The sequence below is a fragment of the Acanthopagrus latus genome, chromosome 18, assembly GCF_904848185.1.
Source record: "Acanthopagrus latus isolate v.2019 chromosome 18, fAcaLat1.1, whole genome shotgun sequence".
NCBI lineage: Eukaryota > Metazoa > Chordata > Actinopteri > Spariformes > Sparidae > Acanthopagrus > Acanthopagrus latus.
In genome coordinates this window covers 12,941,007-13,226,279 of record NC_051056.1, presented here as the reverse complement: position 1 = coordinate 13,226,279, position 285,273 = coordinate 12,941,007, and the positions used below count along the sequence as shown (strand labels likewise).

The window sequence follows — 285,273 nt, the reverse complement described above, 5'->3', positions numbered from 1 at the left end:
ACACCTCCACATGCGGTGTCCCCTGCAACAGCACAATGAATCCTACCACACTACAAAAAATGCTTAGGAATGACCTGGGAAACATCAATGCAGTTATGCAATAAATAAATAAAAGACAGCAAAACATTCAGCAGTTTGTCGACGTTGCGGTCAGAAACAAGCTCTGTGTGTATCCACTGAATCCATTAATTACATTCAAACAATATGTTGATGTTTCCTCTTGTACGAATAATGTGACACAAAGAATATAATCCAATGTTGTTCTAATCTGTCTGTCTGATCTTTAACGTTAGCCAGATGTGTGGAAATCTAGTAGAAATTCAGACACTGGACTTTGGTTCCTGGTTTACTTCCTTAGTTTAGTTCTGGTGCCTTTAAAGTTCCTGGAACCATTTGGTCAAAAGCGGGTGTAACATCAGAAGGGCTGAGATTACTTTCACAAATCAATCTACTGATTATTTCCAGGATTAACTGTTTGATCTCTCACACTCACGAAACCCATGGTGACATCAAACTCACACAAAACACTGAACTTAGGCTGATGACAGATGGAAAAGGAGTAATCCTCACATAGAAGACGGTGTCAAAAAATGTGTGTTAATTAATTTATTGTCAATGGATGAGCTGATTAATTGCAAGTCTTAGTATTGTGGTACAAAGCTGAGTAGTAGGAGTACACTCACTCTTGGGTTCATTCAAAGTGATGGACTCGATGAAGTTGAGTGGCGTCATGTAGAGCTGGCCATCGCACTCCACTGTACTGAACAGGCGAAATCTGTTTTCATAGGATGACATGTACACATCTCCATCGTCCAGACCATAGCTCCTGGCCTGTAAACACACACACACACACACACACACACACCATCATGAAATACTGCAACTCATCTAAATAGTGATAATACTGTCTGAAAGATGCTTTTTATGAAATCCACTGAAGCTTTTCTTGTCACGAAAAGCCTCGCTCACAGGGAACAACAAAGAGGCCCGAGCTTTAATTCAGTAATGGGGCGCATGTTATGTCAGCCCTACTTTTCATCCCCGAGCACCAGATAATGTCCCTACAACTGTTCAAACCCAGCCAGATCAGAAGGCTGGACTGGTGAAGACAGAGTGGATCTCTCTCTCAGGTGGCACAGTGCCAGGTCCACTGGGCACAGAGCAAACACCCAGGGAATGTGTTCCCCCCTCTGCTTAACCATTAAACCCCCTCCAACCACCCCCACCTCTCATCAAATGTCAGCCCCTCCGCCAAGTCCCAGTGTCCAGTTTCCTGTGTCCCTGGATTCCTGCTGCTTGTGGACACCAGTCAAGGTTCCTTTAGATTAGAGACAAGAAATCCTCTGTAGCTGCAAGTGCAAACCAGACCTGGTTCACATGGTTTACATGTTTGTTTACATCCCCTGTGATCTGTGAGAATGGTGTCAACATTGTCAGCACGTCTGAGCTGAAGCGACTCACTGTAGAAGTGTTGACGTGTCGGCTAAAAGGGCCAGACACACAATGTACAGTGGTTGGACAAAATAACATGAACATCCCACACAATGCAAAATAATAATAATGCTGCAAAAACATGTTCAAAGCCAATAATTAGTGCTGGAATGACTAAACAATCATTTTTTCAGTCCTACTGTTTGTCCATTACTTATTGTCTTAAATGTACTGTGTGCATGTTTCTCTTTTTATCATGTCTGCCTTTGGAAATTGCCTCTGTGAATAAATATATTCTTATTTGAATTTCAATAGGAACAACACTTTAAATAATGGGGAATGTATTTTTCAAGAAAATAGATTTATACGAACTATTAGCACTTGGCTTGGACTTGAATGGATCAAATATCGAAATAGTAGCCAACTGCTTTTTTTACAGCTTTAAAATAGATCTGATACACTGTCAACTGGTTTAAGTTACATGAGGATTTGCTGCTTTTCTGTTACATTTCTCCATACGTTTGAATATCTCTGGTGTTATCTGAACAAAACAAGCAAATGAGGAAGTCACTGAGCTCTGAGAAGTTGTGATGTTACTAGTTGTGGGTGTTCTCTGACTGAACGATTAATCAGTTATTCAACTAAATAATCAATATATTGTTCACTATCAAAAAGTCATTAGTTGGGGTTATATTTAATATTATAATGTCAATCCTGGATGTTTCGTAGCCATACTTCATCCACCCCTGTAGCTGCCAAGGGGGGGTTTAAATAATAGGATCATCTTAAATCTGGCCTCAACAACATCACCAAGTTTTGATTTAGAAAGATTATGATGTGGTTTGAAGAAAAGACAAAAACATACTCCAAGCCTCCCAAAGCTACGAATTGTTGCTAATCTATTGCATTACACAGCCACGTGTTCTTTTGTTGAACACCTGAAATATGTAAATACAGTAAAACGATTGAATAAATAGATCTATTTTCTCCCCGTTTTCTCGAGGTGAACATCACTAATGCCTCGCATGTGCGGACACATCAGCAGAACCTTCAGCTAAGCTAGCCGGCAGGTTGGGTCACGTGCTCTGTGAACTTCCTCTGACCGCTTGGCTCTTCAGCACCAAAGGTCGAGGACAGCTCCTCGTGGTGACGACACATTTACCTTATTGTACTTTCACGTGCACTATATGACGTCAGCTCATTGTGTTGGAAAGTGCGGCTTCGGGTCAGTGTTCACTTAAACGGGAGCTTGTCGAGCGGCTGCTGGTGGGGGTTTTTTTTGTGTGTGTGTGTGTGTGTGACCGAGTGTGAGCTGAGTGTTGTCAGCCTCACAGATGTCCACTTTACCTTATCGCTGGCGGAGACTGACGGCAGCGCCAGATGACGGAGCCGAGCCTCGACACGGCTCTTCAGCCCGGAGCTCGAGCCGTAATAAGCAGCTCCGGCCGCGGCGGTGACGCAGACTCCGGCTGCGACCACCTTCAGCACCTTTGTCGCCGTCGAGCTGCCTCGTTGTCCCTGCGGCGTAAACGTCGCTGTTTTGGAGCACAGTGAATGTGTAAGCCTGCGCAGGGCAGCCATGGCTGTTTACACTGAGGTGTCGTAACCACTAGCACACACACACACACCGGGCAGAGCAGCTCGAGCCCTGCAGCTCCGAGCTCGCGAGAAATGCCGTGGGTATATCAGGTCGCTCGGGGATTTTAAGGCGTGATTTTGTGAGAGTGAAGGAAAATGTTGCACAAAACACTTTAAATACGTCTGGTCTGTTTTTATAGAGTTCAGATGTTTTGGGTTTACATATTTAATTTTAATTAAGTGTGTAAGTGCTCAGTTTTAAGCGCACCATCAACTCTCTCTCTCTCTCTCTCTCTCTCTCTCTCTCTCTCTCTCTCTCTCTCTCCGTGTGTGTGTGTGTGTGTGTGTGTGTGTGTGTGTGTGTCTTATTTTATGCCTTGGGAGAAGGAAAAACCTTTCTGCCAGGGCACGTCTCAACTGTGACAGCCCCGCCCATTACTAGTCCTGTGGTTTTGCACCTGCCTCACCACCCCTGCCACTTTGAGCGGAAAACCTTCCAGGAGCTCCTCTACCTGCACTGCAGCGTTCATCCAGCAAACACTCCCTCAATCCTGCCCGGCTCCACTGAGGCATCACCATCCGCTGTGGACAGGTATGCACCATGAGGGCTGTCTGAGCAGCGACAGAAGGAGAAATCGGTGCGGGCAGCTGCGGAGGTTTTACTGAGTGTTTCATGTGAGGAGGAGGAGGAGGGTGGGGGGGAGGAATTAGTGCATGTGCTAAGTAACGGAGGAGGTGGACGTAAACATGCAGTAAGTGACGGTGGCAACCAGGTAGGCTTACTACGCAAGAGCGCTCCCTCCGGACCTCCTCACTGAACTTTACCCGCTGAGCTTTGACGCGATGGCTGCTGCTGCTGCCGCCGCTGCTGCTGCCACTCTGGGGGAAGTTGGAGGCGTCTTGCACGGCATCGATGGTGTCGCACAGGTCGGGTCCCATTTCCTGCTGACCCCTCTTGGGGACAGTCCGACGCTGCTGGGCGAGCACCTCATACCCGGAGACAGGCTCTCCCGCAGCACCACGGCGGATCTAACGCACCTCAAAGGGATCCTCAGGAGGAGACAGCTGTACTGCAGAACTGGATTTCACCTGGAAATACTTCCGGATGGCACTGTGCAAGGCACAAGGAAGGACCACAGTCGATTTGGTAAATAAAATTCGATTTGTTTTGGCTGCAAAAGATTTAAGAAAGTGGCCAGATTATCGGAGAGATGAGCAACAAGGAAACAATGATTAATAAAAACATCTTATTTTATAATTATGTGATTAAAATGTATTGTTGAGTTGAATTTGGACTTTTAAGCTTATATAATATTATTCTGTCATCTCTGTCAAAGTCTGTACTGAACAACTGTGTTATTCTTCTCCAGGTATTTTGGAATTCATAAGCCTTGCTGTTGGGTTGATAAGCATTCGAGGGGTGGACAGCGGACTCTACCTGGGGATGAACGACAAAGGAGAGCTGTATGGCTCCGTAAGTACATCTCCGCTTATTCATGCTGCCTAAATCCCTGTGGTGACGCACATTCAGCTTTTTTCATTTGGAGAATTTGATTCACATGTAGATACATTTGGAGAAGTAGTGAAATGTGTCATCAGCCAGGATTTGTCTTACATTGTGCTCTGTTGTTTTCAGGAAAAGCTCACAGCTGAATGTGTGTTCAGGGAGCAGTTTGAGGAGAACTGGTACAACACATACTCATCCAACCTCTACAAACACGGAGACAAAGGGACGCGTTACTTTGTGGCATTAAATAAAGACGGGACACCAAGGGATGGGACTAAATCCAGGCGGCACCAGAAATTTACACACTTCTTGCCCAGGCCTGTGGACCCTGACCGTGTGCCAGAGCTCTACAGGGATATCCTGGGACACAGCTGAGACCCGGAACCCTGGTCCAGTTCAGGAATAGCTGCTAAAGCCCTGAAAAGCAGGGAGCAGAGAAGAGAAGAGACGCGAAGAGGGATGCAGGCATGGGGATGATGTGGCCGGTGCAGGCTGGTGGACATCAGCCCGAGCAGCAGGGATAAAGGTACAGTCCGGGGGCCTCTTGTAGGAATGCACGGGCCATCTCTCAGCAGCCAGGAAGACAGGCGAGAATGTCTGCACGCTCGGCATGAGGGGGTCGTTTGTTTTAGAGGATAGACGACCCTAAAAAGTACCTGCGTGGAATAGGAGACGGATGGGAAGCGGAGCTGGATGGTTGGGGAGCATCTCCTCTGGTCAGCTGACGTGGAGTCCGAGGGAATCATGAATGGTACTTTTAATTTGGTGTCAGAGAGCTATAGTTTGTTCAGAAGGACTTTGAAGGAATTCTGTTTTTATTTCTTACCTGTGTGTAGACCTGTTCGAAAAGAGAAAAATGTAACAATTTATTTATTCATTTTAGATACATATATTTATGTTATATATTTATTTATTTGAGAATATATTTTTACAGTTATATACATGCAATATAGAGAAACCACTAGAAACTGTATCAATTATATAAAGACTGACACACTGTACCATTATGTCTTGTATTCTGAAAAACAAGCTCCGCTAGCAATAATAACTGTAATATGACAACAAATATTGGCAAAATTTGGGAATCCCCACATCTGAAATGCATTTAATCACAATATGACAACTGTGAATCAACTTTTCTTAAATCCTTGTAATGTTGACGCATTAATTCCAACCAAACTACTGTTACATGTGTTTCAGGAGGAATCTGAAGTCAACAAACTGATGATACAAACAATAAATTGCTCAAAATGTGATCAAAATGCTTTTTTTTGTCAGAGATGAAAAATGTAACCAGTTATTACCAAAGTTACTTCAAAAAAGCCACATTTTTACTTTGAAGAGAGCAATGTGGACACTTCAGTGGTTGCTTTTGTCTGTCAGAGTTTAAACATATAAACCTGCTTACGAGACCAATGTTGTCTTTTTTTATGGACGCACTTATGCAGAGGGACGAGTCGTAGACCTGATGCAGACATAAAAAACTTCAAAGCCTCCCTCCTGAATCGTTTGAATGTCGAGGCTGCGCAACGACGTGATCAGGACCAAATAAAATGTGACCTTTAGCTCGGGCCCAGCAACATTAGCAGATGTATAAAAGTGGAGGTCAGAGCGATAAGGATGAAGTAACCTCTGACAGTCTTAGGTCAGTAGACCTGTTGAAACGTCTTCTGATGGAAGTCAAGGTGACCAAGACGTTTTTAAGTTTCATCTTATTTTTCAGGCAATTTCTGTTTCTTTGTGTTATAATGTTTAAAAGAAGGGCTGTTTTGCTGTCTCATCATTTAAGAACAAACCAAAAGTATGTTACAGCTGCTGAATTCTTGATTTATTTTCAAGAGGTCTTATCTCATGTATCTGTGCACAGTTTCCTCCACGGTTGGAGGAAGATCTGTGTTGAAGCATGAAAAGCTCAGCCTGTGATCTCAGCCTGTGTGTGTGTGTGTGTGTGTGTGTGTGTGTGCGCGCGTGTGTGTGTGTGATGGCGAGCCAGTGGGGGTGTCTCGATACGGGGAGTCGAGCCTGCTGCCAACTCTCTCCTGTCTGCGCTGTGATACTGTGGGACTTTCCCACCTGCACACCTTGAACATCAACGCACTTCTGTCATCAATTAATGACAGCATCCCAGAGTGTATTATAACCTGCGTGCGCATGGACATCCCCTGTCCACCAGGTGAACACACGCAAGCCTATCGCAACATGAAAAAAGGATTCTGGTGCTTGTTTCTGGGAAGATGCTGCCGGTGCTCGTCTTTCTGTAGATTAACATGCGTGAAAATGATAGACAGTTTGCTTCCCACCTTTCCCAGCTGAAGAGTGTGTCACAACAATAGTGTGTCTTGTTGTTGCACTACCTTCAAAGAGTCTCAGTTGTGGTCATGAAAAGCTGACTTTGTGTAAATCTAAGAGCCCCCGTCACCACCCCCCTTCTGACATTTTGAAGGTCATCCTTCTAAACACGCTGGAAATCCTGACTTGTGATACCTGATGCCCAGAAGTGCTCTTTGGCACTTGTTTAACCGATGTTTTCGGAGTCTACCTGGCCCTGAAACAGATGCTTTTGTTCCTCCTACTCCACCTCCTCCAGGTGGTCTGCGGCTCCTCGCTGAAAACACTTAAACCCCTCATCCGCACCCACTCTGGAGGGCCGTCTCACACGCTTAATGGACGCTCCCTGACTTTCATCACCTCCTCAGCAGCGGCCTTAAAGGGCTCTCGAGGAAACCCAATCAAGTGTGTGTGTGTGTGTGTGTGTGTGTGTGTGTGTGTGTGTGTGTGTGTGTGTGTGTGTGTGTGTGTGTGTGTGTGAGAGAGAGAGAGAGAGAGAGAGAGAGAGAGAGAGAGAATATGGCATGGGTCCACGGGCAGGTGTGGAAGTCAGTGATCTTCTGTGTCTATCTTCACAGTCCAGTCAGACAGCGCAGGTGTTCCCTGAGCACTCAACCTCTCACACTCTGATCTCAGGCCTGCTGTTTGTCAGCTGGGGATAGCAGCAGCAACAGGAGGAGGAGGAGGAGGAGAAGGAGGAGGAGGAGGAGGGTGGAAATACAGCCGGCTTTGTTGTCTGCCCCCAATTATCAGAGAGCATAATTTCTATATTTAGTAGGCTGCGTTGGGGAAGACAGGGGAGGTGCCGAGGAGCTCACCTGTTGCTCCAAAGCCGTGGCCACTTCTAAGAGTGTGTTTGCGCAGGGACGCTGTCTGCAGCTTTGTGTCATTTGAATCCTGCAACTATTGATTTCAGGCTCTTTGTTGTTTGTTTTTTCCTTAGTAAATTGCTGTGCGCACAAATTATGAGCTGCATGTGTGTTTATAGGGATTACAGCAGAAGTGTAAGTATAGCGTTATCCACTTGATACTTTTGGGCTTTCATCTGAATCCAGAGAGAGAGAGAGAGAGAGAGAGAGAGAGAGAGAGAGAGAGGCATCCATCCTGGAGAAATCTGCAGCCAGTGGTCCCAAATATCATCCATCCATCCGTCATTCATGTTAAAAAAAAAAATCTTGCTGCACTGTGTTTTGAGTTCAATCATTTTTAGTGTCATAGCTGAAAGGATTTTGTGGTCTGCCTTCCGCAAGCGGCAATTAGACCGGCATACCTGATTTACTGACACTCCACATCCTAAGCTGTCAGCTCCAGTGGAAAATATGCTCCTGTGTTTGCATCTCCATGGAGATTTTAGTCGAAAACAACAGTGTTTAGGTGTTATGGGGAGCAAGAAGAAGAAGAAGCCTGGGCATTTCTGCGCAGTTTCTGTGGTTCGTTTGCAGGTGACTGACAGTGTTTTTGTTTAACTAAAGGGATGTGAACACACAGTACCTGGGGGAGGCTGAAGGCTGGTGCAACAGCACACAGCTGCCATCTGTAGCATCTAATACAGCACACAGATACGGAGACAGGTCGACAAGAGGTAAATAGGATATGTAGTTGTAGTTACATAAGACAGATGACATACACTTATCTAGATGACAGGGTTCTGGCTGTGTTTTGCTTCAAATTGAACATAGTTGAACATAGTTTTCATCCTCTTGCAGAGACATTCTTGGTTGATTAAACGACAATGGTTTTACTTTCTATATGCTTTGTGATATTAAATATATTGAAATATTCACCACAGGAAGTTATGGGTATATTTACTCAAGTACAAATTTGAGGTCAGCCATCCGAAAAGCATGTGCACTTTTTTTTTCGGGGGGGCTGTATCAAGGAAATCAATTCAGTAGTTTTTGGGTAATCCCTCTGACAAACCAACCAACAAACTGACACAGAATAAAGAGTAGCTTGAATTGTCACTTTCATATTGAACCAGAGTTTACAGATTTATTATTCTGGAGATAGACATGGTGTAAATACATCACGGATGTTTTATATTATAAAGTTGTTGTGACAAATGTTTTAGCGTAAGGCTGCGTGTCACACATCCAGCAGATACGGAGCAACATCAGCTTTTATTTGGAGTTAAGTGAAACCAAAACAATCAGCTGAGAGATGCTAAACATTCCCTAGAGCTGAGGGGAACTGCAGAGTTGGGCTCATCACAGTGAGCGTCCCTTTTCACATTACGCGGAGCCACTTGACCTATTGTGTAAATACAACCTTATGAGTGCAGTTTGAATTTATCTGTAAGAACATTCCAGTTTGTAATAATACAATCTGACCAGAGACGTTCTGCAAATGAGTACTTTTACTTTTATTGTCTAGAAATCCTCTGACAATACATATTTCCAAATTTTAAAACACTCACACACAATTTTATCTTTAGTCTTTTTACATTGTCGTGTTGCTACTTTAACTCAAGTGAACCCCTGCTGCTGTAACCCCTTCAGCCTTTCACATCTGCTGACCAAACCTGTGTGTGAGTCCCTCCGGAGCAGCCGTGTCACCCCTTCCTCTGGCCCATGGGTCCACATTACAGAGTCACAAATTAGGTCTTGACATTTGGGCGCTATAATTGCCCCCTGAAAAGCATGAGGCATCAATTAGTCTCTCAGCACCATGACAGGTTATCCCTACAGGACATAATCGTCCTGCTGGACGGCTCGGCTGGACTGCCCTGCCAGGGCGCACACAGACAACACACACAGACATCACACACACATACACACACACACACACACACACACACACAGAAAGAATTCTGCAAAGTATAGTTCACTGGTTCATTTTTGGTAGCACACAAGCTGAGAGAGGCCATAAAATGTGCCAACACGCTCTATGAATACTCTGACATTCTCATTATAAAATTAAGTCACCATTTAAAATGATAGCTGGGCGACATTAATGTGTGTGTGTGTGGAGGCCATGATGGAGGTGTGGCACTAGGTCTCAGGGTGCCGCTGCACTAATAACAGCATAGATCCCTTTGATTTCCAGACTCTGGTGCCGCCTGACAGTTTGTGCTCCCACAGGGCGTGGAGATCTTTAGGGTCAGAAAAAAGGTCAATTGGTTCATTTCCATAGCGTCTACTTTAAACATTCTTGCAGGCTTTGGAAGCAATTCAATCAGCAGTGAAAACACTGATTAGCTAACCGTCGTAAACGATGCAGCGTATTCATAAACAAGATGGATGTATCCCACAGAGGAATACAACACTAAGTGTGTGCAGCTCTGCAAGATGTAGAGACATGAGCTGGATGTTTCTTTTAGTGCTGAAACATATCACAAGCACTGGAGGTGATTGTGATATGTTTCAGCATTACTTGGATTGTGCATTACTGGAAAAAAGCTTTGAACATTATTAACATGTGAGTGATGCAGACTTGCAGTTATCTTATTGTTTGGCGAGATGATATGAAATATTACCATTTCATATACGTCATAAAAGACAAATAAACACTTTTATCTTTGTGCATAACAAAAGCAAAATGGTCATTAGGAACAAAAGGAATCTGGAATATGAATGATAAAAACCCGTGAACCCTTTAGCTTGATCTTACATTTTAACCCAGTCACCAGGAAAAATGTAAGCGCTTCATTTCTACAAAAGGTGGTGGGGAAGTTACACATGACAAGTCTTGCAAGTAGTCTGTGTTTCACCATTTGTAAGTGTGAAACCACTGCATATTTCTAAGGAGACCTTGGTACAATTTCCTTCCTATTTGTGGTGAAAAAAACAGATTTCACAGGAAGCTGGACCATCTCCGACCATGTTATTGATGACAAAACCAGGGAGTCTACCGAGACCTTGGGAAATCTCCATGTTCGTTGCGACCTAAACTCTTGACAGTTAAAAAGCCCATAATCTGCGCCAACAGGAGCTCCTGTGTCCCACAGAAAACACTGCTCCTGAAGTGCCCGAATCACCTCGTTAGTAGGCATCTGAGAAAACTGATGTGTTTTTTGAGCATTTGAAACCCTAGAATAAAATGATGAACTTGAAAATGAGCATTAAATGTCTCCATTAACTTTGGTTCTGCAGGAATATAATTCACCAGCAATTATTCAGGTGACCGGGTTGCACATTTTAGGATCTGCTGCAGAGGATATTCTCCAATAAGATGCCTTAAATGCTCACAGGTTATAACAAATTCTGAACAAAATCTGAATGACAGAGATTCATGACGATCAGTGATTTCACTTTAAAAAGAGAGTCTCTAAATTTAGGAGTCGTTGTAAAATGTGATGCAAGAAAAACAAGCCTTCCTCTGTACATCAACAGATTACCTCACTGTGTGAAGTCAGGCTTTCACTTAGGTATGTTTGTCTTGATAGATCATGTCGAGTGTAATTGTCTATTTTGACCATGAGGGCTGCAAACGCCAAAGCAAAGCTATGCGTGGAGCTCACTGCCTGGTTAGAGAGCACGACAGGGGAAGACTGTACTCTCACTGCCTACCAGTGAAAGTGGAAATGTGCTTTGTTGCCCCTCAGTCAGGTGGAAAATTGCAAACCCATTTGTCATTGTGTGCCAAGATGCAGAGGTCAGTCACTGGATTCCTCCATGACAAGCTTACGGAATCAAATGTTTTTCCAAGGCCTCACCCTTTCACACCTGCACCTCCAGGTAAAATAACAAAACAAGGGGAGAAAGAGAGAAAAGAGGGCTTAGAGCGGGCGACTTAAAGACAGGGGAGAGAAAAACGATACGCGAGAAGAATTTACCGTGAAACCTTGCGCGGCAATTGCCCATTTCAGCTTATTTGAACCCAGTATACATTTAGCTCACTGTGGCAGATGAAATGCCAGCTCCTGGCCACCGTCCAAACCAGGAGAATACCACTAATTATTCCTGCCTGTGACCACAGAACATTCTTACAGGCTCAAAAGGATGTTGTTTGTTATCCTCTCGGTCAAAGCAGCGACTGCTTGATTTCAGGGAATAACAGGAACACGTAACGAAACTCTTCCACAGTTTGACTGTTTAATCCTGCAGAGAGGCTCCGCGTGTTGTGCTGCAGTGTTTCTTACACATCTGATGCATGTAGAACGTCACAGATACGGAAACTGATTTAACTTTTAAATCAGTCAGTTTAATAGATTGAGTTTATTTCCCTGTGCGCACCAAACAAATGAAGCGGTGTCTGCTGAAAATCAATAGAGATCAATGTTAAAGATGTTGTCTTAATCGTTTTTCTGCTTCATACATACTTGTGTCAAATGCAGTTTGGTTGTCATGTTTACAACAGTCGAGATTTTAAGAAGGTTAGTGCAGCAATTACAGGAAATTACGGGAAATTAATTTAAGTAGGGCTGAATTGAAATCAAGTGAGACTATGAATATTGTTTGTCTGGAATCTTTGCAGATCACCTCCACTTGTCTTCTCAAATTCAGTCAACTTAAAATTTTGAAGCACCATGGACACTAACATTTTCAAGTCGAGTTTTTGTTGAGGATTGTGGCACTCTGAACTTCCTTTTAATTCAGTTTGTTTTATCTACACTATCTTTCAGCATGTTGACAGAGTAATACTCTGGATAATCTTCAAGTAAGGTGCAGCGAGTCAGTTTTGCTGGCAATGTTCCCAGTGGCTGACCACGAAACTTCCACAACATCCACAATCAAGAAAACTTGATTTAAAATCTCAGTGATGTTTCTTTCTCCACGTGTCTGGATGAGGACTGTCATTTTTTAAATCTAATACTACTGATCATTCCATTTCAATATATTTCCCATTTCCCAGACCTCTACAGCGACATCACAGCTTAACAAAAGACGCCATGAGCGTGTCGGGGGCTTATGGTTGATTCAGACAGAAGACTGAACACTGTAGATGTTGTTAGACAACAGCGATTGCAGCTTGGGAAAAGAACAAGAAGTGTCTCAATGAATTTCATGGATATACATAAGACATAAAACCATGGTGAAGTGCTATAAGGGTGTCACCCAAAGATATGATTTTTTTGAGAGCATTTAGATAAATTCTTGTGAAGTAATGCTGAAGTTGAACAGACTCAATCATATTCCTTTACTTTCCAGAGGAGTGTGTGTAGTCATTGTGGGTATGATATATCCTTTGACAAGATTGCTGCATATAGAAGACTATAGAAGGCTTTGCCATGCAGTACATTAGTCTAAAGCTCTTTCATAGATACATCTTATAAATGACAGGGCTACACATGAGCAAGCCCCGGCGAGTCACGAAGCACAAGTGATCCAAGTGTGCTGCTTGAGTCCCAGTTGTTGTCGAGAACAGAAAAGAGTCTGAGCCAAGACAGACGAGCACTTCAGAGGAATCAGTGAGAATCAATAGACCTGTAATCTGTTACACTCCAAACTCTACTGATAACTCAATCCACAATCGCATCACTTATACATAAAAGGTGGATGAAAACAGATCCAGTGTGTTCACACAAGTTTTCCAAGATAAACAAGAGAAGATGTGATTGACTTTTCTTGCTGTGATCTCTCTGAGATGTTAGTGCAAAATGCTGTGGGGAACTTCAAACGGGCGTAGCAGCAGAGCTCAGACCCTCCTCCACAGTAATAACCTTGAGTGCTTCTGGAAGAAGGAAATCCCCTGGCCAGCAGAGACACAGGAATCACTCCACTACAGAGGCAACCAGGCGGGCACACACTGCATCTTGAAATGATAGTTCATGTTCACTCAGGCACAAAAATACGCTCATTTAAACACTTCTGATTGTATCAAACTACAAGGAACAAATCCAGAGGCTTAATTAATTCAAGTCATTTATTAGGCAAATGAAATGAGGAAGACCAGAAATCAGATGTTATATCAAGGTCAGTGAAGTGTGTTTTCTTTTTTTTCTTTTTTTTTTAATCTCAGAGAGTTTTACAACCTGGAATGAGGAGAAACACCAGGAGTATCATCAGAACAGGGATCCTCCTCCAGCACTGACACATACTGTATGACAGATATTTTGGACACACTATCACGCCAATTCATATGAATGAGGTGAACTTGTGAAAATAATCTTTAAAGCTCAAGAGCCAAATTCTGACATGACTGTGTCCTGGGCCCAGGTAAAAACTCAGCAACAGAACAGACTCAGTAGAGGACTTCACATCAATCAGAACCCATCGCAGAGTGCTGCTTACGGTGCTGATTTCTCCCGGCTTATCACAGATTCAGAGGTTAACCAGTCTAAAAGGCCTTTATTTTGCCAAAGCCTGCATTTCTCCGGGTATCAAAGGCAACATGAAACACCAGAGCAAAAAGCTGCAGCAGGTGATAAGCTGCAAGAGTTAAAGTGAAACCCCAACCTTAACCCTCTAGCCAAAATTCAACCTAGGCTTTGTTTTAATATGCTGTGTGCCAGGACAGGCAAAGAATGACATGAAACGGGGTGAAAGAGGGCTGTCAACATGCAGTGAAGGGCCACATGTTGAAATCAAACCCAGGCCACTGTGGCATGGACATGGCCTTTGTATTTGGAGCACACGCTTAGCCCACTGAGCTACCAGGGGCCCCAGTGATACATGTTTATATGTTGATATTTCTTCTTTCCATTGGAGGACTCAAGCATTAACTAGCATTAGGGATGATAATAATGATATATTGTAGTGTGGTCTATATAGTGGCTAAGTAGAAAGCTTCACAGTCCAGCACCTGGAATGACAAGAATACATATATTAGGAGTCGCTGGACAGGGAGGGGTCAGATGGCCTTCTCCTCCTCTTCCTCCTGCTCATAAGGCATGCATACCTCTCCACGTCCCAGTAACTAATCATCATACAGATCTGGCCAAGAACTGAGTAGCTGAACACGGGAAATATCATATTCAAGCTTTCTAGAGTTTCACCTGTGCTTCCTATATTCATTTCCCATGCCTCAAACAGGGAGATGTCAGCATTGTCTGCTTCAGTGGGCAGAAATGAGACTTCAAAGCCTAGAGAGCCAGCAGAATAGTTTGGGGAGTTGCTCAAACGTTCCAGCATTTGAGTGGGGGAGCATTTACATTCCCACAATGATGTTTACTGTGCCTGATCTAAAAGGCTGGTGGAGCTCACATTATTCTGTCTGGTTGGCTCCGGTCCCTCACTAAACCAGGTGTGTTTTTATTGGATTCGAGCTTATCAGTGAGGCGATCAGGAACCTGTTGCCAACTAGGCAGGTCAACTTCGGTATGTTATGAAACCAGAAACATTTGTTGGGAAAAAGAAATACTTTGCATGGTTTCGTCCTGAAAAGAAGGGAAGATTTATGTGTAAAAACTGCGTCAAGTATCACCCGTTTAGTTTCAGTCTTGGACGTGAAAAGAAAATAAGTTACCTATAAGAGAAATGAGCCAGGTCCAGATGAAGCCCAGATAGTTGACACCCTCCTGCTCCAGAGGATTGCTCACTCATTTCAAAGTGTCACACAGATGCTTAGCCACACATTCCCCCTGTCAGAGGCAAACAAAGACAGTTTTCTGGGAGGAGAATGGCATGCCGTTTCCTCAACATGCCTCACCTGCGGTGACCAATCACGGCAGCAGTTACAATCCCGAGCCCTGAAGGAAGATAGGTGAGGGTTTATGTTGTCATTGGTGGATGTTTTACAATCGGGTGTCATGCATTTCTCAGTTAATGTTTATTTTCAGAGGGACCACCTCATTCCTTTGGTCTGACCCGGAGGGATGCAGTGTGTAATCATAACAGCATTGATAGGAGCGTGTTCAAATGTCTGCAGAGCGGCAGACATTACACATTCATCCAGCGTCTGCTGTGTCAACAAGCAAGCTGTTGTCCCGTCAACCAGCAATCTTAATTTTGAGCAACACATGCACATATTCAAATAAAACATAAGCAGCACACGATACAAGAGGTTTACCGAGAAGAGAGAACAGTGTGAAACAGAAGTTGTTTTTGGTGACACTGAAGGTGCAGCCAAAGGAGAACATTTGTGCCAGGCTGTTACAGAGCAGCGAGTGGTGGCTGCACTGAGAGGGCCATATTGTGTTCCCTTAGTCGTCACGGTTGGCACACCTGAACAGAACAGTGTTGGAGGGTCAGTACACCCAGATTACAGTACAGAAAAAATGTCTCAAAACCTCTAGCATTATTTAGCTATGCAGGTGTTTTTGTTTTATTTGTAAAGATCAGTGAGAGGTGGAGGATGTGTTCAGATGCTTCATTTAACTGGCACTGCCACAATGTAAAAATGGTTCATTACTTTTTTTTATTTTTTTTTTTTTACTTTTTTAAGTCATGGAAATATTAATAAATAATAAATTATTGATTGTGAAGAATGGCATAATACTTATCACTAGATTATTATGTACATGTAAGCAGTAATTTAATGATCTGGTCTCTATTCTTCTGTCTTCAGGTCATCTTAACTAATATAACACACTATTACATATTGCTGGGTAGATTAATCTATCAAGACGTCTCATGTTTGTGATCATATTTACTGGATGTAAATCTTGATACATCAGTAACATAACATGTATGTAGTGGAGTAACACGTGCAGCATTTCTCTATGAAATATAACAGAGTGGATGTATAAAGTATCGAAATGTAAAACAGAAACACCTAAGTGATAAATCAGTACTTCAAAATCACATAAAAAAGACATAATGTGCTCATCAGGTTCATCATTTATTTATTTTTGGTTACTACCAGAGTAAGTTTCGAGGTTTTAATGCTCAAAAACACATTGTTTTTTTCATTCGGTTTTCACGCTCTCTTTTAGCTCCTGTCTCTTTAAGGCCCACCCTCATGGTGATGTAGCGTGATGTCACAAAGTCACAGAATAACAGGTGAGACTTCCCGCTGAGGGGCGGAAGTCTGACCTTTTTAAGTTTCAAGATCTTCTACACGCACAAAAAGAATATATCAACACAGAGGGAAAGGAAAAATAAAAGCATAGTAGATCTCCTTAAATCTGTAGTTATTTTTATTATTTTTGGGCAACAGACTGTGAACATTTACAAATTATGACCATATGTTGCTGTTATGGCCAACACATCAGCATACAGTTGCTATTCACTCTCCTTTTATCTTCAGTTTGCTCCCCACTAACCTTATTTTCAACTAGATAACAGTTATCTGCTGCATCTAGAAAGGAGATTGATGAGAGTGGTCGGACTGAACCAAAACAGTTACGGACTGTAAAACCAAACGGTGAACTGATAGATGCTAAATCAGCCTGTACCACTGAGAAGTTCAGACTCCAGTCATCACTGTCTGTGGGTTCATCACTTTCATTGGTCACATAGTCACAGGATCCATCATTAATATAAGATGATGATTGTGGCAGATTTAAAGGGATAGCCTTGTTTTAGGTGGTTTATTTTACTTTTTCTCTGGACCCCGTTCACTGCAGTACAGAGCTGAGCGTCTGGGCTGGAGCGGCTCTCTGCTTCTCTAAACTGAGGCTGTGCTGATTGGTGATCACGGTAGGGAACAGATCGACTATAGATATGTACTTTATATGACCCCACTTCAAAAAACACGAACTGTCCCTTTAACTAAAGTACTTGAGTACATTTTTAATCACTTGCTGCCATTGGCCAAGGTTGTGAGATATTCATCTTTACCACATAACATTTCCATTATCAGAAAGGTAGACAGCCTCTTCTCTAGAAATGTGGAGGTAACTGAGGAAATTGATCTATGTAGTTAAAAGACTTATTAGTCCAACACAAAAGACTGATCTATTGAAATGTATGGCTGAGGGAAAGGACGGCTGCAACAGCTGCACTCATGACAGAAAAACATGACACGACAGCGAGGCCTCATTGTTTTAAACAGATAACGTTAAGATTAGCCAACTTTGAAGATTTGTTGCTCTTTAAGTGAAGATGAAGGGTTTATATCTGCTCGCCGATCACCTGGCACTGCAGCTCGGCACCTCCCTGCCACCCCTGTGAGGCCCTAACCTCCAGCCTGGCACTGGAACTCAAGTCCGCCAAGGCTCCTGGAATCAGCTGCTATCTGACAGATCATCAGATCAATAATAAAACATTACTGATAGCCTAAAGCTTTGAGCTGTCCAGAGACCATGTAATGTCAGATATGCACATGCACGTACATGGTTATGATGGATGCGACAACAGAAGAGCCAATGAGGCAGATAATTAAGGGAGCAGACGTCGGCACAGCCTTTCTCAGATCACTTGCTTGCTTGTTTGAAGCCACCATCTTTCCTTTTAGCCTCTGAAAGGCAGTAACATGCAAAGGTATTGTCTGTTCTCTGCATCATGGAGGCTTCTCCCTGCTGGGATGTTCTAGGGCAGAAAGGCAGAGAAGAAAAAAGCTGATGACAGGGTACTTTCATGTTTCTTATCGTGACACCATATCAGAGCGATCTAGATGGGCCAGACAAAGTACCACCAGGTCCCATAGCTTTGAGCAAAATTTCATCTTTTTCATCATATCTCCCTGCCTTTAGTCCTCAAGGGAGATGGGAGGTTGGTGGTCCGTGCATTTAGACCACAGTGAAAACAGAGGGGGGAGTCTGAATTACAGATAAGTCTGGTCTTATTCAACGGGATATATCTGTGTTTTGTGAAGAACTTACAAATATGGAGCTGGATGAAAAGAGAGAGACAAAAGGTCTGATAAACTACGCACACATCGTCTCACGCAACACTTCTCAGGAGGAGATAGCATGCTCATCTCTTAAACGCCTAAAGCTAAAAGTGGCCTCATGTGGGGATGGATGGAACAGGATTTCCAGAGGAAACATCTTTAGACTGATGCTTAAATGTCTGCTCCCAGACGTGCATTTCCGCATTTAAAAAAATGAAAAGAAAAGAACACAAAGCCACGACTGAAAAACGTATCATGTGAGAGACACACTTGACTTCTCAGTGTGTGACTGTGACGTGGAACAACTGAGATCAAACTGACAATGACTCTACCAGCCAGCCTGCCAGCAGGATCCTATCTGCGTTCCCAGGGTCCCATTTTCCAACAGTCTTGTGTTCCTGGGGTACTACGTTCAGGTGGTCTTAAGTCCCCAAGGCTCTATGTTCACAGGGTCTTCACAGGGTCAGGTTCCAAGCAGCCCATGTGCCCCAGGTAAATGTTCTGTTAACACACATCAACTTTCACACTAATGAACTGATGGGACATCCTGACAGCCTTGTTGCTGGCGAGGCTAACAAGCATCACTACAACTTGGTCAGTCAATAGTGAGTGCGACACCACCAAAATTTTCTAAGCAGCGCTAATAATTACTACCAGCACAGAGGAGTGCAGGTATTTGGCAGTGAAGGTATGTAATTTCCTCTTTTATCGTAGCTCTTGTTCAGTGCTTGTTCCTGCATGGAGCTGCTGTGGGAAACTCCAGCTCCCCGACACAGAGCACACTCTGCTCATCTGCAGCCCTGCTGCCAGGTGTCAACTTGTGACACCGTAATAAAAAAGCATTTTTTTCCATACTTGTAATGTACGAGCATGAAGTCTATAAATAACTTGAATGCTTGATTTGTTTGTTCATTTTTAGTACGAACATCGGTTTCTGATAATAGATTCGTCCCGGGATGGTAAATTTGGAACAGCTGTGAACATGTGCCCCCGAGGTAGCTGTCATCTTTTATCACTTAATCTCCACTTCAATGGTAAATATAATACAGCTACCTAAATGAAGCCAAGATAAAAATAAAAAATGCGAATGGGACTAATTTTAGCTCTTTTTAAAGTATGCTCTGCATTGTTCAAAATCTTGGCTTCAGACCCTGCAGTCCCCAGCAGCAGAGGTGGAATTCTTACATGGGAGAGATAAGGACAGACTGCTCTATTTGTCAGTGCAAGGGGCCCCTTAAGGGCCCGGAGAATCTGATGTCCACACACTCTCTCCCCTGCACTCTGACATTTTCTCAGCAGTATGAGGTTACATACGAGGAAAAAGACATCTACATCATCAAGGCTCCTTCTCTGCGAACAAAACGGCCTCTCACTCATATGTCTCGTGACATCAGGACAAAATGTCAAAAGTTCCCAAAAGATTGCCAGCAAAACAAACTATTCTCTAAATGAGAGTGGACAGGAGCTAGTATTTTTAGATGACCTATGTATCAGTTGCTATTTTTGTCGGCAGCTTCTGTTTTGCGCGATGACTTCTGACCTGTGAGGTTCTGTCTGAATTTTAGAAAGGGCCAAAGAGCATAAAGTGTACTGAGGTACATCCCCTGGATTACAAGCGCTCCAGGGTGAGGGTTTGTAACCCGCGGTAGCTGCAGGCTAGCAGGGTCACAGCCCACCCAAGGGGGAGGGAAGACAGGGTCACAAAGGCTGAGGAGGATGCATGTTCCCAGACACAAAGTAGACAGCTCCAGAGCCCAAACACAAAACACAGGAAAGCACTGGCAGACAGGCGGGAAAGGCTTGATTCTTGATACTTTCCTGTAAAACCCCGAGTTAAAAGAGTTGGCATCATCAGGTCAAAGAATTAAACGATAATGGTGATAATTGTGGCAATAACATGAAGCCAATAAGATACCCAATTTCAGGTCAGATCACACTGACAATTATTTGCACTTTGAAATCTTAAGATATCCCTTCGCAGTGCAGGAAAGATTACAATTTGGACCGCGCGAGCAAAGCAAATGACAATAGACTCTTGCATTGCAGCAGGGTCCCTCAGGAAGAAAATGTTATAGGATCTCTGAAAAGGTGGCCATTGTTCATCATCTCCAGTGAAATGACTTTGTAAAATTGAGAGGAAGAAAGGCAAACCAATGGACCAATGTGATAGCAGCCCGTGAAAGTGGAGAGCACTGATGCATGAGTGAAAAGCGCCTTATGTCAAATATAATTGTCCTGCCCTGAAAAACAAGCTAGCGATGTCTGAGTTGATTCCCTCCTGTTTGGCTCGAGTTACTTCCTGTCTGCTTTAAGCATGTTTGCCGAGACAATCAAGCTCCTGGAGAGATTTTGGGATGTTCCGACGTCTTTGTCCACCACAGACCTGAATTTAATAACCTCTCATTTCCTGTTTCTTTTCTTTTCTTTTTTTGTTTGTTTGTTTGAGGTCAAATGTCTTTTTTAAAAGTCCAGAAAACTTGGTTTCAGCAACACTTCCACATTTACACTTTCACTTTCTTGCTGGGAGTTTGATGAGATGATCTATGCTACGCTTGTATCCATACGATAAATGTGGAGCTTTTTTCAGCTTGGTTCAAAGATGTGGGCCTTAAAGCCTGATCTCTATAAACACATATCTATATATGAATATAGAATCTGTTGGCATGGGACAAAAGCATTCTGGGTTTTGTTTTTTGTTTTTTTTCAGAAGGCTTTGGTTGGATGCAGGTAACAGCCCATCCTCATCAGGTAAACAATCATATATACTGACTGTTAAAGCAGCTTATTATGACCCCTATTGATTTTTGCTGTTATGTGGCGACCTCTTCTGGCCTTAGTAATTATCATGGCAGCAAAGAAGAAAGTCAGGCGAAGCAGTATGAGCAAAAAGAGCAAAAATAAGGAGGTGGTTTGGGTGGACAAACACTGGTCTTTCATCCTGGAGACCATTGTTGGTGTCTAGTGTGAAATGCAGAAGTCAACTGTAAGTTAGTTAATTAACACACATTACATTCTAATTTTTGAAACCTAACAAAGTAGTTTTAGCACCGATCATTTGTCATTTGTCACATTTGTCTGGCTTAACTCAACCAACTGCACCCTATGATGAGGATCCAGTCCATTTTGTTTTGGTAATGGTAAAATATGCTGGTGGCAGTCAACCTATTCACTAGTCAAGGTATGAGGATGTAATGAGGTAAACATTCTGCTTAGAGAGCAAACGAGGAACAAAACACATTGACCAGAATTTTTCTTTTTAATCACCTGTATTCATATGCAGATATCTATTTGAAGAGACACAGTTGTTCAGACACTTCACCTAAAACCACATCGGTCACCCTCATGGCGGAGGAAAAGTCAGGAGGAGTCATGAGAACCACAAACGTTTGTGTAAAAATGTGATGGAAATGTATCCAGTAGTCTGCGACGTATGGAGCTGTGGTTAGTAGCATGGACAAAAAATGAATTAACTAGCACAACATTCATTCTTTTAACCTGCAATAATCATCATACAGTTGCGAGGCCCTGGCCCCCAAAGTGAGACTAAACTATTTAATTTATCATAGTTACCCTCCATGCTTGGAGATGCCAGCTGTTAGGCCAACATGCAGAAGGTGGATGTCTTCCTCAGACACCTGTCATCCTCCATCCTGCTTTGGCCCTTGGAGGTTGGCTCCGTGGTGAGATGTCTGCAGTGGCCCTTCTCCTGGCTTTTCTTTTGCCCATTGCTGCTGGCCTGGAAGCATGTCCAGCTGTCCCATCATTCTGTCAGCACCACTGTCTCCCTCAGCCCCAGATTAAAAACGCCAAAGGGGCCGCCAGGAAAAGTGGCTCGCCCCGTCTCTCAGGACTTATGTCAAAAATGTTTCAGTCCTCAGGTAATTTGCTACAGTCTGGGATCCTTTCACTATTACTTCAAAGAGCCTCGCAAAGAGAGGCAAAGAGAGAGAAATGAAAGGGAGGAAAAAAGATATTTAGTTGTGGGTAGTGACAGATCTACATTCTTGAGTATTGACATGTGATCTGAGTGAGGAGTCCTCCTCCTCTGCAGCAGCCATTAAATCATCTGACTGATAAAAACCGTGTCCATGGACTGTCTTCCAAAATAGAGTTTAGTCAAACAAATTGAGTCATTTCCAAAAGAATTCAGTCGCTCCTACTCAAAAAGACAGCATAGTAGAGAGAAAAAATGTCTTGTTATTGATTCAAGGGTCAGAAAAATCATCCTGGATATTCACATTTGGCATATTTGAGGTTTTTAAGGATAATATTTATAATGTCATTCAGGATTTTAACTTTTACTTCTTGTGCGTATTTAGATGTGTTGCCCAAATACAAGGCTGAATGTGCACAACTTGCTTTAGCCCGAGGCAGATATTCTGAATCTGGAAGGGAGGTTAAAGTGTCTGAATCAATCTTAAATGCTCTTGGGTTGTTGCACTCCTGCGAATGTTGGCACGAGCAGTTAGTTCTTCCCTCTGTGTAAGAAAATCCTCTGCTACTTGGGCTTAAACACAAACTGGGCGAGACCTGTGGAATGAGGAACAGAAACAGGAAATTTCAACTTGGTTCACCTCACGAGAAATTTAGACTTACTTAGGTTACAACCGCCAAAAACTACTGAGTCAGGGTGAATCAGAAGTGTTTGGTTTAAAGGTGCACTATGGACATTTTGATCAGATGAGATAGATTGTCACTGGCTGATTTTTATGCCCAAACTGAATAAACAGACTGACATTAAAGGACAACACAGTTTCATACTGTTTTACTGTTTATGTGTGGCGGACCCTGCCACCTTTCTAGCTTCAAACAGTGTTCTGGGGACCTTATATTCCTCTGAGATCAGCTCGTTTATTCAGTTATGGACAAAAGGTTGTATTGTTACCTCATTAACGTTGTAAATATTACAAATCTGAGTTTAAATTTCTGAACCTAAAACGAAACATGACAAATGCAGCTCAGCAGTAGATTGTCACAGTCTGGGTGTCGTGATGAGCACCTGTCCTGTGGAGCTGCTGCAGCACATTACAGTGTGCGCTCTTGCTGTTCGTGTGCACACGTGTGATGAAAGTTTGAAAGTATTCGGAGCCTCTCAGCAGGCCGGGACAAACCCTTGACATCTCCACAGTGCAGCGTCTCGAGTTTTCTCCAGATCAGGAATGCATGGGCGCATTCGTGGCAAACAAAAACAGTGATTAAAGAGGGTAACTGGATCAGCTCTAATCAGCACGTCCTGAGAAAATGCCAGGGAGTTCTCAACCATTGTCAGGTCACTCTGAGAGGTGATCTCTTTCCCCATTAATTATGTGCGCCGTGCCGCAGCAGTAGTCCTCTCCGCCGTGTGAGCGACCTTCTCTGCTCTCGTGTGTCTGTGCAGAATGATCAAAACGTTTCAGGGAGACAGTGTGCAGGATCCAGCTCCCAGTGATGTGCCTGCCCTCTCATTTCTCTGACAAAGAACAATGGCCACCTCAGAAGTAATGGCACTCACACTGAGAGAGGAGAAGAGGAGCAAAGAGGGAGAAAAATAACCATTACCCACCCCCCAGACATGTTCTATCATGTGATAAATTCTGTTTTCTCAAGCCAAATCCTCCCTGTTGAAAATATTCAGAGCTTGTGAAAAAAAAAACAAAAAAAAAACGATTTGATCATCAGATAAAGAGCGGGTTGAGCTTTGAGAGAAAGAAAACGAGGGCAGGGAGGAAGGATGATCATGCATCTTGGGCTTACCGGTGATGGAATGGCTCAATGACATCTTCTATTTATCCCCAAACGACAGCTCCTTTTTATTATCCTCACTCTGAGAGGTCAGGGAGGGATGGAGATCATCCACCTCTGCTGTGCCAATGCTGCCCTCTGCTGAACAGAAGGTGAACGACCACTTTCACACTCTGCAGCTGCCACCGTGGGTGCTTCTCACTTCATTTTTACATTCTGCAAACTAAATGTGTCCAATTAACGTCTGTCATTGACTTTGCCAATGACTTCCATGATGAACGAGTTGGTAGTCACAGCGGACATTTAACTGCAGCTTGCGCACATGGTATGGCTGTCAGAGGTGGAGAGAGGACGCAGGTCTTGGGAGCAACACCACAGTGTGGAAGTGATTGATTCAAAATCAATATATGCAATATAAGTACGAAAGCAGCAGCATCAAAATATACCAACAGTACACATAATGCAGAATAATGTATACAATATAAGTGGATTATATTTAATGATGAGAGTGTTGTACCCAAAGGTCATACTTGAGTAAAAGTAACAATGTCTGTTTATGTGTGTCATGAAGTTTTGATATTAATTTTGTGACAGTGAAAGTCTTCTCGCACAGACACACTTGAGTATAAGTCTTAAAGTGTCTGATAATAAATGTCCCAAAAGTATCAAAAGTACAAGTAAAAACTTACCAAGTTTGGGTCAGCCAATTATTGTACTGGTCAACAATTGGATCCAACATTCAATGATTGTCTGAAGGTTTTTATCTCATTGCTCTCTTATTGGCTGTGATGCAGCTTGTAAACTGCAAAGTGACCGCTAACTAAAGTTATCAAACAAATGTGTTGGAGTAAAAGTTCAGTATTTACCTCTGAAATGTTGTGGAGTTGAAGTGCAAGATAATGCTTATGACATTATGTTTTATGTTGATCTATAATATGATATCATTGCTGATTCTATTTGTATTATTAATCTGAATCTGAAGACATTTACAATGGGAAAAAAAAAAAAAAACTTAGGGGACAGAAGAGCCACAAAATTGTACCATACAGTCCTTCAGTAGAAGTGTGTTGAAAAGCTGAAAAATAAGGGGGAAATAACTCATTAAACTCATTTGTGGTTGTATTATAAATCATGGGCAGAGTCTGTGAACATGCCAAAGATGCCAAGGAGTCCTGCACAGAACATACTAGAGGTCAAAATACTGTAGAGGTGATTCTCCACAGGCTGGATAATACTGGCTTCAGCAGCTCTATTAAAACCAGAGCATGGCTGTTGTTTTGGCTTATAAAGCTGCTCAGAGGGAGAACAAAAAAAGTTTGACATATTGTTTGTGACGATCGCTGTTGTTGACTTGACACTGTGGGAATGAGTCCGGCCTAATGAGGAGAACGATCAGCAGGGACTGATGTGGCTGTGAGAGTTAACTGTATTTGCCAAATCAAGAAGTTCTATCACAAAATCCAAGGTTTAGTTGGTAAGTTGCTAAGTTGACTTTATTGCTTGCATTCAAGACGGATGGCGATTTTGAGTAACTTTGACCTTATACAGACGTGATGTTCACAATAATATTTTACACATATCAAGCACATTGTATAATAAATTCCAAAATAACCTGAAGCAGTAGTGGTGCTCAACATATGAATCATTCCATACAGGGCCATAAAGACTAATTAAAATCTTATACAGGACATGGAGTCTGCAGCAGCAGCGCAGCACTGCTGGAGATCATACAGCACATCAGAAGGACATGAAGAACAGGCTGCCTCATGATCCCTTTGCTGGCTGAGGGAAAGATATTCAAGGTTCTGCTGCGCTTTTTTTTTGTGTGTGGTGCAGAAATGATCTGACCTGCACATCGAATTAACAATGTTCCCATGAAGTCTGACCACTGATCCCTGGTCAGTAAGACGCTCACATTTTACTCATTAGTCTATAATATTGCGCAACATGTGGTGAGAGCAGATTTTGTCATCAGCATCTTGTTGCCTTAATCTCAGTTTTAACATTTTCACACATTATGCCAGGAGAGCATGTAACCTCGGGGGCAGGTACAGTAGGCTGAAGTGCAGTCCAAACACTGTGTTGATGTGTTAAAAGAGCACTCCAGCAATTTAGCAGTGAACTCCTGTGACACTGTCAGACTCAGTGTGGACAGTTTTGAAAGAAGAATAACATTTCTGCAGCAGAAACAGAGATATTGTTCGTCCTTTTTTCATCCTTTTTCAAATCTGGCGACCAGGTGGGGGAGGGTTACATTAAAGATGCGTTCCAATACAGTTTATAATTACCTGTTAAACATTTAGTCAGTAACATCATCTGAGTAATGGAAGAGAGGAATCTGTAATGGAAGCAATGGAACCTGATTACAACCCACTGATTTTACCAAACCTCAACAATAGAGATTAGAGAAATAAATATCAATCAGATGTCTTTTATTTAATCTTATTATTGATGTTCTGTTAGAATACACAGAGTGATGTTGTGTGAGATTTGTGTGTGTGCAAATGTGCGTGTTTACAGACTGATATATCACCTTTTAGTTTAAAATTGTGATCATGTTAGTATTCCCCTTTTTTACTGAATGTATCTGTAATTTGATTAGAGTTTTTTTTGTTTTTGTTTTTGTTTTTGTAACTTTACGGGAATACAGCTACCTTTTTTCTAATCTTGATTACGTTCCATTTCTCCCCAAGCCTAAAATACAAGAAAGAACAAAGAGTTACAAATGGAAAACATCTCATCTCATCTCAAAAAGTAGAAAAGGGGTTTTTCTAACTTACTGACTTTTGAGTGGAGTCATTAAGTTAAGTGTTTTAAGGTTTAATGTTTTTAAGGTTTAAACCTAGACATCCCCTCATCCACTTTATATGATATAACTCATATAGGTAAAAAATGAAATGTTTTTTTTTATTCAAATGTATGTCCTGGCAGGAAAACTACTGGTGTATTTGCTAACATTAGTGAATGCCGACTGTATTGCAATTGGCTGTGCCTGCACATGTGATACACTGACTGAAACACTTCATTAGAACAGAGCCGTCGTTAAGGTTATCAGTCCCACCAGTGCTTTATGTACAATGGCAAGTTGAAATGTCTGCTGAGTGAATGCCTGAATAGACATACTTGTGTTTTATTTCTGATTTTAATGACATGATTATCTTTTATCTATCTTAAATCAGAAAACATTAAACCTGCAATGTATTCATGGTGGGTATATAATCACATACATACAGTAGATAAATGCACAAACTGAGACTATTATGTTCAAGTAGAAGTTTTATTTCTAAGAGGAAAATACAAAATATAGGCAATTTAATCATATGTACACTTTACATTCCCAGCTGGGGGAGTTTTTCCATCCTCTCCACAGCTGGTTGCAGCTAGTTGACACTAGGTGGCTCTGCTGTTCACTGTCTGTCAGTCCTGCATCAAAACCATGGCCTCCACATGGGTGAGGAGGCGTTTGGTGCTGACCCCTCTCTGGGTGAGGCGTGTGGAGGGGAGGTGAGAGGGGGGCAGTGAAGGGCAGGAGGGCTGGAGTGAGGAATGGTGGATGGGAAGCTGAAGAAGGAGGTGTTGGAGGACAGAGGTGACAGGCTGGGGGGGAAGGAGAAGTGAGAGGCGAATGACGGGAAAGGGGGAGAGGTGGCATATGTGGAGAAGGAGGGAGAGAGCCAGGGGGAGGGAGGGGGGGACAGATAGTCGTGGCACGGTGTGGAGCAGGAGTGTGGCTGGAACGGGGAGAGAGATGGGAACCTCTCCTTTGTCCTCTCAGATGTGCAAATGGTGTCCACGGATGTTGCATGTGGTGGTTTCGCCGCCTCCATCTCAGTCGTTCTCGGGTTGAAGTCTGGTTTCGGATGCTGGCTCTCAGTGTGACGTTTCAGGCCCTCAATCAGGCTCATTCTCTGCGTTGGGGTTATCTTGTGCATGTAGCTGGTCAGCTGGGTGACACACTGCTGAAACCCTGCACCCTGCATGGTGAGGAGAGCAGGAGCACTGGACTGATGAAGGTTGACCATAGGAGCAGTGTCTGCAGGGAGTGAAAACACACCGGGGTGAGGGATTTTTTGCGGCAGAAAGGGACTTTTATGAAGGATTTCATACATTTTATCCAGTGATAAACTGTTTTATCTGACTAACCTTTTCTCTTGTTCTTCTCCTCTGTCCACTTCTGAAGATACTCCACAGCCAAGTCAAGAATCTCTGCTTTCTCTATTTTAGGATTCTGCAGACGCTGAGTGTGAGAACAGTGAAACGAGGGAGGAAACAAACATTTCATCATTGTAAGGTTATGAATCCCTTAAACACGTGCAGAGGCTGGATGTGATTTTCTCTGATATGACTCACTGGATCAGACGTGTTATTCAACAGCAGACTCCTCAGCTCAGCCAGACTTTGGTTTATTCGATCTCTCCGCTTCTTCTCCACAACTGGTTTCAGCACCTGGATGGAGTTAAAGTTACTGTCACTTACAAATTTGTCCCAGCTGTTTGACCAGTATTTTTATACTGTTAAGACCATCGGTTACGTCTTTCTATCCATATGTGTTTATAAGATTTTGTATGTTCTAAGCAGTTCTATAAAAAATACATGTAAGTCATAATGGAGTAAAAGTAAAGATATTGTCTTAAAATATTACTCAGGTAAAAGTGGAAGTCACCAATATGAATAATTAAGTAGGCAAAAGTCTTAAAGTAAGTAAAATGTACTTAATTCTACAAGTAAGTGGAGTAAAAGTGATTAACTTGTAACTAAAGTTACCAGATAACTGCAATGACTAAAAACTATAACATTTGCCTAAATAATGTAGTGAAATGAAAGCACAAAATAGCAAAGCAGAAAATGGAAAGTAAAGTACAAGTAACTCAAAATTGTACTTTGTTACAGTACTTGAGTGGAAGTACTTAGTGACATCACTGGCTATAAGTGATTACTTAATGGTTGATAATAATTCAGTATAAGTGAATTATAAGTTGCTGACAAATTACAACAAATAAAAATTGGGGGGGGGGTTGCCAGGTTGTAATATTTGTTTGTCATCATGGCTGCAGTAAATGGCAACCACGAGACTGTTTTTTTGTAAATGGTTTTGATAATGAATAAATTAAGATCTCTTACTCTTTTTCGACTCTTGCCCTCCTCCACTGTGGTATCGTGCAGTTTCCTGGTCATGTTGCAGTGTCTGGTCCGACTGTCCTGAGTGGTGAAGCTGCAGCAGTTTAAACAGCCTCCTGTCCTCTGCGGGGGGATATAAGTAGACCTCGTGCTGCCTCTGATTGGCTGACAGGTGTGAGTGACGACACTTGACCGAAAACGGCCTCGGTTAACTTCTTTATGGGATAGAGATTAACCCGAAAACTAAATGTTTTAACAGTGAGTAGGCGGGGGAAATTGACAACACTTGATATTAAAAGCAAAAACGTCATGACATATAAGTTATCTTTGCAACTGATGACATCACCAAACAGAGGCAGCCAGCTGAGTTTATCTTATGAAATGTTAAGGTTTAAATGTATGCCTTTATTTTGCTTTCACAACATTTATGTTGTGCAACATGCTAAGAAAACATTACATATTATTAATATAATATTTACAATATTTTTTATGGAATGAGTCTCGATGTCCATCTTCTCACACATTAATGATTAATTTGATTAATTAGGCTTAACGTGGAGCATGTTCGTGACTTCTAACGCCCCCCCAGACAAACGCACCCATGAAGTGAGACTATGGGAAACTTCTCCTTTCTCGTGGGAACAGAAATTGAAGTGAGAAAGCTTTTTACGATGTGTGAGACGTCGGCACTCTGCCTGAAGTGATGAAAAAGACCAAATGAGAGCAGCGCTGGTCCAAAAGATGAAGCTCAACTTCAGATACAAGAATGTATTTATTATTTATAATTGACTGTAAAGTTGCCTACACACTATGACTGTGCATCAAATAAACATAAACTCAACCGATGCTCGTCCTGAAGTTAACAAAAAGGGTGTGTGTGTGTGTGTGTGTGTGTGTGTGCGTGTGTGTGTGTGTGTGTGTGATGAAGAAGTGTGAGGATGATTATTACAGCCGAGTGTGAAGTGTGCTGCCTCAGCTCGGCCCGGTGCCTCGTGTTTGGACTTCACACAGAATCGAACCAGTTGTTGACTTCACTACAGCCCGGCTCCGTTTGATTTCAGCTCTTTTGTCAGTGCGGCCGACACACCCGAGGAGCCACGATATTACACGTCCACGGTCCGTTTGTCCGACACCAAAGGGTGCATACTCCCTCATTAGTTTCCCATCACAGGCTCAGGCGGGCTCATTGCTGCACTTATTTATGGGGCGGGTCCACGTGGCTTAAAGCCTGCGCGCGCGCACGCACTCATACACACACACACACACACACACACACAGAGAGAGAGAGAGAGAGAGAGAGAGAGAGAGAGAGAGAGTCGTTATCTAATGCTGCATGTTTCATATTCATGTATGTATTAAACGCACTTTTTTTCTGTAGGTTAAAAGGTTGACTATTAAAATGGTAATTGTAGGTCATGTGAAAATGTACTTTCTGAGGTGAGTTTCCTTGGTAACCAAAGTTTCCTTAGTAACCAAAGTTTCCTTGGTGACCAATCTCTGATCCTCCACTAATCGGCCTCTCTTTGATTCGAAACGGAAGTATCATTGTCTGTGAAAAGCCATTTAATCTACGGGATCCCCGTGATCCGATCATCGCGGTGTTATCTCCACTCTTGAGCCTATTATGGGGATCAGGGGGGCCATAAATGCAGTGCGGAGAAAGCTACCCCCAAAACTCCGAAAAGCCCATGAAGTCAGCCTTTAAAATGAAACATCTTCGACATAGATACTGGACATTTAACACACAGCCGTACCTGCGACAGCTTACACAAACTGTAAGATAAACACAACTCCTTCACACACAGCACAGGCGTTTAGGTGTGAAATGGGCAATTTGGCTCCATACAGCACAAGGTGAGGGGCTGTTAGGAGATATGAGGGTGTGGTGTGGGGGGCTGGGGGGAGGAGATGGTCTTAAATCAAGCAACAAAAAAAGGGTCGTGGGGGGGCATCACCAGATAGCTACATCTATCTACCTATAATGATTGGGTTGGATCAAGCAGACTGGTTAAATCTGATGTTTACGTTCAAATAGATAGCAGTGATAAAAGTCGATCAAATAAACCAAAGTCAATAAAATCAACAGATGTCGAGCTGGATTCAGTATAAAGTGGGTGAATTTCTATAAACTGTAAATATACATATACTCAAGCACTGTGTTCAGGTTTAAATTCGTGGAACTTTACCTGAATATTTTCTACTACTTTATAACCCAGAGGTCAATATTCTGCATTCTATTTCACTAAGCTACATTTGTCTGGCAGCTTTGGTCATTTTTCTATTTTCTATATACTTTTCCTGTCCAGTGAAAAACATGAAGCCAATCTCCAGATGAGAACTCACTTACTTACTTTAAGTTATAGCTTATTTTTGTTTTCTCTGCACCTACGTTTTTAACAGCAACAGTTATGCACAATCAATTTACAGTCTTCTTTTTGTTGTTTTATCTTATCTGTTTCCCGTGCCAATGAATTGTAAATCAATGCATACAAATACTGATAAGATGAGTGATGGGTGGGGAAAATTCAAATTTAAAAAAAACTATTCAGTCCCCCTTGGAGTAGCTATAAAATGCCAACAACAGTGTTGTGAAAAGCATGAGCTCATGAAAAGCTCATGAAAAGATGGACTTTTTAGAGATATGTTGTTCTCACAAAAAAAAGCCGCTGGTACAAAGGAGGATCTTACTGAAAAAGATGTGTTGCTGTAGGTTAAACTGGTCAACAGGAAATTAAGTAGTTTCAAAAATTAACTCAACCTTAAACTGCAGTAAGATAAACATACACATTCATTCAGTTGTAATATTAGAGTGGAATATATCACTACATAATGAGTGGAATACTTTTACTTTTCAGGGTTTTTTTTTTTTATCTAATGTTTTGGACTTGTACTCGTAGTGGAGTGTCACACTGTGTGGTATTAGGGCTTGAAATGGACATTACCTAGTTTTGGCATGAAATTCGAACTTTAATTTCAATTAAATAGTTCCAACATTCATGAGGTGTTAAACAAACTCCATAACTGAATAAACAAGCAACAAGAAACGAGAAAATAAGGTCCCAGAACACAGTCTGAAGCTAGAAAGCTGGCAGGGTCACAGTATGAAGTTGTGTTGTCTTTTTAGGTCCATTTGTTTATTCGTGTTTTTGTTTTTGTTTTTGTTTTTGTTTTTGTTTTTGTTTTTGTTTTTGTTGGTGTTGGTGTTGGTGTTGTTGTTGTTTTGTTTTGTTTTGTTTTGTTTCTCTTCTGATTAAAATGTATTCTGTCAGTAGTGCACCTTTAAATGAAAAAGAAGATCTGAGCAGTTATCCCAAATATAATCCAACACAACATTGTTTTTCATGATTTGGCTACATTTATCCATAACACTTGATAACCAGTTGTAATCCCTGCATCTCAATTTTGCCTACTACTCAATTTTACCTGGTGAAAGTCGTGTTATTTGGGCGTTTCTTTCAGAAATGATGTAACCTGAACACACTGTGCACATCATATTAAACGCGCCTGGATGTGTCTACTGAACGCTCCCCGGGGTCAAGGCCGCGTGCTGCTTGAATGAACGAGGGGCGTGTCCCGAGGGGGCGGGGCTACACGCCGGGATATCAACAAGTTGCAACGAGAACGCACACGTGCCATTTTGATTTTGGTCTCACAGCAGCGACGAACAGACACGAGTCAACCTTCCAGACATGAAAGCTTTATCTCCAGAGTCTCCCCGACCGCGCTCCATGAGAAGGGTAAGCTGCTGCCGCCCTGATGCATATCGGGCTAAATAATAAACTGAGAGGTGAATGAAAATGTTGTTCAGGGTTATAATCGTGATCCTTTTTGACTCTTCGACCCACAGTTCTCCAAACCTGTGATGGAGAAACGCAGAAGGGAGAGGATCAACCAGAGTCTGGAGACTTTACGACTCCTGATGCTGGAGAACACCGACAGTGAGGTAAAGACCTGCGTCATGCTCCTGTTTTAGTCTGAATCCTGGACACATTTCTAACTCCAGGCTGCTGACTAGGTGAATGATCTGTACACTGTTTTTCCCTCTTGTCTAGAATCTGAAGAATCCAAAGGTGGAGAAGGCAGAGATCCTGGACAGTGTGGTCCACTTCCTGAGGACAAAGAACGAGGTGGAGAGGGCTCACCGGGCCCGGAACGGAGTCCCGAGCAGGGAGCTGGGACATGCGTGTACCCGCCAGCACAACTACCATGAAGGCATGAGGGCCTGTCTGATGAGGGTCAGCCACTTCATAGCCAGCAAGAGCCAGGAGTTAGGGGAGGGCTGCGGGGAGGCATTGCGGGCTTCCCTCGCGTATCCCGAACCCCAGACCCACCCTTCATCCCCAGGGGACATGTACAGGGAGCTGACCCCCTCCCCTGCAGCTCTGTCTCCTCAACATCTGCAACATCAGCACGCCATGTCCCACCCATACCTCACCCAGGTGCCTGGCCTCCACTGTGACACCAGGGAGCCCTTCTCCTCCACCGTTGGCCCCACGCACGTCACCGATCCTGTGTGGAGGCCCTGGCCTCAGTGACAGACACTTTGACACAGATGTTATTTTCTATATATGGCTGCTATAGATGCCGACAGACTGTAAATATGTATGTTGTTGTACAGCCTGGATTCTATTGTACAGTGAAGATATTTTCCATGAAAACTCCCACGTAAGATTAAATTCTCCACTTTCATGTGGAGCTGTTGCCTTTCGGTTCTTATGATTCGCAGCGCACCATGTTTTTTCTTTCTTTCTTTTTTTTTGAGTTTAACTGTAAATATGTGATGTTTTGAGGTGGCAGTGTCTGTGCACTGTTATTTTTTTATATACGAATACCCAAGTGTATTCGTTGCTGCAGAAACGCGAGCGTCAAAATGCCTTTTTTCCTCTTTTTTTTTTACAGCTTGATCAGAATTGTTGTTCTTGTTTTGCTGCCTTTGTTTGATGTTGTAAATATTTCACACGTGAAAAGTGGAAGACCGTGAATTTATTTTATGACTGTGTTTTTTGCTGAATTCTCTGTCCCCACAATAAAAGTACAATTTCCTGATCATTCCTGATCCAGAGTGGCCTATCTGCTTTGTCAATAGCTTGTACTTGAGCTGAAAGGGTGGGCGTCCGCGGGACAGTTAACACGTACTTTATCCGGGCTGGACAGCAGTTATGAAATGGTTTTTCTATTGAAATGTTGATGGTAGGGAGTCGGTTGGTTCTATGATCTCGAGTGCGGTTTTTCAGATGTAAACAAAGCAAACAGGAGTGGTCGTTCACACACTGTCCAGCATCCAGACTGTTTCAGGTGTGGCAGCAATCTATAAAATCCACATCGAAATGTGCCCGACCAGCTGATCGTACAAAGTGTATATATATATATATATATATATATATATATATATATATATATATAATCGATTTCAACCACGGCATTTGGCATGCGTTTGCGCAATGGTTTTCACTGTGCGCCTTGCATTTTAGAACAAACAGTTGTACCGTGAAAAGGTTCAGAGCCTTTTGGTTGACCATCAACAAGTGTTGAGCTCTTTTTACCACCTACTCACATTCTCCAGGTGCAGAGTTGCACTGTGCGTGTCAGAAGAGACACTTAACGCACAGAGGCAGCTGGCTCTGAAGATGGCGGAGGCCAGCTTTCTGCGTAAAAGTTACAATTATACTTATTAAGTCGTGGAATTATGCGATGTAAACATGGTCAATTTGCAATTCCACGCACAGAACACTCCACAATATCGTAGGACACATTTCATCTAATGTATCAGTGCGATGTTTTTAGTTATTAAGCACCTCAGCCTGAGTTGGTTTGTGGAAACTAAAGGTTTCAGATCTGGTCTGCAGATTGTAGGACACAGCCTGTGTACTGCAGAGTGCGGACAGTGTGTTAATGTGTCGTGTTCTTTTCTGAAAACTGCACTTAAACCAACAGGCCGCACATCAACATATCAATGCACACCTGTTTTGCCACCATGTTTAAGTACCCTGCTGAGCTTATTCATAAAGGGCGATCAATGGATAGGCCAATTTAACCCATAGCCTAAATGTATACGGTGGTCTGGTGGTTCCTATAGTTGAAATGTATGGTGGATAATGCTTGTGATTTGGGATTCCACTTTGTTGATGTGCAGTGAGCAGAGACTGTGCCCCTACATGACCTTCTTGGCTGTTAACCCGACTTAAAACGAACATATATTTGAACATTTGTCTGATATGAAGGGGTAAATGAGAGGAAATGTATTTATCGTGTGAGGATTCGGCTGGTACATTTCCTCAAAGCCTGTTTGAAAACATCCTTTATGAAAGCAGGTGTTAGTCCCGCTGGGCTGATCTCTCGACAGGATGCTCTTTTGTGCGCTTTAAAGCTTAAACCGCCTGGAGAAAAGCCCACGGGACTAAGTAAATCAATTAAAGGTGTAATCAGATTAGGGTTTCATCCGAAGGGGGTGGGGGGGTTCTCTCAATGAAGACTGAACTGGTCCAGTGGCGGAATCACTGTTTATTAGTCCAGGATCAGTCCAGTCACGATGCATCTAGCCAACTTAAAGGTCTGTTTACTTCAGACAAAGAAAAAAACGAGACAAGGCAGGAATGAATCTCGACCTGTTTACAAAATGACCCCAAACTCAAACTGTGAGAAATCTGCCAGTTTCAGCTGACCTGAGAAACCCAGCACATCACTGCACGCGCTCATCGGCAGTTGTGTCTGTGTTGGTTTTATCACGTCGGCGCGAGCACAGGTGAGAGGTGATGGCTCACCTTTTGGCCTCGTCAGCACATCTGATGAGCGCAGGTCACAGAAGGAGCATCATCTGCCGAGATGTTTGGATTGTGGGAAACTTTATGGAGTTATGGAGAATTTAAATTCATGTTTTTGTGAGTCTGTACAATTTTCCTGGCTCTCAAAGCTGCAGTGCGGTTGTTTCAAACTTAATGAAATCACCTGTAATAAATAAAATACATCGGCCATAGTTATAGACTATTGAAAGTAACTTCAGAGGTTATTTAACTTTATGTTTTAGAAAATGTGTATATTATATAGCCTCCCTGCCAGTGGCCACGTGTCGGCCATCTTTCCAGCTGAGGTGATAATAATAATAAGAGCAGCACACCTCAGTGTTAATGGGTCTGCCGCTTCCCACGCGCCACAGGTGACAGGCTCGTGCACGGCAAACGCCGTCTTGCCCTGCAGTGTTATTACAGTGCACCCGTATGTGTGGCCGGGTATTTACAGCCTAAATTCAGCACAAGCTGTAGTATAAACATTTGTTTGTGAGCTTATTATTATTCCTCGAGCTAAAGGCTGGAGGTCCGTGAATTAAATAACAAAGAACTCAGGAGAGCTATATTTGGTTAAATTGTGTACATTTATCCTGGTCATTTTTATATTATATTTCCGTGTGTAAGTACTGCTGATGCATCCTTACAACTGCGTGTTAGCTCGACAGGCTAACACAGATGTTGTTCAGCTATAGATGTTATTAGCCGGTCTGATAGCCTGCTGTTAGCTACTAATGTGGCTCAAACGTCTCAGGAACACTTCGTCTAATGTTCTCAGGATGATGCTGACAGAGAGCGTCGCTGGTCATCTCATCTTCCAGCCTGTTGGTGTGAGAAACAACTGACTACAGCAACATCACCACACATCTTCAGCTCTGGGGGCAGAGATTTCTCGATCCCACGCAAGCGAGCTGCAACAGTAAAAGTACAGTCGTGCTAAAACTTTAAGTTGTTTGCCCGCAGTTTTTGTTATTTAAGTTTTTTTTTTGTTGTTGTTTAAGAACTTTGAAGACTTTGTTTTTGATTATTCATGTCTCCTAAAGCCTCCGCTGGTGGTAAACTGCGGGGTAAAGCACATTCATTAATGTGAACAAAGCTGCACCGCTGAGCCTTTTTCAGGCTGCGAGGTGTGGGGCGGGTCGGAGACTGGACAACATCTGCCACCAGCCTGCCCCGGCAATTAAAGAGGGCCTGCTTCAACCCGTCTCCTGTACTCGATCAGTTATAAAGACTCACACAATTAAAGACCCCCACAAAGGAAAATCAAGTTTTTCTAACCTTGTTAACCTGTCCATATGGTGTCTTTCTCTACCATACCAGACATGTAACAAGCAAACTTAGCAGTCAACTCCATATTATAGGTCAGAAACCTGAGGAACATAGCGAAGGAAAAGGTATGAGCTTTCATGAAAAACACGTTTATTAGTAACAAGAGAGAAGTCACAGTAACAATGCTGCAAATCACTGACAAGATACAAGCAGAATTTTATCAGCCTTATGTTAAAGGCTTACATCATATTATGACTAACCCCTTCTACTTTTATCTGTGTGTGTGTGTGTGTGTGTGTGTGTGTGTGTGTATGCAGCCAGATGACTTGGTCAGACTTTGCCGACAGCCATGCCCTGAGCTTTCTGAAACTCCTGCTGCAAACTGGACAGGACTTCTCGATGCTGGTCGGATTTCTTTTCCATCTCTTTCAGGAGCGTCTCGTACCTTTGACTGGGACAAACCAAAGAAACAGAAATGGCAGCTTCAAAAACACGTTCACGTACACTGAATGATTTCACAAAAGAGATGTTGGAAAGAGAGTGTGTCATGGTGCTGATAATTACATTTTGGGTCATGATGTTTTCACTGCATTTATCTCTTACAAACATGGAGGACCAGGTAAGAATATAAAACACAATTTAATAACAAAATTATTGATTTTATTGATTGTAGTGAACGATGATTACTACAGAGTGATCATAAAGTTGATTTAGCAGCAGTCTGAGGTTAATCTCGAATTTTCTGATAACTTCTGTTGGAATACACAAAAAAGTGTGATGCGCCTGCAATCACAGAGACAGAGTGAAAACTGACAAGGATGTTGTAAAATACATGATTCTCTCCTTACTGCCCTCTACTTGTGAGCTTGATAACACAGCTAAGTTTGCACCAATATCCACACTGAACCATTTATAAAGGTTCAGGAGCAGAAATAGTCCTGCTGTCTTTTAAGACTGCAAGTATGTGGAGAAAATAAGGTCCCAGAACACCGGTAGAAGCTAGAAAGGTGGCAGGGTCCGCCACGTATAAACAAAGTGAAACAGTTTGAAATCACATTGTCTTGTAAGGATAGTTTGTTTATTCAGTTTATTCAGAAATGACAATGAAGAGGGTTTGTTTATTTAGTTTGTTTAGGCAAAAAGAAAAGAAGAATTCAGTGAATGAAGATCTTTCACTTCAGACCAAAATTTCTATTCGCCTTTTGTCTGTATTCAGTGTTTGTTTGTTGTCTCTCAGTGCATTTAACCTGTCATGATTCCTGGTGTTCTTAGTTGTGTCTTGTCTTGTATTGCTTGCCATGTCTTGCTGCACCAACTAAAGTTAAAAAAATCTCTGAATGCCACAGAATATACCATGCTAGTTGAGTTTAGCTGTGAGTTTTACTTACACGCATGAAGGACAACAGACTGAAAACATGTCCATGCAAAGCTGGTAAGACCTTCATTTGGAGGAATCTACAAAAAAGGATGGGCTTTGCAGGCCTGTAATGATATATTAAATCCCCAAATGTGAATTTGAGAGGACATACATTTGAATTGGGTCACAAATCTGAAGCGGTTTATTGCAAGTATGCATTGAGCACTGGTGCTACTGAGTGCATACTACATGTTGGCTTTTTTCAGAACTGGGACATACTATCCTACTTACCCAATGGGATTGGAAGAACCTAATAATTACTCTATTTGCAGAATATGCACCTACCTGAGTATATAAGCATTGTTGAGAAAAAAACCCATTGACCGTTTCTGTTATGGTGCAATTACGATCACAGCTATGGGGCCTTAAACCAGATATCCCAGATATTTAACTACTGAGATGTTGTTGCTCAATACAACTTCTAATTCAGTTAATGACTACAACAGGCTGTGTGGGCATTGGTTATAATGTCTATAAGGTAAAACTCTATTCCTCTAACACTGCCATGGCAACACATTGACTAATTGTAATTATTATGTATTATTATGACCTCAAAAAACTGGGACCACACTGGGCTCCCACATATATGGAACACAGACTTATCTATAGCCTACTCTTCTCTCAGCATGGCACCTGTGTAGGATGTAAGAACTCAGACTGGGCGACAGTTTTTTTCCAGAGTTACTCACATCTCTCCGTTGATGTACTCCAGCCTCTTTGTGACGGTGGCTTTCGCTTCATCCAGGTCCTGCTTCACTAATACTGGGCCAATAAGCTTATAAACTATGTTTGCGTTTTCCAGCAGATCCAGCTCCTGGAAAGACAGAAAGATCATATTTTAATATTGAACACACCATTCGAGGAAATAATCTGTGTAGAAGGAAAATAATCTGTGAGTCACCTCTTTGACAATGTTGTTCTCTGTCAGCTGCGTCTCAAGCTTCTGCCTGGCTGACATGCTCTTGCTAACATCTAAACAACAAACGGATATTAATGAATAGAGACAGTGGTCGATTTTTACATAGTGTCACATAAGTAGTGTTGCAATCATTTATTATATGATAAAAGCACATGAAATAGCGTTTAAGTTAATTTCCCATATGACTAGCTGTACTGCTATGGTCAGTTAGCTCGTCTCAACATGGCCCGGTGTGACAAAACATGCGATGCTAGCTGCCACCTACCTTTTTGTATCTGTGTATATTTTTCTAATTCCGCTTTCAACTTCTTTTGAATGGCCTCTGCCATCTTTGCGTTTGATCCAAGAAGTAGTATAGACTTATTAAATGTGTAAAAGAGGAGTGAGGCTAAATGTGGTGTGACATGAAAGCTGAACGTTAGCTAACAGGAAAGGGTCGTGGCTACAGCGGATATTAGCCGATCCCTTCAAAGTAAGAGCATTCGCTGTTAAAAGGCATGACAAGGTAATTAGCACAAGTGAACAAAAAAAAAAACATAAATAAACTGTCATTAAAAATCAATTGAGCGTGTGCACATGTATTTGTTATTCATTTTAATTGGGTTATCTTCTATTCAATCTATTTACTGATTATTATTTTTTATTTTTTTACCCTGTCATGGTTGCGGCTGTTGACGACACTGTTTGACGACACTGTTTTACGACACCTCACCCAGTCGCTCATCTCCGTGGTTCAAGATGGCCTCGTCGTTTTGGAAAGGTGTTGTCGGTGTCGGACTTTTTGCCTTAGCTCATGCAGCGTTCTCAGCAGCACAGCGTAAGTTACAGTAAAGGGAGTGAATACACAAGTCTCCTTGTCTGTGTTTGTATCAAGACGGCTCCGTTGGGTGATAAGGGTGATAAAACAGCCGCTTGGGCCTTCCAGTTCAGCGGCTAGCTAACTAGATGCTAGCGGAGCTTAGCCCCGTTCATAGTTTCTCACAATGGTAAAAGACTGAATCACCATATGCCGTCGATATTCAAATATAACCACCAAGGCTATACGACATTTAGTGTGACTACCATCGGTTTAAAAATTTTAACACGGCTTTTTGTAGATGCAACTGTCTTGGCTGTTCAGTTACATCTGTCACGGTGTAACGGGCTCGTTTGAATTGTTGGCTAAACTGCGTTTCTCCCATCAGATCGGTCATACATGCGACTCACAGAGAAGGAAAACGAGACACTACCAATTGATGTGAGTACTTGTCACCCTAATGCATTCGGTGTTATTATCCCCACTTCCTTTCACAACAGTTTGTGTTATTTTCATCGTCAACTGGTTCTGTCCTGTTGCAGATTGTATTACAGACCCTATTATCTTTTGTGATGACCTGTTATGGGATCGTCCACATTGCTGGAGAGTTCAAAGACATGGACGCCTCCTCAGAGCTGAAAAACAAGTGAGTTGAGTAATCCTGTGGCGCCTTCCTCCCTTGATAATGTGGTTGTTAGCGTCCTCTGCCACTGGGGAAGCATGCTCACTGCTTTTACTGCATTTAAAGTAACGCTGTTGTGAATTCAATCCCACAGACACACTGAACTCCCTTAAGTTGATGTTATGTATCAAGCGGTCGTTATGTCATGGAGGCCGATGCAGTATTTTGTTCGTCTTAAGTCTAATGTAAATGTCAAACACTTTATAATAAAAGGAGATGCATTGAAGAAAAGATATGACAAATGAGAGGAAACCACGAAGTCATCTATAACGTTAGCTCATACATACATGCATACATACCAGGTAGTTTAATGCTAGGTATTAGATGGAATTCTTTGGCCAGACCACATACATTGAGTTGTCTTCAATGAGTCACATGTCAAATCATTACAATCTTAGCAAGCAGAATGTTGAGCAAGTCACCTAAAACTGTTCTACAGTCTTTGCTGTATCAGATTAATAAGTGTGTCATTATATAGCATGACTGTAGTTTTCTTCCAGCCACACGTGTCTGCCCTCCGAGACTCAGTCTTGTCTAATTGTAGACATTTGACTGAAAAATCGGAGAAGAGTTCTTTTTTTTTTTTCTATGAACCACTATCATGTAAGGAAAATAAGAAATGGAAAAACATCACAATTTCTAAAATCTAATGTAATCCTGTCGGATGATGATTAAATCCAGTTTGCAATGATACAAAAAAGATTGATCTTTCCTTATCAGAAAAATCATACTCTTTTCTCTGACTTTAACTCATCCCTGAGGAGCAGTGGGTAGCTAACTTATGGTGTCGAAGGACCTACTCCAGATCTAAGTTGTTGGTTAAGCACTGACCAGACACCTGGTCTAATTACACATTTTAAAGGTGGAGCAAACTGGAGAATCTGTTATCAAAGACCTTACTTGCTGCAAGTCAATAGTGCTAGCCACCATACAATAAAGGAAAGCCGTAAATTCTCACACATAAAGAGGCTGCATTCTCTTAACTATCAAAGTTAATTTATCAACAAAGCATTTAGGATCATCTGGAAGACTAACCAGTGCTTCATTTATGTTCATGTTAGTGTCTGAACTACGTAATATCGCAGTCTCTTGTTTTTTTCGTATCATAATTTTCGACAAAGTGGACGTGTGGTAAGAGGTTCCTCAAGCGCAAATATTGTGGTTGTGAAGGCCTCCTTCACATCATACACCATGTGAGTGTTATTTGTTGATATAGAACCAGTGTACTCAGTGTTATGTAAAGAATGAGCCCATGCAGTAGCAGTGTGCACATTTCCACTGGTATCAACAAGATATCTATGGCAGTAGGTTTTCAAATTGTTGTATGTATGGTATTTATTTCTTCACAGTGTCGTTTCTTTGCTTCCTGCTCAGATTAAATCTGTCAGTTAATGTCTCAAGACGTTGGTTGGTTGGTTGGTCATTCAGTGTTTCCCAAAGATGGGTTCTGAAATGTATTTTTGTCCACAACCAAAGTACTGTCATTAAAAGCTTGAACTAATCAATAATCATGACATCACTACATTACAGTGCACCTGCTGCCTTCTTAAGTGTCAAGTATGTGAATGTCCGTCTGTCTGTTTGAAAGCAGGACAATATTGCTTTGCTAATATTTAAAGAATGACTTGATGTAATATTGGTCTATTTCTATATCTTTTCATAACTTTGTCCTTTTTCTTTTTTTTTTTTTAGAACATTCGATACACTGAGGAACCACCCATCTTTTTACCTTTTCAATCACCGGGGTCGGGTGCTATTCCGCTCACCGGAGGAAGAGCCCACCTCTGTACGCAACCAGCAAGCTCTTCCCAATCCCATACGGCTACGCAAGCTGGAGCATTTGCACTGAGACTGGCCTTTTCCTGCCTGTGACATCATCCACTTCAGATAAAATGTGTTTTTGTTAGACAGAGGGAGCAAGAGAGCATTAATCTCCCTCTACTTTAATTTGTATTTGTACATAAACTAATATGCTGTCCAAACATGCATCTCTGTCCATACAAGTGGTCACCACCATATTTGACACTGACTGTGCCAACCCTTCAGTTTTTCAAGCCGATTTGTTTGTATATACAGTATGTAATTGCTTTGGAGTCTTAAGATACAGAGACATTTACCCTTTTTGTCCCCTATGAACTGAACTGGGATCTTGCTGTCCTTTGTATATTCTTTGTACGAGGGGCATAAAAACATGTTTTGTTACTGTTTCATTTCATCCACACATCAGTCCTCTGCAGCTGTCCGGGAAACATTTTGTCAACCGAAACGAGTTTTGTTGTATAAACGTAGGACCCATTTATTTCCTTGATGATTTCCTGGTAGCATAAAGGCTCATTTGAACATCCTGTATTCATTAAAGACGTTTGAGTTATGACACAGGAAATCGACTCAAGGTGAGATGTGATAACAGGAAACATTAGGGCAGACGCTCTAATGATACTGTGAACACTATGGAGAACTAGAAAGTAATGGTACATTAATTTGGGTGAAGTTTGTTTTTCTTTAATTTTACATTTTGTTAAGATTCAACAGATGTTTTTAATTTAATAAAATGCATACTGATTTTACAAGTTGTCTGAATCTAATTTTTGCTTTGTATCACTGAGAGGTTGCTTCTGCCAAAAAGGGATCAAATGTCTACCGATGGTATCACTAGTTGGTCCACAGTTTATGGCTTTAAAAAAAGCTCTGTGACCTTGTTGCTGGACTGCTGCACCACAACAAAATTCCACCTGACCAGTTGCTCACGGTGGCCTGTAGGTGGCAGCAGAAGCTGAGCCTCTAGACTGAGTTGTAAAGAAAGCTGCACCAAATCTGTTACTCTTGAGCTGCAAAAAATGAAAATGTTCATGTCCCCCACTTGATTTGCATTGAAACACATTCGAAGAGAGGTTATTTCCAAATAATAACTACAAATGCTGCTTTAGTCAGATGGATTGATCCACCTGTTAAAAATACATCCAAGATGACTACTGAAGAACAACTGCAGTGAATGTTCTTCATTCAAGGAAGAATTCTGGTTCATTTTTGTAAAAGAGGGTTTAGTTTTTGTCTTAAACAGCAAGCCTTGTTCTTCAGCACAAATATCAGGCAGTCTCACATCTGTAGATAAAACAATACTTTACCAAATATTTATCTCAGTTTCTTTTTTAAAGGTCTATGTTCAGATACATGTCCAAATGTGATGGCACTGTAGGCTTTTAGTCTTTAACGTGTCAAGTACACACACACACACACACTCACACACAAAAACAGGAGATACCATTCTACCACTGGTTTATTTTTTGTTTTGTTAAAAAAAGGTTCATAAAACTTTCCATTTTATAGACGTATTTAACAGTTTACAAAATTGGTTTTAAACATTTAATTCAAAATATTTCTTATACTCTGAAATAAACAAATTCACAAAAATAATCTCTATTCCTTATGAACAATAAAAAGTAGTGTACATCTGTCATAAAAAACGAGGGAAATAGAGGATGAGCACTAACGTGGGTTCATGTGAAAAGCAGCAGAGGGCAGATTATTGGCTGTTAAATAGCAGGTGACTGCCGACTGAGCCTGACAGATGCTGAAATTCCTCATAAGGAAGTTGTGATTCTGGGAATCAATGGAGTGATTGTGGTGCTGTGGAGTAAGATTTACAGGACGCTGAGTGAGTGTATGTGTGTGCATGTGTGTTGGAGTAGAAATCTCTAAATGGATTCCAACAGCTGCATTCACTGAACTTCTATTGCTGTAATGGCAGGAAACCGGATAATGATCCTCAATCAATAAACCAGTAAACAATCATCTTGTGGAGGGAATTTCATGAACAGTCCAACTTAGTAGTACATCTTTATACTACTGCTGTCCAGCTCCAGCATTAGAAAGCACTGCTGTATGAAGGTTGTCAACACAAATGTCATATTGTAGGAAAATGGACCCAATTTGAACATTTTAAAGCCAATTAATTAGGATACAGGCTAAACTTTGTTGGACTTGATGCCTGAAAAAAAAAAGTGAATTGGGTTGTACCAGACAAGATATACCATGAGGTGAGAGAAATGTGAGAAATATGCCATATCAGTTAAACTGGGGTACCTATCACTTTAATATGGCAATACTGGATATGCAGATATTTTTGTATCAACAGATGTTGTACCGAGGTTTTTCTGTTATTCTATCAACTGGATTAGCCAAAAATAGACTGACTAATTGATCTTTCAATTGTTTCTTAATTGAATATCAAGAAAACTGGCAATATATCACAATACATATTGCTACTGTAACATGAAATTACATAGATACTCATAGATTCTATGCATATCGCCTACCCTTAAAGGGTAACTCCCTTGATTTTGACACATTAAAGTATGTTATAGGTTGTGGGGAGTACTACGGAATACTAATTGTGAAAAAAGTAGCATTAAGTCTTTCGTGGCTCCAGAAGAAGCTGCATGTAATCTGATGAATTGCTTCCAGTGATGAATTGTACTCCTATTACACTGTTAGACTCATAATAGACAGTTTAAAAATGATCAAAAACACTGTCACCTTCACATGATCTTCTTCCTTTGCACAACCTGGTGCCTACATTACCCATAATGCAATTTAATCACTGAATGACATCACTGGCAGTAATGTATCAGATTACATGCAGCTTCCTCTGGAGCCACAAAAGTCTCTATACAACTTTTTTCACATATTCAGTATTACTCCTCAAGACCTGTAAACACACTTTAATGTGTAAAGCTGGTTACCTTTTAATGCAAATGCATATCAGTATGAGGTGATATGGCTAGGAAAATATCAGATAACAGGATCAGTCTGGTACAGAAAAACACAGTTATTGTCTGTACCTCATCCTTTATGCAGATCGAACACTCACAATCCAAGGTATACCTAGGTGGACCAAACACTTTTCAGACCAACTGAAGAATGATCTGTTTCTGCAGAATAACAGGAATGACTCTGTCCACCCCCAACTAATGAGGTTATATGAGGATCTGACGGCTTATTCTGTATCTGTCTAACGGAGTGTGTGTATGTGTGTCTACTAAACAATGTGCCGATACAGACAAAAGCCATATGCATGTTTAAGGCATCTGTCAATATAAAGAGGATTATATTTAAAGTCTCATTACTAATCTGGAGTGGATCTGTACCGAAGGCTGCTCCTTCAGTTAAAACCCTCACCCTCCACCTCTAACAGAATGTGATGTAACAGAACAGGGACAGTGAGAGCATCTACTATCAGTGCATTTGTCCTTTTTCTCTCCTACAGGTCCCCAAATTATCTTTTAGAGGCCTCTCAACTCCCTTTTGTGGTGGTGAATCTGATGGTCAATACTTAGACGAAAGGAGCCTCATTCCTGTTTTTAGTCCCAAGGTGGCTTCTTCACTAACTGCCATGATCATTTGGAAGCTGTGAAGATGCCGTGTGCTTCTCATCCACCTTAGCAAGGGCTATCTCTAGTTGCTGGATCAGCACCCGCTTCTTGAACCTGTGAGAGAGGACATTAGACAGAAGGCTAGGAGTGACGTGTCCATGGACAGGATTTACAAGGATATGAAAATAATTAGTCATTGCTAATAACAGCTGTGCTTCAAGAAAACACCTCCACTCAGCCCAGTTCTTAAAAAAAGTCTAAAATGAGTCATTGTTTCTTACCTAATGGCCTCTCTGATAGCATGCTGGATGAAGTACTTTTGAACATTTGCTGGTCCTTTCACCTGCTGCAGTAGTCTGAGTATTGCCTCATAGTCTGAGAAAAAACACACCGAATTGAAAGACATATGTTCCCAATATGACATTGACTACAACAGGTTACAATAAAAATAAATGTAATGGCTTATACACACTTCTTCCAGGTTTGCGGACCTCCTTGATGACCCGACTCCTCAGCTCAGCTTGGCTGCCATCTAGTGGGGCTATGTATATGGTCTCTAGCACTGTGGGGTCAGCTTCAGGGTCCTCTAGGTGGCTCTGTGGACTCAGTCCCTCACAGTTGTGGTTCTCCTCGAGCGGCTGCTCATCTAGATCATCTTCCACAAGTTTCTCCTCTATCATGTTGACGTCATCTCCGAGCCCGGCCTTCTCCTCCAGGCTCAATGATGATGGGTTCTCTGCAACAGTGTCCAGCTCTGCTGGCCAGATTTCCCCCGATTCAGGCCCAAGAATCCCATCTCCGTTACTCTCAGTGACCGCCATGTTGTTGCCATCCACTCCTGTCAAGGTAACAAATACAAATTACAAATTCAGTGCACATTTTCAATCACATCCTCATTTCTGATGCATCTAATGCTCTAGGTTCTTACCTTTATGCTGTGGGATGGGTTTGAGGAGGTTCTGCTGCCCTTGAACCCCTGCTGGATTCTTTCCCACCACCACGTGGTTGGGGGTGCCTGGTGGTGTCTGTGGCCGCCGCAGTAACGGGGACATACTCCGCCTTCTCTTCATAGTGACGCCTGAGTTTGGATCACCAGAATTGACCCTTTTCTTATTTTGAGGACCTGCTACAAACTCATCAGCCTCATCGATCATCATCCCCTTTACGAGAAAACAAACATTAAAGAGAGGTCAAATATTGAACAGAGAAACCTCATTGTCCATAGATAAAACGATTTATGTTGATGTTTTTTTACCTTCTTATCCTGCTTGAAAGGATTCCCAAATGTGTGCAAGCGTTTGGGTTGGTCAGGGTCGATCTCTCTCAGGGGAGAAGGCATCATTTTTAGGTACTCCTGATAGTTTCCCATTTGTGCCACCGGGATACTGTGAAGATAGTCTGACAACCACAGAATATCTTATAAATACTTAAGTAACAATACAGGATTTCTTACAGTATTTTTGTTGCTATTTCGGCACAATTTACTGCCCTTAAATGACTATCCCCAACCATGCAGGATTTGGACAAATTGTTAGAAATATATCTCAACTGGATCTGCTTGATATTTTTTAGATTAATATTTTTTGCATATTTGCATAAAATTTTCTTAAAATTGCAAAGTCAGCTCTGATTATTTTAAGACCGTAAACAATTGTATTTCCTCCTTTGGAACTGACGTTTGAGAGTTGCTTTCATCAGGATTAGGGGAGGACAAAAGCACTCAAAATAACTTTAAATGTAGGATTTTATACCTTCGTCTTGCCCTCGTATTAGTTTTTGTGACGTCCGCAGCAAATTGGAGCGCATTCGGGTGAGCTGATCCAGAAGGTTACGCCTTGGGATGTCATAGGCATTTCGATAAGCTTGAGGTTTTACGTCCTGTGAACACATCAGCATGTCCGGTCTGAGAAAAAGCACCAAACACTTGCCCCATATATCCTCCAACTTTCCCACCCACCATAAGTATGACATGCTTTTCAGAAATGTCCTTTCTGTCCTAAATATACCTTGTTGAGCAGGGCGATCTGGAAGCCAGCAAACTCTTTGAAGTTCATGTCCACCAGACGAAGGGGCCCCTCTCCGGTGATTCCCTGCAGCAACTGCTTGAAGTCCCGACGGTGGGCCAGAGAGAGGGAGTTGGAGTGGTTCTTCACCTTGATGCCAGTTTCTTGGGGAGCCTTCTTCCCCACAGACACGATCAGGCGATCTGACTCCATCTTTGCCTTTATACCAACAAAACAGGGAGAGAAATGATTCACTTAACAAGTCTTGTCAGGTGCTTGAGTTCAGACTGAAATGAGACTTTGGTAAGGAATACTGTTGACAGCACAGACACATCAAAGCAGTTTGTTGTGCATTTTGCTGTGTTAGATCTTAAAAAAAAATAATTTCACACTTCATGCTTGCTTTCTTATACGAACAGTGTTTACAAGCCGTCTGCTGAACTCAAACACTGCAGCAGTATGTTTACATCAATAATAATGGTCTAAACACACTGCAGCTCCTCTCCCACATAATAGAACAAAGAGGAAGAGCTTGTTTGCCTCGTGTTTGGATGACAAAGTAAGATCAATTGCATTGTACACTTTTATGAAGATTCACCACAGTGTCAGTGTTGACTATCTTTAAGGCCAAGAAAGCAGGCATGATTCATGACAATCTGTGATATTTTGGACGACAGACATATTCATATACATACTAGAAGCCTCATTCTGGGAAGTCGGAACAGTGTGTTCTGAGCTTTATACAATCGTGTTTCACAAATAGGTGAAACTCGCCCCATCCTTGCTTGTGAACTACTGAGCCTTTCAGATGCCCCTTTAATACCGATACATGATACTATCACCTTATATAACTTAAGTTGTTGCCATGTGTGTGAGTTTTCATCACATTTTGATTTTGACTCATGCTCACTGTACCTGCTGGCTGAGCTTCTTCAGGTAGGAGATAACACTGTAACTGAGGCCACAGTCCAAAGTTTCGGCAATAAGGTTAGGCGCCCCCATCATCCTCAATGCCTTTTTCAAGGGCTGTCAGAAGATAGCAAGAGGAAACTGTGGATGTTAGTTAAATGCAGAAACATTATAAATTCACGCACTAAACGTTTACTAAAAGTAGTGTAGTGTCACAGGATCAGTTTACCAAGAGGTAGTACGGAGGCATCGTCTTCAGGTACATCTCAAAAGCTTGCCGCCACTTGAGGTTTGGTTTTAGTTTGTGCACTTTAAACAAATCATCTGAAAGGAGACAAAAAAAGGAGTCAGACATCCACCCACACCTCCTGCTGCAGCAAACATACACTACCATTTATCCTTTTAAATGTCCCAAAATACCCCAACATATCTATTTGTTGCACAGAATTATTAAGATGAACTGCTGATTAAGCTGTTGTTGTTATGTGTGACAATGTTTACAGGTAGACAACCAGGGGAGAAAAAGAAAAGATTGAGGATGATGAGGTGACCCAGAAAAGGAAGGCTCAGATCTACTGACCCAGAAGTTTTGAGGCCACTTTAAAGAAACAATTTACCTAGGAGCGGAAGAAGGACTGGGTAATTGTAAGGCATGACAAACAGGTTGACACAGGTGAGAGTGGTGCTGGCTTTAAGGTAGCCAAATGGTTGCCCCAGGTCATTCTGCTTCGCACTGCTGCTAACAAACACCTGAGGACAACAAGGAAAATTATAAAGTCAAATATAATTTGGGTTATTGAGCTGCAAAAAATTTTACTTCAGAAAACTGTGCTCAGAGACTCATAAAAGGTTCATTACTAATTCATAACAAACAAACGAAAAAGATGTTTTGAATTAAGCTGGCAGCCTGATTACTATTTCTCATTTCTGGAAAAATCCCAGGGGCAACACCAGTGACAGTAAAAACAAGCCAACAGAAGCGGATGGGTGTTTGAATATCTACTATACCTGCCAGCACATGTGTGGAGACTTCCTTTCCAAAACGAACTGGGTGAGTGGAGATGGCTCCAGTTCATACTTGTCAAAGGGAAGCTTGTCAATCACCATGGGCTCACAGTCCACACAAGAGAAACGCACCACAGGATGTGCAGTGCGAGGTGGCTGGGAAGAAGAGATGGAGATCAGTGAGGAAACTGTAAGACATGTTTATCTGTGGCATGGACGAGTTTGATGTCTTTGCTAAATGCAACAGACAGTAGTAATAAGAGCTGTTATATATCAACTGTAGGTCAAAATTACTGGCTCAGAAAAGGAGAACTGCCAATAAAAAAATAGAAGGGCAGTAAAACAAGAGAGACAGGGTGAAGTTAAAGAGAAAGTGTGTAAATGTGTCTCTGCTGGGAAAATCTACACACAATCTGCAAATGTGGGGTGAATGGAATAATGTCTAAAACAGCCTGCAGTGTTAATTTATTCTGTACATATTCAGATTTACATGCACATATGGTCATAAACCCAGTTCACTAAAAGATAACCTGAAAACTGATCAACTTAAGGTGCTCCTGACACATTTTAACCCCTGTCTGCTCACCAGGGTGGGAGAATTCTGGTCGGGCCAGAAGGACTCTGGTATGGGCCAGTGCCCAACTGGAACCCCCGTCTTTGGGTTTGGTCGCACATAGATGAGTTTGTGACAACTGTGCCACGGCTGTGAGCCAAAGGACGACATAGGACGACTCAACTCCACTGAGTTGTCTGTAAAAATAACAAAACACAAACAATCAACAACAACTGAAAACCTGAGTCACTAGTAGGAATAAGCTTTTCTACCAGCTTCTAGTTGTCCCTAAAAATGTCTGTTTATAAGATACAATACCAACTGGAATCCCCCCTTTTACCAGTATAATTATTATGAGTCAAAATTCTCAGCATTTATGCTCTTTCATATTTGGCTGATCGAGAGAATGCACTCAGTTCTCCTTTCACGAAAAACTGCACTGTGGTGATCCAGGGTGAGAAGAGTCTCTTCTGCTTTCAGCTGGTTTACTGCCCACAGTATGTTTGCTCTAACTCCCTGCATGAAATGTGATGAGATAATGTGCTCAGAGACTCAATAAAACACACTTCTCACAGAGTGCATGAGCAGTTTGATTCATGCTCTAAGCACTTGACTGGGTTCTTTGGTAGTGAAACATTTTGTGGATAACAACATTTATTGACTTATAGACTTAAATGTTTTTAAACTGCTCTTAATGGTTGTAAATGTGTCCATAACTATTCAGAGGACAAGACTACATTTTTGTGTCCTTTCAGTTTGTGTAATCCAATAACTCACCTTCCCCAACGAGTGGCGGATCTGGCCCTGTCTTCTCAAAATTAATAACAACACCACTTTGAACCTTTTGGACCAGAGACTCCAGACACTGGTTCAGCATCCTCTGTGTCCGCACGCAGTATGATCGCCCTGAGAGAGAGATGGGAGTTTAGTGTCGATAATAATATGCATTATGATTGCTTCAAAAAAAGTACAGACACATAATAATTATGAAAATAAATGGTAAGAAAATGATGAACCTCCAGTGACTTCACACATTTGAGTGATGGCAGACTCATCTGTGGGGACGCTGCCAAGCTGCTCGTTGTCTGGTGTGGCTGCTCCTGGCAGCCTCAGCACCAATGCAAACAGACGCTGGTCCCAGCGAAATGGTTCCTTGGTCAGCTCACTGCCTGCCAACGGAGAGTTCAGAGGCAGGTGCAGCTAGACAACAGGGTAAAAATAGACAAGGATAAGAAGTTTTATAGGAGAAATCTGCCATAGGTCACCATTTGTTTTAACCGTCCGTCAAGTCTTAACACATTACAGCAAACATCACATGGTGGCACTACTGCATTTGTTTGTGTTCTCACCTCATCTGGCACCCCAGAGCTGTGTGTGAGCTTGTTCCCATCAGTGATAGTGATGATCACAGATGGCTCAAGGAAGAAGGGGTTGCGACCCTGAGAGAGAAACAGTAACAGCCAGCAATTAAATTATAGTTCAGCCAAACAGTGACCCTAATTTTTCTTATCAAACTGCTTACTTTTCTTTAAGTTCTAAACCAACCATGGCATCACATCACTGATAACCTTCTGGATACTAATATGAACTGTGTGTCGCAGCTTGTAATCTTGTAGCTGTAAGCTGCAGATTGTCCTTGTGTTACTTGTTAAGGACAGAGGCCTCTAGCACTCTGCTGCAGGGGTCAGCCTTGTCTAATTCAAACATACAGAGAATGCATCAGTGGATTCACACACACACACACACACACACACACACACACACACACACACACACACACACACACACACACACACACAATGCATAGTACTTGAATCACTACTTGAGCGTAGTAGTCTATCTTTGGCTCCAGGCAGGGGTTTAGAGGAGAGATGTGTGCGAGGAGCTGATGACAGTGCTCACTGAGGCAGGATGGAGTGGATTAAGCTGCAATCAAGAGTCAATATTCTTCTCTTTGTCTCCAGGTAAGGGAATAAAGCCCACTGACTGAGAGCTTTGTCACAATTGTTATCAAAACCTGAATTTGTCCTGTGTGTGGTAGCTGTATCAGGAAGGCCTTGTTTCACACTCACTTTCTTGCTGCTCTGTCAGACCTAATTTTGTCTTGTGGAATTAGCTTTAAAATTCTTTGCTCACAGGCACTTAACTTCCTCCACTTGTGTTATTATCAGCTTTTCTTGGACTAAAATCAGCATCTCTATTTTTCTAGGCCATCTTATTGGTTTGCTTGGTCTGCCTATTACACAACCAATCCACCACTAAATGATAACAGATACATGACATACTAGAGAGAAGCCATGTTGTTCTGTTCCACTCAATCTGGGTGCTTAGAGTATTCATGTGTACCTGATGCCATGTGTCCAACCACAATCAAAACTAAAAAAGCCAGATTCATGTGTGTTTTATACAGTCATTGTATCTAAAGAAATCCTGTGAGTAATCATTAAAGGGAAGGAATTTTAATCAGAAGAGAACAATCTTTATTGACTGATTTTTTTTATGCCTAAACAAACTCTCTTTGTTTTCAACAAACAAACAGACCTTAAAAGAACAACACAATTTCATACTGTTTTACATTTGGATCCTGTCATTCAAACAGTGTTTTGGACTGTATTTTCCTTTGAGGAAAGCTTGTTTATTCATCTATGGAAAGCATAAATATTTATGAGTTTGTATTATTACGTCCCTAAAATTGTAATATTGTATTATCTTAATCTACATAATGCCACATGCAGATGCAGCTAAGATTTTTTGATCATTAGTAATAAATCTGCTGAATATGTTCTTAATCAGTCAAATGCCTTACAGAATGAAATATAATCTACGTAATTATGAAATATGTATTAAAGTATAAAGAAATGACATCCCATTGCTCTTTTTGTCTGACCAACAGTCTTTCTGATAATGGACTAATACATTAGATGACTAATAATTGCAGCTTTAATTAAAATGACTGTTTAACCTTTAAAAAAAACTACAAAACCCTATCTAAACAATTTCTATTTTCTCTCATGACAGCAGATGAGACTGCTGCCAAAGAAATGCATACCAGGATGTTGTCATCAAATACCTGTCCATAATTGTCTATGCCTGAGACGAGACGATTGAGGTTCAGCAGGTCAAAGGCTGTGCGAAGGGCGTGACCTAATGTGGTAAGCCCAGATGCCTGCAGGTTCTTCAGTTCGCACATGAAGGTGGCGTGGTTCTCCTTCCAGCCGGCCTGAAAAACATACACAGTGAGTTGAATGTACTGCATGGAAAACACACAACACAGTAGCTGCAGAAGAAGCCTGAAGCCTCAGTGCATGGTGAACAACCGCTAACCGAAATAGATCCACACCCCCAGATATCCATACTGTGTAATTACAAAGGAAAACAGAAGGAGTTTTGTTCATCGACGACCACAAACTGATTGAAGTCAAGCATATGACTGCTACCTTGGGTAAGACTGGTTTGTCTTAGCAGCCCATTGATTCTCTGTGCAGGATAACAACCAGAGAGTAACAATGCAATGATATCAGGTTATGTCAAGCTCTGGAAATAGATGACAATATTGCTGAAATGTAGGCCCACATTTGAGCTGAATGGTGCTGTTGGAAAAATGAACCTAATTTCATACATGACAAGCACCCAAAAATACTCTTCTTCCCCCTGCAGCCTGTCCTCCGTACTGACGGAAATATACTCCCATAGGAGAGCTTGTGGGTGTATTACTGCTTTGGACTTTTCTCCAGCAGGGTCAAGTACCTTACTGCAGCTTCATGCTTAATCTAAGGATGCCCTGCAAGCTTACCACTTTCTTTATCGAGAGAGAAGGAGGGGGAGACAGAGAGAGAGAGAGAGAGAGACAAAGAGAAAGGGAGAAATATCTTGAAGTTCAAGTATCAACACGTATGCTCTGAAATAGGCCAGTGTCTAGATTTTTAGATTGTCATGGGATATCATTCCAAAGCCATGATTTGGGTGGAATTTCTTGTGTCACATGAAAGACGTTAGATGAATATTACACAGACATACAAGCAACATCACTGAGGCAAAACTGTATGTGGAAGACAATCCCAGTGATAGTAGACAAGTTATAACCCAGACATAGACCCTTGTGTAGGCCAGTGGAAGTGTAAGGCTTAGCTTGCACTCAATAATTCAAACTACAGAATATTTCTATTTTCTCCTCGACCAACCTCCTCTCTCTCCCTGTACATCAACAATTTATTGCCTCTCTGTAACTGTGCAATCAGAGCAGCACCATTCAGCATAACCTTGTCCTCTCGCCATAATCCTCATAGCAAACAGCCGGCAGAAACAACAAAGGACGCAAAAGAGAGAGGAAGACTAAGAGGAAGAGGAGTTGAGGACTGACTTTGAAACAAGGGAATAGCACTTCAGACAGCTGCACCTGGGTAATTTTAGGTGAGGGACGAGAATCAGATGTCAGATTATATTGCTCTGATGTCAAACACATGATTATTTGGATGGGAAACATCAGCCAGTGATCTGGTTTCAAATACTGCAAGGTCAATGACTGAATGAAGTATGAAGAAACTCATGAATGACAACATCTACCTGTAACATTTAGTCATGACCCCAGTCCTACATATACACCTGCAGAAACAATATAAAGATCACACCATTATGCTTAAGGGGCAGAGGCAGTGAGCTCAGACTGGTCCATTTGGTGGTCACTAAAGAGCCAGATAAAGCATGATAGTTACTTGTCCCAAACAAAACTTTGAAAATAAAAGCTAAGCAAAAATGCACATCAGCTGAAAAGACTCACTACTAAAGTAAGTCTGTGTTGTAGGTCAAAACAAAATATTAAGGTATAAAACAAAATATATCGTGCTAAAAGCTGTCTTTTACACGTTTGATTCAAATCATATCTGAAGAGAGGGAAGTGGTAAAAAAAAGCTTGGCCAATCCACCAAAAAATAAACAATATAATAATACAACTGTCCTATAAAAAACATGTAATTTTATGTTACTTTACCTAATGTGTGTTAGGCAAAATATAATCAAAGTAAAAATGTAGGAAGCTGTACAGTTAATAATGGACTAGTCAAAAGTATAATTGAATACATAAATCATAGCTAGTTCAATGTTTTGATTTATTGTATAAGAGAAAACCTGGAATCAGATCATAAAATAAGAATAATTTATTTTACAAGCTAAATTTTTCATCCACTTCTCCTACATTCCCACTCCTCCCACATAATTAATTATTTATACATTTCCATTTTCTTTGTTGCTTGTATGATCATGAGAAGTGCACGCATCCCCAATGCTTGGACAAAAGTGTGAAATATTACACTACATTATTATGTGTTCTGTACCTAATAAGCATGATATGTGCTGTAATATTATTGCTTCTGCGCTAGCGCACTTTAAAGGGCTGCAGCTGTTGGAATGGTGCAGCATTGTACACAAAAATTGATCTTTAAAAAAAATCAAAAAAAGTTTGTGAGAAAAAGAATCAATACAGATTTAAGTTGTCAAAACAAGTACATTTTGACTTGCACTTGCAACATATGCTCCTCTGCACACCAGAAACTACTATTAAGATGAAATACAAGATGAAAAAGAAGATTATATGACAAAAACAAACTATTTTGAAGCCCTTCAGCCATAAATGGAATAAAAGTACTCAGTATGTTTTGTTGAGTAGTAGTAATGTTGTTTGTAGAGTTAGGCAGGCCAAGAGATTTATATTAAAGACCAGTAACTGGTGCAGACCAGGGACTTTGGGGGTTCATGCGGGTACTTAAGATTGCACTTTATTGGGCATAAAAAGCTTAGTGGTGAGGATAGCTTTGTTGATATGGACCCCTGATATTGTTGCAGTGATTCACAGGTTGTTTGTTTTGATTGGGTGCATGCATGTGTGTATGTGTAAAAACTAGAGTGTTTGTATGCTGAGCATAGTGTTCGTAATGTCGGTATGACAAATAATTATCAACTGTATAATGACAACGTTCCTCAAGCGAACGCACATGAAAATAAAAAAAAAAATTCTCATGATGAAGAGGGTTTATCAACTTTCAGCCCAGACTGACCAATAGTAATGCACGGATGATGCGAGGGGCGGGGTAGAGGATGATTGGCGGGCTTCTTGACCAATCTAGCCACTGTACTTTCAAAAAAAGAGCGACGTCATAGGCGATAATAAATCTCTCCGCCTCCATCTCAACGCCCGAGACTTTTCTCAACACAAAAGCAAAATGTCCGCTGGATGGTCGGAGGCAGTGCAGCTCCAGGTCTGCGGGCATTTGGAGCAAAAATAATGCCGTTTTTCGCCACCGGAGAGGCGCCCAACACTGACTACAAACCAGAAGGACAATAAAGTCTCACTGACAGAAAAATACGTTCGACTTGTCAAATGTAAAAATTGTATCAGTTGCTAATTACCTTCACTCCGTATGGTGGATCATCGAATGTAACTAGCATGTACCTGTCGCCTCTACTAGCCGGGTCTCGGGCACGCAGCTGTCAAAAAAAGAAAACCAAAACATATATATTAATTTCGACCAGTCTTGTCCATGGAACCCTAAGCTCTCCAAAGGTGCACACTTGCTGAAAAAAGTCGGGGTAAAATCGTTCTTTACCTTCATAAAGACCTCAACCGCGCCTTTAGCAACGTCCAGATACGTCGTACCCAAATAAGTGCGCTGATTCATAGAGGCGGACGTGTCTAAGAGGAAAAGTAAAATAGGCATTTTAAATGTAAAGCCGCGGCTGTATGCTTTTCTAAAATAACTGTTGTCCACATATGACCTATCGTGCGGCCAAACAGTTCACACATGTGTGTATATATTTGTTATAATAAGCCCCCCCTCCAGAAGAGGGCCGTTGCCTCTGCTCTCTCTCTGGCTGCCTTTCTAGCGCTCTGTCTCAGCTCGCGCTGTTCAACTTCTGCTCCTAACCGAATGGAACGCCCCGCTCCCTCCACTACGACGCCATTGGCTGAGCCCAAATCCAGTGACCACGCCCTCTCTAATATATAAATATATAACGAGGTCGACATAGCTCGTGTATACAGTACATCCGCTTACCCTTTCGCTCGTGTGTGTGTGCATGTGTTTGTGTGCGCTAAACGGCCGGATATTCAAAAGTATGGTCTGCCAGTTTTAAAACCAGTAAAGTGATAGTAATGGTTGTATAGATCATATTCAGAGACCTGAGTATCTTGATATTAGTTGCTAGTTCCCTCGCACCCCTCCTCCACACACACACACACACACACACACACACACACACACACACACACACACACACACACACACACACACACAACCCCTCTCTTTCTCTGCTCCCTCTCATGTCACTCGTTTGAGGCGTTCAAAGCCCTGCAAAAAAGATCCGTCCTTCAGATTAACTACACTACAAAAACATATGCACTTACATCACCTAATCAAACAATCAACGGTATTTTAGTTGGAGACTGCTTGGGTCTAGGTATCAAGATTCATATTCACGGCATGCGCATTTTATGCTGCATATGGCATAATCAAGATAAAATGCACATTTAAGTTAGAAACAGATAAACTGAGTAGGTAGAACATAGGCAACGTAAATTCACTCAAACAGCTCACCAAATAAAATATAGTATTGGCAATATATGGAGTCACTTTCCCTGTCAAACGTCCAGAACCACATGAAGACCTCCTGTTCAGCGTGTGCTTTAAAGATTGAAATACATCCGACAGCACTTGAAGGCAGCATCGCTGTTACATTAAAAAGTATTTTTGATATGTTTTTGTAACACTTTATCAAACACCTTACGAGTAAATCACCCTAAACCGCAGAAAAATGTTTATCATAAACTTAGACTATAACAAACTAGAGAAAAAGACTGCAATGATTAAAGGTCAGTAGAAAGTCATAGTGGCAAAACCCTGACACACTATTTACTGTAACAAAATAAAGGCCTCATCTTTTTTGACAGGTCTTTCTGCTCAAACTATTATGCATATGCTTTACAACAATATCCTGTGCAGTTGCACGTGTTGTTTGTCATTTGCTCACAGTGAAAATAGGGTAAAAAGGCTAAACACATGACTTTTTTTTTTTTAATTGATAAATCAAGTCTTATATCTGAACATCAACATGACTACACTGAAGGGCTTTACGTTTGTCTGTGCAAGGTGAAACAGGCTGGTAAACATGATATCCTATTGTAATCGACGTGGTGCAACACTTCAAAAATCGATGCTCTTCAATCTATTGTTATTCATGAACAAGTAGCTATATGTGAGCGCAGTTATCAGCTACTTTGGATGATTACCATCATCATTAATATCTCAAAGTATTCCACAAATATAGCTAACTGTATTTTTACGCTACTAATTCCGCAAGTGACGGATAATGGAGTTATTCTACACATACTCCTCGCTTGGAACATCTTTACGTCCGCTTTGTTGACGTCTTGCACGTACTCTTTCGCCCTCCGCCATCCCAGCATGCACTGCGAGGTCTGCAGTATATTATTGACAAAGAAAAAAGCCTGGAGAGAAACAACAACAGGGTGGGATCAGAAGCTCCAACACTGGTGATAGCACTAATGTTGGTCGACCCCGAGTGCTGACAACAAGGTAGTGTCTCCCTCTCAGCTTTTCCTTGAAATAAGACAACTCTGTGTTGTATTTGCTGCGATGACACTGCGTGTAGACAACGTTAAGTGGCTATCAGCTAACATCTGGGGTGTTCGTTGTCGGCTAATGCTAACCTACCTTAAAACTCTGTAACAGCGGCAGCAACGCATTAAAACGTTGTGTTATTACAGTGTCAGGGCAAGTACATGTCGGTAAATTATATGGTTCAGATTAAGTTTAAGCATAGACATGGTAACATGAGTGGAAATCACCTTGTTGCTACATTTAAAACCAACACATTCGCATAAGCACCTGGTTTGTTGTGTCTGTTTACGTTGTCACCTGCGATTGCGCTGCAGTTTAAAGGCAGTTTATATTTCAAGCCAACATATCATACACTTACAAACATAAACGTGGTAAGATAGCTTTATCGTGAAACAGCCAGCCCCAGATAGTTGAAACATGTTAATACAGCGTCGCAGCTAGTCATATGAAGAATGCATCTTGTTCTTTTAAGGATACGTGGGGAACAAACGTGTTGCAACACCACGAGTCTGGGTCCTCGAGCTCTACAGCAACTATGTAAACACACGGAAGCACGTGACCAGCCGCGTGGAGCTCGCTTCATGCTGTCTGTCCTGTTGAACTGCACTTCTTTAAACTTCTATATGTCCATGAATTCAACTGCCTTCTCTAGTTGCCCTGTTTGGCCTTTAACACTTACTGAATGTATCTCTTCTGGCTCAACAAAGCATTATTTTAACCTAAAAGCTATTAAATCTTAAATTAAAGGTTGATATAAAGATGCATGGTAGCAGTTGAGGAGGAATGCTCCCTGTCATGTTGGATTTTTTTACGCAGTGATTGCGTAAACAGTAATTGGATGTGCAAGGTGTAACCGCTTTGTGCACATCTTGAGTTTAAACCATACATAGACATTACAGACTTATTACAGATGCAAGATATTGTAGTGCCGAAATTAATATGGTTTGAGATCCTAAACATCTGCATTGGTAATGGCCTCTAAAAAATATTATCAGTTGGGCTGTAGTTGAATGTTCACATACTGTGAGCTTCATTGTGTTTGTCACATGCAGATTAAAGGTCCTATTTTATCATTCCCAACTCGTCAAATATGCTTTAGGATGTTGACCATCCCGACCTACCATACAAATGTGTCAGTATTTGAAAAGCTGGGAATCAAAGTCAAAAATCTTTTCTTACAAGTAGGACCTTTTAATACGTATAGTAAATACACACAACAGTTGTTGGATCGATAAATAGAATAATAAACACAATATTTCCCCACCAAATGCAGTGGAATATACTATGAAAGTGTCAGTTAATGTTAATAAGTGGCTCATCGGTGCCTCTTGAGTAAATACACTTTAATATTCATCACTGGTGTCTCTTCACAGTACCACATCATGGCCCTGAGGCAATGAGAGCGGAGAGTGCCATTTTCACCTAAAGGGAGTTGCACAGCTTGATAGTTTGTGGAGAGAGGGGTGGGGGGGCCCAGGAGGCAGACCGCGGACGGGGAAGGGGAAGAGCTCAGCTGGAGCCAATGCAGCAGCAGCATCGACAGCCTGAGCTGGTGGAAGGAAGCCTTCCCGTGTTCGTGTTCCCCACTGAGCTCGTGTTCTACGCAGATGATCAGACGTCTCACAAGCAGGTGCTCACCCTCTACAACCCTTATGAGTTCGCCCTCAAGTTCAAAGGTCAGTCGACATAGTAAAGCACTGTCTGTTTTGTTATTCCATATATGCTGTGTTATGTTTGCTGAATACTCCAGATTATTGAGAGAACATATGGGATTTTTTTCTTCTCAATAGTGCTGTGCACAGCGCCAAACAAGTACACAGTGGTGGATGCCACCGGAGCAGTCAAGCCACAGTGTTGTGTTGACATGTGAGTTGGTTTTTGTGACTCATTATTTTATCATGCAGTGGTAAAGCACAAGGGACGATTTTTATACCACAGACTTTCACTCGGGTCAAGTGACGACTCAATAAAACTTTGTGTCCAAACAGAGTAATCAGACACAGAGATGTGCGGGCATGCCATTATGGGGTGTACGACAAGTTCCGACTGCAGGTGTCGGAGCAGAGTCAGCGGAAAGCGCTGGGTCGTAAAGAGGTGACAGCCACGCTTCGTGCCTCGGCCTCGCTGGAGCCGCCCAGCCCCCGGGCCCAAGATGAGGAACGCAGAATCAAAGAGCAGTTTGCAGACAGCGAGTTCTTTGAACAGACTGCATTTCAAACAGGTAGGATGGAGAGCAGTGGTGAGCTGCGACCACTAGATGGGGCCAAATACTCACAAACTCCAATATGGGATTTTTTTTCTTTTACATTTCACAGGACAGGTTAGATTACATTAATGTCTGTGGCCTAGGAAAATGCCTGCATATCCACTTATTTTATCTAGAATACAAAAAAATAGCAATTTGACCCTTGAACATGATATGATAGTAATAACAGGTTTTAATTATGTCCTGATATATAAAGTCAACATACTTTTATGCACTTCAAGCAGGAGAAAACAATTGTGTAGGTATTCGCTCTCAGGCTATCATTTAAAGTTGAAGTGCATACAAGTTGTTCTCCTGTATCAACATGTGCAGAAGTGTGTTGCTGTTCTGAGCACAGACTTATCATTTCATCAGCTCCAGTGTCATAAATCCTGTCTGATCGCAACATTCTTTGAGCTCAAGCTTCTTCCCTTCTTGCGAGCTAAATAAGTCAGACTTTTCTTTATCATAACATTTGTTTGTTTTAGGATGTAAATTATAAATTTAGAGTTATTTTGTATTGTCAACATATCCTTTTGAAAAGAACCAATTAAGAGTGAATTGATCCTATCGTGAAACGTGTGTGTCTGATAGAGAGCCGCCCTGTTGCTGGAGGTCCCAGTCTGCTGACGGTGCTGCTTGGCCTGGTGTGTATGGCCGCCCTGATGCTCCCGACACTGGGGGAGCAAGAATCTACTGTGCCTGTCTACCTCCACTTAAGTGTTAACAAGAAACTTGTAGCTGCTTATGTTCTTGGTGAGTAGAAAAAGGATCGGACACACTTCAGACCATATTTTAAGACAGAATATGGTTTGCATTGTCAGACAGCATAGACTGAAACTCATTTTTGTTATGATCAACTCACATGTAGAGTAGAATGTGGTACAACTTTTGTATAATTATTACAGAAGTTGCACATCACTTTTGACCATATTTGTAAGGATTAACGTAAGACAACGAAATAAACTGGAATTGTTTTTATTGTTCTTGTGTTTTTAAAAAAAGTCCTTGTTAGTATGTAATTGCAAACATATTATGAAATTATTGAGAGAATTTAGCAGCATTTAAGTGTAAATATAGTACATGTGACAGATGTTGTGCTCTTCATGCATTGTTGTTATTGTAGAGGGACAAAGATAAAGATTTGTTACTATTTTCCCAACAATGACTCTGGACAGTTAAACCCGACCTGCTTCTACAGTATATAGGATGTCGCGATAATGCGATATCTACGACGAAAGTGAAAATAAAAACTGAAATATTGACATTGTGCTAATGGTACGCTTAACATCATATGAATAATCCAGCAAAGAAGATCATAATTGTTCTTTATGTACACTTACACAGTTATGGTTACAGTTATCTGTTAAATCATGATGACTATGACACATGAAACAATAAACACAACCTGTCATTTAAAAACAAAATTACTGCTTGAGTGGATTTACTAACCGTGATCCAAGATTTTCAGGGGAACCTCTGCTAAAGTTTGACTAATCAACAGGATGTTTCACAGTTCTAGTAACTGTTTGCAGTGTTATATTCGTACCAGCTCTACTACATGTTAAATATTGTTGAATATCCTGCAAATGGGAATTATGCTATTATTGTTCCTGGAAATGATGATGTTGAAAGAGTCTGTGTTCAAGTTTGAAATATCCTGTTTCTCTGTTGTGTTCCGTGTTAATTTTAGGTCTTCTTACAATGGTCATCCTACGCACATGAACTGCTGTGAGCTGAGAGGAGACAGGGAAATGATCTCAAGATGAGGATTATGTCCTCCCACCGGAGGAACTACTGCGCTCCAACAAGTACAGCTGACAGCATTTGGATGGGGCACTTTATTCAAACCACCTCGCCCCCTCAAAGATTCATTTTGTATTCTTGTTTTCCAATAAACATATTTGTGTCAATTGATAAATTGACACAATTACAGAACTGATGCAAACGGTGGAGCGCTCCAGTGCATAGGTCAAAGGTAGTAGGAGCTGTCCCCATGCAGGGCCTGTGAAGAAACATGAAGCCACTCAAAGTGTTGTCTGGCCTCAGATTCTCTATGTCTGTATTTTTATTGCCATTATGTGACAGAATACGGTGAACCTGAGTGTTAAGGACTTGCAAACGTGTATATAAAGCCATTAAAATTTTGTTATGGTATTCACCTGTAACCATCGTTATATTGATGTTTTAAAGCATTTTTAGTGTGGACTCGGAGGACTAAATGCAGTTACTTGCATGCGTGGAAACCTTTTCTGAATGAGTTTTTAATTTTTTCCAGTTTGAGATACTTTTACTTGTCACCGAAGGAAAGATCTTTTCTTTGAGACGGTGGTTTGTTAGCTGTGCTATATCAATGCTTCGTCAAACATTTAATAAAGTCTCAATACAGCTGTCTGCTATAATGTTCACACATCATTAAGGTTATTTTCTACACTTTACAAGTTGGGTCAGGAGGCGGTAGAGCACATGGTCCCTTGATGTTAGATTTGTGATGATGGTTACTGGGAATGGTACTGTAGTCTCCTGCAGGGCTACATGTTGTCGGCCTCGACAGAAACCATGATGTACAGCTGCTCAGTAAACCAGGCACTGAATGGTAAAGGTCCAATGTGTCATGGTTGCATGTAGCTGTGAGTTTGCGAATTACACCAAACATAATAGCCCTCGTCTCATCATCTCCTGCAATGGCTCAAAAGGCCCTCACTAGAACTGGTGTTTTGCTGATCCATTCTAGGGTACTGTATAAACATGGTGGACTCCATGTAAGGTTAATGAAATACAACAAATGTTAGTTTCAAATGATTGCACACTAATGAAAGTAAATAATACAAATAATAAGTGAATAATAAATATTAACAATAAATTCAATTATTGCAAGTAGATCTGCTAAAATACTACAAACGGCACCACTGACATTTTAAATTGGGGTGCATTTTAGTGCTCTGGATAAAATTAGAACAAAAGTGTGCACTACCCACTTCACTTGCAGCCAGGAAAAACTAATAACATTTCTGCACAAAGACCTTAGAGTTATTATAAAAAATGTTTCAATACAAAGACCTTCATCAAGTTATCCTATATAAATAAATAAATAAATATTTACACCAGTGTTTTTTTCTTTTTTTAATAACCTGGTGGTCTTTTTACTGAAATATTGTTTGAAAATATTTTAAAACGCACCTGTTGATCTACAGGTGTGCAAAGGTTTTGCTTAGTGAGGGTTCTGGATCTTAAAAACACCTCTCAAAATCTAAAAGAAAGCTGTGCACACATTATAAAGAAATAATTTATTTAGTCCTGATGTCCACGATTGCAATCACAAAAGACAAGCATAGGCATGGTGTTAGCTATGCTTGGCAGATTACAGCCATCACAGACATACAGTATAGTTTACAATTATTTGCTTAACTTGTGCCCCGAATACTTCATCAGATTACTTTAGCAAAAGAAGAAAATAACATCTTGGAAAAAAATATCTTGATGCCAGCAGGGCGAACTGACAGATGTTCTTTTCTTGCGTACAGGACAAGACATTCAGTAAATTAACTGCAACCACACTCGTCTTTAAATTAAAGAGCACGCTTCCATAAAATGATTTTCAATCACTTTCTCTTGTACATACAAATTAAAGGCTACACAGCCATAAAGGGTGCAGACATTACACAGGTGTTATGGACCCCTGGGGCCATGACGGTGCAAAAATCACAGTACAGGCTCGACCTTCACATACTGTATTTTTAAGATCTTGTTTTACGAGAATGTTTTACTTCTCCCCAGCTAACACATAGGCTGAATTATTCCAGAATAGTGTCCTGTGCAAAAAGCTCTTTAATAAATGTAACCACAGCAAAAACAGCAGTCTCTTTACTCACAATGTGACGGTGCCATTTTGTCTTTGCTGCACGTTCCAGCGGTCAGTTGATTAGGTGTAAATGACAACACAAATGGATTTCTTTTACTGGGGATAGAAACCTATCACCATTCAGTTTTTATAATAAACTTTTTTTTTTCCATAAATACGAAAATTTTGCCAGAGGAAACTGAATCAATTCTATTCTCTGCCTTTCTACAAAAACATCCTGACAATAACACAGGATACAGAGGAACTTTTAGTGTTGACTCCCGACAGTACGACCATCGTTTTTCATCCACAAATTACTGCTAGGTTTATTAACTGCTCATACGAGGCAATTAAAGTTGCAGCATGTCACGGGGAAGGGGGCTTAAAAGCCGAACTGAAACAAAGTCACCACAGTTCACAGCCTCCATCATAAAATATCAACAATATCTGCTGTAAACATAATTTCAGTAGAGCAGGAAGGAAATGTCCACGGTTGTACCCCAGAAGTAGTTTGTTTCTTTACAAAGAAAATGCTTGCTGTTGAAGACTTGTGCCCACATTCACCTCACAGCTGATCACAAACTGAGAATTTTGTACAACATTAGACATGGTTAATATGTACATAATTACAAACAAAGCAGGGAAACAATAAGTTAAATCTTTTCTTACAAAATGTTCACACTGCGTACATACAAAAGCCTGTGGACAGAAGTTTTCCAGCACAAAAACATCCAATAGTCTTTCTTTGTCCAGTGCTCAACGTCTCTCTTCAGTGAGGGGGACTGGTAGGACAGATTTGAAGCATAGCCACTTATGAACGCAATATTACTATGAAAGCCAAGCACCATCAAAGATCCTCTACTAGCAGCTGGTGCTCACAGTGTCTTCAGACAGTCCCAGTGTCACAGGGTTTACCTCTAACACACGGAAACTCATCCATGGCAGCCATTAATTCATAACACATCTCAAATCCAACATGTAGCCATGAAAGCAGCTGCTCAGAATCAAACGTTCCACTTAAACCAAATCTAGGCGATGGTGCGGTGGAGGGTCTGAGAAGGAAACTTGTTGTTCCTTGGAGAGAGGCTTTTTGACTCCAGTCCTTTTGAGTTTCTTTTGCTCTCCCATGCTCACTTTGGGGACAAATCCTGAAGGGAAGCGAAGGGGGAGTTGCTGGACGAGGAGGGCGAGACCCCCTCCATTTTGCCCGGCGAGTCTGTAGAGGAGCCGACGCTGCTGAGGCTGCCGTCCAGCAAATCTGGAGAATGACTGAGAGAAAATGTCAAGTTCAGTCACAACTGTGACTGTGGAAAACATCTGCTAGATCACAGTCTACTGAGAGCTTATGAGAAGCTGACATTTCGTTTAATTTACCGTCACATTTTCTCCATTTTGCATTAAAATACTGCTTTAAAGTTGATTAAAATACTTGAAGATTCTAGTTTAAATGTTACATTTACATGTACATTTTTTCCCCCAAAGTTCTACCTTACAACTTGTGTGTGTGAGAGACGCATCACACACAGGAAACCAATTTCTAGCCATCCTGTCTTTGTAAGGGTAGCAGTTGGGCGTTGAAAATACACTGTCAATTACATTCGAGGCATTTGTGTCATTCATCTAATCCTGATGAAGTTTAGAGAATTTTTGAACAAGTACATCATTATCAAGATGGTGCCATTTCCGACATCTGAGTTGATCCAGAAAGTCTCACCAGGAACTGCGATCCGACAGGTTGGAGACGTCAGAGGACAGCATGGTGGTGGTACCCTGGAAAAGCCTTTTAGGTTGACTCTCTGTCTCCATCTCACCTGCGGAAGAGAGGCACCCTGACATTTAGAAATCTCTCAATAAACACTGTGGCTTATACTAGTATGACGAAAGAGAAAAGAGAATTAAGTGAACAATTAGCAGAGTCCAGGAATGTACCAGGAATTATAATCTAGTCCAGATGCAACAACAGGTTTGAAGGAGGTCACTAAAAAACTTAAATCAAGCTAACTGAAGTTCATAGGCTACTTGAAGATCACCAACAGAGATTTTGAATGTCGAGTTTCAATACTGTAGTTAGCATAGCGAGAACCCTGTTCATATTATACAGCCAATATTTCTCCAATTGCCTTTAATAACAAAGACAACAGACTTGAGAATAACTATCTCAAAGCAGCACGCATTAGGTACCTCACCTTTGCGTTTTATCGGTCCAAGTATGCTGGCTCTGATGCAGTTGATGGGGCTTTGACTCCGTCGGCTAAAGAGCACAGAAAACGTCAGGTACAGACACAATATGTCATCTTAAGATTTGTCATTCGATAATTGTATGATAGTTTACTCAGACATTTGTACATACTCAACAAAATAAATTGCTGTAAAGTGCATTAGAAGTCAAACAGGCAGAAATTAGGCCAATTGGAGCCAGCTGGTACTCCTGTAGTCTCACAGTAAACTGAGATATTGCTCATCTAGAACAGGACTAAAGATACACTGGTAGATTATGTTATTAACTGCAGTTATTAGTCAAAGACTTGGTGCTCACCTGAAGCGTCGCGTTGGGCTGGGTATTGGGCTTGGTGTCAGGCCGTTGCTGCTCACAAGGATTTGTAGTGAAGGAGAGAAACACTGCTGCTTGCAAAAAAGACAGAAGACAGACAAGATGGGAATGATTTTAAACATAAACCATCAGCATCAAGGAATCAAAACGTCACAAGTTGACTAGGACCAGACTGAGGCAATACTCTTACTGTTCATGTTAGTGTGTTTGAAGCTTTCTTAAATTAAGATCAAAATGGAGAAGGCAAAATCAAATTAAAAACTTATCTTTTAGATGAATTATTCATGTATAAACATTTTATTCCTTAAATATGTAGCAGAGAGGCCAGATGCAGATGTATTTCTAGACACAAACACTAATTTGGCCTGCAATGAAAAAGTTTTTTTTTTTTTTTAAGCTGCAATAAATTGAAAGAAACATATTTGGCCAAAAGTTTCAACAGGAACCATTTGTGATTTTCTGTTGCTAATTAACTGCTTCCTGCAGGCTGCCACACAGTCTGCCATTCATTGACCTTATTTCAAGTAGTTAAGAAAATCAAGTTACAGCAACCATGAAAATGCTTTAACTACGACCGTCATCTGGTTACTCACAGTAGAAATCAGGTTAGGTGGGTGTAAACAAACTGAGAGCAGACGTACCTTCTTTCCTATCCCTCTGGTTGGGGATGGGGCAGGAGACACAGGCACAAAGTCGATGCGCTTTGGAGACGACGATGCCGACTTCTCCAAATCATTGTCACTCTAAGAACACAGTTACCACATTAGCAGCCATGTACTTGCATGTATAAAAGAAAATGTGGTGAGGCAGTTAAAAAACAAAGTATGTTGGAGTATTATACTACCAACTCAGTCTGGCCTTGATAGACTGGTGGCCCTGTTAACTCCACAAGTGTTAATGTAGCATGTTTGTACTCGTCCTCTCTACAGAAATGGAGAGGCAAACCATGGCCCAGGGCCAAAACATGCAGTGGGAAGGTAAAACACACAGCTGACTTTCAAGGATTCAGAGAAACAGGACATAGCAACAGCACTGGTGGGGGTTGGACAAACTGTAACGAAGAGTCACTCTTTACCAGACTGAGGCTTTCCTCCCAGGACTGGCTCATCTGCATGGCGGCTTGAACTTCCCTGCATTGACAAAAATAGATAAACAGGGAATAAGTTGATGCCTATAAGCTTTTCACCTGCAGAAAAGTAATAAGTCAAGCAAATCTCCTCATTCACCTAATTAATTCATGAACACATCTTACCGTTCATGAGCAGTCTCCCTGTTCATCACGTCTACTCCCTCCTCCTGCAAGAGCACACAAGAGTGTTAATGGTAATCAGGTCACAGTTACCCAGCTCCTCTTTGCTTCTCTGATTCACATACATTCAGCAAACAGGATTTCAAAAAAGTAGTATCTAGTTGTATGTTACTACGCAAAAAAGGTACAACCTCAATCTAACCACAAAAGCAAAGTGATGGTCTTTTCATGTTACATTAGGTGATTAAATTCCACCACTAACTGACATCAGAGTCACAGTTTCCTCTGTTGGAGTCTGATACTACCAATTGATCAACTCTAAAAGATCGACGGCCCTGTAAACTCCAAGAAGTGTTTGTTATTGCATGTTTTTAAGACACCGTCACTCCCTATGGCTTGAGAGGGAGACAGTGGTCTGACATGCTCGGAAACATTTCTCAACAGGTCATTTCTGCACATGGATTCTTACTTGTTTTATTTGATGAAGTCTGGTGCTGGGGACACGAATAGGTGATGAAGGGACCTGTAGAGGAATGTGTGTAGACAGGAGAACAGTCAACACTAAATAATTCAGACACAAATTACTTCAGTAAATATGTGTGTGATGAGGTATCGTACCATGTTGGGCCTGTTGACTACTGTAGTGCTATTCCTCCGGCTTCGCAGGACCTCTCTCTGGAACACTTGAGAGTTATCACTGGAATGACAAATTCACAAATCAACAATAAGTCATGTGTTTCATATTACTGAAGTTATTTCAACATCTAAGACAAATGACATCACAGTTAATACAAGATTATGCAGTAAATCAGTGTAACTGTCATATTGTAGGACCTTAAGCCATTTATCATGGGTGCACTGTTGGATCTCCTCAAGTGTCCATCGCTCTGAACTAATGAAGATGGGATTTCCAGATCCAGCTCCATCTTTTCTTGTGGCAACACTCCCGAGTTGTTCATTGTGCTAGCTAACGCAGCTTGTGGCCAATTCATAAACATAAAATGTCTGACCAGCTCAGTGTGAGGTTACATTGTTGCACCCCGAACTTCGCTAACTTTACATGTTATGAACAAACATCACCAGCATTCAGGCGACTGAGCTGACGATAGTTAAACGTGCTAACGCAGTGCACTAAACCTGCAAGGCCCTGTCGTCTGTAACTCCGATGTTGAAGCAAGTTAAGGATGACAACTGAACATAGCAACGTTATCTCTATAACTCTTCACATTACAACTACATGTTCAGCCAGAGCTGGCCTGTGCTAACGTTGGCTGTAACGTTACGACCAGCCACCAACTTTCCTGATGGATGGTTAGCATGCCATGGCTAACGTTACATACCGCACAATGCCCGGCAGCTTTTAGCTACCGGCCCGTTAGTCTGCTGGTGCGAGGCAGCTGTGGGTGACGACTGACGCGCTCCCCAACTACCACTGCATGTTAGCGCGGCAATCTAGCTAATGTTAGCCAAACTGAACAGCTGCTCACTTAAAACGAAAGCCTGCCTCAAGTTTAACGTAGGCGAACACTGCTGTTAAGTGATTATCATAACGCGAGGGTATCTTCTTGCTAACACTGAGTAGCTAGCTGATGTTAGCCAGTGTTGTTACTTGCTAGATAAACGATTCACTCCAGCTACCTAGCTCAGTGGGCTAACTAGCTAGCTAAGTTAGCATTAACGCCACTGGCCACAAAGCCATATCCAGAGAGAGGCCGGGTCTCCATTTCACTAAATTATCCAGTCCACCAGCTTGATGGCTACTACGGCTCACACAAGCAATCTAAACGTTGTCTATTTTAAATCTTCTACGCTGTACAATTTGGTTTTTCGTTTCTGCAGGTCGCCGCCAAGAATGAACCAGGTCCCAGATGATACCACAGCAGCTAGCAGCAGCTAGCAGCAAACTTCACGCCCCTTTTCACGTTAGCTAACCTGTCCAATGAAATCGCTCCCTTTGCCGGCATGCTGAGGCGGAATGTGGCGAGCTGCATCCTCTGGTTCCTTGAGAAACTCTCAAACCACCTGCAATGTCCGAATTAACACGTGACACTTACAAAACGACATATTCCGCTTTATCACAAATGTTAGTTTTGGTTATGACCTGGTCCCTCGACATCTTCGCCCGCAGGAGGCCCAGTACAGCTGCCTCCAGCAGCACGGAGGTGCGATTCTTCTGGAACACTTTCTGTTTTCAGGACTCAGTCACAGCAGCCACACACGTCAGTGTGCACACTGACCGGCTGCATTTCAAATAACTCAGTGTTTCTTTTTTATTATTATCTTCAACGTGTATTTTCATATATATTTACACGGTGCTTTGTGTAAATCTCATTTATACAAGCAAATGTTGGTCTTTTTCAAGGAAACACTTGGTTTCCATAAACAATACAACTCAATTAAATGACAATGAAAATATTGAAGTGTCCTTGACTTGCAAATGTTGAGGTTTTATCAGTCAGCTAAGTACAGAGAACAATAATAGTTGAACCCATGAAAAGCCCAGTGGGAAAAGTTTTTCAGCATCAATACAAGGAGAATTCTCTTCTCTCAGTTAATGGTCATCCAGCTGTAATCACTGACCTACTGGGAACATGAAGCAGCTTGAAGTTCAAAGTCTGGTGACAACAACAGGTTCAGCAATTCATGTTCTGTTTTCTCCTTGACATGACACACACTCAATCAGTATATACTTATTTGGGGAAGTTATTTATCTTATCTGCATCTCCCAATAATTTCTCTATTGACTGGCCAGAAGTCTGCTTTGTATTTCTTTCAAGTATTAGCGTATTGTTTTTAAGACTTTGTAGTACAATTCACCAGTCACAGAACAGTGAGAACATTTAATGGTGGGCACTGGCGTTGGTTACAGTGATGGCACCATTGAATGAGAACATTTTATAAAGTAGAAATAATTGTGGGTTTCATTGATAGGCAGATACAGATGGAGGAGTTCAAACCTGGTTGATTAAGTTCAGTAAAACTATAACTGAACATTAACATGTGTAAATGACACATCTTTCCAGCATGTTTAAAGAATAAGTCCTGTTACACAAAGTAAATTGTCTGTGTGGGTGCTCTTTAAGACAGAGTTCACTACAACTCAACAATAAGAGGGTATTTCATCTTCAGCATACTTGTGTTTAATTTGGGACACCTTTTTTCTACAGAATGTATCTTAAGAAAGTGTTATCACACAGCACAGCAACCCAGGAAGTGTGTTGTCCAAAAATATACAAGCAGATGTCAAGAAAATGTAACATCCTCTTTTAGGGTTCCCCCTAAATCAGCTAATGATAGTTTGAGGTAAAAGTAAAATTACAAAAAAAAACTCAATTTCTTTTAAATATGAGGTTGTACAATCTGGAAACATAGCACGGTTGTGATCAAGTCTTTTAAATTAGCAGCATTGCTCTTTCTAAATTACTCCATTGCTTAAAAAAAAAAAAAAAAAAAAAAAGTGTGGGGGCACAGAAGCATTATACTAAATTCAGGTGAGGCAGGGCTCCATGCTGACTAACCAAGACGTGGTTCTATGGCAATCAATTTCCTCAAAGTGTAATCTATGTGTGTGTGTGCCGCTAAAGCAGGCACTGCAACTGTCAGGAGTATCACTCCATCAGTGTTCCCTCAGAGACCCTGAGCAGGCAGAGTATTTTTTATGACACAAATATGAAGTAATAAAATATAAAATGAACCGCTGAAGGACATGATGGAACCACTCATTAAAAACTGTCCGGAGGTGCTCCTCACGCCTTGTACTTCTCCTTCCCTGTTTCACTAATGACGCAGATATGCTGAAACAGAAAAAGCATTGGTGAGTACTGCATCATATTATTGATTTGATTTACTTATCACGTTTCTTTATCCATCTGAAATACTTACATTTAGATCTCTAAAGTACTCATTGTAGTCTAGTGCGTACCCAACCACAAATTTGTCAGGGACCTCGAATCCTACAACTGAAACAAATGGATGAATAAATCAGTTACTTGTCTTTGTACAGATATACTAAGAGCACTGAAATTAAGTATACAAAGCCTCATTGTAAAGCACACTTTCAGGCATCTATACTGTGTAACATCCAGTACATAACACCAACGTCTGTTAGTCGTCATTTATTGGCTTGAACTTACAGTCCGGCCGGTAGCCAACACTTCTTGGTGTTCTCTTCACCAACAAACTGAAGACAGAAAACATTTACCATCAATAATAATACTGAAAAGTTGCATGAAAAACTGATTAAGGGACACAGTCTGAGAGAGTTGCAGTGAAAACCACTGAAATCAGTTGTTTATAAAACATTCAGAGAAACATGATCACATGGCTCCACAAGATTGTACTCAGAAGGGAGTTTCAAAGGGATCACATTACCTTGCTACTTTAACCATTTGGGGATTGTACTGTTTGAGGAGTTGCAATAGTGTCTTCATCGTCTTCCCTGTGTCGATGATGTCCTTGAAATGAAGCACGAGAGAAGCTCATATCAGCAATGTTGGATTAGAAAGCGGTCGAAGATACTAAAGAAGAAAACATCTGTACTTACCTCCACAATCAAGACGTTCTGTGTAAAAAGAAAAAAAATGATCATTATTTTAGTGAGAAAAGGTGAACTGGGTACTCTTTGATATGAAATTGAACTCAAGAGAATCGTTTGTGCATCTCCATCACTGTGGCCTTTTTTACAACTGGTATTTAAATGTGATCTGTATCTGGACACATTATCCAGGTAAGACAAAAAGACATGTTCATACAAGGAGCACATACGTCTTAATCAGAATGTAGTCTGCAGTGTATTGACTTTGGTGGGAGTAAACCTGACCTGTACAATGTGCTGGTATCCACACACACCATAAAACTGATACAAAGGGCGAGCAAGTGAGCAATGCTAATCAGCCTATTCAAATTGTCTGCTCATGTAAACATTTATAATTTCAAGTAATGTTACTAAGTTTAAGTTCATCTTATCGTTATTACCATTGATCACAGTGTCAACACATATTGACACAACATTATCATCCAACGTCTTACCTTGCCAGTCAAAGTAGAAAGGTCATCTCCACCAATGACTTTGATTTCACCTGTCGACTGGTCATTCTGTGAGGACAAGGGAGGCATACTTCACATTATATGGTGTACAGTGGTAGTAAGTGTATTCAAAACATCTACATATGTTGATGTTAGAAAGTATGTTTGTTGCATATCACATCAAAATGCACAAATCACATTAATAACAAAATCATGTGCGCTCTGTTGCAACAAAACACATTTTGTGTATCATTAAGTGTGTTTCCATCCATCAGTTTTTTTTCAGCACATTCTCATTTTGTGAATAAAAAACTGGCAGGAGATACAAGAAATTTTAAAATAAAAATGAAATATTGCAAAAAAGTTGACTGTGGTGGAAAAGTTGGCGTATCATTAAGAACAAAATTCAACAATCGAAACAGTGAATCATGACTGTCATGGTGACTGTGACTCATTGGTCTCCAAGTGGTCAGTGTGCTTGTCAACAAGAGGCAAATTGCAAAGTTCTTTGCATAAAACCACCATTTAAAATTCAGCCATGTGTTTCATTCAATAAAATCCTAATATTCATATTCCGGTATGAGATGGAAACAGGAACTGATTTGCATTTTATGAAAAAAAAAAAAATTCTTCCCTGTAAAACATTTACAAATCTTATACATCCACTGTTGCTAGCTTGAAGTCTTCATCTTTCCTCTTTTTGCTGACGAACTATGCTTCTCAGCACCAGCAACTTATGATTAGTGGAAAAATGTCAATTTGTCGACCAGAATGGATACGACATTCTCCGCATTCTCAAGCATGTGCATGTGCACCCTTAGCTGTGTTTTCACAACACATGGAATTGTTAGTCACAGCAACAATTTTACAAAGAACAGTTGGTTCCTTCAACCATTTACTGCCAGTGTTTGCTATGTAGTCCAAAGACCTGTGAGGATTTGACAAACTAGTTCACTGTCACATGAAAAACCAGATGGCTGTTTTCACACCTCATTTATGTGTGCAGCTATACAAAGTTGATGTCCATTGGTAATATGCTTTGACCCATAATGAAAAAATAGTGTCCCTGAAACTTAATATGGACCCCTGTCCCTGCGATGGGAGCAAACTGAGCTCCTCTATAGGTTCCTAGTTCCTGGGAAAAAGTACTGTGGTGGAAACCTGGCTTTTGTACATAAACACAGAATACAAACAAAATGGTGAAAAACTGATAGATTACACAGTAGCTCTTGAGGCGAATGAAGTCCACTGTCATTGGGATGGAGCGATCACTGTTCCGGTTCAGGGCCTTGATGTAGTCCAACAGGTCTGCAAAGAACTTGTAGCCCCCCTTGAGCACACACAGGGCCACGATGTGGTGCCCCCCCATTTCCTTCATGATTTCTCTGGCTAGTCGCTCTGTCCTGGGGTCACGTGAGAGGGTGGGAAACAGAGGTGAGTCAGAGACAGAGAGACAGAGACGGGATAGTCAGCTAAGCTTGTGCTACAGTCAGCAGTAGCTCCTATTTTCTTTGTTTGAGTCAGCGGGCATAGCTGTCATTTCTAAAGCACTCCAAAGTATAACACCAGAGATCCGGTTATCACAAAACACCCAATCATTTATTTTCTATGATTTATTAAATCCCAAATCTGCAAATGGAAAAATATGATCCCGTACTTCTTATCATCATATCAAATTTGAGTGAGCGCGTCCAGCTTTAAAGTTACAACTAGTGAACATCTTCCAAACATGGCTTTTGTCAAAACAGACTAGTCGTAAAACTCCCCTGAACCTGACAAACCCACCTGTCCAGGATGAGTCCATGTGGGATGTAGACCCTCTCCAGGTCAGAGGCATAGTGCTTTGGTATGCAGAAAAGGTCCAGGTCATAGCCCTGCTCATCATCACTGATCTGAAATGAAACCCGACAGAAGGGGTTAAAAAAATCTCAAGGGTGTTACCTAACATGGGGCATGAGGCATTCATCCGATACAGGGCAGTGCATGGTAAATGTTGAGGTCAACACAGGTCTACTTTCCCACCAGCTCCCTCATTACTGCCTCTACAAAACCGATCATCAGAGCACAATGCTTGATTCTGCAGAGTTTAGCAATAACAGACAGATGTCATCTTAGATTCTAAGAGGAATCTGTCCATCTATTAAGCATCACAATGTCAGTAAACTGTTCCCGTTGTCGCAACTGAAGGTCTCTCCTAATTAAAAATGTTGACAAAATAGTCTTTCCAGAAATTCAATATTATGCAAAGTCTTTCACTGGAAGTTATTTCTTATATTTCTTTAAATCAAATTTCCTGCTCGAGCTCAGGCTGCATCCCACATGAACCCAGACAACATAACTGTTATCATGTGACAGCTGAGAAACTGGTGCCGAGCTCGAGGTGCCGTGGGAATGATGTGAGGGACCACTGCTGCACTCAAAGTATTTATAATGGTGCAAATTTTGGTTCCTCCCAAGTCACAAAATGTTATTGCTTTACTACCCACTGGATTGCATAGTGTCAGTCTTTCCGTCATGTGGTTAAACCTCGAACAAAGCATTCTTCCTTGTGACCGCCAAAATGAAAAAAAACATGCCCATATGTTTGGGCTACACCCTTTCAAATCCAAATAACAATGACTGATACTGACCAGATGTCATCATGGTGTCATGATCCAAAGGAGTATTTTCTACCGTTACACACGTGCTTGTTTTATCGACTGTATAAGAAACAGGGCTGGACAGTAAAACGCAACTCAGAAAACAACTGGATGAGCTAGTCTGAGGTCAATGTAGGGGCAAACAAAGTCCAAGTTTGGCAATGCTGCACTGTGCAGATAATTTGATTTGAAATGAGGCACACAGGGATCTTCCACTGTAATGCCTTATTAGCAAAAAGTGGATTTAGCTTCAATACACTGTCAGCAAGCGTGTCTGTCTGCCAGACTGACGGTCAGACTTCAACACAACCAAACACTGGCTTCCAAATGCTGGCAATGTCCTGGAAAGTAGGCCACACTGGTTTACGGCTGATGTTTTATTTAATCATTCAACTATAGACGACATCACAGGCTAGTCTACTCATTTATAATATGTATGACACACAGGCAGCATCTAATGTTGAGACGCAAACAGACTTTTCTTATTGCATGTCTGTCCCTGAAATGCTGCTCCAGATCAGGTTGGAACGCCTTTCACTGGTAAGGTTCACTGGAGAAAAAAAAAACCCAAGAAGCCTTTTAGCTATCTATATGTGGAACCAGCTGTTGATGCCATTTCCTCAGATTATTAATCTTATTGATTTGCCAAAGAGTGCAATTTCTTTCATTTTTTCTCCAGAAACAAAGCAACCAACCAAACAAACAGCTCGTGTCCATATAAGCACCACTTACCCGCTGTTCTTGCTTGAACTGTTCCTCTTTTAGAGAAAATTTGGCCCTGATTCGCCTCAAACACGAGCTTGCAGATATAAAATAATATCTGGACGAGCTATATCTTACACACAGAGGATGCTGCAACACGCCCCCTTGTTTGCAGCTCGTCTGTTTGCGGGTAGTCTGACTGTAACTGCGTACACGCGTGTAATTGCACTAATCAAACTCTCGACCTGCTCTCAGAACACGTGATCACACATTATGTTTTAGTCCATCCACATCTGTGTCCATCCAGAAACGTCTCTTGCGTCACCCGCGCAGAGCGTGGAGAGCGCGTGTCTGTGACCGTCTCCATAGCCGCAGGCCACGCTACATTGGAAATACAATGAGTTAAGTGTTACCCTCACCGAAACGTGTTACCGAGGTCAACACACAGGTAATTGTCTACTCATATCACACGGGGGGGGGGGGGTGTAAGGTGAGGTCTATTGTGCTGTGTAAGGTCTTCAACAAACGCAGTCTCGGCTGGGTACAGCGTGTCTCCAACGAGAATGTAAAGGGAACCGCGACCACCTCCATTCTCTACATTCACTCCGGTTGCTGAGGGGGACTTACCACAACACAGGGGCTGGATGTCGCCATGTCCGTGTTGGTCCCTGCCGGTCAGTTGTACGCAGACTACCGTGGTTTTCAGAGTAGAGGGAACAAAACGAGCTCTCGGTTTGATTTCGCGGACTCGTCACCCTTGTGACAGCACACACATGGAGGCAGCTAGCTCGGTTGCTACAAGGGGCTGCTGTCTTTTTCCGGGCTGCGGCTCTACTGTAGCTCCGCCGTTGTGTATATGATGACGCAAGAGCGCGGCGGGCAAATCAAATGAGCAGGAACGGATAAGCCCCGCCCCTGGTGTATGGCTTGTGTGTGGGTGTGTGCGTGTGTGTGCGCGTGTGTGTTCGTGCGTGTAACCCCTGCATGAAGCTCGTGACTAAAGCAGTACAACTCAACAATATTGCATTTATGAAAATGTACTCATTGTGTTTTTAATCTGACTGTCTTGGTACAGGTGTGGGTATAAATACACAGTTGAGCGGCAGCTTCAGGTCTGACTCATAACGTGAGGTCTGCAGTTAACGGCCGTGACCTTGGACCTTGAACAAAACCACTTTTTACCTTTTTAGGGCAAGTTAGGTGGCACGTGGTAGAGCATGCCGATGATATCTAAAGCTATAGGTTTCACCACCTAGGGGCAGCTAATGTTGTGAACACTCAGTATGCCACCAAGTTGTTTTTCTGTTTTTCTTGATTAGTTTGATCACCTCAGGAGACTTCACATCCTACAGTTACTTAGAGCAGACACATTGCGCATATTTAAAAGGTGTACAGTGTAAATTCAATATATTTGTATATGACAACTTTTAAGCCAAACACATAAATGCATCATAACACCATTGAGCCCGATCGCTAATTTGAAAATTAAAGAGATCATTTCACGGAAATCACATTTTCTTATAGTTAAAGTCAAATACCATCTAGTTTTGAGTGAAACCGCTCAGTGAACTACATAGTCTTTCTCAACAAAAACATGGCCACCAATTTGGCACAACAAAAGTTATTGTAAAAAGATGAAAATCACAAAAAATCTGGCCATACAGCCATCTGCAGTTATCTGAAAGGGTAGTTTGTCAGTTTTTTGAGCTGCTGTTACACAAGAGCAGCTCTACAATGTTCAAGTTACAGATTTTTGTGAGCATACAAGAGGACGATGTCACCAGGGCGATTTTTGGGTGTGTAGTCTTTATAATTATGTATTTTCACTGTCTTATATTTCATTAGTGTTATGACAAACCAACTCTTTTTAAAGGTGAAGTTCATGGCGCAATTCAAATGAGATCAAAAAAGTATAAGTCAGACGATACTGGCCTATTACAAATATTGTAGCATTGGCTACAATAGATGGCTCTTAGATGACAAAGTGCAGAAAAAGATGCTTCAGGTAAATGTTGAGTTTACTCAGTTATTAGAACCTGACTGACACGCAGTTAAACTTTTATGTCTAAAGTGACATCAGTGGACTGAAAAGTTTTGTCATATGTGTGTCTTTATCGGGATTGTTTGAAATCACAGTTGAGGGATCATTGCAAAAAATATGTGTACAAGTACATTGTGAGTGTATAAAGAAAACATTTGCAATATATAAACATTGTAATTTGTTTAGCCCTGAAAAAGGTAGTATTGGCCAGCCTCCATCATCATCTAGATTGTAGCGTTGAGACATATTTACAGAATCTAAAGTCAAGCAATCATTGCCGTGACAACCGTGGCAAGCACACCCATAAAGAATACTGTGTGCATCATCAGTAATTACTTTATGGACACTTTGTGGACTTTGTCCAGTGACAACAAGAATTTGTGAGAACTTGTACAGGTTCACAGTAGAAACAAACTGTCCAGTGTTTCCATGGAACAAATCACTGTGTCTGTGATCGTTGACATCCACGGATGTGTTTTAAAGTGGTGCATAATACAACACTGAGGGAATACATGACACACTACGTTACAATCCACTGTGGTTGTAGTCATGCATGCTGTGAGTCTGATCACCAGCTTATGTTAATGGAAACCCCAGTGTGACATGGCTGCATTTCTCCAAACATTTAGTTGGTTTCAACCCAACTGCAGCCGATAATGCCACAGCCGAAACGGACTACCCTATTTAAAATGAACGGGAAGATCTGTGTTTTCACCGCACTACCTGAGTTGGTTTGAATCCACCCTTACCTGGTAGAGCAACAGAGTGTCAGCTAGCAGAGTTACAGCTCTACTTTTGGTGTCCCCATCAGGAATCGCTTTTGGCAGTGGCACTCTTGAAAGTTGCAGTTTGACTGATGTCCCTCTGCACACATATTTGATCATTTCCCTTTGGTGAAGTAGTGGTCAGTGCGTAGTATGGAACTGTGACAACACACAACTTAAATTGACTGATACTGTGAAATAGCATGTGGATTCTGAAATGTATTCTTCCTTTTATGTATCAGGCCATGTTATTATTGACTAGGTATGAAGAGAGTTTTTAAGGAAAAATAATATAACAATGGTCAGTCTGCTAATTTACCAAAGCAATGCATTCATGTTGGTAATGTCTTCACTAATATCAACATCCTCCTCTTTCTAACATGTACTGGAGGGTTCTTCATTCAGGGTTGCTGCCTGTAGCCTCATAATGTTAGTTTTAATGTTTTTTAACACTTTTTAAAAGGCTGCATTTTACTAAAGCAGCAATAAATACAATGTTTATTTTTGTTGTTTTAAAAGATAAAATTTATAAACAATTTTGCATTGTGTAAAAAAAAGACTGGACATTTGTTACATATTTTGTTGAGTTGTGTACTAATATTATCACAGAGACAGAGAAATCTACAAGTTCATTAAGGGTAACGGTGTGTTTCATTTGGTTGCCTGTCGCTACTTTTGAATAGTGAAGTTAGCCAAGGAGACTCTAAACTTATTGTGAATGAAACATAAAAAGCATGATCCTCATCAGTGAACATTTGCTCCTGAGACCTGTCTTAGATTTTATCTGCAGTGGTGGTTGTTTAGTGGTGAATTCACCACCCGCAAAGCAAATTTGAACGCAGGATCATTTGTGTTTATTTTCCTTACTCAGCAGTGTTTGTCAAACTAGCCAGACAGTACACAAGCCATAGGACAGAGTTAGCAACCAACAGCAAACACCAAGGGTTTGTCTTCCTATGTGTGTTTATAATCAAGTCAACGCTGACTGAAAACAGCACTCACCAGAGACCCCGGTTCTCTCTCTACTTTTCACCCTCTCCTCATGAATTAAAATACATTTCCTCTCCAGCTCCAGTCTGCAGTCAGCATTACAGTACATTAACACCTGACAGTGGAAGTCAGTTCCACAGATCGCTGCTGCAGTCAGGTTGATAAGGGCTGAGGACAAATCCACTTTTTAATCCAAAACAATCAGGTTATTAGGATGAACAAATGATTATTGCTTGCCTCCATGTGCCCCTTTAGTGGCTAGGCCACAGTAATAAGCCGTGTAATACTGTTAAAATCTTACCTGTTTAGTTATGGTTTTACCATTAATATGTATATCTTACATAGTTGTTTGTGACTTCTGAGATTAGCTGCATCAACATGAAAGATGCTGTAAGTGATACTTTGATTAAATTAAGTCTTAACAGCTCTGTATTCCAACGGTTATCCATTGTCTTTTGTCAGTAACCCATGTCTCTCCTCCTCCTGTTCATGCAGTAAAAGAGAAAACACATTTTAGGTATACCCACTTCATCCAATCAGGACAGATAACTAAAAAGTAAAAGGAAGTCCTGTCTACTAATGAGAGCAGGATCCTCTCGTTTGCTGTCGTGTCTGGTTATTACCACTCCACCTTCACACAGTGACAAACAGGTGAGGGAGAGCATTAATAACTGCGAAACAGACAGGAAGTTAGCTAAAACGACGACAATGCTTACAGCGGCTTTGAGACTTTACTCTAAGCACTATCAACATCTTTATTATCAACATATACCATATAAAGGCTTTCACATGCATATGATTTGTACACTGAGTGTGAGCATGTTGAGCCTCTCTGTTGACGGAGCATGTACAGCTACCGGTCTGACCTCCTGACACTGCAGCCACAGCTGCGCGACATTCCTCACTCTTCTGACCTCACCAGAAATCTACACCCTGTAACCCACCATGAATACTGCTTTGTGTTTTGAGGACCATATGGACACATGAAAGACTCAATTCACCCATTAAAATGTGTAAAATAAAATCTTCTATTTCCAATCATTAATGGATACATTTTTGGAGATACAAGTAACAGTACATCAAACAAAGTCAAGCCAACTCTTCTAAAGAGCTCTACTTTTGCCCTTTAGCCACTAAATAAAAAAACACCACCTTCAACAGTGGAAAAATCCAAGTGCATGCTGGCAAAACTTGTAATCGTGACTGTTTGAAATCCAGATATTCAAAATTACTCATGATGATAATACAGTAGCAAAATATTACATATCAAGAAAGAAAGGCTAACATCAAAAGAGTATTAAGACATGATTACAGAAACAAAGTAATCAAACTGCACAACTTGATAGAGAGACGAGTAACAAACAGACCCCTCTTAAAAGTGAGTCCTTTAGAAGCTAAGGAAGAGCAAGAATGTGTCGATTTCAGCAAGTGTGGGTTATGTAACCTGTGGGGGACATGGGCAGTGAGCAACAAAACATCTGTCCATCAGCTCTTAACAACAGCAACAATACACTTATTTGAAACTGAACCCATAGCTGACTCTTGGGAAAGACTGGACATGACTGTTCAGGATCCTGCAGCAATCCAGTGCTCTGCAGAGTACCATCAGCCTGTGAAAAGCTCATCCAGCCAACTCACACAGGGTCTCATGAAGATGTCGTCTGCAGCGCATCAGGACATCATGTCCATTTACTGGAAGAAGCCATGTGAAGGGCTTGTGGGAGCTTGTAGACCACGGCATTGTGAGTAGGCTAAGATTTAGTATAAAAAAATATCGCTCCCTCGTCTTTGAGTTCTTCCATTTTCACCCCACGTCACATCCAGCAGGCCAAACTGAAATAACAGGACATTAGTTAAACTCTTCTTTTTGGAATAGCTCTGGTGATGCAACCTCATGTCTGACATTCAAATGTAGACATTTTGAGGTTTAGCAATACCACAACCTCAAATAAACGTACCTAGTTGCCATTCACTTGCATTGACGGTGTTCCACCATGATCAATTGCTGCCCTCTCCCTACTGCGATTCTCTCGTTCTTCATCTTCCTCGTCCCGCTCCTCGTTACCACTGTGGTTCTTACAGTATAGTCTAAAAAAGAAAAAAACAAAGACACACATACAGGAGAGTTTGTAAATAAAAAAATACTGTGAGTGAGGTTTAAAGTGTAAGGTCAGCCGACTGTTGATCAGTAGAGTAGTGAAAAAAGGGGGGACTGACTCAACAACAATGCAAAACCACTCCATACAGTCTTTAAACCTCACTTACTGTATTTATTATTTTCATGCTTAATTGTAATGTGGTGGGATGTGGCTTGGGTTTGTCCGTTTGTCCTCACCTCTATGAGCCATACATACAGCATGTGAGATAACAAAAACATAACTACAAATCATTCCGACAAAAGCAGTCTTTGAAAGGGGACCATATAAGAGCTGTGATCCTGCCTGAGATGAACATGTCTACAATTTTCTCTGAATCAGGTAATGTTTTACAAATAATGGTGTTCACATGTTTATATGTCAAACACTATAGAGCAAGGGCCTTTATTGTTAAAGGAAAAGTGTTGCGCTCACTTGTAGATGCCACGCGCCATGTTTTCAATGTACTTGGCTTTGTCCTGAAGGCCGCAGTGGTAGTGGTAGGTCTTCACACATGCCTTGATTTCACACCCAATGGTGGCACCCAGCTGAGTGCAGAGCGTGCATTTCTGGAAAACAACAAAGCCGAAATTATTTAGGCAAAAAAATGACGCGTTGTATTTCAACTCCTACAAGGTTTTGACAACTCCTGTTTGACAAATCTTCCTACCATTCTTTTCCCCCTTTTAATTTCCTGGATAACTGTTTTCACATCAAAGTTCCCAAATTCAGCCCGTGATGTAGTGGTCAGCTGCACCGTCCCCGATGAAAAAAGCTGGAAGGGATCACAAATTATAGACAGATGCAAGTGGTAGTACTTTAAATGCACAATTACAACAAAGTGTTCATCAATAGAATTTCACACACACACACCCCAATCTTACCATGCACTTGTAGTGCGCGGCCACTTTTTTGGAGTTGTCGGTGTGAAGCATGCCTCTCGTTTGATTCTCTTCATCGCCAGCATGACAAAAGCCACAACGCTGGCCGCCGTCTCCTGGGCTGGCCCGCAGAGGTGACCTGTCCCGCTAGATCACACATAAAACAAGAGGTCATGTCAAAAAGTCAAAAACAATAGGCCACGCAGAGCCAACAGACCACTCAAGTAAATTTCAGCAATTTCATTTGTGGACAGATGGTGCTGCCTTACATGGGAGGAGCTCTCCTCGTCTGCAGCCTGTGAGGTGGAGGAGCGGGAGTCTTCCGACTGGCCACGAGAGCCGGCCTTAGCTCTACCCTTCTCAAATCTCCCTCTGCCTCTACTTTGTGGAGGCGAAGAGTCTGAATCCTCCACACCTCCTTCTTCATCTGTGGTATAAGAATTTACATTACACCAGATTCTAACTGATAGAGACAATCGTCATCTTGAGTATGACAGCATGTAGCCTCGTGGTACAACAGATATTAAAGCTCACTTTACCTTGAATGCCATCCTGAGAAGCATCACGGTGTTTGCGACAGTAAACGCTGTGTTCAGGACCAAAACAAATGCATTTCAATGTACTTAGACATTAATGACAAATGTCTTTATTTATAGCAGAGGATTCCAGATGTAAAGGGCCTTACAGGTAAATCCCTTGTGAGGGATTCTCTTTGATCTGGGCTTTATCCTTCACAGCACAGTAATAGTGATACGTCCTCCGGCACGTCTTCACATCACAGCCGATAGTAGCGCCCGGTCGGTGACATGAAGAACACATCTACGAGAAGAAAGAAACACATCTACATATTTATTAAATTCCTTTATTTCTTTCTTTCTTTTTTAAAGACAAGCACATGCAACTCCACCTCATTCAAAATAGCTTGCAATTTGTATTGTGATTTGTCTATTACTAATGTCAAATGTGATCACAATGTGGCTCTGCATAATTATTTCTCTCATGAGGCGCTGACAGGCACAACTGTCTGAATGGCCATATGCAAATAGATATAATATGATCATCCCTGTGGGGAAATGTGATTGTTGCAGGAGGAAAAGAAATTAAATTCAGCAGGAAAGATGTTACAGACAAAAGCCTGATAATAATAGACTTCAACAATTTATGCAAAAAAGCATTACCGATACGAATGAATTGTTAGCATCTAGCCAATGAGATTAAACTGCATTTCAGTGCAACATTCCTCTGAATTTCACAGGAAAAAAAACACATAGAAGAGCATCTCAGTCTTACAGTGAGCACCACTGCTTACACACATACCGTGTACAGTGCATTCAGAAAGCATTCCGACTCCTTCCCGTTTCACATTTTATTGTGTTGCAGCATTATGCTGAAATTGTTTAAAGTATTTTTTTCCCTCATCAAACAAAACTCAGTACATCACATGGACAAAGCAGAAACAGAATTTTAGAACATTTTTCAAATTCATTTAAAAAGGAAAAACTGACATTCAACTCACATTTACATAAGTATTCAGACCCTTTACTCAGTACTTAGTTGAAAAGCGATTACAGCATCGAGTCTCCTTGGGTATGATGCGACAAGCTTTGCACACCTGGATTTGGGGATTTTCTGCCATTCTTCTCTGCAGATCCTCTCAAGCTCCATCAGGTTGGATGGGGACAGTCTGTGGACAGCAATTATCAGGTCTCTCCAGAGATGTCTGATTGGGTTCAAGTCAGGGCTCTGGCTGGGAAACTCAAGGACATTCACAAAGTTGTCCCGAAGCCAATCCTGTGTTGTCTTGGCTGTGTGCTTCGGCTCATTGTCCTGTTGGAAGGTGAACCTTTGGCCCAGTCTGAGCTCCTGGGTGCTCTTGACCAGTTTTTCATTAAGGGTATCTCCAAACTTTGCTCCAATCAGCCTTCCCTCAACCCTTACCAGTCGCCTAGTTCCTGCTGCTGAAAAACACCCCCAAGGCATGATGCTGCCACGACAATGCTTCATCGTGGGATGGTCTTGGGCAGGTGACGAGCAGGGCCTGGTTTCAGCCAGCCATGACGCTTAGAATTGAGGCCACTATACATACACATTGCCAAAGTGAGAACCTCACCTTATTCAATAGTTTTCAGATTAAGGAAATGAGCCACAACCTGTTCAGTCTACATGTAAAAAACAAAATCTCATGGGCCGGACGAGCTGAAACGCTTCTGTTAAGATTTGGTTATTAATATCTCAATGCCAGTCTGCCGGCCATGTAACACTCCCTCTTTGCTGAGAATAAAAAGTGGGTACCTACCAATTTATTTCCCCTCTTGATTTCTTTTTTCACATCCTCAATGGAAAATCCTCCGATGTTTTCACTGTCTGAGTGAGATGTGACCAGGGCGGAGGAGAAGAGCTGCAGAGGACATTTAGAAAAAATATAAATTTGTTTGTGCAGTCTAATGATGACGATGGTATGTACAATGTCTTCATTTTAATTTCCCTTGATTACTGCTGATACACCATCTTCCACAGTAACATCAGGATCTCCAGTGTTTTCCAGGCTTCAAAGCTGATTTCATAGTGATATATTTACAATTCGTGGATAAATCAATTGCTTCTGCTAAACACATTTACCTTGTCTAGTTTAATATTTTTCCCCCCCTTTTTGCCTTATAAAATGCAATATTTTGTACGCTTCCCCCTCTGGCGTTCACAAATTTCACAATCCCTGGCTTTACTGTATTCTACACATTTTCCTAAGGGCTGCAAGTATGCATGACTCTGTCTTGAGTCTGTCTTGGGTTGAGAACAATGTGCTCCCCTCACCATGCACTTGTGGTGGGCTGCCACCTTCTGGCTGTCCGACATTAGCAGCTGCCCACACTCCTTGTCACGGTTGGTTCTGCAGAAGGCACATTTAGGCAGCCGCGCTGCTGCCGTTCCTTTCCTCTGTCCTGACATGACCGTAGGCTTTTCTGTTTGCCTCGACTGAAAGAGCAAAACGAAAACACCAAAAACATTTTCAGTTCAGACTAACAAGATAATCTTGTGTTGCATAGGCTGATTCATCCTTTAAAATAGATGTAAATTAAGCACCGATAAAAAAAAATATATATATTGTTCACTCAATCATCAAGTAACAATACATTACCATGTCATCAACAATATCCTTAAAACAGTTTTCATACACATCAATACATTCATCATATAGCCATCCTATAATCACATCTCCTATCTGATTCAATCTAGATGCCATAAGACTTCTAATGCAAGCAACATATATGGTGACACCCAGAATCCTTGGCAATATAGATGACATGAATAATGAAAATGACGGCCCAACATCTTAGCAGTAATGTATTGTGAATATTGTGTTTTGTTGTTAATGTGTTCATAACTTGGGATAAACATTTAAATGAGGTTAGCCGGTGTAATCAAACATCCCTTACAGATTTAATTATTTAAGAGTAAAACTGTGTTCTGTAAAAAAAAAAAAAAAAAAGTTATTTCACTGACTAAATGTGAGCATTGTGAAATAATGAATAAAACCTTTTGGACAGGAGCCATTAGAAACTCTTTCCCAGAAACAGCTGGAAACAAAACTTTGACTCAACTACTGCTGCAAGTAACTCCAGAACAGAGCAGCAAAAGTAACAAGAGTGTCCTTAAACACTCCTGGCTCTGATGAATCACACATGGGGCCTACACCGTTTGTTGCAAGATCGCAGCTCAACACTTAACAATAAGTTTACTATGGCCAGAATACAAAAAAAAAAAAAAAAAAGTGTGTGCTAAAATTGCTCACCAATGGCAGTATTTTGTGAGGGGGGGTGATCAATAACATTGTTTTTGTTTCATCATGGAACAATTGCAGGCAACATCGGCACAAAGCGGGCTGGCAATTAACAACATTCACCAGTCATTCCAGATCTAAATCAGATTTATCAGGAACAGGGAGGTGAATCAGCAGCAGGACTGTGGATCAGATGTGATTCAGCCCATTTAACCTGCACGTAGGGGCTACTTTTAATCACACACAACCCCCTCATGACTAGTTTCTGTGAAAATGATGCAACATGTTTCCTATTTAGCATACACGGCCTGCTCCTGAATTCTGCCACATGTCGTCTGTCACATCTTGAAAACATCCTGATCTGTAAAAAAAACAACATTATTCAGTAGAAATCTGCTATTTTAGACTGCCTGTTGTGATGAGCAGTGAAGACATACCCATGACCAGGAGCCAGCTGTGATGATTTAAATGTGAATATTGTCACTGTATCTTTTTCAGCTGCATCTTCATTAAGTTTAAATGTAAATTATTAAAAAAGAAATATTTATATTTATATATATATATATATCATGCAACACTGTATTGTTGAGAGGAGAAGATCATACCTCCAAATGTATGTTGTCATTTGCTGAGATTTGATGCTGTCCATATTGCACTGGAGGCGCCACACATGCATAAAATACGAGGATTAAAAAGATCTATTCCATCCTAAACAGTCCAAAAACGAAAGTGGGTGTTTTAAAAAGCCAACAAAAAAAATCACAATAGCAGTATGCTGCGACGCCTTGATAGAGCCATTACAGCCATGATAGCAGGGCCAGGATTTCACTGCGGCGGCAACAGCAGCGGAGCCAGCGTGAAAACACACAATACTGCCCGGGTAAATAACACCAAATATCCTTTATTTCACCCTCTGCTCCTCACTCACAGTCTCCCATAACACAATCCCTCACTACATGGCGAGGTTGTGGTTCATTTGTGCCGAGAACAAGGGGGACACAAAAAGTGCTTCAAATTTCTCTTCCAAAGTTTTGAATTAAAGGGGGTGTGTGTCTCTTTCTCCACTAAACTAGCTATAACTGAAAACAATTTCCACTATGAACATCTCAACGCCCCGAAACCTCTCACAAGGCCTTTTCATGAGGGAAAATAAAGGTCGATGGCAGGAAAATGTGACTCTTCGACATTGTGTTTCTACTGAAACCCGAAAAACAAGCGAATATTTCCCTTTAAATGTGGGAAATTATCATGACAGGCGCGGGTCTTCGCAAACCGTTTCGAAGTAAAGAGCGCCATACGTGATGTATCCCTGTGAAAAGAGAGCAGCTCAGCTTGTACGCCAGCAATACGGCCCCAAACGACAATAGGCCATAAAACAGCGCGGCTAACATCCAGCCGCGGGTACACAGCTCACATCTTACCTGCTGATATTATCTCTCGGCACCGAGACGGTCGAAGAGATGGAAAAGTGTTCCGAGCAGTGGCTGTGTTTCTTTCCGTCCTTCAGAACTGATCGTGAGGTTTTCACACACACACACTAGCATCAAGCTAGCTGCCGTGTGCTAGAGAGCGGGACTTCCTGGTGAGGCTTTCAGAATAAGAGTCCGGTTGAGCCACCGTTTCTGCGATGATTCAAACGTGAAAAGATGCAGGAGGTCAGAAAATGTAGGAAACGAAAGTGCTTTACGAAAATAGATCATGACAATTACTTCAGTTCTGAAGTATCGAGATCCCCCAAAGCAGGTATTACGAAAGGGCGGGCAGGGTTGATCTAACACTGTGTTGTTATGTCAGACCAGTGAAAATATGAGTAGTTGGGGATTTTAAGACATATTTGATACAAAAAACACAACAACAACAAAAACATGAAACAAGTGTCCCCAAGAGACCCTGTCAACGGTCAGTGTGAGGAAAGTTTTGGGTATTTGTTTAAAGGTGCACTATGTAGTTTTGGGGTGGACATTTTAATGTGAATAGAGTGATCTGCTTTGACTAATTTACTAAATAAACAAACTCTCTTTGTTGACTGAATAACAGAACTGAATGCACAAACTCATTTTAAAGGACAACACATACAGTTTGACTTTGTTTATATGTGGCAGGCCCTGCCACCTTTCTAGCTTCCAACCAGGGACCTTATTTTCCTCTGAGAACAGCCTATCATTGAAAAGATAAATATGGCTGAGTTTCATTACACATTTGTGCATTTATATGCCAGTCCAGATTAGGTACGTAACTTAAAGCAAAATTGTTTATTTTAAAGTTCCTATGAAGCAGTAACAAGATTCTAATTCTCTCACATCACAGACATATGTTTTATTAAGCACCAGACCATTGGTCATTTGAATGACCAAAAAAATAATAACAATTAATAAAATGTACAGTATTCTCTGAATTGAAACACTGGGGGTGTGTCCGCTTTACGTCTGACAAATCCTCCAGACCTTCTTATTCATGACACTGGTGTTGCACTCAATTGTGGGGGTGCCAAATCACATAAAATGCCAATTTCTACATGATGTTGCTTTAAAATAGAAGCCTTCTCTTTGAGGGGCCCTTATAATTTTACAGGGACGTATCAGCCCATTAGCAAAGCTTTGATCTTCAACAGGTAAGATAAAGCCATTGACAGCATAAAACAGGGCATTATAGTACTAAGTTGTAAAATCAACATAATTTGATGTATATAGATTAATTACCAAGGGGCATTACATTGATCCTTGTGGAGCACTTGATCAACAATTTTGGACTTGAGTTGAAGCCACTGGCAACAATGGTTATGATGTAAAAATATTCATCATAACCAATGAAAAACACCTTATTTAACAGTGTTATGATCAATGATATCAGAAGTTGTGGACAGAAAGATTGCAGCACTGTGTTGCTTTTTATCAAGTGAGTCGACAATAACATCCATATGTCACTGACAGCAGTTATTACATTGTGGCCAATTTCAATGCTTCCTGCGTTCTGTGAAGAACATTATTATCCTCCAGAAAGGCTTAAGGTTGTGAGAGGCAGGACAGTCAGAGCAAGGCAGTCACCCCCTCTGTGTGTGGCACTACCTGAACAGTAGTGGCTCATCACAAAGCACCACATGTAACTCAGTTTAAGTCACACTTGTAAAATGAGATCCAAGGAAATGGATAGCATTTATTAGCTTGTTTGCAATTCAGAATTTTAAAGCTTTTTGCATTACAACACAGGGATGCATAATATGACATAATGAGCACAAGCCCTCTGCTGCTTCTCATATATTTTTCAACATCTGGCTTGGATTTCTGTTTGGAGGATGCTGAAGGCTGGTTTCAGCCCACAATGTCTGCCATCAACTGTGTAGGAAGCATAATAGTGGATGTTTAATGATATGGGCATCATATGAGAAATATAAGGCCTGAAAGTGTTCAACATGGTTAAACTATTTAGCGTATTATAAGAATAGGCTCTATCTATCTATCTATCTATCTATCTATCTATCTATCTATCTATCTATCTATCTATCTATCTATCTATCTATCTATCTATCTATCACAAAGTAAAACAAAGATGACATGACAGAATCTATATCATGTATTTATATTTAATCCTGATGATTGTTTGAATCAGATTACATTATTTAGATGAATTAAGATGATATCTTTTATCAACTCCAAGTAAGAGAATAAGAAATATTGAATAACAGATTATTAATAAACCTAATAAGTCTAATTATAAGTAATAAGTAAAAATACTAATAAGTCTATATAATGACCTGTGCTTTTCAAATGATTAGTTTCATTTGACGACGTTTACAGATGTAAAATTCCATTCAGATGAGATTAAAAAGGCTGTCTGAAATCATTAATATTATTGAACACAACTTACTCTCCGTGTCTTTTCGCGAGAATTTAGATGCACTTGATTACAGTTACGGGGTAGTCCGGCAGAGGGGGCTTCCCGCGAGGCCTCTGATCTGTCCACCCACAAGAGTCACGCGAGCCTTGAAACATGCGCACCTTACAGCGGAGAGGGCGTTTCCACAGCTTCACTTCGGTCAAAACGATTGGCTCAAGTTGGTGTCAGTCATCGTGTAAAGCAAAACATACCCGCCCAGTGTCCCCGGGATGAGGAGAGGACGGGAGTTTCAACAGAAGAGAACAGGGAAATGAAGTTGTCAGACAGGCCAGCCCAGCAACTCGCTCTCTACAACTAGGCAGCTAGCAAGTTAGGTGACAGACGGTCACGAGTAGAGAGATTTACATGAAATATCACAGATATGAAGGTCGACCGTTTGAGCAACTTGTAGCTACATTTAATACACGCTAGGCAGCTACAGCCACCGATCTGAGATAACACTACAGACAGTTCAGAGCAGCGCTACAGTGGAAAAGAAAGTGGAGACAACTTGCTAGCCTGGTAGCTAACCTTTAGCCACCGAGCCTCCTTCAGCTTCAGAACTACAGTTCACTCGGTGAGTCTTGACAGGACGAGCTGAATATTTCAACAGTGTTTGTTATGTGTGTGTTTCCACGGCACTTGCTGTCCACGTTACTGACCCTTGTTGGCTAATTTCTCGCTAATTTTCTGCTAACTAGTTCACAAGCTAGCTCAACTTTGCTGTACGTTAACATTTTTTAAAAAAAACTTTAAGTGTGTTACAACGTCGTTCCGATTAGAAAGGTCGCTTTTACTAGCCTTTTTATTCGGTCTGGACTTAACTCTGAGAAATGATATAACAAAGGGCAAACCCAACGTGTCACTGCAGCGGTACTGTACCCGCATATCTTTGAAAACTTTCTAATGTGACGTTAGCACTGTTAGCTAGCTATTCGTGCTGTTCTGGCCTTTAAAGCTGGAGCTCAGTAGTGTGTTTTTACGTGTCGACAGTGTAACTAACTTTGTTCTATCCTTGATCCCTTCAGGTGAGAGCTTTACTGTCATTTCCTGATGCAAAGCGCTACAGGAAGTCGAATTGCTTTATAGTAGTAGTATAGTTGTTTGAAACTCTGTTTTATCTCTTCAGAGACTTGGGCTTGGATTACCAGTCTTCAGCTATGCCTTTTTTTGGGAAGTCACAGAAGAGTCCGGCTGAAATAGTAAGGAGCCTGAAGGAGAATGTGGCATATATGGAAAAGCTGGATGCCGCAGACAGCAAAAAGTGTGAGAAGGTCAGCACGGTTTCCTCTTTTTACTGTCTTATGATTTCAATGTGGCTCTTATTTATTAATTTTTATTACAATAAATCATGGTCTGAGTCGTTAACTGTCCTTTCACAATTCAGGTTGCAGAGGAGGCATCCAAAAATCTGGCTTCACTGAAGGAAATACTCAGTGGAACAGGTGACAAAGAGCCTCAGACTGAAGCAGTGGCTCAGCTTGCACAGGAGCTGTACAACTCCAACCTCCTCATTGCTCTCATTGCAAACCTGCAACGGATTGATTTTGAGGTGGGGTGATTTTTTTATTTTATTTCACTTTACGCATGCAAAAAGTATTGATCACTTTGTGTAGCAAATTGTCAGTGTGAGTGTGTGTGCATCTGTGCCGAAAGCAAAAATGTCTCTGCATATCATCAGCACCCAGTCAGTCATTCAGCTGTCTGACTGCTTTTTTTTTTAAGGGGAAGAAGGATGTGGTTCATTTGTTCAGCAACATTGTGAGACGGCAGATTGGCACTCGTACACCAACCGTAGAATATATCTCTACACACCCACAGATCCTCTTCATGCTTTTGAAAGGGTAGGTTCAGGCTACCTGAATTCAGTATTTTATAACATGTTTGATGTGTACACTTTACAGCTGCAGTCATATTAAAGTTAAGTCTGTCCTCGGATACTCTTTTGGGTGAAATTTCTTTTTGGGTGAAAACACCTTCCTTCAACATGCCTCGTGATTTTCTACATTACACGGTATGTGTTTCAACAACTCCCCTACGAACGAGCGTGAACATGTCGCACTCACCTTTGGGTTATACATGTAGATGAAGAGTGCTAGTACAGCTGATTAGCTCTTAAAAACTGAGTCATCCTGCCTACTCGGAGAGCAGTGAGTCTCACGGCTGCACGGCATTATGGTCGGCTGAGGCAGCTGTCAGGGGATCACCAGTTGCCCTTTTTGGAATGAATTTGTCCTGCTATGTTATTGAACTTTGTTCCAAAATGTCAAGTCTAAAAAGAGTCAATTTGATTTTCAGAGAGGAACATCTGAACCTGACATTTAATGTCGATGTGAGAGATTATTTTTCAGCTGCATAGATACCTTCCTGCTTTGCAAAAATACTTCAACATGGAAAATAAGACCTAGAGATCTAGCGTCATCGGTGCAAATACACATTTATTAGTAGATTCATTTGAAGTGTTTTGATTATTTGCTATTTTTGATTGTGTTACATCTGCAGTGTTTGTTATATAACTGGCAATAAATGACTTGACCCGACATGTATTAACCTGTGCAGATATGAGAGTGCAGAAGTAGCTCTGAACTGTGGAATGATGCTGAGAGAGTGCCTGCGTCACGAGCCTTTGGCCCGGACGGTGCTCTTCTCTGAGGAGTTCTACTACTTCTTCCGCTACGTGGAGCTCTCAACCTTTGACATTGCCTCAGATGCATTTGCTTCTTTCAAGGTACACTGCCACATTTTCTTCTTGTTTCCAGTATCTTCAAAATAACAGTTTGTATCTAATTTCTTGGTGTCTTCTGTTCCTTCTCAGGATCTCCTCACAAGACACAAGATTATGTGTGCAGATTTCCTGGAGAACAATTATGACAGGGTGAGTTTTCTCACACAGAGTTTGATCTTGAATTCAAAGAATGCTCATACTGCACCTAACATACTTTTAAAATGTCTGTCAGGTCTTTACAGAATACGAGAAGCTTCTGCATTCCGACAACTACGTCACCAAACGACAGTCTTTGAAGGTAAAAGCTCCAGTGCCCTGTCAAATAAAGATCAGTGTGCTCACTTTGCTGGATTGTGTGTTGAATTTAACAAGGTTTTTATTTAAGTCTGTATAATTTTTCAGCTCCTTGGGGAACTACTCTTGGATAGACACAACTTCACTGTCATGACAAAATACATCAGTCGGGCAGAGAACTTGAAGCTGATGATGAACATGCTGAGAGACAACAGCCGTAACATCCAGTTTGAAGCGTTCCATGTCTTCAAGGTGTGCTAAAAAAAAAACTTGTTTATTACTTGCTGAGCTTGAAGTGTGACATATCTTTTTGGAAGAAATTTGCTTGATGATTATTTTGAAATATCGAAAGAGGTTTTGTAAATGGAAGTTCTGTCTTAAGTCGTGATCTGATTTTAGGATAAAACTCTTTAATTTGTCAGTTCGGATAATGTCTCTATCCTATTTTTAAAAGGTATTCGTTGCAAACCCCAACAAGACTCAGCCAGTGCTGGACATACTGCTGAAGAACCAGACCAAACTCGTGGAGTTCCTGAGCCACTTCCAGACGGACAGAGCAGAGGATGAGCAGTTCTGTGATGAGAAGAACTATCTGATAAAGCAGATCCGGGACCTGAAAAGGCCCACAGCAGCGGAGGATGCTTAGGTTCGGCGGGGACGACTGCTCTATCAGGTGGTAGACAGTGTAGGTGGTGGCTGGAGCTGCAGAGGGCTAGGAGAGAGTCTCAAAGACGTGCTTCGTTAAGATTTAATATTAACTACAAAATATAGGAAAAAAAGATTTCTTCCGTCACTTACTGTTTTTTTTTTTTTTTTAGTGCGGATGCGGAGGTGATTTCCATCCAGCAACTTGAGTGGGCCAAGAACTGTTATTTAAACCATAGTGCTTCTTCTTTAGTGATAATGAAATGCATTTAGTCTGTTTGTGTAATGTTGGACCTTTAAACTGTTACCCTTCCACATACTTTGTTGCTGGCAGAGACCGTAGAATAACAGAAAAGTCGACCCAACATAGCCAACGTTAGCTCTGAGATGTTGTTAACAGTCTGTCAGAAACTTGTCTATATTTTAGAGATTAAAAAGCTGAGGAATATATTATTTTTCTAATGTACCTTCATGGTAAACAGTTTAAAACATACAGTAACTCTCCTCTCTGAACATTGTTTAGCCTCACTAATTGCATAGCGTTGGTTTTTTGCCTTATTGTGAACTGTTGTGTTATACGGGGACTTCAAATGATCTTTAGAAATCCGGCTTTGGCAGAGTGACATCCGATTGTATTGGCTCGGTCAGCACATAACGTTTTGGTGATTAATGTGTAGTTATTAGGCCTTTGGCTGCGTGTGGGGTTACAGAGGTCATGAATGATCCTGCAGTGCTGTACTCGCCCAATGCATTAGCTGGCACAGGAAGAGAAAATCAAAACCATAGAGGAATCAATTAATTGTGCTGTGATTTTGAGGCTGCGCTCAGTGAGGCTTCCATGACTGAAATAGAAACAAGGCATCAGATAATGCTGCAGGGTACCAGCCTTCCATTCACCGCTAGAACGGACAGCCAGGATGTACAGATTGATCTCACTAGGAGCAGTCCATTTCATCCTCAAATACTGAGCACAGACTGCAAGGATTCATTTTAAACAGTGATTTAACCAACACTTAATTCATGAGGATTTAAACTACTTGACGTATGCCATCTTGGGCATTTCTCCTTACAATGTTGCAGTTTACTCAGAGGTGTTGCCCATAAGATGCATCAGAAGTATGTGACACAGTGTATCTGTTATATCCATATTGGCTTGATTTAGAGAATTCGGCTGTTTTATTTGTCTGGAAAATTTTAAAACTAAACTGAATCATCTTGAAGGATAAGCTCACCCAAAAAATTCACTTCAGTCTTTAACTACTGGTGGAAAGTCAGGTGACGTCTTGTAGTCCACAAAACATTTCTAGAGCTTCACAACAAATCTGCATTGCAGCAGTCTCCTACACTACTGAAGTAGATGTGAAGGAGAACATTTCCACAATCCAAGACTTCAGAAGCTCTGAGTTCCCAGACTGATTCTAAAAGATATTATTCACACCTTCAGTGCACGGTCAAGCTTGTCTACCCACTTCAGAAAGGATGCGCACCATCGCTTATAGCATAGCAGCAATTGTGAAGATTTGAGCTAAAAAAGGCTGTAAATGATGTATTTTCAAATTTAATTTGGGAACTCTGAGCTTCAAGAGACTTGGAGTAAGCTGGATGCTAAAACAAACACAGGATTGTAAGTAATATGTTCTTGTCTTTGGTTCTGATGCAATTTTAAAAGAGCACACTGCAACATGCCTGTGATGCATCATAAAGCACACTCTATCAGATAATACCCACATGCACTGTGTAAACAAGAATGAGTTTGTTTCGGATGACTAGCACTGAATTTATTGAGTTCCTAACATGCATCACTGATTAGTTGTACTTCTTTAAAAGACTTCGGTTGAAATAATTGCCTTACTTTTGCCATTGTCACTGAAATGGCTTTTTAGGGATTTCAAGAAGTATGTTGTCTGTCCACACAGTCTTCTAGTTATATACCTCATGGGATTTGAGTTTGCAAATGCTGTGTTCTCTTTCCTTTCCTCTCTCTAAAATATTTTGTTTGACAGTTTAAAATACACAACAGTGGTTTGTTTGAATGCATGCCGAAACTGGGTGTATATGTTCAAACTTGAACAGGGACTGCGACCTGGTTTTCACGATGGAAAACTAGATTTTTAAACTGAAATATTTCATTGTGTGGTGCCACACAAATGTTAATTCATAATGAATTGCAGTGTGGTACCTTGTAATGAACGTTGCCTTATTTAAAGACATTTAATGGATCATAATGATTATTATGTAAAAAATTCCAGACCTCTTAATTTGTTTTTAAACCAAAGTCAATATGAATGAAAAGAGTGAAAATGTACATGTCAAGTCCCAAATGCATTACTAGATAACTTCTCACACCTCCATCTAGTGTAGTGTAGCTTTATCACAGACTGCATTGTGATTCCATCTCAAAGTTTCAGTGTCGATCTAGATTTTAACACAGATCAACAAAAAATGGTCAGTAGTTATTCAGTTGTTGTTAATTGGCATTTTAAAAAAAAGCTGTTTGGTTCTCTGCACCAAGTAGTCACAAGACCAACATCAGGCCTTTATGTAACCATTGAGTAATTTGGTAAATGTGCTGTGGTACACTAAAATAACTGAAGTCCTGCGCACAGTGCACTGTCATGTGCTCAGTTAATGAAAGAAAGTTTGTCTCAACTCCTTTGTGGTTATTTATTGTGAAAACTATACGAACACATTGGACTGAGCCCACATTGACGGTCGTCACTATTCCTTCCTTCCTCCATGAGCACCAACAAACGTGCAGCCGGCTGACAAACTGAGGTTACATAACAGTCTCTCTTCTGTATTAATACCCAAGATTACTAGACTGTTTTGTAACAAAATGACATCCATTTTTAAAAGAAATAATCCAAATGTGATTTGGTTTCTAAATGTGGATACGAACTTTGTGGAAATTTGAGTCCAGTCATGACGTGCACTTTGAGAAGGACTTGCTGTACACAGTCATTCCAGTGGAGGGCGCTGTTGGCAACCATTGACACTTTAAATTGGTTGCACAAGAAGCATTTAATGTCTCTATGACCCTACCTCTAATTATGATTATATAAATAAATCACTGGCAATACTATGTAGACATTTACACAAATTCCTTAAGATCAGTAGTATATATTTCATGATTTAGAGTTTTGTGTTTAAATATTTGTTGTGCTTTACTTTTTTACTCTGTTGCCTTTCTTTTTTTTTCCCCCTTCTCTTTCCACACTCTGGATATTTTCTTCATTTACCATGGGAGCGAATAATGTGTACATAACTTTATAAAGGATAAAAGTGTGAAAGCATACATGAAAATAAAAATTTATGGCAATTTATTTTTTTGTGTTCCTCTTAGTTTTGTTGCATCTGTTGACAAAACACCACCTTAATAATGCTAATTGGTACATATAGTTTGATGACTTCAACTTATTACCAGTGTACTAGGGTTACACAATATGGCAAAAAGATAAGGAAACATATTGTGATTATTTTGACAAATACTGTGATATTATTTGCGAATGAGAATGATCATTTTTCGATTACAGTTTTCATTTTCCCTGACAAAACTATGAAATGATGATTTAACATTTTGTTTGGAGCTGATCCAAACTCTGCGGCACTACAGTCGGGATTCAGCCAGTCAACCGTGTTGTGATTTAGATAATATTTTGATGAATTGTGCAGCAGGAACGGCAATTCTTTTACATTTGAGAACAGTATATGGAACAGAATAGTCCTAGCTTAAAGGATGAGTTCAACTAAAATGAAAATCCAGTCTACTGCTCACCCTCATGCTGATTGCGATGTCAGTTTGAGATCCTTGGTTCACAAAACATCTCTGGAGCTTCACAGCAGAACAGCATTGCAGCGTTCTCTCTAACAGCTGAAGTAGTTGGGGACTTGTTTTAAAACTTAAAAACACATTAAATGGCTCCATAAAGCTAATCTTTGTAAGCCTAGAGATCAGAAATTGATTTGAAAAAGATGTAACTTACACGCCTAAGCTTAAATCTTTAGTGGAGCTGCTAAACTACAGCACAGTGCCTCCAGGGTGTAAATAGCGTCAATTTGGGGTTCTGGGGTTTCCGGAGGCTCGATTTATGCCCCGACGATCTGTAAGGAACCATTTTAATAAGTCCCCAGTTCCTTCAGTCGTGCAGAAGATTGCTGCAATGCTCTTTTGCTGTGAAGCTCCAGAAATGTTTTGTGGACTAAGAAACAATCAGCATGACTGAAGCTTACATTTTTTTATACTTTCAAATAATATTTGTGATGTTGGGAATATCCCAGTATATATGTGGTTGTTTCTCTGTACCCTTTGAACCTATAAGACAACAAAACAATATGTTTTTCTTAATGGATGAATTGTCAGTTTTAGGTGAACTCATCCTTTAAGGGTCAACTTGATGATTACATTCCTTTGTCCCTGGGAAAGCTCTACCTTACATGCCGCATCAGTGCAGCGTGGTCTTTATAGTCTGCCTAGTCCGCCTGTTTCTGATCATAAACAAACTCACAACCAGGACTAAAATGTTGTGTGATCTAAGTGTGGAGGCACATTTTTGCTCGACTCAACGTAGCTTTGTCTTTAGAATGTGGTTCGGTCACAGCTTACATGTTGTCAAATTCATTTATCCAGTGGTGCGAATGACTACAGCTAAAAATAACCCCTCCTCCCAGTAGCAACTGAGTGTGGAACGGCAGTCATCCCAGTTCAAAACACTGGGACGCATTCCATCCTCCCAGGAGGTGTCCACCATGTGGCCCGCTCAATAGGCTGCCACTCCATTGTCTGCGTGGAGATCAATTAGAAGCCCTGCAAACTTAATGTCGAGCTGAAATGGAAAAAAAAGAAAAAAGCTTCTTTTTCTTTTAGCCATTTTTAGGTTTAACAGAACCCACAAGCGTCGTAATGACTGCACCGGACCAAGCCTTTCAATTCACAATACAGAAATGATCCCCCATCAGTGAACTAACCCAGGCTTTCTGCAAATTTCCTCCCAAATGTTACGACCACAATTAACCCTCCTGCTCGCTCGCTGGCAGGCTTCACCAGATCAAACATAGGGGCTGGAAGAATTAAGTCAGAATGGGCAGCTGCAATTTTCTCTCCTTTAAACTACCAGTGGCCTATAGAAAGGGGGTAGGGGGTGTGGTGGGAGGTGGGGGTGGGGGGGGGGAGTATGGGAAAGTGGGTTAAAGTTCAGTCGGGGAAGGAGGCGAAGCTGCAGCCTGTTCCCACAGTGGAGGAAGTGGCACCAGGGCCCGTGAGGGCTCGGAGCCTCTCAGCCAGGGTTGTTGGTTTGAATCCCAGTAGCAAACATTGATACCGAGTGATTATTAATGTGGCCTTATGAGGCCGGGTGGTGGAGGGATGTGCTCCTGCAGGCAGAGCAGAAGACTATGTGGGGGCAGGGTTTACGGGGGTTAAAGGTCACAAGCCTCCTGGGTTTTCTTTGACCAGCAAGTGCAGGGCGGAGTGGACGAGAGAGACGTGGGCTCATGAAACCATCTGCAGCGGACCAGTCAGCAAAAATGTGTAGAGTTTGCAGGGAAAAGTTTTCACGGGACGGAAAAGAAAAAGAAAGAAAGAAAGAAATGTCAGCGTTTGAGACGTAACGGCCACGTGGGATCTCGTGTTTGTGAGCGGATTTTGAGGACATCCGCAGAGATTGCGTCGCTCCGGCGCTCCTCTCCTCCCTCCTCCTCCCCCCTCCTCGCCTCTCCCCACCCCCACAAAGAGAAAAACAAAAAAAACAAAAAAAGATGCTCCCACAATTTCATGCACGACGGAACTTTTTGTTTGCGCAACAGAGGGCTGCAGAGGGGACAACATCTGCGGGCGAAGGTACGGAGCGACGTCGGGAGTTTTCTGCACGGTTCCCCTCAAATGAATGAAAACACAAAGCGAAAGGTAGGCTGAGGGCAGCTCCTGCTCCTTTCCTCCGTTTCAGACTCACATGTGTGCTCTCTATGGTGCATGTGTTAAACTTTTTTTTTTTAAAGTTCTCATTTAGTTTTGAGTGCTCCGCTGCGTCTTTAAAGTAAAACCAGGGCGCGTGGTCTTAATCTCGACGTGTACGATGACTTTTTTTTTTGTTTAGATCATTAAAAACAGTCGCGTGTTGGCCGGACTGCGCGTGTTTGGTTGTGCGGGAGTCGCGTTTGGGTTTTGTCTCCTTTTTTAAAGTTGGGGTGTTCGTGTCTTTTGTTGGGTGCAGGAGCGCGCGCGGCTCATCCAGGATCTATTTTATTAATCCGCACGGTGACACATTCGGCCTCCCCCCGCTGACCGGCTGCTGCTGTTTGTCTCTGCGGATCAGCGGCGTGTGATCCACATCATTATTTAATTGACGGCGGTTGACACGCGCGGCGTCACATCACGAGACTGTTGGCGCCACTTTGTTAAAACCGACGCGACGCCTCCGCAAACTCGCTCTACCTCGGTTATGTGGTCTCGAGTTAAAGATCTTGGACAAATCAGCACGATGTTTAATGTCATGACTTTGCGTGCCGATGGTCTTTTAAACATGCGGCCGCTGAGATTAAATCCAACTCATGTGTGGTTTGAATAGAGAGTCAGTGAGACCTGAAACTCAGTGTTTACTCTGCTCTCACTTTATACTTCTTCTTTACTAGGATTTCAGACTGAATTTGGTACTTTTAACTCCACTGCATTGAAACACAATAATCAAATGATATAATACGATAGTGACACTTTTTTATGCATTTTAGCTCCTTTAAAAAAAAAAAAAATTGTAAGTATATTTATGTGAAATAATATGCTGAATAACTGAATGTCAGAACAGCTTTGGACCCGCACTTGTTGTGTCAGCCTTATAAATGTTTAGAAGGTTTTTTGTTTTGTTTTTTTTAATTTAGAAAAAATTTGCATAAAGATTGTTGAAGTCTTCATCAGCAATAATATGATACATCCTGAGAAACACCACCTCAGGTCTCCGATCAGTGCAAGGCAACTTCTGCAAAAAGGATTCCAATTCTTTCTTTCTTTCTTTCTTTCTTTCTTTCTTTCTTTCTTTCTTTCTTTCAAGCAACATTAGAAATGCAATGAGCATCTAATTAATTTAGGAAAATAGAATGATGCATGTCCAATGAAGAGTAAGAACAAATAAATATTTCTCTTTATGATGAATGTTGCTCTGTTTCAGATGGTCCAGACTGGAGGTGACTCTCCAGGGGAAAACACTGGAAGTAGTTCCAGGAAGTGAATCCTCTCCCTGCCCCGTCGTGTGGTCCTCCAGCTAAGGTGCATCTAGTGTAGTTAGTGGTGTAGTTCAGTATCTACTGCCCTAGTTGCTCCTTCTGGCTGGAGGGCTTGTTATTCTGTAAGAGTCAAAAGTATTCTTCACTTTCGCTCCGAAAACCACTTTATCCCTGTGATGAAATGTATCACGTCCAACGCCAATGTGAGCGACTTATACTTGTGTATGTATTATCTGAATATCTTGTGTTACATAAGGTGAAGAAACTGTCTCGCATTTGTAAGCGTGTGCTCAGACGTCCCGGGTGACTCATGGCTTCCAGTCCCAGGAGCTTAACGTGCTGTCGGCCTCGCAGTTCCAAAGTGCTCACAGTGCAGGTAGTGCGCACGGATCTACTGCAGTTTGTGCACTTCAGGTACTGCTGGTCACCTCCCCTCGTTCATCAGCCCGCTCCCAAGCTCAGACGGTGGAAAACTCTGGTGGCTCTACGGCGAGTTTTGTTGGTTTGCTCTCAGCTTCTGCCAGTCCTTGCTGTGCAAATCCATGCAAAGCTCTCTGTTCCTCAGACACGCGGCCAAAAGAGGAGATATGGGGTGTTTTGTTTTCTGTTGTTCCAGAAGCTTTGATGAACACACGGAGCACTAAAGGAAAAAACAAAATCACAGCGAGCACAAGAGAGCAGATGTTGTTTGCAGTCATGTTAGGGCGTCTCAACACGAAGTTTCCTGGCATTGCTTTTTGGTCTCGCTGTTTTCAGGTGGATGACTTCACAATTTCAATACTCGAGAAAATAAAAAGAAATTGCACAGTATCCATCTGCAATCCGCCAGATGTTGTGAGCAGCTACACATTAATCACTGATTTCTGTGGAAACATAGTAGAGAAATTGTCATGATGGTGCTTTGGTTCGACAGACATCTTAATCAGAAAAGAAAGATTTTAACTGACTTAAACTGGTAAACTAAATAAACAAGCTCACCTTAAAGGACAACACAATGTCATACTGCTCCACTCTTTGTATGTGGCGGACCCTGCCACCTTTCTAGCTTCAGAGTTCTGGGGCCTTATTTTCCTCTATGAACAGCTTTTTTTGATGCAGTTTTGCAAAAGATTAAAAAAGGGTTTGTTTTATTACCTCATTAAAGTTTTAAATGTTTAAAGGTGCTTTTTGTAAGAGAATTGGATGTTTTTGAAGCTTTGAGATGGCATCTGACACGTCCTTCAAGCCCAAAGCGTTGTTGTTTGACAGGCTGGGGTTGAGACTCAGAAATCAACTTTTCATACAAATGGCATCTTTTTGACTAGTTTGGATTTTTTTCTCCAAAACTACAAAGTGCCTTAAAAACAAACAAACAAAAGAATGTTGAACGGTGTTAAGTCTGCAGAGAGATCGAGTTCCACGTTGGCCTGTCTGGTGTCTGACGCACGCTGACCACTAGATGGCGCCATTTCAACTTCATTGGCTCTATTGGAGCTTAGAGGAAGTAAAATATCTGTCCACTGTCGAGGAGAAGAAATAGTCAGTGTGAAATAAATAGTCTTTTGTTGTTGTTGAATTAGATTAATGTGAAAGTGAAAGCTACGAGGAGGCTGTTTCTGTCCACTTTAGTTTTGTGCAGATTTAGTGAGTGTTGTGTTTGCTTTCTGTGCTCACTTTCCAACCTTTTTGAATAATAAACGCAAATTTTCACATCATGTCAACGCCTGCATGTCATTTACTGTGAAACATACCTGTGTGCGTGTCGTGTCTCACGCAGGTACTGTGCCCTCCTCCTCCTCTCTATCAGCTCACATCACTGCTGTTACACGAGACACAGGAGATCTGTACACGCGCAGGCTCACGCTGTGCCGCGCGCACCCTCCCTCCCCTCCCCCCACCCCCCATCTACCCGGGGCTCGTGCGTCTGTGCGCAGAGAGCCGAGAGAGTCAGAGCCGCGAGTGAAGAGCGACTCAGAAGTTCTCAGCAGCGGAGAAGCTTCACCGGGAGAGGCTGAGCCGAGCGGAGCAGCTCTCCAGACTCCAGGCGGGCGGAGTGTTGGGGACGAGGCGGGGGGGGGGAAGGATGCTTATCCGAGCCGAGCCGGCAGCTGCTGCCTCTTCACCTCGTCGCCGCAGACGCGGATTCCTCCTGTAACTTTGAAGGTGTTCAAGTTTACCTCGGCTCGTCTTTAAGCGTCCGGTTTCGGCTGTAGGTGAGCCGCTCGCACCGCCATGCCCGCTCCATCGGTCCACGGAGCGCTCTTCCTGTGCGCCTTCCTCCAGATGTTCCCGCTGCCCGGCGGACAGACGGTGCCAAACTGCCAGGAGGTCCGCACGGTGTTCCACTCTCTGCACCCGGGCTCCAAATGGGTCCCCGAGAACCCGGTGTCAGGTAACTGTCATCAGCTTACAGTCGTGTTGTGTGTGTGTGTGTGTGCGTGTGTGTTTTTAATTTTTAATTTTAAATTTTTTTACGCACGTGGTTTCTGGTTAACTTAAACTGTCTATTAGATTTCTACCTCCATCACCATCACAGCAGTTCTTTAACGCCACCCAGCCTTCTTCACTCAAGTCAAGGCTGCTGACTTCTCCAGTGTGCGCAGTGAGAGTCATCCCACACACACTCTCCATCCCTTCTGGCTGAACGTGTTCTGACCTCCTTGTTAAAAAAAAAAAAAAGAGAGTGCAGGTTGAATCACATAAACCAGCAGTTAAGTGTTAAATAACGAGCGTGCAAGAGATCGATCCAGTATCGATCGGAACACGGAGCCAAGTAACATTTCCTGAATAACTTTGGTTCGGCCAGCGCTTCTGGAGACTGGAGGCAGATGTGAGCATCATCTCTCTGTCATGTGGGCTTAAATCTCCTGCGGAGTTTTTAGAGGTTTCTTCCTTTGTGCCACAGATGATGATGATGATGATGATGATGGACTGCACACAACGATCAGCATTCACACTGCTCTCTTGGCAGCATCTCCTCAGCCACATTGTGTCACAGAATATAGATTAGTGGTGTGATGTGAATTGTGACCACACCGAGAGCGTGTTTTGATCATTAGTGTTCCCTGGAGCTCAGATGTCACCAGCTGGGAGGGAAGAGTCTCGAGGAAAGGGACCTGAATTCTGAGACGCCGAGGAAAAACACACCGAGATCATTCCCTTCTCCTGTGGGACGAGAGGAGCAGAGGCGCTCCTCTCGTCCTATTTTGCAGAACACAGCGTGTCGGTGTGCCGCTGGAGCCTGTTGCACACCCTTCTGAATCAATATGTAAATGGAAATCCCTCTCATGTGGCTGAATCACTGCCAGCTGCAAATGTTAATTGGGTGTTTTAGTGTCATGTCAGCACAGGCAAGTGCTCCAGGTTAACTGTTTTCTCTCCCCGCGCTCCCAGCATGCACTTCGCACACTCCTCACTCCCACCTGATTCAAAGAGGTTCACCAGATAATACTAAACGTTCTGTGAAGGCATCACAAAGTGCTTCGAATCAAACAGCAGGAAACATCGGCGATGCACTTTGAAGCATGTTTTGTCACGCTCCCTCGACCCCCTTTTTTACTCTCCCGTCCAACCACCGAGCCCCACATCCGCCCCCCACGCGCATCCATCTTTAATCACATGCCCTCCACCTCCTGGGCCATCAAACATTTTATCATCCAGCCGAAGGGGGAATCATCGTAGCAGGCCAAGAGAAATATTTAGCCGGATGCAGAGCTTCTCCGAGGGATCAGTCCGATTCCACACCATCTCTTACACTGGGAATCAATTCACCAGTCAGCCAAAGGACAATCCATCCCGGCCTGTTGAGAGGTAGCTTGGTTTACACGTTCCCTCGATGCCCGTGGCTACTCTGCTCTAGATTCTTTTGCTGGCTTTATTAAGTGATGGTTGCACAACAAGTCTGTCAAGACTGAAAACCTTTCAGCTCTTAATCTTCTGTTTCTGCTGATGTTCCCTATCTTTATTAACAGATTACAAACAGCATTTTGAAATGATGCATCAGCTAAGGTGTAAAACCTGCAATGATGTGTCATATTCCCTGTATGTGTGATTGGTGACTGTCGACAGTACTTTCTACACAACACTACCTCCCTGAATCCTGAATAAGCCCGCTTGGATTTCTGTTTATCGACTTGTAGACATCGTCTCCGGCCTGTTTCCTCTCTGGGCTCTTATCGACTTTAAACCCTAGAAACGACTTTTTTGGCACAGAAAATAGATGTTTATCATATTTGTACATTCTTTGTCCAAAAAACAGAAAAAAAAACATGAAATATATTTCCTGTTACATGTTCATTTCCTTATTTTCTTTATCAAATAAAGAAAAAAAGGCATAATGCACCACTTCCAAACATGTACATACATACAGGATTTTGGTCAGAGGAGAAAATGTTCTAAAGGAAAAGTTGATGTTTGCAGCCGTGTGCATGCACAGTGAAAGTGTAACCCATGGGGGGGGGCTTTTAAACCTTTTGTTTTATTATTATGTATTCTGTAAAAGCAGGATTCATGTCCTGGTGACAGCTGAAAGTCTTCCCATTTATTTTGAATGGAGCCTGATCCTGTAAGCCTATTGAAATGCTTTCATTGTCACGGCACGGTCATGTGAGATTCTAAAACAAACCTGCATGTGTCGGCTTTGTTTTTAGGGTCTGACATGACCATGTTGTGACATGTTTAACAGAGAGAGAATTGGAGTTTTCATATGGTTTATTTTTCTTCATGTCAACATGTGCAGTACCTTGATCAGGTGTAGAAGGTGTCCTCGAGACATCGATCCAAGGAGCATATCTAACAAGCCTCAATCTGAGTCCAGGAGGTCCTCCTACCTCTATATAAAAAAGACAACACACACACGGGTCAGTATAGGATGCCCAGTTAGGTCTTATCATTTATTAGGTTTTAACATTTGTCCCATGGAGCCACATCTGAAAAAGAGTTCTGTGGTTAGATATGATTGATACAGACTGACACAACTGTACCAGAATAATAACAGCGAGACTTGAACCTCAGTAAAATGAATCCAAACATGTGTAGAACACAGAATAATAAAGCAGATATTAAACTGCTGATAATGTCTAAAGACTCTCTAAACCCTCCCCGAGGGATCTCTCAGGTCCGCACTTTGGGAGCCAGTGCACTAAAATATAATGGGATGTGCTATCAGGACTCACAGCTGAAACAAAAATGAGTGGGGAAATGGATTACAACAGATTGAATGTAATTTTGTTCTAATAGATTTTAGAGAAGAGTAGAGGAGGAAGACTTTAGCTAATTCAGCAGGGCCCGCAGTGAGGACGTCACGCGGCCTTGGCTCCAGTCTTTCATACAGTAAATTAGTGAAGTCTCTTCACGCTGGCACCAACAGTTTTTTGAAGGATGAGGCGTGAACCCAGAGAGGAGCGATGGTAACCTTGTAGAAACGTGTGATTCATTCGATGGAGTAATGCAGCCGTTTACAACCTTTTTGGCTCGTAGCCCCTCGAAACAAAGAGCTGCACTTGCAGCCGATGATTTATGTTTTATTACATGTATAACTTTCGTGAGTAAAATGCACAAGCAAAGATTAAAGTCTGCCAGATTAAACAGGATTTGCTCTGAGACAAGCAGTTTTTCCCCCTCTGCTTTCTCCTGCATCTTGCTGTCTCTTTATTTATTGTTTATCAGTGTGTGTGCGTAAAGAGTTGCCTTGCCAAACATTACATCATCAACAATCATCACTTTCACTCGTTCTCGCTCACAGTAATGTATTCTGTTTTTCTCTGTGTTGGAGATCCACATACGGGGAACCTCCAGAAAATGTTGTATTATTCTCAAAGAGTCACATTCTCTTCCTAAATGAATTATAAATGTGCTTTCTATTAAGAAGACGTGACACATATTGAATTTCCAGGCATGTTTCCACAATCCACACTGTCCGTTCCGTCCAGGCTTGACGTCGGCATGTCTATCATCATTCCAGACAATATTTAAGCAGTTCATGAAACTTTTAAAAGTAATTCCCAGAATGAGCCAGAGTTATGGCCCAAGGCTTGTACTTTAGGTAGGATATCCATAAATCCCAGCTCTTCTACTTCTGTCTTAATGAGCTCACTTTTTTTCTTCTTCTTTTTTTAAAAAACTTTTTCCCAAAAGCATGAAATATGCAGTCACTTCTCATGTATTCAGTCCATTTTTGTTGGCCATGCCTCATACATAATATATCCTTGTCATTAATTTTATGGAGAACAAGTTGAAGGTTTTTCGGTGACGGTCACATTCGCTGTAATTGTTCTGAACTTTGTACCTGCTGGAAAAAAAAAATTGGCGAGTAAATGCGCAACAGGGCCTGACGTGACGCGAGTTCTTCATCGAGGCGTGCGGGGGAACGAAAGATTGATGAAATTAGATGTTGGGGATGGCTCGCTGTGATGTGACTGGGGATGGGGAGTGTAACTATGTACCCCAACCCTAACCCTAACCTTAACCCTTATCCCCCTAACCCATTCCCCGGTTTGTTCATCAACCGGCAACAGTGGGGAACATAGGACCTTTTTTCCTATGTTCTCCCATTCCATACAAAGCGGGGAACATAGAACCCTGGGAACATAGGGATGATTCACTGGGGGGATGTATCACTTTCTGTGTGTGATGGCGGAGTAGCCAGCACTGATACGGCGTACACAGTGTGGGGGAGATGGCTGATTCAGAGAGACGTCCGCAGGAATAGCAGAGCAGAATTCTAATAATGCTGCGTGAGGCGCCAGGGGGTGAAAAACAATAAAATGAAAAAAAAAAAAAGGCACAGAAAACAAAAGTTTGTCTTCCCACAGATGTGAATCAAAAGCGGTCGAGTGTGTAGAGGAGCGGAGTTATGGCAGAACTGCTGTAGGAGTATCACTCGCTGCTTTGTTGTGGCTGATGCTGTGGGTGGTTGTAGTGTCTGAAGGTGAAATGGAGGCTGGGTGTCAGTTCGCTCCATCGTGCCGTCGGTGAGTGTGGATGAGTTGCGCTGGCTGCTTGGTCGAGCGCTCACCCCAGGACACGAGAGTGAGAGCTGCTCCATCAGTGTCAGCGGCGGTTTGGAGCAGAGGATGCGGTGGATCTCTGACAGCGGCGGCCGGCCTGATTCATGAGAGGAGCATCAGATTCTCACTTAATGGAAGAGTCGTACTAGTTGGCTGGAGGCTGCGCTGACAGCTGCCACTTATTTTTAACAGAAAAATCCTGCACAGTGGTCCTGCAGAGGAGTTGTTTTCTCTCTCTCTCTCTCTCTCTCTCTCTCTCTCTCTCTCTCTCTCTCTGAGCTGAAACAATCATAGTTTGGTGTTTTTGTTGATGCTGCTGAGCAGGATGTTTTTAAAAAAACAAACAAACAAACAAAAAAAACAGGGGTCCAGGAGACGTGTCTCTCTCAGTAATTAGCTGCGGGGTCGGGTCATCTGGGCTTGTTGTTGATGGTGAAAAACAGAAGAACAAAAGCTCCGGCTGTTTAAGTGACACACTGGACGTGACTAATCGTTGGATCGACTTGACCTGAAGCGAGAGGTCCTTGTTCCTTATTAAGCGCTGTTTTGTGTTTTGTTTACTCGGTCTCTTCTTTTTTGAGAACCCCCTCTTTAATAAAGGGCACTTGTGTTGTTTTGTGTACACTTTAAAAAAAAAAAAGGAGCTGAAATGAAAAGGCTCTTTCACATTCACGCTTCCAGCTTTCAAATTATTGCTTCATCAAACGACTTAAAAAAGTGGAGCAGTGAGCAAAGCACTAAAAATACTTAAAACAATTGTAATCCCCAGTAGCTAATGATATTATTATTCCCTGGCTTGCTTGTGAATTGTGCTATCTTTATTTCATTTTATTGTCTCTGCAAAGTGACACTGGCTTATTTTGCCCTGGAGAGGAAGCCAAGGAGTCCCCACATGCTTCGCCTCAACACTGGAAGCTGATGTTTAATTTATGCCCATAATGAACCGCTTTTAACATATTCTATATCTTAATACAACTTGTTTTTCCCCCATGGTCTCCATCATTAAACTTGCATAGTGATGGCTTTCTAATTGGCGCTGGGAAACCGGGAGACACATATTCTGTATTTGTGGCTGTCCCCTTTCCCTTGCTTGTTAAAGAAGCGTGGGGAGGGACTCCTCTTGTCTGTGTGCACACAGGACGCTCTGAGCCCCTGCTGGAGTTTTCACCCGTGGCATTTCAGCAGAAACTCTCCTTCTTGAGAGGAGCGGCGGAGGACTGTCACAAACTGAAGGGCGATCAGTGTGTTTCTGAAAAGGCTTTCAAAGACCTTGACTGTCTTGAAAACGCCAGCTGTCCTGCATGTCAAATCGTCTGGGCCCACCACTTCAGCGTATTGATTCAACGTGCGTAATAATTTAAAGGCGTCACCTTGGACTGAGCTCGTATGTTGGGGGAAATTTACATCTAAATTGCTCCCGGGCCCTGCACCTTGTCTCTCTTCATTTTCTTTGAGAGAATTGGCCATCAGGACACAAAAATCGACTAATTAACCAATAACGCACTGATGGAGAGGTGCTCTCTGTGCCCGATAGCTATTAAGCGTGAGGTAGGTGAAGTGAAACAAGCTCGGAACAAAACTGCGGCGATGACAAGGACTAGAAAAAAAATGTTTTAAAAAAAGGAAGAAAGAAGAAAGGGGGAGGGGGGAGAAAACGAGCTGAGCCTAAAGCATAGTGCAGAAGCAGGAGGCTTATTCCCAAGTGACCTGTCAGTCACAGAGAAGGCTTTATTTAGATGGTGTGATTTTATTATTTGTGAAACTCTACGGGGAATCATTTTCCCGCCGAACCCCTCACTTATTCCTCACCACTGTGGAACCTCTGTAATGAAACGCATTTATCATCCGCAAAACGACAAATGTGCAGATGAAACTGTCTGTTTTGCCGGAGATAATTGCTAAATCCCCGTCTCTGTGCTCTGCACCGGCCTCACTCCCCTCACCTGTGGTGCTATTGACAGCTTAATAATTTTGCCCCTGCAGTCTGAAATTAACTTGATCTTATCTGTCAGGAGTCCTTTGTCGGTATTGATTTAAGATATTAAGCCTGTCAGTATGCATACAAAAGGCGCCGTGTGACAGATTTATTGCCTGTTTTCACTCATTAGACTCCACACCTTAAAGCTCGTCCGGGAGTCGGGAGAGAGTTAGCCAGCGCTGCTCTCTGTTTGACTCTTCGGCGCTTATTAATTATCAGCGCCTTCACTCTCTTGCATCTCTTGCTTTAGTTTAACTTCCTGCCATGCCTGCTGTTCTCATTGTTGCGGTCTGAGATCTGCCTCTGAAGATCTATTGTTTGCAGATGTCGCAGAGACAAAGCCTCAGTGGAGAGATTCACTTTTTATATGAAGATAAAGCCTCCATCTCAACAAAAGCCTTCTGACACGCTTGTTATCAAGACTTCTCTGGTATAAATATATATTCACGTTCCGAGCCCTCCCTCCAAATTAATCTCTCCGCTTCCGTCTCTTTATCCGCCGCAACCCCGAGCAGCTGAAGCTGGCAGACTCCCCTGACATTTGTTTACCACACCATCAATCAGGCCCTTGTCACTGACGCCTCTCAGGCAGCAGATCCTGCAGACAAGTCCTCGACGCAGCTTGGCACGTTACGACTGCAGCCGCCGCCGAAGCTTTCAACAGCCACATGGGACAGAGCGAGAGGGAGGGAAGCACTAAGGAGAGGGAACTCCTCTTTGTGTTTAAAACATCAGATGGTTGTGCCCTATTTATGTCGGTGTGATGTCTTGAGCGCGCATCGCCTCGGAGCAGCGATTTGGGAATACGCTGGGAAATTTAAAGCTCGCATAGAAGGTGCAGTGGACCTTTCTTCTTCAACGGAGGTGCTTCGACACAGATTTGTGAGATCTGCAGTTTGCAGTACATTTGCGTCGTTCTGTCATTAGTGAACTTTGAACTAAACACACCTGTTCATATTTCATACTTCTGAAGAGACATTGTGATCGCAGAGGCATGTTCAGAGAGAACAAGCGTCTCTTTGTCAGAGGTGTCCTTCTGTGCATCGTCACATAAAGCTCCAGTTCATTCACCGCACCTCTCGCAGCAGCTGAGGCACTTTGCCTATCCTTGGTCAGACTGAATTCCAACCTCGTCGTCTTTATCTCCCCACTCGCTTGGGTTTTTTTTTTTTTTTTTTTTTTTTGCGGTTCCAAATGGAATTAATTTGTTTGGGCCGTTCGTTCTTTGATCTGGTTGTGTGCGTCGACGTCGCACCCTCAGTGACACATCCTTGTCACCTTAGTTTTGCTTTTCGTGAGGCTTACATCCGCACCTTTCAGAAGTGCTCTGGGAATCCAATTATTTCTCATCTGTGTAAACAACTTGTAGTGTCAGTGGCCTGGTGCAGAAATGTTGTTTCATCACCTTCAATCTCTGTTTTTTTTTTGTTTTTTTTTTTCAGAATATCATACATAGTGAAAGCACGCTGAATCCTGGGTTTGTTTGTCTGCCTCTGAATGGCTGCTGGCTCTCATCTGTGCACCTAGAAAGTATGTTTTCGTTTGATCCTCTGTGTGAAAAGTGTGGCCTGGAGTGGTGGGGAAACTTCTGTTGACCAAACGGATCAACCCAGCCTTGATATATTTCTTGAATGTATTTATTTTTGACTTGGGTGCTGTTAATAATGCAGCCTCTACATAATGATCCTCCGCTCATTAAGGCTGCAGAATCTGCTGTAGTGTTTTCTATGTTTAGCATGCAGATGATGCAGCCGAATCTTTTTTTCTGCGCTTGAAGGAAGAGGCTTCTGTTCCGTGAGAGTTAAACAGAAGTGGCTTTTGCGGCTCCTTCCCTTTGCTCATCTCGACTTCTGTCCCGTCTCTGTTGGTCTCCCGCCAGGTGCGGATCTGCAGGTCTGCCAAACCAAAGGCCCGACCTGCTGTTCCAAGAAGATGGAGGAGCGGTATCAGGTAGCCGCACGCAGCAACATGGAGTCGGGCCTGCAGGTTGTCAGCGCTCAACTCAAGCGTCTCATCATCGGGAATGCTGCCATATTCCAAGGTAAGCACTAGAGCACCTACGATGTTTTTCGAACGAGCCCAGAGAGAAAACAGCATCATAAACCCATAATTGACACCCTCAAAACAAGACAGTCTGTATCCACTTTCTCGACTACACATCCCTGGTCGCATCAGCAGCTCACTCCTCCAGACAGTGAGTCACATATAAATAAAGCAGCAACATAAAGCACGCAGACGGGGATGAGATGCTCAGCTGCTGCTCAACTAAATGTTAGAATGGCAGAGACGCGCGGTTAAAGTGACTTTAGATGTAGTGTGCGCTTGTCGGTGCCAGACATGTTGTTCTAGAAAGTGACAGCCTCCTGAGATTTTGGCGCAGTGCAGTCAGAGATGGCTGTTATACACTGAGCGAAAATCTCCAGTCAGCAGTGGTCCTGGAAAGCGCTCGCTGATGGGAGAGGTCAGCGGAGGCTGGCTGGTGTGGCTGGTTCGAAAACCAACAGATGCAATGACGGCTCAGTGCAACGGTGATGTGAAAAATACGCGCAATTCCAATCCTGGAGACGCCGAGGATCAACTGCGCTCGGCCGGGGAAGAAGAGGATGAAGGTGCGGGAGGCAGGTGATGGCTGAGAGTGACCGGCTGCAAGATGAAATGATACCTGGTCTGATGGTGAAAGCAGATATGTTCTAAAAGTCAGCAGGAACTAAGTGACAGTGTCCAATCAGCATTTCCTCGCCGGGTTGCTGCTTTAAATAAGTGAAGCTGCTCTGGAGGCAAAATGTAATCCCAGCTGATACCATGTGTACATAACAGAGCTCATGCTTTAACTTACTCATCAGTGATGATTTGATGTCTTGGGAAGTGTGCGTTTTAACTGTCCTGTACATTTCCTAAATCATTCTGATGGTACATTGACCACTCATAGGGAGAACAGTGTCTCTGTCAGGCTCACACTCTACACCCCAGACTCCTGGATTTGCACTTGTAATTGAGTGTGATGGTAGGATCTCCCAGTAGAAATTACAGAATGCTTTATGGCACCATGTCACACACCATCAATGTGAAACTGGATCATATTTCATGCCCTCCAGCTACAGTCTCTTGATTGACATCTAGCTTTACATTACGTTTACATTTTAGGGCATTTAGCAGACGCTTTTGTTCAAAGCGATTTACAGTAATTCGTACATACATTCACACACTGGTGGCGGTGGCTGCCATGCAAGGTGCCGACCAGCACATCAGGAGCAGTTTGGGGATCAGGATCTTGCCCAAGGACACTTCGACATGCAGAATCAAACCAGCCACCTTCCCGTAACAAGACGCTGGCTCTGACCCTGAGCCACAGGCGCCTATAATACATTTTTAAAGCCTACACGTTGGTGCATCCGTATTTTTCTTTTATTGTTGAGATGCCTATTAAGTCATTTTTGAGTACTTTAATTTCAGGTCTGTAAAGTAAGAATTAGCTTAGCAAACCACACCTCTGAAGAAATTCAAACACTCATCGCACACTGCCTCGTTAACGGAGCCTACGGAAATCCAAAAGCCTTTTGTTAGTGTGGCTGCATGATTAAAAGCCAACAGCCATGATGAGAAAGACGCTTTTCAAACACTTTCTTGTGGACTGTTGCAACTACAAGACTCACTTTTGACGGAAGATGGAATTAAGGTTTAATTCATAAAAAGAGAATAAAACACACGTTTGTTCAACTCATGTGTTTTGCCACAACGGCCTCATTTGGTCTGTACGACCGGCAGCCTAGCTTGTCTGGGGCTAATGTCCGCAAACTTTTGGGAGAACGCACCACTGTGTTCACTTTTTCTCCCCTACTTCAGGCATTCAGGTGCAACTGTTGCTTGTGATTGTAGAATTCACCAAGAATTGTGTTGTGTTTTTTTACTGTACCGTGCATTTTTTAAACTAGACACAAAAAACTTCAACAGAAGTGACGGCTGTAAACTTTAAGAACAGGCTCCAAGTAATCTCCCGGAGAGCAAAGAGGTACACAACTCTTCCCTCGCAGTGCAGCCGTATTAGTAACTGTTGTTTTGAAATATCCTTTTTTAACGTTTAATGTTGAGCTCTTTCTTTTTTTTTTTATCACTCTACACAGGCCTTTTCAATCCAGCGCAGCAGCTCTGTTTACTGTCTCGGGGTTTCTTTAAGTGGGATGTGCAGACTCGCCGGGCCAACTTTTTTTGAGCGCACTCTCACTGGTTGTGAAACGCAGCACCATCCTGACATGCCAATTAAAACTTGGGGTTTAATGGGGACCGAGGGGTTTGCTTGACTTGGTTGTTCCACACTAACTATGTTAGAGACTGCCGCTGTGGTTTGGCTGCACTTTCCTAGAAGGGGTTCAATACTAATTGCTTTAGCATAGGGCTTGAGAAAACTCCCCAAACAGCCCCGGACTGAAATCCTTTTAACATCCTGGTCTTATCTGTTTCCCTCCACTTCATTTTCATCCTCTCTCTCTCTCTTCTCCTCCTTTCTTCTCTCTCCCTCTCTGACTCTGCCAATATCTCTCTCCATCTCGGTCTCGCTCAATCCACTTGACTTTTCTTTCTCCTTCTGTCTTTCTCACCCCGTCTGTCTCTTTCTCTCTCGCGCTCTTGTGCTACTATTGGGAATTGAGCGCACGCCTTGTTTGCAGTCTTCTTTGCTGCTCTCTGTCTCTCTTCTTCAGCGCTCACTTCTGCCAGAGATCAAAGGGCTTCCCCTCTCCACTCCTCTATCTCCCATCTCTTAGCGCTCTGTCTATCCCTGCATCCCCCCCCTGTTCCAGCTCCACCTGCCCGGCTGCTCCGCTTTCCCAAGCCTCAGACTACACCAGAGGTTTTCACCCTTTTGAAGTCAACTTCTCCAAACAATAGAGAAAGTAATGGCTCTGTCTGTCTTTGTCTTTTAAGCGGTAAGATGACAGGCTGCTTTAACATTAGGCTTCTTCAGGATCAATACCAGGAAATAGGTAAGGCATTAGGAATTTCTAATGATGCGTGCCTCTAGCGCAGAATGACTCATATGCCATCTGACAGTCTAATGAGCCCTAGCTGATCTCTTTATAGTGTACCAGGGAAACACTATGTAATGGATAAACTGCAGCATCCACTCCGATGTGTGACAGACTCTTGGATTCCATTTTGATGCACATTAGCAGGATCATAACACCATCTTCCCCCACAAGCTCTGATTGCCTCGCGCTCAATGGCCTGATGTTGTCAATTTAGCTCAAAACGAGAATCTGTAAACCTGTGCAGGATGCTGCTCTTTGAATCTAATCTTTAAAAATGAGAAGCTGATCGTGCGCATGCTGAGAATTTAATTTGGAAAATAAATTATGGGGTCCAATATTTCTGATGAGTGTATTAGTATGTGATGCTGCACGTCATTGAGCAGCCTGCTGATGATTTGATGCACGAAATGTATTGCAGAGTTTTGAGGCAGCGCTGAGGAGGACAGTGGTGGTGGAGGCGTAAGAGTCCTTTAAGGGCCACTACACTCTTTTACACATCAAGTTGTCACTAGTACCACCAGTGTAATTAAGTCCTCATAACATTACATATTAAAAAAAGTTTACTTTAATATGATTGGGAATTGATCATTTAAAGAAGTTTTGTCGGGTCCAAAATGATTAATTTGTTCATCTCGTAGTAAGAATTCTGACAAGGTTTGTGGGTATAATATTAAACGCCTCAGCAGGTTGAGGGGGGAGTCCTATAATATACGCCCAGCATACTGTGCTACAATGTTAACATTATCTAGCATCGTCAACCTTAATGCCACATTTAGATGCTTAATTCTCAATCAGTGTCCAATGTTAAATCATGATGTGAGTTTACCATCTTTCCATGACCTTAATTATGTGATGTGCATGCCTCAACATAACCCTCAGAAGGTTTAATAGAGATAAATATGTCAGGGGATACTACAGTATACTGCAAGACTGGCAATGGCAGGAAAACAAACTGAATACGGTGCACAACTTAGCAGAAACTTTCAGTAAAACATTTCCTCATTATGTTGATAAAAATGTTTTCCCTTTATCTTATCTTTCAAAATGTGTTTGCTGTTGCAAATTATAAGTGAAGTGAAAGCTTTAGACTTACCAGTCAATCAGCTACGGTCATGAGCAGCTGAAATGAGTTTCCTCCGTAGGGTGGCGGGGCTCAGCGTGAGATAAAGGGTGAGGAGCTCAGACATCCGGAGGGAGCTCGGAACAGAGCCGCTGCTCCTTTGTGTTGAAAGGAGCCAGTTAAGGTGGTTAGGGGATTTGATAAGGATGCCTCCTGGGTGCCTCCCTTTGGAGGTTTTCGGGGCACGTCCAACCCGGAGGAGACCCTGGGATAGACCCAGAATTTGCTGGAGGGATTACATATCTCATTGTGGCCTGGGAACGCCTCTGGATCCCCCAGCAGGACCTACAAAACTTTTCCTGGGAGAAGGACATGTGGAAAACCCTGCCGGTACCGCGACCTGACCACAGATAAGCCAAATAAATTGGATGAAAGGAATAGAAATCAGGGTAATTTCCAGGACAGGGATGGAAATTGACAGTTTTGTCCAATTAGCAGTTTAAAATCTGAATAATGAAACATGGGTGTACACAGGAAACAGGGGGGAAAAAGACAAAGACAGGAAGTGGAAAGTAAAACATGACACATGAGAATAAAACAATGAAGTGAAACAGGAACTGACTTTAACAGAAGCCCAAACCATGTCTTTATTGTGAAACAACAGCTAATACAAAAGAAATTCTACATTTTCATGGATGAGGTAACGTACTGAAGAGAGGGTCCTGTATGTAGTTCTGGAGAAGAAATTCAAACTGAGAATTTTAATATTTAAGATATTAATGAAGTAATAATACAAACTCTGAAGTATTTGTTTTTTTCATTACTGAATAAACAAGCTGCTCTCAGGGGAAAATAAGGTCAGAACACTGTTTGACACTAGAAAGGTGGCAGGGTCCGCCACATATAAACAAAGTCAAGCAGTCAGCAATCAGCTCAGTTAACTTTTGTTTCAGTATTAACGTGCTTAATCAGTTTCCAGTGAGTTTCCACCCTCTGATCACCCACCCAGGTCTTCTTTGAGGCTGCAACTCTTAAACAGTGTCTTCGTGCGGTGGCTCAGCTGACTTTAGCACAGAATTATGTTTGTGTTGTGATTACTGCACATCTCATGATCTACTCTCCCCCCTCACCCATCCTCTCTGTCTGTATCCCCTTTATAACTGCTCGACCGAGCAGAAACTCATCCAAAACCATCTTCTGGCATTTTGGGTGATTGGCAGCTCTAATTGTTGTTATTTCCCCAGTGATGTGTCCTTCAGCGAGGCGCTGCTGCTGATGTTGTGGTGCTCAGCCCGAGCCTGAGCCGGCAGATTAGAAATTAGATTATCCTCCTTTGTTAATGAGACAAGCTTTTATTTAAGTTTCTAACAATGATTTGTCGGGGTTATTACTATGTAAGTGGCTGAGTGTCAGTGCGGGCAGACTCGGGATGCTTCTTCTTGTGCAGTGCTCGTGTTAAATCACACATCCAGATATGGAGCCTCTCCTGCCTGCAGTGCTGTGGAGAGAACAAGACCACACTGCTGTCTGCTCAGCTTCATCACAGCCCCTCTGCAGCCTGAGGAGCAGTCGTCACCCAGAGGGGAGTCACTCTCAAGTCCAAAGAGCAAACCCAATTAATAAACATGAGAGCACAGGATTGGCCCGATTGCTTATGAAGTCAAATATGCGGGGAGGAAAGTTGAGCAGCGCGCGTGTGTGTGTGCAGAAATCAGAGAGTCTGTGTGATACTCACTCAAAAAAAGTGGGACAGCCAGCCTGGTGCTCCTGAAATGACTCAATGAGTCCATAGAAGGCTGGCTCAGTGGGGTGTTCGAAAACAGGTCTGACTTGGACTACTTTCAGGCAGCATGAGGGCGATCTGTATGTGGCTTCACTCGTTGCTGCGAGGCAGGGGAGCTCTCTCCACTTTACTCTGAACACACAGGGGTGACGCTCTGTAAATGAACAGGGGTTTGGCAGGGGCTTGAAAGGATGCTCGTGTCTTTTTATCAAATATAAAGACAACCTGCGGTGTGCTTTGCTGAACAAACTCACTCACACACACACACGCACACACCATAACTGAAAAAGTTCCCTCAACAGAAGTGTGAATAAATCTTCTTTTGTGTCCTTGAGTTCCTTGCACCTCGTTCCTAGCGGGCCAACAAATTAGCATCTCATTAGCAGTCTCAAAAAATTCTATCGACTTCCCCCGCTTCTTCTGGATGGGTTTTAATTACTCTAAGTGTATAAGGAATTAGAATGGCAGACCCCCTGTGGCCCTGGTGGAGGTGGTTGTTGACCTTGAGATGAGTTTGCCCTCATTTGTCTCCAATAGTGCTGAATGGACATTTGCCATGGCAGTAACCCAAACGAGTTGTGGCAGGAGGGGGATGATGCAGAACCTGGCAGGCCCGAGCTGCCTCCCCATCCAGCAGCCAATAATCAAAATCAGATCTCGCTGCCCTCTGCATCCATTCCCTGTCTCCCGCTCGTTAGCCATCCGCTCGATCCCGAGTGCTCCAGGAGTCTGGCCCGGGCAGACCCCTCCTTTGTTCTTCCCATCATCTGCTTTCCAATAATCATCCCCTGCCTCGTGCTCTCCATGGAGTCATTTTGTCTTCTGGAGAAGTTTTCCCGGAGTAATCCAATAACAGCGAGGACTGGTGGGATATATGCCTGCTGCGAGATGTCTGAAGTTGTTTACTTGCTGCCCCGGGCTAATCTAATAACTTAATGATGGGGAGAGGCAGTTTTGCTATGTCCAATGGGCTCCTTCGAGCATCGTTTACTGGACACGCTGGGGCATACCAGCCATTACCACGTCTTCTTCTATCAACTCGTAATTTGATTTTAACTTAATTGCCATGTTTTATCATTATGCGTCAATCCTTGGTTTGCTTGTAATGAGATTTTCAGGACTTTTTGAGCACACTGCTGGGCTGACAAACTGCGGCACAGATTGATATTTAATAAATACAGTGCAATACTGAAAATGCTGTCTGTTTGAGTTCTGAGGCTTTCTCTCTGTGTTCAGGAGCCACAAAGGAAAAGAGCGGAAAGGAGTGTCGCTTTGCAGCGAACAGCCCGAGAGAACATTTTAGTGTTTGTGAGGCTGAGAAGGAAAATGTAGACACATAAGCACCAAAACATCCAGATGCAGCAGGTGGAGTGATGCAGCCCTTCTTAATGTTTCCTCTCATTATTCAGGCTGCTCTTTGTTGAGATCAAGTCTAATATCACACACTGAGTCACCACAGGCAAGTACACAAAACAGATATGTGGGTGCTGTTTTCCACTGAATTAGACTATTGGGGTGGACTGTTTCTCTTTGACATTTCATTATGAAGTCAATGTTGATTGCACAGTGTAATAGCCATAGAGTAATGACACCGTTGGCGTCTACCATAGATCAGTTCCCTATAACCCTCGCTTTCACTCTGCAATTCTGGGCGCCGCCGGGTAAGAAATCTCCTGAGAAAAACGCTGTAGGCTGATTCACAGTACAACCAAATCTGCTTTCATGTCTCCATTATAGAGTAAATGAATGAAAAAACCCGCACTTTTTCTCCTAATGTTTTCTTCTCCTTCAACCCCGCTGTAGTTACCTGCCTGCACAAATCAATACTCTGTCAATAAAGCAGTAGCGATTATCTTTTACTTTTACCTCCTCGGTGAACATGCTTTTTTCTTTTGTCTCATTTCTAAAGTGGTGTTGATCATTTCTTCAGGGAAATCTGGAAACCGCTGCAGTGTGTCCTGTGTTTTAGTTGTTACTGCGGGGGAAAAAAAGCGATCCGGTTGTCTGTGCATGAGCGGCGCCAGCAATGACACCACTTGGAAACACAAGAAGGGGGAAATGTAAAGTTGTCTGTTTCCACTTGAAGTTAACATGGTCTGCATGCATATTAGTGTGAGTTTCTGTGTCACATTTACCCCGTTTGTGTCAGACTGGAGCCTCTGTGTAGTTCCAGACAACGTATCCATCCTGCTGCTTCACATACACATATTTCTTACCTTGAAATCGAAGAGGAAGAAGAAACAGAAACAGAAATTCTTGTCTGGATTGGTTGATTGATCTCTTGTCAAGAAGGATGGTTTGTTTCAGTTTTTTTTAAATTTTTTTTTTTTTACCCATTACTTGCCTGTTTTACCAGGAACATCTTCTTGTACCAAAAAAGGAAAAACTTGCAATAATTCAGATTACTTAAGAAAGCAGTGGGGTTGTGACTGCTTGGCCCAGTGATCATCTTTTTCTTGGCTGCTCTGCCCTCTTTCCCTTCATCTGCCACATCCTGCTCTTCATCGAGCCATACCATGTGGTATGATGTCAATATGACTGTCAGATCATTTTCAGATCTATTTTGGCTGAGAGCCGTGCACTTGACATGGAAAAAATAGCGAGACTCCATGTCACTGCCGCCTCATGTTAGATACACATGAGCCATGTGATAATGTGGGCTGCTTGGCAACTAAACATGGCTACATGAACAGCAACATGAAAAGAAATATGTTCCACCAAGCTGTCAGGCTAAAGTGTCAAATACCTTTGCCACAGATAATCAGTGAGTCTGATACTCTGAATCTGAATAGACTCTTTTCATCATTTTCACCTGACCTAGGCACCTTTCTACAGTTCTCACTGAAGGACTCACTTTGAAAAAAAACCACACAGCTTCTCCTAACATAAACAGAGACATGATCCTACCATTTCTGGTACCTTCTCTAGCTCACATAAGTCATTAGCAAATACTAACATAAGTGACAAGCTAACATTAACACAAGTGACAAGCTAATGCTAACGTAAGTGACAAACTAACATTAACATAAGTGACAAGCTAATGCTAACATAAGTGACAAACTAATATTAACATAAGTGACAAGCTAATGCTAACATAAGAGCTAACATTAACATAAGTGACAAGCTAATGCTAACATAAGTGACAAGCTAATGCTAACATAAGTGACAAGCTTACATTAGGGCTGTAGTCTGTAACTACTTTTTGGTTATATTGGCTAAAATTGCCATTATGATTGTACAGTAGAATAAGATACAGGTCAGCTGTGTAAAAATCCATGCTGCCGGTAGAATACAACCAATCAGAGCCAAGGGGAGTGTCTGAGAAGTGTCAATCATTCTCGTGCATACACTGCCCAAACTACCCAAACTGTAAACAATGGCGGAGAACAGACAACCACAGCGCCGAAAAATGCCCCACCATTGCCCACGTCAAAGAGGAGAAATAAGGAGACTGACCAAGAAAAGGAGTGTAAAGACAAAGAATTGGACCGAGCCAGAAAGAAAACTAGAATAAATATCAGACCGTCATTTCAGAGGTGGAGGGAGCTGCGGGATTTGTGAGGACTCAAGAGCGACGCAGAGTTAGCGGCTTTTCTGCTGGACAGGTAAGTAACACTGCTTGATATTTGTTTCACTATGTGATTCAACCACAATGCTATGGTGGTGGTATGTGGTAGTTACAGTATTACTCACAATAGCGCATATTGCCGTATGATGTTGCAGTCGAGCTACATAGCTTGTTGCTAAATCTAGCTTGCTAGCTTGTATGCTCCGGTGTTTATCTTTGTGTTCAGGACGCTCTGAAGTCATTGAATTGGTTTAGAGAAATAATGTTACTCATGCTTCAGAGAAATAATGTTGTGCCAGGTGATGATTAGGTGGTAACTTTGTCTACAGCGATGTGAGGAATAGTGTTTGTTACACTATATATACAGTGGTGAGGCACTTGTCATTGTAGTTTAGTTCTATTGGTCAGAAATAGAACAATCAGGGCTTATGTTGTTGTTATTTTGAATGCACCGTCTTGGTTATCTGGTGTCCTCTGTTAGCGTGGTTACAAGTCTGCTCATGCACAGCAGGCTTCTCTGTGGGGAGGAGCTTTGAAGACAGAGAGGAAGAAGGAGGGACCTGGGAGCTGTATCATACTGATATTCCATTTTTTCTCAGAACTCCAGACTGCAGCTTTAACATAAGTCATAAGCTAACATTAACTTAAGTGACAAACTTATGTTAACATAAATGACAAGCTAACGTTAACATGATTAACAAGTTAGTCCTATATTTGAGCCTCAGAGTGATTTCATAAAAGTGACTGTTTTTCAGACACTTTTTCAGAGATGCTTGTGGCCTTTGGAACATTGTATTGAACAACTGGCTTCTCTTAATCAGGTCCAAATAACATGAAAAAAATCTAATCTTAAGCCTATTTTTATCATAGCTAAGGAGGTTACATTTTCACCCATTACTGACATTAAATACCTTATTAACTAATTAACATTAATTAATTTTGATGTGGATCCAGACAAAGGACAGAGACTAATTCATGGATGTTGATGAACAAAACAGGCATATTTAGGTGACTTGTATATAAGAATGAGGGACTGTTGTTCCTTGGCAGAGGTATGCGCTCTACTGAGTGCAATCCAAGGAATGCATCAAGCATTTATTACAGTTTTTCTCGATTGTCTACACACATTTTCTGAAAGCATGCCCCATACTCTCAGAACTCTACACACAAATCAAAAATCAAACACACAATGGGCAAAACCCCTCAATTCTCCTGCAAAATGAAACTTTACGTTCAAAACAATGTTATTTCTTCTCAAAATGGTATTTTGTTTTCAAATGGCACACACAAACCATCAAATGAATAGACATTTAGAAGAACCAGTTGAACACTGATGTGCTCAATGTAAAACACTATAATGAATGGACAGCACTTCTTCTTTGATCATAGTGACTTAGGCCTTTTGTTTGTTCAGTGTTACACTTACTACAGACAGCTCATACATGACTGTGTTGTGAAATATTCGAGAATATTGTTTTTATACTCAGGACACACAAATACGCGGTAACAAATATATTTTATCCACTTTGTGTTGGTAATCTTTCAGTTCTGCAATACAAATAGTAAAATACTGTAAATACTGTGTAGGAATACAAAGGAGGATTTCCCAAATACTTGAAACATACTGTATTTTTTACAGTCAACAGAACAGTCCACAGGCAATACTGTACTACTGTACTCATTGAGTACTGTATTGATATGCAGTACTGCAATTTTCTAGTGAGAGTAGATTTCTTACCTATTCTCATTACTCTCACTTCTCTGGCTCTGCCTCTGTTTCCAATGTTGGCATCCATTGCTCCAAAGCAGAAGAGCCTTTTATGTTGGCCTTTTATGCTAAAGCTCTCTCCATGAAAGTTGTGCCAAATGCAGAGAATTGTGTGTAGTGTTTCGAAAAAAGTGTGTTTTAGAGCTGCAATTTGAGTGTAAAGCAGGAATTGTGCTTGTAGTTTAGCAGAATTGGTTCAGGGGGTCGTGAGTTACATGTTGTGGTCAATGTGTCTCAAGTACCAGATTTTGTGTGTAAACAATCCAGAAAAACTGTAATGTCAGTCTTCTTCCCAACCCTAATGTTTAGCCTAAAACACTACAGCAGCTTCTGTGCAGAGCTTGCTCACCTGAGGAACCCAAAGTTAACCAGCTGAGTAATACTTGCTGGGGTTGTCTCTCTTTAGCACGCAGGCCACTTTGAGAAGCTGTTGAACAAAGCAAACATGAAATCACTTCCTCCTGGTAATCATTTCACTTCTTCTTCGCCAAGATAAACCTTTGTTTTCGTTTTTGCATGCTTTCATTTTTCATTGTTTGGCTTTCCAAACTGTCTGTCTTATCTCTGTGGGCTTTATGTAGGTTGCCAGGCGCTCCTGTCTCCACAGGAGGCCTCGACGTCCTATCCCCAGCAGGGCTGGCATCCTGCCTAAAGTGCTCCTGTTGTCTCGCACGCTTCACAGTACACCTTTTTAATCGTGCCTCCGTCTTTTGATTTGACCGCACTCAAACCCAAAAATGCGACGGCTGTCTCTCTGCTGATAATATGTCAGCCAGTCTGCGCCCCATGGGGTGGATATTTGCATATTATTTCAGCTGTGACTGTCGAAATCTTCAATAGCAGAATTATCACCCCAGAAAGAAAAGAGCCAACTCTTTCAGTCTTACACTTTGGGCTGTTCATCTTACGCATTTCCACCATTATTCTTAAACAAAGGCTGATTTCTCCACTGAGATTAGGAGTTGGTGAATTATGTTCATATTCATTTTGGAAAGACCTGTGGAGAGGAGGATTAGTTAGCTTTGCTTTTAAGCATGTTTTAGATATGAAGTGAAAAATGATAGAATAGAAAATAACCTTAACATTTTGTGAATGCACTCTTTTCTTTCTTCTGTCTTGTGTCCTTGAATTTTTTTATTTTTTATTTTTGAATAAAAAAGGTTTTCTTGAATAAAGAAAACCTTTCATGGGTTTGAATTGAAGTTTTGCTAGTAGTCCCATATCCAAATATACTAACCCCCAAATGTTATTTAGCTTGAAGGCAGGACTTTATACTCTTGTCTTCCCAGACCACAGACACTCTCTCAAGTGTGACAGAGCTGCGTCATTAAATTCATTTATTCTCGTTCATTTTTTACAGAAAGTCCCGAGGTTCGATTCAGCTTTGGTGTCACCTCAGCAAAGCGTTATCTGTGGGGAGAACACACGATTCCTGTTCGTTCCTACATTTCCTTCTTCACCTACCCTGTCGTGTGCTTTACACTGATGTGTCAAAAAATTGTCATGAGTGGTTTCTAGGGACGAGCGTGGCTCTTGGTGTTTGAGCCACATTTTAATGATGTGCCCTGTTGCACGCCTCTCGAGCCTTATTTCATCATAGAGGAAAAACAAACAGTGTGGAGAGAGGATCAAAGTGTCATTTGAAATGCTATCATCAAACAGAGCTGAAGGGACTGACAGCTCCTCCCAGCTCCAGCTGAGAGAAGGAGGCTTTGTTTCTCTCTATGTCTGAGGAGGGGTGTATCAGCTGGAGAGGAGGAGAGGAGAGGAGAGGAGAGGAGAGAGGAGGAAAGGAAAAGAGTGGAGAGGAGAGAGGGGGAGAGGGGGGAGGAGAGGAGAGGAGAGAGGAGGAGAGGGGAGGGGAGGGCTGGAGAGGGGAGGATAGAAAAAGAAAGGAAAGGAAAGGAAGGGAAGGGAAAAGGGTTGTAGAGGAAGGGAAATTACATGAAAGGGAGATGAAAGGAAAGGTAAGGAGAGGAGGGGAAATTAAACGAAAAGGAAGGAGGAGAACAAATAGGAGGAAAGGAAAGGAAATGAGTCGGAAAAGGAAAGGTAAGGAGAGCAAAGAGAGAGTGAAAGCAGCATATTGACGTGAACACATCTCATACTGAGCTAATGAGCTCCTTTAGATGGATCGTCCAGCATCTCTATACATCATGTGAGACTTTTTTCCACTTAATGGATGATACAAATCTGCTTTTTCAGAAGTGCCCACAGTTCTATTTAATCAAAGCCATTTCTGTGAGCTGAATCAATTCAAACGCAGGAACAAATCTGAACAGCCACATCTATTAACAAGACGTGTTTGAGAAAGTACACATTTGTCTTCATATTAACCCAAATGGAGGCTATTCTTAGATGTCGCTTTGTTTATATTTATCCTCACCCCGGAGCATGCACGCTCCGTATAAATCTAAAGCCTTTACAGCTGACGTGTCATGGCTGCAAAAGTTCTCTCTCCCTTTTTACTCAAAGCTATCATTCCTTCAATCTGAAGTTATTTGAGTTCAGCTCTATGGGGGCAACCCCAGCAAGACCTGAAGGTGTTTGCTTGTCAGTCTTTCTCTTTGTGCACAACGTTTGGCAGCTTGTGGCTTGGGACACCTGCTCCAGAATTAATCTTCAAGGTCTCCCTGTTTATGAAAAGCATCCTCTGCTTTGGCTTTGTGCACTCTGCAGTCAGTTCACTCACAGGTCTGAGTCGTTTGAACCTAATTCAGGTTGCGGTCTCATGATATCAGCACAGAGATTCTCAGAGTAGGAAGATTACATGACCGTCAGACAACTGAAAGGCGACCCATTTATTTCTGCTCATCCTCCATCTCTTCACAGCTCTTCCTTCACCTCACGACCCCACCAGTTTGCCCTCTTCCTCCTACTCAGACCATGCACTTATAGTTCAAAGAGATGCATTTTTCATTTTGGACCATGAAATATTGAAGCACTTACGCAACATATGCTCAGCCATGCAGACATAACAACCTGTCAGGGCAGGGTGGAGAAGGGCAGAGGGGCAGATCTTACATCTTTGTGATCTCATGGCTTATTTATAACAATATAAATATGTAACAACAATTGACCAGATTTAACTTCTGAAAAGGGGTCACTGTCATCACCTGAAAACCATGTGTCATATATTTGCTCTAACACCTTCAAATGTAAAATGTTCTAACCCACCAAAATGAAAGTGCGCATATGACATTACATGTCTTCAGTCCTCATGCCAACAGTTAACGCAGGTTTGTTTTTTAATACAGTTTCCTAGCTTATAGCAAGCAGCATGTGCAATGAATCTACAGTCTCCCTGTCTAAATTACTTTAAGAGTGTATAGAGTGTATCTAGGCAGCAGTGCTTTTAACACGGGGTGCACATTACTGTTTAACGTTAACTCTGAAAGACTGTGATTTCAAAGTTTGAGTCAAGCAAGCAAAGTGACAGTTTTCTTTGGTTGTAAAAGAAACAACCAGCATCGGTACTGATAGGGTGGATTTTTAACTGTAGTTTCCCGGGGAAACAAACCACCCTCTTCAGTTGTTGCAGCTGTGTCTTAATGGCTAGGGAGCCTGGACCGTTTGCATGTTCTTGCCAGCCCAGAGACACTCAAGAATAATCCACAGAGATGCTGAGAGGAGCAGCAGCTGGCCTGCAGGAGAACTGTGACAGCTGAAGGGTTGTGTTGTGTATTTACTGCTGAAAACTACAGTTTACAATCCACCGTAACAGCATGGCTGCTGGCTGTTTGTTGTACAAGCCAACCTCTAGAACACAGACACAGCCAGAGCTGCACATAATACCCTCTGTATGTCAACAGTCATCCTATAGTGATGCCCAACCAAGGCAACCCACAACAACCAATCAGAGGCAGAGTAGGGTTTTGCAAGTACAGCAGTGGGATACATAGTAACGCATATTTATCTCCAACATTGGACATGGCACAGCATGGAGAGATTTCACTGGTTTCTAAAATAGTCCCAGCTCTGAAAAAGAAAAGATGGCAGTGGTGTTAAAGTCTAATTCAAGGGTTTAAAATGTTCCACAACTAATGAGTCACAAAAATGCATTTTGGGGGTCACCAAAACCTATTGCAGTTCTTTCTGAGGGTGTTTTGAATGTGTGTGCAAGATTTAATTAATAATCCAGTAGTTACTGAAAAAATTCAGTTGGAACCATAGTGGTAGACCACCTGACTTATACTGCTGTTAATAGTTCATAGAGCTTTGCTGACAATAATTACTGAAGTTTAAGTTCATGAAACAATTTTCAAAGACAGGATGAATATTGGACATGGGAAATCTTCTCAGAAGCTGCAGCATGTTTTTCATGTCAACAAATTCATCTTACATATTGTTTTACAATAGTCACAAAGGTTTCAACTTAACTTAAGTCCTTTCACAGGTGCTAATTAATTTAAAAATCAAAATTAAAATGGTTACTAAAGCTTAATTGTTATTCAGAGGACTGCTGAGAGGTCGTATTGGCCTGCAGAAATGGCAGCTGTCCCAGACTCTAATGATCACTTATTTTTTATGACAAATTACCTATTTTCAAAATTCAATAAAAGGGGTCTTGTTGGACTCTTCTGGAGGGTAAAGTTTAACTTTAACGCTTTGCGTCAGGTTACATTTCACGTCACAGTAATTCTGAATGATCAGATGAGAGCTATGTGTTTTGGAAATACTAAGAAAGTTTTGAAACAAACGCTAAGATCCAAAACTCTGAACCGTGCCATTGTTGTGCTGGCTACTTCGACCCGTAAACGGTCAGGTGCAGTTTTATGATTGGGAGACTGAGCTATCTACCCCGAGTTGATTGGATACCTTTACACATACTCCCCTTTTGTTCAAGATGAGTCACCAAAACATTTTTACATTATACAGAAAGAAAAAATCAGAGAAACTCTTATCTGTGAGAATTGACATATACCAAGACTGTTTTGAGCTAATGTCATCCTACTTCACATCCATTATCACATGCTTTGATCTCACATTGTTCCTCCAGATTTAAATGCCTCAACATTTGCTGGATTTTCACTCCCTCCTCTTAGAACGAACCGCTGCCACAGCTCAGGCTGCAGACAAAGGAGTAGTCTTTATTAAAGCGATTGACTTTAGGAATTATTGATGAGGCAGGACACCATGTTCGCCCAGCAGGAGTGTGTGAAGAGGGCACAGCAGGCCAAGGGCGAGCCAGCACTGAACAGCTTAACGGAAGAAAGAAAGAGACGCAGTGGAGGGAGCCGCTGCTGCCGCCGCCGCCGCCACTGCTGCTGCTGCACGCCTCTCTGCCTGCGTGGCGTGACTGATGTGAGGAGAAATGTTTGGGTGGTGAGGAGTCTGCTCTGGGTCCCGGTGGAGCCTCATCAGTAGTGCACCTCTCCATCCACCCCCTCCCCACCTTCCCATACATGCCTACGTCTCCAACCACCCTGGCTGGACGAGAGGCTAAGTGGTGTGAAGCAGGGAGCTCTCCGACAAGCTCCATTACTCCTCCTCAGAAAATTCCCCCAGCCCGCCTGTCAGTGGAGAGGTGATGGGGTGGGTGTGGGGAGTGGTGGGTCGATCAAATGAGGTAGAAGAGTCTCATTCATTTACCAGCTCCCTCAACAGCTATATTTTTTAGTGACTTCATAACGACGGCTCTAAAAGTAGTTAATCTGCCTTGTTAGCCTGACTTTTTAGCATTCAGCTAAAGGTCGGTTTGTGGTTTTTTTTTTCTTCTCCAAGCGGCGGAAAAGATGGGAGGTATGAACAGGGAGAGAGAACTGTCAGGGCTAACTCGGACCTTGTTAGTATCGATCATCTCGGATTGAGCACCTTTCATTTATAATTCATCTCCGTCTGATGGGCACAGATGGAGGTAGGAGAGGTCGGGGATGAACTGTGTTTTAGTATGTTTTCCTTAACAGTCTGAAATGTTTTACAGCGATGGCACAGATAATAAGCCACAGGGGGCTTAGGTGTCACCTGATGGGGAGGGCCCCTTCCCTCCTCTCTACGGGTTCATCCCTGCTCTGTTGGGTCTGATGGGTGCTGCAGGCGGCCCTGGTGGCCTCCACTGCGTTACAGGAAGCCGCCGTGTCTGCTCCCTTCTGCAGCGCTGCGGTCCACTTCAGGGAATGTCAGGTTGAACGACGCGAGTGGAGGGGATCGCTGCCTATTAATATTTGAGGAGCTCTCGTCGCTGCAGCTGTTTACTTAACAGAACACGCTCCGGGGCTCCCCTGAAGAGCGCGCCACAGAGGAGCTGACAGCACCACCCTGTCACTCACTCCTCCTGCCCTCCACCCGCCTTCCCCCCATCCCCCCCCTCTCATGGGTGCTATGCTGCTACCTGTGTCTTTTCCCCAAGCTCCGTCTCCCCCCTCATCCATCACAATCCCGTCGTGCTGCTTCCTAACTGTCAACCTCTGTAGGGACTGTCATTATTTTTCATTTGTGCAGCCGTGTTATACGAGCTAAGTGCACACGCTCGCTCGGTGAATGATTCCGTTGTTCTGCCATCTGCGTCTCCCTTTCAATTTGTAAACATATCTGTATCTGTGATCTGCTCTGTCAAGATCTCACCGATGTGTCACAGCACTGGTTGTTTGTCACCTCACTGAAGTGCAAGTGGATTAATGGCTGTTATGACCAAACTCTGTCCTCCTCCAACGCTTGAAAGATGGTGACAAGCCCTCACCCATGCAGGCCGTGCCACTCGCGGCCTCATTTGTGGGATGTGTATTTCACTGTTCTGATGTCAGACAGAGTTCAAGAGTTCATGCAGCTTTAATAACTAGCTTTTCCGCCATGCTTTCTCATTGTCTTGTCTATGCAGATATGACAGTTCATGCTTTCAAAGGGATACTTACAAATTTGTCAAATATGCGAATTCACTTTGGTACAGAGAAGATTTATATATATATATATATATATAAAATGGTAATTTTAGTTGGGAAGTGGCTGAAGACTGACTTTAGTCAATGTGTTGTTTAATATGTAGTTCAACCCCAATAAGAAATTCCCTCCAGATTTTCATCGTGCAATAACTCTTCAGTTCCTTCTCAACCATGACGTAGTGATAGAGAGTGAGATTCCTTACGTCCTAACATTATCCCAGCATTCAATCTTCCCACTGTGAGCACGTCGTCAGAGGAAAGTGGCCACCATGTGAATATGGTCAGCAATGAACTAATTGGATAAAATCACTAACCTAGATCTGCATGAATGAATTATACACTATACCAATTGCTCTATTAACCAAAATAGGCATCCTGTTACCATGTCCTGGTTAAGTGATTTGACGTGCCATAAGTCGAGTATATAATTCACGCATTCATGGGGGATGGGAACAAGGTGAATAGACCCCGCAATGCAGAAGCTGTGCAGAAGGTCAAGGTTATGTACGCTTTTTCACCTTAGAACAACATTTCATAGGATTGAATGAGGCCCTCCCACCAACGCTGTATCTTGTTCTTGTTATACATCAGTGGCTTTGTGCAAGGTTAAGGTAACCAGTCGATATGTTGCTTCATTCAGTAGTGTCAGTCCTCTCATCTAACTCAAGTAAGCGAATAAACACGTTTAACTATTCTTTCAAGCTGAGATTTGAGTAGGTCTCAGCACTGATACACAGACATGAAAAAGACTTTCAGGTCAGGAGTTCTGTCTCTCTTTTCCTTGTTCTCCTGCTTTACTTCCCTACTCACCGGAGGCTTTCTCTTCCCCTCGGCTGAGCAGGATTTGTCACAGGTGTTAGCAGGAAACTCTCGTTGCCATTATACCGCAGAGTCTCCTCCTGTCCTGCTTTGAAGACTGCTTCGAACACTGCTTCATTTTGGCTTCCTCGGTATCGGAAGCAGGCTTTGTATGTGCAAGTAGATAATATTAATGGTCGAGACCAGATCAGGTTGAGCGTCTGTTTGTGTGTGCTTGTGTGTGTGCGTTCCTGTGTGTGAAACGCCCCATTAATTGAAAGAACAAGAGCTACAATCTCCCTGAGCCGCTGCAGATTTCCTCTCATGTTGAGCTTTGTCTTATGCAGCTTAATTTGCACACCTTACACCGCGCTCGTGGCTCTCGTGTTGTGTTTTTGTTTGATGCCGGGCTGTGGTTTCTCTAAGTGGGTTTATTTGTTGAGCAAAACTGCACAGTCAAATGCACCAGGGAAAGTTTAGAGGCTGGTCACGTGTCTGTCTGTGTGCAGATACTGTAGGTTGTGTACAGGTTTTGTTTGGTTTTCAGATGATTCTCTGCCCGTTCTCTTCTTCACATTCAACTATAGCCACATGCCTATACAGTATGTATACCCTGTTTTGTCATATAAAGTGCTTGTTTACTGTTGCGTCTGTGAAGGTTTGAAATCGGCAAATAAAAGAGAAATGTGCAAAATGGAAGCTAAAAGGGAACTAGGTTTGTAAGGCTGAGAAACATGGGCTTTTAAAATGTTACACATTTTAAAAATTCTTCTTAGAGTGCATTGAATTACAGTATTCAAGAAAAATGAAGGACATCGTAAATTCTCGAAATACTTGTCTTTGTAAAAGGTGGAAGGAGGACATTCATCTCTCTGATGAATGAGGTCTGGTTTTCTTCTCTCTATTGACTTGTGAAAGGTTTTGATCACACTGACCGCTTGGAAAATGACAAACTGTCATCTTCATAGTTTGAGTCAGTCTTTACTGTTATATCACGGATGTTTGAAGTTAGACGCAGTGTTCCCGCTGGTTATAAGGTGGTACACTCAGCCTTGCTCCAACAAAATGGCAGCACCTCTATTCATGCATTTTTTAGGAGCGCATGGAGTTTTTTGTGTGCAGTCGCTACAGATGAAAGACACGCTAGGAATGGTCCGAATCCTGCCAAAATCCCGGGAGGGGTGTTGGGTTTAACCACGACACTTCAGAGCAAACTGTAGACAAGACCCAAGGGTGTGCTGGTGACTGGATCCCCTTACATCTCTCAAATACGAGTACAGATGCCCTCATGAGGTTAAGAGGCTAAAAGTTAGAGGAGTGTCTGTGTGGGATAATGACTGACTCATGGGAAAACCTGCCCGGTGGCAGCTGCAGAGACGAAAGAGAAGAAGGCTGGTGCTGAGAAAGCTGCAAGAAACTGTAGGAGATAATGACCATATGTTTTCTGCTTTACAGACAAACTTTAAGGCTGCACCAGTAAATAATACTGAGTCAATCAAATGACTGGACGCAATATAAAAGGTGGTACTTGAATTACCCCCCATCTCTGCACTTTCGTATTCAGAAATGAGATAAGTTAGCAGAATGTGAGTCAGAATGTGTATCACGGACTCTGCATATCCCAAGATAAACAGTGTAAACACAGTCACTGTGGGGAGCACAAGTTAGAGAGTGATACAACCTTCATCATGTGTAATTTTGTGGCAGTGCTGTCAGCGGGTGAAATCTACCATCAGACTATAAATCCTGGCATCAGACAAAAACTCAAACCCTTTAAACTTTAATCAAAGACGTTAAACTTTCAAACATATCTTAGGGGATCGTGCTTCTGTTCTGCTCTCTTCTGTTCTCTGATGAACAGAAGCCGGAGTTAGTTTAATTCACAGTATGTAAATTCTGCCACTAGTGGTCTCTTAATCAGAACAAAACAAAAGAAAACATAACACGTAAGTAGTGGGATCGTGGGAGGTGTTGTCCTCCTTGCTCAACAACCAACATCTTGTGTATTTCTGGCTATAGAGGATAAGCAAACAAAATCATCAGTAAACTCTGTCTGACTCAGGCACAAAAGTTCACAGACAAGTTAGGATTTGAAAGTTTTACTCTCGCTCTGTTTAGTCTCATCCACACACTCCTGAGAGTTTTAGTGACAGGCAACCAAATAAAACACGCTCTTTCCTCAAATAACATTACAGATTTATTTGAAATTTGGTGCAATATAAAAACGCAACTTGACAAAATACAAAGATCCAGTCATTGGTTTACAAATTGAGTTGAGTTTAGGAATTTTAACATGACAGTAATGTGGGTGTTTACTTTGGCCTGTATAGCACCAATGAGTTTCAGTTTTGGTGTCCAAAGGGACAAATTTGGGCACCGCTGATCAGAGCCGCTGTGCAGAAATGGCAGTTCACAGACTTAATTAATGGGGACAATCAAATTTAGACCTCTCCAAAAAATGTTCAGACCTCCTTTATAATGGCACAAATAGAACAAAAGAAGGGTCTGTCATTGGTTATCAAGAATCGCTCTACTTTATCAAGATAAATAACAGACTAACATGGGCAGTCTAAAGCCAGTTTATCATTAATGAGTCTAAAAATTTTTTTTCTGATAAAAAACATATTGCCATCATAAAGCATGGTCTAATTCAGCCTTTTGGATTCTTTGTCTATGTCATTTATGTATGTTTATATCACATTTTATATATTTATAAGTCACAAAGAAACAGAACAGCCTAATTGAGGTAAAGGCTGAAAGATGCGTTTGAGAAGAGTCTTGAAGTAACAGAGAGACATTTATTCTTCTTTATTCAGATTAAATGTATCCCTCAACGATAAGATGAATTTCAACGCACAAGACTGTTCATTTGGCCGAAGAACTTCGTGTTCTTGGCTGCTGGAAACAAGGGTTTTTGTGTGACTGATTGAAGATATCGGCCGTGGCCAGCTATTCTTTATATTTCTTTGGTTCATCCTGGCGGAAGGCTCCACTGTTCTTTGAAAAAATAATAGGCAGCCTTGGGAATGTACTGAAATGAAAGGACAAGACAAGGCATGTCAGGAAATTACTTTCCCTCTAAATTATTTTTTTTAAGAATTCACCTCTCTGAAGCGATGTCAGCTATTGACCGCTTCCCGTTAGCCTCTTTGTGTTCGACATGAATTAAAAAAAAAAGAAGAAAGAAAAAACATGAATTGAATGAAATGTGAATGAATTGAGTTTCCTTGTAAAGAAAGCACAATCAATAGCTGTTGCTGTCATTTGCGCGGCAGGAGAGGCTTTGACTGTCAATGTCATTTGAAAGTCTGCACAGTCTGAGCGACGGCGGAGACGCAGCTACTTTGAGGCTCTCAGTGAGACACTGAAGGGAAGAACACAGAAATTAAACCTACGGCAGCGAGCTGCAGTCTTACTGACGATGGCTGTCACTTCGCCAGCGTGACACTGAACTTGCAATGCTGAGCCACCCACAGACAGTCAAACTGGATTACTTATGAATGTGGAGAAAAAATAAGTCCTTTTAAACTTTCATTGAGGGTTTTATTGTAGGAAATTAATGCTTGTTAACATGCATGCGTGTGTGTGAGGTGTACCGCCGAGTGCGTCTCCTGCTCTTGTGGTTCTGGGTCTAATTATCGGGCCTCAGACAGAGCCAGGGGCCAACAGGTGTCTAGAAGAGGCTGCTCTGGATCAAAGCCAGTGAAAATAATTACACAACCCAACTCTCCCCTCTCTTAGATAAGACTAACTGCCTGCCGCCTCGCACTCGGACATGCTCTAACCGCAGACCACATATCCGCGGCCCTTCTACTTGAAGGCAAAAATAACAATCAGTTTTATGTTCTGTGGTGCGAGGCCGGCGTGCAGACAGACGGACGGACACCCGTGTGCTTTGTGTTGGTGTGTGTGCACATATGTAAGTCTGGGCGCTCACAGAGCGCTGAGGGCTGAGCTGGCGCAGGCAGACAGATGCAGAGTAATGCCAGTCAGTTGAATATTTTATCTGTTCATCATTAACACGCAGCCAGGAAGCCAAGAGCAAACTTTAAAGGACAGAGACGCGCGCTGCACCAGCTTGTTGGCATTTTCATGGCCTCATTTCAAAGAGCCTCTTTGAAGTCTCTTAACGAACTACAGCCGAGCCGCATTTATCTAAAATGACTGAACGACGATAAAGCCGATCAGTCCATCAAAAAAGGAGCCTGATTTGATTCGACTCGACTCCACTGGACTCGCCCCGCCATGACGTGACTAACCTTGACTCAGTCTGATTAGAGTTTTTCCTCAAAAAACAGATATGCATGTTGAAAGATCTCCAACTGTGAACAGAAAATAGCTTGTAAAAGTTCTGGAAAACACTATTAGTTAACCAAGGAAAATAATGGGAAAGGATTTTAAGCTGGAGCTTTTATACTGAGGTCATCAGGAGGACATGTAACATTCCTGCACTCAAATGTCTAAAAACAATAAAACCTTTGTAATTTATGTTAGGGTGCTGTTTACTGACATTATCCTAGATGTTCCATTAATGATCAAACCTAGAGAAATTAGCAATTTTATTCAAAGGAACAGTCGGCTTCATTTGGGCGCCTGTCACCATAACTCATTTCTGCACATCAGATTTTCATCACTAATGGGTGTTGTTTGACCTCGTGCTACTTTCATCTTTGGTTCTGTTTTGATTCAGACACAAGTAATGGTAGATGTAACATATTTTGCTTTCAAACTCAGAATACAAATGTTCTCACATCAAACATTGTGTACGTTGACAGGAGAGAAAGACAGTAGAAAGCTTAGCAAAACCATCTGTTTATTTTAGATAAAACCATCTTTTCTGCAGCCAGTTTTTCTGTACCACAGCACACAGCACTAGATGGGGAAGCTGGGGGTGCTGAAGGGGCTGCAGCAGTGCTTAGCTAGAGGCTGTGGCATATGCCACATTTACAAGAAAGGCCCAAATATTTAAGAATTTGTTAGAAACAGTGCTTCACAAAGATTATAAAGTTTCTCTTAACGCAACAACTCACAAAATGTAATCGAGGGGTTTTCTCTCCCTCTTTATCTCCTTGCTGTTGTTGACTGTAACTGATGTGGCTGTTTTGACCTTTAACATGTTGATGTTCAACTTTGCAGTCCTCCGTAATGCAAAACGTTCTCAAAATGTTAGAAATTATTGCCAATAATGATTAGATACATGTTATCCTCGCGACAAAAAACATGTCATTATATAGACTGACCCCTCAGCACCCCAAACAGTGACTGACACACCGTGTCCATGCACATCACTGTTGTGTAAAAGACTTACCAGACGCTGACACGAACAGGAAATGCCCCCCCACCCCCCCCCCCCAAAAAAAGAAAAAACAAAAAAACAAAAGCCAAATTTATTCACATGAAAATGTGACAGGTTATCACTTCAGCTCAATGCGATGGTGCGTGAGTGATATTTCATATGCGTGCCCCACAGCTCAGCTGCACACAGGGAAACAGGGCCTCTGGCAAGATGCACAGTGATGTGATGAATATGTAAACAAGGACATCCCTGTCTTTACATTATGATACTAGGACTGTGACTTTGTCTGCTGTCCTTGCTAAAGTGAAATCCCCAAACTATGCATGACTCCTCCTCTCCTCTATATTTACTCCTGGTTCACCAAATCTGAGCATGAAAAAACGTATTTGATGCCATTAACCTAGAAAAGGACAATGTTACCAGTATAAGGGTTATCTCTGGCTTGCACTCCTCATGTTTCTCCTCAAGGTTTTTACCTGTCCAGCCACAGGTGCTCCATCAGTCAGAGGATAAAACCACAAAATTCCTGACGTAGTTGCCGACAAAAGAATTGATTTCCCAGACACCCTTACATGCTTGTTATTGTTGTTATTCCTCTGGACATGGATTGATGTGACGAAGGTCAGATTATTCCATGTTGTGAGTTTTCCCAATATGAGATGGGTGTCATACTTTGAGTTTGTGGTTCAGTTATTTCCTTTTCTGTCCTCAAGTTTCATATTTTGATGTTTATTTCCTCTCTTTGTCTGTTTCCCACCATTTTCACTCCTTACCAGTGTTCTATTAGTAAAACACCCCTTGTGTATTTAAGTCCTTGTCTTTCCCTCGCTCTTCGCCAGTTCATCTACATCATGCGTCTCCTGTTCTTGTTTAGTTCTTGTGTTCCTGTGTCTCCCTGTCTCATCTTCCTGATCTTTGTTTCCAGCTTTTGGTTCCTAATTCACTCAAGTTGTTTCAGGTTTGTACTACTTTTCAGTTGAAACTGTTTTTGGTTTGTACTTTGTTTGCTTTTGGTTCTTGGTTTTTCCCTGATATGTTTTCTGTCTTTTGTTGCCACAATATTGGATTTTGGATTTATTGCTCTTGGACTTTGTCTTTATGTAAGTGAAGCTCACCTTTTGTTAAGTTACTTGCCTGCCTGTGTGTCTGCATGTGGGTCCCCTATATTTAACTGTGACAAAGGCACATTATATGTGAAGGAGTATTTACAGTACGCAAGGCTCTGCTCATGTCATGAGGGCCCTCTTGATGCCTTCATCTTAAGGACCCAAATGGATCCTAAAGCCTTGTGGTAGTCCCTTCTCCTATTTTTCTTTATGTGGAGGCTGTTTGATATTGAGGTGTGTTGTTGGCCTGCTTGTGCATCACATAACCCTTATCAAAACTTGGTTGGCATGGCAAATCTGGAGTGCTGAGGGGTCCTCGAGTGCTTTCTGTGTTTTTACTATGTCTCATAGTTAATGACATGTATGTTGTGTTGGTGTCTAGGTAGCCACCTTAATCCTGTAAAGCACCTCAGAAAGCAGAGCTTGTGAAAAATTGGACAAAAGTTATGTAACCCTAGTTCTGTGTGTACAGGTCAACTTTGAAGCTGTGGACTTGGTGAATGTGTGGTTTGGTTATGATGTTGATGTGTCTCTTCTGTTTGGTTGAGCAGCAATCTTAATGTAGTTTTAATTCTTTTGGATTAAAAACTAGACTGAGGTTGTTTCAGAGGAGATAAACATTTGTTTGTGTTCATTAATGAAACACGTCTCTGCACGTTGTAAGTGGCTTATTGACTGCTCTGCTGGGTGTTGTTGTTTCAGCTTCCCTGAGTTAGCACTGACCTGAGAAAGACAGATTTTACATTTTGTGCTCCACATACCTGGAACAAATTGGAGCATACGCTGAGGCCTGATGTTGTGGGTGCAGTGGAACAATTCACAGATCTGATGAGAACCTGATTAACTCTGAACGTGACAGTTTTAATTCATTTGAATCAACACAAGAAAATGTTGTTTTTTCCTTTTCCTCTTGAGGATTCCAACTTGTAAATGATAAATCTGTGTGTGTTTCTCAATATTTAGTGAAATGAATAGCAGCACAAATATGAAAGCCTTTAGATGCGCGCGCGCGCGTGTGTGTGTGTGTGTGTGTGTGTGTGTGTGTGTGTGCGTGCCTCGCTTCAGTCAGTCCTGGCTTAAACTGGAACAGTGCAGCTCTCACCTCACAGCTCTGATTTCACAGAGTGGCAGGGCCGTGTCATGGCAAGATCAGGCATCACTGGAGGCTCCCTGATCCGCCCGCGAGCCAGAATTCCTCCCTGGGGCCTGACTGCCAGGCTCAGCGCAGACTGTGTGACAGACAAACTGCCGTCTGTGGCAGCCCACAGTGGACCAGAGCAATAGGAAGAACAAGACCCTGTAGGAGTGTGTGTGTGTGTGTGTGTGTGTGTGTGTGTGTGTGTGTGTGTGTGTGTGTGTGTGTGTGTGTGTGTCTATGCATATAGTCCAGGCTCTGCCTGAGCTACTTAATACAGGCAGAAATGTGACGGGACCCCCCAGTGAGACGTGAACTTTAAGCCCTCATGGCTCAGGCCCAGAGGCTGTCAGGGGCTACTCTTAAGTCTCTCTGCTGTGTGATCATACGATCACAGCTGGAAGGACTTTTATCAAGTCCTTCTCAGGTAGAAATATGCTGCTACATTAGTAAAAATGTTCTCAAGTGGATGTATAAATACCGATTCAAACTACATACATTTGAAATGTTTCACTCTCTCAGATTAAGGCTCTATTTTTTATACTTGAAGTCTTGAAGTTGTGCAGTGACAAGATCAGTAACAGGATAAGTCAAACCATGTCATCTCCCACATGCCAAGTTATGACTCTTGTGGAAAGCCAGTGACATGAGAAATGCATTGGAATGTCAACCAGAACAGAACCAATAGAACAGCCCAGTTGAGAGGCAGTTTCTGCTAACCACAGCTATGTTCAAATTTGTACCAGTCATTGAACGAGGTGCCATTAACATGTCTAAAAATATAAAATATGCATGGTATTACATTCAGAATACATCTTTATGAGGTGCACAGCAGAGTGGTGGAGTTAGAAGTGACAAGACTGTCAAGCCAGTGACCAGTGTTCGAGTCTGCGTTTCAGCATTGTAAGTTAGAAACCACTGGGGCTTTTGGACTAGACCTTGGGACAGTTTTGTTTGTGGTTATTTGTGGTGACTTAAGCAGGTGCTTTGAGCCATAACATGATGTTTCCCTATCCCAAGTGGTTCTCTTACCTAAACCTAACCAGAGCATGAGCACAACGCTCATTGTGAGAAGAGAAAAATGTTGAACTTAAGGAAATATAAAGCTGCAAATAAAGAAATATGAAGTTTTAGATTATCTTTTGCTTTAAGGAAACTGGTTAGGGTGCTTTGCCCACACACATTCTGGCGATTGGGCTGATAGAATAGAATAAAATGACAGTGGTGGAATAATTACAGAGACACTTCACTGAGGTAAAAATACCAATACATTAAGGCAAAAATATACTATTCACCGCTCTTTTTATTATACTGTGTTTCATTATTAAATCCATTCTGCTTGTAATAAAAAAAACATTGGATTGAAATTCCACACCCGTTATTTCACTGCCTCCTTGCACCCAGGCAGAATCTCACATAGCATGTGTACATAAGCACATGAACGCACCACTAACGTTAGCTCACTGCAAAACAAGAAATGTAAATATTCAGGCAAAAGTACTTCTACCTGAAAAGTACGACACCAGAATCGTTACTGAACACGGTGCAGGTCTGTCGGGCAGCTTCAGGGAGAGAAAGAAACAGTTGTTGCTGCCGATGGGAGGTGAGCGCAGGTTCAAAAAGAGCCTGATAGGAAAAAATAGTACAGCACCTGTAGTCATCAGTCTAGACGCTTGTTGAACTCAAAGAGTCTGGCCTGCAGGTTTCCCACTGTGACTCGGCTCATAGGGGATTAAACAGTCTGTGATCTAATACAGCCACTGGCCAAACCAGCTTTATCTTAAAGTATGCCTGTAGAGTACAACCACATCTTAAATTAGAATATTTAAACTTTTTAAACTTTTAAACTTTAGTTTAAATTTAGCAGTGTGATAACATGTTTTGACAGAGGTGTTCAGTCATGCTCTCTGATTCTGTTTAATAAGACAAAAAAAACAAAATTAATTCTTTTCAGGGATGTTCAGATTTTCTCGTTTCCTAAAAATTTCCACAGCTGTCGGCAGCAACCAGGAAAGCACAAAAGACTTTGTGATGGCTGTGTTTCTTTGCATGTCCATGCCCAGCTGGTGTGTTTACTGCATGCACTCTTTGGTGTGTCTGCTCTGAAGGTGAGGATGACAACACAGAGTTGATGAGAGCTGCTGCTCAACTTCCAACAGCATCAAATCCTGTCTGTCAAAACACAAGAGAGGGCCACTGTCACACACAAGATTGTCATCTCAAAAAGAAAAAAACATTGTGGACAGTAGTAAGAAATATGCCAAGCAACACTCCAGATTTTCTATTGTTTGAGTTTCTGTACCTAATACTTTTATATAATCTGACAAAGGCAGAACAAAATAATGAGACATGAGAAGCTTCAAGATGGATGATCATAAATAACAGGATCTTCCATTGTTAACGCAACAAGCTATCACATAACATCAGAAAAGTGACAGATGTTAACTTTCTCATTTGTCTCATCGTTAAGTCGGTGTGAGCAAGCGATCGAGCTCGAGCAGCCTGCCCATGTGTAAATGATGGATGTAGGGAGTGTGTGTTAAGCTCAGCACATTTCTTGGCTCTCGCCGTGCGCCCTTGTGGTGCCGTTTCCTTTGATGATTCCTCACAAAATCAATCGACTGATGTGTGAGATGAAGCTGTGTATCAGAGTGAGGAGTGTTAGAAGTGCACACGACACTCGCCACTGTACGTTTATTGGACAAAGTCCGCCACCACTGTTTCTTTAATGCATAGTTCTTGTCAGTGATTATCACCTGCTTGTGCTTCAGCTCGGTCACACCCCGATAGTGGGTGCAGAACTTTGATCGGTGGTGTAAAGTCATCAAATTGCAAATTGAACATTTCCTTTGACTGTGGTTATAATGATTTAAAACCACTGTGATGCAGCTGAAGATTATTAGTGACCAGATTTCTTGTTCAACATCAAGGAACAGATGGGAGCGCTCGTAATGACCAGGTGGACAAATATTAATTTACATATTCACCACCTGAAATATGTCTCCCTCAGTCTGTGTTACTGGGAGGAAAGTTTTCATCTTTATTATGTTGTGTTTATTGACAGAGGTAGACCCCTCAGTAAAGAATAATATCCTTTTTCTTGCCCAGTCAAACCAGACTCCATTGACAAAAACAGTAATTTAATCATTGTAAAACATACTTGGCTTTTTAGAAGCAGGTCAGTTTTGCTCCTCTGCTCTTTTCTAATTACAAATACAGCAGAGCTTAATTTTAACCACATGTCTTTATTGCATATAGCATTTTTTGTGTTCCTTGATGAGCAGGACATTGCCTCTACTGCAACAACGAGGTTTGAAGGGCCCTAGACGTGTGTGATGATCCTCGGGGGAGGGCTTCTCTGCTGTCTGCAGCCCGTGTGTGTGTGTGTGTGTGTGTGTGTGTGTCTGCTCATCTCTGAGGTATAATTAAGTAAAAACACAATTACAAACAGCAGTGGCAATTTCTAATAGCTCATGAGTGTCTCTTCTTGCCAGATTCGCTCGCGGCGGGCAGAGAAAATATAACCGATGCAGAAGCGAATGCTGCAGATCATGAATCACCCACGGAGCTCTGTACTGGACTGTCACTGAAAAGCCTAAACAAGTTAACATGAGTACCGAAAGGAAAGGGCCAATGTTTAGGTACACCTGTAGTTTTTTGGCCTCCTTGGCATGAAAAGATGGAAAAGAGTGCCGGGAGGTTGTGAGAACTTTGAGTACACAAGAAAAATTCACATTATGCCAAAGGGTAAAATTTAAAAGTCTGTAAGTGTCGAAATTCATACAAAAATAATCCACATCAAAGATCAAGCCAACCCAGCGTGTTGGTATATGTTGACCTAACAATCACTAACCTCTATACAGAATCATTTTCTGCACCTTTAAATGGTGTGTTCACAAATAGCTGCTGGCAGATTCTTTGTAGTATTCCTTTAATAACATGACTACTGAAAAATGGGGAAACAACATGTCTGTCCTGACAAAGGTCACCTACATACACCTTGTAAGCTCATTAATATGTTATATCTCATTTGTTTAACCTGAACTTAAACTACAAAATGTAAAATAATAATCTGTGGTTATCTCCAGCCTCTATCCTGAGCAAAGGGGCTGCTTCGCTCCAGCTTTATTTTTAGTGTACTGCAATGAAACCTGACATAGATGAGTCACAAAAATGGTTTGCGTTTTCTGTCTGATGTTTTATTTTTTGACCCATTTTAAACGCGCACACTCACAGTCTTAAAACATACAAACGTCTTCATCACTCCGCTGCCGTCAGCCCGCCTGTCACCACCGCTGACACAAACTACAATACCTGTCAGAAGTGACACGGCGATCGTTTTTCAGCATGTACCTGTACACTTATCTCCTCACAGTGAAGCAAAGTACGCATGTACTATAGAAGTGATGTTTACAGTTTGTATGTTCTCCATTCAGAGCCTGCAGAGGTAGAATAAACCGACATTAACCATCCACAGTGACAATTGATTATGATGGGATTAAAAGAGAAATTTATTTTCCATCTTATGTAAGCGACACAGTTTGCACCCACAGTAAACACAGCATCTATCCCACTTCATCATGTGTTCTCTCTTCCTCAGTGCTGTGGCGGGATTTGTTTATGTGGGACACCTTAATGATCAGTGTCACAGCTGTAAATGTACAATATGTCGTTCAATCACGAAGCCTATATAAGACAGATCTCATCTGACTAATTCCTGCTAGGCTGTTCGTGTTCATCTATTTGTTTGGGTGATTGAATCCAGGCATGATGTTTCTTTTGCGGCGTCACATTTCGTTTTCATTAATTCCTCCGTCTGTGCTCCGCTTTGTCTTCCTCACTTTCATTTTTCCAATTCATTTTGCTTCTGTCTCGGTCTGTCACTCGCTATCTGCTCCCCTCACATCACTTCAGACACATTTCGGAGAGTGCACTAAAACAGAATGCACAAATATTCCTCTCATAATCTCAGTGAGAGACTTATGATCTCTCTTTGTGAACCAGAACGCCTCATTTTCAGAACTATAAAGTGGAGAAGCAGAGATCAGATGTGGCTGATTTTGTAGATACAAAAACAAAAAAACCCTCTCTTTCTAATCAGAGTTTCACTAACTGAAGGCAGAATATTAGATTATGGACTTTCATTTCACTCACTTTTGAAGAGAATCCTTTCTCGTGTGTTTTGAGGGAGGGAAATAGACATAAGAGCACTTATGTTACTGCACTGACTATAATGTGTTCATTCTTGAGCTTCATTTCCATCAAGCAAATCAGCAGCTGATGCATCTTCACTTGGATCTGCATTCCTCATCTGACCTTTTCGTAGCATTTAATACATCACATGACATCAAATGTGACATGGAGGAGACTAAAAAGACACATGGTCTGCCTTCAGAAAAGACCTTATGTATGAAAGGTTGTTAGAAGTTTGAGCTTTCTTTAGAGTCAGTGTCCCGGCCTGAAGACGTCTGATTTAGGTTTTGGGTTTGGGTGTGGCAAAAAGACCTGATAGCGTGCCCTAGATTTGTTCCAGGTGTCCCCGGCTTGTCTTAACTTAATTATATCTGGTCTAGTCTGCCCCAGACTTCAAATAGTTGATGAGAGGCTTGTCCTAAAGAGATTTACATCCCAATATTCAGTCAAAGTCATGCTCAGCGAGACAAAGTAAGCCTCGTGTAAATACGGTTCACATGGAATTTTTTTACAGTGTGGTCTATACTTGATATGTGGGAAGGTAGGGTATAAAAATGAGCGGGTGTTCTCTTGCCTTATATAGTGGACACAGGAAGTGACATTTAGCTCTTTCTTGTATCCATAACACATTCAGAGCGGTGACGGCAGGTTGATGTGTAGCACTGAGGCTGCAGCTGCTGCACACCCCACCATGCGTGACAGAACGAGGACCCTCTCTTTGCTGCTTACAGCTTTATTTGACCGTTGAGTCCAATTCCCAGAATATCAAGAGCGTTAAGATAATAATACTAATCCGTGGACATCAGCCACATTTGTTGTGTCAGTGTGTAAAATACCAGGTGTCTTATCAAAACTATCAATAAGACAACGAACACCACAGTTATTAAACTGTACATGTCTGCCCCATATTGCAGCAGATTTGCTGTTTTGTTCGTTCTCACAAGTTAAGCCTGTTCCATCGAAAGATCCTACAAACTGAGAGACATTTTGCTCATGTTTCAGCCGGATTCAACTGTCTTTATTTTTTCCACCAATCAATTCTTTTTGTCAGAGCTTCTCCTCATTTTCACTTTCTGTGTGATTTACCTCTTTAACTCCTGCTCTCACCCCTCACTTACTTCTTTTCACACCTTCGCCCCTGCCTCCTCGAGCCCCGCCATTCCTCCACCTTTCACCTCCATCCATGCTAAGACATACATCCCTTTCCCTCTCTCCCTCCCTCTCTCTCTTTCCCCCTCACTCTTTTCATTTCTCTCTCCCTCCGTTCAGCCTTTTAATGTCAAAGACATTAAAGAGCTTTCCTGGAATGATAAATGTTTTATTAGGCCTCACTCTCTCTTTTTTTGAAGGGTAAATACAAAGAGGAAGTGGAGGAGAAGTTCGTATCACTGTCTCACTCTTGACTTCATTTCCATATCTATCAGTCTGCTCTCCACCTCCTCTGTGACCTCTCATCTCCACTCATCCCTCCTCGCCTCTCTTCTTTCATCCAGTCTCTCCATTTCACTCCCTCATCCCGTCGTACTGGAAACCAGCAGCTTCACGCTCGCCTCATAAATGTCTGGTAATATCCAGCTATAAAAGGAGTCCCATGATGGAAAAACCTGTGGAGAAAACCTCTCTGTCTTTTCACAGTTATCGTTCAGCGCGTCAGACAATTGTCCATCAGATCTTCAAGCATCTCAAACACATTTACGAGCCAGTGGGGGGTTGCTGGTTGGACTTAAAAAGGACCCAGCCCCTCTGCTGCACTGTTGCAGAATCTTACATTTAGCCTCCAGGTTCGTAGATGATTGTATTTCCTGTACTGTAATAGCTGTGTGTCCTCTGGGACTGCGTGTGTGCTCCCTGTCTCTGGCACCCCTCGGCTGTGCCGCTGATTGCTCCTCCTTTCTCTAGAAATGGGTCACGTTATGTGGGCTGCAGCATGACACCTACCTCTACCTGCATTCAGGACAGTCGGCTCGTAGAGTTTGATGAAACCTGCCCAGGGTGGAATTACACGTAAATGGGATTACATGTAAAATATAAAATGAGTAACTATTATTATATACTCTGTAAACAAAGTGACCTCATAAAAAAAAAAAAAAAAAAAAAAATCCAGGGAACCGATTACCTCAGAATTACCAAGTGAAGTGGAACTTTTAGCTCCTGCAAGCTAAATGTAACAGTTCACTTTCCTTGGTTATTCTGAGGCGATTGCTTTCCCGACTTTTTTCGTTGTCTTTTAAAATTTAATGTGAGTGTTAAAGACATTTAATGTAGACATAAAATATAATAATAATATTTGTATTTGTGGAAGTCAATTTTTATTCATTTAGTATTTTAATGTTGAAGTCTGTTTCCTGAGATAACAAGTTATAGATTAGTTTTCTTGAAATCATAAGATATTTATGTCATGTTCATGGGATAACAAATTGTTTTGTTTTTTTGTTGTTGTTTTCCCAAGTTAATGAGATAATTCATCATGAGAAAATGACTTCTTAAAATTCACAAGATTGGAGCATTACACACAAATTCTCTTTGGCCCATGGAAAAGAAACTGACATAGGTGGGTGTTTGAATGGTATAGGCAAAAAAGATATTAATATGAAGTAATAACATCAATTTGATCAATAATAGGGATCCTTGAATGGTCATTTACACTTTAAATGAGTCGCTACATCTTTGCATTACAGCACAGCACCGCTGATCCAACAAACATTAAGCGATAAGTTATAAGGAACAACTGTTTGTTTTCTTGTGACGACGGGTTAATTTATCTCGGGATAACAAAGCAAGTGTTCTCAAGGTAATGAGATGATACAATCTGTTATCACGAGAAAATGATCTCTGTTATCGCAAGATAACATGATGATCAAGGCTATTATGGGCCTTCTGAACAAAAGTAATCCAAAATTTGTATTATTTATTATATATTTATATTCATTGAAATTCATTGGATAACATTATATACAATAATTGCCATTTAATTTGTATGCAGCAACTAGCTACATGTCCAAGTGATATGATCCAACCCTGAACCCGGCGCTGACTAAATGGAGGATGGTCCATGAAAACTCAGAGGATGTTTTCACGCTAGCTTAGCATGCTAGCTGCCTTACTCTAGTGATGGAACCGTCTGTTAAGAGCTCCACCACTTTGGTGCAGAATGAAACAACTGTTGGATGGATTGCTCTGTAATTTGCTGCAGATGTTCATGTTTCCCTCTGGACGAACAGTAATAACTGGACAATGATCCCTGAACTCATCTGGCATCCATCATCAGTGAGAATTCTAATTAACCAAAACATTGTTACCTCTGCCAAGGAGGTTATGTTTTCACCGGCGTCTGTTTGTTTGTTGGTTGGTTGACACAGAAACATCTGATGGAGGATGTGTCTCAGCCCAGAATAGACCCCATTTATTACTGGTGTAGATCTGGATGAAGGGATGGGCCCAGGATTTCTTTCTCACAGTCTATATCATTGCGAGTTTCTGGCTTTTCTTTTTGGTATCTATTTGACAGTAAACCGGGGGGGCTGTTTGGCGGAGGTATGTGCTCTACTGAGTGCCATAAGTTTTATCATTAAACAGCTAAAACAGTAGTACTTGTGTCTAGAGCTAATTAGCTGATGTTATCAGATGATGAACATGGTAAACATTTTGCTTGACAAACATAGCATTGTCACTGTGTTAGCTTTTAGCTGAAGGCACCACTCTGCCTAAGAGCAGGCTCACACAGGCTCTGTTGACTGTTCGTCTTTCAGTTTCTCAGCTTTAAATCAAAGTGTTGCACCTCTCCAGCGCTGATCTGATGTGTTGGCTGCTGTGCACCAGAAACAGATGAAAGCTCGACACAAAGCATCCAAGCAAAATTTGTTCTCACCACAAGGCCTTCATCATCAGCACCCTTCCCTCTCCATGTGCACTTATACATCCTTCACGTGTTCCTGATGTTTGCTGCGAAATCCAATATTTCTCAGCTAAGTTCCATTCAATCCCGGAAAGGTTGACACATTTCCGTTCTAGCTTCATTTGTGCTGTAATTGCTCCAGCCTCTTCCATTAATACACACACACAAAAACCCGGGAGACCGCACACTCAGAGCAGCTCTACAGCATCGGAGCCATTTCCTCCATTTCCCCTAAGTTATCCTATTAGGCTATAGGGACATGTGATTGGTATGCTGGCTAGGCCAGGACTAATGATGCATGGAGCTGTAGCCCCTGGTTAGACGTCATGGACCAGCGGAAACCAGCCGGGTGCTTGTGTACGGCGCGCCACGCTGCACTAATCGGTCATCCCCTGAAACATTAAGCTTGTCAAAGTGGGTAATGGATTGGCCCAATTAACATAAGTCTTTGATGGAGAACACACCTGTTTATACACCCAAGTCCGACACATCTTTCACTTACCTTGTAGTTGTCTGGGAGACTCTCTTATCAAGGTGAATGCAATTTAATTTGGAAGCCGACTCCGCAGACAATTAGAGCTAACTGATTGTTCTAGTAATGACAGCAACAATAGATTTACTCAAACAAAGGGGGTGAAGTAATGTCTCACTCCCCCTTCACAATTTTAAAAAGACTTATTCTCTGCTTGCTGATATTAGAATTCATTGTGGATGTGCTGTGTGTGTGTGTGTGTGTGTGTGTGTGTGTGTGTTTTAGCGTGTTTGACCCTGGAGTTCAAGGACGGTCTTCTATGTGCTGCCTCTGGCTGCTGCTGTCTGTACCCAAGTGGTGTTTATTTAAGGAGCCCATCTACCCACTCACTCACACACACACAGACACACACACATACACACACACACACACACGCTCAGGTACGCACACACTAGCCTAACCTTGTGCTCTAAAACACCGCACCCGCAGTTCTACGATAACAAAAAAACAACACTTTGTCTGGTGTTTCCAATAGTGTGCTCCAACACACACAAACATGCACACACACACAAGCGCACACACACACAGTGTCCTGAAGCTCGCAGTATGTCCAATGCAACCCTGCTTCCCATCCTACTGGATTAATTACTCTCCTCCCTGCCTGTGATCCCCGAGAGCGTCTGAGCCGCGTTAGCCGGCCTCTGCCTCTCGCTGGTGGGCACGGAGATGGTAGCGCTCGCCCATTCATCACCGTGACTTTGGGAAGGGAGACACGAGGGATGGGGGTGCGTGGGCGAGCTAGAGTGAGAGAGAGAGCGAGAGGGGGAGAGGGCTGGAAAGTGAAGGTGAGAGTAAGGTGGCGGGAGAAGGGGAGCGGAAAAAGCCAGGTCCCCTCAGACCGAGGCCCTGATTAAAAATTAAAAGTGTTGCCGTTTCGCTGGTCCAGATCGTAATGTATGGATTTCTCAGGTGATCCTCCAGGGAGGAGGAGGAGGAGGAGGGTGTGAGCTGGCTGGAGAGGAGCACCGGGGCTGTGGGAGCGTAGGATTAGTAGGGGATGAGACACGTCTTTACCTGGAGATGAATAGCCCAGCATAGCTCAGCGCCACGACTCTCCCTATTGTTTCCCCCTCAAAAAAAAACATTGTCACATTCATTTTTTATGCTGCTGGAGACGTCTTTTTCACAGGAGATAGATGAAGGCCAGGTTGGGAGGGACGAGGTGGGGGGAGAGGGGAGGACAGCACCGAAGGTTAGAGCAGCTCTAATTAATGGAGACAAAAAGGGAAAACATAAAGATAGATAGAGGAGAACAGCGTGGATGTGTGCGCGTGTCGGCCTTCGCACTGGGAACTTTTTTGAGTTTTTCGTGCATCTCATTTATGTTCTGGTGACTGAGGCATCAACCTTAACTAGTGTGTGTGTGTGTGTGTGTGTGTGTGTGTGTGTGTGTGTGTGTGTGTGTGTGAGGGCGAATAAGGGAGCCCGTTCAGCCTGTGGGATGAGAGAGATGCAAGAAAAAGAGGCAGTGAAGAAGAAGAGAGGATGGGGGAGAGGGGGGAGGAGGTGAGGCGACAGGGTGAGGTGCGTCTCAGCCATTCAGGCAGCGTAGGCGTTTGTCTTTCATCTCCTCTCTCAGACAAACAACAAAGCGGCTCTGAGTGCCCCCCCCCCCATCATGTACAATACCCTTTCTTAACGCTCACTATTTATAGTAGCGCAGGTTGAGAAGTGGCTTTGCAGCGTTGTTTAATTAGGCACTTGTTTACCATTAAACTGAGTGAGGTAAATATGGCTCAGAAACTCATCTGTGTGAGCAAACAGGAGTCTCAGCTGTACTGTAGCTATCTGACAGGAGAAGAAGACGGAGAAGAAGAAGAAGAAGAAGAAAAAGAAGAAGAAGAAGAGGTGGGGAAGTGGCAGGGCAGAAAGTTTGTTTTTCCAGCTGTGGAGAAGAAGGAGAACATCACTGCTGCATTTTCAGGGATGCTGGTTCAGTGCGACAGTCCCGCATTACAAAGAAAAGGAACCAAAAAAGGCGGGCGAACATGATAAAATCCAGCGCTGCTTGTCGCAAAGTCACACAACTGTGGGAAGAGGTGCTGGATGCTTATTTACATAATATTTGCTAACAATCATGTCAGCAGTGCACACAGCGAGAGCAGCAGTGATGATGTAACTTGCGATCAAGACGCTCTTAGCCTCCCGAAGGCAGCAGTTCTGATGAGGCAGACAAAGCAAAGTTTCACTCAATGAATTCTTTGGGAACTTAAAAGGAAAATCAATCTATTTATTTCTATTTTACTAATGTTACCTAATATCTGTTTTAATTGATGAAGCTACTTCTATCTCTTGAATGTGAGGCGCTTTGTGTCTTTGTTTTTATCAAGTCTTAAAACTCCCTCCAGTCAAACAATGTGTTTTTGTCTTTTTGTTCCTCCAGTTGAATGTTGGAACTTCACTGTGTTGAATGATGTGTGTTGTGACTTTGACACAAGAAGTCTGTTTTCACATCCATCTGCTCAAAGTGTAGATGTTCTCTGCTGAGTGAAAAAAAAAAAAAAAAATCTGAATATAAGAGGCGGGCCTGATGTGAGCATGATTTGTGACATCAGGAGTAGTTTGGAAGCCAATCCTGGTCCAGTTTTCATCTTAGATGAGAGAGATGTGGACATCTGAAGCCTGCAGTGCAACACTGAGAATGAAGGGGACAATTTGTGTCCAGCAGATAAAATTATAGAAATATATATTTTTAATGATGGAGAAAGACTAGTTGATCTGAATGATGTAATTACACTTGTTTTCCTGCAAAAACCATGTCAGACAGACATTAGAAAAGTTTCACATACGCTTTAATAGACATGTGGCGGAGATCATTAGACCTCTCGTATTACTCCGTAATTTCAAAGATCCCCGATGTTTCAAGTCCTTGAGGCTAATGTTGGCTAACATATTACTGATGATTGATATTAAAACTGATGACGACATCTCACCTCCAGTTCTCATCTTGTCGGACATGTCGTGTCGTCCGTTGTCTCATCTAGGCTGCTCATTGTGATTTAGTGTTTCTCGCTGCAAAGCATCACTGCAGCATGTTGTTGTACTACGTCAGCCTCCATTTTGTTGCCCAGGAGAGCACGTCAGGGGATTACCCTGCTCCCTCTGGCACAGTAATCTTAATAATAGCCTGCCTAGTTAGTTGTGCGCCATTATTTTCAAATCTTGTATCGTGTACATGTTTGAGATCAGACAGAGGCTGCTCTGAGAGGCTGCTCTTTATGTGCGAGATGCAATAACAAGCGATATAAAAGCCTGACAAGTCAACACAGATATAAGGAGAGTGGGAGCGATTAGGGTAATACACTATCTGTTCTTGTCTCATTGGTGTAAACTAGTCAGTTTTAAAACGCTGCAGTTTAGCACATTGCAAGTCGTTAGTTCGGCTTGCCTCGCCCTGAAGCTTTGGTCTGAACTGAGCTTTAACTGTTTGAGTCAGGAGCAGGTTCAAGTTGGCTCAGTTACCTCTCTCTCATACTCGGCCGGGTTTGGACAGAAAATACAGCCCAAGCCATATTTTCATCTTTTACTGGCAGCTCTACAGGTGATTAATAAAACATGTTGTATCTTGTTTGTTTTATTCATACATGATAGCAGAAATGTAATTAAATCAATTTGTGACTTCAGATTGAGTTACATTTTATTTGTAGTGTTAATATGATGCATAATGTTAAATAAAGACTCAAGTTCTCACTGAGAAATCAAGTAAATCCTCACAAGTCCTCGTTCAGTGTCAGTTGTTGCATCGTCCACTTCGTTCTCTGTTCGAGTACAGACTGCTCCACTGAAGAGTCATGGTTTCCAGAGAGCTGCGAGACCGTTGTTGGCACAGTTATGTCTTTCATTGTCCTGTTTGCAACTGAACAAACACACTTTCTTACTGACAGTTAGCCAGCCCGTTATCAAGCTCCATCTGAGAGCTGCTTTCCCTCTTCAATAACTCTTTATTGAAAAGAACGGTGTACAGTCCTCAGAATGACATATCAAGGGAGACTCACACAGATAAGCACTTGTGACTGTGTTTACAGCTTGCTAGAGCATTAGCCTTTAGCTCACCATCCGCCTATAGGAAATACACAGTAAGTGTATTATGCAATGTATAGTATGTGTAGCATTAGTATTAGTAGCAATATCGCTTACATTTTTTAAATGAATATTTGAAATTAGTATTTTTCTGTCACTGCATCATCCAATGACAGTGTGAGCTCCATGAGTTAAAGCACCATCATGCTTCAGAGCCACTCCACTTTACTTCTCACTGCTGCTGCTTTTGTTTCTCTGCATCTCAGCTTTCATAAAATGTTTCCCCTGATGTCTTTCCACAATTTAAAAGTGAGATTATGCCTCACATTGTAATGACTATTTTCAATGGATGCAATGTTGCGACAAATTACAGCACTGAAACACATTTGAATGTCCTGTAAAAAAGGCTTTAACCAGATTTTGATGTTTGTTGCTCGAAAGGGTTTTCATGTGCAGTGCTACTGAGCCAAATGCATTTTTCAGATGTCAGAATACAACATGGGGATCTCTGCTCCTCTGTTCAGCTGATTGAATTTGGTGCCAATCATGCTTGTGTGTTTTAAAAATGCAGAGACGCTTGTAGTACTTTCATCAATGTAAATTTGCTGGCTCATTATAATTTGCCAGCCACTGTGCCATCGTGCTTAAGGAAATATTTGCTCCCAGATTAAAGGGGCTTAGGGGCAGGAAGCGCATTTCTTTTTCTAAACAGTCTCTCTGTTGGAGATGAGAATTCCCTCTCGTCTTCTTTGGTTGAGAGATTAATGGTTTCGCTCTTTTGTTTCATAAACTGACATAATCCCAAAATCTCAGGACATCTGGTGTGCTTGTCGGAAGGGACTCCAGTGGGTGTTGATTAACTCATTTACTAGGGATGGTGCCATATCAATATTTTATTGCAGCGTAGTATAAACAGTCATGGAAAATAAATCATGTCCAACAACATGCCACTGCCAGCTGAAGCCACAACAGCAAAGAGTGTTGATTTTAGCTTCAGATGGCTGTTAATTGATCCCACCGGCCAGAGTTGTGACCACTATTTCATATAAAGTTTGTGAAGCTTGAAAACAGTAATTTATGATTTCATGGCTGTCGAGTATATATATGAAACAATATAGTTTAGGTAAACACAAACCTGATTTAATTCATAACAAATAATCTTGGTAATGTTAAAATAAGCAAGTAATAAGTAAGTTGTAAGTGTTGTAATGATATTGCAACTACCACATTTGCATACATCATATACATGTACATTATGATGTATCAGGGAGATTACACTGCCACATTTATAACTTGCTCCTATAACATGTTATTTATTATTTTGGGGGTGTTTAGTAGAGCTGCCCCAGATAACAGTTTTCCGGCTCCATAGCTTTGGTAGAAGTCAACAGGAAACATGCAAAGCTTTGTTCCATGGTTCCCTTTAGCAGATGTCAGTTTACCTGGTAAAAGTTAAAGAGGAGAGTGAAGTCAATGTTGGGAAACACTAAGCCATGTGTACGAAAAAATAGCAAATCACTATGCTGCCACAATATAAATGTATGGGAAACCCTGTCGCTGACTTTTTGTGAGTTGCAGCTATTTCCTGTTTCATTCTGAAGGTTTATCCTCGTGTCATGTTTAACTTCCCACTTCCTGTCTTTCACTGTTTTCCCGCCATTTTTTCTGTGTACACCTGTGTGCCATCTGTTCATTTTGTCTTTCCTTTTGTCTCTTGTGTTCCTATGTCTGTTCCGGTCCTCGTGTGTCACTGTGTTCTCACATTCATTCTGTGACTTCTGGTTTGTCTTCAATTTTCTATGTCTCTTTAGATTCCTCAGCTTATTCCTGAGCTCATTTTTAACTGATTAAAGAGTCTTATCCCTCACCTGCTTCCCACCATATTCACAACTGTGTTGCAATTCAAAGGTGTACAGTAGCTTGAAAGTGAACCTTGGGTCATTGATGACAGAAGGAGTGTAATGCGCCTCAGCAGCTTTACATGGAGATGAAAGCCTGTCTGGCGCTCTCAGAAAAGGGTCCACTATTAAGAGAGAGTTCAAGAGCACGGTTCAAGGTATGCTGAAGCACATGGATCAGCAACAAACTTTTATTCAGTGACTGACGTTTTGATGCTATGTGCGTCTTCATCAGAGTTAGACTGACTTGGACTATGTTCCTGAGGTGTCTGAAGTTATTTTTGGACCTTTATGGAGCAGAAAGAGTTTCATCCTCAGTTATGCTGAAAATACAGACCTGCATGAGCAGACCAGTGGGGTTGTGTGTATGGACATCTTCATTTCCACATTTTAAATAAATTCATTTCGGCCCCAGTGTCAGTTCACATACAGTCATTTGTATCAGAGTGGATGGTTTGAAGCATTTTTTTTACTTACTTCTCTCTTGTATTATGGCTCAGCTTTGTCTGAAAATCAGTTACAGCAGTTTTATCCAAGGTCACTTTGGTAGACAAGAAATCCTTTGCATCTACTCACTACTGAAACACACAGTCATTTAGTTAACACAATAGGAGAGGCTGTGTGGGGTCAGGCACTGATGCTATTGAATATTCAAGGTAAGGAATTGAATGTGAGAGAAATCACATCTGATGGCAGATTGTTTCCATTGCTTTTGCAGTTTTTGTTTCCTGCTTCTGAGCTGCCTGTGTGAGATGTTCGAACACGGCTGAATAACCCTTGTTGCACATAGATCACACTAGATTTTCACTTATATACACATATTATAATAATATACTATATATTCTCTTTAGAAAACGTCACTTAAACCTGATATTTATCCTCGTGAGTGGCTTTGTTACACAACATTTCCCCTGAGAAACACCAATTTAGTCAGTGTTTAACACAATACCACTGGCAGTTTGGGATTTTCCTGTGATGGCACATCTCAAGTGATCTTCCATCCTGCTATGTTCTCTCAATGTGTCGTTAGAGTAGTTTGCTACAGCAGCTTGTTAGGTGCATTTCACACTAAACTTTTCGGTTGCATCACCACTGTGAAATGTAGATATAAAGAGTTGAAAGATTCAAGATTACAGCAAGTAAAATGGGAGAGTACAAAGGGAGTGTATGATCGTGAAGGGCTGTCAGCTCCAGCAGAGGAGGTTTATATGTGCAGGTAAGGTGGATGAATATTTTTAAGCTTATCTGGATTCCATGTACATTTAATACTTCGCATGAAGACGAGAATGTGACAAATGATTATAAATCTTAAATGAGCCTTCAAAAATGCTGTCTTAGTTCATTCCCCTCTTTCTTCTTCCTGGTATCCTTTGTGGTCATCAGTGCGATCAGGGATTCTCCCAGTTTACACTTAAAACAGCAGCGTGCTGATTTATTCTCTGTCATCTTCTAAAGTCTGTCTCTGCGAACTGTCTTCTGCTTACGCACTCACTGTTCAACTTGTTGCCGTTTCCCAGCACCTCCTTTGCTTCGCAGACAGCTGCCTTCCTTTGCCTTCACACACTCGAAAGCTCTCCACTCTGGATCTTTACTCTGATAACTTTCACAGTTTTACTGAGCGTTTCTCAATCGATCTGTCAAACGCTGATGTTAAATCAGCATAAATCAATGTCTCCTCTTCTTAAGCAGCCTCTGGCTATTCCCGTTATTTTCCGGCTGATCATTTCCCTCCTCGGCCTGCGTGCCCTCCTGACCATGCATCTCGGCCCTGATGCCTCCCTCCTCAGCGACAGCTACGATAACCTTTGAGCTGTGGTTTGGAGCCTGTTGCTGAACCGCTCGGTCTAACATTCTGCATCATTTTACAGCCTGTAAAGGTTACTTTCTGCCAACCACAAAAATGCTCAGCCAGAGCTTTTTCTTCCTCTAACAATTCTGCTACACATTTTCCTGTTCCACATCAAAGTGTTGCTGGCATGTTATTTCTCCCTCAGGCTGTCCTTCCTTTCACAACGTAAACTCTGAAATTTCCCTGCTTGAAAACAGTTTGTTAATTTGGAGACATGTTATTTTTTTTGGGTGTTGCAAAACTTTGGGCCATCACACACACACGCACACACACGCACACACACACACATTGTCGCATTCCTGCCCACATTGTCACGAGGAAGGGATACAGTAAACACTGCGGCCCTTACACTGCGCTCTGTAATGAAACTGTCATTGATGTCCTTCAGTCCTCATGGGTTCAGGCAGTCAATTACAAACACAATCACACACACACACACACACACACACACACACACACACACACACACACACAGTCCATTGGATCTCAAGACACGGGTAAGACATCTTCAGCTAACCTCATAGCAGTGTATCATCTCACATACTGTGTAGCATTATTAAGAAAAGAGCTAATATAACTCTCAATTAATTATTAAACCAGCGAGGCACTGGCCTTTCTAATCTTTTATTAAATTCAGCTTGTATTAATTAAGAACAAAGGTAGGATTTGTTCTCATCTCAAGCATGCACAGGCATCAAGGGGGTAGAGTGTGAGTTAATGAGTGTAATAACTTATGTTTTAATATTAACCTTAAATATTCTGAGGTCGCGCTGACTGTAAAGCAGGCAGCAGAGAGTCTAGCTCGAGGTCAGACACAGGGGAAACAAGTCCGACATGATAGTTTGTACATTGTTTTTCAATCCGCCCAAAGTTCTTTGTGTTGTAACAAGTCCACAGCTCCACGTTCACAATTAAGGCGGCAGCCGTCCAGTCATCCCTCACGGTTTTCCTCCATCTCGCTCTCTCTATCTCTCACACTCCTTGTTTCTCCCTCTATCTCACACTGTGCACCCATCTGTTTCAAGAACTTCAAAAACACTCTGTATCCCCTCGCCGCTTCTCTTCATGAGTTCACCGCAGTTCAGTCCGACGCTTTTTTAAAGTCCTAAAAAGCCCGACTTCAAAAAGGAATGAATCTCATCTTTTGCTGGTATTTAAGCACTTTATGAGAAATGGCAATGCAAATATTCCTGCTGTTTCATTTGTTTCTGTGTGAAAAGCGAGCTGTGCTGAATTAAGCCGGTGCATGGGCGTGATGCGTTGCGAGCATGAAAGATAGACTAGAGGGTGAACGAGTAGGAGTGTATTCATCCTAAACCACGGGATCTACTTAGAGATGCATATTGGATTAATAGAGCTTGGCGGCCTGATTTGGAGTGGAGTACTCAAGCTGTGTTTTCTGTGACCTCTCTCATCTCCGCTCAACCTGTCTCCACTCTGGATGGGCTGCAGGCTTTCTATCAACGTCCTCAAATCACAACCCTGGAGAGCAACGAGAGCTGTGTGTGTGTGTGTATGTGCGTGTGTGTATGTGTGTGTGTGTCCTGTCTCTGTGTCTCGGCCCGTGTGCTGGGAATGGATCCATTATTGGAATAGCCTTTCACTTCTGAGTGGTAGGATTCCTCTGAGTGCGCAGATGAATCTACTGTATGTGTATTTTGTCTGCAAGGCGAGCATTTGATTGGGGTGGCAGGTCTCTCTCACCCGTTTTGGCGAGAGGTGTGTGCGATGTGTCTTGCAGCTCTGGCACTGCTTGACTCCAGCAGCCTTTGAATGCAGCTTCAAAGCCTGCCTCGTTGAATGTTTCTCTCCACACGTTCTGGCACCATTCACTAACCCCCCCCCCCACCTCCTCTTCCTCCTCCTCCTCCTCCTCCTGTTCCTCCTGTTCCTCTCCTCCAGCTCTCCACTGTGTTTTTCCAGTTCACTTTTTGCCCTCTTGTCCTTCCCACCTTGCCGTGTCCTCCATTCTGCTGCACACCGTGTCCTCTAACAACGCCCTCTTGCCGGTCATAGATGGAGCGTGACTCAACTTTGACCTCAGCATGGACCGCAGCGCCAGAGATCAATGGAGTCAGTGGTGAAAGACAGAAATATGGAGGCAGAGGAAGCAGTCTGGCATATTCTGTGTCAGGACGGAGCAGCTGTATTGGCCTGTGTGCGTCTCCTCTGCTTCCTGTCTTTTATTGATACATAAAAGTGCCCATTCCAGCATTTTGGATGTGGCCAGCTTGTTTTACAATCACTCAAAATGAGGTGGTGTATTTTATGATATATGAACGTTAATGTAATTATTCCGATTATGAGGATTATTCTCCAAACCCCACCGAGTCCACAAGCGCAAAGCATTCATAACGAAAGCGTCACCTAAACGATCCTGTTTTCTCCGGTAAAATAAATTTCACTAAGTCCTACTCTTTTAGTATTTTTATTATTAACTTCTTCGATTCAAAGAGGTGAAGTGTGGTTCAGTCAAGGACACTTCTGTAAAGGTATTGACCGTTGATAGTAAACTGAGAGAGCTTCCAAAGAGTCAGAGCCGTTTCAAGGACTCTGCTCGGGGAACGAACCAACCTTAATATACACACACACAAACTATTAAATTTGATTTAATTTAATACTTAATACCAAAACCTTGTGTGTGGGAGGTGTGAGAAGGTTGTAAAGGTTGCACCGTGCCCCTGTATGAATACGACGAGTAGCCCAATGGTCGATGAATGAGCCAGTGATTGTGCAGCATGAATAAAGAAGCTGATGTCAATCAGTAAATGTAAGGACACCTTCACTGCTCCGCCTGAACTACTGCTGCACTCCTTTCACTCAATATCAGTAACTCCAGTGCAAGTTAGTTTGATGTTTTTTGGCTTTTGTACTATTATTTTTAGGAATATGATGGAAAATTCTGGTGTACTACAGGACAACTTGAGTTCAATTCACTGGTATAAAAAGGACCCAAACTTCATACTTGAGTCAAAGTAAAGATTTCATGTTAAATTATTACTTTGGTAGTAGAACTTGTGTTTTGGGTTTCTGATATAAAATTAACTCAAGTATTAAAAGTACAATTAGATGACACAGGTATTTACATGTATATTTGGAAACTGTGTGGGTTTGAGGGTTTCTGAGATTCAGTAATTGTCAGGATGTGTCTTTTTGTTTGTTCTTTTGTTTCAAATCTGATTACAGTTAAGATAAATCAATTTAAATGGAGCTTGTGATCTGGAAAGTAACCAGCAACTAAAGTTAGCAAATGAATAAAGTGGAGTTAAAAGTACAACATCTGCCTCCAGCATGTAGTGGAATGGAAGGATAAATTAACAGAATATTGAAATAGAGTACAAGTACCTCAAAATTGTCCTTAAGTACAGTACTGAATGTAGGTAGTTGCACTCCATCACTGGTCATACTGTTTTAGCTCTTGTTGTTATCAGTATCTTTTTCATATTCTGTTTCATTTACATTCAGAGTGGAAGGCAAAGGAAGAATTGACATTTAAACTGTGCGTCTGACAATTAATGCTTTGTCTTGACTCTAAACAAACCCTGAGGTTTGCCAAACTAATGTCTAATCCAGTTATTAATTAGTAAAATTCAGCACAGTGTACAGCTGACTCTTTGGTACAACTTTGACGTGCTGTCCCTACTTTAGTTATGTACGATAATGAGTGTACATATACATATGAGATGTAATGTAAATATCTCGATCTTTTGTTTCTTCAACTGACTTCTACAGTCATGACTCTCTCTCCACCTCCTCACTCATATATTACACTATTCTGAGAGTAATGTACCGGTCAAGAAAAAACACACAGTGAACAAGGTTTTATATACATTTGTGTGATAGTGTCTCTTATTTCAAAATAAGTCAAGATATAATGATTCTGATTGACCACAATAATCAGGTAGTGAAAATGTGGTGAAGTGACAGCAGTAGTTTTGTTCTGCAACTAGAATGGTACTCAGTAGAGTGCATACCTCTTCAGTGGAGGTAATTATTAGCAATGTCTCTTCACTAACATCCTGTTTTACCTCCAAAAAAAAAGTGGTTTGGATACACTGGGTACTCTGTTAACTTGTTTGTACCTCGTCTGTCTGACTCCTCGTGTGTTCGTTGCAATTTCGTTATGTTCTCAGATCTCATCAATTATATTGATGAAAACAAAGAAAAATAAAAATATGTGAGAAAGACCCGAGTTATAACAAATTAGTTAATTATATTTTGTATTGTTTTTGATTAAAAAAACACCCCATTTAAAATAAGCATTATACTAATATGTTCTATATGTGTCCGACACATTGACCTCCTCTTCAGTAAATGTGATTATAATGAGCAGACCTGAGGTAATAAGAGCAGAGGATGATTTCTTATTGTTACTTATTTTGTCTAGCTGTGGGGAGACATTGTCCAGAAGCTCCTGGGGAGCCAGATAAATGAATGGAAAGGAAATTCTGCTACTGTGTGTGTGTGTGTGTGTGTGTGTGTATAGCTCCTGTCCTTACACCTGACTCACACCTACGGTTCGCCAAATGTTCGCCCACACTGTCACCACCTGGCCACTGCTGTGCACTGTGTGATTGCATTGTGTACGTCAGTGTGCTTGTGTGTGTTTGTGTGTGAGACGAGGTGCTCTCTAACAGATGGAGTAACCTAATACATGTCTCATTTCTGCCCCGCTGTCCACTGGCCCTCATGGTCCGCTGGTGATGCTATCTGGGCCTTACCAGCATCCTGTCTGCTTTGTTCCTGGAAGCATCCCTCCCTTGCCCCACCCTGTTCTGCTCTGCTCTTCTCTGCTCTGTCTAGCCACCGCCGGCCCATAATCCTGGGGCAGCCGGCCTCGGACACACACTGGTCCCACAAGAGCAGCAAGCAGGTGGAGCTGCTCTCAGGTTACCTGGGACAGGTGGCGCTGTGGGAGTGAGATGTGTCTGGAAAAACAACATATTGTTTACAGTCAATGAACAGATGCTGCTTTTGTTGTAGAGCGGTTCATAAAATCATAACTGAACGTGAAGCCTGCTGGGAGGTTTGTGGATTTGTCAGCCGGTGCAAATGTCTGTCAGCTCAATACTTTCATGTTAAAGCTTACTTACTGATTTCTACAGATTTGTTGATTCGCTGTTTTTTACTGCAGAAACATGACATTTACAAAATGGTTAAAACTTTTATTTTGGGGAGTCTTCCAGAATTTTTTTTCATGATTTAGTGTTCAGACAAACCCAAAAATCCTGGTCTGATCTGATTAGTCACCCAGTGTGTTTCAGAATCAGCCGTGCTGAGGGTGTGGTTGTGAGCTGAGAATACATGGTTGCGACATCACAACCTCAGGTAAGTACTGACGGCTCATTTAAAGGTACAGTTTCTGAATACAGGCTGTGTGCATTTCTCTGTAGAGTAATCTTTTTGATAGTTTTTATTCAGTACCTACACCTGCTTCATAATCACTTTTTCCAATATGGGACCTTTAAAACTGAGATACAAGGTTTCCACCTGATGCCCAGTGTGCTGGCATGTGTCTTTATGAATGGCTCTGCAGCCCTCCTGCCAGTTCTCTCTCAGCGTCCTGGACAGGTTCTGTTTTGTCACCGGGACCAGGTGGCAGCAGCTTCTCCATCAATCTCCATGCCGGCTAGAGGTGACACCCCATCAGCCAAATGGATTAGTCTCATTGGCTGGGTAATTTATTGATGTTTTCCTCTCCAGGGGATAATAGGTGTATGGGCCGCTGATTGATGAGGCTCATGTCTGCCTCCGCAGCGCGTCAACCACAGTCAGCGGTCAGTCAGTCAGTCTGTCTGGCGCGTTATGAGCAGCCCAGTTGACTTATGTAACACTCAGACTGATGTCCTCGTGCACATCAAATATGTTCATTTGACAGGCCGTTCATAGATTATGTGAAAAGACTGTTTTATGTCAGAGCTGGAGTCACTTAGAGCTTTGAGGTGTCGGCAATAAGTGACCCCCTGCTGACACAGATTTATTTCCTTCAAACTTTGGACTACCTGGAATCTGCAGCACTTGATCACACTTTAATTGGGGGATTTGATTAACGGCATCATATGTAAAGAAAGTAGATAAATTACAATAAAGCATTCAGAGTACTGATTTACAGTCTCCTTGATGACAGTGTGACCGAGTATCTGTTTAATATTGGACATGATTTAGTGGATGTTCATATTTCTAATGCCCACGGAAGCTGAGAGGCCTAAAATCCTTGGGGTAAACATTATCTGGCTGGTGTAAGAGGTAAACAGAGGTAAAAGAGGAGCGGCAGAGACATTTTCCCTCTGCCTTGTACTGCTGATCCGTCTGTAAAACACTCTCAGTCTCAGAGGAGAAACCGTTTTCCAGCCTCCTGCCTCCATCTGTGACACTGACAAAATAAATGCTACTGCTAATTTTAAGCGTGACCCAATACGTTCCTGCGAGCTCCTGCCCTGCTAATGTATGCTCTTGACCTCCTAGAGTTGTATCCAGGATGTCACAGGTCCCTGACATACAGCCCCTCTCCCCTCCATTAGAGGACACCTGATCCTGCACAGCCTCTCACTGATGAAAGAGAGCAAACAGCCCTGCACAGGAAATGGGCTCAGGCTACTTAAAGCCATTGAATTGCGTTTATGAAGAGCCCTCTAGTCTTTCTCTTATCATTACAAAGTGGCTCTCCTCTTTGTGGTGTAAGAGATACTACAGGTGGCAGCTAAATTACGGGGTTTGATTTAAGAGGCTTTCATAAGAAACCAAGAAAAAGGAGCAGCAGACTAAACAAATGGATCTCGCTTTTGTGTTACCGGGAATAGAAGAAGAATTTATATTTTCATCTGCGTGTATGTTTTCCTGCGTGTGTGTGTCGGGGTGTGCCTCACCTCCTCCCAGTCTGTCTCCTTGTCTCAGCTGGCAATCTGCACATCTGCCTGCTCATTGATCACAGAGGGAAGTGCTCCGCAGACGCAGCGGGACAGCCATAGCCTGAAAATCTAAACAGATGTGCACTGCTTCCGAGCATCCTCTCACACAAATATCCTCAAATGTTTTTCCTAACCTTTATTCACCCAGCGATTGTATCGCAGAGCACACACACACTGTTTTCCACTCTGTTTTATATTCACACACACACATTCAGAGTTTCAGCCACCGCCTGCTTCAGTTTACAGCTGAGGCAGTTTGGAGATAAATGGCTCATTTTAAGCACAACTGTTTAACTTCTGCTGAACAGCGGCCATTGTGGCTGCATGTGACCGTTACAGACACCAACTCTAAAGCAAGGGACTTCTGTTGGTCTGACCCAATCATGCCATCTGCTTCACACTTGGCAGGCATATTGTGAGGACCCGCTGAGGTTTAGTATCCAATTAAGTGCAATTTGGACGTGTGACATTAATAAATCTACACTAAATAGTCACACACTATAGGTAAGGTTATCACACCAGATGGAAAAATACAGCACCTCGCATTATCTCAATGGGAAGCAGACTTAAACAAAATGAAGAATAGCATGGTCCAACAACTCGCTGTAGTGAGAAAAAAAAATGGCAGAGGGTTAATCGATGCAGTTAACATGGGTTTTCTGTCCTTCAGTTTGAACTGAAGGAGAGGTGATGCTAACTAAGGTTAGCATCAAGAGCAACAATGTTTAACATTGCTTGGCAGCAACATCTGCCCCTGTTACCTTTCTCATTGGTTTGTTGTGGTACGGCTCAGAAAGTACCAATGTTATCATCCATTAGACTTTTAATCATAAATATCGAACATGTTTGATATTGTCTGTGAGCAGCTCAGGCGGCGTAAAACTGACTCTGTAAACCCCTCTCATTACCAGATAATCTTTGGCAAACACCAGTACCAATCAATGACCCAGACCCGATTTCTCTGATTTCTTCAGGAGGGGTGGGATTTTGTTGATCCCATTTCAGATCTTTTCCTGATGAAATGAGTGAGGGTCAGGGCCACACCTGGTGGAGATGACAGTGATGATGATGTAATATCTGGGGTTTGTCACATACACATTTCATGACGGTTGACTTCTCTAAGATATATTCATGTGAGTTTAAAACCCCCAATGATGCACACACTGCCAGGGGATGCAGCCACGCCACGGCAGGCATATTGCTCAGTATCCAAGAAAGTGTCATGTGTAATTTTGTTTGACTGAGCTTCTCCTGAAAGCTTCGAGCAGCAATACCAAAAACTGGCGCCTTACTAGTTTCATTTCCGAGGATTATCTTGAGCCAGTTGATTTAAACAAGTCATCTTTTAACAACAATGTACTGGGCTCTGTCTTTCAAACTCAGACACACAGTCTTGTTGTAAGCATCCTTTTTACTTGACCTCTCTTTAAGAGGTGTGCAGTACAAGAAAACATCATAGAATATTCATAGAATTTTTTCCATCAACAGGGAAAATAACTCCTTTACAATCAGAATCAGTCAATGCATGTGCATATAAGCCATGTTCATAAATGTGTTCATGATATAAAAACACCCTTTCATCTTGTGTACACATCTTGTGTGTTTCATCTTGCATGAACCAAACACAGGGATGGAAACTGATTGTACTTTTACCACTGCCGTATTGATTCTGTTTATTGGTCTGATTCTTTATTGGTTCTTGATCAGAGATATACCGGTTTTCAGAGTCAACACAGCAGTTTAATTAAGTCTGAACACAGTGTAGACACATTAGAAGAAAGCTGGCAAAAGTCTGTCATCATCTAAAATGGATGAAATGAAAGAATATTTGTTATCATGAAGGTTTTCTTAGTCAAAGAAAGAAATCTGCTAAGCCTGCCTGCACGGCACGAATGTTATTAAAACGGGATATTTACCCTCAGTCACGGACGGGCTGCTCGGTTGAAAAGCAGTGCCGCTTCTGCTTAGAGCATCAGATACGTGGCATTCCTAGAATTTTCCTCAGTTTCAGTATATTGCTGGCATGTCAACCCTTACATGAAATTATAATTTTACAAGCATTGGAAGTAGAACTATTTTCATGTTTTTTTTCTTTAAATTGAGTCTTTAAACTGTCTCTTCCTCTTTGCCATGACTCCTACTTGTTACAGGCTTCCAGCAGCATAGACACATGCGTTTGACGTCATTATTTTGCAATACACAACTGTAAGAAAAAACATGCCGGCAATAAAGATGCAGATTAGCTCAGAGCCGTACGATTCGGATCAATCAGGCAATTGGAAATCGGTTCTCAGCTGGAACCAATTCTTGATTCCCATCCATAACCAAAAACTGCATGTAAACGATACTGACACTCCGGCTGTGTGTGTGCAGTGTGTACAGTGCCTATGTCTTATTTACGTAGCAGCTGAGGCTTTCACTGATTTGAAAGATTAACAGAAAATCCAGTTATTTTCCTCTTCCTCTCATTATCTTTCTAAGTTAACGAATTGGGTCATAAAGCCTCAAATTAAGCACAATTTTCCCTTAAGCTGAAACTTTTCCAGCTCACGCAGATGTGTCTGCACCTCAATTCACACCACCCAGAATTCATTTGCATTCTACTCATGCACTTGCATCTATTTGCTGTTATGATACATCTTAAATTTAGCCACAAAGTTTATTTGTTATGAATTCAACTTTGAATTTGAGGTGGGAAAAAGAAGATTATGGTAATTATTTTTCAAAAGTTCGTGGCTGAATTGCACGTCCCCAGCAGTGAGCAGACAGAGGGAGGAATGCTCATTTCCCTTGCTCAGATAGTGTCATATTTTCATGGTGTGGACCTCCTTATGCACCCTAAATTGCACACAGAAGAGCACATTAAATGTTCCACACAAAAGAAAACAGAGCTGTCACATCGTTTCTCAGTTCTGTCCAAGGACCCAGAGCTCTGTGTAGGCAGACGAGCGTCATTTGACCTCAGAGAAGCATGAAGAGAAAGAAATTAAACTATTCGAGCAAGAAGAATCAAATAACAGAGATAAAATGGTGAGCTTTTGGAGCACAAAAACCAATAACTTCCTCTAATGTCCCCTAAACCAGCGCTTCCCCCGCCCTCACAAAGCAGTCGTAGCTATCACTCCCAACAAAGAGATGTAGTGGACTAGCTGCGCTATAAATGGGATTTCGGCATCCCGAGCTATTCTCCTGTCCAAAGCTTCATTTCACTGACTCTCAGCTCCCCTGCTAAGTTCAGTAATGGAGCTTTAAATCCCCTCTGTTGTTGGGTCCTCAGTCATTTTGCTACCAGGTCGATGATAGAGCTCTCGCTTCTTATGCCACCTTGTTGATAAGACTTCACTTTGTGCCTTGAAATGCTGCTGATTATTTTCCCTCCTCGCATCCGCCACGCACGCCTCCCTCCTGCCTGCTCTGGATGCTTTCCTCCCTGCAGACATCCTCATGGTCGTGCCTCTCCCGGCTGACTAATATGCTGAGATTAATACTCTCTTCCAAAATCATTTTTTCTTAAGATCCTGTGAGCTCTTTAGTTGTGTTGACGGGTCAAACCCCCAAATCTTCCTTTCTTTCTGTTACAGATGCTTTGATCGCCTGTTAGTGCTGTGTGTGTTTGTGCTGTGCACGTCGGAACAGTTCCATTAGAGAAAACAACAGATTGAGAAAAGCTGGGAAAAGTGAAAGAGAGGCTATGCGTGGGAAGATTCCTGTGACTCTGATCATTAGGGATGGGATGGATGTTTGTGGGGAATTGCCTCTATTTGACTGTTTCGTGTTTCTGAGTGAGGTTGCTGCCTATTTTCTGACAGCTTGCCATGGCTGTGATTACTGGGGCATACCATCACCAGCTCTCAGCAAAAAGTTGTCCCAACTTCCACTGCATCTGATTCCATCTTGTGTTGTTCTCTTGCTGTCTTTCAGAGGCCTTCGACCTGGTGCTGCGACACGGCCGTAACTCAACCCTAACCATGCTGAAGTCGGACTTCCCACGTCTTGGAACAGGTGCCCAGAGCTCTGTTGGGCAGCTCTTCCTGGACATGTCGCTCTACATCCTGGGCTCGGACTCACAAGTGGACCACATGGTGACGGTGCTCTATGGTCGCCTCTTCCCCCTGGCGTACCGCCACCTGCTGGGGGGCAGCGTGTCCACTGCGACTGAGGAGTGTGTAAGAGGAGCCTGGAAGGACTCAGGAGCATTTGGCTCTTTTCCCAAACTGATGATGACCCGTCTGTCTCGCTCCCTCCTGGCCACACGAGTCTTTCTCCAGGCGCTCAACCTGGGCATCGAGGTTGTCAACACCACCGACCACCTGCGGCCCGGCCGGGACTGCAGCCGGGCCCTGCTGAGGCTGTGGTATTGCCCGCACTGCCAGGGCATGCTGGGGCCGCCAGCTTGCAGAGGCTTCTGTCAGGCGGTGATGCAAGGATGTCTTGGGGGGGCGGCCGAGGTGCAGCCCCATTGGAGGAGCTACGTAGACGGACTGGGGAAGCTGGCGGGGGCCATGAGGGGAGAGCAGGACATGGAGGCGGTTGTTCTGAGGCTGCCTTCAATGATCAAACTGGCTCTCAGGCACGCTGTGAACGCACGCACCCGTCTTACTGCCCTGGTGAGTTTAGAACACAAACACACCTACACAATTAGTAGTAGACTGCAAATAGCACTGCATTAAAAATACAAGGGGCTGCAGTGGTGTGGGCGTCTTCCTAGAAAAGAGAAAATTAAATTTTCACCTGCAGGAGTCAGTCTGAAGACACAACACACTGCAGTGCTCACAGTTTATGAAACACATATCCTCATCTGTCTGGACAATTGTCAGATAAACAGCAGAATTGAGGCAAAGTCACACGTCTCTGTGGATATTTCCTCTCTGTCTCTAATTCAATACAGTTGAAGCCACGCAGCTGATGAATTCAATCATGTATTTCCTGTTTTGGGGCAAATTCAATTATGTGTGAAGAGAACTGGAACCTGTGTTTCAAGATGGTGAAAGTTGTCAGGCTTACATCCTTTTGGTTCTGCAGAGCATGAGCATCACAGCCTCCCTCTGGCTGAGCTGAAGGACTTCCTGCTGACTTCCTGAAACATGAATAGCGTGAAGATAATTAACTGATATCACTCTGGCTTTTTCCTTTTATCGGACCAAATGGCTTCCTTTGCATGTAGAAAAGATAATAGTTAGGTTGATCTGAGTAATTGTCGTTCTTGTAAAGGGGTCTGTGTACGTCTTGAGGAATTCCTAGTGATTCCTAGTTTAAATGAAGTGGACAGAGCTGATGTGACATCATCAGTGTTTTTTGAAAAAGTAATGTATTACACATAACTTGTGACATTGTTTTGAAAAAAGTAATGCATTACTTTACTTCTTTGCTCCCTGTAGAAAGTTCCTTACATTACTCATTACCTAACTTTTGCGTTTCTCCACAGCATCGCCTGAGATGCATCGTTACATAATTGCCAGTTAAGAATATGAAGGTAAACCTTACTGATGCCCACACATCAGCCTTATTTTAACGAGCAGGACAAACACGAGATGTTTTATGATCTGTAATAACATATATGACATCCAGTATAATGACAGTCAGCCTAAACAGCACTTCACAGAAAAATGCTGTGCTCTGTAGGCTATATAACAGCCTCAAAATAAAACTATATCTTTAAATGAAACAGCATAGAGATTAGCATTCCTAACACCTCTTAGTATAACTATTGCTTCAAAATGGTTTATCAATAACAACAAAGGAACAATGTGTTTAAATGGCATATAAACTGTGCACTTAATGGGCCAAACTCATTGAAACAGCATCCAAATCATGGGTTTTGAAGGCTTGTCCAGCTTATTTGACCTGTTCGCTCACTAAAACTCTAGTTATACCTCATGAGGAGAAGTAAATGTTATGTTGCCCCTTGGAGTCAACCCAAAGGGGCGAGGCTGAAGAGCCTCTTCATGGGCAGCCCATACAGTGTTCCTGTATTGAACTTCATCGATATCAGAAGAGGTCAGGAGATTGTTGCGCAAGTGTGCATGAAAAGTCACGTTTGATGCTTTTTTTCCTATTCGCCCATCATACAGATCACTGAAGAACATATGTAAAGTAGCTAAGTAACGACATATTTGTTAGTAACGCGTAATGCTACTGCGTTACAGACAGATGCCATGTGATTACAATGCCACCAACACTACACACATTGGTTCGTGGACAGTTTTGAAGCTTTAAGTTATCAGCTAGTACTAGCTTAGTTTTCAGCGTGCATCTGTAATTCAATCATAATTCAACTGTCTGGGGTCCTATACTTGGCAAGAGAAAAACAAAAATTGAGTGTTTTTCCCATATGTCCTCACTGAACAGGACTTTTTAAGGCGACCAAAAATATAGAATAATAAAACACCCCAAAGGAAGCGATGTCCACTTCCATAACAAGGTCACTCAATAGAAATAGTGATGCACTGGGTTTGTTTTTTCCCCACTGTCATCACCTTGTTCGGCACAATATTACACTTCACGACTCTAAACTGATGCATCACACTTCCAGACTGCTTTTGCACTGCCCGATATTTGTTTTTTATCCACATCACATGCCTTTCCAGTGCTCATTGCAGACTAGTCTTGTCGGGCAGACAGCAACCTCTTTCACTCATGCTGTTCATGTTACAGAATACACTTCCAGGAACATGTGTTCACAGGTAGTATGACCATCGCAAACCATCGCCAAATGATTGCAGTAAATTATAGCACCGTCCAGCACCATCACTGCACAGATTTCTTTGAGATGAAAGAGGAATTTTATGTCCCTGTCCCTCAGAAAAACCCATAGGACATGAAGAAATGAAAGAAATACCACATTCGTACAAAGTTAATTTCAGTTCTTCAGTTCAGACTTTTATCTGTGGTTGAGGGTAAGTGATCCGGGCTGCAATTCTTCCAACAAAGACGACATTACCTTGTGACAAGACGCGGCTACAACTGACCTACGGCATAGTCTCTCCCCACATCCGAAGCGAGAATGCACCTTGGGCTGAACTGAATTGAGACGGAGAAATAATAGCGAGGACAGTGAGGGAGGGAGGGAGGGAGGGAGAACAAGGTTGTATTTTTCAGGCTGCCAGACAGATTCTCTCAGCACGTCTCCCTGAAACTCGTCTCTCACTCCTCGGCAGCAGTGACCCGTTATGTGTGGTTTCAACTGCAATAAAACAGTCAAGTTTGTTCGTAGCCCACATGTGAAGTGAGGGTGAAGTGCTCATGAAATATGAAGGCCCTTCTTCTCTCAGAGTTACAGAGCTGGATGTGCCTTTCGCTCCTGTATATCTGCTGAACTTTTCACTCTCACACCCAGAATCCCCACGGCGACCAGGTTTCCACTCAGAGCCCATCATTTATTAACACACAGGTTGACCTCACTTACTCTACAGCACGAGGGCGTGGCTGCATCCATGAATCGCTGACTTAGGGGAAAATGTTCTGTGTGTGTGTGTGTGTGTGTGAGAGAGAGATCCTTATCCAAAATTAAACAACGCCGGTGTGGGTTTATTTAAGACTGCAGTTCCAGTCACTGCAGATGACTTTAGACTGTGTTTATGGCTCTGACTCTGGTTCCAGTATATGGGATTAAAGCTGCTATGGTAGCGTATTGTTCAGCACTGTGACAAGGTCGTGTGTGTGTGTCTGAGTGTGTGAGTGTGTGTGAGTGAGTGTTTGAATGTAATCTTGCAGAGACACTCCTTGCTCTGTGGTGTCATTGAAGGGACAGAGGCATCGTTTCTCTAAAGTCTAATTTTTTTCTCACAGAGGAGTCAACTAAAATTAGACAACACCTCAAATCACCTCCAATAATAATTTGTGTGCATAATTGTATGGATGAAAGGACCGTTGCAGTGTTTTTTCATATCTTAGCCAAGTAACTATTAAAGGCGTAATGTGTAAAATTGGCGTTCTCTTGAGGTCATTCTAAAAGTAAAATTGTGGGCAGCATATCAGAAGAATAACTGCTTACTGCTGCGAACTGTAGCTACCAGTTAGCTTGCTAGTTAGCTCAGTTAGCAGTGCATCTAGCAGTCCAGACGGGGAGCTTGAATTACAGGGAATGTATTGGCATTTACACCGATAGCACACGCATTTGGACCAGTGTGGGTCAGGCTCGGTGTTTAACATGCTAAGTTTGGTAGATGTCTCTGCATAATGTTAAAACTGTTATTTCTTCACATTATGTTGATGATTTTAGTTAATTCTTTTGATGTTTTCCACTAAAATTACATATTGCACCAACATTTGAGGAAAACAAGATTTTCTGTCCTTTCTGTTTATAAAGCAGGTCTAGGTGACCTCAAAATGCTCAATCTATAGAGAAATGCACACAGTCTATATTCAGAAGCTGTTTTTGAACATTAAAGCATATTAACATTTTCTGGTAGACCTTAAAAAAAAAGTATGAACCTGAATATGAGCAGAATTTGGGACTGTTATCTTGTTGTCACTTACGTCATTGTTAAAAGGTAGTGAGATGGGGACGACACAATAATATGAAGAGAAGATTGTTTTTAACTAGTTTCCTTGTGTGTGTGCATGGACACTGACTCAGCTCCTCTAAGAAGAGATGACGCCTTCTCACAGTGCGCTGAATATGTTTCACTGACTTTTTACCCTCAAAGTAATGAAAAAACTGAGGGAACAAAATTACATTCTGTTTCAACAGTTTTAAACGTTTCAATCTTTTATTTTCATCTGCATGAAAGCAAAAATATAAATGAATGTCTAATGTAGTGTAGTGTTTTCACGTAATCATGTAGTTGCTTTTAAATTATTCAGATGGAATAAGGTTTCAATTTCAGAGAAAATGAGACAGTCCCACAGAAAATCAGTGCAGTCCATGTGCTGCTCACAGTCTACTCATCTTATACTCCGTTGAGACAGACAGTGATATGGGTTATCTGTGGTCTGTCTCTACGGGTCAGTGTGTATCAGACAAGCGTCCCTCTGACATAGGTTCTACATCAGTGCTCGACTTTGGTTACCAGGCATGCATGTACGGAAATATTGAGTGATTTTGACGGATAAGAGTCATGTCGACTCCTCGACAACAAAAAGATAAAGAAAGAGTGAGAGAGAGGAAATGGAAAGCATGCACATGTGGATGAACGAGAGGAATCAAATGTGCATTTAGGGAGGGAAATATATAAACGCCATTTATCAGGTGATTACTCAGTGTAATTCTGTGTAATTCTGCTAATTAGCCTGTGATTGTATGTAACTGCACTCAGCCTACAGTGACAACCAGACATTAAGCTGTGACAGGTGTCTCACACAAAAAGGTCCAAAATAGATCAGATGCAGGTTCAGTAGATCCACATTACACATCTTCCGGTTTAAATCAGTGTCCATTGGTCAGATACCTGGTGGGTGGGTTGGTGATGTCATACCCAGAGTACCTTTGCATAATTTTACTTTGACTAACTAAATAATAAGTAACAATCTTTGAATTCTGGAGTATTTTCAGGCCTTTAACTACAATTTTCAGAAAGACTCTGCCTACTGTTGCCATAATAAACACAATGGACATAAGTGTTGACAGACTAAATATATTGTCTAATGTATGTTTAAAGTCACCACTAATCTGGTAACATTGTCTGTTTTGGCAGTTCTCATGCAGTGATATAAAGTATTAGGGTTGTTCTGATGTCAACACCAGTATCAGAACCGCCTCTGGTGCTGCCTCAAATGCTTTATCGGGCATCAGCGAGCACGCCAGTCTGTGCACAAATCTAATACTACATAATGTATTTATTAGAAACAGGACCCTGCTACTTCCCAGCAGTTCCTGTACACCTGTATCCAACTACACAGATTTTTATTTTTTAATGATGTGTGTAACCTCAAGCACATATCAGCAAACTCAGCAAGACAGGGGAAATTTGCTCTGTTAAAATGCCCCCCCAAAAAATTAAGAATAAATTTACCAGGATAGAATTCATTTTTCTAGGAAATCGATAAAACAAAACAGGAGCCAACACAGCAAGTCGCTCAATGCTGTTACTGGCAGCTGCTGTTTTAGAGCAGCAGAGAAAAAAAAAGATTTCTAGTCTTGTAGTTAAACGTCAGTCGCACTGAAAAATACTACCAATAAACTACAGATGTGTACAGTGGGCAAAGCTTTCGGTTTTCAAAGGAATTATAATTTATTCCTACATTTAGTTATTCATGCTCTTATTCATTCATGACTGGATAAATTAAGTCATTTTTTCGTCCCATGTATTTGTTTATGTTACACAAAGTGTTTAACCTGCTTGGGGCCAGATAAGATGACATCAATCTTATCGCATCCATACAGCGTTAGTAGTGTACGAGGGATGCAAAGTTATGGCTACGTCTTTGATGGAAAGTTGGCTGCTTTAACAATTAATCATTGCTCAACTGTATTTAAATATTTTTCCCGCAGAAAACTGTGTAACCACTCACATGATCTACTTTACGTGCACACTCAGAGTTGGCTACATTAGGACTTAAATAACAGATGAAGTTACTTGAATGATAAACTAAGTAACACAAGAAAATGACTTTTAATTGAAGAACGCACATCTGTCAAATAACAGGCCTCTTAAAATCTGACCAAACGGCAGACATGTAATAATATCACTTAAAATGTCATTTTAAATTAAATATTTTCTCTAACATCATAACTATGTATTTGTTTTTCATGTTTTATAAGCAAGTATTCATAATGCTTAACAAGATACCTTTGTGCCTTGATTGTTGGCCAACACAGTTTTAATCTGTTAACTTTTTGATCCAATTGATCCATTAATCATCAGTCATTAACATCTCTATGGCAGATGGCTATTTAAAAAATGCTAATGATAATATACATTGTAGTCATTTAAAGCACTGGTATCAGATCGGTACTTGGCGTCAACCAATAGGCACGCTCAGGCATTAGAATCTGTATCAGGAAGGAAAAAATGGTCCCTGAACGTCTCTGTGAAGTAAACATATATGATTTGTGGGCTTGAAATTCTGTCTGCTTGTCTTTAAGGTGTGTTCGTGTGGCTTTTAAGTGGAAACCTCAAGTAATCGTTGTGATACTTCGACATTTTGCATACAACATAACAGATCTATGCAGAGCTATGTCTTGGTTTGTAGTTTCACATGATGGTGAGAGCCGCAGCTGTGGTCTCTCACTTCACCTCCCCTCCAGTGAGAGTGCACACCCTTGTTACCGAGGGTGGCAAACCAAATGATCGACTCTATCTGTGAAAAAAAAGAGTCCTCAAGGTGTGAGAGAGACGTCTCCTCTCACACTGCGGACTTGAAACATGTTACTCTGCTGAGGAGATGACCACTCATTGTCCGCCAGCCGCGCTCCTCGGCATGTTAACATTCATTTCCTCCATCCGGTGCAACTCCAGCGTGAATCAACCAATGTTCAGAGAGACGGAGAGGGCAGCCAAGAGCCCTGCAGCTCCAATCTATTCCCCTGTCAACTTCCCGCCTCTCTCCTGGAGTTTGATGTCATCCACCTCTACATCTCATCCTCAACATCCTTCTCTCTCTTTCATCCCCCTCCATTTATTTCTTTTTCCTCTTGTTCTTACACGCTGCTGTGAGAGAAGATGCATGATTTATGAAGCTCTATTTTTACCGGTTACCGAGGAGAAAGAGAGGAGAGAGGCGACGACAAAGAAGAGGGGGAGAAAAAAAGAGGGAGAAGAATGGAGGGGAGAGTATGAAGAGTGAGCCCAAGGGGAGAGAGGACAGGAGAGTGTGAAGGAGACATCCATCACCCCACGACCCCTTGGCTTAAAATGAAGACGGGAAGTAGGTTGAGACGGAAATATGATGGATCTGACCAAGATTAGAGGGGAAATACTGCAGAGAACAAGAGACGTGTCTTCTCACACACTCAACACAGTTTGGTCATTAATTGCCAGTAACATTATTTTGTCAATAACACACTTTTCATCAGCTCTCTTTTTTTGTTTTCTTCCCCTTTGTGCGTAAGAAATAGCTCAGACGGATCAGATCACATGCAAACTGTTGCTTCTCTGAGAAACAAGAGCACTAATTAAACCTCTGCTCAAACATGCAGGCTACTGCAGACACAGCAGTCAGACGCTGCTTTAAAGTCATTGGAGCTCTCGCACAGGCATTAAATCATATTAGTAAATGCTGCGATAAATCATCAAAGCCTTATGGAAGATATTATCATATTATTAACATATGTTTAATTTTAATTGTAGAAGATAAATGGTGGTTTTCAAATTACTGTGTAAATTACATATTTATATGTGCAATTGAAAAGTTATACTTAATGATGAAAGCTAAGCATTAAAGCCACACTGTGTAACTTTCTGCAGAGAGATGGTTGATTGTTGAGTCCCCGTCTGTCGACCCATCCGTCTGTCGGAGTCGACCCAGGCTAACATAGAGTGAGAGGCTTGGTACGCCAGTCTCATACCCAGATTGTTATTTAGATTTGGCTATGTCTAAATAAGTGTATCAGAGGACCTGCCAGTCAAATTATACAAAGGTTCATTCTTTTGCTTTGAATTTTCTATTTATATTTGTGTCTAACTTAAAGGTCCCATATTATACTGTTTATCATCAATTTCACGCAGCTATCAGAGGTCCAGCAACACTGTATTCAAAATGCGTTGCCCGAAACCCATCCGTGGTCCTGAATTTCAGCTGTCTAAACGTCGCTCAAGTGAGCTCTACTGAGAGCAGGCTGTTTCTGTGCCTGCACCTTTAAATGCTGATGAGCTCCTTCTGTCAACACCTGCCTTGCCTACTACACGCCCCTCTCATGGAGAGGATGCCTCTTGCTAGCCCTTGCATGCGCTAATGTTATGGTGGATGTATCGCTATGGCTCACCGAGATGCTGTCGTTCAACCATACCAGTTTGACCCAGAGTTGTACCCAGAAGGAGAGGCTCCTAAAGAAGTACAGACTCTGCAACTGTAGCAGGACGTTTCAGAATGGTTAGTGTGTCTAAATATGTTATTTAGTTTGCTCGTATGTGTTGTTACAGTTACTACCATGCAGCTAATGCTAGCTCCTGCTAACGGTAAAGGCAACTTATAGTATTTAAAATACGAGCAAACCGCGGTGACACTTACCTGTGGCTCAGGTGCTGTTGCTGGGTCCAGTATGGTTGGGACTGATCCTTTTTACGAGGGTCAGTGTCCAGGCAAACCAACTTTGTACTGACCCTCGTTACTGAAGCAGTCCAATGTGAGGTGGTTAGCACACACATACAAACTTAAACGAACCATAGCCAGCACTTTGTCGTAAAAACACAACCACTGTCTCTTCTGTTGTTCTTCAGCTGGGACTTATAGGCACTTGTGTTGATTTTTACAACCAACAACAGAGCAATTTGCGTGTCTAGCTCTGTGCGACAACATTGCGAAACACTGCTATCTTACCGCTGGACACACCGAACTTCACCTCGGGGATAAACACCCCCGTGTTTTTGTGCAGAGGAGGCTGGTCTATGAACATCTCTGTCATATCTGTCCAAAGATAACAGAAAAAAAACTAGCAGCACTTCACAATATAACTAACATACAGGAGCAGAAGTGTATAACTGACAATTTTCCATTTATCAATTTTATCATCTAACTTTAGACAAGAGGATAAATAAGCATTTTTACCAAAATGTCAGACTACGGTTGTCATGTTTCATCATTGTTTGTTTGCCATATATTCATCCATAACATGGTTCCAAATCTCACATTTTTGCACCCTTTGAACTAAAGAGCCAGTCATCAACTCAACATTATCCTCATGAAAATATCATGGATCCGCTTCAGTCTGGCACATCTGACTAATTCATCTGCATCAATGTCTATGACATCAAAAACACATCAAGACAGTATTTAATGTCTTTTCATGGCTCTGAGGAATCTGCCTCAGGAAGTGTAAAATAATTTTGTTCTTGACCTTGAATCACAAACAGCTAATACCTCATCTCAGTCAGCCTCTGATCTGCACAGATTACTCATCTTTTTTGGAGATACTGTACCTGTATGTTTCAGAACTGACAATTATTAATTTACTCTGCAGGAGAACTCAACCTTGAGCTATAAACAAATGATTACCTTTTTACAACTTTTGGGGATTTGTTGATCTCATTAATGTGAGGACGAGATTTGTGAACTGGTGGGTTTAATATATACTGAGCTGATTAGAGAGATTTGAAGATTAGACTGAAACAGTCTGAGTTACCTGACACTCTGTGTGATTATGTTTTAACCACCTTTGTTCATTGTGTTTCAGTGCTTCATATCCACAGTATATGGACCATTTGAACAATAGGGACACATATTTAATGCCTGTGTAGAGTGAGGATGAAAGAGGATGATTACTTTATTAGAAACGGCCAGTTATTATCTGTGTCTGGTAGTAAGAGATGTGCAAACTTAAACTCTAACTGACAGTTCAGATGTATGAAAAGAAAATATTATCTACAGTAATGGCGTTTCATGACATTCACTTTAAGATACAATAAACTGAACACATCCGATGGTTGCTGTTAAGCCGTACTTAAGTTCAGCTGTCAGGTTGGGAACAGCTGCTCTAGCCGACTAAAAATATCCACAATTTAGATTCATATCTCAGAATTATCTGTCTTAGTAAATCAGTGGTTCAAGACATTTCCACCACATCAAACTGGAGGATATTGTTGCACCATATTTCTCATTTCTCCAGCCCAGACAGAACCGTATCTGTTTGAATATATAGCCATGATAGCTGTCTGCCATGACTTTACTTTTGACATATAGGGAGACATTGTTACTTAACTGGGAGAACTTGAAAGGGCTTCAGGTGGATGTCGGTGTGTGTGTGCATTTCACCAGAAGTTAGTGCCAATGCTGGTGACAAGGATGCTGGGAGGAGTATGAGGAAGAGGAGGAGGCGGAGGAGGAGGAGGAGGAGGAGGAGGAGATGAGCTGAATGCTGACTCAGTCTCTCCCCTGAGCCTGGACTCCCATTGAACACAAACATTACTCACCAAATATTCTGCAATATGTTGGTACAGCTGTGCATGGCACCCTGCCACCATGACAACACAGTTAGTATCATCTCTCCTCCTAAAACTGTTTCCTTATTAAGAACTCCTCCGGATCAAGATTAATGTAAAATCCTGATTATACACTAGACTGTCAGGATCCGTGTGCATCGCCATTGATTTGTTTGGAGTTTACCTTTACACCATGTTTGCACAAGCACAGTGCCACATGGAACCTGAGACGCAGGTGTGCAAGTGGATTGTGAGTTCTGTGTGTGTGTGTGTGTGTGTGTGTTGTATTACTGGCCGTCAGCACCCCTCCCTGTCAGTGATGCTGGCTGCTCGGTGCAGATAAAAGTGTGCAGATATTTCGCAGCTCTCACGCTGAGGCAGCCTTTATCTGCAGACTCTCCTGTTGGTTGTGTTAGTCCAGCCCTGGGTGATATTAATACCCCACTAATGAGCCCCTTCCTTGAAGAATCCGGAAACAATCGTCGGGAAGGGGGGTGAGGGGGCGGCGGCTGCGCTGAATCAGTCTTTCCCTTGTGCCACAACTCCCCTACGGCTTCCCGGGAACGCACAAACAAAAAGAGGAACGCAGCTCCAATCACATTAATCATGGCCTGTGGGGGCACCGGCATTCGCTGCAGGCACAGGAGAACGAGAGAATTACACGAGAGGAAGATGTGGAGGGAGAGAATGGGGTGGCAGAGACAATGGGCTGTTTGTGTGTGTATGTGTGTGTAATTTTTCCCAAATGCATGGTAGGGGAGTATTAGTAGAGATGGCCAGCCAGGGATGCTGGGCGTGATTCTGGTAGTGAATGCCTGGTGCAAGAGAACTCAACCATCTGTGACTATCAGGAACGTATGTGTGTGTGTGTGTGTGTGTGTGTGTGTGTGTGTGTGTGTGTGTGTGTGTGTGTGTGTGCGTGTGTGTGTGTGTGTGTGTGTGTGTTTGTGTGTGTTTGTGCGTGTGTGTGTGTGTATCCTTGGATGACAAGGCTGTATTGATTAACCCTGATGATTCTGTCTTACAGCAGATCAGCATTTCTGTGTGTCAGCATGCATTCAATAAACAGGTGTGTGTGTGTGTGTGTGTGTGTGTGTGTGCGCGTGCGTGCGTGCGTGTGTATGTGTGTGTTTGTATGTAGGAGTGCGTGTTCATCATGTTAATGGGCTTAGGTGCATTCTGTTCCAAAGAGTAATTGCATGAAATGATTCCTTTTTTGTTTATGCAAGGGATTTGGCGTGTGTGCGCATGCAGATGTGTGTGCATGTGTGTGTATGTGGCCTCGGTCGCCACCAGATGAAGATGTCCGGCTCCTCTCTATCTGGTCACATCAGTATTCAGCAGCAGCGGTGCCAGCCTATTCACTTAAAGGGGAGCTGGGCACAATTAGCTGTTAACATTACATGGCAGAATTAAGCCTCGGCCTGTATCCCCCGGGGAAATTAAACCACCGGCAAATCATTAAACCACAAGCTAAACATTACCAGCCATTTGCATTTTTATTGCACCTGAAAAGAATGTGCCAGGTCCATTATCTCTGAGAGACAGAGAGGGACTTCTTATTTATTATTGTTATGCTGTCCCACGTGGAAACACAATGGCGTTTATACGGGCGAAAGAAGCTGCAAACGAGAGGCCTTATTTTCACGCTCGCGTTTTTTTTGGAGTGTTATGATTACAAATTCGAACAAGGCGGAAAAGGCTGGCACAGGATACAATGACTTGTTTGTTATGCAAATCCCCCCGCTTTCATCCCTCCCAAAAATAAACAAACCCAAACAGATGACAATTTGCGGAGGGGCTCAGCTGAGTACGGCCTGCAGCTTGGTTGTCGTCAGGTTCCTCCTGTCTGCACCGTCACTGCTATTAAGTGTTTGAATAAACAGGTTTGAAACAGGAAATGAAACACAAGTGGGGTGAAAAGGTTCGGGCCACTGAATTCGCTCACTTTATCCTGATGTCTCATTTTCTCCCCCGTCTCTTCTGCAGGTGAGCGGGATGTGTGGAAGCACTCCTCCTGCCCGTGCCTCTCGCTCCGTTGGATCTCATCCTCTCCAGTCTCTTGCTGTCTCTTCAGCCCTCAACGCCCAGCCCCTGTCCTCGGACTCTGATGAGACTCTGGCCGGCCTCCGCAGGTGAGGAAGTCAGGACTGAGACCACCTCCAGCTGACGAAGCAGCACTCGCTCTGCATCAATATATGTACCACATACTGATATTGTCCCTGATACTGGGGACAGATTTTCTCCTGTTTCCTTTTGGCACTTAGTCCTTCTCCACTCTAGTGTTTTTAACACCCCTGATGCAATAACAGGCTTAAATGAACAGTGTAATAATGCCCAGCAGGGCTGCTGGCCTCAGCAGCACAATGGCCAGATTAATGTCAATTAGGAATAGAGACACTGCTTATTCTTGCCTCTTTTACGCTTTCTCTCAAGGGGGGTCTCATTGACTTGTCTCATCAAGCTAAATCCTCTCTCGTATTCTATCTCTGCCTGTTTCTCTCACTGCAGGACAGTTTATCTCTCTGCTCTCCTCCCCTGCTGATGTTTTTGAAGTCATGTTTAGATTATTTTATCCTCTGTTTCATTTCCTGTCTTTGCATACTTCAGGGAGTTCATATTCAACTTGAAGGGCTTCAGCTCCTTCTACAGTGGTCTTGGGGAGGCGCTGTGCAGCCGCGAGCCTGCTCCAGCAAACCACTCCCTCTGCTGGAACGGGCAGGAGATGACAGACAGGTGAGTCAGGCCCTCATTTGCCTCTAAATCAACCCTACGGTAAATGCACCTGCAGACTTACTTGCACTCCAGCGCTGCCTGCAGGGCGCTCCTGCTCTGATTTATCGGCTTTATAAATGATCGGCTACACAAATAGTCTGCTCTGATTCTTGAATTTCCAGCACATCTTGGAGAGTGTAGGTGAGTTGAAGGGTAAGTTTGCCCAGAGCTGATGAGCTTCACATGAGGGCCCCCCCTCTCCCACCGAGCGTGAGTGTAAATCTTGACTTTGGCTCTATGGGATGTTATTAATGTCAGGCGTGCTGTCACCTTCTTCTCGCTTAGTTAATTGCTGTTTCGATCGTTCTTTCCTCTTTCATCCAACATCTTCCGTGCACCCTGCAGAACCTCATTTGGTTTCCGCCATATTTCACTTCACCCCTGTCCATTGGCTCCACACATCATAACTTCTTCCCATCCGCCCGGTGCTGCCAGCCAGCCCCAATTTCAATTTGGCTTAGATAGTTATAGATATCATTCTCTTTTTTTTCTTTTCTGCTTTGTAAATTACATAAAATGTAATCAATGCAGAGGCACACATATCGGGCATGGAGGTTAATGTCTACCTCTTGTTCCCGCAGAGGATGGAGAATAAACTCTGAGCTTCCTCAAACTGCTGAAAGAGAGTCCATCACAAAAATAGAAAAGAACCTCAATCTGTGGAGGAGACATCAGGTTGGCATGGGGGCAAAGCTGTCCTGAGGGGATGATTACAAGCTGGACCAAACAGTGCGATAGGAAGGTGCAGCGAGGCTGGAAAGGAGACGAAATGATGGAGAGATTACAATGTCTCCCGGCAAGCAATTCTCTGTGTCATCTGCGAGGGCATATGTCTGCAAATTCACCCCGGGTACATTTTCACTCCGTGATTTGTCCTGGATCAGCTTCCATTATCCTCTCAGATAGGACCTTTTCCAGAGCCAAACCTGGCATTCATTCTCATATTGTCTCATGCAGATAAATTTAGATTGGATGGGTGTGGGAGGGGGGCGGCTCGAGGGGTTGGGTACTGAATGTCTCCGATACTTGAGGACTGATCTTTGGAGCTAAATTAGGGCCTTTTTATCAGGCGTGTTTACCATCCCACCTGGAGCCGAGATCAGAGGAGCAGCACTTTTCACCACATCAAAGAGCGTTACAGCGATTACTGTGATAACAGATACAAACGTGTCAACTCCAAACATTACATTTCTATTGCTCTTTTGGATCTAATGACAGTGTAAACTCATGCATGTGTGATAAGCGATGAAAGATAAGATGCTGTGTCAGCTAGGAGCATCACATTTAGGGACTGTAAATGAACGGGGAGAGGAAGTCAGAAAAGAGAAAAGAGATATTGTCATTTTCTTTTTACTTTATTTATTTTGGTCCTTAACTAGCCTTCAGTTGATCGTCACATAAAAGGTGACAACAAAAAGACAACTCTCACTTGCACCATGGCTCATCAACGTGACCTTTGCAGTATGCACATGACAACAGTTTTATTAATGTGTATTTTTCAGGACATACACATCAATCAACATCAGTTTAAATGTGCCAAAATGTTCATTTTCAACTGATGTGAAATTAGCCATTAAAACATGGTTAGCTATAAAGTTTAACCTTGTTGATGTTGATGCTAGCAGCTCTGTAAGGCTGCGCAGCTTTGCCTTGAGCTAAATGCTAATGTCAGCATGCTAATATGGCGACAATAACCACTTTTACACAGAGATCCCACAATACCTCAGTAAAGACATCGATATAATGCTGCCTTGTGATCACCAGAGTGATGACAGTTCCTCCTGAATGTCTTTGGTTAATTTCCTGACAATCCATTTAATAGTTATTCAAAAACGACAGTTGTGAGCCTCAGGGTGGCACGATAAGAGAAGTCAGACTATCACCAGTAGCATGCATCACATGCGCACTGTGGATATCTGCACTTTCATGGCAGTCCATCCTGTTGTAGTTGAGATATTTCAGTCTGGACCAAAGAGGTAGATAGGCCTCCCCACAGCCAGGCCCCTGGCATGGCTATCTGTTGTCAAGACAAGGGTTCAAAGAAAACATTATTAGCCCTGAAGATGAAAAGTTATTAGGTCTCACCACCCTAATAATTTCCAGACAGTCCCTCACAGCTCTTTGTACGATACCATCTAAATTTGATTCTGTTTTTCTCGACATGACATTCAGCCAGAGGAAGTGTACGAACAGCAGCAACCACACTGTTTACACACCAAGGGACTGTGAGTGTGACCGGGTGGTGTGAGAAGCGTCAGACTCCATAATGTATCCCTTCAACACCTGCACTCCCTCGTCTACTCTCCTTTTGTTGTTTATTCCGATGTGAGAGGCGTCTCATTCACACTGGATTTAATAGCGTGGTAATTGGCGTTGGATTAGATTAGGTTATCAGCGGAGTTAACGGAATCCGATCGGCTCTTATAGCTGCAAACAATAACATAGAAACTATCAGATAAGAAGCTGAGAGTCGACAACTGAGACTATCAGCAGTGAGAAACGGTTTTAACGGCTGAATAATGTCTCTGACTGGCATCTCTCACATGAAACACTAACCTGTCTCGGCTCCTTATCTTCACCCCAAATCTCCCTCCCCTAATCCTCCCTCCTCCCTCCCCGACCCATATTTTCTCTTCTCCTTGGCTAAATGGATCACACATCTCTCTCCATTATTAATGTGATAATTAGCAGCAGAGAGGGGGTGAGATCCTGGCTAATAAGAAGAATAAATAACTGGGGAAATGTAATTTGAGTTTAATGAAAAGTCTAACTTCGGGGAGAAGACTGATGAATGGAGACAGCAGGTGGAAGGTGGGAATGTGTGTGCTTGGTGTGTGTGTGTGTGTGTGTGCTCACAGAGATGAGCAGAGTATGACCTCATGCTTTACACACACAATGTCGCTCACACACACACATATATATGTATTTCTCAAGGCTCAAACCTTTTCTCATTTTCCCCCTGCTCTGGCCCATTTGTCCTACGTCTTCCCAACATCTGCCGCAATATAGCAGATGACATTTACGCTGAGATACGCCCCCTGCCCTTGCCATCGTTCATATCCACCGTGATTCCCGGGGGAAGATATGTTGTCAATCTTGACTCTAGTTTATCTAAGCGGGCTTGCGGGAGTGAGTTAGTCTCCTCGGAAGGGGTTAATTCCTGGCACTGCCAAGAGCGGAGCAACACCTGCGGGAAAGTTTGAGACTCACCAGCTCCTCCTCCTGATAACATACACAAGAGTCAACAGAGCCATGTTTCCTCAGTTAACACGGAGACATGTAAGCACCTGCCTGTAGGCTGATTGCTGTGCCTAAATATACTCTCGGCACTAAAGCAGGACAAGAGAACATCTCTGCTAATGTCCTCTAATTAAGAGCAGATATGATTAAAAGCCACTAATTGGCCAGTTTAATGTGCTCGGAATTAATTATCAGGCAGACTTTGTGTAATGGTTAAAGTCCTTTGAGGATGTTTTTGACTCATGGTGTGTCCATGAGTTTCATTTTATTTTTATGCCTCAGGCAGAGTACGTTTAAGAGTTACAGTGATTCATCTGAATTGATTATGTGTCAACGATTAAACAAATGGCAACAAAATTATTTGAATTCAGTTTTACTTTGTATATATTTGGTGGACCCTGCCACATTTCTGGCTTTCTAGGTCTCTAATGTTATTCAGATTTTATTTTTATCTGAGAACAGCTTCTTTATTCAGTTATGTAAGCACACTATATCAAATAAATATTCTTTGACTTTTTAAAGTGGCACTATGTAGTTTTGAAGAAGAAATTCAAACTTATCATTTTTACATTTCCAGTATTAATGGGGTCATAATACAAACTCAGACATATTAATTTTTTTCCAAAACTAGCTGTTCTCAGAAGAATGTAAAAATAAGGTCCCCAGAACACTGTTTGAAAATAGAAACTAGAAACACAAGTCAATTGTGTTGTCTTTTAGGGTCAGTTGGTTTATTCAGTTTATGCAATCATGAAAACAAAGATGCTTTTGTTTTGGCATAAAATATCAATCACTGAAGATCATTCTCTTCTGATTCAAATTTCTTCCCCAATACCCCATAGTGCACCTGTAATACTGTAAATGTTACCTTTCTGAATTTGAATTCACTTTCCAAAACTACATGTGCAACTTTAAATGTGAATGTTTGCTGGTTTCTTTACTCGTCTTTGACAGCAAAGCGAACAAACATTTTTCATTTTTCACAATTTTCTGACATTTTATGGACCAAACAACCATCCAATGAAATAATTGACAGATTGATTGAGCATTGAAAATAATCTTTAGTTGCATCCCTGGTCCATATCCCACTAAAGGCTGATGCTGAAACATTTTAGTCATAATAATAGTGTCTTTCTAAGAAGTATGCAGTCCCCAGAGGTTTTATTAGAGGTATAAAAAATATTCTTCAAACGTTACTGTGTCCTGTTTAAATTTATAGACGTGAAGTCTTCAGCAAGGGAGAAGTTAGTCCTTCTGTTAGAGTCGAGTTACAAATGGTCTTTCCAGCTCTGCAGATCTGCCCCTAAACGAAAAACCAGAAGAGCTGTCATTCTCCTCATCAACACTAGATGGTGATAAACACCTTGTTTGGAGGGCTGGAGTGATGGTCAGCTCATCATGTCTTCCACTCATGTTGAGGTCTCTAAATAGTGAATATCCTCTGAACAGTCTTAAAAATGAGAACTGATTTCATGTTTCCTTCCTGTGCTGTCAGGTTTGCTGGGCCTGGCCTGAAACGGTCGCACCCTGGCTCCGAGTCTCGAAGCAACAAGCCTCCTGAGCCGGTCATCAGCCAGATCATAGACAAACTCAAGCACATCAACCAGGTGAGCTGCGTGCATGTGCTGTCCAGGTTTCTGTCATTATGTCCCTGAGAGTTCTTGTGAGTTACCACTTTCAAATAAGCAGTTCCTCTGAGCACACAAGTGTCCCTCTCCTCTGTGCAGGCCTGGGGGTTTACCTTACCCATTAGCTCTGCCTCTCTGGTCACATTTGGACACTGATCCCTGAACTGCTGCGGGTCTCGCTCTGCGGCTCCTGCGGGGGTCAGCACAGGACAGGTTAAGATGTGAAATGATGATGCTCTGTGCTGTGTTCAAGGTGATGTCAGTGCCTTGCTCTTTGTAGACACAGTAAAACATGAAACTTCTGAACAGACATTTTGTTTTGACTCTCATCTGTTCAAAAGAGACAAAAAAAAAAATCTTATTAGACACAAGCTGACCATGCAAGGACACATGTTCTGAGGGTGATGGGGGTTGTTGTGACGGATGGGAATTATGTCCTCCATCCACACAGTAAGCCCCAGCTGTCATCAAGGCCCAAACCCCCTTTTTCGGCGCTGCAGTCGCCATGGAAACCACCTTTTGGAGTGGGCTGACAGAGTGCAGAGTTTCTTACATGTAGGCTCAAAGTCAGCCTCTGCCTGTGGATATATCAGCCCACAGATCTGTCTGTGTTTCCTGGTTCCTGGTGGTTGCACTTGTAGCTGTCAACACATCGGATTGACCAACTACCACCTCCCCCTACACAGACACACACACACATACACACCATCTTCCAGCTGAAAATCTATGTGCATGTGTGTTTTTTGTCTGCATGTATATGGGTTTGAGCCTCAGAGTGTTTCAGGCCTGTCACGGTGGATTACAATCCTTCTCTCCTGTTTAAACAACCTGGGAGATCCGAGCAACAACTGTGGACCTCTCTCCACTCCCCCTCTGACAACCAGAGACCCTCAAGAAAAATACAGCGGGTTGTGGTTGGAGGCGCTGTAATTTTCTCAATTGCTTTTGCTGTATTACCTCATTCGCGCTTAGTCCTGCTGAAAGGGAGGGCAGCAATACTTGAACAGGAGCGTGAGGTGTTTCCTTAACCTCCTCCCTCTTCAAACCCCCTCAAATGATTCATCCTCGATTTGACTCTAAATGTTTTATGGAGGTTTAAAAGTTAACTTCACTATATAAAAATGCAAGTCTTATTTTTGATAGTTTTGGCCACCTTTGCTCCTCTTTAAGAAACCATTTTTCCTGCCAACGTCGCCAAAACAAAGGGCAAGGACATTATCCAAACCGCTTTATTTTGTGGGAAAACCAAAAGTGAGTGTAAATGTCAGAAAAATGCCTCTCTGCTCGAGAAAGCTGCAGTTGATAACGTCTTTGGTTTGTATGTTTGGTCAAAGTTGAACCAGGACGGATAAATGATGAAGTCTGACGTGTGTGTGTGTTTCTTGCCCCTTCTGACGACTTTTTCAGCAGCTTTGTAACATTCCCAGAACTCAGCAGGTTAACTTGTTAAGTATGATGTTATAACACAAATAGGAACGATGGCCAAGAATTCAAACATAAACTCAAGTTGTAATAAACCGGAATCATGGTTTAATCCTAAAAACACAGGACATGTACACACATGCACTCTAATGTAATAAGCCTTTCAAAACTTCCTGCTCTGACGGGAACACACATTTGTATCCATATGATTACAAGCAGAGCTGCTGCTGCACTGCAGACTGTTTACCATGTGGATCGGGTTCCTGATAGGCTTTTGATGAGATTTTGCAAGAAAATGCAGTTATGCGAAATGACTGAGCTCATTCCGACAATCCCTCAGAAACATGAAAGCGATGTGTGTGTTCGTCCGGTGTGTGTGATCAGATCAGATGCTCCCTGTAACTTAACACTTGTCCCTCATTGGCTCCCTTGTTGCACTGATGACACGGTACACATGTGGACATTTATGAGCTTTTGATTCTGTTTACATTAACGCCTGATATTTACGAAGACTCACAATGCACATGGGAGCTTTTAATCCTATATCTGATGACCTTACAGCAGAGAAAAGCACATTTCTGCTTGAACTCCGACTTCCCTTTAGATCTCGACATCAATGGGCTGGATAAACATCTGACAAAAGACTGACTGCACTTGATTGCATTTTTCATGTGAAGTAAAACTTTGTATGGCTCATAGCCATTCCTGCAGAAGTCAGATTACACAAATATTTTTCCTATAAATCATCACCATACTGGGGTGCACAGAATAACAGGAACGCCTCACAATGTGATGCAATATAATACAATAGTCCTGCAATAAAAACTTGCGTGGAGTTCACGAAGTAAAGGTTTTCCTGTGCCTGAGAGAGCTCACTCAACTTCACTTCTGCCGTTTCTGTTTATGTATCAGCTTTCATCATACTGTAAACTGTCCCTGATATTTTGTCCAACCACTTGTATATCCATTTTGAAATTTGCAGACATCTTAGAAACAAACATGTTTCCATGCTAATGTAAGAACAAGACTGAGACTCTACAGCCATACAAGCAGCGTTGTGAGGCTACATTTAGGCACACAGCTAAATGCTAACGTCAGCATGCTAACATGCCCTCTGATGATACTAACATCAGAATCAGAATCCTTTTATTGTCATTGCACAAGTGTACAATGAAATTCTAACATGCTAAGCAGGCACTGTGTTTACCATGTTCACCATATTAGTTCAGCATGTTAGTCTGTCTTAACTAATAAATGCACCATATGAACAATGTTATGGTTAGTCACTACTTGTCATCATCAACAACTACAATTTCAATTAAAGCTTTCACCCTCTTATTTTTAGGCATTTTTAGCTAATATTTGCTAATTAGCGTTAAACACAGTAAAGCCGAAGCTAATTGGATACACTGACATTTTTTACCTGAAGAGGTTGTAAGGTGAAATGATAATGGATCACCAGAGTTATACGTAACAAGACATCCTGAGGGGAACAAGAACAGGTTTATAAAATTGACATAAATTCATCCAATAATTGTTGAATTATTTCACTAAAAACTGAAAGAAGGTCAACCTGGTATGAGAGTTTAAGGCAGAGGATCACCAACTATAGTATGATTCATCCTCTGAGGACCCTGAATAATGATGAAAAGTCGGATATTGCTAAAGTTATTAGTTTATATCATCTGGATCAATGAGTGAATTACATCTAGTAAATGTAGAATATTTTTATGAGATCAGTGGAAATTTTTAAGTCATTGAATTTTATCCTCAGAGTGCCATGATTCTCTATACAAAGTGTCATTTGAGGTATGAAAGTGATGTACAGACTGACTGACATAGCCATCCATAGAGACAAGCATGGCTAAAACATATCTGCCGCTTGAGTCGACTGATGTAAAGCAGAACTCTTAACTTGCTTTAAAATCCCTCTAAACGTTTATTGACTACACGCAGTATTTCATGGTCGTCGCTGTTCTGAGCCGGCATGTTGTAAACAACCTCTGAAGGCACTGGAGAAAGTGATGTTGTTTAGTTAAAAGCAGTTTTACAAGGTCTCCGCCTCCCAGCCTGTTGAAGGACCACCAGCTCTGGATGTTGCAGGGCTAAAAGCAAATGGACTAATTAACCGTCTGATATGAGAGAGCGGGCCACAACTCACAGATAATTACTTTCATCTGCCCTGTTTATATGTGGCGTGTATGAGGAGAGGCCAACAATGAGATAGTATGTGTAATGTTCCTGGAAGTGGACCAGGAGAGTGCCACGCTGATTAAAAACTGCACTATTTCAGTCTTGTGATGTCGTCTCAGTGTTTGAGCATCATGTACACTATGTTCAGAGCTGCAGGCTGAAGAATGTGGACATTATTGTCCTTTATGTGCATTCAGCTCTACATTCAGGACACGGGTCACTCACATACGGGTCTTTACAAGTCCTACGAGGCTCTTTTATCCTGCACACGTTTTCCATTTGAATGAACATTATTCTCCTTTGGCTCAAATGGTGAACACAATCAATGGTTCTTCCAGCTTGTCCTGACCCACTTTCTGAGAACTGAGAATCAGTCCCAGCCCACAGCATGCAAGACTGTGTCATAAAATATAGGGGGCTACACTCTCCAACAGTGAGGGGAACATGGGACCCCTCCACAGAATCCACTTCCTTCCAACTTTAATCCCCCCGATGTTTCATTCCTCGGCTCCTAAGTGCTCCGTGACGATGGCTCTGTGAAATGCAGCCACACAGCGGAAATGTGTCATTTCTCACGTTGTCAGTGTTGATCACAGTATCAGCAGATACAGGGACAGTCTGGCAGGGAGACTCCTGCCTTTGTGCCTCTATGAAGCTAAACTAAACACCATAAGAGAAAAAAAATCTCTGAGCCGGTCGCCTCGGCTTATAAAACAACGTTTTCTCACGCCTAAAGCAGCTGATGTCATGACTGAGCTATAGCCAAGTTTCAAGTGAACTGTGCACTATAAATGGATGAAGAGAAATGGCTTTCTCCTTTGGTTATTGCTTCTCGACTTGGAATCTTTAAACAGAGCGGGACTGTGAGGAGCCATGGACATTTTTGTGCATGCTTACACTGTGTTACAAATTCCAGTGTGAGGTCCTGTCAGTGTGCGGTGCCCTGTGTATGTTAAAGCTGATAAAGACAAGCGTACATCGACATGTCAGACAAGTCTCTCAAAGGAAACATGTTATGCCCATTAGGCTCATTGTTTTATTTTGGTATACCACAAGAACAGGTTTACACACAGAACAGTTTTCTCGCTCTAAGATGCTCTGTTTTAGCTCCTTTCTCTTTAAGGCCCGCCTCTGCTCTGATTGGTCAACTCACACACACCTGAGCCAGCATCGCTGGCACCACTCACTGTATCTACGGTTGGCTCTGTCGTGTTTCCAGTTAGCGTCAGTTCTTCAGTGAGTATAGGCACAAAGTATGCAAATGTGTGACATGGTGACGTTGTGATGTCAGGAAGTCACAGAATTAAAGGCGGGACTACTGACGAGGTATTTCAGGAGCAGTGTTTTCTGTGGGAGAGAGGAGTTTCTGTTGGTGTGGACTTCAGGTTTTTAACTTTCTAGATCTTTACGTGCATGAGAAGCTTTATAATACACTGAAGAAAAAGGGGAAAAAATGAAAGCACATAAAATGTCTCCTTTAATGAGAACTTTGCTGTAACACCACATTAATGCTTTCATTGTGTAAAAATCTAGCCAAGTTTGTTCCCTCGCGGAGAGACATATCTGGAGTCAGCGCTCCCAAATTAGAACATATTATTTTGGTGATGTGTTCTTGTTCTGAGGAGATGAGTTTGTTTTTCAGAACATCTGTTTAACTTCCCAGCATATCGGGTTTCTCCGCTGAACGACTAATCTCACAGGAGATGGTTGAGCTAGTGGCAAAATAGAGCAATTATGTGATTGGTCTTTGATTACAGAGCATTTCCCACTCATTTGTCAGATGAGTTTGCCATTTGGAGGGTCAGGCCTCCTGGGATTATTCTGACAGCCTTGTCTTGGCTACATGACACCCTTTGGAGGAGATACACTTGGAATACCACCAATATGAAAGGCATCTTTGTTGAAGATTTTTATGAATCCCTTTCGGCTAGACACAATTATTTCATCTTCAACTGTTAAAATTGCTCTGTCATTTAGAGAATAACATCTCCATATTGCGTGCCAAAGCTTTTGTTCAAACATTTCAGCTTTTACTCTCTCCCTCTCCCTGTTCGTTGCCTTTCTCTCTGTCTCTCCAGCTGTGCTGAGTTGTGTGTGACAGACTCCAGCTCTGTCGCCCTTCCCTCCTCCTTCTCCCCCTCTTCTAAACCTCTCGATCCCCCTCCTCCTCCTTCTCCTCGTCTCCTCCAGCTTCCCAGTCTAATTGAAGCCAGAACCTGGGAAAATCCTGCAGGTAGGACAGGAATCCAGGGTGGAAAATAAACCAGATCCCGAGCGCCACAAATTCCATCACGCAGTCTCACTTCCTCCGAGCCACCAGAGCCTGGGCAGCGTGCGCTCAACACCTTGTGCATGCTCATGCAGAATATACTCTTTAATATATAACTCACACACACACTTGAACACGGACAGTTTTTACTGTGCACACTCGCAGCAGTTAATCTTATGCACACATAATTACGAATATAACTACAGCAGATACTGTTCCAGCTCATATACAGCTGTGACATACATGCATTCAAGTGGCTATAGAATAAATAAAACACTTGAAATATGCTTTGAATAAATACAGTGCGATGTGTTGTAATTAGAGTAGAGATGAAATGGAAGCTGCTTCATGACAAGGCCAGCGCGCGGTGGCCTTTTCCTACAGGGCGTGCTTACAATCAGACTAATAGACACCATGGGTGTCAGACTAGGCCTGCTGTTTTGTAAACTTACACTTGCTAACCTGGCCATTATGCCCGCTCCAGTCAAAGAGGCTGTCTTCTGTTTGATGTTATTTACTGAGGGTTTTTGAAGCGTTACTTAATATACCCCCTCAGGCACATCGTCCTCTCGCCTTCCTCGTTTTTATGTGTGTGAAGTATGACTGCTTTGGAAGCGGAGGAGGAAGGAGGGCTGTTACGCCGCTGTATTTGTGAGCGGGGATAAGCCATGAGGGTTCTTTAAATGAAGTGTGACACCTGGTGTAAACCTCTGTTGAGCTGCGGGGCGTTTGTATCCCTGTTAGGACGCCACACATGCTATCCTTTCACTTTTCCGGAGACTTCTGGCTGCTTGGTAGGTTTAGAGATCAGAGGAGTTATGAGGAGTTATGGTTCTTTAACTTACAGAATCCAAGTAACAGATACCCCACCCACCTCCACACACATACCCCCCTCTCCCACCGCGGCTTTCTCCCCTGCTGACTGGGAGGTCAGACGGAGCATGTGAGGGCCCTTTTCCTCCCAATTAGTCTGCCTGCTAATGAGGCCCAACCATCCCTTCTACCACTGCCACCCATTCCTCCTTACCTCCATACCTCCACCACTCCCTCCTTCTCCACCCGCCCCCCCATCAGCCCTGAGGCCTGAGTCAGGGTCGCCTCTCTCTACCCACTCCGCCCCTTTGCTCCCACACCACTACCACCCCACTGGGTATAATTATCACGCAGCCGGCTTATAAAAACCCTGCTGCACAAGCCAGGCAGCCAGCTCGGCAAGCAGGAACCACATACATGCACACACACTCACACACACCGGCTTTACCTGTGTGCTGTGGGCTTTTCATGCCCTTAATCGAATATTTCTTTGAGCTGTCAGGGAGCAGAGACATGAACAGCTGAGTCTTCCTGCTGCTGTCTCTGATCTGATCCACACATCCTGGGCTTGTTGTCACTGGGCACGGTCACGTGTTGCTGTGTAAGAGGACCCCCCCCCCCAACTCCAAAGAGGTCAGGGGTCACACTTCCTGTTTCCTGTCTCTGCTAGGTCATCAGAGGGTCTCCCTGTGAGGGTCAGGGACCTCCTCTGTTCCTCCTCTGCCTTTTGTTTGGGGCGATGGTGCTCTGGGGGGTACAGCGGAGTTGAGGCTCCTCTCTGGACCTGTCAACGTGTTAGCGCTCGCTAACTTTATCATCCACTCCGCTGCCTCTGCGCCTTTTCATCTTGACAGAAACATTTACCTTGTGAGTTCCTCTCTCTTTTTTTCTTCTACATCTTCCTCTTTGAGCCCGCTTTGCTATTTCCTATCACACTCCAAACTATCATCTGTGTTTCTGTTTGCTACAACCCAACATAGCCAGCAGCAGAGCAGCTGGTTGAAGCCCAGCCAAGTGTCCGCCGGCTCCTATAGGTGTAATCATGGGACAAGTAGGGATGGTCTGGTGATGTCAAAACTTAGGGCATCATAGACTCACATGACTCTGGGAACTACAGCAATAACGTGTAAGGCAGACGAGCAGCAGACAAAAAGAGATTGTCTGAGGAGCATAATCTGATTTAGCAACCAGTGGCCTGTGCAGGAATGAGACTTTTTAAACTATCAAACCCCATGCCGCCAATCAGGCATATTGTAGGAACAGACATAAGTCAAGATTTTCATTCGGTTAGCCTCGAAAAAGATTGAAAATTGCTGTCATACCAGATACCAGAGGGACTTAACCCTTTGTATTCATGCCCAGCCTTGATCAGAGAAGACACAAGGCGTTTGTTCTTCTGGTAACAATTCATATAAAATATATATATTGAGTTTTAATTAGCTTTCAGATGGACAAATATCCAAACCAACAAAATCTGAACCTCCATCCAGGTTCAGTCCAGTCTGGGGGAATCTGGAAATAGCCTTATGGACTTAGTCACGAAGGTGGAGTGGACACACGCCCAGTTTTACACAGAGCTGGAGAGCTCCCTTTTTCCCCTCTGTGTGTTCTGGTCCAACTGGTATTAACATCAGGAAATTAATCTTGTCTGCATTAACTGTCTGAGGCTGGGCTCCCGTTGCGTGACATACTCGACCACGTACAGATAGAGGGGAAGGGGAAAAAACAGAGAAGAATGAGAGAGCACCGGTCCCCCTCCTCTTTATGTTTCACATTCAATAAAAGTTGAGTAATGAGTCGCGGGGAGAGAGAGAGCTGGTGGGACTGCGGGGCAGGCAGTGTCGTTCGAACCGTCGCTCTGTCTGTCAGCGTGCTGAGGAGCTTTCCATGACTCACTCTGTGGAAAGTGCCTCCTGTCATTCCTCTGTCGGTCCGTCTGTCTGGTGTCTCTCGTTCAGTCCCGCTCTCCTGCTATTCTCTTGGCTCTCCACCGCACGTCTGCTAACTTGATACAAGCGCAGCAGCTCAGCGTACATGAGGGGATTAGGTGTAAGGAAAGTCCATTTCCTCCATTTATCACAAGAAATAGTCCGTGCTGAAAAGTCATCTGTTTGATTGGTCTAAATCTGTGACCGGGGCACCAGCTCCTACACTGGTTTAAAAATATACACTCTGCTGTACAGTATGTTTGTGGTTTCACAGGAGCTCTGTGATAAATAGGAGACTATTAGAGCCACAGTGTAAAGTGCAGCAGTTTATTATTTTTAACCAGAGCTCTCAATGCCTAAAATCTGTCTGTTACATGACTGATTACTTCCCCCACTTGAGAACCAGTCTCTCTTTGGCGAGCGTAACTTCAGTTTATTGCAATTTATTTTCTGCCTCATATTCATCGTTTTGGGCACATTTTCTTGTGGATACATCAGATTGCAATGACCAAGTAAGTTACTGAGATTTAAGAATGGCAACGCTGTTAAAAATAACCCAAATCTTTTTTCAGCGGGGCAAGAAACACAAGCAGTCTGATGATTAGACAGGTTGTAAACAACAGCTCGGGTTAATCAAACATATCCTGTGGATTGTATGTGTTGCATATGTTGTAAACATAGGTCACTTCATGGTGAACTTTGACCTGCTGCACTTGCTTTAGTTATGCTTAATTCTTCTGTGAAATGAGAGATCATAAACCGTTTGAATACAGCCATCATCTGACTTCTTCATCGGAACACTTTTTTCTTTATATGCCGTGGTTTATTTTCAGATGGGCTATCATCATTAGCCAAATTTTGATTGCAAAAGCAAATGTAATGGCTAACACTATGTTTCTATTTACACATGGCAACGTTAGCATTTATTAGAAGTTGTGTTTCGGGCCACCTGATGAATTGAAGTCCATTATTCCCTCTTATGTCTCATCTTATCGCCACCAACTCCTGAAGAAAATATCTGGTTCATAAGCTGCTAAATGATCCACTATATTTACCAGCTACTAAGCGCAGGTGTCAGCACCACCAAGACGTATTGAGGACACATTTTGGATACGATCATCTGGAACACATTCGGCTATGATGTCATTATTCTAACAGTGTGTAAGCACAAGTGTCCTGAGCCACACTGAAGAACCGCCTACTCAGCTGACAGTTGGACCACACGCTGTCTAACATTCAGTTCACTTAAATATAAATGAAATGTTTGGGCTTTCTCAACCTGCCCCTGTTAGTAGCAGAGAGGAACACACTAATCTAACCACTGAACTAGTAATCTCAATTTCCCCAGACGCCCCTAATAAATCACACGATTCTAAGTTGCTGTGTGACGAGAAATTCATCAAAGTTTGTAAACAAAGAAAAAACGAGAAGACGACGATGATGGTTCATCTATTAAACACAATGGTGGCGAAAAAGTTCTTGGAAAAAGGGAGAAAAATGTGATTTCAAATGCAATCCAGACACTCCAAGAAAAAATCAAGAGACGATGAAGGAAACACTAAAAAGCCTTTATTGCAGTGGCTAAGTCATTAGAAGGGCAATAATTTAAAAAAGGCAACATGTTTCGACCATCAGGTCTTCATCAGGGCTTCAAAACAGAACTTTGTAAACAGCTACGGCAAATTCAAAATTACTCTTGTAAATTCAGAATTAAATGCAATACATTGAATCGTTTTAGTTAATGAAAATAAAGTTGTAGCAGCCTGTCTGCTTCTGTGTTGAAAGTCTGTCTTACCTGCCAACATCTAGCAGCCGTTTGTAAACACAGTTTCAACAGAGTTCATCATTTACACTGAATTTATGAAAGAAGCATTTATACGTTCTATTAATCACAAACATATCAGATTTTGCAAACACAGTTAAAGTAACCCATAAAAGGCTACTTCTTTGATGCCCATGGAGAAAGTCCCCAGACTCCCTTTAAAGAACACTCAGTTTTGTGAGATGTGGCATTCGGAGAAACTTAATAAACTGTTTAATGTTTTCTACAACTGATTCTTTACTATTTGGGCCTTATTGTTAATTCAGTGAATACTAAACATGAAGATATTTTTTTATTAGTGTAAAAAAAAAGAAGAAAAAAAAGAAACATTGTATCCTTTGTTCCATTAATGTATGAGTTTATTTGCTCCTTACTGCCAGGTGTGAACTGATGGGCATAAAACTGTTCGCCTGTGTTCGGATCATTCAGGACGGTTGTAAATACCAGGTCTGCATTCCCTTTTTAGAGTCATCTGTGGCTGAAAATGAGATTGATGAAAGGTTTGAGATTGAACCAAAACAGTGAAGTTGCAGAATGTAAAACCAGAACCACTCTCCTTCCAGCACACTGCAGAGTTATGATAATTTTCCCTGGGTTTGTCACAAAACATGACTCATTTCACGTTACACACAACCATCTGACCACTTTCTCTGAGGCAGAATGCTGTGAGAGTATGAACCCCAGGATCAGGTCAGCGGTTTTCATCACTTTGTCATACTAAAAACAGCACGTGTTGATTGTGTGCGTTTTAAGCCTTCAACCCAGAGCAATTATGGAAAGCATCAACATGAGACGGTGAAATCATGGCTTTTGTTATGAGCGTACGGTAAGCAGTGGTCTGTTTGGGAACCTGAACCTTGAGGTCTGTAGATTAGATTTGTAGACAAGATGTGTTGAGGCATTGATAGAAACATTCAGGGCAGCAGATTCCGTCTGGGCCGAGTCATGAGCAGCGTGTCCAGACATGTCCTGTGCGTGGAGAGGACGACAAAACACAGGGGCTGATCCCAATCACACGCTGACAAGAAGCCCGGTTCCATGCTCTGTCTTCATTAGTCATCCTCTCCTCGTTCACTCCCAGAATCACTCCAGTAGTTTCTATACTCGCGTGTTTTTCTTATCTTTCCGATTCTGTCCTGTATGACCTGATTTATGGTCACTTGTGAGCCAGGATCTCACTGCCAGCTCATGTAAAAAGACCACAGCTGATGATCAGTGAGCGCAGGTTGATTTTCATTAGGTCCACCAGTGGCTGGGCTCCGGGGCTCAGTTGCAGCTGTCATGTCGAACAGTGACCCTGTGTGGAGTTCATGTCATGTGTGGGAGGCAGTGACAGACTTGCGGTTTCTGTGTCTCTGTCTGGGCTGGCCTGCATTGAGCAATCGGCCACATGTTTGGGCTTTGTGTGCAGCCTTTGAGCCGGTGTTTCCTTGGTGTGACTTATGCTTTTGTGTTAAGGGGAGGTGAACCCTGTGGCCTGCGGGATGCCTTATAGCTGCCCTGATTACATGTTGTGTGTGTCCAGCTGTCTGTCCGGGCCAGCTCCCGAAGTGACACAGAATAAGAGAGAAGAGAAAAGTGAGAGCGCCAGATTTCTTCTCCTAATTGAAAACATACTGAGCGTTCCTCCAAAAAAAAAAAAAGTCTCTTTTTTATTTGTTTCCTCTCTGCTTCCTCTTGCTTTGGGTTTTTCTTTTAATTGCAGAAGATTTCAGCCCAGAGCGAATTGAGGTTTCTCCCTCTTGTGGTAAATCTGAAAGCTCTTACCGGATCACGCTGCGGCTCAGCCATGCCAAAAGCACAGCGTCACTTTCGACACAAACATATATCCCACCCCTCCCCGCCACCACAGCCGTGGCAGCCGGCCAGTGGGCAGAAGCCACAGAGGTACTGCCCTGCCACCCGTCCCGTGAACAAGGGCAAGGCCTGCTGCTATGGCTCATTGAGACCTCTGCTATGATCACGCAGCCAATTTCTTTTTTCAATTTCCCCAAAGACCTTTTTTTTTTTTTATTATTCTTTAATCTGCTGTTCATCTGCTGCTATTTATAGCTCGTTTGTTGCTGATCCTTCTTCCCCTCACATGAAACTGGATTCTGATTTATGAACGTGAACTCCACAGATGCTGTTCTGTTGGCAGTGTCGGTCAGTTGGTCGGTCACCGCTTTGGTTCTGACTGAAATATCTCAACTCCATGGATTGCATTACATTTTGTACAGACAATCATGGTTCCTTGGAAATGTATCCGCGGTACTTCTAACATTGCCACGGGGTATACATTTTTTGTATTTTACTGGAAAGTGTTTGTGCAGACATAGTTCATAGTTCTGAGGTGTTGTATAACAAGACTTTTGTGATCCACAGAATTTTACTCTTTTGCCACTCTTATGCCAAGTGCTTCCACCAATATTTTGAATGGATTTTCATGAAATTTGGAACAGACAGTCATGTTCCTCTCAAAATGAATTGTAACCACTTCACCACCATCCCTTTTCCTCACCTTTTCCATCTAGCGCCATCATCCGGTTAAAATTCCAAATTGTCCAATACTCACCAGATATCTGCACAACAGAGCCCATCAGCATCTGCTGTACTTTGTGATGCATTGTGTATGTTGTATAGCCATAATCTTTGTTTCAAGTGTTCAAAAAGTAGTATTATCAACAGTGTATAAAGTAACAACAATATTGATGTTGTGTCAAATATGTCTGTTTATTGTACACCAGAGATGTCTAGCCCCGGGCTGTCCTGTCTTGTTTTAATACTTAACTGCAAGTTGTATACGTTTCACAGGCTCACTTAGCTGTGCTGTCTGATAAACAAAAAACACCTCAGAAATTGTCAATAAAGGAAATGTTATTTTACCTAACTTACTTATTAAACAGAAAAATAAATTACCACCATACCATGTCTCTCTTTTACTGAACAAAGACAAGCTTCAGTGACTTGTCATTAAACACACTTTCTCAGTAATGATTATACTGTTGCAAAAAAAAAACCATCCATCACCTCAGAGTCTGTTGTCAGTCCTGATACAGCCGTCTTCACTACAAGCTACTGAGCTTGGTTAAGTCGAGCCCTGTTGACTGTGGCGTATAGACTTCAATGCTGTTTGCTTCAAGTGAGTAAATGTATAGCTGCACAGCTAACTGAGCTAACCAAAATAAGTAGCTAACAGCAGCTGGTATCTGCAGCCATTGATAGCTACATCAAAGAGTATAGTGAGCAGCAGTTAGTGGTTACCCTGGCAATATGCCACCCCTATTTGTTTGGAGTGACCTTCTACAGGTGGCCACATCTCACACATTGTATCATTAAAGCTAATTAGCAGATGTTAGCATGCTACCTGCCACAGGGCAGCATGCTCAAACTCAGAGCATGGCTGCAGACTCTCACAGTCTTTTGCTCTGACTTCAGTATACAGTGAATCGGAGGACAGCACGCCTGTTTATGTGCCGAGGGGAGTTGCTGTGTATGCTGGCAGGTGGTGAGTTACACATGGCAGTGTTCACTCAGACTCAGCTCTAAACAGGGGCACGACAGTTGCTGTCAATGTTTTTCCCCTCGCTCCTCATACCTTTTTTTAGCTTTTGTTCTGAAATACCCCGAACCACATCTTTCTCTCTCCCTGCCTTACAAGGGTTTGTTTGTCTTTTAATTGGTTTGTGAGGCACCCCTCCACTCCCAAAGCCCAACTGAGTTGCCGAGATACAGACCATGAGAAGGAATTTGAGGACATCAGTAAATCTACATAGGCCTCTGGCAAATGCGGGCAAACACAACTGTGTCTATAACAAAACAGTCCAGTACATTAAACGTCCATTCATCAAGCGGAGGGTTTGTTTCTGGGCCACCTGAGGGCTCTGCTCTGTCAACAGGTGGCGCTTTGCTCGACTAACAGAAGTGAAAATATTGGTATGCACAGGCCGTCCTGTCTGTGACTTACTGTTTGTCCATCCCTCGGTTCCGAGTGACCAGGGCTGTTAGAAATGTTGTGCTCATCCTGCGTGTATGGCCTCAATGTTGTGAAATGAATGGAGGATTGTCGGGCAGACGTGCTTGGAACAAGGTGATGTGTGTTCCCTTTCTAAACTTTAGATTTTATGTCACTTGTAAAAGCCTAGATTGACTGGTTTGTATACGCAGACGAAGGGAACAGAGTTGTTTATCTTCTGGCTGACGTAATTCTGTGATTAGCTCTGAGGTTTTATACCTCCACGCTCTGTCTCCCACACACACACACACACACAGTCTGTCTATGCTGCAGCTGACCTGAGACAAGGCCCATATGAACTCAATTTTCTCCCGCAGACAGCCAAAACAACCAAAAACAACAACAAAAAATGCATGCTGACGTATGCAGATAGGAAGGAAATCAATAAAAAACAAACAAGGGAGGCAGAGCGGTGAGATGAAAGGAGGCTCAGAGGGCAGGCGGATGGAATTTAGCACATCTGTTACTTTGGCAGGGCCCTCAATCATGTGTGATGTTGTGGAGACTGGAAGATGGTCAGAGAGCGTCCGTGTAGGTCGTCTCCAGGCTCGCTCACATGTTTATCACCCGTGGATACAGGGCAGGATAGGCTGTTCATATTTCTGCGTACACAACAGAAAACATACCGTGGAACTTGTTGTGTTTTTAGATATACATATTCCCCTTCAACATTCGCTATTTCCCCTCCTTTGCACTCGGTCAAGATGAATTCAGCGATTTTAACGATATAGCTTTACAGCTCTTGGACATATCTGTATTATTTATGTGTTGATTAGTTAACCACAGTTCTCCATAAACACTTCTGGTATGTGTTGCTCAACACATTATGAGCCTCTGTAAATCACACGGGAAAATATCTGAGTCGAACAAGAACTGTTTTCACAACTTAGAGGCCAAACTGGATTAAGATTCTGTTGCAAATTATATCATCCTCTGTTAAAAATCACTAGCTCTGCTTGCTCGACAGCTTTTGGTCCATTGATTTTTTTGTTGCCCGATTTTGATTTTTTTTTCTCTGCATTTTTGTATCCTGTCACCTTGGTCAGGTCTCCTCTGCAAAAGAGCTTTCTAGCCTGAAATTGGGCTTCACTAAGATATAAAGCTGAGGTCTGAATATTAGAAAAATCAACATTGCTCATTTTAGATCTTGAAACCTCGATGTCTTCTTGGACCTGCGCTGTTATTGAATCCCTGTTGCCCTGAGACAACCACTCAAAACAATGATGTCTGCCAGGAACAACACAATCTCACCGGTCTGCCTGCCCGCCCAACAGTTTCTTTTTCTACCAGTAAATTACATGGAGCGACAGCCACAACCTTTTGAATGAATCACGTTCGGACGAAAATAACAAAACTGGCAGTGATAACAAAACTGTTTTCCTGCCTGGTGATTATAATTGTAGTTTGGTAAATACTACCTCTTTTAGATCTCACAGAGTTTTTGTCTGGAATTCCCCCTCATACCGTCATAATCACACGGTGCATGCTCAGATCAAGAGACACTCCTTATTTATTTTCACAGCTTTGTTAAAACCATTAATGCACACGCACCTTCCGGCCACAGAGTGATTCATGGACGGGCTGGGAGTGTTTTAACCTCACTACCTTTAACCTCCTCCTGTTTGTCCCACAGTTGCTGCGGCTGGTGACGGTGTCTGAGAAGCGGTGGAGAGCCCGGTCGCGTGGAGCTGGCGGAGCAGTGGATGGATGGAGCGACGAGGGGGAAGAGGGATTCGAGAGCGGTGACTGTGATGATGAGGATGAGTGCGCTGGAGTGTCAGGGCTGGGGCCGCCACCAAGGCGCAAACGGTTACGCATCTTTTCAGGTTAGACACGTGTATTCAAACTGGATCTCAAAATTCACTTTAAATACAGGTTGTGTGGCGTTATTTGAGGTGCGGCATCCACACAGATACCTTCGAAAGACATTTAAAGTCCCATATTATGCTCATTTTCAGGTTAATATTTTAAAAAATTGTTGTTTTCTCATACTGTCTGTTGCTGCAGCACCTCTATTCACCCTCGGTCTAAATGCTCAGTTTTAGTGCCTGTCTCTTTAAGGCCCAACTCCTGAAATGTCCAGCCTGTTGTGATTGGTCAGCCTTACAGGCCTGAGCAACGCTTACCACATTTCTGCATCAGCTCTGCTGTGGAACTTTACTGTGCCCATGCGGCAGGGATTCTGCACATTAAAGTGTTTGTACAGGTCTTGGGCAACACTACTGCACATGTGAAAAAAAAAATTACATTTTTCTTTGGCTGCAAAGGAAGCCGCACGGAATCTGAAAAATTGCCTCTAGGTAATGTCACTCAGTAGATAAGTTGCATTGTGGGTAATGAAGTCACCTACCTTCATACTAATTATTTTCACATTTGCAGTAGTAGTCCCCCAAGACCTCTTAACACACTTTAAAGTGTAAAATTAGTGGAGTTACCTTTAACCGATGACACACTCCTCTTTGACTGTAGTTACTCTTCCTTATTATATTATTATGGAAACCTGCTCTAACAAAGCTCTTTGAAATTGTAATAAAAAAGTTCCATTTCCTCTGAATTATTTACAATAAAAATCCCCTGTTAATTTGTGAGTTAAAAGCTTTCGTTATGAAGCAGGAAAGTCAAGAAATGTTGGGTTTCACCTGCAAATTAATACAGCCCCTAAAACAGCTGAAAGCGAACACAATGAAACAATAAAACACAGCAGATGTCTGAAAGTACAATCAGGGACACTGGAGCGAAACTAAAGAGATTCCGTTAGAAGCTACAAAAGCACTGAACGCTGATCCCACAGAGACTTTTAAAGAAACACATTTCTCTCAGGTCTCCTGCACAGACATATGTCTCTCAACACACACTTGTATGAGGGGGAGAAGGGGGGCCATCATAAATTGGCTGAGGTTGTGAGACCACTCCGGAGAGGGGTCGTCCCTGACACAGCATGGCACAACTCAGTGAAATTGGTGATGAAAGCACAAATCAGAGCGGCATGGTTTGACTAGGTGCTGCCGAAATTGCGAGCAGAAAAGCCCCTTTGGTGTTTTTGTAATGACAGCTGTGATGGCAGCATGACGACGACTGTATCATTGTGCCATCACAACCTCACGGAAGTCCGAACAGCTAGTTTGAAGGCACAGTTTCTGAAAAGGGGCTTTGTGCATCTCTCTGTGGATTGAGTGTTTTGAAGCTTTCATAGTGTTTAAAAAGCACCTAGACTTGCTTTTTAAACAAAAAAGACACAGAAATCTCACTTTCTACATTGTGGGACATTTAACTTGCATTTATGAGGCAGGCTGTGATAAAATGCTGGGCACAACCTATTAAGTTGTTTACATCTTAAGCCTGCTAACCAAATTGGAATTGTTTATTTTAATACTGGTAGGTGCAGGAATGGGTTTGGCTCCTTCTGCAGCGAGTCAGAGAGATCACAGTCCGAACACAGGCATTGGGCACAGCAGAGTGGTGTTTACATGACTACTGTACATGTTGACACTACCGTGACACTATGCGGCAAGAGACGCGAGACTTCCTCAGGTAGCCGCCTCACCTCGACCCCTTGACCTCCCCGCTGTCAATCCACTGGAAACGTCGGACGCGCTCTTCCAAAGCCAAACAAAGAACAAATGAAGCTACCAACTGCTGGAAGAAAAGAAACCAAACAGAAAAGGAGAGAGAAAACAGCCAGGGAGCAGGAACAAGGGGGTTCGATACACCAACACAAAGCCAGCGCAGCTGAGCAAACACGGCAGAGGGAGTAGTCCTCCTGTCGGGGTTGTTGTGGCAGAGATTTGGGTTCGCCAGGCGAGGGAGCGGGAGCGGGAGCAGGAACCCGGGGTTAACGCAGGAATCCTGCAGGGCCATCACTTCCAGCAGGCTGGGCCGTGAGAGTCTGATGCCCTCTTCTTGCATGCTCCTGTTAGCCTGACTGTACAGTTCTGCTTCGATACACAGAGTCATTATACTGTCTGCTCCGGCTCACAAGCTGCTGAAGTTGACACCCTGGGAAATTATAGTCTGACCTCCATCTCAGTCTCAATATCCCTCAACATTTTCCCTTATCTGCTCAGTGAATTAGCAGATTAGATGTGCACTGTGCCCCTCATGAGTGTGTGTGAGTGGGTCTGCAGGCTCACATAGGCCTGTTTGTACATTAGCCAGTAATGTTTGCAGACCTTGGAGAGACCCTTCTCATTGGCAGACACACAGATAGCCGCTGATAGCCTGTGATGACCCAGCAAAACGCTGACCTAGCACAGCCGCTTAGCCTGTGCATTTTGGTCAAACAGGGGACTGGGATTCAAAGGTCAAGCTGCGAGCATGAGGCCTAATGGGCTCCCTGTCTGTGCTTTGCTGCCCCAAGATGGACGAGGCAGATCTGGTTTCACAAAGCCTGGAGCAGAGAGATGGTGTAGCAGACACACACACACACACACACACACACACACACACACACACACACACACACACACACACACACACACACACACACACACACACACAAGAGCCAGAGAAAGGTGACAGAAGCTACAACAACAAGGTGCAGACAGGACAGAGGCAGGGCTGAGACCCCCACACAGCCCTGGCTGTCAGCCTGCTGACCACACGGAGGATGTTCCCGAACGTACGCAATGATTGATCTTTCCTCACTCATTCTCGGCACAGATCCCATAGCCTTCTGATCACTAACACGACTCACACACAACACACAGAGACACACACATAGACACACACACTTCCCCTCCTGACTGGTCAGACCCCACGTCGCACATTCCCCCGAGCATTCCAGGCCAGAGGAGCTATTCCAGGACGGGGACCCCCCCTACACCAACCCCACCCATCAAAAGCCAGACAAGCAGCCAGGCACTGGACTGGTTACAGCTCACACACCAGACAGATCACCCACTGACCTCTCTGGTGACGTGTCTGTTCATGTCTATTATTTGCTAGGATTGCACAGACAGAATTAATTGCTTAAATCATTTGGGGCTTCAACAGAATACCTACACACCAGCTATACTCAAGTTACAACTTCACACACGTGGCAGGGTAAAAAAAAACACATGATAAGATTCTGATGATGGTCAGATTATGTAATGATGTGTTTCTCAGTCACTAATATGTTCTATCTGCACTTTGTTTAAAGTAGGCTGATGTTTCCGATCAATACTATAGCTGCTGCAGCCACAAGTGTCAATTATGGGATAATGTTATATTGTGTATGGGTGGAAGTAACATCTAGTAACATCACACTCACTTATGTATGCATTGCACCACACCATCTAGTTAAATATTTTAAAAAATATTATTGAGTACTGAGAACAATTTGAATTGTTAACTGAACCTTTTATCTCCGTTTTTGCAGCAGATAAGGTTATCTGATCACAAACAGGCCAGTTAAAACATTGCCCAGACCACTGAGCAGGACAGAGGAGGAGTTGGGAGGAAAATGTCTGAGGGTTTGGAGAAACAGAAATCACTGAAAGCCTGCTGTTGATAATGTATCAAACATCAGCAGTTAGTGACTAATGCTCTGAGTAGTGTTTGAGAAGAGAACCTTGTACATTTATGTTCATACCAGTAGTTTTACTTGTAATTGAGTAACATTTCAGTAATTAAATGAAAATTGTTTATGCAGCTAGTACTAAGAATGTTGCTGTGTTGTGTTAATTCTTCTTACACTGTAATGGTCAACCTGACTTGGTAATTCTGAGGTTTCAAAATTTAGAGTGTAGCCCCAATGAAAGTATTTTTTCAAGTTGCCTGTTGATCTGTGAATGAAGCTCATTGTTACAAAATCAAAAGTATATTGATACATTTATGAATCATGTACCTGTCGCATTCAGACTGAGAAAATCAAATTATTTTATATAATTATCTATAATCCCAAAGTGTGTATGTGAACGCGCTCACAGTGATGTGTGCTTGGCAGTATGTGTAGTTGTTTTAATCCTGTGACACCACATGACTCTCTCTTGCTCATGATGAGGGCTCATCTTGGTTTCCATGCTTTCATGCACACCTGGTCCGTGACCAACAAAGACCTCCACCATGTTCATGAAATCTGCTTCCTCCTTTCATTTTACCTCCCAGTGTCACTTCAGACATGTAGGGCAATGTTTTCAGTGCTGACAAATAGTGAGTAATTTTAAAGAGACCTTTTATGCCCCCCCCCCCTCAGTGTGGTATATTTGTTTTTGTGCATGTAAAAGATCTTGAAAGTTAAAAAGGTCTAAGTCTGCACCAACAGATGCTCCTCTTTCCCAAAGATAACACACTCCTGAAACACCACATCAGTAGTCTCTCCCTTAATATTGTGACTTTGTGACATCACACTTCGTCACCAAGTCATACTTTTGCATAATGAATGCATCATGGCTAGTTTGGCAAGTCGATTTAACATAGCTCTGTTGTTAACGGTTGGCAGTGGTACTAGTGCTGGGTTAGGCGTGTGTGAGCTGACCAATCAGAGGAGACTGGATACTCAGGAGGAGACAGGAGCTACAACAGAGTTTTTCAGACAGAGGAGGAATGCAGAGCTGCAGCAGTGGACAGTATGAGAAAACTGACTGAGCATGAAAGCATATTAACCTTTTCTAGTAGCAACCCAAAATAAAATGATGAACCTGAAAATGGGCACAATGTCTCTTTTTATATATAACATCGTAACACATCATGAGAAAGTGAAACCTGTTTGATTTGTGAAAGCTATTGCAGTTTGAAACATTGCAAATCATATTTACAGCTCTCAGGATAATGTTTCAATCCTTGAAACAAAATTAATCAAACTGGGAAAATGTGGAAATAATCCACAGAAATGCCTCTTTTACTACAGTAGTCGACCACTCAATTCCAACGCACTTATAAAAATGGCCATTTAAGAGTCTTATGCTTACTGCTAGACAAAAAAACTTGTTAAAACGGGTTTTTGAAGCAGTTTGGAAACATTTAGTAGTCTGAGAGCCAACAGTTGGTGGGCTGTGCCACAGCTCAGCAGCCCAGAGCTCTGCCTTGTGTGTTTTCTTGCTGAGCTGGATGGGGCGTTCGCTGTGCACTGTGCCTCGCCATGCTCAGCAGGAGCCGCGTGAATAGGCCTCTTGTTATGTGCCTGCACTCAGACATTCGGTCACTGTAAGCACCCCGAAGGCAAGCTGCTCTTTTGGGAAGCTCTTGAGCATTTTATCAGCACCAGGGGTTAGCAAAACGCAAAGTGGAAATATTCCTGTAATGTGAAACACGCGGCTTACGATGAGAGGCTGGGCTGGGCTCACCTTTCAGGTCTGCTCCAAATTTTGTGGCTGGAACAAAGGAGCGAGGAAAAGAAAGAAGAAGGTGATGAAAGAATGCGGATAAAGAACAGAAAGAGACAAAAACACCTTTGATAAGTCTAAAGGGTGATACACTGGGAAACCTTAACATTCTTTACCCAATGTGTATGTGGGTCCAATTGACAGCCGTACGTGCTGCCAATACCGGAACCTGGTATGTTAATTAACTGCAGCTGCGACCCCTGACCCTCGGCACCTGATAGGTGAGTCACACGGCGCCGGTCCTCCACAGTTGTGTTTGCCACATGTCTTCATCAAAAAAAGCCATAAGCCAGACACTGTTGATATTAGCTCCGGCAGCTCCTCCTTTAAGCTCCATATACTTTCATAAAGACCATTATCTGAGCCACCGCTCTCATGAATGTGCTTCCTGTTTAACAGTCATCCACATGTGGTTGCCAGGTAGAGGGCCCTGCTGCGTGCCACAGGTTAGCGTGAGACAGAAGGAAACAGGCTCAGACGATGCAGATGTGCGAGGACGAGCGCAGGTGTTTGGGTGGAGGAGGAATCTGGGTGCCCACATGGCCTGCGTCCTCAGCAAGCAGGGCCAGATGGTACAAAAACATGCAGACTTGAGTATTACTGTTTGAGGCCTACCTCCATCAAGATTAAATCATCTGCCAACATATATAAATAAAAGGGAACAGGTGACACTCTTGAGTCCATTTTTATCTAACATCCACATGCATGGTTACAGTTGTTTGGTTTCAGGAGGGTTCTGGTTGCCGTTTGTGGTCTGAGCAGTTTTGACCAGTCGAGTATGAGCAGACTTCGGTTGCCTGCAGGCTAGGGCTGGGCGATAAATCAGCAGAAGCGATTAGTTCGAGTTTGTGGTTTAGGACGAGTTAAAAAAAATAAAATCGATTTTCACTTTTTGTAGACAAAAGTTACCTTTTGCAAAATAAAGTATTTAATGAAAGTTATGTTAACACTTTATCAATACCAATGTGGAAACTGACCTGTTTTTATAATAGCAAGTAATCTGAAATGTTAAATTTATGTTTACAAAAGCATTTTATCAAAAAGGGACACATACTTTTCAAGCAAGTTTGAAGGTGCACTGTTTAAAATGGCAGGGCAATTTTGTTAAAAAAATAAAAAAATAAAAGCCTTAAAATAAATGCAATGCTTTTGATAATTAATTTGTAATTTGAAGTTTGTTCTTGAGAAGAAAAAAAAATCGGTCAACTGGTTGGTTGATTGGCTTGTTTGGTGGTTGGCTGGTTTGTTGCTTTGTCAGCAGAGCAACACAAAAATTACACAACAGATTTCCATACAACTTGGATGGAATCTGGGTCTCGCCCCAAAATACACCCAATTAACATTTGTCCCAAAATTGTCATCAATCTCTCTGGGAATAATGCATGAATCTTTGTGGGAAAAATTATCAGGTGTATTAAATTGACTGGTATCTATGAGTGAGCAGAATTTGACCTAAATGTGGTTCTTGAATTAATGGTGAAGTTATAGGTGGTTGAAACACGACGATTGAATGTGATATTGAATCAGGATTGATTGACATCATGGGGACTGTTGGGCTGTGGTGGAGGTATGCGCCCTACGTGCCATTCCAGTTTTTAAATGCATCTGCATTCCTTCAAAGATAAATTGAGTCATCTCTTAACTCTAACATCATTCTTGCAACTGAAGTTGCCAGTCAGACTGCAAACAATCTGTATCTGGATATCTGCTGGCTCCAAAACATTGGCTGTTGCCAACAGAGGCCAGAAAGCAAGTGGTTTCTGGGATTGCAATAATTTAACTTTGACCTGAAATTTTCGAGACATTTCATTTTCAACCTTGTTAGCAGCACGGCTCTGGAAATAGCATGCATTGTTGATACATCTCAGGGATTTAATCGGCCCACTACCCAGGTACAGACTAAAATATGATGGGGAACATAGTAAACATTGTACCTGCTAAGCACTAGCATGTTTGCATTGTAACTGTGGGAATGTTAGTATGCATTTAGCTCAAAGCACCACTTTCCCTCAGCGCAGCCTCACACAGATGTTTGTTGTAGACTCTTGTTATTTTATGCCAACTGAAATTACCAACCAGAAACATAAAATATCAATCAAAACCCTTTTAAATTCCTCCAATGCTTAAAAGCTTTGGTTGCGATAACATATATTGATGTTGCAAACATTTTTTTTTAAAATCTGCAACCAGTGATCTTATGTCTTAGATCTCAGTGTTGCTTTAATTCTGTATAATTATGATTTATTTTCTCAGGGAAATCAAAGAACAGATGTTTTTGTTCAGTTGCAGCTTAAAAATCTTTATTCCAAAAAGAGATTTGGAAGAAATGCCTTCTGCTCTCATCCTTGGCTGACAAAAAATCATTCTTTAGCCAACAAAAATCTCTTTATCTTTTAGATAATTAATGACAAACTTAAAGCGATGACTGTTATCCAAAATGGATATACATTTTTTTTTCTGGAGAAGTCTTTCAATTGATGAAAACATTAGGCTAGAGGAGGTGTTGAAAGGTTTAAGGGTGGTGCTGGTGGAGAGACTGATAATGTGTTGCATGCTGGAAGTGTTCTGACCCAATGTTCTCTACAGCCGTCCCTCCTTGAGCTTATAAACAACCTCTGTAAATTCAGCCAGTCCTCCTCCTTCCCCACCTCCTCCACGCCCCTCACAAAAATAATGAAGCTTGCCACCATCTGTGTAAACAGGCTTGGCTAGTAAGAGCTGCAGTCATCTCTCGCTCTGGTTCTCACTGGAGCCTGCCACAAGGCCCTGTCTATCCCCAGTTATTGGGCTGAGTGTGGTGGCAGTGGAGGGGAAGATGGGGGGGGAAAGGGAGGAGAGGAACACAGGGATGAGGTTACCCTCTTATTGGACCCTTTTTGGTCTTCCGCCATGGAGCTTTCTCAAATCAATCCGGGGATAAAACCCTTAAGATTAGTCAGAAGGCAGGAAGAAGAGCCCTGGTTTTAATTTCTGTGGATACGAGCGCAAACTGGGTTCTCATCATCTACGCGAGCAGGGGGGCGCCCGCCGGCATTTGATTCACTTTGTAGGCCTATGCATTTTTCTGTGTTTGTGTGTGCCTCTCGGAAAAAGCGTTTGTTTGCTCAAGAGCTTTATTTACATTCACAGGCACTTTTTGGACGCACTAAATTGATTCCAGGCCCCGTTCCTGAGCCATGTCCATCAGCCCAGCCACAGTCCACAAACACTCTGCACACAGCGGGACCATTCTCGAGGCCCGCCGCTCCACTGCTCACCGCCGCAGTGACACACAGCAGCCATTTTGTGGGAATGTCTCAAAAGCCGGGTTTGAGGGCTCGGGGCGGTTTGCATTTTACGTGTTAACCCTCTACTTTCACCTGCATCTCCTAAAGTCACCTTCTATCCATCTTTTTCTTCCTGTGGCCTGCTCCCATTCTGCCTCTCCAGCCCATTCTTCAAAGTAACTCGACGATGCAGGAGCCCTGCTGTCGATGGACTCGGAGCTGCTGGAGGAAACCGCAGGATAACCACTAAAAAGAGCTTGCATAGATAGTAAAACTACTCAACAGGAGCGCTCTGTGTGTGCAGGCAGACCAGCCAAATTGTCACTCTTGGCTGTATTTCTAGTCTGCCGTTCCATGACAGGAATGTAGGGGGGAGAATTCTGCATGTTTGTTGGCTGGGACGTCTGCACAACAAACACACGTCTCAATCTGCCAACTCCATTTCCTTCGCCGGACTGACTGTAGGACCCAGGAGGAGAATGTAAACAGATCTATGTGGGATGTCAGTTTGCCTCATTATTAAAAGATAAAGATAGTATCCGAAGAATGCGTTCCCCGACCGGGATGTCCCCCAGGACGAAGGCCGACCCACCGGTCACAGGCTCCTCGCGACCACTCCTGCCTCTCTCTCTCTCTCTCTCTCTCTCTCTCTCTTTAGGTCAGCCTTTATCTCTCTCTCTCCCTGATAACAACCACCATTGTTCCATCTGTCCAGAAACACCCCTAACCGGCACTCCCTCCTAACCTCTGACCCTCCATCAGCACCGCCGGGGTTACAGGCCTCCTCTGTATGTGGCGCAGCTCCCCACCCTGAACGAGCCCCTTGCCCTGAGTGCAGAATCAACTCTTTGTACGTTTGATTTGTTATGGCTTTTACCCCTCGCACTGGTGCACACACTTTCCACTCACTGCGTGGAATTCTCGGTTAAAATTTATGCCCCTGTTTCAAGCTTTTATTTCTCTTCAAGCTCCTTCTCTTTCTCCTCTCCCCGATCACATTAGCTGTTACTGGAAGAGGAGACTATAAATACATGGGACTAAATCTAATTTGGACAGCGTAGGGAAGGCCAGTGGGTGTGATGTGCTGGCCATCCCCTCGCTGACACCACCTCCCTTCACTGACCATGTTAATTAATAGGTGTTGACTATCGTTTGTCCCACAAGCCACAATTTAGAAAGTGTTTTGGACGGTAGGTTTCCTCTTTTTGACAGCTGGCTGTACTCCTTTCTTATCAGCGAAAAACCCACACATTCAATGCTCAGTTCATGTTTGAGTGTTTCAGATTTCTTTTGTCTCTTTTCCCCTCTTTTAGCCTCCTCGCCCCATTATTCACTTCTCATTTCATCTTACACTGTTTAGAGCTCCATGTTTGTGTCCTCGGCCCTCATTGGCATCAAGTCGCCCTGCATTACTCTCTTGCCCTCTGTGTGGGAGGATCCCTTGGCCTAGAATAACAGTGAGTGTTGTGGAGGTTAGGAGGCTGGAGCAGCTCAGAGAGCGGAGCTGTTGCAAAAGCCCGGGGCAGGGCCTCTTCTGGGCGTCCCGTTTGTCTTGGCCCGACATTCCCAGCCTCTCCGAGCGCCCCTGTGGTCGGCCTGTGGGTGTGGAGGCAGACGGTCGCATTCCCGCCAGCCCATGGACAGAAGCATCCTGCACCGCTCCCTCGGTTCCTTCCCAGCTCTCAATCAGCAGTGTCTCGGGACAAACAGCCCTCGCCAAGCTACAGAATGTGACCGGCAGGCCAATAATCACAGCTCAGCTCTATATCTGTTACCCTCAACAAGATAAGACCGAATCAATCGATCCAGCAGCTCCTATCATGTTTTTACAGAGCCATTGTCTTCTTCGCAGCTGTAAGGGCTCCTGACAAAGAATTGCACACACGCGCACGCACACACACACTCCTTCCAGCCCCTTGATTTTTCAAAATTTGCTGAGTGCAACATTTAAGCGAATACTTTGCACTGAGGAGATGAGACCAGTGATAAAATATTTGCTTTACCTCGGAAACCATAATATCTCTTAAGCTGTTGAATCTTAAACCTAGATCAAATTTGACCAGCTTAGGTGTGTTATGTGCACACACCGTCTGCCAATGCAGCAGCAATCTAGACCATCTCCGACGTTTCATAAGAAGCACCTGTGTTTGGAGACTTAACATTCCACATACTTATCTGACCAAAAAAAGGCCTTTGTGCATAGCACACATGTACCGAATAAACTGTACTGGACCATGAAGGTACACATTTGCCAGACGGGTTAGAATAATGTGTCAACTGGCTACTGATGTGCTGTACTGACTCCTTGCAGTAATTTAAGTGCGTTTCGGAAGTGTGTGAAAGTGCAAGACAGCACGAATGAAACCTCTCCTGTGGTTTTCTGTATCTTGTAATCATCACCTGTAGTGTGGTGTGATGGAAAATGTGGCTTCAGTGTTGCAGTTTTGGACATAGTTTGCTTGATGTGACAACTACGAACTGTAAACGACAAGCCTCAGGAACCGAGCGCTGCTGAAAACAAAACTCCAGACTCCCTCACCCCCTCCCTGTTTCCCCTCCTCAGGCAGAAACATCACTCAGTCACACACACACACACACACACACACACACACACACACACACACACACACACACACACACATGTGCATGCATGCACTCACTCCAGCCACTGTTTGACCTGTTCCATCCAAACAAACATCCGCTCCCCCTCAAAAACCACAGTCTGGATTTATTTGTCTATTCTCCTGAGGAATGAAGAAAACATAAAAACCTGAATGCGTCCCCGCCTGTTGACTCGCATGCGACTGAACCTACCTGCTCATTCTCAGTCCGGAGCCTGAGCCTAGCTAATCAGTGGGTGGACTGTTGACCTCTCCCCTGTGTCGTAACTTGAGCTTGTAAGGCCACAATAAAGCTAGCAGGGGCATGCTAGCATTTTGGCATCCTTTGAGGAGTGATAGCCTCAAAATGGAGGGTTTAAATGGACGAGCAGGAGGAGGGCTCAGCTCCGCTGAAAGCCACAAGGGCCCATGTTGGTCACATTAATCACAGCTGGGATTGTGGCTCTATTTTTAGCCAGGAGTTATCCGTCCATTGGCCTAATTGTCCCTGCCTGCCTACTGTCCTGGCTCCTCCCCAAAAAGCCCTGAAGAGAAAAGATAGAAATAAGAAAAAAAAGTAGAAGCTGATTCTGGATTACTTCTGTTTTCCTCTCTCTGTCTATACTTTGCCACACAGGCACAGGTGTTCATCACTAATGATACTAGGATATTATTAGTCCCAGGCCTGTGCAGGAGTGTACGGAGATCTAAGTTTGCATAGTGTTCAGACCCTGTTGGGTTGTTTTTAAAGCCTGCAGAACAAGGCCCCTCTGTGGTGCTGCTCATGTCGAAGTGTTTAAACTAGAAAGAAAGACTCTTTTTTTTCCCTCCTCTGGTTCGAGGGATTTTTTTCACAGCCTGAGACTTCTTTTACTTTTTTTTCACTCACATTATTGCCTCTGTAAAGCACACCAACACAATGCTCTCCCACTTAGTCTCCCGCTTTTTTCACAAACACACACGAGGACGGGGCGCACACACCCCACTCAATCATCCGCACACAAACACACAAATGCGGACATGCGTGCCCCCCCGCCCTCCTTCTCATCCACAGTGTATATAAAAGCTGTATCGAATTGCACCTTGAGCTTAATTGGCTCGGCAGTACAGCGCGCTGCTGTCGACAGTGACAAATCGCTCTTTCAGAGCCCCCAAGAATGTCTGCCCACTGCCATGTCAGAGGACACAGGAGGGGGGAAAAAAAGTTAATTGTCCCCTGGCTGCTGTTCAAATGATGTCGTAACTGCAAAGAAATTCATCGGAGGTGCTGTTTGGCGCTTAGGAGGTTTATTTATTTGCCTCCTTCCTCTGTTTAAGATGGCAGCATAGGGGCCTGTGGGCACCAGGGGCTCAGTGTTTCAGCTCGAGGGGGCTAAGCCGAGGCTATAGCCGGACTCCCCGACTGCTCCCTCTGATCACACAGCGCTTCAGATCAGCCACATCCTCCCAGTGGATCACTCCCACCACCAGGGAGAACAGTGCACAGATCAGATGAGACGGCTAATTCAATTCGGAGCTGTCTGTTATTTTAGGAGCTCACATGTGACGGCGCGCACAAGAGAAAGTGAGTGTACGTGTGCACGGCCACCAAGACTGAGTGAGGGAGAGGTATGTGAGAAATGCACCAGTGTGTGTGTGTGTTAGTGTATGTGTCTGCATCTGGCTTGACAGGGGACGGCTCAGCTCATAGTTGGCGTTCCTGACCAGAGAGCTGCTTTATTACTGATATCCTCCTGCCCTCCCTCATAACTCAGCCTTCTTATTTGAGTCTCCCTCACAGCTTTCTGTCAGACAAAGCAGCACGTCACACACACACACACACACACACACACACACACACACACACACACACACACACACACACACACACACACACACACACGGAGGAAGAGCTCTGCACAGCGTCAGTAGGAGAACAGCTGTGGATGCAGAGCAGTAAGTGAGAGCAGAGCAGCAGGTGACCATGAAGTCATCGCAGCGAACAGAACAGATGGAGAGGAGAGGGAGGAAAACAGCCAGAATACAGCAGTAATGTAGGATTCACATGGAAAACTAAAAAGTTTTCACTTTTATTTATCCAGCAAACCGCCACGGTGAAAAACACTGAGGGCACCTGGGAGTTTCCCAGTCAAACCACAGCCTGCTGTTAACTCAATGGCCTCATTGGGGCAAATGAGCTCAGTGCCTTGCTCCAGGGCAACTTTACAGTAGTTATGGAGGCAGAGGTGAAAGTTCAAGTAATCGTTGGGTTCACTTATGTGGGGTAGGTTGGAGGTGCTTATCCCTAATCAGTGTGTTACCTGCAGTGGTTGACCGTCAGCTCTCCCCCTGTGTGGAGAAGAAGCAGCGCGTAGCACCGACAGGAAGCAGAGCGTTGTACTGCTAAACGGCACCTGAAAGAAGGCACACCTAAATAATGTAGATCTGTTAGTGTGCTATACTTTGAACATTTTTGGTGCTTTACATTGCTGCCAGACAGCCATTTCCTTTGGGAATACATTCCCTCAACCAACCTCAACGTCCTGCTGCAGCTGTGGCTGCCGAGCACTGTGTTATGCTGCAGATCAGCTGTTTGGATGAGATTTTCAGTGGCTGTCCGTGGCAATTAAAATCGCCAAAAATGTTCACAATATAACACACTTAAACGTATACGTATTTTCTAGGTGTGCCTTCTCTTAGGTGGATAAAATACGTCCTGCTGTCGGTAACGTTTAGCAGTACAACGCTCTGCTTCTCCACCCAGGGGGAGAGCTAACGGTCAGCCACTGCAGGTAACACACTAGGGGAGAAGTAACTCCCACAATCCCTCATCAAACGACCCAAATTATCGCTTTAAGGAAGGCAGTGGATGTATCACCAGTGTAATTTTCATCCACACCGTCCCTGAAGTCATTTAACAATTATTATTATTATTATTATTATTATTAATTGAATTCCCAGAGAACCTGAGCTCAGACAGGCAACATTGTGTATGATTAACGACACAGTGGAAATAAAAGTATTACCCACAAAAATAAATAATAGCTGCATTGAATTTGGTGTCTCCTGACAGTGTTGCCAGAGGACGTGGAGTCTGTTGAGCCAACTTCTCTCCATACAGAAAGGTTTTGTTCTATTTGCGAGGGAGTTTTTGACATTTGTAAAGGTTATATTCAGGAGTATGGACTCAGAGGTTAAACTGTGTTATCATTTACAAGAAATATATTTTATACTCAGGAATGACAGCAGTAAAACCCCAGACTGTCATCTGTGTTTTTCCACCATGCTGCAGGGAGATTTATTTTACTTTTTGGGCATGAAGTACAAGAGGCTGGCTTGTTGTTTTTCCAAAAGAAGAGTTTCACATGCAGTCAGTCCAATAAACTTCAAGGTTATCTTGAAGACACAAGAGAAAATATATATATATATATATATATATATATATATATATATATATATATATATATATATATATATATATATATATATATATATATATATATATATATATATATATATATATATATATATATAAAACCTTTGGAAAACAACAGGAACAGTTCATTATTTTGGGGGAAAATGTGCTAATTTACTTTCTTATCATGATGATTGATACCAGGAGCTAATTAGCTTAGCTTAACATAAAGACTATAAATACACCGATGAGGAACCACTGCGGACCTCTCATCTTGAATGTTCAATATGTAGGCAAAACAAAAGTCAATTGGCGTTAGAGGATTTCTGAGTGTACGACCAGGCCAAGGCTTAACGTTTCACCCTGCCTTTTGTTTTAATGCAAGTCAGCTCAGTATTTCTAACTGTCCCTTTAACATGCAGAGCAGTTTAGACCTTCACAAGATTTTCATCAGCGCAAAAATAATACCAACAAAAGTCTAGCTTGTCACATCTGAAATCACAGTGCCTGTGGCTGCTATTTTTGGTTACCTGATCCTTGTCATATTTGTCTCTGGAGCATCTCCCGACACAGGACCATAAATCCCTGACTCACTGGTGTTACGACATACAGTATCAAGTGATCCACAGTGAATTTGACAACTGATTCAGAGATTCAAACTGACACCCTCCTGTCACAAACTGTCAATATCTCTCACACAATCCAAGATGGTTTGCACATCTAGTTTTAGTCTAATTCACTTAAACAGTGATGCCTCCATTTTTAAACACTGAAGATATTTTCTATCACAGAGAAGATGTGCATCAGTTGAAGTGGTTGTGTGTTTCAGATTTGGAGACATGACTTCATCCTGCCTCTGTGGTTTTTATTTTTATTCTCTGTGTTCAGCATCTCACCACTTTAACTCCACATTTCAACACTCACTCTCAGTAAAATATGTGTCTGTGTGATTCCGCATGTGTCTACAACAATAACATGTGACATCTGGTTATGTGTGGCGCTTGTGTCTCTCCTTCTCCCAATGTAACATTGTTTTTACAGCTGTGCAAGACATCATGCAGAACTGGGACAGACATACCACACATGTTTTTCGACTTTTGTGACAGTGTTTGTTCTAATTATCTCCATCCTCTTTCCTGCCTCTCTCATACTTTTCATTCCTCTCCACCTCTTGCTGTCTATCTCCCATCCATCCCCTCCATCTGTGTCCCTCTCTCAGACCTTGCTGATAACCTGGCAATGGACGACTTCACCTTCCAGGAGCAGCTGCTGACCCCTCGCTTGGCCCCGGCCGGAGTCGGAGGCGTCTCCTCACCTGCGGCTCCGCTGTGGAGCAGCAGCCTGGTCCCAGCGCTCCCCACCATGCTCGCTCTGCTCCTGCTCTGTCGCCACTGACCACTGCACACTCCCATCACGTCTGAGGAACGTGACAAACTTTTTGAAAGTTCCAGTTCCTGATGTAAAGTTCAGCAGCTCATTAAATGAAGCATGAACGAGTAAAAAAAAAAAAGAAACAAATAAAAAATATGCCACATTTCTCTTTATCTGTCTCAGCGAGAAGCTGTTTTGTTTGATTCAAAACCACTGGATGTTCTCAAGAAACCTATTAAAGCACATCAGATAAACCCACAGCATCGTGTAAATAAGAAACATGCACTCTGGTTCACTCCCACTATGGTTACTACAACTTTTTATGCCCTTTTGCTTCACCTCCTCTCTGCTCCCGTACTGACTCCTGTATCAAAACAAAGTGACGGGGGCTCCTCGTCGTGAGACAGCTTTGTCACCGTCCTGCTAGTGAGGAGCTCCTCGGAAAACAGACTCACAACAGACCGTTTAAATTGCTCCCACTCCTAGTCTGCAACAGGTTACTGCCCTGCAGAAACAAGCTGGAAGGAGAGGAAAACATTTGTTGCACTCCTTCACAGCAGTCAATAATCTCCTGCCAGGACTGGGGAGTTGTTGTGAACTTCTTATCCTCAGAGGCTGAGACTAAACCATTATTTAAAGATGCACTGTACCTTAAAATGCTCTGTTGCTACTAAAATCTAACTTTATTTCTCTCATTTTTTGTGTCCTAGTGATAGCTAAACTACATCAGACTGATTCACTCACTCACATCACTTTTGTGACGCTGATTTTTTCTTTTTTGTATTTGTTTTTGAGCCCGACGATGAAAAAAAGTTTCAAGGGCTATCATAAGAGCTCCCAATAAGCCTGATAACTGTACAGATGTGTGTTTTTCTGTGTTAGTGCCATGTTTACAAAAATATGTTTCTTTGAAGTATCAGCATATTTCACAGAATTTGTGGTTCATGGATTGATTTATTGGCTGGACTGCGAAGCATTGCTGCAAATTTCTAGTTGATTCTTTAGCACTGTGGGTTACGCCAGGAGATATAAATATGTGTAAAAACGTGTAAATTAATTTTGTAATGTCGGTTTGCATCTGGCTTACACATTCTTAAAGTTTGGCCTATGTATTTAAATTTGTTTTGTTTTGTTTTAAACCAGAAGTTTTTATTGCTTGTGGTGAAAACTGGTTTCCAACCCCATGGTTAGACTGAATGACATGTGATGGCTGTTTGACACTAGTTAAAAGCTCAAGGTGTATCTGCTGCCACGCAGCTGACTCCACAGCTGTGCGCCAGACTGTCCATCCATTCATTCACCATTAGCTATAATCACTTATCCTCCAGGATCACAGGACGCTGGAACCAATTTCCAGCCGGTATTGGGTGATAGTCCCGATGCATCCTGGACAGGTTGCCAGTCAATCCCATGCCGAGACCATTCACATTCACATCTACGAATGCAATTTAGAGTTGCCGCTTAACCTATGCTGCATGTCTTTATACTGTGGGAGGAAATCGGGAACCAACACAGGAACTGTTCCAGCTAACCAGCAAGTATCAGATTATTTGACAGTTTGAGGGAGAGCGCTTTGTTCCCTCTAGGTGTGCAGTAAGTCATGTCAGTGAGCCAGCATGCAGAGTACCAGGGGCCTGACACTGCAACACCTAAACAGAATGCAGCCCTAACGTTATCAGTTACACCTGTGTTTGTCACGGCCCTCCTAACAATTCAGGACAATGTCAGTCCTTGGGTTAGACATGGATAAAATGAAATGACCTGTAACATTACAGTTTGGGGTTTTCTTTAATGTTGATGACGAAAGTACAATGTATAATAAATGAAACATGTTTTACACTTTTGTGTTTATTGTTTACGTGTATCGATTACATGAAAGACACTTTTTTCCCCTGAATTTTAATGTTTCATAACAGTTATGATAGGAAACAAAGTGCCAGTCAAAAAATATGGGATTGCAAAAGTTATTTCTGATCTTGAAATTGCACAACTGTGACCCCCTTCTGCAAGCCTGGCATATCATATTCAAAGAGCACAAAATCACAAAAATATCTGAAAACTCTCTAATCATAACATCTAAAGATCAATGTTAATATTTAATTATTGAAGATTTTGAAGAATTATATTTAAGACACAAAAAAAGCAACAACCAAAGATAAAACTTGGAAAGAAACATCTTATTTTAAAGAAACTAATCTGAAGAACTGTGTGGTTCACTCGGGTGTCATTGACAGTGGAGAGTCAACATGAGAAATAAACCGACAACTGTCATCAGACTCTGATTCAAGTTTTGCTGAATCCTGATTGGTGCTGACTGGTAAAATACTTCAAGTATCTGATATTAAATGTAGTGAAGTATTAATATTAACGATCTGGCAATAAATTATCTGATTGTTAGTTCCAGTATTCATCATTTTTCTTATCATGGGATAATGAGTGGCTTTTTTATTATTTATGTGCCGATAAAAAGACATTCAAAACTGTGTATGTACTGAAAAAGTAACAAGTAAATAACTGAATTCATCAAATAAAAGCAGTGGAGTGAAGACATATTATTATCAAAATGTGTAAAGAAAATGGAAATGGAAAGTTAAGTACAAGTACCTCAAAACAGTACTTAAGTACAGCAGTTGAGTAAATGTTCATAGTTACGTTAACTGTTTGAACCTCTAAATGTGTTAACGTCAGGGAGAGGCTGAAAAGAAAAGGTTCACCTCCGACCCTCCCAGCACCATGTTAAGTCTCATTTAAAGAGCAGCCTCACAATACATCCAATGAATAGGACAGATTTTGCTGCACTGACTTCACCTCCTGGTCATTGAAAGTCTGTTTGGCTTCACAGCTGTCTACACCGATCATTACACAAGGGTGTGGTCAGGTGTGGTCTGTTGTGGCCACAGACAATTGTCATGTAGAACTGCACTGCACTGACTGTCCTGTACTGCGACCGCTAGCTGGCAACAAGGGCAGGGATTTCAGCCCGAGCCTGAAAAAATGAACTACGTTCTTTCAGGTGTTTATTTACTGGCCAAACAAATATGATGTGAGGACACGTCAAAGGATTTCCATTGCAGCAACGCAGAGATCAATATCAACAACAAATTCCGTCGCGTAACACATCAACAGTAAATGTCAGGATGCGGTGTCAGTTCCTCAGAACAAAGACCAGAGGATTGTTCCTAGACTTTGAACAGCTTTCAACAATCAGGGAGTTATCCATTCTACAAACAACAGATGCCAGTGTGTACACCAACAGAAGCCACCATACACCAAACTGAAACGCAACATGTTTTGGGTGAAGGGACATCTGCTTTTTCTCAAGCGGAAAAAACTTTCATTTTATCATGCGATGTCTCCTGCTCTCTCCACGCACATATAATCCACAGTTAATTGGGAAAGGTCAGGTCGTGACTGTCCTCCCAGTTAGTTTCTGTTCCACTTGTTTTCCTTTCTCACTGTTTTTGCTTAGTTTTCTCAGTTCCTCTTGTTGCTCTAATTCTCTGGAGGTTTCTGTCCAAATTCTCTGATAACAGCACAGAAGGTTCTGAGCACCCCATAATTTAAACCAAGATAAAACAATTATTTCAGCTACAGTTCCCATGAGTCTTAGACATAGGCATGATATCAAAACCTCACGGGAGATGTTACTGCTAACAAAATATTTGTCCGTCTTGAAATGATGGAGTGTTCAATTCCTTTTCAAGTGGATCCTGTTAAAGCCCTGTAATTTCTTTTTTATGTGATAATAAAGTGTTTCAAATGATTTCTGATGCAGTGAAATGACGTTTGTAGACCAGTGAGACAACTCTCTGGAAATTGGGCCTGTCTGCGTCTTACTTTGAGCTTTGGAGCTTTACATTAGTTTAATTAGGTACCGGTCAGGAACAGTTCGCCTGCTTAGCTAAACAACTGATGAAAAAAGGTTAGAAGAGGGGATTAAGACCTGCAAGCTAACTGCTGAGCAGTGAACTGTGCTTCATGTAAAAATATCAATGGAAGCTGTGCAATTGTAGTAAGTTATCATCAAGAAGTAACAACTTTTAAATAATACAGTACATCTAAAATTGATTTGTTTTTGTGTAATGTGAATAAAGTTCCGATTAACGCTCCTAGCATCCACTGACACAGCACGCTGCATCATTGTTCAGTGTCAGATAGTTTTACAATAGAAAATGGATGTCAAAGAGTGCTGACAGGACATAAAGTGATGCTTATAGCTTAAAAGCTAGCTTTGGCTCTCTGACAAACACACCCTGGGGTTGTTGAAAGTCATCCTGGGTAAAGTAAGAAGTTATTAAGTGATATTTAAGTGGATGACGTAGTTTCAGGCCCGTCACCATATTAGATTTTTACTACAGAATTTACCTAGAGAATTCAGGATAACAATAATATTTCGATATCTAGGTATATATTGACTTTGCTAAGGCTATTGTGTGTTTCTTCTCTTTTTTTGACTCAGAATATTTGTGTAAGGGGAAACAGACACGGACAAAAACCAGAACTATTAGTGTTGTATCCACCACCTGCTATGAAAAAGTAAGAAGTGAAAGAAACAGAGGATCAAAATTGAATTCATTACTGTCACGTTTGTCGTCAATAAGAGTAACACACGCCCCTGTGCAAGTTGTTGAGAAAAGGGTAAACCAAAACACTAAGATAACATTCTGAAACTCTGGAAAGTTATATTTTTATGTATTTAAGGTGGAATTTTCCTTTAAGAGCAAGTGGGGGAAGCTAAAGAAAATGGATGACATGCTGCAGAGGTTATGAGCAGGACACACAATGTTACAAGTCTGTACGTTACTTTATGTGCTTTTCACCCTCTGATCCACTTCAAAGGCCTTCATGAATCATATAATTTATGTTTCTCCGGACCGTGTGGGCAGTTCACTGAGTCCTCAGAGCAGAATGTGAATCATGTGTGTTTTTCCTTGAATCTGTATTTCTCACTCCCAGAAGATGGCGAACCACTCTACGCATACGACCTCCCCCCCGGCCCCTCTCTGCGGGGGTTTCCCCAGTTTGAATCCCATTAGCTGTACCCCTGGAGCCACCTTAACCAGGTAACAGACACTCTGTTACACAATGAAACTAGCTTCATTAGTCCTAATTGTTTGTGTTTTGTCACCATTTTCAAAAGCCTGTCTACTTTCTTAACAGGGCCCAATCACTCACAGCCCCACACGTCACAAGCCTGTCACTGCAAACACACTTCAAACTCCTGTTTCTGTGTCCTGGAGCTCTGCCGTAACTTTTCACACCCACGCACCCTCTGCTCCCCAGATCCAGATAAAAAACAGCATTGTCATCCAGCTGTGCTTTTCTCTCCCGCGCTGGATTGCAGCTTTTAAGATGGAAAAGAGAGGCTGATTATTAGGAGATGAGCAAACGGTGGCTGCAGAGAGAGCAGCAACTCACCCAGGACGGGGGGTTGGGGAGGGGGGGTATAGTCTGAATGCTAATGTGAGGCTAGAGAAAGGGCAAACAGGCCTATTGAGATGCAGAGTTCACATGTTTTCTTAGGGTAATATTGGGGCAATGTTGAAACAGCACGCATTATGAGAGTGAAAGGTCAATTTGATGTTAGTCAGCAGGAATAGTGAGAAGAGCTGACTATCAGGAATTGTTGCATTTTCTGCCCGAGTGATTGGCTCCCTATGAATATGTATTTCACGGTCACACAAAGATGTTTGGGCTTGGGTACCTTTCACGAGCCTGAGGGGTCGTCAAACGGTGCGTATGGATTAAAATAACAATATAGTTCAGGTGCTCAAGAGCGTATGGGCTCCCCAGTCCAGTCCAATTTTTACCAAGCTGGATTGGTGAAATTCCTCTGCCGGAGAGAAAAGCCTGGGACATGTCATGTCGCTCAAAGCTCATTCATGTCTAATTACCATGGCACTGGACCATTTTCTTACCTTTTGTTGGCCTATTGAGAGGAGCGCCAGGCCCACGCTCTCCCATGCACACAGCTCCAGCATCCTCCTCCTGCTCCTCAGCAACCCCTGGCTTCCCCTGCAGCAGCCGCAGTCACACAGAGTGAATGGAGCAGCCTGAGGAATGTGGACACAAAAGGAGGAATGTCATTTTGTTGAGTGCCACCCCCCCCCGAATCCCAAACCAATGGACGTGCACACACACAGCACATACACACACAGAAGCACCCCACAAGTCCAGGCATGTTTAAACGCAGGGGGTAAAAAGTCTTATTATGAGTGCTTTTTTTAATGAAGGGATTTGTGTACACGACTGAGTGCAACTCTGTATCCCACATTTGAGACTTTGTCAGGAAGAAATGTCTAAATCTCTGCATTTTCTGATTAAGAATGAGGAGCAGACAATTGGTGAATTCAAAGGTGATTTCACAGTTAACTTTTTACATCTCATTGATTTAACTGATATGTTGATACATCTTATCAGTTACAAAAAACAATCTTAAACGGCTTTTTTCTAGGGTTACAAGAAGACACAAGTTCCGAGGAGGGCAAAGGTCAGAGGCAGGAAGCAGCATGGTGGCAGACAGAACAAACTGCTCACAAAAGAAAACACTGATGCAAAAATACGAGTGAGGAGGACAAGATGTATTCTTAGTGAGATGAGGACGGTGAGGATATGGTGGATTTTAAGTATCTGGTGAACAGATGACATTTTTGAGTTGTTGATATCGAGCATGTCCAAATGGGAGGAACAATAAGCACTCACATTTCAAGACACATGCAGACAATTGCAGACATGTTTTGAAAATGAAGTAGTTGTTTTGGGATGAAGGTACATTTTTCCTTGATTTTGGTGTTTATCCCTACAGCATGTGCTAATGTTTAAACACAGATTATGATGTGTGCATCACTGGTTTTAAGCATTTATTATTATTATTATTTCAGGTGCACACCACAACAGCAGCAGGGTCACATTGTTCATGTGTCAGAAAACAAATGTATTTCCCTTGATGATCTGCATGTTCAGTGGGTGTAAAGGAAACATATTAAGCTCATTTTCAGGTTCATCATTTTATTTTGGGTTACTGCTAGAATAGGTTCAAAGGTTTTGGTGCTCAAAAAACACATCAGTTTTCTCATACTGTCCAGTGCTGCAGCTCTGTATTCCCCCTCTGTCGGAAATGCACAGTTTTACCGCCTGTCTCTTTAAGGCCCACCTCCCGAATACCCAGTCTGCTTGAATTGGTCAGCTCAAACACACCTGACCCAGCACCTCTTACAACAACAGAGTAGTTGTGTGGAATCAATTCTCCCATGGCAAACTGTGACTCCATGGTGTAGTGTGATGTCACAAAGTCACAGAATTAGGGAGGAGACAACTGACAAGGCATTTCAAGAGCTGTGTTTTCTGTGGGAGAGAGGAACTTCTGCTGGTGTGGACTTTTTAACTTTCAAGATATTTTATATGCACAAGAGCGTGAATTATGAATAAAAAATATGTACATAATAGACCTCCTTTAAAGGTTATTTTCCAATCTTCAGTAATCTCAAACTCAGCTGCAAGTGAAGCTGATTGTGTGCAGTAGTTGTTTTTCCTAATTTTTGTCCGTCCTCAGATGTTGGTCCTTGGTCTCCTACATACCTGTCTATCCTCAGGTGTTTTAAATGCGTACTCTGTGAATCCTCAGTAATCTAAAACTTTTTTTCAGACATTTTCACTAATCTGCCGGTATTTTCTTTCGCCATCGTCCACTTGTGCAGCTCCACGGTGCTTCCAGCAGACCGTTTACTGTAGTTTACACCAGTGGCTGTGCTATATTATGACAGGCAGCTACATATGAAACACATGACTGCCTCCGCTGCTAACAGCACACAGCCTGTCCTGTGTTTGTGTAAGGAACAGGCCTGTAATTTTGACTCTATGGTTACTGAGGCAGCAGGCAGCTTTTAATCCAAGGCTTTAAACAAACTAAGACATATTGGATTATAAAGACCAAGCTGGAATAACACATTCGGAGAAAATAGGTCTTAATGAAATGTGCTTTCTTGCTGTGTAAATTGCTGTCGTGTAGTATAAAAGTACTTTGTAAAGACAAGTAAACAATGCCAGGACACACTGACTCATACTTTATTTCTATATTTCTCATTGTGGACAACCTTCACTTACATGATCAAGCTGTTTTCGACATGAGGGTTTGGGACTCCTCATAGTCGTCATGGTGACTCCAGCTGGCTCACAGCAAAACACTTTATCATTACTAATTATTTCACTTAATTCATGTTAGGACGGTGCGAGAAGTCTGCTTAGCTCAAAGGAATCTTATCTGTGCTGTTATCTCAACACTGACTGTAAGGACAGATAAGAGGGTCCTCTCATACCCCGGTCACAGGGGGGTCTGCAGTGAAGAAGATTTGTGATTTTGAGGACTTCTCGGTCATCTGATTTTTAATTCTTCCTTATGTCATGTGGGCCGGTAATAAGTCACAGTGTGGCTCCACCCTCAGCTCCAGTCCTGATTTTCAACACCAGTTACCACAAGTCTAGACATCACAGAGAGACCGGGAGAGCAGAGTCTGGAGTCCCTGCTCCGCGCTCCAGCCCTGGTGTTCCTGATCTCCGGGTCTTTGTCCCCGGAACTTGCACTCGCTGCTGGCTGTCCACTAGGGTTTTCTGCTCGCATCTGGATCCCAGTACGACCAGCATACAGCCCCAGCGTCCTCTCCTACAGAAACCCACGGGCCTCCGCAAGTTTTGGGAAGAAAGCAAAGAAAAAGAAGAAAGAAGAGAAACACCTTCCCGGCTACCTTCCACCGCATACTCTCCTGTCGTGATTTACACTTTCGTCGAAGCTTTGTGAAGCACTCGTGTGATTCTGAGATTCTTGCCTGCATTTTTAAAAAAAAGAAGAAGAAACGAAAAGAAAAGAAAAAAAAGTTTTGTACGTGTTTTAAAACAGTTTTTTTTGTGTCGCCTTAGTGTTTTTTTTTCGATTGAGTCTGGAACTCGACATTTATCGCACACAGCCAGTTAAGACGGACGGCTTTGAGCGTTTCTTTTAGGCTGTTTTCGGTGTTTTTTGTTCCTCCCTCAGTAGTTTCATAGGTGGCCCGAGAGCCGCTGTGAATGAAGTATCTGTTGGGCTGAAGAAACCAGCGCGTCTCCATGAGGAAACTCAGCGTAGGAGTCGCTCAAACTTTGTCCTAGCTTACACTCACCTGAGCCACCAAATAGCTGCTCTGTTTTTTGTTTGTTTTTTTTACTTTTTTTGTGCTGGTAGTTTCTTGTTTTTGTAAGTGACACAAAATGAAGACGCTGTTGGTGCTGTGTGTGGTTTGCACGCTGGTTGTGTTGTCGGTGTCGGGGACCGCGGAGCAAAAGTTGAAAAACTGCAACGACGTTCGCGCTGCTTACAGCTCCAAAGGCTTCAACGTGAACGATGTCCCCAACAAAGGAGTCAATGGTGAGTGATTTATAATTCTGCTTTTAGGCTTGTTTTAACTTTAACTGCTGTAGTCCACAGCAGTGGTTCTCAAGGTGGGGGTTGAGGCCCCCCGCGGGTCTTGTTGGGGTCTCCCGGTGGTCCTGAAGCTAATGAGAACTTTTCAAGCTAGCAGCATTAGCATGAAGTCTGACTGGTTAAAGGTCAGCTAACCTGCTCCCAGGTCTGTGCTCGCCCATTGTTATCTCCTCCAACAGAGACGAACGGCTCTTCTCACTCATAACTCACTTTAAAACCTTTTCCAGATGCTTTTCTTGAAGTCCAGATCCTCTCAAATGTAATAAAGTTCTGGAGTCGTTGACATGAAAAAGTACAGAAGACCAGACAACAAACAGTAAAACTGTCACTTTTTGTAAATGGACATTTTTGCGCTTCTGTCAAAGTCCATGTTGAAACACAGTTAGTCATACAGACATTGTACCTCTTCGTGTGTTAAAAGTAACAGTACACTGTTAGGTTTTGGAGGAAAAGCAGTCGCGAAACATTTGGGGAGGAATTCTTCAGACAAATGTGCGACTGGAAAGCCTCCACCGCTCCACAGGGTAAATATAGTCCTCATTTAGGAAATACTTGTAGGTGATTCATAACAATAAAGAGCTATAATCAACACACAAGCTCTGCTCCCCACTGAAAGAAGCCAGGCCTGTGTTTATATCCAGGCTTCCTTAATAGAGACTCCTATGGCTGTGAAGTGCAGGCAGCCTGCAGTGATTTAGTAAACACTGCTGTGTGTTTTGTGAACAAGACTTATGGATGTTTTTCTCCTCTCTGGTTTAAGTCTGATTTTTGTGGTTTTCACATTTTCTGTGTAGGCACATGTTGTATGTCTTCCTCAAGTCCAAACTGCAGTCAGGATGTAATCCGACAGTGAAGACAGTTTGGGCAATAAATGGGAGCTGCTATGTTAATAGTCAGTCGGAGGTGAGAAGGCAAATCAATTAAGCTAATCATGAGTTAAACCCATGAGATGGAAACTTAGGTAGGGGTGGGTACAGGGCTTTTACAGTGGAGGCTTGAGGGGAGCAGAGGGTAGGGGGGGTTGGGGTTTGAAATTCCACTGTGCCCTGCATACTTTAAATCCCTCCCTTCTCTCATTTCCTTTTCATTTTATGGTGGTTAAAATGAATATGCACACATATATTTGAACCGCTTCCCACTTCACCCTGGTTTGGTCACCAGTTTTGCAGTGGCTTTAGCGTGACGTTCTTGTTTTAGAAATTATACAAGTAGGTCATCCAGGCATGGCCACTGTCATGTTGGGGTCTTGTATCCCTCCCTTTTTTAAAGTCATTTCCTAATTTCCCTTATTTCAGTGGACTTATTATTTAGGATAATTAGCTTCTGTTCTTTTAACCAAATGTTTTTTTTCTATGTTTGCGACTTGTTCACAGCATTATCTCATCTGACAATGGTGACCAATTCCTATGTGTCCTCTTTATTCTCCTGATGTCCCTTTATGAGTTTACTTTGCATATTAAGAGGATGTTCAGACTGTCTTTTTCTCTTGAGGCCATGTCAGCTCATTAGAATTTGAGTTGTACATAACTGTCAAAAGAGGCAGAGAATGTATTTTTTTTCCCCTGAATTTCACACAGGTCCATAGGCCCTTTTGTTTTCTGCCTGTATGTCTTTGTAATGCTAAATGTCATTGAGAGTACCCCAACATGTCTGCATTGGTCAGATTTAATTGTCTTGCATCCCTGGGTTTTGAAAGAAGGAGCTGAATGAAGGCAGTTTTATTGTGCAGGTTTGTGTGCTATACACACGTGCCTTTTCCTTACAATAGATTCCCGGTATATGTCTGGGCCTTTAGTCAGGGCCAACCTCAATGAGCAGCTCTTTGTCATTGAAAGAGACTGAGATAATTGATCCACAGAAAGCAACAAGGTCTACTGTCATTAAAGAGGGTTTTTTGGGGGGGGCAGATACAGAATCCCCCCATGCTCTTGAAATGTTTCATGTTGCTGGGGAGAAATGGCTCCAGATGTGCAGTTTGATCGAATTCTTTTTTTCCATTCACCAACATTAAACATTAAGTTCACACAAAAGTGAAAATGATCGTGCTATCTACTTAGGCCTTCACACCGATGGAAAGTTGGAAGAAGTTCCATAGTCCCCCAAAAATTTCTGGAACTGAGTAGCCAAACAACTTTACAACATTCTCCTAAACAACTAAAATAAATAGGTACAACCAAAAAATAACTTGAAATGACATAGTACAGATTTTTCCAGTGTAATCCACGCCTCCGATGATCCCACACTGATTCAAAAATACATTATTTGCACCCTTTTTAAGATGAAATTGTTAGTGTGCATCCTGTCTGAAGTGGGTGAACAAGCTCAATCCAGCGTAAGTAAGTAACATCTGCGCAAATCAATTTTGGAGAATGCTGAAATGCTGTTTTGCTGTAAAGCTTCAGAAATATTTGGTGGGCTACAAAAGTTTGCTTAACTTTTCATCGGTATGGGGGTCAGTTGATAATGATGATGATTTTTATATTTTGGTTAACCATTAATTCTTTCCTTATCATAACAGTTGTTTCAATTCCACTGGGTGTGTAGTTGGTTTAGAGCTTTTAATTATTTACTTATGTAAATCATAATCTTAGTTTCAGCAGTTAACAATAAAACAAGCAGTTCATTGGAAACGTTTGTTTCACTTTCAACATCTGCAGAAGTTAAAACAGCCATTATCTGATTCAAAGGTTGCAGTAAAATAATTTTGTTCCACATCATACTAGTGGTTGTGATCAGAATATTTCTCCCAAAATAATGGGCTTTTTTGACTTCAGCCATAACTGTGCAGTTATTCTACAGGGAAGAAATACTTTGAAAATTATACAGTATCGTTGCCAGTTGTCACAGAAGTAATTCTTGAACTGTGTGCCTCCGTTGATACATGCATCATAAATCAGATTGGTGGAATATGACTCTTATTGGAGACACGGGATTTGAAACTTGCCTTTTATAACCACAAACATCTTGTGTTGTTGTTGTTGGCGGCACAGAGATAAAGATGTTTTTTAGCATTCAAATTACAGACAGGCCCGGCTTAAGCCAGACTTGAGATTCAATAAAGATGTTTTAGTGTAAAACTGAAATGGAAACCCTGATTGCTTCTGCATAGACAGAATTAAGAGATGCAGAGCAACAGCAGGCTCAGTTGGTAAATTCCTTGTTGATCCCATGGTATCAATCTTTAACCACTCACGTGGAAGTGGTTCAAGACCTCATTTCCAAGTTTCTTGTCTGCTGGAAGAAGATTTGTTTAGGGCCTGTGGTTAAAATACCTCACTTAACTGGGAAAATAAATGACGCCCTAATGATGACAGATAAATAATGTCAGTAATCATACCAAGAGTAAATGGTGGTTTAACTGTCAGAACCTATCTGCTAATAGAAGGGGGTGTTTATTTTCCTTAACACTTGTATTTGATAGTGTGATCGATGTTAAAGATATCCGCTAAGTGCTGTTGCACGGTTGTAACATGGACCAGCTCTTAAAGCTCTGCCTGAGAGCAGAGCAGTTAACACTGACCAGATTGGCATCTGCCATGTCGGAGACTACTCATCTACGCAGGGCTGGACGCTACGCTGCCCTTTTTCCAGCTCTTCAAGCTAAATCTGTTTTGGTTTACTCTGGCAGTCAGGCTTGATGTCATGCTTCAGGTATGGGACAATAGCAGAGATCAAAGAGAAGAGGGTCGTTTTCTCTCCCTTCAGCACAAGGAGCATCTCCTGCTCATAATCAGTTCAGTGCATTATGACTGAAACTCAAAGCGTGCATGACCTCAGCACATTGGCCTCTCGGTAAGCATGAGACATTCTGCAGTCTCACATTGTGAGTGCTCCTTCCCTCTTAGCTGGTGGCTGCTCACCCTGCATCATTACGGTTTGGGAAATAACAGGTTGTGTTATTGCTGTGACATTCAGTAGATAAGATAAGAGTAGGGAACTGGGACACACTCGGTGTGCTGGAGTTTTTACAGCTCAAAGACCAATATTTGAGTCGCTCTGTTCTGCAGAACTGAGGCCCGGTATTTTAACACCTCTAATAATTAACTAATAAACTACCTGCCAAGTGTATACTGGCATCTCAAGGTCAGACCCATAAAACTCCAACGGCCCTTTTTGTTTTATGTGAAACACTTTACAAGTCTTATCACAAAGAATCACTTAATCGGCCTTAAACTATGAAGTTTAATGTACAGCTATTTTGAAAATTGGTTGTAGAAAATATTTAGATATTTAGTGCATTACTTCTGTGATTATTCATCCTGATCAATGTTTTAAACACCTCACTCCTTCCTGTTCCTACATTCTGAAAGGTCAGGAGTCTGAAAGGCACTGCTAACATACAGATGCAACAGGGTTTCTGTTGTAGCTGATATTGAATCTCAAATCAATTTTAAAATGACTAATTTCCAAGAAATCCCAGAGGTTTTAAGATATTTATCATAGATAATGGAAGGTCTTTGTGTAGTCACATGAATTCAAGACTTTGAGGTTGGTGTTTGCTAACAGGCCATTTTATGTAAGAGTGTTTCTTGAGGGCATATTATGTATTGCAAAAGGTCAAACAAATAAAAGATGGTGTTGATTATATAAAGTTTTAGAGTTTTTTTTTATATAATATAAAAACAAACAAGGCACTCTATTTCATCTAGCCATCCATCTTACGGTGTACAATCAACTCACATGGCAGATTAAATTTAAACTATATGGAAACATATTTATAACTGTGGGCTACTTCTTTCAACAGATGCAACGCCTTACAATCCTCCTTTGTCCTCTCTTGTTATCTCTTAATTAGTACATGAAAGAAGAACAACATTTTGAGCCCAAACTGGTTTTTCATCAGGCAGAGAAGGATTAAACAGATTCAGGTGTGCCATTTTAGAAGCAGTCTTAGTCTCACTTGTAGGTGTGGTTACAAACAACGGTAAATTCACACATGAAGTCCTGAATTATGGTAGTAATAAGTAATTACTCACAGTACATCAAAACTTCACTTAAGATCAGGCTTGTTATGCATGAAAAGTCATTTAAAACCATCACAGTAGTAGCAAATGGATCAGTCTTGACTCAGTGGTACAAGATGAGCTATCCTTATTTTATACAGCGGGTTTGGATTAATACTGTTACTGCTTCACACAGAGTCATGTTGAAATGTGGACTAAATAAAATGTCCATCTGAGCACATCATTATTTTGTCCCATAAGGAATAAGTTGCACAAACATTAATATCAATGGTTGATTGCAAAGAAAATGTGTGTGGGTTGAGATTAAATAAACACCCCGCAGTAAGGCCAAGTCATGAACAGTAATCTCTGATAACATTCCAGAGCGATGGGATCGACTGTTGTAGCTTCTTCGTCTCAAAGCACTTCTCCTCACATGCCTTATATGCCTCTTGTGTCAACAGGTGTTGAAAATAAAATGAAAGCTTTCCTGTGTTTTGACATGCCAAATATATCAGTAGAATCTAAAATGGGAAAGCACAATCATCTCAGCCTTCATCGTTGACCTCTGCTTTTGTTTTGCCTGCATCAGGTTACAAGAGGATGTAAGGGGCAGCACTCCTGGACAGTACTGCTCAGAATATTTTTAACTTTAAGGGCAGTGTTTGATGATTGATGCTGATCAATAAGAACTTTGTGAGCATTTGGTCGGAGTTGGCTTGCTGATCAGTTAAAAGCAGTGATAATGTGATGGTTCCTGTTGCTCTCTGCCCTATATATGTGAGAACCCCACCCTAACTGTTTGGCAAGCCTTCAGGATAATTGAGTTTAGGTATCATGAGGCTGAGGTCTTGTGAACCCAGGGGGAGCCTTGCTTCCCCTTGTAGCATCCAGATGGGGGCCAGAGGAGGGAGGGAGGGCGAGTGGCTGCACGTGCCTGCCAGCTCTGTGGTATCTCGCCACTCTTATCAGCTTCCTGCGGTTGCAGCGTGGCATCTCTGAGATCAGGGGTGCTTGTGGTGTCCTGTTCTGCTCTGCCAGCAACAGCTGCCTTATCATCAGCTCCAAAACAAATTATCTTATCACTACAAATGAAAAGAATTAGGCTGTGCATGGAAGAAGTTGAAGAATTGGGCTGAATCTACCTGAATTTTTCTGTTGCATGGGTCTAGTCTATGAAATTATTTTGTAATTCAACACCTGTAATTTGCTGTTTGCTTTCCTCTTCAACATGTAGGACTGTGGAAGCTTAAGTTCCCCCCTTACACTCATTTAGTATGCTCCAAGTGTAGCGTCAATTCAATAGCAGTGTGTCGACTGAGTGTCCGTAATTCCATCTCTCTGCATCCTTTGCTTTGCCCCCCCAAATAGCCAAGTGAGCGACAGATCAGTGGGGGGTGGATGCTGTGTGTGGGAACAATTGCGCACCCCCTTTTAGGCTGCCCTGCCTGCCCCCTCCTCACCACATTCCAGACTGGACCACCAAGACCCGCACATAGAGAGTCCTGGAGCTGGGAACACACGGCAACAAAGAGAGCACAGGAGGGACTGACTGAGGTGTATGGGAGGGGGGTGGATTTGACTGACAGGAAAGGGTTTTTTACCAATCCAACTGAATATCCAGGAGACTGGTTGGTCAGGCAGGAACGAGAGAGTGACTGTGTGTGTGTGTGTGTGTGTGTGTGTGTGACACAGGCTTAGGGAATCTGGGGAGGTAACTGGGAGTATGCATCCACTCTGACTCATCTCGCTCAGTCATACAAGCATGTACACAGAGCCTGCTCTACGTAGCACACGCGTCTGTCTAACAAAATAAAAGGCTTTAACACAGTGGGCTCACAGTACTTTATTTTTACCATGAGTGGACACACTTAAACATGACTATTATTTGATGGATCTGTGTGGATCCTTGTCTGTTACAAACTGTGAGAAATCCTGATGTGGCTTTGTGGTTTTTCTGTACTCTGAGTTGAGGGGAGCAGCCCCTGAAACTCCTTGTTAACACGTCCTGTTTGCACGCTGTTAAAGTTGCCTTTTCCCCCCGCCTGTCACGACTGACATCAGTTCATGTTCCGCTCTCCCTGCTCGCTCTTTAGCAGCTCCTTTGGGAGGTTTTGTTTCATTTCTTTCCTTCTTCATCCATGGGTGATTTCCTCTTTCCCCTTTTTTCACTCTCAAAAGTGGATTACTGGTATTTTGGTGCCCTGTTCCACTCAGCCCATCTACCTATAATGTCTTTTAAACATTTTCTCTGTGCACAAAGGCTTTCACCTGTCTTGTTAACACCATCTCTTCATGGGTTTGTTATCAAGTCTAAAAGTAAGGTGGCACCAACCCTTTCTCACCTCTGATACCAAATACACAAGAGTATTTAAGTAAACTAGAACTAGATAGAAAAATGATGAAATGATGCATTAAGAAATAAACATTTATTAAACTGAATCACAAAAATAGTATTCTCAGTGTTTAGTTTAGCATTTTAGACTTGTATGAATGCATCCATGTTAAGTAGACTATGAGTTGTTTTTATCACAGCTAGTCCTACACTTTCTGTAGCTGTCAGGTGTGTGACATGACAACGAAGAGAAGATATTGATTTTCAGCCGTTCACAAGCTATAAAGGACTAAGTTTGTTTCAGTGTTTGATATTGAATAAAAGTTATTTTGAATACTTTGAACCAACATACTGAGGTTTGGAGCATGCACTGAACGAATATTTAACTAATATTTCGTTACAAGCGAAAAGCACTCCACTCATTCGTTTACTCAGTCACCAGATCGATCAGCCAAACTCAGCAAATATGTGACATTTTGTGGTTATTATGGGAGCATGTTGAAATCTTTCCCTTAAGATGTTTATTTATTCTACTGAAGACTGTGGGTCTTTTTATGCTAACCATTACCAATATATATGACTCATCTGCCAGCTCACCCCCTCTCTATCTGGTTGCTTTCATGCAGTCGGTACTGGTGGTGTGATATATATTTTTTTTTTTTTTTGTTCCTCTTCTGATATTCGAGCCTCTGTGCTTCTTCTTTGTGTTGATCACTTTGACGCTGGTGTCACTCAGCCAGCTGTTAGAAGTGTGGCGAGGGCCTGCAGGCTCTGATCCCAAACTACAGGGATGGAGCGTGAACCCACTCTTCTACTATGCTCACTCACTGAGGTCATCTCACCATATCGCTGCCAGTGGGGGGAGTGCAGTTATGATGTAGGTGTAACTCAACCAAGGTTAATTGATTTCCTGTGAAGCCGCAATGGGTTTGATGTCTGTTGATAGTCATGATCATCGTTAGGATTTGTGTGAATCACCAGAGGCCTGTGTGGTTAGGGATAGTGGTGAGGGAGTGAAGCCAGGGACTTGCCTGGGTGTTTGGGCTGAAACCCCAGTGCTGGGTGCAGGCCAGATGAGCTGTAATCCCTGCTAATTACTCCCAAGGCCTACATCAAGACTCCCACTGACGAGGCAGTCACTCACACTTAGCTCACTTTTCCGAACTGCAGTTAGCTTAATAGGTTTCCTAATATTTACCTAATCCCTCTGTGTGCTGGTAGGCTCGCCCTTGGATTTATTTTCCTATAAATTATATTGTTTGAGATCAAAACCCCTGGTTTCTCTCCTTTTGCTTTTCAAAAGTCCTTTCTTCTGTCAAACAAAAAAGCAATAGGCAGGTCTTTGGCTGCTTCACACAGCCTTGTGAATTTGACGAGTCGATGCCATGTGTTAAAAGCAGGTCATCAAACCTCAAATTTAAAACATGAAGAAAACAATGGCAGAAATTCTACTGGCTGAGGGCCGATAAGCGAGGGCGGAAAAAAAATTGCACACATCAAAGGATCAAATACTTGGTTAAATGATGGCTCCAAAGCTGCAAATCATTTGGTCAGTGTGTTTTTAGGGTGGTTTTTGCTGGCAGAAAAATTAGTCGCCATGTGGGAATGTGAGTCAACTCACCAGGGGTTGAAATATTGTACATCATTGGAATGGCAAGAAGCTTTGATTTATTGACACGTTCAGTACATATCATCAGGAACGGACTGAGCCATCCATGACTGAGGCCCATTAAACCATTGTACCGTTAGGTTTAGACTTTCTGGTCCCTTTGACAGTCGGCAATGAGTGGTTCTCTTCCCACCGCCTCCGCTGGTGTCCAGTTTCGTAAGGCCCAACAGGTATATCAGAATCTTTGTTGCCCTTTTGTAGCTTTGAGCTTCCAGAAACCTGATCATGTACCTGACCTCATTCTGCCTGGGGGGCTTCGCTGGGCCCTGTCCTGCCTCAACATCTGGTGGACTTCAGCTGCTTTTGGATGTCTGTTATAAACATTGTCAAAGAGTTCCCTGTCCTTAGGAGGGGTTTACTGGCTTTTACTGGCAATGATGAAATGTATTGTTTGTGTGTCAAATCTTTTAACAGCTATCATATGTTTCAACTAAGTTGGATTTTTTGAATTCTTTTTAAGTGGAGATGGAGCGAGGGAGGGAGGGGTGTCATCATTTGTTATGTGAATCATGCACACGCAAATGCATATGACGAGGCCACAAAGGCTGTTTTCAAGTCGACAGTGTAGTGTGTGGCTCTCGAGCCGTGTGTGAAGCACATCTTAAAGAGGAGCCTATTTGTACGCTCAACAGTAGTCCATTTCTCTGACAGCACAACAGTGTTTGCGCAGGGTCCCATGGTAAAGCACTTGGCCTAAAGTAAAGAGTGTTTTTCATCTTCTCCTTTATAGTCTGTTTTCATTTGTGTGCCCTGAGTCAGTGGAAAGACGGAGGGCTGGTGTAGAGGGACAAGCCAGGAAGGCCTTTTGTTCCACATTTTTTTTCCTCCTTCTTCTCTTCCCTTGTGATAATCATGCTGTGCTGTAACATGTCCTCTCCGTTTGTCTGCAAAACCTCTGCCTGTCTCTGCAAATCTTAAACATAACACAGTCTCTCTCTCTCTTTCATTCACTCACGTCTCCTCACTCACACGCACACGCACACGCACGCACGCACACACACACACACACACACACACACACACATACAAACACGGACCAAGCAAAAGCGCCAAGGTGGAATCTCTAGTAAAAACACCAGATCAAACAGTGCAACCGTGCGGCCCATCAAAAGGCTCATAAGCTGGAAGAAAGATGTGGAAAGGGTGAAAGATTAGATCAGTTGTTAACGTGAATCATTGCCTCCAACTCCCTCTGACAGATGATGGTGTTGTTTGGAAAAGATTCACAGCTTAGTGATGGAACCAGGTTGCAGTTTAACCCTTTTTTTTGTCCTGCTGACAAATGCCTAGTTAATTGGTCACATTTTAACAGCTACACAATGGATTATTACAAAATCTGTATATTTGAAAATCAAATAATCGTTTAAGTCATTTTTCAAGTAAAATATGTCAAACATTTGCTTTTAACATATGAATGTAAGGGTTTTCTTCTTTTCTTTGGCTTTTATCATAGTAAATTGGGCTATTGGAAAATGTGATGAGCATTTTTCACACTTAATTGACAAAATAATTTATTGATGAATAATCAAGATAGCTGCAGTATGAAGGAAAATGTTTTTATTTACATGTAAATGTTTTCTCTTGTTTTGACTATATGTATGAACTTGTAGACAGCACAGTACAAGTTAAGAGTGCTCATGTTAAAACCACATAGCTGAGTGGTTGAGCTTGCGCATGTCTGAGAGGCAGTCAGGCCAATCACCAGTGGTTGCTGTATTTACCAGGTAGGAAGTCAAACAAGTTGCAGAAAGTTTGTGTGGAGCTTGCTGGGAAAGTGGCCCAAATCCAGTCTCATCCTGAAACAAACCACTTCTGTTTGAAGTAAGAACTCCTCATAACTGTGTTAACATGAATCATGGCCTCATGCTTTCTCATAGCTCGACATGGAACTGGCTCAAGTGTTTGGGTTTAACCATACATTTTTATGATCTAATTCTTTCACTGCTTTGATTGTTTATTTCTTGACCTCTGGCAGACCTCAGTGCTCATTGTGGTCCAATGTTTACTGTCAAGTAAGACAGCCATGTTATGCTGTGGTAAGATTGCTTAAGGCCTGACTAATTAACGCAGAAAGCAGATTAACTTGTATAGATTAGTGACCTCTAAATCCTTGTAACCTTCCACTTCAACCCTCTTTGGTCTCCCATCTAATGTTCTGTTTTCACACATCCTTTAACTCTGACATGTTTTCACCAAATCTGTCTGTTGGTTGTCAAATTAAATTATTTGTCAACTATTTTAATAATCGATTAATTGGTTAAAGTAATTGTAAAAAAGTCAAAAGTGTATGATTACGGGTTCTCTTCTGTACTGCTTTGTGACAGTAAACTGAATTTCTTTGAATTGTTGACAAACGAGACATTTGAATAGGAATACTTGAGCTATGGAAAGTAATCTTCACACCTTGAAAGAAACTGACAGATAAATCAACAATGAAACTAGTCATTATTTACAGCTGTAGTAAGGAGCAGTTGCCTTTTTTTGGCTTTGCCCAGCAAATTCATCAACAGCTAAATTTACCTCACACTGTTAAGCATGCAAAGATCAAGGAATCAAACACAGCCATCCTACAGATTTTTTTTTTGGCTGAGAGAAACTTCATATAAACTGTGCTGCAGGTGAACTACTGAGAAGCCCCAGTGGTTGGAATTTGGTTTCTGACTTGTTAAATGTAGTCGGGAAGGTGCAGGAGGGAGTTGAAACCCTGACAAAGCAGTGACCTGGGAAGTGGTGTAGGCAGGGAGCTTTTGTGTGGGGAGACAAAGCCGGAGATGCAGCGCCGGGACGGGAGAGGGAAACAGACAGAGCGAGAGGCCAGAGCAATGTTGTGGAATCTCCCCAGGGGCTTCTGGGTAAATGTTCATGGATGACAGCGTTTTGGAATGTTCACAAATGGAGAGTTTTAATTGGCCAGAGGCCCCGACTGGTTTAGTAATCAGAAATGGACTCTGGTGGATGAGGGCTCAGACGTATGGATCCCAGTGTGAGCTTTGTTTGTGTGCCTTCTTGAAAATAACTCACATGTTGGACAAAATGTGGAAGATTCAGCAGAGATAAACATTTTAATGTGACAATTTCTCAGTCTGGATGAGAAATGGTCTCTGTTTAAAGTTCTGTGGCAGAAAAGCACTTCTGTGTAAAAATCAGTAGATGAGACGTGGAGATTGTAATGAGTTCTGCTCTGCCTCGTGCTGTGCTGCAGCAGACATGCCTCTCTTTCTCATCGTAGTCATGCCATGTGACAGGCAAATTTTGCCAGTTTATTGTTTTGACAGCTGTGTAGTGGAATAGATTCTAATTCCTGATTTATTTAAGGAAACGCCATTTTACACAGACATTATCCAATGCCCTGTGGCTCGCTGCGGAGCTGAGAATACTCACTCCAGAGAGTGCTCGGCTAAACCAAAACTTCCTGCCTCGTAAATGGATGTTGAGCATTGTTCTTAGTGGAGTAAATCTCTCATGTCACAAGCAGTGCTAGTGTTTCCTGAGCTCACCACTGCTGAGAGGCTTCCTCCCAGTGGTAGATCCGATTATTTATGAGTGTACTGATGTGCTTTCACATCAACCTCTAACAGCTCTGGTTGGTGCTGAATTGTGGGTCAAATCAACACTAGCAACTCATCATGTGAGGGATGGCTACTTTCAGTCAGCTGACTACATGCCAAGTGACAAAGCAAAAGCATGATAAATGCTACATGCTAGAGTTTGAGGCCAAGTTGGATGCATTTCATGTCATTTCCTATAAGATTATTAGTTAGTTTAGCATCTAATCACTGAGACGTAGTACATGTAGACATACACTAAAGAGATGAATGAGTGTGCAAACTAAACAGTAAACCAATGTGAAAGTGACAGTTATGACAGGATGTTGCCAAGAAGTACAACATTTCCAAATGTACAACATGAGGGAATGCCGCTAGTAGCACAGTACGAACAGAATCAGTAACTAGTTAGTATATACACTATAATCTGTATATGTATTAGAGAATAAGCCCATTACAGTGACTGCAGTAGATCGGTATGGTGATGCTCATGGGGTAGACTGTGTCGATGCAGAAGCAAACACGAATACAACACAACTATTTCAGAAATAGAAAAATACAAATACCTAATTTATGAGTGATGAATCCAGTTACCAGCACTAAAACAAACTAAGGCACGCTCTTCATTTTTTATTGAGGCAAACATGCAGATGTTCTCGTCACAATTTCAGATGATTCCTGTAAATTTTGTACTACTACTTACCCCTACAGTAAAATCCTTTACAGGTTATGGGAAAGTTATGAGATTAGCGTAATGTCTGAGTCATGGGCTAGCTGAAGCTAAAAATTGCTTTCCGCTCCCAGTGAGGGGTCGCAGATCTGTTGAGTGAGTTGTGGAATATCCTGTGGACAGTAAGTGTAGCACCTGGTGTATCTGAAGGAGATGGATAGTTATTTATCCAAACACTGGTGTCTTCTGAAGCCAACATTAATGTCTCAAAGATACGCAAGTTCTTCACATATGTCTGGAGACAGAAGTTAAGTTTAACGCATTCGAGCAAAGAAAAGGACAAAGTTTGGCTCTGCCACCCACCGTGTCGTTGAAACACTTCAGTAAGTTTCAGAAGTCCCGTGCCAGCACATTTTAGGCTCTTTTCGACATTCCTAATGAACTGAGAGCTGAAAAGCATTATTGGTTTGGCCAAAACTGCTATAAACTTGTCATGACTCTATTTTTGTAAGAGGCTCAAGTGTAGAAACAGAGTAGGTGGAAGTATCGCCCTGCCCTTATTATCTCCATATGAACAGGCGAGTCTCTAATAATGGTTTCCGCTTACAGCAGAATGTTGAACATTCTCTCCATCCGCAGTAATTCTGCCATAGCTCAGGGGTACACCCATGTACATGGCATATAAGTGTGTAAAATAGATGTAATACATGGACGTGTGTTACATTTATTTTAAAGTTCAGTTTAGTTCTTTCTGCTTCTGAATTCTTCACTGGTTTCACTCTCCTTTATACAGTTTCAAAACAGGTCTTTAGCCCACTTTCATTGTGAAATACACAAGGCACTATAACTTTCAATGACCAAGAGGAACATTATTTCATTTTTCATTTCCCCATAAAAAGTTGGAAACCTTTGACCTTTAGCACCACTGTTTAATTTAATGATGGCAGTAAAGTAATAGTCAGGTTGTCTCAGACATAGCTGAAAAAAGAGCTAGGACAAATCTGGAGAGGGGACGTGAACAAGACACACTTTTCCCCCTTCAACTACTGCTGGCATGCTGCCCTTGAGCAAGAGTCTGCGGTTGTACTGAGCAGCCGCCTGATGTGAATGTGTGCATGTTTGTAAGCTTCCCTCCCCCTGCAGTTACTCCTCCAGGTTGTAAATAAGACTTAGCTCTTAGTCGGTTTGCCTAGTTAAAGGATTTCTTGTAATATGGGGGAAATATCATCTTGTACCAGAGCACTTTTCTTGACTGCACTATGAAAACTTTGTGGTATTAAACAGGACGCTGGTGGCTCAAATACTTCGGGTTCCATGCTTTATAATTTGACTTCGGCATATTTTGTTTTGAAGCACAAAAGGCTGATCTCATGCGCGAGATTCCCCTGCTTAACCCTGCACAGTTATTGAGCCTTGAACACATTTATTCCATCAGTGTGAATAGATGTGTGGGTTTAATTTCAAAATGACATCCACCAACTTTGGAACAAAATCATTTCCTTTCCAAAGTTATTACTGAAAGCTGATAAAAGCAAAGCACTTTAAGAGTTTTACTTTCAAACTGCTTTTTCTTTATTGAGGGCCACATTATCAGAATTGTTTGATACGTTGAATTACTGACTGAGACACTAATTGGTAAAGCTTTTCCAAAAAGGATAAATGGCATTTTTAATGAGTAAAGGAACTCTTCTTTTTTCTTTTTTTTTATCTACATACAGACCACAACTGTAGAGTCCTTGCAGATGAAAGAAGGGGGTGATTTGACAGCATGCTCTAACAGGAAGGAATTTAAGATGGGAATAACTTAGAGAAATTGCTATCATTTTGGAAATGAAATATGAAGCCTTTTAATCACGCCTTTCACATGTGGCTTCACCTCATGTCCCTTTACTTTGCCTGTTTTTTTTTTATTATTCCACTTGGAATTGTACTTATACTGCATCTTTATTTAGACCAAACATTCATGTCTTCAAGGTAACGTCACGGACTTCTCAAAAGACCATAAGTCAACAGTGCATTACAGGATGGGGCAAACAGAAAGTTATTCAACAAATGGCACCAATCCTGTAACCCCCCCCGCCCCCCGATAATTACAGCCTCGACAGAGGTGAGGAGCAAGAGGAGAATGTTATGGCTGCAGGGCGAGCAAATTTACAACAGTCTGTGAGTAATGCTCGGTAAACTGGCAGCCCTCTGCTTTACATGTTACAGCACGGAGGGTAATATGCGAATTAATAGTCCACCTTTGTATTCATAATTGTTGTTGTGCATACTTGACACTTTTGCGCATGTTAGGTGCTATATTTTATGTACTGGACTTCTGAGGCTCAATGAGGCTGACTTGGAGCATGTTCACACATTTTATTGTTTTGAAGTTAAATTGCACCAGTATTCAGCGTCTAGAATTACCTGCATTCCACTGGGACTGAATTAGTGTGTACATAGACTATGCAGATTATCGTTTAATTATTTACAAATGTTGACGTCCATGTGAAAGCTCAGAGGTTTGATCCAGTCACAGACCTCCAGGCCTCAATTTGTGGCAGACATCAGTGAATAGTTCGCGACACACAGTACCCCATGGGCTCCTTTGCAGCTCGCTTAACAGTTTTAGTAATGTCCAGACTTTTGAAAGGTACAGAAATAATCCTTTTATGACTTGAGATTGGAGTATATGAGCGTTAAGGTTTTCTGTTTTCTATTTCTATAGAATTTCTATTTCTATTTCTCATATGTACGGGGGTTTTTTGTGTTGGTGGTGTTATTATTGGAGTGTTTGGGGGGCGAGTTACTGTGTGTGGTGGATGTGCTCGCTGGCGGACGGGGGGGGTCAGAGGACAGAACCTCTCTCAGAGGAGTGGCTGTTAACCCCTGACCTCGCTGGTTAAGCCTGCAGGGTGGTGGCAGTCGAGGCGGAGGTGGGGGGCACCCTGAGGTCTGTCTGGTTCAGGGGCACATGATGGCAGGCAGAGGGGGCGGTGAGGTGTCTAATCTGGTTTTTGTCTATGAGGCGTTTTCACCTCCCCCACCATCCTTCCTCCGAGAACAGAGTTTGAGAGGCAGGACAATGTCAAAGGGAAGTGACTTATTTTATGAGCCATTTAAAGGGGACGGTGGTCCCCCCACAAAGGAAGGGCACAGAAGTGGTGGAGAGCTGATGAATACCATGACACGGAGTCACATGTTTGTTTACAAGATGCTGCCCTCACCATAAATGGCAGTTTTCCTCTTCTGAGCTCCACTTGAACAATATTCCAACTCTGTGTCTTATTACATCTTAAAGTACTTAGGAAGTTTTAGGAGTGAGAGGCCCCTTAGAGGAGCTCCATAAGGCAACTGAGAGCCAGTTCACCCATCACACAAAGACTCTTCATGCCAGTGATGGCAGAGGAATGACTGATGAATCCACTGACCAAACTTATTGTGAAATAGCGAGGCTGAAACATGTCACGCAAAGTCCAGCATGATGTTGATTTTTATAGGATCTAACTGTTCTTGTTAAGCGTTCGCTCTCTTGTGTTCCAGATGGGACGTTTTCTCTCCCAGCGGTTTGAGGAATTGGCTGCCAAAATGTTTTCGCAAAGTATGCATTAGCTAAGAATCTTCAGTTTTCAGAGACTTAATCCTTTGAGCTAACAATGTGACATTTGTGCAGACATTCCTGTGAAATATTGACCATCTCACTTTTATTTGTGTACTTTGGTAACTAGGGCTATTTTCCACGTGGATATAGGCCTTTTGATTGTACGCCTGTGCTGTGGGCAAGCAGGGGGCCCTGCTGGAGGAGAGACTGGAGGACTGTTTCACCTAAAAGTTCTGTCTGTGTGTGTGTAACTGTGTATGTGTGCTGCTCCCTGTACCTCCAATCGCGCTGGTACAAAGAGCCATGTGTTGAGCAGTGATGTGATGTGTGAATATGTTTAGGTAGGGGCTGCCAACTGTGTGTGTGTGTGTGTTCATATTGGAGGGGGTCGGGTGGAATGGGTAAGGACTGCAGGGAGAGAGATGAGTTTGGGGAGAGGACTGTGAGAGAAGGAGTGACTTGAAGCTTATTTGGACTCGATCCCAGACAGAGGGGTCCAGTTTATGGCGCCAGGGTGCATCCCTCCCTCTGATGCCCTGTTCAGATGATTGTACTGCTATGAGTCACTTGTGACCCTGCAGTTTGATTTCTTAACATTTCAGATTCTATTTCAGACATGCAGGGAAATTCTCTGAACATGTTGTGCTGCTCAGATTGATGGTCTTGATGGTTTGTGTTTGCAAATGTGATTACCTTAAAAGTCCAAGCTAGAATGAAGTCTGATTTACGATCTGTACTAAGGTATGCATGTGTAAAATAACAGAAGTCACCAAAGTTGCCTGTTTTTCTAATACAGCTTGATGGGCATTTGTATAACATGCACACATGGAATTAAAATAAGCTAAACAGATCTACATGGGTCTGGCTGTTACAGTGACATATTTAACATGGCGACCAGCAGTGAAGGTAGCAGATAAATTCCACAGTCAATGATAAAACTGGAGAAAAGTTCATAACTGAAAAGAAAAACCAGCAGTGTTCACTTTTCACAAAAGTTAGAAAACACAGTCATCTGTACTAGAGCTGTAACAATTAGTGGACTAATCTAATCATTTTTCAGGGCAAAAAGTCGAACAGTCTTTGGACTGTTGGTTCAACAAAAGAAGCTCCTTTTAGGCTCCTCAAAATTGTGATTGTGAGCATTTTTCACAGTTATTTTTATCAATACAACAATCATCAGAAAAACCAGTAGATTAATCAATAATGAAAGTCATTGTCAGCAACAGCTCTAATCTTAACCTAATCTTTACTTGTTCATTCATCAATAAATAGCATTATTGTAGTAGCTTGTAGTTAAGGTGCTTCATATGCTTCAGACATTACTTTTCCTGTCTTTTGTTATCATTTGGAGGAAGTTGCAGTGGTATTTATACCGTGAAAACCTTTATGTCCTAAAATACAAACTAAACACAGTTCAGATGAAAGTGAAGATGATAAAATTAAAGAATAAGAAATTCACTGTTACAAGACCCAGCTACCTAGTTAGTTCACAATTTTGAGGTCCCTGTAGCTTTATTGTTAAGGTTTCTTATAAAAGAAACATATCACAAATAATCCCCCCCCCCCCCCAGAGATCAAGTTTGTAGACCGCTAGCTTACGTAGTTTTAGCAACCTCAGAAAAGACCGCACGATAACAATACATTGCAGTCTATGCCTCCAAGATGAAACCACCATCAAAAAGCCACAAATAATGCTCAGAACAGCACCAAACTTCAGCAACAGTACAAATAGGGCCTCAGCACATAGTTCGAGGCCTCAGACAACTGCTAGATTTGCCGGATTTCTATTGTAAAGTGAACACAACTGTACACTCTGCTGCCGCAGTTTCCTGTTGTGGGAAAGCCCGCAGTCCACAGTCTCCTCTAAATACCTAAAGTTAGAAATGAGCTATTCCATTCTTTTCCCTGTCAGCTCTCGTGTTATAAACTGGTAGGCAAGACATATGAATTTTGATCGCATTACCATGGAGTAATAATCATACATTTTCATCCTTGAGCTGCGGAACTCTACTGCAATCTTGATGGGGGGTTTTACTCGGTGTCAGAGTGTGTTAGACCATGGATTAAACTTACACTGGAATATCCCTTTAAAGCTAAATAGATCTTGGATGTTTGAGTCTTTTGATAAATGCTGGATAACTTTACAGGTAGTTTTAGAGCTCCAGTACAACATGGAAGCTCTGTAAGTAGCAGTAACCTGTGCATGCACAGTGAGCACGAGCTGGTGGGGAAAACTAAACAGGCTGTTGGTGCCTGGATGCAGTGAAAGGATCCCTGTGTTTTCCAGAATTCCATCAGCCATGTTTAAAACAAAACATTATTGCAGCTGCGACTTTGCATTCGTCCTCCCCGACCCTCCTTTTAATTGGATGTTAAACTTGCTTCTGACAAAGTTGGTACTTGCTGTTTTATCAAAGAGAGCATTTAGTTTTTGAATAAAGGTTTTGATTAGAAACTGGAGTAAAAGCTCAGAGAAGGTTGTGTTAGGTTGTTGGCCTCCACGTTAATGCAGATATGTTTTGAAAATGTTTTAACAGTTGAAGGTTGTCACTCTACATAAGTAATTTCAGCTTGCCAGCTGCATTGAAGTCCCAAAACAGAAAAACACTTCAAATCTCTCCTGTTTGGCATGCAAGGGCCACTTAAGGAAGCAGCTTTTCACTGTTTCCAGCAAGTGGATTTGTGCTGTTCTCAAAGTGTTTACAGAGAAAGCATTAAAAAAGAGAGCATCTCTGTTCAACACTGAATAACGTGACAGATGCATTAGGCTACATGGAAATCATACATATTCATTTGTGAAAAGGTTGTGAGTTGTATAACAGATGGAAAAGTTTCACTTTCCAGTTGCTTTTTTTTTTTTTTTTTTAAATGGCTCGTCTCTCACTGCCTTTTGTCCCCATCTTCATTTGTCACTAGGCAAAAACTTCTCTGTTTGACCCCCAGACTCTTCCCCTTGTCATTAGATGGTGCTTTCTGTGACATCAGTATGACATACAACAGATTTTTGTCATACTGATTATTATTACAGTCCATTAAATACAGAAATAATATGTAACATTTCTGCCTTAAAATATCTAAAAATGACTAGACCTTTGTTATGCATATTGTTTAGTTGTTTACTTCCACTATCACACATGTTTCTAACAATGATTAAACCCAGAGAGGTCTATGATTTTATTTCAGCCAACTGTGTTTCATTTGGTCTCTTATCACTTCTTCTGGGAGAGTGAGGAAGCAAATATGTGAATGTGAATAAACATATTATGAATAACATTTTAATCCACCACTCCTTCAGTGAACGTTTGTGCCTTAGTCACATCAAATAGATGTTCATCGACAACGGTGGTTGTTTAACGATGAAGACAGGAACTCCCCTGATCCCACACTATTTACCTGTTTCTTTATGACTGAAAGATGCCTAGTTTGGAAATGTTGCAATATTTATCCCCGTTGAGGAGGTTGTTTTTTGTGTTAGTTGGTTTGTCTGTGGAATTACACAAAAAATACTGAAAGGATTTTCACAAACCCATGATGTAGGATGGGACGTTGCCCAGAATAGACACAGCGTTAGGTGCAGATCCAGTTAAGAGGATCCATCCAGGAATTTGTCTCATTTTCTTTATTGCGAGAAATGGCCTTTCTTGACATTTTCATGGCTGCTTTGAATTTGGCCTACTGACACTACAGGTGCTGAAGTATTTATTAACTTCATATTTATTTATGGATTTGTTCCTGTACCATTGTGTAACAGCTGATGAAAATTATAAGACTCAGAGGGATGTTGGGGAAGTGATACTAGAACCATAATTGTCAAGACAGTTTCCTCCAGTACTAAAACTGAGAAATCCTGAGCAACTGTAGAGTCGTCCGTTTGACCAAGAGGGGGCACACATTGAGCTGGACACAAAGCCATAGTGATGGCAAAAAGCCTTTTTAGATTTATCTGTATCAATGTGCACATGGCTGGAGTCAAAGTTGGTGAAGAGATAATCCTTTCCTCTTAAAAGTCTGTGTTGTCAAAGGAGACAGCACTCGGGGAAAGCTACAGCACTGAACTATCAATCATGATGGGGAAGTGCCAGGATAAGAGCAAGGCTCTATAAAGTGGCCGGCTAAAGACTGCTCTGAGCCGCGAGTTGCAATTAATCCACTTAAATGCAGTTAAGGGGGTTTTTACAGCCAAGGTGCATTTGATTTGGTGAGAGGTGAAGTTATTGCTCGATATTTGGAAGATTTAATCCAGACGAAGCATGAAATTGTTCTAATCTTAAATGTGTAACTCATCAGACATTAACAAAGCCACTCTATAGGTGTACAGATTGGATCTTAAGCATATATTTAGAAGCCAGTGTTATTGTTCTTTGTTTTAGTTTTTTAACATCTAACATCACTGAAAGCATTTTGTATTGATTTGACTTTTGATGGTTACGTGATGACAGCACATTCTCCTTGTCTCTTGCAGGAGCCCCGTTGAAAGTGTGTCCGCAGGGTTTCTCTTGCTGCACGGTGGAGATGGAGGAGAAGCTGAGCCAGCAGAGCCACACGGAGATCAAAGCTCCCGTCTCCAGGCTTAGCACCAACCTACAATCCACCTTCAAACAGAGACACGACCACTTTGACAGTAAGCAAACACACCCAACACAAACACACACATGGACAGCAGCCACTTTTCAGGCTACACTGTGCCGCTGGCTAGTGTCCCTACAGCAGCACTTGTGTTGCATGGATTTTGACAGACGCTCCCACCTGCCAGTGCACTGCCCGGAGCGGAGACACTCAGTCTGTGTCCGTTGGCCCGTCCACCTGTCTCTCATCGTCTCAGCCCCCTGCCTCATCGCTCCCCCACCACCCACTTCCCTTCCCCCCAGAGAGACGTGCACACTTCCAGACGGACCACACACATTTTCAGATTTAGTCTTCTCTGTACTTCCTGTTCCTCTGTGTGTGAGCACATATGTGTATGCCTGTAAATATTGGGATCAGGTTTCCCTGGGAGCGCATGGGAACATGCAACAGTGCTGAGTCACCAAGGAATTGGGGCAGCTTTGAATACCTTCAGCCACCGCTGCAGCTCTGCAGGAAAGACACTTGATGAGATAAGATAGAATGGAGCAGACACAATTTTTCTGACGGAATGATTAAAAAAAAAGTTTCTAACTTTCTATCTGGATTTGAATTTCACTAGTTATGTATGTGGATTTGTGCGTGCATGCCTGTGCATACGCAGGTCGGAGACCTTCAGGTCTTATGTGTCTGTGAAGGGGAGTGAGGGATAGTCAGTAATGGCAAGTGTGTGTATTGCAGCCAGATGTGAACAGGAATGTGACGTGTCGGAATGCAGTGGCTGCTCGAGCCATCCCGCCCCTCGTTTTCTCCTCTCTCACTGCCCTTTGTCCCCACCTCATTCCTCGCTCTCCCAAAAACCCCTCTGATGCCTCTCAGACCCTTCTTTCTCACTTCATCTCTCTCTACTATGTCTTGCTGTTGATCATGTTTCACTGCATATGTCTCCTTGTGTCTTTGTTGCGTGTTACACAAATCAGATGGTGCTTTCTGTGACATTGTTTGCCAATGTATGTTCAATTTTAATGGTCTGGTCCCAAAAATGACTACAGATTGAGAAAAGTGGCCTCTATAAGTTTCCAGAGTCATGGTGTTTTTAAATGTCAAAGATATTTAATTTACTGTTACAGAAACTGTTCACATTTCAAAGTAGAAACCAGTGAATTCTACTGAGAAAATTACTTTTCGCCAACTTTCTGATGATTTGATTATTTGAAAAAGCATAGCAACTTTACATTTTAAAAAACTTGCAGTTCTGCAAACTGCCTCTTCTTTTTCTTTCTATCATTGTTTCCAGTTGAAGGTTTGAATTCCTTCACCATACATAAAATTTATTAGGACAAAATTCTCAAACAAAGCTCTCAGTTTGACAAGTGATTCATCAGATTAAATGGAACGCCAAATGCTGATACATAAAATAATGTTTCTACTTTGAAACATGTAAAGTAACAAACTATCATAGCAGATTTAAATAATGAATAGACAAAAAATAAAGATGTGCATTCACTTTTTGATTCAGAATATCGATATTAATGTTATGAATGAAGCATCAAACTATTTAGTACAGCCCTACCTGGAAGTCAAATTTAATATTATATCCCAAAGTCTATGTAGTGATTTTTAGATGGTCCATTCATTTTACTAGGAAATTTGAGGATTTTCCAATATTTCTTCATTAAATTGTTCATGGCCAGCTTCATATAATCTGTGAGCATCAAACCCTTTCTAACTCCGCCATCTGCAGCTACCTTAATCGCAGCTTTGTGCTTTTTTTTTTTCCTTGTGATGAAAGCAGCAATTGTCATAATAAGGTAGAGAGAACATTTTCATGGCTACTTTGCGTTTTGGTCTACTGAGGCTACAGGTGCTGAAGTAATTATTAAATCCAGATTTATTTATGGATCACTTCCTGTGTAACACTTAACGAAAATGATTTCTGCATCATTGATTTTGAGGAAATGACCACAAACCACAAACAAGACTGTTTCCTCCAGTACTGTGGCATCTTCTCTTTGACCAAGAGGGGGCAGCCCTCGAGCTGACGGCACTTCATTTACCTTCCTCCCCTTCTGTGCCCCCTCCTCATCACTGTAGGCAAGTTGCTGCTGTCTCTGAACTGTTAGATGTGGGATCTCTTTACAAAGACCTGCTGTGCTGTCCTCCACCTGGGCCATTAGAGCATCTCTCTCACTGGATACGGTGACAGGCTCAGATTGCTGCACCATTATTTCCTGTTGTCACACGGAGACACCCAGAAGGAGACACTTCCCGTCATTGTAAATGCCACAGGAAGTGCTTATGCACGCATTTACCGTTATTGAGAATGACTACCCACACTGATGACTTCAGCTAACTGCTCAAGAGAAACGGGGAGCATATGTGCATAAACACAGCTGCAACAGTACATGAAAACAGACGCAACAACATACACTCGCACACTAACAAACTCAGGAAGTGGTGTATGTGATTAGGCAGGCTCTCATCATGAGCCTGGAGCAGGGAGTCATGGCCAATTAAGACCAGGGCCAGAAATAGTTCTCCCCTCTGTGTCTCCTCTCTGTGTGTTTGTCCTGGCCTCATCCTGCCTGTCCTGTTGCACTGACCCCATCCTGCAGAGCAAGCCTATGTCTGGGATTTAAGCACTTGGATTAAGGCCCCTTGTCTCCAGACACACACACACACACACACACACACACGCACACACACACACACACACACACAACAAGAGACATCCATCCAAAACCCCTGAAGTCCAACAGCAGGAGGGACAGAATCCCATCCCATAAGAAAAGGGAGAAGCGCAGGGACTAATTGGCACAAATAGGATGCAATTACTGCCTGGGCTGAGATTGGGAGGAGCAGAGTTTATAGTGACATGGGTGGGGGGTGTGGGGGAGGGGGGAAGCTCCTTGGAGGAGGAAGGAGGAGGGAGGAGTGGGAGGAGATCGGTCAGCTCCTCTGTTCTCGTGATGAATCGGGCCTAAACTCATCACCCATAATTTAGGACCTTCCCTGCAACATGTGGAAATGATGACATCAGGGTGAGGGGATGGAGGAAGGGAAAGACGGACACTCAGAGGTTAAAGTTGTCCCTCTTCCTTGCATTTCGCTACAGCTCACACTCTCTCCCGTGTAACCTTTCACCCAGATTCTGTCAGACCATTGGCTGAGCGACAGGAGCATTTTTTAATGGAAAAGTCCTGAGGGAGTGCTCAGCTCCTCGGCCTGTTGGCAGACGGCTGCGTGTCATAAACTGTTTTTAATGACAATGCAAGATGCCTGAGTAATGCTGCTCATACTTCAGATCCCTCGACCTGGGCCAAAGAGCCTCCACCCCCCACTACCCCGCTGCTGCCGCTCACACACACCCTGCACAGACCACTCTCTTTTTAACCAGTGGGTTTGTCCAAACTCATTACTGAGCTTATCTGTTTAGCATATAGGCATTATAGCTCTAATAAAATGTAGAAAGGAGAAGTTTAGGCTCCTGCTTCGTTCCTCCTCCTCCTCCTCCTCCTCTTCACCTCCTCCATCTCCTTTCACTGACTTTAAACTTGTGGCTACTATGACATTCCAGGGGTGGGGGTGGACCTTTTGTTTTAATCTCTGTCAATGGAGCGTGGAACTTGGTGCCCTCTCCCCTGGCTGTGTGTGTGTGTGTGTGCATGTGTGTTGTAGGGAAGGGGGTGTTACAATGATGGCGGGGAGGTAAATGGAGGGGCTGCAGTGTTTCCGGTATCCTTGGTGACACAGTGGGGATTTGGAGTTAAAAAAGCGCCCAACATAACCCGCCCCAAGCCGCCCTCACCCCTCCCCTACCTCATTTTTTCTTTTTAGTGTGTCAGTCTGAAGTGGAAGTGACAGCGCTACTTGGGGACTGCGTGCGTGCGTGTGTGCATATGTGTGTGTGGCAGGGAGCATTTAGTGACTCCCTCTGTGAGAGCATGGGAACTTTTACATTTCAAAGCCAAGCAGAGGGCACCCAGAGAAACTGCAGTGGGACAGAAGTTTTGTGAGCACGGGGCAGCAAGGGGGAGACAGAGAGTGGATTAAAAAAAAGAGTGAGATGAGTGAAAGAGGATAAGTGTATGCTCGCATGCACGCGAGACTGAACGTGTAGCATTTTTCAGAGACTCAGAGGAATTCTCATTTTGTCCAGATTAAGAAAGTTGGGGGGGTGTCTGTGGGAGAGGGGGTCCTGGATTATTTGGGGTGGGGGAAGCAGCGATGGGGGTGATGGACATTCCTCAGGATGAAGTAGGTCATTGTTCCCTGTCTCTAGTGAAGAGAGCTCTCTGAAGGAACTGATGAAGTGAAAGCAGTGGAGGGAGGGAGATGCAGGGCTGGATGGGGGGTACAGGTCCATATACGGGGGGGCGTCGCATTATTCAGTAATCCTATTGAAAATGCCTCTGAAGGACAGTCCAAGAGAAGTCGGGAGAAAGGAAAGCGAATGGAATGTGACAACAGAAAAATGCCATTGATGGTGGTCAGTTTGAAGCGGCTTGATGTGGAGAGACATCTCTCCTGAATGGCAAGTCTACAGCCTGGCAGACATGCTCCGGCTCCACCTCTCACCCCTCCTGCTTTACTCCTCTCATCCCCTCTTTTCCAACCGTCCTTCTTCCCATAACCATAATGCATTCCTTAGGCTTTCATCTAAGATTTTAATGCTTAAACTGTTTCTGTCGAAAACGTGAAATGTTATGGATATGGTGCACAGGTGGAGTGAAACTGACCAGCATTCCTTTTTTTCAAATGGTGACAGCTGCACAGAAAGCAAAGGTGCATCAAGCCCTTCAGATGAATTATAGTACACTCTTGTGTCAGTAATGTTGCACTTTTGAGATGTTAATTCTGTCTATTGCCAACAATTTATTCATTATTTATATACATTGCGGTCATGCTGTAGTTTGTATATTTACAGTGTGCTCGTGTGTTGCCAAATGTTTTGTAATTGGATACTCAAAGTGTGAACTTGCTGTGCACAAACAATTGAAATCATAAGGAGAAGGTCCTGAGTTCAAGATGGATAAAATCAGCTGTGTGTAGATGTTCCAAACATTGTTATCCATCATACAAATTGAATTTCCTGTGTGGTATCTATCTCATTTATCTCTCCCTGTAGACGGACATGAAATGTGAACGTTGTGAGATTGTTTGTTCTGCTTCTTTGGCAGCCTCAACACATAATCATAGCACTAATCCCCCTCCTCTTTCTTGTCTCCGCAGAGTTTTTCCGTCAGCTTTTGCAAAATGCAGAGGTCTCGCTTCACAACATGTTCGTGCGAACATATGGGATAATGTATGTGCAGAACGCAGAACTGTTCAAGGACTTTTTCGCGTCCCTGACTCGATACTATGTGTCCGGCAGCACTGCTGTCAACCTGGACTCAATGTTGTCAGACTTCTGGGCTAGCCTCCTGGAGAGGATGTTCCGGCTGGTCAACGTGCAGTACGAATTCAGCGACGCCTACATGGAGTGCATCAGCCGGCACACGGAACAGCTGCAGCCCTTTGGTGATGTGCCTCGCAAACTCCGCATCCAGCTGACAAGGGCCTTCGTGGCTGCTCGCACCTTTGTGCGTGGCCTGGCGCTCATGCCAGAGGTGGTCAACAGAGTTTCAACGGTAAGTTAGAGATGACTGTAAAGGGTTTTTTTTTTTTCAAAAAAGGTAGTCAGTCAAGACACTGAACGCTCTGTCTATCCCTCCCCTCTGTGTCTTACTTCATATATTTCTTGGAAAAACTGGCCGTGATACCATTTCAGTCTCTGATAACATAAACCATTTTGACTCCATTGACTCCTCTGGTATGACATGTTTTTCCACTGTAGTGAGTGATTCATTGGTGATTAGATTATACTGCTTTGTAGACTTTGCTTATAAAATTAATGGTCATGCTTTTTCACAGTTGAAGTATGTGTCTATGACGGTGTTAGCGGAGTGTTTTCACTGTGATGCAATGATAACAGCTGCTTACTGCCCCCTGCCTCCTCCAGGTCGGTGCGTCTCCCAGCTGTGTGAGAGCTACCATGAAGATGTTGTACTGTCCCTACTGCTCAGGCCAAGTGGCCCTAAAACCCTGCCAAAATTACTGTCTGAATGTGCTGCGAGGATGTTTGGCCAACCAGGCTGATTTGGACACGGAGTGGAACAACTTCCTTGGTGAGCTTCCATTATGTGAACAAGGACACCTTTTGCAGCCAATATTGAACTAAAATGGCCTGTGGACGTAGCTTAAAGTCTTTGATCTGGAAACCATGTGTGTCACCCTGTTCTTTTACAAGTTGCCACTGCATTGCTCCATATTTTACAGAAAAGTCATTAATTTTTTATCTGATCTACTCAGGCCTTATCTTAACATCCACCTCCCTCTACCCATGTGGGCATGGAAACCAGTCTGACATGATGAGGGCATGATGGACCTGTGGTGCTTAGCTGATAGAAATAGTGGATTTTTTCAAGTATATTCAGGAGGATTATTTAGCTTCAGAAAGCAAGAGCATGTTTGACAAAGGAACAAGGTGTTTATTGTAAAAAATCTTGTACGAACACATTGCTCATTCTTTATCTTGTGTAAGTAAAGGCAGGGTTGTGTTGGTTGTACATGCTGTGACCCACAGGATGAATGCAGCTCCTGTGTTGTGTAAACACAGACCCAGATCACTTTCATTACATTCAGGGTGGTGCAGGTATCCACTGTTCTGTGCAGTATTTTTTATTTTTATTCTACATTACACAGTCATGTGACAAAAGATGTTTCCTGAATTTTATACCATCATAACATGTGTCCCTGGCTGCTAACACTGCTACAGTTTGGTTTCTGCAGCAGCTTTGCTCTGCCATGATCTGAGGGCTCAGTTTCACAGGTTAACATATCCCTGTTCACAGCCATGTGCTTCCCCCTAGTGGCAGGTTATTGTTACATCAAGCTTGACTGAAGAAGTTGTTACTCTCTAAGGAATCAATTTCTTGCACTGCCTTTTTCTTTAAAGTTCATTTGTTCTGGTTTTCAGATGCCATGCTCAGCCTAGCTGAGAGGCTTGAGGGTCCCTTTAATTTTGAGTCTGTCATGGATCCCATCGACGTGAAGATTTCAGATGCCATCATGAACATGCAGGAGAACAGCATGCAAGTGACACAGAAAGTCAGTTTTTACATTTTTTACATTTTTTTTTTTTATCATTTTACAGTTTCCTTAGAGAAAAAAAGGGATGAAGCAGTTCAGTTCCTCTAACCTCCACTTTTCTGTCAGGTTTTCCAAGGATGCGGCCAGCCAAAACCAAACATGGCCTTCCGTTCCACACGTTCTGTCAAAGAAACAAGCTTCTCTGGTCGCTTCCGCCCTTACAGTCCAGACGCAAGGCCCACCACTGCTGCAGGGACCAGTTTAGATCGATTGGTAAGGACTAAGAAAACCCAGAGCACAATCAGACTACTTCTGCTTTGCTTTAAGTAGCTGTGTCTGACTTTGTTTTTTTTTTTGTTGTTGTTGTTATTTTCTGTGTCTTCTATGCAGACAAATGATGTTAAGAAGAAGCTGAAGCACGCAAAGAAGTTCTGGTCCACATTGCCAGAGACAGTGTGTGCAGGTGAGAGGATTGCACCTGGAGATGAGTGCTGGAATGGAACAGCGAAAAGCAGGTAAATCATTATGTACCACACAAACAAAATTTAACTTTCAACATATTTTTAGATGGAGGCTGCAACTCAACTCATTTTATAGATCAATCTGACAACTGTTTTGTTGGTGATCAATTTTCTTGCAATCATCTTACATCCTCACCAACTTCTGGTAACAGCTACTTAAGATATTTCAACATGGTGACTAATATTCAATATTACTCTACATAGGTATGAGTCAGTTGTCATTGGCAGTGGACTGGCCAATCAGGTGTCAAACCCTGACGTGGACGTTGACATTACAAAGCCAGACATTGTGATTCGTAGCCAGATTGCAGCTTTGAAGGAAATGACGACCTGGCTCAAAGCTGCGCACAGCGGCAACGACATTTCTATTGACAACGGTAAGGATTGTTTCTCATCATCATGATTGTCTTAAGTGACTTAATGCCTTTGTTGCACACATCTGACTCTTGCCCCCCCCCCTCCCCCAGATGAGGACGGCAGCGGAGGAGAAGAGAGCGGTAGCACTTGCGACCCTCCATCCTGTGACACAGATCGGGACATCTACTTCTCCACTCCACCAAACCCCAGCAACCCCCGGGTTATTCCAGTGGTGAAGGACATAAATTCATCACGTGCCTTACAGGGAAGCATGGCGCTGGCGCTCTGCGGGCTAGCCCTGGCCCTGCTTACTCCCCACTTGAGATAAAACTGGCTTGGCAGGGAGAGAAGAGAAGAGAACGACTAGGAATGACGGAGCGAAGGGGAAAACTGTCAGAGAGACTTTAAAAAGACTGCCTTCAGGACCTTGGACTGTCCGCCATTGGAGGGGGGAGACTCTTCTTAATATTACAATAACTTCACTTTTAATTATTTGTTTGTATGTTTTTAAGGACATCAGTGTACAGCAATATGATTTTCTTCCCAAAAATCCACCTTTTTCCCACTTTTTCCACTCAGATAAACCTTCACCCCTTATGGCTCTTTTGGAGCTACACAGTTGTTCTGCATGCAGCATTACAAACATTATGTAATTGTCTTATTTTGGCAATTTAATCTCATAATTCATTTTTTGTGCCTTCTTCAATGGTTGCCATCTGATGACTAAATGGTAAGCAAGACATTTAGTTGAACATGGAGTGCCTGTGGTGGGACATATCTTCATATTTCTGGGGATGTTCTTCGCATTAGTCAGAGATCAACAAATCCTGTAATGTTATGAATTTATAGCAGTCATGTTCTGCACACTGTGTATACCATGTGCATACTGTAAATGTATGTGTATTTATACATTTACATACAGCAGCCAGTCAGATAATGTGAAGCTAGCTGTTGATCTCAACTAAGGAAGAGTTTGAGCTTTTGTCCACTTTGTTAAAAATGTTCGCAGCCCATCTCTCAGAAATACAGTGAGAAGTTACAGCACAGGTATGTCTGTTAGACCTGGAGATGAAGAGACGGAGTCATTGTGTAGAAGAGCATTTTGGTGCATTCTGCAAGCCCAAACATGCATATTGTGCGTCTGCTATGAGCATTATCACAGCCTCATGTTTTTAATTTCCTCATTAATTTTTGATTTAATTTCCTCAGCCTAAACAGTTCAATAGTAAGGTCATACCTCATGCATGCTCTCAATGTCAATGCAATCTAGTGATGTTAAGTTGAAAGTGTCTGATAGAGTTGAGATATGCGGCTGGCGTCCTGGTGAAAGGTAACTGGCATGGAAGAGGAAGGACTCCCCTGGCATTACCCCTCAAGAAGGCAAAGCTGACAAGTCCTCAATGCCCGTTTTGGTACTGTACGCTCAGTTCAGCACAGAGGATCTGACTCTATACAGTCTTATTTGTTTGGAAAGGAAAAGGTGGTAAGATGTAAGTTGGGGGTGTTTCACATTAAACTAGAGAGGAAGAACAAAAGACAGTGCTTTGATCAAATGAAATCAAGGAAAGATTATTTTAATACAGGGTTTTATGTTGAAGAGGTGTTGTAATTTTTAGCTATTTTTGGTATGAAGATATATATTAGGTACTACAGTGGATTTTACTGCTAGTTTTAGGTGGTGGAAGAGGACAATGTGCACAAATGTTGGGGGCACTTTTTGGTCAGTGTGCACACGTTTTGGGGGCTCAGTTTTTTTTGTTTTTGTTTTTTTTTGCCCACATCCCCCATCCCACAATACACACTTGTACCTCTTGAATGGCCTGTGTCAGTATAAATGGACTCATCCTGAACCATTTAATCTACCTATCCTCATCCTCATGGTCTCATTGTGTCAACTTGACGTGGAATGTTGAAGTATTGTCACAAGTGCTACCAAAATGAATGCAATGTACGGTGCCTGATCTTTTTCTTTTAACCTTGGTACATTATTAGCGACATCTTGAGGAAAAAAAAAAATCAAAAAAAGAATGTAGATGATGTGTATCTCAAATGCCCTGAGGGGTGGTTGAGTATATTGTTACCAGCTGACAAGCACAACACAAGATTTTCTAGATGTTCTAATTTGATAATCGGGTCTGTAAGTTGCATTACATTGCATGGCCATTTCATCTCTAAAATGATGCTGCCTCATGTAGCTTTTGTACAGTAACTTATGCATGTATTTTAATGCCATTGCAAACATGCTTTTAGGACTGACATAGATGATCCAAAATACAGTATTCAGAATGCTTCAATATACAAAACTTAGGTGAAAATATTACATCTCTCAAACTAATTGGTTGAATTGGTCAGATTTGTTGGTTTACATATGCATTTTGTAAAAGCTGAAATATGGATTTACATTGTTCACATTTGTCTGAACCGATTGGCTGCAGTTAAGACAAATGAAACATACTGAACACAACCTCTGTGGCTCTTGTTGGCCTCTGAAATTGAAAGGTTGATTGTAAGCTGGCATGAAATATTCTTCTAAAAAAAGTTATGTTCCCAATTAACAGATGTGGAACAAATCAATGAGAACATCAATGTTAAAAATCTGACCTTGAAGGATTTCATGAAACAATTCGCATAAAATCCTGAAGCCTTAATTTAAAATGATGAAGCTGTGCTTCAGCACCTTGATTTGGCATTACTTCTGCTTGATGCTGGTTCAGTTCTCCTGACTTTTTTTTTTTGTTCCACCAACATTTCTACAAGGGCTTGTGCATGTGTGCATGTCAAGAGTTGTCGAGTGTGAAGAAACCCAAAGTTCAGAAGAAATGTTTTGGGTGATGATGGTGAATGTCTGTGCTTGCGGGCCAGGGCAGCAACATTTTCCGGGCTGGCAGGAGTTGGTCCGGCAGCCGGATGTTGTTCATTCAATACACAGAGAAACTTTCAGTCCCAGCGCCTTGAAAGTTGAGTTGGATTCGTGTTGAAAGCCTTCCATCAGCCCTTTGGCCCACAAGAACAGAAAAGACTCATTTTCTGAGGAAAGACTGAGTGACTGACTGAAAAGAATAAAGAGTGTAAATAAAAGAGCAGCCGTTTTTAGATGTCTCTAAAAGAGGCCATAACAGTACACCAGATTTTTACTTGTCAGAGTATCTCCCAAATGTTATGGAAAAAAGCAAGATGAGATAGATGTTAAATTGTAAGAGAAAATGTATATTAAACAACATTTCTTAGTCTTGTTGAAATAAAGACTGCCAATATTTAAATGGTTGTGAATGGTCTCATTTTATCCACACTCATATTAAATGGTCTCTAGTCATGATCATGTAAGACGTTGTCAACAGATGTGTGATAACTGGAGTCAATAAAGCTGATGAAAAATTGTTTTACCTTTTTGTCTTAGAAAATGACGCAGTTAGCCTTTTTGTAAACGAGAGGTTTAATGTTCTCAACACAGGAGCATTCTGATTTTATAAACAAAAACTTCATCAGGACTGGCATTCTTTAGGTTTGTGTGGCTTTGTAACGGCAATGAAATGACTTTACCAGCCGATGCCGGGTAAAGATTAATGCCTGTCTTGTTAACAGTTAAAGTCTACACACAGCTCACGGGCAGAGAACACTGTCTCAGTATCATCTGTTTAGATTGATATTTCCTGCATTTAAAGATAATGCAACTTGCTGAGAATTGCTGATGATTTATTAAACATTTGCTACTGTGTTGCACTTATTTTAATGAGATGTCACATGTTCAGCAGCCATGTGTAGTACCAACACATCAAATTACATCTCTCCCCAAGTACAGCGCATCCTTATACAGTGAGATGACCAAAACAATTGTGTCGCTGGCCCTCATCTATTTGCAGAGATAAAAACTTTAATACTCACTCCTGTTTTGGTCCGTCCCACCAGAAAATCAGCTGTTACGTAAGTCCCCACTGGTTGGGTGTTGTAGCCCTCTCTATTTAGCAGTCAAGTCAACATCAAGTAAGTGCCTCATACCTGCTGCCAAACCTAAGAAAAATTTGCTTGAAGAAAAATGAGGTATTGTCTCTGCTGACCTCCAACAATTTGCTCAAAACATGGATTCACAGTGTTTACTCTGGGCATTGTTGTCTGGCAAGACACAACAAACATCTGCTTATGACACTATTGGTTTAGATGTCCTTTTCAGGAAAGACACAGCAGCCAGTAGTTTGCAACCTCAACATAAATAGTGTAAGTTATTAGATGGCTTAAACCTCCAAGCAACCTGTCCTTAAAGGACAAGTTCATTCAAACAGACTTTTGGTTGCAGCGGTTCACGGCTTACCTTTTGTATTTTGGGGGTGGATTCCTTTATTTTGTAGTTTCTTGCGTGGCTGCCTGGTTTTGTACATGGATGTCTGTGTCTTGTGCACCATAATGTGTAGCCCTTTAAATTTAGTTGTACATTTTATCTTATATTATCTACTCACCTCCACGCCAGTTGAACTGAAAATATTCAATTGTGTAGTTGACAAAACCATTTTTGGAGCCTCACAAAACAGCTTGCCAGCATTCTCTTAAACAACAAAGTAGGTGGGGAAATGTTTTATTTTGGTGAAAACAACTGAAAAATACAAAAAATGTCTCCATACAGCCTGTCAAACATAATCGAAATCTTGGAGAGATTAAATTGATTTTAAAAAATGTTATTTACATCCTTTTAAAGCTGAAATATTCACTGTAGCTGCTTTGCTATAAGCATTAGCGCACACCTCTACTAAAGTGGGTGCAGGGTGAATAACGTCTTTTAAAACCAATCTGGGATTTCATGATTTCTGGAGGCTTGGGCTTGGATTTTTAAGTTGTTGATTTACGCTTTAAAAACAAGTCCCCCCACACATAGTTCAGCTGTTTAGCTGCAATTCTGCTTTGCTTTAAAGTTCTAGAAAGCTTTTGTGGACTACACAACTCTACCCAATTTATCATCAGCCATAGGCAGGCCCGGTTCTAGACTGCCTTGATTAGGGGAGCTTCAAGAAATGCTGATGGGTCACCAACTGCTACTGTTTTGAGTGCCATAAGGATGATGTTTTTTTATATGCCTACCAGTCCATGATGCCAACCCAGACATAAGCATCGCAGATTCGCCGTGGTTCCATCGGCAAAGATCTAACAGGAATTATTTTTCTGGATTGACAAAGAAAACAAATTCTGTGGCCAACAAATTATTGAAGTATGTCTACTAACATATTTTCTATTTAAAGCTACAATGTAAGTGGAAGACAACTTTATCAGTGCCCAATTACAGTTAGTTATCTAATATTAACTGGAATCTAACCCTAAATATTGCACAACTGGCAGACAGATCTTTTGAAACAACACACACTTTTGATAGCCCCAATGATGCTATAATCACCTGCACCAAAACATGGACATATCAATGCACAATCCCAGTGCATAAAAAAGCCAGCCGTTCCATAATAAAAACATCTTGCCATCATTCGTTATCCATGTCTACCTCTTCTAGCTGAAGCTGCACTTGATTTTAAAAACAAATCAGTCAGTTTGTTTAAAAAATGTACTTATGGCTGACATAAACAAACAAATCTCAATATTGGTACTGGCCTCAAAAGACATTACAGAAAAAAAGGGATTTCTTACAGGATTATCATTTCATAATAAAGAATGGTTTAGCAGTCTGTAACCATGTGCATGACATCACTTCACGTCTCACATCACTCTGCACTATAAAATCTGATATAATCTGATTTAATAAATGTGTTTTTTAAAGGTAAACCAAAAGTAAACCAAATGTATTAAATCCTGAAAACATATAGTGCTTTATAGATGAGCAATATGATTTTAAAGTCTATCTTTTGACACACAAGGAGTCAGTGTAGTGACATAAATAACACAACAAGTTAACATCACACAGCAGGATAATGCCTTCAAGCTAACACTCTCCAACAGACACACGTTAGCTCACATGCAAATCTGTCTGTAAAAACACAACGATTAAATGACTCAGATATCTTTATAAGCTTGTTATAGTGTCAGTACGTGTACGTTATAAAAGCAGCGGAGCCGCTGCTGACGTGTCTCCCAAACTTGCAGTACATCTGCAACAACTTTAAAGTCAGCTAGCTAACATAACATTACCACCCACTTACACTGACCAGTGTAACATTAGCTAAACAGCTTTTATGCTGTTCTAGATAATAAATACATTTTAAAAAATACATGCCGACTTTACCGAAACTACCTTCTTGTTTTTAGATAGTGACCAAAGTTTAGTTAAACTGTGCATTATTCATGTAACTAACATGGCAGAGATAAAAACGACCAAAATCACAATGGAGTTTGGTGCATGGAGCAAAACACAACGTCCATCAAGGATTTAACTGGTTGTAATTAAAGGATTATGTTCCACCAAATTTATCTAATCAATTAACAGTTAAATGAGACGTCTTCTGTTTCTGTTCAGAGTTATTTCAGAAACATTTGAGGTAAAAACAAATCTCACCGACAGAGAGGCTGGCTCCATTTTAACCCGCACATACTGGGCTGAGACAACATAAAGGCAGTTACTATGTGGAGCTGCTGATATGTGAAGGAATATCACTTGGGCTTATTACCTGAGATCAATAACTATTAACTATCTGTACACCTCCCACACAGACATGAATACACATGTACTGAGCTGGTAACTGGACACACAAAACAGATTCGTACAGAACAGTTTACTCATCATGTTCGTGTCCTCAGAGAAGAGACCAGAGTGAAGATCAGTCAGCTAAATATATAGGCATCTACTTTTTGGAGGGAAATGCGCTAATTTCGCGCGGGAAACGAGCGAGACCGCCCCTTTTGGCACGCACCACATGGATTTGTCAGAAAACCTGTGGGCTGGACTTATTTGACCTGGTTTAAGTCATTTCAACCAGAGAATTTTGCAGCCCTTCAAAGTTGTTTAGCTCTGTCAGTAGAATGGGAGTACTGTGTTCAGAGAAACTGCTTTTATCCTGCGTTCGAGTTCCTGCCAGAGAAACTCAACTGCATCATATTTACTGTAACCTCTCTTGTCAGATGTTAAGATAAAAATTAATAGAACAAACACAGATATACACTTGTTAACAGGATAGACAAAAAGCTACTTTTTTATTGATATTTAATTTCTCTGGTCTTCATTTGTTATTAATCCAAAACTAACTGATTGTAATCAAGTTACATTACTTTAATATTGTAATCAGGTGCATTCAGGTAATCTGGACACCTCAGCTCAAGTGTTATTGATTTCTGTTCTGTACTTTTACCATAAAATTAATTTAATTAAATGTGAATGATGACTTCATGGGGATGATGTCACAAAAAGGGGCGGGGCACTAGTACATATTATGTATGTACTGGTGCCACAGTATGTAAGAATCTATTTCTTACATTTTGTTAGATATTGTTTTTTTTTTGTACATTTATTAATGTGTATTGATTAGACTGTTGTGACAAGCAGATATCCCCGTTTGCAGGACCAATAAAGGAATTCTGAATCTGATTCTGATTCTGATTCTGAGTCAATCACGCTCATGGGAATTGCATGGGGAGGTCAGTGACGTGATATTCTGATCAGTCATAAATAAGAAAATGTTTCTAATATCTTATCATGTTAAGTTTGTTGTGGAGCTGTTGAAAAAAGAGAAAATTCTGGGAAAAACGGGACAGCTGGCATCCCTAGAGAGAGACCCGGCTCTGTTGGCAGAGGAGCCCTGGACTGTGATTACTCTGAGCAGCATTTATGGGAATAAATTATAATACTATATATTTGAATATACTTTTTTTTCGGATTGAAGCGGGGTTGGTTTGGTGGGGCAGCCGAAGCATTTTTTTGGGGGGGGGGGGGGGCTGTGCCCATGCCTAGAACCGGCCCGGCCATAGGGTGAGTGGAAAATTACGAAATTTAATTTTTTGGTGAACTTTTCCTTAAACGATAACTAAAACTGTAATTGGCGTATTTCTGTTTGTCTGTTTTACATACAATAACGTAACTCAGGGCCCAGTATTTATTCAGTCTAACTCTGTACAGACAGCCAAACACTTTGTCAAACGTTATTTTATAACTGATTTTCCCCCCCATTTAGCTCTGTTCACCGTTACGTGTGTGCACCACTGAAACTTGTCCGGCGGAAGTTGTGTTTGCGGGCTTGTCACAAAAGAAATGGCGAGCGGTATCGGCAGTAAGTAATAATACCCAACTCTTTCTCGATTTTCTTCATGATTATAGCAAAACACACGAGTAAACATATTAAAACACTGCAACTAATTTAATTTGACTTGAGCCAGTGGTGTCGGTCTTTAATAAAACGTTACACCGTGTAACTGTGTGCTTCCCATGAATGTGTCCCCCGTATTCAACAATGTTAAGCTAATGCTAATATTATAATATTGGCCGACGCTAAGGGTGTGTTACTGAAACAATTCTACATTAAACTTGTATGTGATTCAACCGCTTGCCCTCTTACGAAAACCAATGTGTGTGCTATAATGCATTTTAAAACCATCGTGTAAACATCGTAAAAGCTAGCAAGTCAGTATCAACGATCTGGCTAACAGTAGCGTAGCAGCTAGCTTACTTTGGTAAATAATAACATTACAGACAGTTTACTAGCGCACCTATTGTGAGGTTCTGTATTTGAATCTGTATTTGAACGCTATTTATATATATATGACAGACCGTGTGGTTTAAATGGATGATATGGGGACAGGGCAGACATATAACTGTGTTTTCACCGTAAAAATTGCCCCGAGGTAGAAAAAAAAAACAGATAGCCACTCAACCTCTCACATTAAGGGTGACAGTAAATTATTGTAGGATCTAAAATTCAAGATCTATCAACCCTATCAGAGGTTTCTCAACTCTTTACTCTGATTTGTTTATCTGTGTTATGTGTTGTGTGCATTGTTGATATTTGTCTATGGCTATAATGTTGAATAGCAGAATAAAACTGAACTGAGCCACTGAGTGGCTCAAAGTAAATGCTGTGATTTCTCAGTGTTTGGTAAATGGCCCCACTGTATTTGCTCTGTGGTTGAGGTTAGTCGTTATTATGTGTAAACTTAAATCTCTCATTGTTTGTGCCCTGAATTAAAGCATTCCAGTTCACTCATAACAAGCTAGGGGCTGCCATGAATAATACCTGGACATGTTATCATTTATCTGTTTATTTGTGCCTTTTCCACAGAACACAAGATACTGAATGTGGGGCCGACAGAGCCATGGTCAGTCAAAGAGAAACTGTGTCTGGCCTCCTCGGTTATGAGGAGTGGCGACCAAAACTGGTAAAAAAAAAAAAAAAAACCTATACTGTTTCTGTCATTTACATATATCTGTCTGTGTTATTATTCATATGCTGGCCAGCTATAGCTGAGGTACTGTAAGGAGAATACATGGATGTAAGAGTTTTCTCTTTAGGTGTACGTACATCTACAGTCACCCAAGAATTGACTGTTGTAGTATTGTCTCTGTTTTTGTCATACTCTGTGCATGAGCAATAGTACACCGTATGCTTTTTCAGTTAAGGCTTCAGCATTAGCCTCTAGTTTTTTGTAATATTGTCAATGCCTCTTATCGGATTAATGTATAAATACTACCGTCCAGAAAATGTTTAACCTGCCTGAATTGATGACTGCAGACATCTCACCCATATTGTCATCAGATAGCAATTACTGATAGCCAGTGATCATTTAAGCACTGGAAAGTCTTTTTTATCTCTTGTTTAGTCTTGGATAACAGTGATCAATCCTCATTTACAATGGTCAATACATGCCTGGATAGACATAATGTTTCTCTGTCTTTTTTAGCTCACAATAGTTGGAAGGTTATGCAGCTATTATCTACGCTGCCTGGCCAAAAAACACCAAAAACAAAGGTCACACACTCTAATATTTGGTTGGACCGCCTTTAGCTTTGATTACGGTACACATTCGCTGTGGCATTGTTTCGGTAAGCTTCTGCAAGGTCACAAAATGTATTTCTGTCCAGTGTTGCATTCATTTTTCACCAAGATCTTGTATTGATGATGGGAGAGTGGGACCATTGTGCAAAGCCTTCTCCAGCACATCCCAGAGATTCTCAGTGGGGTTAAGTTCTGGACTCTGTGGTGGCCAATTCGCGTGTGAAAATTATGTCTCATGCTCCTTGAGCCCCTCTTTCACAATTTGAGCCTGATGAATCCTGGCATTGTCATGTTAAGATTATGCCTGTGCCATTGGGGAAGAAAAAATCCATTGATGGAATAATCTGGTCATTCAGTATATTCAGGTAATCAGCTGACCTCATTCTTTGGGCACATGATGTTGCTGAACCTAGACCTGACCAACTGCAGCAACCCCAGATCAATCAGGATTATTATCTGACCACATTTTTTCTTCGAAGTCGATGGTTCCCCACTATCCATTCAGTTTTAATAACGTGTTGGACAGTTCTTTACCCAATTTTAGTAGTTTCTGCAATCTCCTTGGATGTCATCTTTTCCACGACCATGGGAGTGTGTCTTTTGACATGGTTGTTTAAGAAATGAGAAGCTACTCATTGCATCAGCTGGGGTTAAATAACTTGTTGTCAGTGGAAAGATAATCACCCATGCAGTAATTATCCAATAGGAGGCTCTTATGTTTTTGCTTAGTTGAATCCAGGTGGCAGCTCTTTTTTTGGCCAGGCTGTGTTGGTGTTGTTGAATTAAATCTCACCACTAGAGGTCAGACTCGGGCAAGGCATACTACTGCCCCACATTTTGCATATTCAAAAAACTGCCAGTGATGACATGATCACAAGTTTTTTTTTTCTTTTCTCTACATCACTCTAGGCTTCTTAAACCTGTCTTCATTTATTTCTTCAGCTACCTCATATATTTTTTTTCAGGTTGTTTTTTGTCAATATTTGTGTTTGAGGTATTTCTCTCTGTCTTCCAGGGTGTCTGTAAGTAGAGCCATCAAGCCTTTCTCAGAGCCTGGCCGTCCACCTGACTGGTTCTCACAGAAGGTGAGAGAGCTACAAACAAATACAACATTCTCTCTATTTGTCTTTTTACACATAACCATTCTGAACTCTTCTCAGTCTGTGCCTCAGGATAACATAGTTTCTCTGTTCCTCAGCACTGTGCCTCACAATACTCAGAGCTGCTGGAGGCCACAGAAGCACCAAAGTCAGTACTTTAACACAGATAAACACACCAACACATCTGTGTGCAGAATTATAATAATCTGTTGATGCTGTTGTTGTTGTTTTGTTTTTTTATCACCGGTAAAATATTTTGTGAGTTGACTTGAAGTATTTGTCTCCTCCTGTGCCCCAGGCGAAAGCGTGGTGAGAAGGGTGAGGTGGTGGAAACAATCGAAGACGTCATCGTTCGCAGGCTAACCACTGAGAGGATAGAAGAACTGAAAAAACTACTGCGGGACTCACAAGAGCAGTACAGGTGTTTACCCACTTAGAAGAGGACCATTTAAAATATATTTTAGGCTTGCGAGACATGACCTCTAATCCACTGGTGCTTGCTGTCCTGACAGGAAATTGAAGAAGGAGGTGGATCTTATACAGACGGGTCACATGGACACCAAGCTGAAGGAGCTGTGGACAGAGATTACACTGTAAGACTGTTTTTCTGTTTGACACCAAGTTTGTATAAAATTATTCACCATGCACAAGTGGCTTTCATACCTTACAAAAAATTAATGTTTTCAAATCAGTGCACACAAGTTAACAAACTTGCCCTACATGACCTGGGCAGACAAAATGTTGTTCGCTGTTGTATTAAAGTGGACCACAGCAGCATCTAACTGAACTGAAGGGACATTTGCAAGCACTTTAACATACTATCTAATGAGCACCTAGCTAACTTGCAGTCTCCCCAGGAGATGTTTTTTTTCGTCTGTCGCTCACTTAAAGGGAAGGATGATGTGCCATCACAAAACCAAAAATGTCAAATATCAATTTCTCCCCTATGTTTTTTGATTTATCTATAAGAATGTCCAGGTACACATTTACAGACCAGATGTTTGATTTTCATTGGACCCAAATAACTTTGCTGATCTCCACAGAGTGAACAAAGAGGTGTCTTAAGACACAGCCATAGTCCCTGTTGTTTAGTCAGTTGGCAACACTGAAATAGTTAATAGCTCAACGACATCCCTACAGTTAATTCAAAATGGTAGGAGAGGGCTCTCCCAGTTTGTTCCACAGTTCAAATGTTCTTGAATGCTCTTCAGCCACAATCCAATCCATTTTCCCCATGCCTTTATAACATCCTTGAAATAGAAGTTGATTGTTAAACTGTGATTTTTCCACCTCAGAAAGAAGAAGCAGGATGAGGAGGAGGCAGAACAGAAAAGGAAAGCCACCGAGACAGCGTACCAAGGTAGGTACAGTCTGTGTGCCCTTAAGGCCCTTTGTTGGAACGTATTGTCTGTCTTCAGGAAGTGTGCATGTCTTGGATCATGTGGGCATTTATTGTGAACATCATACCTGTATTAATGGTACATTGAAAAAGAAGTTCACATAGATAAATCTACAGCTAGCATACTTTGTCATCTTGTAATATTTTGTCATTGATTGCTAAAATTCGTTTGTCTTTTTTGTCTTCTCTGACGTACTTGGGATGGCATGACTATACTGTCACAGCATGCTCTGCTCATGGTTTCTGGGCTTTCTTTTAATTCTTTAAACATAGTTAAAAAAAACAGCCTGACTCAGTCCTCTCTCTCTCCACCTCTGACATTCTCTCTCCGTCACAGCCCGTCAGGCGGTGAAAAACACACCAAAGCGTCTGCCGAGTGTGACTGTCCGCTCTCCCCTGGGTGCCAGCCCCCCCACCATGGACTCCCAGGGTGACTCTTCGGTCTCCACACCGCCCATGGACACAGGAGGTGTTGCCTCTGATGACACCACCACCCACTCTGTTGTAAGAACATGCTCATATAGAACAGTATTTGTCTTACATGCTCATTAGTGATGAGATACCACAAGAATACTGAGAGAAAATGCGTCTTCTTAATTTAAATCTGCAGTGAGGTCTCGACCAAAGTGCCTTTCTGTACCTCCAACTTGTTTTTATCTCATTATGAGTCCATGGAAAGAAGATCCTCTCACATTATGGTGTTTTTGGCAATCCCAGCTCCATCTGGAAGCAAATGGTTCAGATTTTGCAGCTCACTCTGCCAACCACTCACACTGATTATGTCCTGCTTCTGCCAGGCCCAGGGGGTCGGAGTGTTTCTACCAGTGATGGATGCTCCAGGCCCAGGGCCCAAAGATGGAGGCCTGGCCACTCTGGTAGATGATTCACCGCAAAAGAGGCTCCTAGCCCAGAAGGCCACACCACCGCCCTCACCTCTCCTGTCAGAATTGCTGAAGAAAGGCAATCTGATCTCGGCCAGCCCCCGCATGGTGAGAGTGATCTAAGGAAACCAGAGAATACCAGAAATTTGAGATAATACTAAAACATAGGCAACAGATCTTATTGCAGTATATTAACTTAATATTAATTGATTGTGATCTCAAAGTCACACCAGCACTGGATTATAACCTCACTTTTGTGATCTTCTTGTATTTATTTATGTCAGGTTGGAGAGGGAGACACTACTGGAAGCCTCACCAATGGAGTACAGACAGCCACTGCGGTAACCGCCTTACCACCTGGTCATGAGGTCATCACAGGTACAACCAGACTTCTCATAGATGAGAGAGCCCAGCCCATGCAGGCTTTATTTAGCTGTTTTAGAATCTGTCCAGTGTGACTTTATTGTAAACTAATAACATCGCTGTGGCAAAGCAGAACTGCTGTCTCTTTTGACGGCATTTTGTGCTTAATTCAAGATTGTTAAGTACGAGCTGAGGGGACGTCAGAGCAAGGTGGTTTAAGCTCCATTTACTTTGTGGTGTTTACAAGGTTCATTATTAGAATGTAGGTCTGCTCACTTAATGTGTTTTAATAACATTAAAATGCCCTCGGCTCCTGGCAGTCTGTCAAGAAGCAGACTGGTAAACTAGACTTCATTCTATAAGCAGTTGTTTTTTTGGGCCTGATTTTTTGACAGTTTAAACTGTAGTTACAACTTTACAGAAGCTTTTTTTGAACCACTTTGATCTCAAGGTAAATCCAGCACACATCCTTTACTGTAACATTTTCATTCTTTCTGTGGAAGATCTGAAGCCACTGATCTCTTCTTTGACTGTCCTTTTTTCTTGAAGAAGTAAAAAAGATACCATAACCTTTTTAGATTTTCTTTTTTTTTTAATATTATTTATTGTTTGATGTGAAAAATGCAACAGCAGCTTTTAGGCATCCTGCTACTAGCACTAAGTCTGGCACCTTTCACAGCATTGCTTTCAACCAAAGGGGGCCTGGTGGTTCAGTTGAGAGGAAAGAGATGTGTGGCTGCTCTCATCTAAGACAGTTCTTTTATACACACACTTTTTTTGTGATGTGATACAGGAGGCTGCCTTTTGTAACATGGTAACATGGTTCTGGGTTTTTAAAGAAAATACTGAAAGTATGTCTGTGTGTAAACCTTCTTGCCAAATGACGTATATGCACATAACTCATTCTGATACAGTCAAAAGGTAGACTTAAAATCATCCATGTAACAAGCCTGTCTTAGGTCTAGTTAAAGTTGTGGTTAGGTGCTGGCCTCTACTGTCCATTGTTAACAGAAAATAATGACACAGGGTTCAGCACTAATAATTGATAAAACAGTGCGATTCTGCAGGTTTTCATCCTGTTCTTACTTACTTTTCCGTTCTCACAGAGGGTGAAGAGGAAGCTGCAGTGAAGGCAGAGCTCAGTGAGGAGACAGGATTAGTAGAAGAGGACCTTGTATCCGTGTCATACATGGGAGATGAATTGGACCTGGAGACAGTTGGAGACATCATTGCCATCATTGAGGAGAAGGTACGCACTGTGTTTATTTGTTTAATGCTCCACATCAGTTTGCTTCAGAGACAGGATAAGAGTTGGTTGTCATAAAAGACAGGAAGTATACATAAATGTGGAGGAGTATTGCATTAAAGGTGCTATATGTATGAATTGGCCAACTGTTGTATTCAGACTTGAAACAAAATTTGGACAGCATATTAAGTTGTCCACTATTATTATTATTATTATTATTATTATTATTATTATTATTATTATTATTATTATTATTATTATGTACAAGGAAATGAACAGGTCTTCCCAAAGCTTTTTTCCAACAGCCTACTTAGCCAAAATATTAAAAGTGTTGGAACATTGTACTTAGCTACATTTTATAAGTTATCGGGAAATACTCCACTGTTTCTAAAAATCTGTATCTGTTTTTCGACTGATAACAAAGTGATACATATGCTGTTTACTGACACCAATTTGCTAAATGATCACTTCCTACTTGCGTTTTATTTTCGTTGGTAACACCAGTATGAAGTCACTCAATCTTCCAAGTACCTCTCAGTTTTCAGCACATATTAATTCTTTGCTGAAAGCATAATAATATCTGTGTCTTTCCCTCCCTCTCCCCAGGTCGATGACTCTGTGGAGGCATTGGATGCAGCAGCAGTGGAAGCAGCTCTCTCTCTGTGTGAGGAAGCCGTCTCAGAAGGACACACCCTCCCCGGCCCCTGGGAGACTCAGGAGCTGAAGGCCTCAGACCCAGCACCCACAGTCCAGGACTCTGATCCTACGCAGGAGACTCAGGATGTGCCCACGATGTCTACCCTGATCCCTCCCAGCATAGAGACCCAAAATCAACCAGAAGCTAAAAGAGAGGAACAAATTAAGGGTAACTGCGAGGGACCTGAGGTGACAGGAAGCGATATAACCTCTTCGGTCACCTCTGACGACGGTGCAACAGGAAGTGAGGTGATGGAGGAGGGGACGACGGGGAAGGAGGCCACTGAAGCAGCGGTCAAGAGTGAAGGAGAGGAGTGGAGCCAGCCGGAACCAAACCCTCCTTGCCTTGGTGGGTGGTGTACTCATGTAAACACTCACAAATCATGATTATGTTTTTTTTTGATCAACTTCTCATGTTTGTCCCACAGACTCCGAGGACAGCTCCGTGTCAGGGAAAGAGTCCAAGGTAATTTTCTTGTGCACACTGACACAGGCACAGATTTTGTGAAACACAGGTACTTTATTTGTGTTGGTGTTCTTGAATCCAGGAGGTGAAGGAGGAGGAGGCAGGGAGTGACGGCGACCCAGAGGAAGGGATGGAGCTGAAGGAAGAGTGCGGGGAGGGGGAGGGTCCCTATCTGTCAGAGGTGGAGCGGGCAGCCAGCGAGAGTGAAGACGGATACGGTCCGCCATCACAGCGCTACACAGCTGATTCTCTGGCCAGCAGTCCAGCCTCTTCTTCCCAGCTGTAGGTGTCGCTGTGGAAGTTTCATCATAACTATTTGATCTTTTTGGTACCATGTTGTGGTAAAGCGGCACATGTGAACAAGGCGCCATGTCCTGCAGTAACCCCTGCCCATAGTAACACTGCATGTTTCAGGAGAAATGTTGATGCTTAACTGGCATTTGTCATGACTATTTGCATTATGACCTATGAGTCAGATTAGCGCTGAGCTAAGCAGTCTTTGGCTGCTGACTGAAACATTCTAACAACATGTGCTTTTGGCTCTTTGACATTGTGATTTCTCTTCTGCTTCCCGTTTCCAATGACTGTGGACTTCACCATCCTCTTCATTCCCACTCTGTCTTCACTTCCTCTCTCTTCCTCCTGCTGTGTATTAGATCAACGTGTGGTGAGGACCAGGAGGCAGTCCAGGCCCAGAAGATCTGGAAGAAAGCCATCATGCTGGTGTGGAGAGCCGCGGCCAACCACAGGTGGCGCTTCTTAGAATGCCTCAACTTTAACAACAAATCACAGTGTTTGTTTGCTGAAATTCTTGAGGAAAACTTTCATGCTGCAGTACATTACAATTATACTATACAGGACATATTTAAGAAAATAGCAAAGTCATGAGAGTGCTGTGCCTCAAGCACAATCTCACCACCCCTAAAATCCCTTGACATGAGGCCTGTATTTTATGTTTTCAGCATTTTTTTAAAATTTATATCAGCAAATGTTTTCTGTAGATTTTATCTTTCCACATCTGTTCGTTCAAGTTGACAATTGGTTTTAAACCCCCATGTTCGTTTTATGTGTAAAAGATAGTGAATTTCACCTTATTAAGACTCCCACATATTTTACTTGTGCTTAGGGAAAGTTAATCATAGTTGATCTCCAGTAGCACCATAAGATTTGTTTAAAAAAAAAAAAAGCATTTATATTACTAGTATATTCTAATTAGGCATAAATCGCATGGTCTTCTGGTTGTTCTCTCAGCATTTCTCTTTCATTTTGTGCCTTTTGGCTTACTGGAAATAATGGAAATTGGAGCAAAAGCGCTTTAATTTAAAAGATCCTTGCCCACTGTTGAAAAAACTGAACTTTTTTTCCTCCTTAACAAGCCTCAGTAAGCAATGAAATGCATGCAGTTTTAGTTTAGGGTAAAACGCTCACTGCAGAAAGAACATCTCCCCCTAAAACTTAAAGGGAAACATTGTTTTACTGTTACTAAATTATTTTCTCAGGTATGCCAGTGTCTTCCTACAGCCTGTGTCAGACGACATTGCACCTGGTTACCACAGTATCGTACACAGGTAAGAACAAACATACACTTACTCTATGAACAATAAATCCCAACAGATGAATCTGAAAGCAAAACTCTTGTCAAAAATGCAGCCTAGTGTCTTTTTGTGAATGTACCAGTCAAGTCAAACGAGTCAAACTTCCGTTTAAAAGCATAATTACGACAAAAACGTCACTTTTAAGAGTGACTATAGTTTGTGTTTGGGTCAAAATCATTTTCATCAGGATTAACACAGGCACAACTATGACAGTATCAAAATTGCTATTTTTGAAACTCTAACAAGGCTCGACACAACATGAAACTTTGCTTGTAGTATCACCAGGGTCTCTACACATGAACTCGAGCATTGAGAGCATTGTTTGTGTACACAGTTTACCAATAAGAAAGTTTTTGAGCAACTCACTTCACCAGTTGTTTTTTCTTCTCACTGCCATCTTGCGAGAGCTTAGTTCTATGTAAATGTACGGATAATTTGTTGTTTTGTCATTAGCGAAAACCAATATTGACCTTGAAGTTGAAAAAGGAACCTCATATAAGAAACAATACTAACATCAAAAGCCGGAAAAGTCACTTTAGATCTCGCGTGGATAGTTGTTGTCGGAACACAGTAGGCTGTCGGTGACCTGAGTGGAGACGTAGCAGAACAGCGAAGAAGACTGAGAAGAGACATCTAAAGACATGGCTTGGTATGAAGAATTCTATTTCATGGGCGAGGTGTTCGAGTTCGATGGAAATCCATAACTTTTCAAGCCCGAGCTGACGGACAAGCAGATCCAAGAGCTTGAGGAGAGGGAGAGAGAGGAGCCAGTGGCGGAACTCCACACAAGTTGGCCTGATCGGTGTTCAGGGAATTGGTGGTGTGCATATGGGCACTGTGAAGTAATAGGCACCAAAACCGAGTGATTGAATTACAACTTCATGTCATTTCCTCCTATGGAGTCCATTCATTCGCATTCACAGATCAACAGATCTGGCGGGAAGTAGAAAAACAACTGGTAAAGTGAGTTGTTCAAAAACTTTCTTTTTAGTTAACTCTGTGCACACAAACAATGTTCTCAGTGCTCTTGTTCACGTGTAGAGACTCTGGTGATACTATGAGCAAAGTTTCATGCTGTGTCGAGCTTTCTAAGTGTTTTTAAATGTTTTTTTCCCTCGTCTGCTGCTCCAGACCCATGGACCTATCAGCCATCAAAAAGAACATTGAGTCTGGCGTGATCCGTACGACGGCCGAGTTCCAGCGTGACATCATGCTGATGTTTCAGAATGCCGTCATGTACAACTCGTCAGACCACGACGTGTACCACATGGCGCTGGAGATGCAGCGTGATGTCCTGGAGCATGTCCAGCAGTTCCTTGCCACGCAGCTCATCATGCAAACCTCAGAGAGCGCCATCTCAGCCAAGAGCCTCCGCGGCAGGGAAGGAAATCGTAAGCCAGGAGAGCCAGCTGAGAAGGTGGGTTGGGGTTTAATTGAGAATTAACTTAAGTACATCATGGTGTCAAAAGATTATTTGGGGTACGCACTCTGTAAACTTTGGAATTGTAAAATGGGTTTTTCACAGTTCTTCTAAGAATATTCATTTTTGAATACAGAAGCTTCCCACAGCTTTAACCTGAGGAGATATGCTGTGTGGATGTGCAGGGCCTTAACTCATTTGTTTACTTCCAGTTTGTCAAAGGTCTTAGAGAGATAGATGTCGTTGGTTTAACATTGGCAGTTTATAAAGTAATCAAGGATTTCATTCTGAGGTAGTAAAGTGTGGTGTCAAGTTTTTGAACATGGTCACCTCTATAATCTGATGACTGTTTATTGTTCTACTGCTGGCAGAGGTTATATAACATATGTATGAAATACATAAATATTAAGTGTGAAAAGGAATATCCCACCCATAGCAAAATTTCTGTTACCTTGCAAATTGTCACTTAAAATGTCTTTGAAAGGTTAGTGTTGGTTTGTGAACAGGAACAACTTTTGTGTAAAGTCATGGATGGATGTGTTACGGAGTCTGTCAGTAAAGACACTTATGGACTCGAAAATAGGAGTAACTGATGTTCTGTTCTGCAACCCTACAGAGAAATGAGTCACCTCAACATTTTACTTGACATGACATAGATCATCTTTGCACATTTTCCTCTGTCGTCACGCTCAATGTTGAATGCTAACATTAGTAGTGTTCTAACGGAAGCTAACAGGTTAAAATATAAGTTGTTTTACCTTGAAATATGGCCTGATGTCTCTCCAGACCTAGTCACGTTTCATGACATTTGAACTTCCCACCCTGACCATGATGTTGGAACAAATGTCCGCCATTAGCTTATGGTGCACTGAACAATAAACCTTAGTACATCACATCTGCGGAGTCCATGCTACTTTTATATATGAGAAAAAATAATTTCTGTCAAGCCTTGTTTTGGAACTAAGCACATCTCATTTTATCATTCTAAACTAAATTCCTCATGTGTCGTCAACTGTGACTCAGCTGATATATGCTGAAGTGTGAAGTAGCAGAGCCAGTAATGCACTAAAGACACAAAGATGGATTTTGGTGTGTCAGTCTCTCTAAATCCTGACAGGTGGAACAGATGACATGTAATAAATGTGCATTCACATCAACGTCATACAAGTCACACATGCTCACAATGTTGAGTCCTTGAGATGGCTGGAGACACGTGGTCAGACATCTGTCACCAGGTCCACTCTTCACTTCGCTTGCTGCCGTGTGCATCATTTGAATACTTCCTGGTCTTGACTTTCAGCTGATACATGTTCTGCATCTTGGCTGCAACTCTTCTTACTAACCTCTGTCTGTCTGCATCTGCCTGTCACTGACACACTGTGTGTGTGTGTGTGTTTGTGTGTGTTACTTTGTCTTACATGTAAGAATGTTAGTTGTAATTTAACTAATTTCAGTAGTATTATAGAATTTAGATGTGTCAGAATTACTTTATGAAATATTTCTGACAAAATGCTTGACAAATTAATTAGATGTCTTTTATTAAGCAGTTTCTGAACAGTGAGCCCAACTGGGGATGAAATGAGACTGTTTCACTCTTTAGAGCTGAATGGGATGGGATCTGTGGTATGGTATGTGTGTCAGCTGACTTTAAGACATGTCTATATGTTTGAGAGAGTGCTTGCCTGCTTGTACACTGTATGTGCCTGATTGTCTTTGGTGTGTTTTTCTGTATTTGTATATCAGTCTCTATATATCAATCACACTATTTGCTATCTGCATAAAGGGAGTCTGAGTGTGTGCGTGTGGATATGTGTTATTGACGTGTGTGTTTGTGAATGTGCCGTGCAGCGGTCAAATGGATTCTCGCTCCTCGGCGTGCCCCTGTGTTTGACACAGACTTTGTATGAAACTTGCTTTCTCACGCACGTGTGTGTTTTTCTCTCTCTTTCTCACTCCAATGTTTGTCCTCCTACAGGACAGTGTCCCAATGGCCTCTCCTGCTTTCCTTCTCTCTCTCTTTGTAAGTATTCAGGTTCTCCCTCAGATTTCACCTGAACCAGGCCACGCTCCGCGCACACGCTTGTCTCAACCGAACACACACAAACACTCTGTACACCTCTGTCTTCACCTCTCATCCCTTTTTGCTATCTCATTCAGTTCTAGTCTAGTGGCATTAAAGGAAGCTAAATGATTTCAAAGATAGAAGTTGTGAGAATTTAAGTAATCTTAAGAGCCCTTACCATTGGTGTTAATCAATAACAATGTAACTGAAAATGTTTAATAGCAATTCAACACTTCTCATAGGTCATTTTTAGAATGCCCCCTGGCCTGTCATCTCAACATTTTGGCTATTCCGACATAAAAGCAGCTGATTTAAAAAAAGAAAAAAAACATGACTGAAGATTATAGCCTGAATATTGACAAAAGCCACCTTTCAAGCTTTTTAAGGGGAGAATATGTATGATTTAGTTATAAATATGTATTTATTGTGTTGCAGAGAAGTGAGCATGTAAACCAGCTAGCCCCAGCCCGTCCCATTCGAAAGCTTCTGTGCAAGCGGTGTAAACGCCAACACTTGTCCCAGAGATCCCAGGCCGGACTGCTAGCTGCACAGCTAAATGAGTTTACTACCTAACGGTAGCTACAGTTAGAGGCAGGAAGCAGTTCTTCCAATGATATGCTGCACCATATTTGCCTTTTATGATTTGGATTTTTTTTGCTTTGCAAAAGTAAACAAGAAATCCCAAGGTCTGTGGTCAGTTGTCACAATTCCATGGTTTTTTAACCAGCTGTAAATGTTTTGCTGATGCAATGATTTATTGGGAAAACATTTTTTTATCTAAACTACCAGATACCAATATGAGAAAACTGTAATATCAATCGCACCAGACTGATTAATAAAAACTGTTGAAATAATGAAAACTGTAAATCTTTCACACAGTGTCCAAAACACTTGTAATTGTGTACAATAATAACTTAAGCCCCTAACACTAAATATTCATCACTAAATAAACAGTCAAAGATACATTTGAAGAGAACAAAAACTTCATAATACTATTCATTAAAAGAGTTCAACACTCTTTAACACTTTCATTGGCAGAATGAATATAAACCTCATGACTGTCACTAACCTTTGATTCAAATGATGCTACTTCCTGATTGGTTATATGACATCATTATATGGCCGAGCCCCCCCACCCACCCCAGCGGGAACAGCTTAGACAAAAATAAACACATACAGAAGTCTCTCTTGTAAAGTGACACGTGGCCCGGTCGTGTTCCCTGTTGGTGGAAAGATGCTATCTTGTCTATCAGGTTTTACAACAGCTGTTATGGCAAGATGTGAGATAATGTTGCTCCAACCACTAAACTTAATTATCAAATACTAAGTAGTACAGAAAAAAAAGTAAAAATACCTGCATTACCCAGCCATACCCTGCTGTATAGATGTGTGATATGGAGACAAGTGAAGGGCCTTGACTATCCCTCTTTCTCTCTCTGACAGTTTCACAGAAACACATCTTTCAACACACTGTCTGTGTCACCATCATTAACTTTTAAGTTATGTTTGGACACAATATGCACAACACACACACACACACACACACAAAGGCTCCAGTAACCTTTCATCACCGAAGCTTCCGTCGACCTTCGGTTAATGATCCCATGCCGGTTTCCTGTGTTTTTCTGTTTCTGTGTGGTTGTCCGTGTCTCTGCATGTTCTAATTTTCTTTTCTCCTTCTTTTGTTTTCAAATCTTTTTATTTTCGATCATCATTGGGTTTTTTTTTATGTTCTTCATTTGCTGAGGAAGCCTTCCGAGGTGGACTGTGCTGTGTATTTTTGTGGAGAGCTCAATCGTATGAGGAGGCCTGCCACAGGGCCTCCCTTCACTCTGTCCAGCTAACCTTTGACCGTCACACCCTTGTGTTAACTTTCTCTCTCGCTCTCTCTGTCTTTCTTTTCCCCTGTTTTTCTTTCATCTGTCTCTCTGCTGCAGGATGGCGGCACCAGGGGTCGCCGTAGTGCCATGGAAGCTGACCTCAAAATGAAAAAATAGACTGAGATTTCAGAGACACTTGAAGAGACAAAGAGACATTCAGAATCGGAGGTGGAACTGAGTACTTACCAGTCACCTGGGTTTTTTCTGAAGAGGACTGTGCAGTCTCTGTGTTACCGGTCACCTGGGTTTTTCAAATCTGTTTGTGCGTGAGAGAGCTGCGTCATCTTCCTCTTCTCCACTTCATATATTTGATTCATGTGCAATGGGGGTTTGACTCCAGGTCAGACAAGCCGGAGCACTGCTTTCCCCAAGTATCATTTCACCAGCAAAGGTTCATCATGTCCCTCTACGGAGGAGGAAGAGCAAAGAGAAAGAAAACGTCACCAGCAAAAGCTTGCAACAGAAGGCAGGATGAGTCCTACTTCTCAGATTTGCTCGTGTTGATTCACAGATGCATTAATGCTGCTACTGCATGTGCAGTGAGACCAAGATACTGAATCTATACCAGTATCCTCACTGCTAAAATACAAATCCGAGATCCATATTCAAGCTGAAATGTTAACAACCAGATTTTCTGCCTCTTTTGATAAGTGTAATTAAGGAGCTGAAGCTGATGACATCACCAAACTGGTAGCTGTTGACTGTTTTGTAGTAACGTTAGTAATAATGAGAGTCTGTGTGTGTTGTCCATGTTTCAGCCCATTAACTGCATGTTGCATCTACATTGCTGCTGACTGCTTTTCAAGACACTAGTTTTTAGATTGACTACCTGTCATCAAGCAGCGCTGAGTTTCCATTCCATTCAGGAAAATATAAAATTCTACTTCAAAATCAAGTGAAAACTAGCAGAAGTGTGAACATTGGTGGGGATGTCAGCCCTCCCTGTAAATAATGAGTTTCTGTTTGTTAAAGTTACACAGCCGTGAGGTGCGGCTGTTCATATTGTTGCATTCATTTACTCTCAGCCATCTGAAAACTGATGATATTAATTGTCTAAATCCAGATTGCAGGCTAGCTGTCATGAAACTGTTGAAATGCATGTTTGTTCAGCACTGACACAATGTCACAGTTGTGGTGAAATGAATGGAAACCAGTAGCTGCTTTTAAAGGTAGATTTCAGAAAACTAAATATATTCTTTGTGAAGTAGTCTGCAGTAAAATACAGTTTGAATGTGTTAGTGGGCTGAAACATCATATGTGAGGTGTGAGGATCGTTGTTGCTGAAGAAGTACTGATGGATCCCTACTCGTCACTTAGGTATGGCCACAGCGTGCTATGTAAATAACAAAACATGTTTGTGTAATGTGTGTTAGATGGGAGTACAAAAACAAGTTTTGTACCTGTGAGATGGATCATGTAGAGTTTTGTGTTTGCGTAGTTGAGACATGTATCATGTGTTCTGTTGTATATTTGTTAAATAAAAAGATTATTTGATCTAAAACTAAAATGGTGTCTAATGTTTACTTGTAGTTAAATTTAGTTGTTTAGTTAGCTGTCTTGATCAGTACCCACTCGTTCACCTCACAATGTTTCACTTGGTAGAGAGATTTCTTTGCTAACATGACTTGTAGCATTAGCTTTCTTCAGTTTTCTAAATGGGCTGAAATCATCTTGTGTAATCAGCCTTCCTTGTAAACAAGTGGTGACTAAAGATGTAAGAGGACAGTCATTAAGGGTGTGGCTCCAAAATTATTAGCAGAAAATGTCATATAATTAGTATGTTTTTTAGCATAAAGAAGTAGAATATGATCCATATACACTGGTACATAAATGTACATTTTGAATACAAACACAGGACAAACAATCATAGTGTAAACAACATTTATTTTACAATTGCATAAATAATAAAAGTACAGCACACTTCAGGAGTGAGACCTGCCCGTTCCTGCAAGGAAGTGTTTATGTCTACAGTGTAAACTTTAACATTCAGCCATTCTGTGCAAAACACTGTCTTCATGTGGGCTACAGTAGCAAAACAAGCAGTGGGACCTCCGAGACATCCATACATGAAATAAAGAACAGTCCACTTCCTTGGTATCTTCACTCAAAAAAATAAGGGAATGGTGAACAGTGGATGGGTTTAGATTCTAGGTGAAATCATGAATGATCGGGCTGGCAGAGGAGTAGAGCTTCCTCTTCACCAGTCGGTACTCTGGTCTCAGCTTTAACACTTTGCTGGTATCAAAGATGTGCATGAGGGCCGGCCAGCCGTCCTCCTTGTCCGCCTTGAAGATCACTGACAGTTCAAATGTTGGGGTGACACTTGGGTCTGGGAAGATGCTCCCCAAAGACTTCAGGCCATCTTTGTGCTCTACGTAGACCTTGATGCAGGCGCCCCGGAGCCCACAGGGCTCATCAGCTGAGGAGCTCACCACGTCCTGTCCCACCCTTGTAGTCATCTGGCGAGGAAGCAGCAGCACCTGGCAGTGGAGGGTGGAAGCTTTAGCCTCTGTGAGACAGAATTCCATCTGCCGGGTCACTTTCTGCTGAAGGAGCCGCTCTCCATGCTCCAAACCTGCGTCCCTGTTGGCAACTGTAGAAAAAGAGAGTTGTTAGAATAAAACAGTCTACAAAATTAAAAGCTGAAACTCAAATGCAATTCTATTGTGTCATGAATAAATTCAAAGTTTGACCCTTTGCCCTATCAAATTCACTTTTAATCACTAGATCGATCACGTGATGAATGTCTTGCAACACTGCTCTAAATCATCAGTCAGGTATTTGTGTCAGCAGCTGACAGCAGAAGCAGTGTGAGCGTCTCAGCATGACATCAGCTGACTCAAGACCAACATCAGTTACATCAGAAACATCCTCAACAGAGAGATCAGCTCATTCTCCTGCTCTTCCGCCAAGTCATATAGCTCTAGTCTCTATGTGGTTACTTTAACGTCAGCGCATTCATACTACAACTATTAGGACTCTTATTACTATTTAACTATTATAAATATTACAACTAAGTACACTGACTTTTTTAAATTCCTAGTGACACACATAATCTCCATGCAGCTCTTTAAAAACAACTTACAAGGCGGGTTTTCTGTCTCATCGCAGCTTTCGACGCTCCCCCGCCGGGCTGAGGGGCTCCTCGTGCCCGGGGAGGTGAGCTGGGAGAAATACTTCCCGATCATCTCTACGACGCTTTCTTCCTCCGACAAGAAGAGTGGAGCCGTGGTATACACCATCCTGATTCCTGTTCGCGAAGCTCCGGTTTCTCCTCCGAGCGCGAGGTCTGTGTCTTCTCCATGTATTGAATAAAGGTGAGCAAAGCGGCTGCTGAGGGGCAGCGGAGGGTTTTTATACCGGCAGGTTGCGTCAGCTGAGCCGCTCACATGTGGGCGGGGCTAACGCGGCAGTCCAGAGAGTTCCTGGCTGCTCACGCGACATTTCCCGACGTCACACAGAGGGAGGAGGAGCGAGCTGACAGCTGTGACGTAGTCAGAGAGGTAACTACTGGTCACGTACCGCAATGTTACAGGACTAATAACTTTTATTCGTTTTTATGTGTTGTTA

At 42.2% G+C, this 285,273-nt stretch overlaps 16 protein-coding genes and 2 non-coding genes across 32 annotated transcripts in view; 8 read left to right on the top strand and 10 right to left on the bottom strand.

Annotated features, from left to right (window-relative positions):
- micu3b (mitochondrial calcium uptake family, member 3b) overlaps positions 1–3,285 on the bottom strand; it is a 19,155-nt gene extending 15,870 nt beyond the window's left edge. Inside the window, exons 1-2 of one of the 5 annotated variants that reach the window (XM_037077451.1) lie at positions 2,779–3,285; positions 684–831 (exon numbers count right to left, since the gene is read on the bottom strand). In XM_037077451.1, coding sequence (XP_036933346.1) covers positions 684–831; positions 2,779–3,012 — 382 coding nt within the window. In that variant the 5' untranslated portion in view covers positions 3,013–3,285. The remainder of the gene's footprint in view (positions 1–683; positions 832–2,778) is intronic. The other 4 variants (XM_037077450.1, XM_037077448.1, XM_037077453.1 and 1 more) reach the window with 4 other exon arrangements.
- Positions 3,286–3,700: 415 nt separating this feature from the next.
- fgf20b (fibroblast growth factor 20b) lies at positions 3,701–5,917 on the top strand. The gene is made up of 3 exons (XM_037077454.1): positions 3,701–4,156; positions 4,380–4,483; positions 4,646–5,917. Exons 1-3 carry the CDS (start codon positions 3,853–3,855, stop codon positions 4,889–4,891), a joined length of 654 nt encoding a protein of 217 aa, XP_036933349.1. The 5' UTR covers positions 3,701–3,852; the 3' UTR covers positions 4,892–5,917.
- A 21,555-nt stretch (positions 5,918–27,472) lies between these two features.
- her11 (hairy-related 11) lies at positions 27,473–29,667 on the bottom strand. Its single transcript, XM_037077440.1, has 4 exons — positions 29,282–29,667; positions 28,511–28,606; positions 28,304–28,397; positions 27,473–28,193 (listed from the first exon to the last, which is right to left on the bottom strand). Exons 1-4 carry the CDS (start codon positions 29,333–29,335, stop codon positions 27,589–27,591), a joined length of 849 nt encoding a protein of 282 aa, XP_036933335.1. The 5' UTR covers positions 29,336–29,667; the 3' UTR covers positions 27,473–27,588.
- Positions 29,668–32,858: 3,191 nt separating this feature from the next.
- Positions 32,859–34,334, top strand: her5 (hairy-related 5). Its single transcript, XM_037077172.1, has 3 exons — positions 32,859–33,015; positions 33,126–33,221; positions 33,331–34,334. The coding sequence occupies exons 1-3, from the start codon at positions 32,968–32,970 to the stop codon at positions 33,811–33,813; spliced, it is 627 nt and encodes a 208-aa protein (XP_036933067.1). The 5' UTR covers positions 32,859–32,967; the 3' UTR covers positions 33,814–34,334.
- A 3,123-nt stretch (positions 34,335–37,457) lies between these two features.
- Positions 37,458–40,132, bottom strand: pfdn6 (prefoldin subunit 6). Its single transcript, XM_037076952.1, has 4 exons — positions 39,931–40,132; positions 39,648–39,718; positions 39,436–39,560; positions 37,458–37,780 (listed from the first exon to the last, which is right to left on the bottom strand). The coding sequence occupies exons 1-4, from the start codon at positions 39,992–39,994 to the stop codon at positions 37,660–37,662; spliced, it is 381 nt and encodes a 126-aa protein (XP_036932847.1). The 5' UTR covers positions 39,995–40,132; the 3' UTR covers positions 37,458–37,659.
- A 192-nt stretch (positions 40,133–40,324) lies between these two features.
- mmgt1 (membrane magnesium transporter 1) lies at positions 40,325–43,710 on the top strand. Its single transcript, XM_037076951.1, has 4 exons — positions 40,325–40,482; positions 40,850–40,902; positions 41,004–41,107; positions 42,836–43,710. Exons 1-4 carry the CDS (start codon positions 40,404–40,406, stop codon positions 42,990–42,992), a joined length of 393 nt encoding a protein of 130 aa, XP_036932846.1. The 5' UTR covers positions 40,325–40,403; the 3' UTR covers positions 42,993–43,710.
- A 692-nt stretch (positions 43,711–44,402) lies between these two features.
- On the bottom strand, positions 44,403–57,889 carry ints6l (integrator complex subunit 6 like). 2 transcript variants are annotated; one of them, XM_037076949.1, is made up of 19 exons: positions 57,585–57,649; positions 57,388–57,465; positions 57,036–57,300; positions 54,056–54,205; positions 52,335–52,424; positions 52,002–52,185; positions 51,763–51,891; positions 51,019–51,182; positions 50,436–50,588; positions 50,045–50,177; positions 49,657–49,751; positions 49,434–49,544; positions 48,522–48,737; positions 48,267–48,393; positions 47,771–47,913; positions 47,444–47,675; positions 46,988–47,353; positions 46,797–46,890; positions 44,403–46,629 (listed from the first exon to the last, which is right to left on the bottom strand). In XM_037076949.1, exons 3-19 carry the CDS (start codon positions 57,246–57,248, stop codon positions 46,527–46,529), a joined length of 2,703 nt encoding a protein of 900 aa, XP_036932844.1. In that variant the 5' UTR covers positions 57,249–57,300; positions 57,388–57,465; positions 57,585–57,649; the 3' UTR covers positions 44,403–46,526. The 2 variants fall into 2 exon arrangements, with proteins under 2 accessions (XP_036932844.1, XP_036932845.1); XM_037076950.1 differs by lacking the exon at positions 57,036–57,300 and having other exon boundaries at positions 57,585–57,889.
- Positions 57,890–59,413: 1,524 nt separating this feature from the next.
- Positions 59,414–64,268, top strand: mospd1 (motile sperm domain containing 1). The gene is made up of 6 exons (XM_037078183.1): positions 59,414–59,570; positions 60,989–61,291; positions 61,406–61,481; positions 61,604–61,836; positions 62,455–62,616; positions 63,554–64,268. The coding sequence occupies exons 2-6, from the start codon at positions 61,138–61,140 to the stop codon at positions 63,583–63,585; spliced, it is 657 nt and encodes a 218-aa protein (XP_036934078.1). The 5' UTR covers positions 59,414–59,570; positions 60,989–61,137; the 3' UTR covers positions 63,586–64,268.
- Positions 64,269–65,161: 893 nt separating this feature from the next.
- Positions 65,162–71,749, bottom strand: pabir2 (PABIR family member 2). 4 transcript variants are annotated; one of them, XM_037076523.1, is made up of 11 exons: positions 71,603–71,749; positions 71,434–71,523; positions 70,120–70,198; positions 69,971–70,024; positions 69,505–69,548; positions 69,328–69,382; positions 68,894–68,995; positions 68,238–68,323; positions 67,888–67,952; positions 67,416–67,512; positions 65,162–66,970 (listed from the first exon to the last, which is right to left on the bottom strand). In XM_037076523.1, the coding sequence occupies exons 2-11, from the start codon at positions 71,490–71,492 to the stop codon at positions 66,832–66,834; spliced, it is 780 nt and encodes a 259-aa protein (XP_036932418.1). In that variant the 5' UTR covers positions 71,493–71,523; positions 71,603–71,749; the 3' UTR covers positions 65,162–66,831. The 4 variants fall into 4 exon arrangements, with proteins under 4 accessions (XP_036932418.1, XP_036932417.1, XP_036932416.1 ...); XM_037076522.1 differs by having other exon boundaries at positions 71,434–71,686; XM_037076521.1 differs by lacking the exons at positions 71,434–71,523; positions 71,603–71,749 and adding an exon at positions 70,336–71,411.
- LOC119008172 lies at positions 69,075–69,222 on the bottom strand. The gene has a single exon (XR_005071353.1). It is a non-coding gene; the product is annotated as a small nucleolar RNA U109 (small nucleolar RNA).
- Positions 69,785–69,927, bottom strand: LOC119008173. The gene has a single exon (XR_005071354.1). It is a non-coding gene; the product is annotated as a small nucleolar RNA U109 (small nucleolar RNA).
- Positions 71,750–71,927: 178 nt separating the features above from the next.
- hprt1 (hypoxanthine phosphoribosyltransferase 1) lies at positions 71,928–78,732 on the bottom strand. The gene is made up of 9 exons (XM_037076525.1): positions 78,495–78,732; positions 76,312–76,418; positions 75,746–75,929; positions 74,530–74,595; positions 74,045–74,062; positions 73,873–73,955; positions 73,635–73,681; positions 73,384–73,460; positions 71,928–73,295 (listed from the first exon to the last, which is right to left on the bottom strand). Exons 1-9 carry the CDS (start codon positions 78,519–78,521, stop codon positions 73,248–73,250), a joined length of 657 nt encoding a protein of 218 aa, XP_036932420.1. The 5' UTR covers positions 78,522–78,732; the 3' UTR covers positions 71,928–73,247.
- Positions 78,733–82,666: 3,934 nt separating this feature from the next.
- phf6 (PHD finger protein 6) lies at positions 82,667–90,037 on the bottom strand. Its single transcript, XM_037076520.1, has 11 exons — positions 89,878–90,037; positions 87,490–87,651; positions 86,975–87,076; positions 85,364–85,497; positions 85,218–85,264; positions 84,948–85,105; positions 84,682–84,825; positions 84,468–84,572; positions 84,233–84,366; positions 83,621–83,750; positions 82,667–83,495 (listed from the first exon to the last, which is right to left on the bottom strand). Exons 2-10 carry the CDS (start codon positions 87,622–87,624, stop codon positions 83,621–83,623), a joined length of 1,089 nt encoding a protein of 362 aa, XP_036932415.1. The 5' UTR covers positions 87,625–87,651; positions 89,878–90,037; the 3' UTR covers positions 82,667–83,495.
- A 2,494-nt stretch (positions 90,038–92,531) lies between these two features.
- On the top strand, positions 92,532–99,316 carry cab39l1 (calcium binding protein 39, like 1). 2 transcript variants are annotated; one of them, XM_037077303.1, is made up of 10 exons: positions 92,532–92,906; positions 93,459–93,603; positions 93,717–93,881; positions 94,055–94,173; positions 94,889–95,057; positions 95,145–95,204; positions 95,287–95,352; positions 95,457–95,600; positions 95,803–96,033; positions 96,167–99,316. In XM_037077303.1, exons 2-9 carry the CDS (start codon positions 93,490–93,492, stop codon positions 95,992–95,994), a joined length of 1,029 nt encoding a protein of 342 aa, XP_036933198.1. In that variant the 5' UTR covers positions 92,532–92,906; positions 93,459–93,489; the 3' UTR covers positions 95,995–96,033; positions 96,167–99,316. The 2 variants fall into 2 exon arrangements, with proteins under 2 accessions (XP_036933198.1, XP_036933197.1); XM_037077302.1 differs by having other exon boundaries at positions 95,803–99,316.
- Positions 99,317–103,152: 3,836 nt separating this feature from the next.
- gpc3 (glypican 3) lies at positions 103,153–221,753 on the top strand. Of its 5 annotated transcripts, none has more exons than XM_037078089.1 (9): positions 103,155–103,248; positions 104,962–105,576; positions 114,049–114,210; positions 168,802–169,487; positions 181,887–182,032; positions 182,508–182,633; positions 187,408–187,519; positions 203,615–203,807; positions 205,361–207,313. In XM_037078089.1, the coding sequence occupies exons 2-9, from the start codon at positions 105,417–105,419 to the stop codon at positions 205,450–205,452; spliced, it is 1,677 nt and encodes a 558-aa protein (XP_036933984.1). In that variant the 5' UTR covers positions 103,155–103,248; positions 104,962–105,416; the 3' UTR covers positions 205,453–207,313. The 5 variants fall into 5 exon arrangements, with proteins under 5 accessions (XP_036933987.1, XP_036933984.1, XP_036933986.1 ...); XM_037078091.1 differs by lacking the exon at positions 205,361–207,313 and adding an exon at positions 207,344–207,626 and having other exon boundaries at positions 103,156–103,248; XM_037078090.1 differs by lacking the exon at positions 205,361–207,313 and adding an exon at positions 207,341–207,626 and having other exon boundaries at positions 103,156–103,248.
- A 6,420-nt stretch (positions 221,754–228,173) lies between these two features.
- gpc4 (glypican 4) lies at positions 228,174–261,947 on the top strand. Its single transcript, XM_037077031.1, has 9 exons — positions 228,174–229,313; positions 250,578–250,736; positions 255,911–256,308; positions 256,680–256,845; positions 257,697–257,827; positions 257,936–258,082; positions 258,200–258,324; positions 258,535–258,707; positions 258,798–261,947. Exons 1-9 carry the CDS (start codon positions 229,157–229,159, stop codon positions 259,013–259,015), a joined length of 1,674 nt encoding a protein of 557 aa, XP_036932926.1. The 5' UTR covers positions 228,174–229,156; the 3' UTR covers positions 259,016–261,947.
- A 4,792-nt stretch (positions 261,948–266,739) lies between these two features.
- On the top strand, positions 266,740–283,210 carry LOC119007716 (bromodomain containing 8). Of its 2 annotated transcripts, XM_037077570.1 has the most exons (19): positions 266,740–266,876; positions 267,882–267,978; positions 269,611–269,680; positions 269,794–269,843; positions 269,994–270,116; positions 270,208–270,288; positions 270,991–271,055; positions 271,432–271,598; positions 271,892–272,083; positions 272,260–272,353; positions 273,445–273,587; positions 274,191–274,629; positions 274,709–274,746; positions 274,829–275,028; positions 275,403–275,495; positions 276,246–276,314; positions 277,473–277,758; positions 279,737–279,781; positions 281,761–283,210. In XM_037077570.1, the coding sequence occupies exons 1-19, from the start codon at positions 266,858–266,860 to the stop codon at positions 281,818–281,820; spliced, it is 2,331 nt and encodes a 776-aa protein (XP_036933465.1). In that variant the 5' UTR covers positions 266,740–266,857; the 3' UTR covers positions 281,821–283,210. The 2 variants fall into 2 exon arrangements, with proteins under 2 accessions (XP_036933465.1, XP_036933466.1); XM_037077571.1 differs by lacking the exon at positions 279,737–279,781 and having other exon boundaries at positions 266,781–266,876.
- Positions 283,211–283,567: 357 nt separating this feature from the next.
- Positions 283,568–285,046, bottom strand: si:ch211-39i2.2 (uncharacterized protein LOC449866 homolog). The gene is made up of 2 exons (XM_037076037.1): positions 284,789–285,046; positions 283,568–284,296 (listed from the first exon to the last, which is right to left on the bottom strand). Exons 1-2 carry the CDS (start codon positions 284,943–284,945, stop codon positions 283,851–283,853), a joined length of 603 nt encoding a protein of 200 aa, XP_036931932.1. The 5' UTR covers positions 284,946–285,046; the 3' UTR covers positions 283,568–283,850.
- Between the last annotated feature and the right edge of the window lie 227 nt (positions 285,047–285,273).

What these genes read in the sequence shown, in the direction of transcription:
- cab39l1 (XM_037077303.1), top strand. Translation starts at nt 93,490, where the DNA reads ATGCCTTTTTTTGGGAAGTCACAGAAGAGTCCGGCTGAAATAGTAAGG. An exon ending in ACAGCAAAAAGTGTGAGAAG is followed by an intron (nt 93,604 to 93,716) that starts GTCAGCACGGTT and finishes TTCACAATTCAG; the next exon opens with GTTGCAGAGGAGGCATCCAA. An exon ending in AAGCGTTCCATGTCTTCAAG is followed by an intron (nt 95,601 to 95,802) that starts GTGTGCTAAAAA and finishes TATTTTTAAAAG; the next exon opens with GTATTCGTTGCAAACCCCAA.
- ints6l (XM_037076949.1), bottom strand. Translation starts at nt 57,248, where the DNA reads ATGCCCGCAGACCTGGAGCTGCACTGCCTCCGACCATCCAGCGGACAT. An exon ending in ACCAGAATTCTCCCACCCTG is followed by an intron (nt 50,589 to 51,018) that starts GTGAGCAGACAG and finishes TCTTCTTCCCAG; the next exon opens with CCACCTCGCACTGCACATCC. An exon ending in TGCCTCCGTACTACCTCTTG is followed by an intron (nt 49,545 to 49,656) that starts GTAAACTGATCC and finishes ATCTTCTGACAG; the next exon opens with CCCTTGAAAAAGGCATTGAG.
- her11 (XM_037077440.1), bottom strand. Translation starts at nt 29,335, where the DNA reads ATGACCAGGAAACTGCACGATACCACAGTGGAGGAGGGCAAGAGTCGA. An exon ending in AGGGCAAGAGTCGAAAAAGA is followed by an intron (nt 28,607 to 29,281) that starts GTAAGAGATCTT and finishes AACTCCATCCAG; the next exon opens with GTGCTGAAACCAGTTGTGGA. An exon ending in TGAATAACACGTCTGATCCA is followed by an intron (nt 28,398 to 28,510) that starts GTGAGTCATATC and finishes TCTCACACTCAG; the next exon opens with CGTCTGCAGAATCCTAAAAT.
- pfdn6 (XM_037076952.1), bottom strand. Translation starts at nt 39,994, where the DNA reads ATGGCAGAGGCCATTCAAAAGAAGTTGAAAGCGGAATTAGAAAAATAT. An exon ending in ATATACACAGATACAAAAAG is followed by an intron (nt 39,719 to 39,930) that starts GTAGGTGGCAGC and finishes TTTGTTGTTTAG; the next exon opens with ATGTTAGCAAGAGCATGTCA. An exon ending in GAGTACATCAACGGAGAGAT is followed by an intron (nt 37,781 to 39,435) that starts GTGAGTAACTCT and finishes GGTTTGTCCCAG; the next exon opens with TCAAAGGTACGAGACGCTCC.
- LOC119007716 (XM_037077570.1), top strand. An exon ending in TCTCGGCCAGCCCCCGCATG is followed by an intron (nt 272,084 to 272,259) that starts GTGAGAGTGATC and finishes TATTTATGTCAG; the next exon opens with GTTGGAGAGGGAGACACTAC. An exon ending in TGTCAGGGAAAGAGTCCAAG is followed by an intron (nt 274,747 to 274,828) that starts GTAATTTTCTTG and finishes TCTTGAATCCAG; the next exon opens with GAGGTGAAGGAGGAGGAGGC.
- si:ch211-39i2.2 (XM_037076037.1), bottom strand. Translation starts at nt 284,945, where the DNA reads ATGGTGTATACCACGGCTCCACTCTTCTTGTCGGAGGAAGAAAGCGTC. An exon ending in TGAGACAGAAAACCCGCCTT is followed by an intron (nt 284,297 to 284,788) that starts GTAAGTTGTTTT and finishes CTTTTTCTACAG; the next exon opens with TTGCCAACAGGGACGCAGGT.
- hprt1 (XM_037076525.1), bottom strand. Translation starts at nt 78,521, where the DNA reads ATGGCGACATCCAGCCCCTGTGTTGTG. An exon ending in TGTTGGCTACCGGCCGGACT is followed by an intron (nt 73,461 to 73,634) that starts GTAAGTTCAAGC and finishes CATTTGTTTCAG; the next exon opens with TTGTAGGATTCGAGGTCCCT. An exon ending in AGTACTTTAGAGATCTAAAT is followed by an intron (nt 73,296 to 73,383) that starts GTAAGTATTTCA and finishes TTTCTGTTTCAG; the next exon opens with CATATCTGCGTCATTAGTGA.
- pabir2 (XM_037076521.1), bottom strand. Translation starts at nt 70,499, where the DNA reads ATGTTTATGAATTGGCCACAAGCTGCGTTAGCTAGCACAATGAACAAC. An exon ending in CCAGAGGGATAGGAAAGAAG is followed by an intron (nt 68,324 to 68,893) that starts GTACGTCTGCTC and finishes TTTTGCAAGCAG; the next exon opens with CAGTGTTTCTCTCCTTCACT. An exon ending in CTGTCGGATCGCAGTTCCTG is followed by an intron (nt 66,971 to 67,415) that starts GTGAGACTTTCT and finishes ATTTTCTCTCAG; the next exon opens with TCATTCTCCAGATTTGCTGG.
- phf6 (XM_037076520.1), bottom strand. Translation starts at nt 87,624, where the DNA reads ATGTCAGGACAGAGGAAAGGAACGGCAGCAGCGCGGCTGCCTAAATGT. An exon ending in TCAAGAGGGGAAATAAATTG is followed by an intron (nt 85,498 to 86,974) that starts GTAGGTACCCAC and finishes TTCTTCTCGTAG; the next exon opens with ATGTGTTCTTCATGTCACCG. An exon ending in TTCTCAGGATGGCATTCAAG is followed by an intron (nt 85,106 to 85,217) that starts GTAAAGTGAGCT and finishes CTTATACCACAG; the next exon opens with ATGAAGAAGGAGGTGTGGAG.
- gpc3 (XM_037078088.1), top strand. Translation starts at nt 105,417, where the DNA reads ATGCCCGCTCCATCGGTCCACGGAGCGCTCTTCCTGTGCGCCTTCCTC. An exon ending in GAATGCTGCCATATTCCAAG is followed by an intron (nt 114,211 to 168,801) that starts GTAAGCACTAGA and finishes GCTGTCTTTCAG; the next exon opens with AGGCCTTCGACCTGGTGCTG. An exon ending in GCACCCGTCTTACTGCCCTG is followed by an intron (nt 169,488 to 181,886) that starts GTGAGTTTAGAA and finishes TCTCTTCTGCAG; the next exon opens with GTGAGCGGGATGTGTGGAAG.
- mospd1 (XM_037078183.1), top strand. Translation starts at nt 61,138, where the DNA reads ATGCAGCAGCAGCATCGACAGCCTGAGCTGGTGGAAGGAAGCCTTCCC. An exon ending in GTTCGCCCTCAAGTTCAAAG is followed by an intron (nt 61,292 to 61,405) that starts GTCAGTCGACAT and finishes TCTTCTCAATAG; the next exon opens with TGCTGTGCACAGCGCCAAAC. An exon ending in CCACAGTGTTGTGTTGACAT is followed by an intron (nt 61,482 to 61,603) that starts GTGAGTTGGTTT and finishes GTGTCCAAACAG; the next exon opens with AGTAATCAGACACAGAGATG.
- fgf20b (XM_037077454.1), top strand. Translation starts at nt 3,853, where the DNA reads ATGGCTGCTGCTGCTGCCGCCGCTGCTGCTGCCACTCTGGGGGAAGTT. An exon ending in GAAGGACCACAGTCGATTTG is followed by an intron (nt 4,157 to 4,379) that starts GTAAATAAAATT and finishes ATTCTTCTCCAG; the next exon opens with GTATTTTGGAATTCATAAGC. An exon ending in AAGGAGAGCTGTATGGCTCC is followed by an intron (nt 4,484 to 4,645) that starts GTAAGTACATCT and finishes TGTTGTTTTCAG; the next exon opens with GAAAAGCTCACAGCTGAATG.
- her5 (XM_037077172.1), top strand. Translation starts at nt 32,968, where the DNA reads ATGAAAGCTTTATCTCCAGAGTCTCCCCGACCGCGCTCCATGAGAAGG. An exon ending in GACCGCGCTCCATGAGAAGG is followed by an intron (nt 33,016 to 33,125) that starts GTAAGCTGCTGC and finishes TTCGACCCACAG; the next exon opens with TTCTCCAAACCTGTGATGGA. An exon ending in TGGAGAACACCGACAGTGAG is followed by an intron (nt 33,222 to 33,330) that starts GTAAAGACCTGC and finishes CCTCTTGTCTAG; the next exon opens with AATCTGAAGAATCCAAAGGT.
- gpc4 (XM_037077031.1), top strand. Translation starts at nt 229,157, where the DNA reads ATGAAGACGCTGTTGGTGCTGTGTGTGGTTTGCACGCTGGTTGTGTTG. An exon ending in GCATGCAAGTGACACAGAAA is followed by an intron (nt 257,828 to 257,935) that starts GTCAGTTTTTAC and finishes CTTTTCTGTCAG; the next exon opens with GTTTTCCAAGGATGCGGCCA. An exon ending in AATGGAACAGCGAAAAGCAG is followed by an intron (nt 258,325 to 258,534) that starts GTAAATCATTAT and finishes TACTCTACATAG; the next exon opens with GTATGAGTCAGTTGTCATTG.
- mmgt1 (XM_037076951.1), top strand. Translation starts at nt 40,404, where the DNA reads ATGGCCTCGTCGTTTTGGAAAGGTGTTGTCGGTGTCGGACTTTTTGCC. An exon ending in AGCGTTCTCAGCAGCACAGC is followed by an intron (nt 40,483 to 40,849) that starts GTAAGTTACAGT and finishes TTCTCCCATCAG; the next exon opens with ATCGGTCATACATGCGACTC. An exon ending in TCCTCAGAGCTGAAAAACAA is followed by an intron (nt 41,108 to 42,835) that starts GTGAGTTGAGTA and finishes TTTTTTTTTTAG; the next exon opens with AACATTCGATACACTGAGGA.